This window comes from Lissotriton vulgaris, chromosome 12 (assembly GCF_964263255.1).
Source record: "Lissotriton vulgaris chromosome 12, aLisVul1.2, whole genome shotgun sequence".
In the NCBI taxonomy this organism is placed as follows: Eukaryota; Metazoa; Chordata; class Amphibia; order Caudata; family Salamandridae; genus Lissotriton; species Lissotriton vulgaris.
In genome coordinates, this window is record NC_141700.1 from 119,349,839 (window position 1) to 119,570,469 (window position 220,631).

Here is a 220,631-nt window from a genome sequence, read left to right on the forward strand (position 1 = left end):
ACTATAATGATGAATTGATCAGTAATTAAAAAGTTACAACAGGTTAAAGATAACACTTTCATAATTTACTAAGCATATCAATTCAATAATAACCTAAAGAACAAGTTACTTACCTTCTGTTGTGCTAGGGAAAGAGAGAAACTCAGAATATCATACAAATGGGCGTGCAAAGGATTCATCAATCTCCCTCTATACTATTTAACAAACTTGGCCGACCTACCAGAATAGACAGATTTGGTGGAGTGTCTTCTGGCTGATAATATAACATCTACCACATCCGGCGGGAGAAATAAAGAGCTCAGATTGCCCCATTCAATCTCCAGGCATGAAGGTGCAGGCTCTGGAAATGGGGGTTGTAGAACCTGCAACTGCGAGAGGAGGTCTGCCCTGAGAGAGAGACGGAGTGGAGGGTGCGAAGAGAGGTAAAGGAGGTCTGTGTACCACACCCTTCAAAGCCAATCCAAGGCGATCAATATAACTTGGGCCTGATCTTGGTTAATCTTTCTCAGAACTCGAGGAATCAAGGGTATGGGAGGAAACTCGCAAAGAAACTGTGAGCCCCAATCTAACTGAAACAGGGCCCCCAACGCTCCCCGGATCGGATACAGGAGACTGCCGAATGCTGGGCAGTGCGTGCTCTCGTGAGTGGCAAACCAGTCCAACTGAGGAAATACGCACATCCTAAAAATGAAAAAGGCCACCTCCGGATGGAGATGCCACTCGTGATCTGCTGAATATTGCCAACTAAGATGGTCTGCACGAAATTCAGTTCTCCGGCCAGATGATTCGCAATCATGTAAATCTTATGGTCCTGGGCCCAGGACCAGAGTCGCAGAACCTTTCTGCAATGAAGATACGACCCTACTCCTTCCTGTTTGTTGATGTACCACATCGTGGTAGTTTTGTCCGCTGGGTTCTGAACCGACTGATCACGAAGGGAGCGAAGAAAGGCCTTGACAGACAAACGTATCGCTAGCAATTCAAGATTGATGTGAAACAATCTTTCCTCTGGAGACCAAAGACCTTTGACCTCCAGATGGGCTCCCCAGCTTAGAGTGGAGGCATCAGTTATCACTGGAGAAGGAGGTTGAAACAGATTCCATTGAGACAGGTTGCCTGGAACACTAACCCATAACAGCTCTGCTGCAGTGTCTCTGGAGAACCTGTACACCTCTTCGAGATCTCTGAGGCGTTGAAACCGCCGTCTGCGGAGGCACCACTGGAGGGCCCTCATATGCCAGCATACATGGTTGACCAACAGTATGCAGGAAGCAAACAGACCGAGCAGGCGCAAGACCTTCAGGACTGGAACAACCACTCATTCTGAAAAAGTGGAATCATAGCCTGGATGTCTTAAATCCTCTGTAGAGGTGGGAAGGCACGACTCACAGTAGTGTCCAGTCCTGCCACTATGAACAGGTTGGGCTGAGAGGGCACCAGGTGAGATTTGGGTGTATTTATCAAAAATCCCAAGTCTAACAACAGTCGAGTCATTACTTGCAAATGATATAACACCATCTCTGGCAACTTTGCTTTGAGTAGCCAGTCGCTCAGATAGAAGGTTGGGATTCCTGTTTTCCCCTGAGATGTACCGCCATCACCTTTTTGAAGACCCACGGACTGCAATCTGATAATGTTGAGACCCCACCGTAAAATGGAGATACTTCTGATGCGACTTCAGGATGGGTATGTGAAAATATGCATCCTGTAAATATATTAACACCATCCAGTCTTCCTTCTCCAGTGCGAGAAGAACCTGACCCAGGGTCGACATTTTGAATTTCTATTGCTTGAGGAAAAAATTCAAAACACTGAGGTCGAGGATCATACTCAAACTGCCGTCCTTTTTGGGAATCAGAAGTACCGGTAGTAGCATCCTTGACCATTTTCCTGCTCTGGAACCACCACGATCACACCTTTTTTCAGCAATGACAGAGCCTCCTGGTGGAGAAGAAGAAGGTGCTCTTCCGAGCACAAGCCCTAACAGGGAGGGAAAGGAGGGGAAAACTCCTGGAAGGGTAGGGCATACCCATTCGCTACTAAGTTCAACACGAGATCTGTAGTAACAGACCTCCAATGTTGTAGAAAATGGGACACCCGTCCTGCAACAGGGCAAGTATGCTATAGGATGGTGGGGCTAGAGCTCCTTCCCTTCTACACCAGTTGGAGGGCAGAGGATGAGAACTGTTGTTGTCATACAGCACCCCGCAGGCGAGCTCTGCCATTTCCCCTATAGAATCTGTACAAGAGCTGCTGCGGCTCTTGCCTGGCACGAAACAACAAGTTCCTCCCAAAGCCACGAAACTTGCGGAACAGTCCAAAGCTCCTGGGCTGAGATTGAAGTCCCAATTACCTTGCTGTTGCTTTGCTGACTTTAAAGCGCTACAGCGCTGAATCTGATCTAGGCCCAAACAGGCGAGACCCATCGAATGGTAGATCCAGTAAAGTAGTTGGGACATCAGGAGAGAACCCTGAAACACGCAACCAAGCATGCATCCTAGTAGCCACAGACTAGCCCATCGCCCTGGCTACCGAATCAGCCCTGTCCAGACCAGACTGTATCACCTAGCTGGCAGCAGCTTTGGCATCTGACAACACCTCTGAGAAATGCCCTTGTACCTCCTCGGGCAATTTTGGGACTACCTCCATGAGTACATGCGGGCGTGAATATAGCGCTCCAAAAGGCATGTAGCATTCGTCAACTTGAGGGCTATACTCCTCGACGAGAACACCTTCTTTGCAGCTTGCTCCCTGCGTTTTCACTCCTTATATGCAGGCACAGATGGGAAGGAACCTGCAAGCTGCCTCGAGAAGCACGAAGCCTGGCCTACCAAGCTTTCAGGTGAAGGATGGGTAGACAGAAAAGCAGGATCCCCCACAGGCACCTTGTACCTCCTTGCCACTGCCCTGGAAACTGCTGGAGCAGACATCGGCTTCTGCCAGACACAAGATGGGCTCAGTCCAAGGATCATTAAAGAGCAGAGCTCTGAAATAGAGGAAGGAGAATGGAGCACCTACGTAAGGATATTACACTTTAACTCTGCTGTAGGAAGAGGCAATTCCAACAGATCCGCAGTCTTCCAGATCACAGCAAGATAAGTGGTCACCTCCTGTGTCAGACCCTTCGGAGAAGAGAGCTCCCATTGAGCAGAGGAGTCCAGGACACTTGCCTCCTATAACCCTTCAAAATCCAGGTCAGGAGTCACAATCTCTCCTTCCTCAGCCTCCCATGCTTCTCCTGGTACTCTTCTTCCTCCAAAAGGCTTTGTGTTTCTCTCCGAGATCACATCCTCAGAACAGGCGTCGGGGGCGCCGGTGACTTCAGGATCGGCGTCTAGAAGAGGTCCGCAGGAAAAGGAGTCTACGCCAGTAGAGTCGGTGCAGATTCGGAACTAGAGGGCGTCGAGGACGAACCATCCAGCGGTACTCGCCACTCCAAAGACTGTAACGGAGTTGAGAATCTCTGCGTCAGGAGAGGCCAATTCCCTACAGCCATTGGCAAGAAAGGTACAGAGGAAAGTGAGGTGGCAAACCTCCCAGAGAATATGCCAACAGACCCATGGGGCCAACAGGCGCACCAGTAGGGTTTGCCGCTCTGGTGAACAAGCCAAACATTGCATTAAAAAAAAGCGACAGATCCTAACCCGGAGTGGGAAAAGCAGGATACATTGGATCCGGTACTGCAGGCTCTGGAGCACGGGGGAGGCACCAAATTCAGTTCGTCGCCAGAGACCCCGGAGCCAGAGGTGGAGTGGTTGCCTTCGGCAACGGTGGAGGCGCTGCTTCTCTTGGAGCCGGTGGAGTCCCTGCTCTTGGAGCCATTGATGGGCCTGGAGTCCCCTCAGGTGAAGGAGACGGAGAGATCTCATCCCTTCGATGACGCTTGGGACATGGAGACACATACTTCGGAGTCGCATCCTTCGATGAGAGACGCCGAAAACCATGGCTCCGCTTTTTCTTATGTTTCTTCGACTACCTCGAAGTATGTGAAGCCGGCGACTTTGAACGGGTCCTTGATTTTCTACGACCCCTCTTTTGCTTCTTGGCCTTGAATAGTTTGGCCTCCCTCTCCTTCAGTGCTTTCGGATTTGTGCGTTTGCACGAAGTGCACGTCTCAACGTTGTGGTCAGACGAAAGACACCGTAGACAGTCTTCATGGGGGTCAGTGATGGATATCTGGTCCCCACATTCCCTGCATGGCTTGAAACCTGATTTTCTAGGAGTAGTCATCCTCGATGGCTACAAAGTCACGACAATCCACAACAAAGAAACTCTCAGAAATGGCGAGCCTGTGAAAAAACCACTACGCGACGATGGCGCAGAAAAAAGGGAACTGACGTTAGCACACCGGCGAGGTCTTCTCAGGACTCCGATGACGTCATGCAGAGTTGCGTGTGGAGCCGTTGCATTGCGACGTCCTCATCGACATGGGAGAGCTGAGAAAAAAGTTTCTGTGGAATGCTGGGCATTGGGATTATTCGAAAGGTGAGGAATCCACAGGTAGTTGTATCCATCAGAAGATGCCATTTTCCTCTCCCTGTTCTCCTGTACAGTACCAGTAAAGTGACCCTAGCATGGCAGGGCAACAAACCGCCTGCAGTGGACAGTAAGATGGCAGGGATAGTCATTCTATCCAGGAAGCACCCAGGAGATCAAAGGCTAGCCTCCCGGGGTCACTACCGGCAGCAAAAAGGAACCACCCTCTTAGGAGAGCAATTTCGGAACCCCTAATGTTGCAAATTTCCCCTCTACGTTTAGGAGGAGAACAGCAGCCTATGGCTCGAATCTGTAGCATCTGTGCAGAGGATCTGTTAGTAAGAGAGAGAGGAGAGGGTCAGGAGAAAACATACAGAAAGACTGTTTAAAAGAATGAGGATCCGTGGCACATAGCAAGCGCCCAGCTCTTGAGTCCGCACCCTTTGACCTTGTTTGGAAGAAGCTGGAGACCAACAAAAGACTGTCCTCTGTGTCCTGGCTTGACTGGCCCATGGGCCCAATCTCTCTTTAAAGGTAAGAGCCTGCTGCTAACTGAAAGACATGTTAATTTGTGCAATTGGTCACTCACAAGTGTAAATGCTGTTTGACAGTCAATATGATCTTTAATTGATGAAATGGTGGGTGACTAATATTTATTCTTTTTCAGAGTTGGTGTAAGGCTGTTATACTTAGAGAGTTCAGGAGTGTGTTCTTTCAATAGGCACAAAAATCACTAGGGGCAGACTTAGTGTGGTTGCTAAAATATGTATCTTAACCACCAAGTTATTTTTCTACATTTGGTGATAAATTGTGTGTGATTTAAATTTCAAAATAATGACTACATATTCACAGTGCCTTCAGTTACAGACTGGGACAAGGGACATATTAGCACAGTAAATACACAAGTCACTAGTCGCCAATGCGCCAACCAGGATTCAAATCTGCGACTCTCTGGGTAAACAAATTAATATCTGCCTTATCGCATAATTCAATTAAGGTCTCATAACGTAAAAGTTTATTTCTCACAACTTAGTTTAACTAACATTTATTTTTCATTTAAGGTATGTGTGTTATTTTATAGGCATTTATCGGAAGATAAAAAAAACAACAAAATAGTTACATAATTTTGTCCTTTATGCAAGTCTTTGACCCTGCCCCCCATGGCATTCAGAATCACACTTCCTGTACTTTGTTTTTTTTATATACTTCAACCACTGTTCACATGACAGCTAACACCTGCTCCAGAAACTATGGCAGATTGCATACTCTATGCAGATTGCCCAGAATGCTACTTTATAGACAACCATTTAACTGAAAGACCATCTCTCTTAGTGTTATCTACATGTTAGACACCACCTTTGAAATAGGATTTGAGCTTTCCTCAATCATCTGCATTAGAATGCGCTACATCAAGGTAAGCCTCCATATGTTTTTGGACAATTTATTACAGAAATTTTACTTGCAAATGCACAATTCCCCACTCATTTATAAACAAATTCTCAGGCAGATAACCTCCAATCAAGGTCAAACTCGTTCCTTGCATCTGCTTGTGGGCCAATGTTCATTAACTGGTCTTACGTCCTACCACTTTCAAAGTCCACCAGCCACCACTGTATGAGACCCTATTGTACAATTAACACTGATTAAACAAATGCCCCGTTTGGTATCTATATATGTAAAAAAAGGTCAATAAGAACTTGTGACCAGACACCTCTGTTCATCTTTATAAAAGGTTTATTCAATAAAGATCGGATATGGGCTAAATCCCCATCTCCTACATGGCAAATACAAAGGCTGTTCTGCTCAAGAGGCAAGGACAACCTTTGTTTCGAGACTGACTTTGCACTAGCCAGTTACTGGCTCTTCCAATGATGTCCTGCTTTCCAAGCTTGTGGGTTTAAGGCTTTCCCTCTGCTCAGGTGCAAGACTGTAGTGAGGACCACCATCCAAAACTGTACTGTAAAGCTACAGTATATAAACTCCCTAAAAAAAATAAACATATATATGCGTGTACCCTTTTCTGGTTCTAAAGCAATTTTATACAAACAAGTTCGACTTGAATATTAATAATCAACACCAGTTGTCCATTCTCTTAAACAGAGTTCTGAAAAATTGTGGGCTTTGTGGGGTCCAGGTTAACAATGTGCATCTGTGATGTTTGATACTCCAAGGCAGTTCTTCAGATGCTCCACACTCCATTAGCCGTACAATACTGGATTCAGGATTTCTTCTATATCCCTTGAACACGGTCCTACATTAGAATTAATTGCATCCTGACATAGCCTCAGTCTGTAGATTCCAGAACACTTTCGCTCAAAGCCAAGTCCCAATAGTGCTCAGCTCCATGCTTCTTAAAATGCTCCCTTGCCATGTTCTCTGTTGGGCACTGCTTGAATTTCATGTCCCCAAAGCTACGCTCCTTTACAGTACCCTGAAGAAGAAAGGAAACAATCAGGGTGTGTTGAGGTTACTCTGCATCAAATATGCTCCTTAAGGAAAAATACAAATCTTAAGACAATTACTTGCACAGATCAAATAATCAATGATATGTTTGAACTCTCCTTCAGTTACAAGTCAATCTCCGTATACAAATATTTCCAATTCAAATTGTATTTTGAAATGGCAGAATAAGTGAGTTAAAAAACAATACGGGCAAACATGCCATAATTACACACAGCTTAAAGCAGACTGTTAGGGCTATTCCTCAATCCATTTCTTGTAAGAACAATTTATACAGAAGATCCCCAAACTAAAGCTCACTTTCACCTTGTTCCATCAGCTGAGACTCCTCAGATTATGGCAGAGGAGCGTCGATCCAACGCCCCCCCCCCCCACCCAGCCAACAGCCGCAAAACTCGAAAAATAAAACGATAGAAACAGATTTATTATTGTTTTATTTTTCAAACACGTCTTGGGGGCGGGGCTGCCGATGGCAGGCTGAATGTGGGGAGGGTATGGGTGGGAGAGGAGGGAGTGTTTCTGCATTGCTTTCTGGGCGCATGTCGGTTTGGCAGGCCGTCTCAGGATGGCCAAACCGACACGCACACTGTAGGTCTCCAACCAGAGCTGCATTGCCGGGTTGGAGAGATGCAGGCACAGGCTCCCAGTCTCTCTGGGAGGGCAAATCGAGGGCGCTCAGGCACATCCGGACGCTGCTCTGGTGCACGAGAGCAGTGTCCGGACTGACCACAGGGGAGTCTGGGAGCCTGTACTGTGCAGAAGAAGAGCACGGAGTTGAGGATGCATCGAGCGCAAGGTAAGTAGTTTTCTTTTTTATCATCGTTTGTCACCGACCACCCCTTCCCCCCGCCGGGCACCGACACTCTGCTCGGATATCAGCCACCACTGTGTTCCATGCAATTCAATTACATAATGAACCGAACTCTTGATGGCAATTCAGGGTTCACTAGGAAGTACAGGGGCAACAGGTAAAAAGAATTGCCTCTTAGTTCATACTGCACAAGACTCATTGTAACTGGATATTATTTTGAAAAGAATTTCAATATGTCTAAAATGTCTGAGCAATCTGAAGCAATAATAGGATCTTAAGTTAGAGAGGAAGGCAGAAGAGGTAGAAGTGACCGAAGAGACCTGTTTCTGTGAGGGCGAAAGGCATCAGTTCCCGCTAACAACTCAACCCCAAAAGGATTGGCCTGCTGCTGCACAGGTTGTGGAGTTAAGAAAAAGGGGTAACCCTGTGTCCCTCAGAACCTGGGTATTTGTGGTTTAAATGAAAAGCGGTTCTGTTGGGTCGGATCAATTACTTTTGGGAACATTCAGTAATGAGAACAAAGACTCCCTGATACCAGTCCAACAATTAGAGAAATAAATGCTCAAAAACTTTACGTTTGTCTTGAAGAAAATCTCTACAAGAGTTGACTGGCATTATTGCCACACTGGTCTCAGGCTGAAGTTACCCGGTCGGAACCCTAAACTGTCCTTCTTCTGTCTTGATAAAGACCCGCCGTGACCACCAATCGGGGCGCACTAGGGTCGAAACGTCAACGAACATCATAGGCCCAGAAAGACCAGGATCCGGATAGGAACACTAGGAATCCTTGGTTTAAAAGCACCATCTGGCCAATTAAGTCATCTGTATATACTTGTACATAAATTGCACTGTATATTTTACCATTCACTGAGCACCTTTCACTAAAAGTCACTTTATTTTTGACAGTCACCACAAGCATTGAATGTTATCGAAGAATGATTACAATTCAGATAGCAAATGTTTGAAAATCTTTCAATACAATTGATCCATTACATGACTTAAAGTTTTTGAGCATTTATTTCTCTAATTGTTGGACTGTTATCAGAGAGTCTTTGTTCTCATTACTGAATGTTCCCAAAAGTAATTGATCTGAGCCAACAGAACCGCTTTTCATTTAAAGCACAGGTTGTGGAGGCTGGTGTTGTCTGTAGACTAAAGGCTGCAATAATCCTGAAACGTCCTGCAACATTAGCGGGAACGGCTCGGCTGGAAACACTATGCCCAAGGGTTATGGCTCTAGTTCATTGACCTTAAATTGTTTCATAGTCAAATCAGCTCCTCTCTAAATTAATCTAGAGACACTTAACCCAAAGACATGTCCATAAGGATTAGTTACTTACCTGTAATCCTAGTTCTCTTCCAGGGGTATACTCATCAAAGTCATAAGCACTGAATAGTCCCGCCCTCGTGCGGGACCCCGGAGCAATAGCCAATAATATGCATATATCTATATCTATATATATATATCTATATATATATATATATATATATATCTATATATATATATATATATATATATATATATATATATATATACATACATATAAATACACATATAATAACTATATATATATAGATAATATGCATTATACATATGCAGCCTAAAATAATCATACTAGGCTCAAAAGACTGCCCCCAAATGCCTGAAACAAATCTTTACATTTGTAAAATAAAGACATATAAATGACATTATATGAAAATACAAAGAAGAAAGCACTGCCTTTGTTGTCTTTGAAACACACCACCTTTATTTTCAAAGGTAAAACAGGCAGGACCATAGAGGCAGCTTTAGCCTAGATAGGCTGCATTGTAACAATAGGAAAAAAACTGGCGCCGTGCCTTTAAGACCTCCAGGAACCCCCAGGCTCCCATCATGCACCACAGGTGACAGTTAGGTCAGTTCTTTTGGACGGCGTATAACAGTGTAATCACAGCATGGGTAATGCTAAACACAATCCGGTCTGGTATTCGTCCGGGGAGGAGGGTGGGTGTGCTTATGACTTTGATGAGTATACCCCTGGAAGAGAACTAGGATTACAGGTAAGTAACTAATCCTTCTCTTCCAGGGGATACTCATCAATAGTCATAAGCACTGAATAGAGTAGCAAGCCCATCCCATACCCTGCGGACGAACACCAGATCCTCTAGACAGCACACTATTATGTGAATTACCCAAACAAATTTCTCAGTGATGCCTGACCAACTTGGGCATCAGCTTGAGCGTCAGAATCAAGGCAGTAATGGCGGGCAAATGTGTGAACCGACCGCCACGTAGCTGCCTTACAAATTTCATGCACAGGAAAATTTTTAAGCATTGCTATAGTAGCAGCCTTCCCTCTAGTGGAATGAGCTCTAGGTCTACCCGTGAGCTGCTTTCGTGCCAACTGATAACATAACAGAATGCATGACACAATCCATCTAGAAATGGACCTCTTAGTAGCAGGAAAACCCGTATTTAGAGGACCGTAGTTCACAAACAGGTGATCAGTCTTTCTGACACTCTTAGTTTTATCAAGGTAAAACTTCAGAACTCTTTTCAAATCCAAAGAGTGCAGAGCTCTTTCTGCTGCAGAGCTCGGAGTAGCAAAAAACGTAGGTAGTGTCACTGATTGATTTATGTGAAAATCCGAGATTACTTTAGGAAGAAATCTCGGATGAGCCGAAGTACCACTCTATTCGCATGGAAAACGAGATAGGGTTCTGTTGCACAAAATGCCTGAATCTCGCTCACCCTGCACGCAGAAGTGATAGCTACAAGGAAAGACACCTTCCACGAAAGATGTTGAAGAGAAGCTTTATGTATAGGTTCGAATGGGAGACCCATCAATTTAGACAAAACCACATTAAGCTCCCACGAAGGTGAGGGGGCCCTCACGGGAGGATATACCTTCCTGAGACCCTCCAGGAAATCCTTTACAACTGGCATTTGAAAAAAAGAACCCTGAGAAGGGGACTTTCGATATGCTGTTATTGCTGCCAGATGTACCTTAATAGAAGAATACTGCAAACCTGCTTTGGCCAAAGAAAGTAAGTATGGTAACAGTACCTGTTCCCGACCTCGAATCGGGTCATGACCTTCAGCTGCACACCAAGTGAAAAATCGCTTCCACTTGAAAGCATATGTTTTTCTTGTAGAAGCTCTTCTTGCCTCCTTTAAGATGTACATACAATCCTGAGAAAGACCTAGGTGACCATACTGGACGAACTCAGGTACCATACTGCTAGCTTCAGGGACGGCAGGTTGGGATGGAACACCCTGCCGTTCTCTCTCGTCAGCAGATCCGACAGCAAGGAAGCCTCTTGTGCGGCACTTTGGATAGACACAGGAGATCCGGGTACCACCATTGGCGAGGCCAATCCGGAGCCACCAGAATCATGTCTGTCTTGTACTTGTACAGCTTCTTGATAACCAAGGGAATGAGTGGAATCGGTGGAAAGGCGTAGAGTAATGTCTCTGTCCAGTCTATCCACAGAGCATTCCCCTTGGATCCTTGTTGTGGGTACCTGGATGCGAAGACGCGGCATTTTGCATTTTCTGCGTCTGCAAAGAGATCGATTTCCGGTAACCCCCAGGTTTGAAAGACGTCTTTTATTACTTCGTCTTTTAAGACCCAGTCGTGCTCTTCTGCGAAGTGTCTGCTTAGTTCGTCTGCTTGGACGTTGAGGACACCTGGCAGATGGACAGCTGAAATTTTCATACCCCGAGCCAGAAGCCACTTCCATATTGATTGCGCTTCCAGCGACAGAGGTCTGGATCTCGTTCCGCCCTGCTTGTTCAGATAGTACATCGTTGTTGTATTGTCCGTCTGAACAAGCAGAGAGGATGTCTTGAGCACAGGAAAGAAAGCCTTGAGAGCTAGATGGACAGCTCTGAGCTCCAACATGTTGATGTGATACAGCTTTTCTTTCTCCGACCACACTCCTTGAACTTGAAGTGACTCTAGATGAGCGCCCCAACCCTGCAGGGACGCATCTGTCACCAAAGATCGTTTGGGTATGTCCTCCTGAAAAGGTACTCCCACAACCAGATGATTCCGCTGCATCCACCATTGAATGGAGATTCGCACCGACAGAGACAGTGACAGTTTGTCTTCCCATCGGTTTGAAAACTGGGACCACTGATCCTCTAGTGACTGTTGCAGAGGTCTCATGTGTAACCTGGCGTTTGGAACAAGGAAAATGCCAGACGCCATGGATCCCAGCAGAGACGAGATCTGTCTGGCCGTTGGTCGAAGAGTCCTTAACATTGTTTGGCACTTGAGGAGAATGGATGATAGTCTCTCCTCCGAAGGATACGCTTTTGCGTCCTTTGAATCCAGAAGTGCGCCCAGGTAGTGGATCCTCTGTGTGGGATTGAGGATAGACTTTTTGAAGTTCACGTGCAGACCTAGTCTTCGCAGCTGATGAATACAGAACGTGAGATTTTGTTGAAGTAGAACTGGAGATGCACTCTTTAGCAGCCAATCGTCTAGATAGGGATAGACGAAAATATGCCTCTTTCTTAGGAAAGCCGCTACGACTGCCATGCACTTTGAAAAGGTGCGAGGAGCTGACTTTAGCCCGAAGGGCAAGACTGCGAACTGGTAATGATTGGTTTGTATGCAGAACCTCAGAAACTTCCGATGTTTTTGGGCAATGGGGATGTGAAAATACGCATCTTGAAGGTCTATGGAGCACATCCAGTCTTTTTGATGCAGAAGTGGGGTTATTTGATGTAACGCCAGCATTCTGAATTTTTCTCGTCGGATAAACTGATTGAGGCCCCTGAGATCTAGTATGGGCCTGTACTCCCTGCTTGGACCTTTCTTTTGAACTAGAAAGTAACAGGAGTAAATTCCTTTTCGACGTTGTGTCCTTGGGACCTCCTCGATGGCTTTCTTTTGGAGTAACACCAACACTTCCTTTTTCAAAAGGTGAAGACGATGGAATACAGTCTTTTGAGGAAGAATTGAGGGTGGTGGAAACTTGAACCTGATTGCCTATCCATTTTGCACAATATTCAGCACCCATGCGTCGTTTGCGATGTTTTTCCACTCCTCCAGGTAAAAACGCACACTTCCCCCCCACCGGAGTGGTCAACGGGCTCAGGGGAAGCAAACACTCACTGCTTTTGCTGTTGCTGCTTGTTTCCAGGAGCAGACTGTCTGGAAATTCCGCCTCTTCCTCTACCAGGACGACGCTGGGAGACCTGAGATCTTCCTTGATTCTGTTGTGAAGACCATTGAGGGGTTTGAACCCTCTGCTGGCCCTGTCTCCGATCATAAGGACAGTATTTTTTCTTAAAATTGTCCTTTCTCTTTTCGAGACCTACAGGTCTCACAGTATCCAGCTCTGTCTTCATTTTTGACATTTCGTCGTCAGCATGAGACCCAAAGAGCATTTTCCCATTAAAAGGCAGGTTCAGAATGCGTTGCTGGGCTTCAGGTTTAAGTCCCGTAAGTCTTAGCCAAGCTGAACGCCTCGCGCAAAGACCATGAGCATAGCCATGCGTGGATAGATCGGAAGCATCCGCAGCTGCGCTAATCACCTGATTAGACACTAGCCCACCTTCATGAAGTATTTCCAAGAAGTCATTCTTGTCTTCTTTGGGAAGTTTTTCAGAGAACCTGGATAAGGAATCCCAAAGAGAACGGTCATAGCGACCCAACAAAGCGGAGGAGCTGGCAACCTTCATGTAGGAAGCAGAAGTGGCACACATTTTCTTTCCTACCGAATCCAAAGTCTTGCTATCCTTGTCTGGGGGAACAGACGAGGACGTTGATCCATTCTGATTCTTACGTGCCGCTGAGACGATGACCGAATCAGGTTGCGGCTCTGCTCTTAAAAATAACGGGTCAATGTCCGGAGCCCTGTACTTCTTTGCGATCCGTGAGGGGACCGCTCCCAAAGAAGCCGGTGTCAAGAACTTATGTTCGGCAGGCTCCAAGAGACCTGGAACCAGAGGAAGTAAAGGTCTCGATGATAACCTCTGATGCAAAGTTTCGAAGATAACTGTAGTCTTCGCAGTAGAGACAGGCATCTCTATATTAAGTTTCGCTGCTCCCCGGCAAAGAACCTCATTGAAAGTGATTACATCATCAATCAGCGATATCCTGCTCGGAGGAGTCGAAGATAACGTAGGCGAGTAATATCTCTTCGTAGATCTTGTCGAGGATCTCGTATCACGTCTCTTGGATGATCGGTGATGTGAAGACCTCGGAGAAGGTGTCCGCCTTCTCACGGAAGGAGACTTCCTCTGCGGAGTACGCTGCCGCCTTCCAGGAGACTGGGTCACTCGACACCGGCGACCTGGACCTAGACTTTAGAAGATTGATTCTCCTTATCTTCCAGTCTCTAAGTTCTCCCAACCATCGTGGAGAGATGTTAGCTCCTGTAGGCGATGGCGCTCTTGAAGGCTCTGGAGAGATCTGAACTATATTCAGCTCAGAGGATGAAGAAGAACTCCCAGAAACAGCCACAGAAACCTGAGATCGGTCTTTAGAAACCGTTCTAGGTCGTTTAGCTGCAGGCGAAGTGGAATGTGGCCTCTTCGACGTCGATCTTTCCAGAGGTGATCTTCTCGACGCCGACCTCCTCGGCGGGGTCCTCCTCGGCGGCGGCGTCGTCCTAAGCGGCGTCGTCCTCCTCGGCGTCGACCTCCTCGGCGGCGTCCTCCTCGGCGGCGTCCTCCTCGACGTCGAGGGTCTCTTAGGTGATGGAGTCAAGCGCTTCGACGGCGAAGCTTTTCTAGGCGTCGTGTGCCTCGACGCCAACTGGTCAGGGCTCTTCGACGTCGAAGCCTCCATTTCCCAGTTCGACGTTGATGTCATAGCGCCTCTTGACGGCGGCCTTGACTGACTTTTTGAGCCTCTCGACGGCGAACGTCGACGTCGATGAGACGACGTCGAGTCCCGTCCTCTCGTAGTCGTAGGGGAGCCAGACTTGGATCGCCTACGCTCATGGCGTCTCTCACCTCTCATCGACGGCGAATCCTTCTTCAACAGCGACTTCGACGTCGACGGAAGACGTGACGCTGATTTCGACGATTTCGAACATACCGGAACTCTAGAAGAAGATCTGTCCCTCGAAGTCGACGGGGAACGATGTTTTCTCTTCTCCCCTCTTTCCTGATGTTCTTTCCGCTGAGGAGAAGGTTTCCTGGAGTGAAGTTCTTCTCTTCCACTCACGGTTTCACCTCTGTCATGCAGGAACTGAAGCCTGCTCTTCTCCCTCTCTCTTAAAGTTCTGTTTGATAACTTGCTGCAATGGTAGCAAAGCTCTGGCTTGTGTGTAGATGGAAGACAAGCCACACAGACCGAATGAGGGTCTGTTTTAGACATTTTTTTTCCACAGGCCGGGCACTTACAAACTAAGGCAGGCATTGTGACTGGAAAAACAAGCATTGGAAATGCAATAGGTCTCGCATTAGAAAAGTTGGAGCTATTGGTCTTGTAAATGACAAATATTTTATTTATTTGTTGGTTTTTAAAATAGCTAAATTGATAGCTTTGTCATTTACAATGCCAATAGTTATAACTTTTGCGAATGTGACACCTATAGCATTTGGAATGCAACATTGCTAGCCATAAGTGAAGGACTCTAAAGGAGTGCAGGAGTAAGGGACCGTGAGAGGCTTACCGGTGGAATGAAGGTGAGAGGAGTTCAGCGCTGTATGCAAAGTATAACAAGTGTCTAAGGGGAAAGGAATTAGACAGTTAATTACGGTCATATTGCCCAAAAAAGGGGCTGCCATTATTGCGGAAAAAACTTACCACGAGGTGGGGCCAAGGGGAGTATTGAAGACGTCTGTGGGGAGAGAGGGGAGAGTGAACTGGGGTATCAATTACCGAGTGTGCAGTGAAAAAAGGGTGCTCTAATAAACGAGCTTACCAGCGGGAACAGTGCCCTTGATGGATAATCTGCGGGAAGGGAAAGTGCACTTAAAACAATTGACACATAAAAATTGAAGGCGGGTTCAAATAAATAAAGCATGTCTGGAGCCTCGAATATGTCGCGCATCTATAAGGGTTTACCCCACAGGAAGAATTGCAGGTCCGCAATGGGGGTACTTGCTAGGCGTGAGAGATCTTCACGATACGCCCTCAGCAATGTGTTGTCATAATAAGAAAGCCGCTCGCGGTCACATGGAAGCAAATGACCAATGGGCGCGCGGCAGAAAGTGTCGGCCATTTTGTGTTGGGAGTGTAATGAAACAATATATGGACAGACCAAAGGTGCATGCAGAGCGTCTGCGGCGGCCCTCTTGAGGGAACTGGAGCCAAGGGGTCCACAATATGGATTGAGGGCATACAGAAGAAAGAGCTTGGAAGCTCTAAGAGTAAGAGTGGTGCAATTCGAGATACCGCAGTGCACAATCACGCAGTGAACAATTTCAAATGGGCCAAGCAACATTTAGGCAATGTCATAATTGAGTGACATTAGTAATTTGAAAAAAAACAATTTACAGTGAACCTGATAAGGTGAAAATCGTAGTAGAAAGTGAAAGTAGAAATGGGAGTCCTATTAATTACTAGCACCACTAGGCAGTATATGTAGGGTGACCACTTTCCTCCAGATCATTAAGGACACAGTTGCTTAAGTCTTGTGTTGCTTCCACTGAACTAATTATACTAACACAACTAAAATCAATGATTTGTGGCTGGAAAGTTCAGGACTAGATACGGTGTCCGTATTAACCTGCAGTAGGGTGATCAACTTAAGCACACATCACTCAAAGAGGGCATTTGCGGCAGACGATCCGATTACATTCTATGAACTAGTGAAGTAGTGTGGCTCACAGGTTAGAGGCGGCAGACCCGAGAGCAGAGGACTGCCCGGGACCAGGGTTCGATTCCCGGCGCGGCAGGATTCTGGACCAGGGTCAGCGGACTCGATAATTCTCTTGCCTCGGTGCCCACTCTGATCAGCGATCACACTCGGCAACTCTGGGCATTAGCTTGCCTCATCTTCACTAACGGCAACACCAGACCGCCGGGGATGCCTGGTCTCACCCTGGAGATACCCATTAAGGGACCATCTCTCAGGGAAGCCAGGAAGGGTTTCGCAGCGGTCGAAGCGCCTTGGGACCCTACGGGTAAGTAGTGCGCTATATAAATGCCTATACATTTACATACACCGTTTTTTTGAGGTTGCGGAAGACTTGGAACGCGAACGTCCCCACTCCAGTCTGTAGAAAGCGTTTGGAATTTAGAGAGGGTAGAGTGATTCCAAGAACGAGCGCAAGCTCAGAGACACACCTAAGGCTCTAACATGAACACAGTTAAATGTTTCCAAGCGAGTGACTTGGAAACCGCATTCTGTTGCGCTGTCCTCAATTATCGAGCACACTAATGCCACAAGCCCAAGCTCAAAATTAATATTTGTACCAGCTGTTTAGTTCGCACAATGTTTGCAGACAGCCTCAACTTGGGTCGGAGCGGTACCCTAGTGTCTAGCCTAGGGAAGGGGCGGGTTTGTGGTAGTGAGGTCTACACATCTAGTTAAGGTTTGGGGGGCGTGGGGGTTCTCATGACGCACCTTAGGAGTAGATTAATAGAGTGTTAAGCTCACCTGTGGAGAAGTGTGTAGTGGGTAGGTCAGCTGGCAGGTACCGTGGCAGGAGAAAGAGTCACCCAACACTGAGTTGAAGTCATCCGAGGTAGAGGGCGAGTCTGCCCTAATCGTCAAACAACTGCCTAGATAAAGGAGGAGCGCTAGAGGAACACGTACAGCAGCCATCTTATCCGTCTCTGTGTTTGTTGTTACTGTGTTGATGGTATAGACTTCCGCGTAGACATAGAAGAAGGTACTAGCGCTCAAAGAGAACTCAAGTATGCGTGAATGAGGCGACCATGTTTGAGTGCGCATTTTGTAGCTTATGAAAACAAGGTACATAACAGAAAAGTTGTGAATATGAAAAAATTGCAAATCTGAATTAAAAATGTAGTGCTTCAATACATTTTCATGTTTAAAACATTTTATGAGCTATTTTTTTGCGCACGGTTAGCCTTAATAATGTATGCAATATTTAATCGCTATTTTCAGGAAATTTCCTGTGCATTTTCATTGATTAGGGTAGTTTGAATTTTCGACCAACTACATACGCCAGTCATATTCAAGGGCTGAAAAAGGTAACACACGTTTGCTGAACGGGTTGCCTTAGGAGTTTACGGTGGTGCAACTGTATTATTTGATTGGCTTCTTTAGTCGGCGAAATCTGGCCGTGCTATTTTATAGAGCCAAGCGTGGATGTTCAGCATCGGTTCTGACGCTTTACAAATATAGCAAGGGAAGCCTTGATTTTAACGATGGATAAATTCGTAATTCGAAAACCGAAGAGTGACCCTGACCAAGAAAAACGTGAACCAAGGGGAAAGGTGTACCGACAAGCAACCATAGAATCCCTAAAGTGGTACAATTCAGGCAAGTGTGCAGGGGGCGGAGCAGGGAGAGGGGAGAGGTGCGACACGGCAGGCAGAGTAGGAGGAGGAGGGGGGAGGAGAGTAGGGGAGGCACGGCCTAGCGGCCGTGCAATCAAGAAGTGAGGGGGCGGAGCTGGGGAGGGGAGCTGGGGATGAGAAATGCGACGTGCGGATGCGGCAGGCAGAGTAGGAGGAGGAGGGGGGAGGAGAGTAGGGGAGGCACGGCCTAGCGGCCGTGCAATCAAGAAGTGAGGGGGCGGAGCTGGGGAGGGGAGCTGGGGATGAGAAATGTGACGTGGGGATGAGAAATGCGACGTGCGGATGAGGGAACTGATGTGCACGCGCTTTTAAGCTCAATGCGCATGCGCATTGAGCTTAAAAGTCACGGGCACTGCAAGGAATCGCCACGATTCCTTGCAAGTTGGTTCAAGAGTGGATAAGCCTCGCAAGCTCGATGCGCATGCGCATCGACAGGCGAGACCTAAAAAAAGGTCAAAAAAACCACAAAAATTGTTGAATTAGTCAGGAAAAGACTAAAGATGTCGAGTAATGACAAAATTGAAAGAACTACCAGAAAAAAGTGAAATAAAATCACCAACTGGCGAGCTCAATGCTCCAGGATCCTCACAGAAGGAGCCGGAAAAAAGAACTGACCTAACTGTCACCTGTGGTGCATGATGGGAGCCTGGGGGTTCCTGGAGGTCTTAAAGGCACGGCGCCAGTTATTTTCCTATTGTTACAATGCAGCCTATCTAGGCTAAAGCTGCCTCTATGGTCCTGCCTGTTTTACCTTTGAAAATAAAGGTGGTGTGTTTCAAAGACAACAAAGGCAGTGCTTTCTTCTTTGCATTTTCATATAATGTCATTTATATGTCTTTATTTTACAAATGTAAAGATTTGTTTCAGGCATTTGGGGGCAGTCTTTTGAGCCTAGTATGGTTATTTTAGGCTGCATATGTATAATGCATATTATCTATATATATATATATATATATATATATATATATATATATATATTACCTACTGGCTATCGCCAGTAGGTATATATAGTTAGGATTTTTTCCCTATGGGATTTCTGAAAATTCTATGTCTAATAACTTTGGCGTTTGTGGACGGAATCGGCAGAAATTTTCAGGAAAATGGCACATTTTGTTTCTGAGCAGCCCCTGAAAATTTGGTGGGGTTTCGTGAAGGGGGGGCTGAGAAAAAAGGGGGGTCCCAAAACGCGTTTTTTACATTGAGTTTTCCATAGGGCGGTTGGACTCACTTTTAGCTCGAACGGCTGAATGGATTTGCACGAAACTTGGCAAAATTGTAGGGACTGTTAGCCCGATGTGCCTTTGCTAGGTCTCAATATATGTGCTTCAGTGGATTTTGAGAAATTAACGTTTAAATCAAGATATATATCTGTAACAGCGCTCCGGGCAGCGATCCGGTCCGCTTACTTTTCGCGTTTCGGAACTTTGCGCGCAGAAAGCTGATTGGCTCTCCGGTGTCTGTCAACATTCTAAACAGTCCGGAGCGGCCGCCATCTTGTCTCTCGGTAGGATCGAGAGAGAAGAAGAGGTGAAAAACGAAAGGGGAATTTAATGAAAGGGGGCAAGGTATCCCCCTCTTGACCCCCTAGGAATGTTGTTGGGGTTATTAAAGGGTCCCGTGGGGAAAAGGAAAAAAAAATGATTTTTCACGGTAGAAGCGCTTCACGGGCCGCGAACTGGGCCGCAAACTGGTAGCGAAACGGGAATTCGCCATTTTGTGCTTCGTTAATTAAATTACTAGGTATAAGGGGGTGCGGGAGACGTATCCTAATCCCCTATGTTTCCTGAGGGTGGCTGAGGAGGCTCATATATGTTGATACATCTCTTCCAGCGGCTGTGCGTGAGCTTTTTTTTATTTTGCTGCGTGACAGTCCGGAGCGGCCGCCATCTTGTCTCTCGGTAGGATCGAGAGAGAAGAAGAGGTGAAAAACTAAGGGGGAATTTAATGAAAGGGGGCAAGGTATCCCCCTCTTGACCCCCTAGGAATGTTGTTGGGGTTATTAAAGGGTCCCGTGGGGAAAAGAAAAAAAAAATGATTTTTCACGGTAGAAGCGCTTCACGGGCCGCAAACTGGTAGCGAAACGGGAATTCGCCATTTTGTGCTTCGTTAATTAAATTACTAGGTATAAGGGGGTGCGGGAGACGTATCCTAATCCCCTATGTTTCCTGAGGGTGGCTGAGGAGGCTGATATATGTTGATACATCTCTTCCAGCGGCTGCGCCATCTTGCCTTTTTTCCAATGCCACAATTTTGTCGTGCACGGCAGCCATTTTAGATGCCAGGCTGGTCCCAGGCTATCACCTACCCCTGCGGATGTAGTTTATGGCCCCAGCTGTAGAGAATTCAGACATGCCAACCCTCCCGATTCAGGCGTGTGCTACTGATTTCAGTGCTAGTCTCCCGCCTCCCGATTTCTGCAAGCAAAAACCCGGGGGCATATTACGAACAACTAGCGATAATTTTTGTCTCTAACTTGTTTAGAGACAAAAATTATCGCCGCACATCGGCGATTTTTATCGCAGATAAACCTTGCTATTATCGCAGAAAAGTCAGCGATATTCATGTATTATCGAGCAAATGCTCTTAGCCATGTTATCCACCTCCCATTGGATAACATGGCTAAGAACTGCTCAGGGCAGGTGTTAGATTTTGGAGATATTCGCGCTTAGCGCGAATATCTCCAAAAGTTGGTAATAGAAGATAGCGATGTTAGGGACTGTTTCCAGTCGCTAACATCTTGGTACGCCACTTTGCATGTCATTAGTGATAAGTATCACTGACATGCAAAGCGGGGCCCAAGATGGTCGCTATCTCCTTTTAGCTGTCACTAACTGGTGTTAGCGACAGCTTGGTAATAGGGAGATAATTTTATCTCCGCTTTCATGGCTTTTAAAGCCAAAAAAGCGGAGATAAACCCCCTTGATAATATGCCCCACGATTCCTTGGGGGTTTCAGCTGACAGGGCTTGGTATTGTGTTACATGGTAATTTTTCCAGGAAACGTCAGAGGGTCGATGCAGGGGTTCTAGAAGAGGTGATAAACCATTTAAGCCTCATGAACAAGCGCATGGTCTTTTAAAGATTTGTGAAGTACTCGGGGCGGCGGTGTGTGTGTGCCCTCTTTCAGGAGCGGGCGGGGGGGGGGGCACTGCCAGCAACTTGCCAGGTCAGGTAGTGTTCAACACGTGCATCACCCTTTCTCTGCCAGCTATTGCGCTCCATGCTTCGGAAAGGTAAGAAAAAGAACGTGCATTTGAGTTTGAAATGTCCGATCCTGCAGCAGCACACTTCCAAAGCCCACACATGACAATAACCCGATTCAAGGCCCCATTCACCCGTTTTTAAAAAATAGATAACACTCCAACAAAGTAAGATTATAAAACTTTATTAACTATTAACTATAACGAACGGAACAAAAACTAAAAACATTTAAACATTTTTCAACACAAAAAGCAACAATGGTTAGAAGCTGTCTTTTGTGCGAATAGTCCCAAGGCAGCACAACGTCTAGAGTTCTGGACGGCACCCAGGTGATGTCGCCTGGGTGCCGCACTGGTTTTGGGATCCTACAATGCAGCACAGAAAAACAGCGTGGGGCGTCCCGGGTGGTGCGGGGGGAGGCCTCGTCAGTAGCGGTCTGTTGTGCGAATAGTCCCAAGGCAGCAGAACGCGTTGAGATGTTGATGGGACTGTGTCCAGTGTCACATGGCTGACACAACATGTACGACAGGCACCCAGGTGATGTCCAGTAAACTGCCGCACTGGTTTTGGTATCCTACAATGCTGCTCCGAAAATTGGTGTGCGGCGGCCCGGGGGTGGGGGAGGCGGCGTGAACGGGCCTCCCCAGGTGGCGGCCATCTAGCTGAGTTGCGCCCGCTCTTGCGGCTACAGCGTCTCGCTCACCATGTTGTTGAGTTGCTCCCACTCTTGCAGTGCAGCGATAGGCGGCTGCCACATGGCTCTTAAAATGGCGGACGGCTCCTCGGTTTTGGGCCTGGTCCACTGAAATGGCCCTGGGACACCTTGGAACTCGGACGCTTGCCTGCTAGGGCTTGGGCTCCATTCTCGAAAAGCGTCCCCTCAGCCGTGAAGATTCTACAAAAGTCTTGGGGGCCCCCGACTCCCGCAGGCTTCCGGTGGGGAGCGGCTGCCATGATTGCTCGCGGAATGACCACGACGGAGCCACGAGATGGTGGTGCTCTCATGCTGACGCCAGCTTCAGTCTGAATGATCCAGAAACAAGGTGGGGCTTTCATCGTTTGGGAAAAAAAAAATGTTCTAAACCAATGAAAAGTGTTATTTTTAGGTCATATGACCAAGCCTTCCATCTTTAGGAAACCAAAAGTAAAATGAACCAATGAAAAGTTTTATAAACAAGTCACATGACCTGTTATGCGGCATAGGGCTACAAAAAGCGTAGAAAATCCGTTGGCACGTGAGGCGGCGTCAGTAGCGGACCGATGTGCGAATAGGCCGAAGGCAGCACAACGCGCCGAGATCCGGATGGCACCGAGGTGGTGTCCAGCAAATTGCCGCACTGGTGTGGCCATCCTACAATGCTGCGCCGAAAGACGGCGTGTCCAGCTGAGTTGCGGTCACTGTTGCACTACAGTGACTCGAACGCGCCGAGATCCGGATGGCACCGAGGTGGTGTCCAGCAAATTGCCGCACTGGTGTGGCCATCCTACAATGCTGCGCCGAAAGACGGCGTGTCCAGCTGAGTTGCGGTCACTGTTGCGGTACAGTGACTCGAACGCGCCGAGATCCGGATGGCACCGAGGTGGTGTCCAGCAAATTGCCGCACTGGTGTGGCCATCCTACAATGCTGCGCCGAAAGATGGCGTGTCCAGCTGAGTTGCGGTCACTCTTGCGGTACAGTGAGTCGAACGCGCCGAGATCTGGATGGCCCCGATGTTGTGTCCAGCAAGTTGCCGCACTGGTCTGGCCATCCTACAATGCTGCGCCGAAAGTCGGCGTGGGGTGCCCCGTTGGCTTATGAGGTGATGTCAGTAGTGGACCGATGTGTGAATAGGTCGGAACCAGCACAAGGCGCCAAGATCCGAATGGCAAGTCCTGGATGTTGAGTGCCTCAGTTGAGAGTTCTGAACAGTGCTTGTAAGACTGTCTGAAGCTTATTTGCACCTGCTGCAGCTTCACTATTGCCCTGGTGTGGCCAAAGGTCGCACATGACATAGGCGGCCGGCTCCCGAGGTCCGGCGGAACTTTTTTCCTTTTCCTTTCTGCTTCTTTTCCTACAATCCGTTTCATCTGAAGACACGACCAGGTCCCTGAATGTGTGCAGGGGGACGCTATTGATTGAATGAAAATGGCGGCTTGACACAAAGCTGACTCAAGCGTTACTGTTGATGCTATACAGACAAAAATTGGTTTTCAGTTTGTACATTCTTCAGGTTTTTTTTTTCCATCCAAGTCTGATTGAGAGTTTGTAGAAAAATGGCTTCAGATTTTCCACATACTACTCTTCAACATTCTTCCTAAATGTAACAATGTGAAACTCACTAGGAGAACGGCTGTTTCTGTTTCCTTTCAAAATGCTGCCAACAATATTTTCTGAATGGAAGACACCATCTTGTAGCATAAAGGGCCGAAAGGGGTTCTGGTCTGGCCGATGGTTGGTGGAGACATTTTGACTATATCTTGGACCTGCCCGGCCTCGCCCAAAATGGCGCCGGTATAAATGGGACTCGTAACTCCTTGCCCGCAAATGTATATCTAGAAAATGTTATTGTAAGTGGCCCTGTCGTATTTTAATTACAAAATGTACGTCCACCGATTCCGCAACTGTTAGACACCTTTGTTCTTGCAACCTAATGGCCCGCTCGTTACGTTCTTCTACAGTGTAAATGTCTCCTCATCATATACGATTTCAGTTTGCTCCGTGGCCGGCCCACGTGGTTATAGGCCCGTATTTGTATACTGACATTTTCACAATAAAGGTTTTTAAAACAAAACACGGTAGTAGTATTTACATTGGTAAAGTTTTTACTTTTAGTCACTGTTTTCGAATCAGTAAAGGCAAGTGAAATAAAGCAGTCCAATTACATGACGGATAAAAGGTATAATATGTAGGAACGCAGTAAAGATAAATGCTTAAAGGCAGTTGTGTTTTTCATGTCTGCAATATAAAGTGATCGATAAGAATCTGATAATCAGGCGTATCGGCGACTAAGACAGCAGGCCGAATCTCTTTTACTCAACGGCTCCGTCACGGAAGGAAGAAACGCCCTTTTTGTCGAAAAAGGAATATATTTTACTTACAAGACAGTTGTAAATTTTCCGGGAAAGTACATTAGCCTGGAATATTATAACATATGTTTGAAAAAAAAATATTGTTCGAAAACAATAAAAAGCGTAATTTTTAGGTCATATGACCAAGCTTTTCATCATTAAATTAACAAAAGTAAAATGAACCAATGAAAAGTTTTATTAACAAGTCACATGACTTGTTATGCTTACGTTGCGCGCTGCGCGCCGCGCCTCGGATCACTTCCGGGTGCGGTAACGCGGCGTGTCATATAACGCATTACGCGACAACGTAGGTCAAGAATATAGTCAAAATGTCTCCACCAACCAGCGTTCGGAACACAACCCCTTTCAGCAGTCCAAAAAGTTCTGTTAAATGACAACAGAGGGGACAGGCAACAAGAACCATCAGTCAAAGAGGGGAGGGCAAGTTCTTCTCTTCCGGGTCATGTTGGGGCGCTACCGGAACTGATCGAATTGGTAGTCTACAGTGTTTCTGGATGTTTCAGACTAAAGCTGGCGTCAGCATGAGACCACTACCATCTCGTAGCTCCGTCGTGGCCATTCCACGAGCAATCATGGCAGCCGCTCCCTACCAGAAGCCTGCGGGAGTCGGAGGCCCCCAAGACGTTTGTAGAATCTTCACGGCTGAGGGGACGCTTTTCGAGAATGGGACCCAAGCCCTATCAGGGAAGCGTCCGAGTTCAAAGGTGTCCCAGGGCCATTTTAGTGGACCAGGCCCAAAACCGAAGAGCCGGCCGCCATTTTGAGAGTCCTGTGGCAGCCGCCTATCGCTGCACCGCAAGAGTGGGCGCAATTCAGCTGGATGGTGGGCAAGACGCTGTAGCCGCAAGAGTGGGCGCAACTCAGCTGGATGGGACAAGGTTCAGAATTGAAGAGTCATCAAAAGGCAAAAAGTTCCGCCGGATCCCGGGAGCCGGCCGCCTAGGTCGGGGGCGATCTCAGGCTACACCAGTGCTATAAGACTTGGGGAGGGTGTCGGAGCCAAGCGTCTTCTCCGAGTCCATGGCCATCACACCGCCCCTCAGGGGCCTCCGTCAAGCTGTTTAGGAAGGTAACATATCACATTGTTTTCTAATGCAGTCAGGTCCACAAACGACACTCACTTACTTTGAGAATAGTGAAGCTGCAGTAGGTGGAAATAAGCTTCAGACAGTGTTACAAGCGCTGCTCAGAACTCTTAACTATGGCACCCAACATCCAGAACTTATGCTATTTGAGAATGGCAGTGACATCGAAGCATCTCAGGGACCAAAACCATTAACGTACTTTCACGTATGAAAATCTTACTTGGGGAGGGGGCAGGAGCGAAGCGCCCCCTCCCAGTCAGCGCCACCACACCGTATGTTGAAAATTTGAAGCCATCGTTCTACAAAGTCAACCAAACTTGGATTAAAAATCTAGAAAAATGTACAAACTGAAAACCAGTTTTGGTCTGCATAGCATCAGTAGCAACGCTTTAGTCAGCTTTGTGTCAAGCCGCAAATTTGATTCAACAAAGCACAGACATTGAAAAAGGCTCAAATTCAGAACTCTAAACTATGGCACCCAACATCCAGGAGCTTGCCATCCGGATCTTGGAGCCTTGTGCTGCTTTCGATCTATTCACACATCGGTCCACTACTGACATCATCTTATAAACCAACGTTATGTAAATAGTTTTTTAATAAAATGTTTTACCCTGTTTCTTTGCTGGTGTGTTGTCTATATTTTTAATATTTGCATAGGGTTTGTCGTTATTTTGTGCGGGATGGGTGACGGAGCCGAGCTGTCTTGCAGCCCTCATGGTGTGGAGCTCAGTTCATCTCACTATTTTCGTATTTCTCATGAAGGGTTGTTCCTAATATTTCTATTTTAGCGAGGTCAAAAAGAGATCCAATTAGTGGCCTACTGATTTTGCTCGATTACTTTTATTTTTTTTACACGATTTTTCACTATCTGCAAAGACTAAACAGAGTATTGCGACTTTGTGCTTGTTTGTAAATAGAGAATGATCCAAAGAGAACCAATTCTAAAACAGTAAATGCTTGGACAACAATCAATCAAATGGAGAGACAAGCAGCCACGACGGATTACAACGGGGGTAAAGGCCTGCGTTAACTACCCTTCAGTATCTGCAAAGAGAGAGTACTACTAAGACAAAAGAGGGGAGGGGGGGGGTGCAGCGTTCAAAGCACATCAGCGTGCATAAATACGAAAATGTTTTTATTTATCACGTACTTGACATTTTTAAGCTTTTCATATTTGCTATTAAAAAACCATTGAAATTCACAGAAAAAACCATAGGTTATAGTCGATATATAGTTAGAAATTTGCATTTACAAAACCTTGAAAATTCAATGAAAAAACCATTGGTTTTAGGCCATATATAGTTAGGGATTTGCATTTACAAAACCTTATTTTACTCGCATAAAACCATTGAAATTCCATATATAGTTAGATGCGCTAACTATATATCGCGCACCCGCAATCCACTGCTGATGATGTCACATATTACATCATTCATGACATGGTTAGTGACATCACTGATGACATCACTGATGACATCTCAAATGACCTCACTGATAAAATCACTGATAACATCTCATTTGACATGACTGATCACATCACTGATGATATCATTCATGTGATAATACGATCAACCTCTTCAGACTCTAATATAACCTTAAATACATTCAGTGTAAACAGACTCTCACAGACTGTCACTCATCCATGGAGTTACTCACACACCTAGTCAGTCATGTAAAGAATCAATCACACCTCCATTTTCTCAACTATACAGTTATACACACCTTACTTATTCAAACATATACTAACACATATTTACTTTACTCTCTTATACAATCTCTGATACATGTTCACAATGATCCATACAGCCACTCACACATTCACTGGCTCTTATGCACAGTTATTTATAGATGTCAACTCTCACATGTACTGTGTTTTACATATGTACTTACTTTGACATGTAGCACTGAGATATCCATTCACTCACTAATACACTCATGCACAGTCAACCGCCCATACAGCTGTTTCCACATGCACTTTTGAATCCATACATATAGTGAATCAACTACTCACACATCTATGTACAGAGTCACACACCTCCCAGCCACCCATACACACACACTCAGTTTCCCATACAAATACTTGGACAACCAATCAATAACCCATACAGTTACTCATATAGCTACTGATCAACATATGCAGCAGTTTGTAGAACAACAGATATAATGATGCACACATTAAAACAGTTTAGTCACTAACCCATGCACTCAGTGAGACACATTTAATCACTCACTCATACAGTCAGTCATGGACCTAGTAAATCCTTCATCCAGACACTTATATATCCACTCATTCTTCAATATGTAAAACATATTTTAACTTTACAGAAACATACACTGATGTTGTCATCAGTGATGTCATCAGTGATGTCACTAACCATGTCATGAATGATGTAATATGTGACATCATCAGCAGTGGATTGCGGGTGCGCGATATATAGTTAGCGCATCTAACTATATATGGAATTTCAATGGTTTTATGCGAGTAAAATAAGGTTTTGTAAATGCAAATCCCTAACTATATATGGCCTAAAACCAATGGTTTTTTCATTGAATATATATATATATATATATATATATATATATATATATATATATATATATATATATATATATATATTATTGGCTATTGCTCCGGGGTCCCGCACGAGGGCGGGACTATTCAGTGCTTATGACTATTGATGAGTATCCCCTGGAAGAGAAGGCATCTTCCACATATTCTGAAAACCCAGTTGACCGCATCCAGGATTAATATTCTGAGTACTACACTGATGCGGATAGCTTTCGTGATACAGTCAGAGGTGTCCAAGCTAGATGTACTTTGCCACGTCTTGGCCATGTGTCGTTCGAGACAGTGAGGCCCTGAGATCTTCCTGCATGGGCCAAAGATTTTGCTGGCCATACTCCATAAGTATGTTTGGATGTACTCAGAAAGTACACCACATGCCAGGATCTTAGGGCCAAACAGGAAAGGATGCAGCAATCACTCTCTAATAAAGAATATGTAAAAGCGCCATGGGGTATGCACAGCAGTGCATACCCCTCAGCGTCCTTACATACTTTGCAGTAATCACTGCAGAGTATGTAAGGGCGCCTAGGAGTACGCACAGCAGCGCTATTTTTAAGTGCAAAACGCATCCATTTTTTAACGAGAGGGCGCACTGTGTGCTAAGAAAATAGTGCCAAATGCTCACTTTTCCCAGTTGCAGAATTCTGCGGAATTTTAATGTACTTCTGCAGAATCAAATTCCATCCACCATTAATATAAATATAACTGAGAGATATTCTGCGACTATCGTTTTGCTTAACTCAGGCAGGCCGGTATCAGATCACTTACCTCCCAAACTAGTGTGCATTTGTTGATTTTTTTTGCTGCTTCTTCATCGGACTCATCATCATCTGAAAACAAACGTAATATAAATCAGCGATTGCACAGTGGTTTAAAGTGCACATCAGTGCCTGTCTTAATAAAAACGAATCAAAGAGAGATCATGTAATGAGATATTTCACCTTCAAAACTCATACTTGTATCAGTTTTGACTGCGCACACAGACAGCTGCACACTGTCAGGACCATGGAATAATGCACACCATACATTGCTAGTGTTTTATTTCTCCAGAAGTGGACACTGAGCTCACCATATAAAGATGTGAACTAGCAACTCAATTAGATCAGTGAGCTTACCTGACCAGTAGCCCATAAAACTGACATACAGAAAAAAGTTTGAACACTTGAGCCATTTAACTGTCCCTCTATTCAAAAGATACCTGCTGCAGAATGTCTGGTACACTCTTCTTGGAATGGAGTGATGCAACTATGGGGAACTGAGCTTTATGACGCTTCTCAGACAGAGTTGTAGGAGTTCACAGTCATCAACCTGGGTTATTTCCAGCAGTTTACAGATTTTTTTTTTTTTTAAACTTTCACAAATCCAAACGCTTAACATATGGCAAGTTTATAATTTCGTTAACTACCCAGAAGGAAAATGTTTAAAAAAGAAATATATATACAGATCACTCTTTAAATTAGAATAGGACCACGAAAAACACTGAAAAGGGATCTCCTTTCAAGCTTCTCGCCACTGGTTCTCTCTGACCGACGTTTGTGGAGTTTCACCCACTTCACCAGTCAAGGTTGCCAGGCTCATCATGGTGAGCAGGGCACCACAGTCTCGAAAAACAGCTCTTGGGAACTATACATATAAGGCGTTACCGGTGATTAAAACAATCTGGAAAACGGATAGTGTGACATAAGCCACAAAAATGTAGTTCGTAAATGGATATGAGCATTTCACAGTGGTCTTCTGATAGCATATTTACATGGCTAGGTTTCAGTCACAGTTGTTCAAATATACCACCAACAAGATCTAGAGTGTAGTTTGCATATTTGAATTAAACAATGGTAATCTCCAGGCACAATACTTTTATTTCATCTGTACAGTGTCAGGTGCAGTAGATGACGAGGCATTGTGGTTTCCATCATAACACATTCTAAGTAAAATTGTGTAACCTCTCACAAAATAAAGATTTATAAATAATTTAACAAAGTAAAAATAAAATGCTGTAGTTTCACTAAAAATGACACTACATTTTAATAGGTAGTCATTACGACTTGCACATGACCAATTTTAGAAATAAATTATTTCTTGATACACTTGTCAATAGTTTTTATGCATGTCTCACTGTTTGCGATGTTACAGAGAAAGAAGCAGCGAGCGGGAGAGAACATTTCTAGCTGGTTCTCTTTACAAAGAACACCTTTTTGTGCCGCGTTCACATGACCCAATTACAAGTAATTACATAAACCTGTAATATTTGATGACCTTGAAAAGTGTGTTTCTCATTCAGACTAGAATATATCTTCTGATAAGTTACATTTGGCATGGTAAGTGATATGCATGGCTGCTGTGGAGACTTAATTTCAATGTTTGGCAGTCTTTGAGAGAATGTTTCTTTGCCAGGAGTTTTTTTTTTTAGATTTTTAAGTTGTTACATCTATTAAATGTTTAAATGCATCTGGTTTGCAAACTTAGGACGTGATATTGGATGGTGTTACGTCAACAGATAATACTAACAACCTATCTGCATGTGTCAATTCACTCAAATTAAATTTGTATAAAACCTCCACTATTGTCGATTAAGAGGATCATGATTGAATGTTTCCAAATTTCCTCTTGCTGCCATCCTTCATGGTGATGTTCTTGGGACAATGATGTTTCTATCATCCCTGATGAGGCGGCTGGTGCCAGTATCCTATTAAAGCTGTAGCCATGCTACTGCTAAGCAACATGGATGCGGCCCCAGATCATCCAAGCTCCTGGAAATGGATCACGAGTACAGAGAACTGTTTCAGAGGACAACTTGATGACATTACAGTCCATTCAATTTGTAGGAAGCAGTCTCTGTATATGGTGTTGCCATTGGGTGGTTATACCATGCACAGAGTTCAGGGGTTTCCCAAAAGTGTACAGGGCTCAATGTAAAACCCAAAGTGCTCTATTAGTGGTAGGGTGGGCGTGCAGCCTTAATCCTAACACAGAAGAGTGCAAGACAATTATTGCACAAAATTGACCAATAACGGACACACGACTCATGAAGATCCACATCAATTTTAGAAAAATAAGCTTTGTTTGTGCTTTACGACCAAGATCTTCGCAATAAGGTAAGTATGTTTTTCGATACAAGTACTTTTCACTTTAAAAAGTTGACAAAACATTTCTGAACAGTTCAATGTTATCCTATGGAGGAAAACAATAATGTGATTAACCCCTTCCATGCTGATGACGGAACGGTTCCGTCATCAGCATCGGTTGAGCTGTGCTGATGACGGAACCGTTCCGTCATGACTCCGCCCGCGCAAGGCGGAGTCAGCACAGGCGGGGAATACGCCCCGCACGCAAGGGGTTAAACGGGTAAGTATCAGACTTACAGTTCCAGTCTTCGGGACCAAAGATCAGCAAAGGGCAAGGGTCAGGTGAGTACCAAAACTGCACCATCAGCGGCACAGGGGTGGCCAGGTGCAGAGGTGAAAAACTGAGTTTTGGCCCAATGCGGTTTAATGGAGACTGGGAGTGCTCAAAACCACACTGCTTGCAGGTAAGTAAAACGGTTGCAGGGATCCAGCTTTGGGGTTTAGGAGCAGCACAGGGGCACAAAGCAGCACCAAACACACCACCAGCAGCACAGAGGGGGCTGGGTGAAATGTCAGAATTTGGAACCCAATACTTTTCAATAAGGATTCTGCTTCCGCCTAACAGGCTGCAGGAGTTGCACCGGAGGTTGCAGGAGGGAGACTGTGAGAAAGTGCCTCTTTTGCATGGTTAGCCCCCCACTTTTTGCCTGGTTTTGATGTAGTTTCAAATGTTGTGCACAGGGTCCCTGCCAAACAGGTCCCCTGTTCCTGCGCTACTTACCTAAAAACAAATCTCTAATTGGCACTTCTGCCCTCTGAGTAGCTATGGCCTAGGAGCAGAAGAAGGTCCCCTGGGACACCCCCCCCCTTCACTGGGACCATGCCACTACCTTTTAGCTTGCATGCCCCTGTGAGGGAGAAAACGAAAGTTGACATGGCACCCTGCCTGGATGTCATGCCATCTACCACCGCATGAAAGCATAGATAAGCCACCCCTCTAGCAGGCCTCGCATCCTTAAGGCAGGCTGCACTATACCAAGGGTCAGGGCATATTTACCTGAGCAGATATGCCCCTACATTATTGGGGTCCATTTCCTAATATTGTAAGTGCCCGAGAAGCCACAGCGCGCATGGGCTGGAAACTAGACATTTCGAGTTCCCCATCACCATGATGGCTTCAATGAACACAGGGGTGTTTGGTAACAAACTACTCCTCTCAATAAACCCACACTGATGCCAGTGTGTGATGTATTGCACAATGCACCATGTACCCAGAGGGAAACTCAGAGGTGTCCCCTGAAAACCTGCCAACCCTGGTGTGGTATTTAACAAAAAAAGAGAGGGGGGGGGTGGGGGGGGGGAAGGACCAAGGAGGTTGACCAGGTCCAGTGTCCATGCTCCTAATTTAATAATGCTTACAACAAAGGGGACACTGTTCCTAATACAAGGTGCAAAAAGTCACCTATGTATGCGGGTGCAAAAAGTCACCCATATTTAAAAACCAAGAAGGAAAGAGAAACAGGATTCCTAGGTAAAGTGACCCACAGTGCACATGGAAAACATTCAGTGTCCTCTGTTGCCCTCACACACCTCGAGAGGTGTCATGCTTCATCATCGGTCAGTTGCTCCTCGTAGGGCCGGCGCTGAAATTCCCTACGGGCCCCCCGAAGAGTCTCTTTATCGGAGATCTTTTTAGGACTGCCGGATGGTGCATGTGGGTGTGCGGGGTAGGGGGTCATTTGAGGGTGATAGAAAGTGCGTGCAATTATTGTGTAAAGTACATAGTGGGTAACCATGCAGCCAATGTTTGTAACTTGTACCCAAAGCAGTCTTAATTGCTGGATAAATAAAATCTAGCCCCAAGGGCATACTATGCCAGGGTATAGACATAGGTCAACATGTTTCGCGCCTGTGTCGCCTTAAGAGTCGTTGGCGCTTCGTCAGGACCAGAATATTTGAAAATATGTAGTGCACGTGAAAATAGATTAAAATACCCTCATAGTCGACCAGGGCGGGCAGTAACCTGTATACCCGACATCTGGCTACAGCTGCATGTTGTAACCGCTCCTGGTCAGTACCCTCATAGTCGACCAGGGCGGGCAGTAACCTGTATACCCGACATCTGGCTACAGCTGCATGTTGTAACCGCTCCTGGTCAGTACATGTAAACCTTGAAGCTGCTGGGGTAGTTGAACCTCTCCGGCAGGTCTTCTCTGACGCGGTAGCAGTCGCTTGTTTTCAGCAGGTCTGGCTCGGCCCTGGGGCTTGTGCACTTGTCCCGCTCCTCGGCGTCACACATTGTGCCCGGTATGGAAAGAGAGGCACGTGCAAAATGTTAAACCTCCTTTATGAGGCTTAGGGGGTGCCCATGTGCATCTAGCAGGAGACCTGTGTGTTGAGCCCACGGAAGCCAGGCAACGGTTACTAAACAACCACATCCTGGTGTGGTCTCAGACCGGCTGAAGGCAGCCAGACACTACCAGACATGTTTCTGGACCCCTGGATAGAGAGTCCCTGCTACCTGGGCCCAGAAACAATGTATATCCTGGACAGATGTGTCATGCATCCTACCCGAGGATGGGCCAGTGCTCGAAGATGGGAGCTTTAAAGGGCTGCCGCCTTTGTAATGCGACCCCAAGCCTCTGCTGCTAGCAGCAGATGGCATCCCCTGGTTTACACCCCCACTTTGGGTGGGAGAAATTCAAAAGAATAGGAGGTGTGCCCACCTCTGCCAATCTCACCCCTAAGACGGGGTGGCAAGGTGAAATAAACTTTCCGTCCCCACCACCTTGAAAATGGGGAGACCGTCCAATCAGGGTTAGGTCTCCACAAGAGGGTGGCATCATAGAGGGTGTAGTCACCTCAGGCAAGGTGCCCATTGGCCCTACCAGCTACCCCCTAAAACTCCTCCTAAATTTAGTATTTGGGTGCAGAACCGATGGAGCCTCTAGGACCTCCTACATCCCAACTTACCTCTGCTGTTGTTGGTCTTCCGCTTACAACCTCCAGTGCCACGCCTGCAGCCTCTTTTCCGTTACAAGAATCCTCATTGAGAAGTATTGGGCGCCCAATGTTGAACTTGCACCCTGCAACTGGCGGCCCAAGTGCTGCTGGTGGTGTATGTTTGGTGCTTCTTTGTGGCCCCCCTGTGCTTAACCTAACCTCCAAAGCTTGGCCCCAGCAACCGATCTACTTACCTGCAAGCAGTGTGGCTCCAGGCACCCCCTGTCTCCATTAGAAAGCATTGGGTCGACCTCCACATGCCCTTGCTGACTTTTGGCTCCGAAGACTGAGACTGTAAGTGCAATACTTACTTATTTAGGCGCAATACTGTTTTCCATAGGATAACATTGGACAGTATGAAAAAGTTTCTAAATGTCAATTTTTCAAAGTAAAAAGTATTTTTAATTAAAAACTTACATGATTACGAAGACCTGGCTCTATAAATAAAGGACAAACAAAGTATAATTATATAAAATTGGTCTGGATCTTCTTGAGATGTGTGTTCATTATTGATCACTGTTGTGTAATGTCTTACACTTCTCTGTATTAGGCATAATGCTACTCGCCCACACTACCACTAATAGAGCACTTTGGGTTTTAGATTGCGCCCTGTACACTTTTGAGGAACCAAATGAATCTGTGCAGGGTATTACCACCTATTGGCAATATCGTATACAGAGCCCAATAAAATAATTTCAACACAAACTCATGAGTGAAATAATGAATAATTGAAAAGTTTATTTTTTTATTGAGGGGGAGTTCAAAGAATTGAGTAAAGACATTGCTTCGGCATTTGTATTGAAACAATCAGAACCAAAGACAAGAGTGTAGTAAGTATGGATGCCAAAAACTACAGGGGTGTCAGCAGGTAGGTCACAGCTCAGGGTTGGTAGAGAAATCACAATGATTAATCAGAAAGGCCACTAAGAGATGTAGGAATAGTTATGCCACGACTAAATACGAGTGCTACGCAAGCAAATGATGAACGGAATGCTGAATAAATCATACATTCATCCTCAGTCAAAAGATCTGGGTTAAATCCATCGTTCTTTTGCTCACCATGCCACCCCAGTTTAGACCCAGCTATATGCAAATCATTCTTGACCCTGTGCCTCATGGGAACAGCCCAGACCGAATTGCCAAGTAAGGTCCTCCCTGGATCGGAAACAAGCATCCTGGTACCGGTTTCCGGATATTACCCTTCATCAGCCAGGCTAGCTTGAATCCAGTGTCACAGTGAGCAAGGGCCCCACGTCTGGGCATACCCATCCCACTTGGGGTGAAAAGTGCTAAGCAAACAAATGATGAACGGAATGCTGAATAAATCATACATTTATTTATTTATTTCTTTATTCGCTTGTATAGCGCAGGAATTCGACCGCCGGAGGGATATCTCCGCGCTTGTGTTCTTACCAAAGCTATATCCAAATAAAGCCAATCAGGGCATGGAGAGAAAATGTCTACATGGTCAGGAACAGATGAGTCTTTAAACATTTCCTAAAAGTGGCTAAATTGGGATTTTGCCTAAGGGTGAGGGGCAGGGAGTTCCAGAGGGTGGGGCCTCTATAAGAGAGAGCTCGGCCTCCCTGTCTTTCCTTTTTGATCTGTGGTACCTGAAGCAGAGATTGATTCTGAGAGCGCAGAGAGCGACCTGGCTAATAAGGTCTAAATTTTTCTGATAGATACTTTGGACCAATGCCAAACAGGCATTTATGAATTGTACAGCATATCTTGAATTTCACCCTCTGGCGAATAGGCAGCCAATGTAGTTTGTTCAACAGGGGACGAGAATGGGATCTAGATGCAAAGTTCAGGATCAGTCTAGCTGCTGTATTCTGGGTTACCTGTAGCCTGCCAAGTTGCTCCTCATTTGGCAGAAATAAGCAACCCATTACAGTAGTCTAGTCTACTGATTACCAATGCCTGAACTAAGGTCTTCCTATGGCTGTCCGCTAGATAGGGAAACACCCTTCTCAGGAGTCCAATGACCCTAAGACAAGATCCCGTTACCTGATTGACATGATCTTTGAGTATCAAAGATTGATCAAGTCGGACCCCCAAGTTTTTTACTGTCTCTTTGGGACAGGGGGCAGAGCCTAGGTCGGGAGGCCACCACTCCGGTGACCACGGAGCGGGGCCTCTCCGAAGAGCATGACCTCCGTCTTGCCCCCATTACATTGCAGGCAATTGGAGGTCATCCAGTTGGATACAGCTCTCATTCCTGCAGCGAAGGAGTTTTTAACTACTGGTGTCATCGTCTGAAAAGGGAACAGAAGCTGGGTATCATCTGCGTATGATATCGGTGTGAACCCATATTCTCTCACAATTTCAGCCAAGGGGGCCACATACACATTGAACAATGTGGGGCTTAGGCATGAGCCCTGTGGAACCCCCTTGGTGAGCTCCCTAGAGATGGAAAAATGGGAGCCCAGTCGAACACTTTGTGAGCGGCCAGTAATAAAACTTTCTAGCCATGCCAGAGCAGTTCCGCCTATCCCAACCCTCTTCAGACGACTGATAAGAATGTCATGTGACACTGTGTCAAAGGCAGTGGACAAATCCAACAGCACCAGAATCATGGAGCCTCCTCTATCCTGTGCCATCCGGATGGTATCGGTCACGGAGAGGAGAGCTGATTCGGTGCTGTGATTTGGTCTGAAACCAGATTGAGAAGGGTCCAGACCGTCCTCTGCCTCGATGTATTTGGACACATGTGTATTGACATGTTTCTCAGTCATCTTACTCAGATGGGGCAAGAGGGAGATCAGGCGGAGGTTGTTCAAGTCTGACCATGGCAACGCCGCGTTTTTACGGATAGGGTTCACAATCGCCTTTATCCAGACACTGGGCACTTGCCCTTCCTTAAGAGAGAGGTTGATTAATGTTCGAAAACCTGGGGAGAGCAGGCTTCCCAGAGGAGCTATCATTTTAGCGGGCAGGAGATCGGTTGGGGATCCTGGTTTAATTTGACTATACAGAGCTGTGACCTCAGACAAACTAACCTCCGGGATCGTAGTAAATCGGCTGCTTTCATTCTTTGGTTTCCGAGAAGAAAAAGAGTCAGCATTGCTCTTAAAACCCCCCAATCAAAAGATCTGGGTTAAATCCATAGTTCTTTTGTTCACCATGCCACCCCAGTTTAGACCCAGCCATATGCAAATCAGTCTTGAGCCTGTGCCTCATGGGAACAGTTGAGACCTAACTGTCAAACCAAGTCCTCCCTGGACCGGAAACAAGCATCCTGGGACTGGTTTCTGGGTACTACCCATCGTCAGCCAGTCTAGCTTGAATCCAGTGGCACAGTGAGCAAGGGACCCACGTCTGGGCATAACCATCCCACTTAGGGTGAAAAGTGCTACGCCAGACAGGTCGTCTGAGGCGGATACTGGTATTGTGCCCCCCCCCCCCCGAGATGTAGTGTTTGCAGTGTCAAGAGTGCAGCAGATGGTAGCATTAGAAAGTTTCCCCCTCTGCAATTATCTAATCCCCCCTTTTTGAAAGAGCCTAGGTGCTGTTGGACTAACTCTAGCAACTCATCCTCAGTCAGTGGGAGAGAAGACTGCCAGAGTTAGATTTCCTCTAGTGGGTAGCAGCTCCTACTGCTACCAGTCTTAGCAGCATCCAGCATTTTGCTTTCCATATCGGGCACTGGAGCATCAGCTGTGCACTAAGGTTCCTTATACAAATGTGTTATGAACTCTCATCAGGACATAAAGGCCAAATTTAGCTAGCTGAGGATAAATAGGAATAGAATCTTTCCTCTACAAACTGGTTAGTAATATGTGGACACCTTATAGCTGCCATTTCAGAGATACTTCAACAAGATAGATTCTCACCGCCATCAGTCCCAGTTTTAGAAATTCCTACAACTTGGCATGCCCCGCGGTGCTAAACATTATCACTGGGGAGAAGAGGGGGCGGCAAATTTAGCCCAATGTAGAACAAACTACTCATGGGGCCACTAGGATAGGGGAGTATCTACCAAAATCTACAAGTCGCTGGTTATTTACTCCCCAAACGCACAAGTTACTACTTGTGTAACGATATATCTGTAAGAGACATTAGTTAGTGATAGATTCCTTACCTTAGAATATCCCCAGGCGTCAGACTGGATCCGGAAATTTTTGCGTAGCAATACCCCTGCGCGCTGGTAGGCGTCGTCTGCGGCTCCGCGTCCGTCGTCGGCGTCGTGAGCGCCGGGATGACGTCATCGGAGTATATAGACGGCGCCCATGCGCGCTGACGTCAGTTCTGATAACACAGCTTTTCCGCGCCAGATACGCAGAGCCATGATAGAACTAACACTGGTGCCATTGAAACTAGGGCCCTGAAAGGGGATGACCTTAACCCTAAATATCAGTTCGCAGAACGGGGAGGATGGGAGGGCGGTAAGGAATCTATCACTAACTAATGTCTCTTACAGATATATCGTTACACAAGTAGTAACTTGTGCATCTGAAAGAGACACGTTAGTGATAGATTCCTTACCTTAGAATAGATACCCCAGCAATACCAACCCCGGTGGTGGGTCTGCGAACCAATATCACACCAGAAAGTCCTGGAGGACGGAACGGCCAAAGAAGCCATCCCTCCGGACTTGACTGTCCAGGCAGTAGTGTCTTGCGAACGTGTGCAGCGAGGCCCACGTGGCTGCCTGACAGATGTCCTGCAGGGGGACACCGCGGCCCAGGGCAGTTGTCGTTGCCGTGGCCCGAGTGGAGTGAGCCCGCAATCCAGCCGGGGGCTCCTTCCTCGCCATGGAGTAGCATGCTTGGATGCACAAGATGATCCACCTGGAGATGGTCCTCTTGTGTACAGCCTTTCCCTCTTCGCGCCCACGTAACCAACGAAGAGTTGGTCATCCACCCGGAATTGGCGAGTGCGGTCCAGGTAGTAGGAGAGCGCACGTTTTGGATCCAGACGGTGGGGCCTCTCTTCCTCTTTCGAGGGATGCGGAGGCGGAAAGAAGGTGGGCAAGGTGATGGACTGCCCGATGTGGAAGGCCGTGACAACCTTGGGCAGAAAGGAAGGTCGTGTACGCAACACCACCTTATCAGGATGAACAGACAGGAAAGGCGGAGAAGAAGAAAGAGCCTGGAGCTCACTCACCCTCCTGGCAGAGGTGATGGCAACCAGGAAGGCCGTCTTCAGCGTAAGGAGACGAAGAGGACAGTCATGAAGTGGCTCAAAGGGAGCACACATCAGATAGGTGAGAACAAGGTTCAAGTCCCACTGGGGCATCACGAAGGGAACAGGAGGGAACATGTGTGTGATGCCCTTCAGAAATCTACTCACTATAGGGGACTTGAACAAAGAAGGCTGATCTGGTAGCCTCAAGAAGGCAGAAAGAGCAGAAAGGTACCCTTTAAGAGTGCCCAGAGCAGAGCCCTGCTGGGCAAGGGAAAGAAGAAAGAGCAGCACTTCCGAAAGGGGTGCAGAGAGGGGATCCACAGCCTTTGCTGCGCACCATGCCACAAATCTATTCCACCGGCAGGCGTATACCGACTTAGTGGAGGGACGCCTGGCTGCCAGAATGATGTCACAGACTTCGGGAGGCAAGTCAAATGGCCTCAACTGCCGCCGCTCAATCTCCAAGCTTGTAGGTGGAGACTGGACAGGTTCGGGTGCAGGACCGTCCCCTGCTGCTGCGACAGAAGGTCCTCCCGAAGAGGCAGACGAATCGGGGGATCGACCGACATGCTGAGTAGCTCGGGATACCAGTATCTTCGAGCCCAGTCCGGAGCCACAAGGATAACTTGGGCCCGGTCGCGCTTGACCTTCTTCAGCACTCTGGGCAGAAGTGGTATAGGCGGAAAGGCGTACAACAGGCCGCAGCTCCACTCGCGACGAAAAGCGTCTCCGAGCGAGTGCCGCCTTGGAAACTCCAACGCGCAGAACTGCTGACATTGCGCGTTCTCTTCTGTGGCGAATAGATCTAACCAAGGCTCTCCCCACTGTCGAAAGAGACCTTGCGCCACGTCCGAGTTCAGACGCCATTCGTGATCCATCATGCACCGGCGGCTGAGTTCGTCCGCCCTGGCATTCAGAGAACCTGCCAGGTGTTGAACCACCAGAGTCACGCCCTGATGTTCCAGCCACTGCCAGAGGCGCAGAGCCTCCTGGCAAAGGGTCCACGACCCCACCCCGCCCTGTTTGTTGCAGTACCACATGGCGGTGGTGTTGTCGGTGAACACTTGCACCACGCTCCCCCTGACAGAGGGGAGGAATGCCTTCAGTGCAAGACGAATCGCCCGCAGCTCCAGAAGGTTGATGTGGAGCCGGGACTCCGCCGGAGACCAGAGGCCTCTGACCTCCGCCTCTCCCATGTGGCCTCCCCAGCCCTGGAGGGACGCGTCCGTCACAACTACGTGCTCCGGCTGGGGTAGAGAGAGAGATCTGCCACTGACCCAGTCGCGGTCCGTGAGCCACCACTGCAGTTGATTCGCAGTGCCCTCCGAGATCAGGACATGATCGGACAGGTTGCCCTGATGCTGGGCCCACTGAAACTTCAGGTCCCACTGCAGAGCCCGCATCCGCCACCTGGCGTGACGCACCAGAAGGATGCAGGAGGCCATCAGTCCCAGAAGCCGCAGCGTCAACCTGACCGAGACCCGGGATAACGGCCCGAAGATAGGAATCAGAGCCTGAATATCCTGAACCCGCTGCTCGGGTGGGTAAACCCGAAACTGCGCCGAGTCGAGAACCGCTCCGATGAAAAGGAGCGTCTGAGAGGGACACAGGTGTGACTTCGGCACATTGATGGAGAACCCCAGCAAGTGCAGGAGGTCGGCCGTAGTCTGGAGGTGGCTGACGACTGTCTGGGGCGAGCCCGCCTTCAACAACCAGTCGTCGAGGTAGGGGAAGACTGACACCCCTTGCCTGCGCAGATGGGCTGCGACCACCGCCATCACCTTCGTGAACACCCGTGGGGCGCTGGTAAGGCCGAAGGGGAGCACGGTAAACTGAAAGTGCTCGTGGCCTACCGTGAACCGCAGGTAACGCCGGTGGGCCGGCAGGACGGGGATGTGGAAATAGGCGTCCTGCAAGTCCAACGCTACCATCCAGTCTCCTGGGTCCAGGGCAGCCAGGACCTGAGCCAAAGTGAGCATCTTGAACTTCTCCGTACGGAGGAAGCCGTTGACGTTCCGCAGATCCAAGATAGGGCGTAGGCCCCCTTTGCCCTTCTTGGGTACCAGAAAGTAGTGGGAGTAACAGCCACGTCCTACTTCTGGCCCAGGAACGCGCTCGATGGCCCTCTTGGCCAAGAGGGCCGAAACTTCCTCTTGCAGAAGTCGCAAGTGATCCCCCGACACACGGTGGCATTGAGGTGGCATGGATGGAGGGGAAGACTCGAAGGGGAGGGAGAAACCCCTTCGGACAATTTGCAGCACCCACCTGTCCGAAGTGACTGTATGCCAGTGGGAGAGGTGATGGCGAACCCTGCCTCCCACAGGCGTCACATGGGCCTGAAAACTCGGACTAGGAAGGTTTTGAGGCGGGGGCTGCTGAGGGAGGTGTGGACTGGCCTCGCCGCTGGCCCCGACCACCGCCACGGCGGTTCCCACGGCCGCCACCGCGTTGCTGAACATTCTGCGGCGCGTGGCTGACGGTCCGTGGTGGGGCGCCCCTTCCGTGGCCACGAAAGGAGCGAAAGGCACCCGATTGCTGGCGTGGGGCCGCAAGGCCCAAGGACTTGGCCGTGGCCCTGGAGTCCTTAAAACGTTCCAGCGCATGGTCTGCCTTGTCGCCAAAGAGGCGACGGCCATCAAACGGCATGTCCAGGAGAGTGGCCTGGACATCGGCCGAGAAATTGGCGGACCTCAACCAGGCGTGGCGTCGAACCGCCACCGTCGTAGCCATCGCCCTGCCCAGTGAGTCCGTGGTATCCAGCCCACACCGGATAGAAAAGCGTGCCGCATCTCGGCCGTCCGCAAGGGTTTGGCTGAGTTTAGCCCTGACCTCCTCAGGGCATTGTGGCAGCACCTCCGCAACCGTGTCCCACAGAGTGTGGGTGTAGCGGCCCAAGAGACAGTTGGTGTTCACTGACCGGAGCCCTAGGCTCACAGACGAGAAGACCTTCTTCCCGAACTGCTCATATCTCTTGGATTCCCGATCGGGCGGGGCCGTCGGGAATGCGGTCTGGGAAGTGGAGGCCTGGATGACCAGGCTCTCGGGGGTGGGGTGGGTGGACAAAAAGCAAGGGTCGCCCGGTGCCGGGCGGTAGCGTCTGGCCACGTTCCTATCCACAGGGGGACCTGTGGCGGGCTTGGACCAAGTGCCCAGCAGAACGTCACACAAGGCCTCATTGAACGGCAGAAGGGGCTCCGCGGAGCCGGACTGCTGTTTGAGCACCTCAGTGAGGAGATTAGTCCTCACGGCCGCGACGGGGAGCTCAAGGTGTAGGGCCTTAGCTGCCTTCGTCAACACTACACTGTAAGCAGAACCCGCCTCCGAAGCCACAGTCGGGGGCGATGTAAATCCAGTGTCTGGCGATGTGTCAATACCACTGGCCTCCCCAAGCTCATATGTCCAGTCCTGATGAGACTGGCAATCACGTGCCAGAGGGTCCTCGGACCCCTCCCACTGCTCCTCGTCACCCGGCTCCTGGAGACCAGGATCAACAGCCAGGGCCTCCTCGTGGAGATAGAATTCTCCGAAGGTCGTCGGAATCGGCGCCCAGCGGCGCCCCTCCGACGCCTGAGGCGGACCGTAGGAAGCATTGGGGTCGGCAACCACTACAGCTGCCGGGGACGACACCTGAAGGGACGTCGCCGGTGAGGTCGTAGGGTCGACCGGCGAGGTCCCGGATCCGGAGCCGGATCCAGCGAGGTCGCGCGGCGCCGGGACCGAAGTCGCCAGCGGCGCCGGGGCCGAAGCACCCGACGTCGTCGGGGCCGAAGCGCCCGACCCGGAAGGACCTCCAGACGGAGCCGATCGGCCCGAAGGCGCCACGGGAACCGACTGAGGAGGGAGGGCCCTCATGGCCATGAGGTACCTCTCGACCTCCTCCTGCGACGCGCCGTGCCCAGGGACCCGAAGGTGTGGGGCAGGCGGCGACGCTTGCGACTCCCGCGGAGCCGCGTGGGCGGTGTCGCCCGAATCCCCGGTCGCATCGTGCGAGCGACGGGGCGGGTCGGAGGACCGATGGTGTCGCTCCGACCTCTCATGCCTCTTACCTGAGGACTTGGAACCAGACGATCGGTGACCACTCCCGGAACGTCGATGACTCCGACCTCGCGACCTGTCCCTCGACCTCCCGTGGGACCGGGACCGGGACCTGGAGCGGCGCGGGGCCGACTGCCTCAGCTCGAGACGCTTGCGGGACCGCTCCCGCCTAGCCTTCGACGTCAGGGCCCGGCAGTCGTCACAGGTTCGATCGTCGTGGTCGAGGCCTAAGCACTTCAGGCACCGGCGATGGGGGTCCGTGACCGACATGAGTCGGCCGCACTTCGAGCAAGGCTTGAACCCGGGCATCCCTGGCACCGATAGTCGAGAATCGACTAAGTAGAGGATCAAAAAGATCAAAAAAGATTTCAGTCAAAAAGTGACTGGGGGTAGAGCTTCTTCCGGATCTGCGCTAGCTGGCGCGGAAAAAAGAAGAACTGACGTCAGCGCGCATGGGCGCCGTCTATATACTCCGATGACGTCATCCCGGCGCTCACGACGCCGACGACGGACGCGGAGCCGCAGACGACGCCTACCAGCGCGCAGGGGTATTGCTACGCAAAAATTTCCGGATCCAGTCTGACGCCTGGGGATATTCTAAGGTAAGGAATCTATCACTAACGTGTCTCTTTCAGATATGTTCTTCTTGGGGCGTTTTAAATGGGAGTTATGGGTAGGCCCCTTGGAGGACTGTAAGGAGACAGAAACCATTATGGAACTGGCCATGCCAGTCAGGCTTCAATTGATCCACTTCAGATACTTACACACCACCTACCTGACAGCATTGCAGCAGTGAAAGGCTTGTAAGCGATCCTCACATGCCTGCCCCAGATATAACAAGCATTGAACAGACTTGCACTTACTGGAGGGCCGTTTTGTTCCCTGTACAGAGTGCTCTAATGTCTTATTGACACCATGCTGCAAATGGCGCTCCCCGGCTTAATGGAAGTCCGGAGAGGGAGCAGCAGTGATAGACTTTGGTGGGCCTTGGCACCCTAGCTGCCAAAAGAAAAATAGCCAGGGTGTGGATCTCTGCAAATGCACACCAAAATGATGCCTGGCACAAGGCAATGGACTGGTGTGCAAAGATGGAGGACCCCATATACAAAGCCAGAGGGTGCCCACACAAACATAAGAAAATATTTTGGGATGTTGGAATTATTACGGACTGGTTTGATCTGCATTGTTGAAATGCTTATATATTCTGTACTGCAATTTTATTGGTCGTGCATTGCTGAAATGCTTCAATGTGTATGTTATAAATACAACAAAATGTGTTAAAAAAACAGGAGCTTAAAGCAGATAGAATGAGAGATGAAGAGCCACTGACAATCTTAATAAAGATGAACACTCACTGCGTCCTTTCGAACTTGACTTTTCATCCCATTTTATTCGATGTAACATCAGACGTTTGAATTTTTTTTGTGCTTTTGGACCTTTAAGGAAAAACAAAATGGTAATGCTGACATTTGCTGAGCAGTAAACACATAGGCTTATCCACAGTAAATAGTCCACATAAGACAAGGAAAGCTTAAAAAAATCTGAGTTATCCTGTACACCTATTATGTTGCAAACAAGCATAAAAGCATTTTAAAAATGCAAATCCTACACCTACCATGCACCACACTTCCATTTCCAAATTTGTTCGAGCCATACAAGATTGCAGCATGTCATACACTCCAAAAAGGATGGTGTGTTGTGAAGGACCAGTACATTTTCCTTTCTTGGTCATTCTGAATTTACTCCTTCCCTAGTTGCGGGTTGTCAGAATAGACAGTTTAAAAAGAAGGGAGGAGAAAACCTGCGTGCGCCCTTCTTGGTTGCAAGAAGATAAATTGTGCACAATTGTCAGGTGAGAAGTTGTATCTCTGATGCTTCCAGTATTGCCTGAATACAAGCAAGTGGAGTGGTTAACTCACTGAACTTTAACCTTCTGCTATCGGAATAATACCTGTATCTGTGGTATTCGCTTTAAAACAGCTGAGACTGTCAAGTAGAATACCCTCCCTTAAGAGGGGGACACAATGGGCTCAGATGAGGAACATCAACTATTGAACACACAGGACGTTTAAAACAGAGGTTCCTCGTCTTGGCTGAAAAACTTTATCACTGTGCCCCTATTAAGATCAACATTTCCAAGACAGTGAGTTTTAATGCAGCCCACCACCACTCATCCCTCCACTGCTGCAGCATGCTTAGCAAAACAGCACTACGCTTTGGATGACCTGTCTCCCCAAAAAAATACAGTTAAAATCCATTTACTGTAAGAGGAGAATTACTTGAAACACGGTAATCCAAAATGGGAATCTTAAACCCACCTCCCAGACTTCTCAGGAAATCATGAAAATTAAATTAGGATGCCAGTTTCTCAAGATCGTAATTCTTTGCTCACAATTCAAAATAAACGGTCCGTCAGTGACCTAACCAGTGACCACAGTGATTTGAAGGTCGGCTTGGCTGGATAAAAAACATGGCTTAAAAGCATGATGCAGATTTCCTAGTGTGACTTTGTGTTTCCTAGCAGCTCAATTTCTGGCACTGTTTTCATTTGAAACAATAAGCTCTGAGCTTTGAGTTTTTATAAATGATGAACTCTTACTGTACGTTATTTACGGAAGTAACTTCTAGTTTATCGCTGAATAATGCCCTTTTATGATCTTATGCGATAGCGATCGAATTGGGTTTCTAAAGTAAAAAGTAAAGTAAAGAAACAATAAGCATTTTTACTTAAGATGCTGTATCCGTTGACTTTTTAAAGACGTGTGCTTCTAGGTAACCTTATGTAAAAATAAAAAAATAAAACATAACAGGGCTTCTCCTCCTGAGTGTTTCAAGGACCTGCATAAGAGTTCAGGATTTCACTGTTCATGAATGCCCTGTATCTAAAATGCAGCCACCATTTAGGATGAGTGGCCAGGCACTTATGCTTCCAAACTGGATAGGAGGCCAGAATTAAAAAAAAAACGAAAAATGGAGAGGTAGGTGGAGGATTACAGATTTAGAAATTGTATTCAACCCCAAATAGTCTCCCCAGATGATGAATATGGAATGGATACCCTAGTATGTTCAATGTGCCTTTTATTTGAAGTAAAAATGAGAGCGGGATAATTATTCCCTAAAGTAGAAACCTGCAGTTTACACACTGTTTGAGGTTATCAGTGAAATGAGAGGGGTGGGCTTTTGGGCAGAAGACTCTTTTTCATATAACTGCGTACAGAGTTAAAGTAAACTGGTCTTCAACAAGATTATACAAAATGTTATTGTGCTAACCACAAGGGCTGCATGAAGCCCGCCACAGCATCTTGGAACAGCACCTAGGATTAAAACATGCATTTTTCTAGTGAGATTTCTTAGTGTGCACTAGGCAGAGAAATAAGAGGAGTAAAATGAGCCCAGGATGCACAAACTACACATACCTCCTTCCACCACTACCACATTCACATCTTTGTGTAACACCACCACTCCTGTCAGATAGAGCTGTCCTGCGTTTGCTTCAATCTTGAATTTCTTTGCTGGATTTGTCAAATTTCTGATTCTAAAGAAAGAAAACATTTTTAGACAACTGGTAAATGACAATAAACGAATTAATCTTTCAGTGTGCACACGAGAAGCTGTAGAGATCAAATATTCATATTAAATGTTTTCTGACTTATGAATTGCAGAGAACAACAGTTGGTAATTGGGGTTCTAATGATAGCCATATGCATTTCATAAAATGAAATGGTCCAATTGCTAATGATAATAATTAAGAGGCCTTTTTTGCCTGTATTAGGATGCATCATATGTATGCACTGAATACTTATGTTAATGAATGTTATGGTTGAATTGTAATATAACTAAACAGCACTAAAATGTATCTTTTATTGTTTACCTAAAAACAAAAATGGAACAACAAATGTAACACTGTTTTCCAACACAATGGATTCCCTCTATTTGGCAAATACTAGAATGGCATGCAAAATGGTCAATTCCCATAATCTCCAAGCATTTCACTTTCAAGCAGGAAACTCCCTCTCCCAGACCTCCTCCTCGCACTACGGTACTTCTGCTTTTAGAGTGGATACTGTGATGAAGAACCTGCACACCAGCTCCCCTGAACAATACAGTTTAAGTAGCATTGGAAGTACCCTTCTTTGTCGTTCAGAGGAGGGAGGATTCATCATGTCCAGTGAACTTTCTGAAACAGTGAAGGTTGTTCCATCTGACTGATGGAAATTTCTCCACCCTTTCCTAAAAGAGTCTGAAGACTACACAAACATAATCATGCAGTCCGATAAGAATACTGACGTACATTACGATCGCCCTACTAAAAATGCTATGCAGAAAAATCGACGCTTCAGAACCCGGAGTTGGAAACGCCGGATACTCCTGCTCCTGTCTAGGAGGCATAGGCTGTGCCGACGCCGGTGGAAGAACAGGACCTGGTACCGACTCCAGAGTCAGACATTCAGGAGGAGTCCCAGCTCTTACACTTGAAGGGGACGCTGAAGCGACACACTGAGACGGAGCCAGAGACATCTCATCCCTGCTTCCATGAGTCCTTGGATTCGGGGACAAAGACCTCAGGGAGGCATGCCTTGAAGAACGACGCCGGGAAACATGACTCCGCTTCTTCTTGTGTTTCCTTTTAGACAACTTCAAAGAGTGGGGAGATGGTGACTCCGACCGAGGAAGAGACCTACGACGTTCTCTCCTCTTTTTTTGCCCTGGCCATAAAGAGTTTCGCTTCCCTCTCCTTCAAAACCTTCTGGTTCATCTTCTGGCAAAAAGAAGAGATGTCGACGTCGAGATCTGGGCTTAAACACCAAAGACAGTCGCCGCGAGAATCTGACTTCTGACCCTCACATTCCCTACAAGGCTTGAATCCAGACTTCCTCTGTACCGACATTCTTTAACTCCAATACGTTGCTTTTCCCTGGAAAAAATTTAGCGAGACACTAATACTTTGGACAGCCTAGAAAAACAAAAACCATGTTGCGCGTCGAGGGCACGGAAAAAAGGAAAGGGACATCAGCACGCTGGCTTCTTTTAGCTCCGATGACATCATGCGGAGTCGCATGTGGCGCTGTGCCATTATGACGTCCTAGTCGATGTGGGAGAGCTGTAAAGAAATGTTTCAGTGGAATGCTAAGCACTGGGGATATTTAAAAAGTGAGGAATCTACATGTAGATGTATCCATGAGAAACATATTCCATATCTCCTCTCTTAATTGCTTAACTGCAATGGATGATCTATTCAGGTCCACTGCACTAAAGCACCTCAGCAGTGCAGTGGACGTGATATCTGTTCATCCACCACAGGGTATGAGAACACATTTCTAGTGCTAGCACTGGTAGGATTTTCTTTTAAACAAAATAAAAACAATTAAAAAATCAGAAAGTGAGGAGAAAGATTTCCTTGAGTCCTAAGTTCCTTTTGAGGTTTTTGTTACTGTGACAATCAGAGCACACAGGGCACTGACATCACAGTGCCAACAGCGAAACAGTGTGCACCATTAGGTATGGATGCTTCATTCTGATTGGCGTCAGGAGGGCATAACTCTGCCTCACAAGCACTGATCAGCGAGCAAGAGAGAAGTGCCGCTCCCCAGTGCATCCCTTCCAGAGGGCTGACCTCAGAAATTCTACCAGACAATAGTGTTGTATTTTTTTTTTTTAAGTGGGATGAAATGGCCCACTCAGGTACCGGAACTTACCCTCATTCCGAATGCCACAACAGTCTTTCCGTTAATTATACACTGCCTTCATATGGATAGTTTTTATTTGTTTGGTCACAGGTGACAGGCCCAACCAGACAAGTGGGGTACAGTGGCCTTCTCAGCCCTTAGGGGGACTTGGAATTTTTTTATGGAGTCAATTTATTTTCTCCATCAACACTTCCATCTCAGCCTTGAGGCAGCACTTCAAGACACCGAAAGCATTTTGTTTGGATTCCAGGCCATTTCTTTTTGTTGTTGAAGACGCCTAATTTTAATGCTTCTTCTCCTCTCACACACACTATTGCCCTTTCGGAGTAAAGGCTGGTTTTGAGGGATTAAAGCCAAAAGCTTCTTTCGACTTTCACCCGTGGGTTTATATACGAAAGAGTCCTTTTTTTTTTAAATGGTCACCCCCACTTTTTGCCTGGTAAACGATGTGATTTGGACTGAAAGTGCACTGGGTTCCTGCTAACCAGGTCCGCAGTGCCAGAGCTCTTTCCCAAAACTGTACAATTTTTCCCCCAAGTTGCAAAAATGTTAGCACCCTCTGTAAGTCCCTACTGAATGGTACCCTAGTAGCTAGGGCCTGAGGTACTAAATGTACTAAAGAGGGCCCTAAAGGCTGCAGCACAAATTGTGCCCACCCTAAGGGACCCCATATCAAGCACATGCAAGACTGCCATTGCAGGCTGAGTGTTTTGGTGTGGACAAAAGTGAAAACAAGACATATTATACATCCCTGTATGCCTTGTCCCCAACAATGCATGTAATATTTGTAATTCACTCCTACAAAAGGCCTGCCAGCCTTAAGGTAGGGTGCTGAATTTTACATGTGAGGGCATACCTGTAGGAGCAGATGTGCCCCTGTGCGGGCCAGTCCTATTACTGCCAGTACAAGTGACCAGGGAAGCAGTCTTAAGAAATATAGTCTGAAGAAATATAGGAAGCTGGGTATATGGTATACCACTAGGTGGTTATACTTTGCAAAGAGTCTATAGATTCCTCAGAAGTGTACAGGGCTCAATGCAAACCCAAAGTGCTCTATTAGTGGTAGTGTGGGCGAGCAGCTTACACCTAACACAGAGTAGTGCAAGACATTATTGCACAACATTGACCACTAACTGACTCAAAAAGGAGATCCGTATCAATTTTAGAAAAATAAGCTTTGAGTTTTATTTTAGGATCAAGATTCTCACAAAAAGGAAGTAAATTTTTCAGGAAAAATACTTTTGTCTTTTAAAAGTTGACACTTAGTGAAATTTTCAAACAGTTCAACGTTATCCTATAGAGGAAGACAACAATGCTGTTTTGCGGGTAAGTACCCAAATTACAATACCAGTCTTCAGAGGTTAAGGTCGGCAGAGGGCAAGGTTCAGGTTAGCACAAAGTGTGCACAACTAGAGGCACAGGGACCGCCAGGTGCAGGGGTCAAATTCGGTGATAGGCCCAATGCATTTAAATGGAGACTGGGGTGCTCTGAGCCACACTGCTTGTAGGTAAGTAAATCGTTGTAGGGGCCAAGCTTTGGGGGTTAGAGCAGACACAGGGGTCCATAATGCAGCACCAAACATACACCACCAGCGGCATACGGGCGGCCGGGTGCTAACCGCGTCGGGCGTCCAATGCCCTTGGGGACAGTTTCGTGAGTCTCAGGTCTTTGTTGAAGGGCAGGCAGTTTTTTCCTCGGGTTCTGCAAGTCGTTGGATGCAGGACAGCCAGCTGAAGACAGGACGATAGGGCTGGGGCCAAGTCAGTAATCGTCTTCAGTCTTCGCCGCATGGAGACTACTTCGTCATTCTTAGGTTGGCATAAACTAGTTTGCAAGTCTAGGGAGCTGCCTAAGAACTACATTTAGGGGCGTTTTAGGGTAGGAGCAGGTGTGGCCAATGGGCACCTTACGTGGGGTGACTTCACTCAATTAAGCAACCCTCCTGTGGGAGTGGGCATAGATACAGCCCTGCTGGATAGGTCTCCCCATCTTCAGGATGGTGGGGTCTGATAAATGTGCTGCACCTCGCGTCCCCCACCTCAGGGGTGGTGTTAGCAGAGGTGGGCACACCTCAACAGGGGGGGGGGGGCAGATTACAAAGGCGGCAGGACTTTGAAGCTTCCCTTCGAGCACTGTGCCCATCCTGAGGGAGGAGGTGTCAGACCTCGGCCAAGGATGTGGATTGTTTCTGGTCCCAGAGAGCATAGGCTCTCAACCCAGAGGTCCAGAAACATGTCTGGGGGTGATAGTCTGCCTAAAGCCTGTCTGTGACCACACCAGGGTTGGTAGGTTTTCAGGGGGCACCTTTGAGGTGCCCTCTGGGTACATGGCCTAGGTAAGGGGTCTCTAAGGGACCTCCTTCGGTCCCAATGCCCTAGGTACCCATCTACTAGGGACTTACAGGGCCAATTGTGGAATTGTGTTAGGGAAGAAGCACGGGCACAGGGGACCTGGTTGTCAGGGACTCTGTGCACTACAATCGAAACCACATCAATACAAGGCAAGAAGAGGGGGACTAAGCAGGACTAAAGAGGCACTTTCTCACAAGACATGTTCTGGACACTGGTGAAAACGAGTGCCTCAGCTACATGATGGCATCACTGAAAATAGGGATTTTTAGAATCAAACCTCTCGTAATGGTAAACCCACATGGATGCCAGTGCTGAATTTACCAATACATGCACCAAGACAGCACCTTATAGGTGCTCCGTGGAAACCTACAGGTCTCTGGTGTCCTGGCTGACTGGTCTCTACCAGCCTGCCACCAGAGATGCTGTTCTGAACTCCTAGCGGGGGAGGGGGGTCAGCCTTTTGCTCTCAGAAGAACCAAAGCAAAAGCCTGTCCGGGAAGAGGGTGTAACACTCTATTCACCAGGATGACCTGCTGATTAGCCTTCTTGGGCCAGCAAGCTTCAAAGAGCTGACACCTTTGGAATAAAAATCTGGCTACCCCCACAGGAGAAAAAGCCGCCCCCTTTCTCCAAGACCCCCGTGGCACCTGGACAGGTGGGAAAATTAGTCAGGTAGGCGTTCCACCTCCAAACTAGTACCACCCGTAAGGTGTGCTACTGTAAGGTGGACACAGTTTTTCAGAAATAGCTGTCTTTTTGATGGCATACTTAGGAATTCTGGGACAGGGTTATGCCAACTTCCCCCAGGAAGTGGGCCTATAGGGGGCATAGTGACCCCAAGGGTGAGTAGCCCATTGGCTAATACCCAGCACTCCCCTAACGCAACTAAATTCAGTATTTAGGGGAGTCCCTTGCATGCCTCAGGGGTGACAGTTAGGGCAGTTGTTCTTTGCGGAGACTGAAAAAACCATGAAACATTTAGGTTAACCAGATCTCCAACTTAAAATAATCCTTTGCCCGGGGAGGCGGGAGGGTTGCTTATGACTTTGATGAGGATACCCCTGGAAGAGAACTAGGATTACAGTTAAGTAACTAATCCTTCTCTTCAAGGGGATCCTCATCAATAGTCATAAGCATTAGAATAGAATAGCGAGCCTCACCTCATCTCCCTGCGGGCAAACGAGTAATGAAAACAGTAATATCAATACTAAGCCTAGAAAAACTAAGCCCGCACAGGCAGCAGGCTACCCAAATAGATTCCTCAAAGAGGCTTGTCCTACTTGAGTATCTGCCCTGGAATCAGATTCAAGATAGTAATGCCTTGTAAAGGTATGAACTGATCTCCAGGTTGCAGCATTGCAAATCTCAGACATAGGGACATCATGTAAGAAAGCTACTTGTGCCGCTTTCCCCCTAGTAGAGTGTGCTTTAGGCGACAACAGTAATGGCTTGCCCGCCAGCTGATAAGCCAACTTAATACAGGAAACATTCCATCTGGAGATGGATCGTTTGGCAGCTGGAAAGCCTGTTCTTATTGAAACATAGTTGATAAAGATTCTCAAAGATTATGTGATGAAATCTCTCAGTTCTTTACCAACAAGATAGATAATATATACGAAAATATCACTAACTCTAATCTGTCTTTTAGTGGTTGTGTACCTTTGCCCCAGATTGCGGAAAAATTAAATTCTGCGACCCTTAGCATGTTTCCCCCCCATCTCTACAATAGAGGTAGAAAGTTTGGCGAGTCAAATCAAGAGCGGTAGTCCATCGGACACCATTCCAGCCAGAATAATGCCAATAGTTGGTAATACGTTGGGTCCAGGGATTCAGGGCCTTGTGAATCTTTCACTGGCCGAAGGCCGGGTCCCCAGTGAGTGGAAAAAGGCGTTGATAAGACCAATCCGGAAAAACTCCGCAATTCCCTGGACTGACTTATCCAACCTTAGACCAATATCTCTGCTGCCATTCGTGGGAAAGCTCACAGAAAAACATGTGATTAAGCACTTATCGAACTTTGTCGAACAGACTGGCAGTCTAGATTATTCACAGTCCGGCTTTAAACCAAAAAACAGCACGGAGTCAGCATTATTGTCAGTCAAAGATGATCTTCATATGTACCTGGACAAGGGTTATTCCGTCGTCCTGATACTGTTCGACTTATCGGCGGCGTTCGATACGGTATCCCACAACATCTTGATCGGACGGCTTGCAAAGATTGGTCTTGAAGGTACAGCACTGGCTTGGCTAAGGAGATTTCTATCTGATCGTACCCAATCTGTCAACCTGGGTACGTTTCGCTCGGCGGAGATTGAGATCACCAAGGGGGTGCCACAGGGCTCTTGTTTGAGCCCCACTCTTTTTAACATTTATGTGGCCCCCCTGGCTAGAATCATTACAGCTTTTGGTTTCATCCCGGTGTTTTACGCGGATGATACACCGCTCCTGTTTCCATTTAAATCTCTCACCGCCGAAGTGAAGTCCTCCTTCTCCGAGGGCATGAAGGCAGTAGCCCAGTGGATGTCATCTAATTGCCTACAATGCAACGCAGGCAAGACTGAAGTCATGCTCTTTGGGGAGGCTAAAATCCTATGGACCTCTGACTGGTGGCCGCAAGATCTTGGCCCAGTCCCTGGCCCCAAACAGGTCGTGAAGAACCTGGGGGTACGCTTGGATCAAGAGCTCTCCCTTAAGCAGCATGGCAATTATATTGTGGGCTCCTGCTTTCATGTCATTGGCCTTTTACGTAAGGTTTTCCCTTTGTTTCCCGAATAGACCAGAAAAACATTGGTGCAGGCTTTGGTACTGTCGTCTTGACTATTGTAACGGGCTACTGCGGTCGGCGAATGATGGAGTATTAGCCAAACTCCAAGTTGTCCAAAATACTGCAGCCAGGCTGGTCTTGAATGCCCCCCCTAGATCTCCATCTAAACCCCTTTTGGATAAACTACATTGGCTTCCAGTCCGCCAAAGGGTAAAATTCAAGACCTGTTGCCTAATTCATAAAAGCTTAAACGGATTAGGACCTTCATACTGGACAGACAAATTTATACCATACAATCCTGTTCGCTCTCTTAGGTCTAGCAACCAGCTTTTCCTGAGAATGCCATTTGTAAAGAAGGTTAGACAGGGGGGTAAAGCTCTGTCCGTAGTTGGCCCCACATTATGGAACAAGCTCCCTTTGATGCTCAGGCAATGTCCAGAGCATCTCAGCTTCAGGAAAAAACTGAAGACTTTCCTGTTTCAGAATTAACTCTCCTATCATCTGACTTCTTTTGGAGTATGTTTCTGGTGTTTTTGGGCGCGGAGATACTCCAGTTGGAGTAGATTCTAGCGCAATATAAACCCGCAAATAAATAAAATAAATGAATAAAGAGCTGATCCGTCTTCCTAATACTTTTGGTATTTTCCAAATCAAACTTAAGCACTCTCTAAAGATGTAAAGAGTGCAGAGACCGCTCAGCCGGGGTCGTAGGGTTTGGAAAAAAGGATGGAAGAGAAATGGACTGATTAATATGAAAATCAGAGCCCACTTTAGGTAAAAAGGATGGATGTGCTCTTAAGACTACTCTGTTGTGGTGGAAAACAGTGTAGGGTTCTTTTGTACACAGCGCTTCTATCTCACTTACTCTTCGCGCTGATGTAATTGCCACCAAGAACGCAACCTCCAAAGAGAGGTGTTGTACCGAGGCCTTGTTGATGGGCTCAAAAGGAGGCCCCATCAACTTGGATAGAACCAGGTTCAACTCCCAAGGAGGAGAAGGATTCCGCATAGGGGGATAAACTTTCGTCAACCCCTGAAGGAAATCCTTGACCACTGGAACTTGAAAGAAAGAAGTTTGGCTTGGTGATTTCCTATACGCTACAATGGCTGACAGATGTACTCTAATGGAAGCATACTTCAACCCAGATGTTGCTAAGGACAGGAGGTATGGTAGAACAACCTCCTCCTGCCCCGTAGTAGGGTCAAGATGACGCTCCCTGCACCACATATAAAACCTCTTCCACTTGAAAGCATAAGACGCTCTTGTGGAAGGCCTCTTAGCTTCTTTTAAAATGTGCATACATTCAGGAGGCAGGTTCAGATGTCCGTACTGCAGGACTTAAGGAGCCATGCTGTCAGGTTCAGTGACAGAAGGTTGGGATGCAGAATCCTCCCGTTCATCTTGCTCAACAAGTCTGGTCTGCAAGGCTGCCGTTTGTGTGGACACACAGACAGATGAAGAAGGTCCGGGTACCACCACTGTTGTGGCCAGTCCGGAGCTATTAGAATCATCTCCATGTTCGACCGGAGGAGCTTGGAAACCACCTTTGGGATCAGCGATAGGGGAGGAAATGTGTAAGCAAATGTCTCTGACCAATCCATCAAGAGAGCATTCCCCTGCCGGTGGAATCTCGACGCGAAGGCATGGCATTTTTTGTTTTCATCGTCTGCAAACAAGTCTATAGTCGGACGACCCTTACAACGAAAAAGTTAGTCTACTACCTTGTCGTTTAGCACCCAGTCTGGCTGATCTTCAAAGTGCCTGCTGAGTGCGTCTGCCTTGACGTTTAACTCGCCTGGAAGGTGCACTGCTACCACTGAGATTGAGCGAGAAGCCAGTGCCAGATTGCCTGTGACTCCAGGGAGAGAGGGCGTGACCGTGTGCCTCCTTGTTTGTTCAGATAGAACATGGTGGTTGTATTGTCTGTCTGAACCAGGACTGAGTTGGTCTTGATCGCTGGAAGAAAAGCTTTGAGCGCAAGATGCACCGCTCGGAGCTCCAGCATGTTGATATGGTAGGTCTGCTCCTGCGCCGACCACCGACCTTTAATCTGAAGGCACCCGATGGGTGCCCCCCAGCCTTGTAGAGAAGCGTCTGTCACTATTGACTGTGTTGGGAGAGGTTGGTGAAAAAGTACTCCCACCAGAACATTCTGCGGTCGAGTCCACCATTTGATGGAAGTCTTCGCTGCTTGGGGTAGACTGATCCGGTCCTCCCAACTTTCTGTCGCTTGGTCCCATTGGTCCTCCAGGGCCTGCTGTAAAGGCCGCATTCTCAACCTGGAGTTCGGTATGAGAAAGATGCAGGACGCCATGGAACCTAGCACGGAGGCAAACTGTCAGACTGTTGGGTTTCGAGACTCTAGCAGAATTCTGCACTTCTGCCGCATAGAAAAAAGTCTCTCCTCCGAAGGAAACGCTTTTCCCAACTTTGTGTCCAGAACAGAACCTAGGTAGTGGATGGACTGTGTTGGCCGCTAGACTGACTTCTCCATGTTGACGTGGAGCCCGAGTTTGTGCAACTGGCGCAGGCAAAGCTGGAAATCGTTTGCTACCTGTACAGGAGATGGACCTTTTATGAGCCAGTCGTCCAGATACGGATAGATGAAAAGTCCCTTTTTGTGAAGGAAAGCCGCCACCACTGCCATGCATTTGGTGAAGACTCGTGGTGCGGACTTGAGCCCGAAGGGCAGCACTTTGTACTGGTAATGTTTGTTGCTGATCACAAACCTCAAGTACTTTTGGGGACGCAGTGCAATCGGGATGTGAAAGTATGCATCTTGCAGATCCACCGAACACATCCAATCCCAGACTTGCAGATGTGGACATATTTGGTGAAGAGCTAGCATGCGGAACTTTTCCTTGACTATGACCTTGTTTAGAAGACGAAGGTCTAGGATGGGTCTGAACTTGTCCTCCTGATCTCTTTTGGGAACAAGAAAATATCTGGAGTAGACTCCTTTTCCCCTTTGAGAGGGAGGTACTTCTATGGCTCTTTTTTGCTGAAGAATTTTCACCTCTCTCCGGAGCAGTTCCAACTGGTGGGGGAAGAGATTTCTTCGAAGGAATGTTCTTTGGTTGCGCACAGAAAAGTAGCGTGTATCCATTGCGCAGTATATTCAGCACCCAACGATCTTTTGTGATGCTGACCCACTCTGCCAGATGTTGTGAAGCACTTCCTCCCACTGGAGTGGGCAACGGCGCCAGAGGAAGCCACTGCTCAGGCTTTTCCTCCCCTCGCAGTGTTAGAGGAGCGCTGGTGACTTCTACTTCTGCCCGATTTGCCTCCTCGAAATTGGGACTTGCCTTGACTCTTGTTTTGGGACCACTGAGGGGTTTGAACTCTCTGTTGAGCCCCTTTGCCCTTGTTGGTCTTAAAGCGGCGCTTGAACTCCTTTTTCTTCTCTAGACCGACCGCTTTCACAGTGTCCAGCTCGGTCTTCATTCGACTCATCTCCTCGTCAGCGTGTTCCCCGAAGAGAGAGGAACCAGATAAAGGAAGGTTTAAGATGCGTTGTTGTGCATCAGGCTTGAGGCCTGTGAGGCGCAGCCAAGAAGACCTCCTGGCACAAACTCCATGAGAATAAGAATGAGCCGATAGCACTGCGCCGTCCGCTGCTGTGCTAATTATTTGGTTAGACACTAGGCAGCCTTCTGTCAGCGTTTCCTCAAAGTCCTTCTGGTCCTTTTTTGGCAGTTTGGACTTGAAACGATTCATGGAATCCCACAGATTAGCTTTTCAGTCTTTTTAGACTGTAGTTTTGCAATGCAGCCTGGGAGCTTCCTATGCTTTCAGTGTTTCATGAGAATTTCCACTGCTTTCTGAGCATTAAAACAGTTCTAAAATAAAACTGTTGTCGTCTCTAATGTTTATAATGCATGTTTGTTCATGGTTTATGGAAATTCTTTACAGCATAATTCAGCTCTGGTGTTTATTAGGCTGCAAATATTATATATCACATATAATATAATGTTTCCGGGGTCCCGCACATGGGCGGGAATATTCTAATGCTTATGACTTTGATGAGGATGCCCTGGAAGAGAAAGAGCCAGCTTCCTACAAGTTTGTTTCATTTAGGATTTTTTTGACTCTTCTTCCTTCAATCTCATTGAGTAACTCCTTAGTGGCAGAGCGTTCCCCTATGCCACTTCTGTTTCCCTGGCTTTGTCCTTTTCAAAAGACAGTTCTAGTACTCTCTGGAAGGGTTGCTTGTCCTGCGACTGTCCTGGCATAAAGTGCCCACCTCTGCTTCTCTAGGATCTTTAAGGTCTGGGGCACAAATTCAAAACATGTGGACACCCCCCCCCCCATCCCCCCCCCGCTCAGAGCAGTGATACTTCCGCAAACAAAGCCTGCACACCTAGTGATCGTATTTATAGGCAAACGTGGTGGCATTTCAAGTAGAACTAAAAGGGAGGATTCTTCTTTAATGTTACGATTCCCCAGCGGTTCATTTTCCTATTCACAGTGTAGAGTTCCCTGCTGAAAGAAAAACATGGTTCCAATCTGTTTTCCAGTTACCTCGATGCCGGTCGCCGATTCTATTTTAGCTTTTTCGATTCATTTACGATGTTACCTCAAGAAACTCTACTTGGCTATATTTGCTGTTTATGAGCTTTCGATTTTGTTTTTACTTCAACAATTGTTTTTCCCATAGAAGCTAATCAGCCATCTATACAAACGGCCACTTGGTGAATCCTGTATTTTGTAAGAAATTTACAACTTTCTGTTTCACTCATGGATTTCCACCACGAACTGCAAATAGACACGAAGTAAACAAGCATTTGCAATGCAATAGGTCTCGCATTATGAAAGTTTAAGCTATTGGTCTTGTAAATGGCAATTTTTTTATTTAATGTGATGGTTTTGAAAATAGCTAAATTAATAGCTTTGTCATTTACAATGCCAATAGTTATAACTTTCGCAAATGTGTCACGTATAGCATTTGTAATGCAACATGTTTTGTATTTACGTGACTTAGATGTACTGATATTACAAATAACAATGGCTTTTAATTTTTTAAAATAATTAATACTTAAATAAAAGTGATTGTAATTTATAATGGCAATAGCTTAAACTTTTGTAAATAACTTTTGTGAAGATTATGTTCAGTGTATTTTATTGTGATGAAAATCCAAGAACAGAAGTAAAATATTAACATCTTTTTGTGACATTTGTAATAAAGCTTGAAACATTGAGAGAACATATCTGAACCAGTTGTTGTTGAATGGTTGCACAGATTGATGCTGTGATGGCGCTGAGTGTTGTTGTGGTGGCGCTGAGTGATGCTGTGGTGGCGCTGAGTGATGCTGGGGTGGCGCTGAGTGATGCTGGGGTGGCGCTGAGTGATGCTGGGGTGGCGCTGAGGTGACGTTGAGTGGTGCTGTGGTGGTGCCGAGTGGTGCTGTGGTGGTGCCGAGTGGTGGAGTGGTGGTGCCGAGTGGTGCCGAGTGGTGGTGTGGTGGTGCCGAGTGGTGCCGAGTGGTGCTGTGGTGGTGCAGAGTGGTGCTGTGGTGGTGCAGAGTGGTGCAGAGTGGTGCTGTGGTGGTGGTGCTGAATGGTGCTGTAGTGGTGCTGAGTGGTGCTGTAGTGGTGCTGAGTGGTGCTGTGGTGGTGCCGAGTGGTGCTGCGGTGGTGCCGAGTGGTGCTGCGGTGGTGCCGAGTGGTGCTGCGGTGGTGCCGAGTGGTGCTGCGGTGGTGCCGAGTGGTGCTGCGGTGGTGCAGAGTGGTGCTGCGGTGGTGCCGAGTGGTGCTGCGGTGGTGCCGAGTGGTGCTGCGGTGGTGCCGAGTGGTGCTGCGGTGGTGCAGAGTGGTGCTGCGGTGGTGCCGAGTGGTGCTGCGGTGGTGCCGAGTGGTGCTGCGGTGGTGCCGAGTGGTGCTGCGGTGGTGCTGTGGTGGTGCCGAGTGGTGCTGTGGTGGTGGTGCCGAGTGGTGCTGTGGTGGTGGTGCCGAGTGGTGCTGTGGTGGTGGTGCCGAGTGGTGCTGTGGTGGTGCCGAGTGGTGCTGTGGTGGTGCCGAGTGGTGCTGTGGTGGTGCCGAGTGGTGCTGTGGTGGTGCCGAGTGGTGCTGTGGTGGTGCCGAGTGGTGCTGTGGTGGTGCCGAGTGGTGCTGTGGTGGTGCCGAGTGGTGCTGTGGTGGTGCCGAGTGGTGCTGTGGTGGCGCCGAGTGATAATGTGGTGGCGCCGAGTGATAATGTGGTGGCGCTGAGTGATAATGTGGTGGCGCTGAGTGATAATGTGGTGGCGCTGAGTGATAATGTGGTGGTGCTGAGTGATAATGTGGTGGTGCTGAGTGATAATGTGGTGGTGCTGAGTGATGCTGAGTGGTGCTGCTGAGTGGTGCTGTGGTGGTGCTGAGTGGTGCTGTGGTGGCGCTGAGTGGTGCTGTGGTGGCGCTGAGTGGTGCTGTGGTGGCGCTGAGTGGTGCTGTGGTGGCGCTGAGTGATGCTGTGGTGGTGCTGAGTGATGCTGTGGTGGCACTGAGTGATAATGTGGTGGTGCTGAGTGATGCCGAGTGGTGCTGTGGTGGTGCTGTGGTGGTGCTGTGGTGGTGCTGTGGTGGTGCTGAGTGATGCTGTGGTGGTGCTATGGTGGTGCTGTGGTGGTGCTGTGGTGGTGCTGCTGAGTGGTGCTGTGGTGGTGCTGCTGAGTGGTGCTGTGGTGGTGCTGCTGAGTGGTGCTGTGGTGGTGCTGCTGAGTGGTGCTGTGGTGGTGCTGCTGAGTGGTGCTGTGGTGGTGGTGCTGAGTGATGCTGTGGTGGTGCTGAGTGATGCTGTGTTGGTGCTGAGTGATGCTGTGGTGGTGCTGAGTGATGCTGTGGTGGTGCTGAGTGATGCTGTGGTGGTGCTGAGTGATGGTGCAGTAAGTGCCAGACTTTTGAAGCACTTCTATTAGAGATGTGTGATGTTTTTAAAAGAAACATAAAACAGTGGCTCTTTACTTACTTTATTTATTTATTTTATGCATTTTATATAGCGCGGACTTTACCCAAAGGTGTCAGTGCGCTTCACAATAGGAACATAACTGATACATGAGGAGAAAATTACAAGTGAAGAAATTACAAAAGCAAACGTTAAGTTATGCCTGCAATGTCTTAATCCCGGAACACAGTATGCTGCTCTGTGCCACGGCTATACCTACTGTGGCTACAAAAAGTGTTCTTTTCAATTACTGAAAAACATGGCTGTGCCCGCAGAGCCCAAGAGACCGCATGGGTGCGGGAAGCGAATAGAGAACAAAAGGGAGGGGTGGGGGGAGTGCACGCGCATTGTGAAAGGGGGAGCAGGAGGTGAGCCCGAGAGTGGTGCGCGGCGCAACTAGCAACCATTGACAAAGCCAATAGTCCTTGTTCGTTGTAGGTGTAATGTTAGCTGTTATATTGTATATATGGATGTAAAGACATAAGCAGCAAAATACCAGTCCGCAGCACACTATACTAAGCACAGATTTTAGCGTAAATGTTTAAAACAACAATCTAACTTCTGGGCATTGGTGTTTCACCTTGCAGGGTTTAACAGATGCTCCATTGGTGTCATGAGCATTGGATGGTGTGGTAAGTGCCCAGCTGTTTAAGCACTTCTATTGGAGATGTGTGATGTTTTAAAAAAAACATAAAACAGTGGCTCTCATGCCTGCAATGTCTTCATCCCGGGACCCGGTATGCTGCTCTGTGCCACGGCTATCCCTACTGTGGCTACGAAAATTGTTCTTTTCAATTACTGAAAAAAACATGGTGGTGCCCGCAGAGCCCAAGAGACAGCATGGGTGCGAATAGAGAACAAATGGGAGGGGTGGGGGAATGCACGCGCATTGTGAAAGGGGGAGCAGGAAGTGAGCCCGAGAGTGGTGAGCGGCGCAACTAACAACCATTAACAAAGCCAATAGTCTTTGTTCGTTCTCGGGTAATGTTCGCGCTATATAAAATCGCATTCAATACAATAAAATAAATAGGTGTAATGTTATTTGTTGTATTGTATATCTATACTACTATTATAAAGAGAGAACACAAACCTTTTGGCAAGGTAAACTCTGGTACCACAGCGCCAATCCACACACCCAATACATTGTTGTAATCCTCAGGGTGTGCAGATGGACATAGGCTATAGAAAATAAAAAATAAACGTAAATTTAAAAATATAACTAAAAAAAAAGTAGTGCCCTGGAAGTAGCGCCGGCCGAGACGCTGAAGGCCACGACGTATCGCTGGCCGCAACGTACGTGATAACGAGGAGGAGCGGCGGTGAAGTGAGGAGCTCGGGGAGGAGTGGCGGCTCAAGTAAGGCTCTGGGACATGGGACGGGAGGGAGCCGGTGCGGGAGGTTGGCCCGGAACAACTGCGTTAAGGCTCAGGGTCTGGGGGCAGCATTTCAGGCTTGCGTGCACTCCCGCCCCAGACCCCGCCCGCCACAACATTGTCCGGGACACAGAATATGTTGTGGCGGGCCGGGGCGGGAGTGCAGGCAAGCCTGAAATGCTGCCCCCTTCTGCCCCAGGCAATGCTGGGGCGTGCTGCTAGTCTGGATGTAAAGACATAAGGAACAAAATACCAGTATGCAGCACACTATGCTAAGCACAGATTTTAGCGTAAATGTTTAAATAGTAAATCCTTTTCTTCCTCTTTTTCAAAACTTGTACCGCCCTGCCCCACAAATAGCCTCTAAATAAAATGAAACACTTTTGTGCAAAGCATCGCACACGGTCGAAAAATGAGCACGGTGCACATTTAAGTCGCAGACAGCAGGAAGTTCCAAAAGCAAAAGAGAGGCTTTTTTTCCTAAAAGCTGCACAAAGCAGTAGAAGAATAAAACCGAAGTATAGTGAAGCGAACCTACCGGGGGATGGTGAAGCGGTGACATGGCAGAGCAGTACGGTGAAACGGCAGAGCAGAGAGTTGGAGCGGAACACAGTGACGGAGCAGGCTCGGGACGTGGAAGGTGAAGCAGAATCATCCGGGGCGGCGCAGGATGAGGTAGAGGCAGACGTGGGAGCTGGCGGACCGGCACTAAGGAGGCCAGGAAAACCAGTAAACCAATGTGCGATCCAGAGAAAAGCGGCAATTGAAAAGAGGCAAAACTTGTAAAACCTGAAACATTGGAAATAGTAGAGAACTGGGCAAAGCTGCAATTGTGTTTTTTTTTAATTAAGAGGTGGGGGGTTGAATGCTGGTTGCGGGGAAGCGGAGTGCTGAAAGCATTGGCGGCCCCTTTGAAGTGAAGCTCAAGGCCTCGCCGCCGTGAAAGTGAAAGCGGGATGTAATTAGGGGGGAAGAGAAGTGAGGCCGAGCGCGCACTGCACACGCTGGCAAAGCAACAGATGCCTGTGGGAGGGAGGCTGATGGCTTTGATGTGGACAGGCTTTCCGCACAGGTGCACCACACGGACTGTCCGAAATCCGCAAAGCTTTAAGACCTTGGTTTGCCCACTATACTCTTGTCTATTTATCCCTTGCGGGATATAATAGCCTCGACCTAAAAAGAGGTACAAATCGATTAGCACTTAGAAAAATACAAAGCTGTTTTAAAAAAAAATTCTGGTTTAAAAGCTCTGTTTTTTCCTAAAAGCTGAGGTGTTCTAATGTAACAAACCTTGTTGTTGCCAATTTTGAATTTTTTGTTGTTGCAATTTTTCAAAATAAATAACAATTTTGATATATTTTGACTATTTTCTAGTGTGACTCCTTGAATCTATGAATCCTTACAATTAGAATATCTAACATCTGGAAAAATGACAACTCTAGTCTGTATACCTTTCGTGGCAATAAAACGATGAAGGCTTAAAAGCGAAGTACCTGCTACATCAAACAAGCATTTGCAATGCAATAGGTCTTGCATTTGTGAGAGTTAGAGCTATTGGCATTGTAAATGACAAGGTCTTTGACCAATATGTTTTGGTTTGGAGTGGAGTGGATGTACGAGTGGAGTGGAGCGGAATTATGTGTGTTGGATTGGAATGGTTAGTTCTGGAATTGAGTGCTGTGAAGGGATTTGTGTGGTAGAATTTTGTGGCATTGTGTGCAGTGGAAATGTGGATAGCAGTTATGTGGTATTGAGTTCACTGGAATGTTGTAGATTGTGATTGAGTGTGACTGCGTGATGGGAGTGTAATTATGTGGATTGGAATAGCAGTGAAATGTACGAACACGTAGTCCGCATACATTGACATGCTACAGCATGCATGCCCTGCTTATAAAAGGGAAAGGTAATTAGGGTAAAATTTCATATTGAACAGATAGCCTTCCCAGATGTTGTTCACTCACTGTTGTCCTTAGATGCAACAATTTAGATCTCTGTACGTAGAACTCACAATCTCAAAGCCAATGTAGCAGCCACTACCAGAATTAATAACACAGGGATTTTATGTAAGGGCTCTTTGCTAATTGATACTTTTCCTTAAATAGGCCATTTAAATGGCAGACAGATGCTTCAGTAACAGCACAGTGAACACACGGGGGGCGGTGACGACAAACATTTATGCTCGTCACAAGTAAGTAATTCTAGACGGTAGGGGTGGGGTGCTGAATGAAGGGAGGTTTGCGGGTTAAATGAAGAAAGACACAGGACATCAAACCTGATATTGCACAAAAACAGAGGTCTACACAAGCTGCCAAAGGAATAACAAGAGCCACATTTTATTGCTACCATATATGTTGACGGTTTTAAAAGTTGCAGTTAGTTTCCCTCCTATGAAGATAACCCGCAGAAGCTGTTCCCTGCTGCAGCCGGGAGCATGTTATGGTGCATACTCTGAGCACACAAGGCGATTGAAGACAAACATTCCTGTACATGACATAAGAAGAAAATGTACACACCCTAGAAAACAAATAGAAGAAGATGGCATATAGCTAAACAGGACCTCTGGCGATGAAGCACAGGCAGAATAGGAGAGAATGTGGGATGAACACTAGCTTTCCAACGCACACAGGTCACAGAGCAACACTGCAGGTTCTAGAGTGCTTTTGATCTAGGGCTCTCAACACAAATGGCAGCACTGCAGGTTCCAGAGAACTCACATTCGTGCAAACTCTCTGAGAAACACAGAAATACAGTAGGTTCTAGAGTCTTTCAGACCAGGCTAAGCATGGACCTACTGTAATTGCATTACAAGGACTCACGTGACGGTAACATAGTGTTTGCAGAAGCAAGTTTTAAAATCGTATACGCCTATGCAATCTACCATTTTAACTCACTGGCAGTGAACGAAGTAAACAACTCCCAAAATAGGAATACACACGAAATGAGGTGTCCCGGCATAGTAGGGCAATGGAATTATGCGGCAGTGTTGACTAAATTATGGAGCAAGAAAGTTAAAATTATGCGATGAGGAAGGTTTTGTGATAGTATTAATTTTCAATTATTGTGTCATCTGTATGCGTTAACACTGTTTTGTCAAAGATTTCAACTGTTAAGCACCATTTAATCTCCCAAATACAGCAATAAGCGACTGAAACATTGCAACTTAACCTTTGCACCAGGCCCTCCATGGAGCAGCAGTGACAATAGGGGGGGCAGGCTGAGAAGGGGGGGGGGGGGGGGGGGGGACTGGAGCAGAAGCAGGCTGAGACTAATCACACACTGACCTTACGGCCAAATATTTCTGCAACGGTGAATGCGGCTTCCAATGAGCAGAGGAGATTAGAGAGAGGAAGCAAATGATGTAGGTACAGAATCAGAGGAGTGTGGACCGTAAATGCGAAAAACAGAAAGCAAGGAGGGCCTACTTGGTCAGGGAATGTGATTGAAAGGGCCCTCCACGGAGCGGCAGTGAAAAAAGGAGGACAGGCAGAGAAAGGGGGGCTGAAGCCGGCTGAGAATGAGGGTGGCAAGCTGACGGCCGCCAGGGGGAAGGGATTAGAGTCTGATTCTGGCCACATCTGATTAAATAGGAAGCCCTGAACAACATTTTCACTGTGCCTGCCAGGCTGGTGTTATCTTGTTGGCATGCTTAAGAGGACCAGCTATGTATGTAATGTGGAGACATACAGGTTCCTTCAAACAACCAAACAACGATCAATTCAAAATAACCATTGAGTGATTCAATACCTTCAGGGCAAGCTCATGGTATAACAGTGCGTCTGCGAAATAAAGTTGGTTTGGGAGAGAACACAGCCAATCAGTGAGCCCTTTGGCACTGGAACCTCCCTGCAAACTGCCGACTAGGGAGCTGGCTACCTATGTTCAAGCCTCGGCGTCAACTCAATATTTTGTAAATATTTTAAAAATTTTGTATATTACTTATTATTTATCCCCCTTCCCGTACAAATGATATTAAATGAAAAAAACTGATTATATCAATCTGGTAGAGGTGGTGGGGGCACGCACGTACTTTTGTGGGAGGGACGAGGGGGTGGGGAAAGAGGGCAAATGGAGATAAAGTATACAACATATATTTTAAATTAAACCAAAAAAAAGCAGCGATCTTGGAGGCGTGGTGGGGGTGGGCAAGTAGTGTTGTGGGAGGGAGAGAGGGGTGAGGAGAGAGGGCACAGCCAATCATGACCCCTTTGGCACAGTAACCTCCATGCAAGCTGCCGACTAGGGAGCTAGGGACTTATGTTCATGCCTCGGCTCAATATTTTGTAAATATTTTTGTAAATTACTTATTGTCCCCCCTGCCTGCGCAAATGCCATTGAAAGAAAAACGAGCGAGTGGAAAGGGAACGAGGGGCGAGCGCTGGGAGGGGGGCTGGGCAGGCATGCCAGCCTTAAATGCAGCCCATAAGGATTAGAAATAAGCTTTTAGGGGCAGGGGAGCGGATCCCTTTGAAGCACGGCCTCGCGGCCGTGAAAGAAGTGTGAACAGCAGGGATGTCATTAGGAGGGGGGAGGAGAAGTGGAGAAGTAAGCAACAGATGGCTTTGATGTGGACGGCTGGTGGCAATGATGCGAGGCAGGCGGATGGAAGCGCTTGCACGGACACATGCACTCGTCGAAATCCGCCGCCTGGTTTAGCTTTCCTGATCCAACCCTATAATTCTCCCCTATCCATTCCTTGCGGAATGGGATAGGCGAAACCTATTAAGGGCTCAACAAGGGTGATGGAAAAGCCTTAGCAGCTAATGGGTTAACAAAACTTTTATTCTTTAATTCAAATACACCCAAGAGAAAACAAACAAATATATAACAAATTATTTACATTCTGCCCAATCCCACCAACATCAGTCCATTTTTATAGGAGGATCTGGCAAAAAGTTCCACCAAACACTTCCATTGCCAATTGACTCATAATCCACATTTGATCATTATGAAGCCATACTGCATTCCTTCCCATTTTGGCAATCTCAAAAGGGCCAACACAAATCACTTTCTGTACTTTTTGGCTGAAAGTTTGAACCACACATGATCCCCTTTTCCCCTAAACTTTGACACAACACCTCAGATCATATCACTTCTACTTTCAGTGGTATCTCTGTACTTTTACAAGTCCACTTCACAATCTGAAACCTTATGTCCACCTAACTAATGTGACCTTTACCATACATCCTCTTCCAGAGAACATTCACGTGGGAGAGCAAGTACTACATTTCAGACTTCGTAACCGTAAACAAATCTATAACCATTACAATGAGGCTTTAAAGGGAACAAAGAAAATAAAATCCAGGAAACTGCAAATCCAGTTGCATCAAGTGGTATTTGTAGGTCAACAAAACCTGTGGCGCCGGAGACAGTGGTCACAAAATTCAGTTGCCCAAATTACTTTAAAAAAAGGGGGGGGGGGATATTTAATCTGTACTTGAACGTGGCAGGGAGTCTTTCAGATTGGATGCATTTCAGGTTTGTTGTAGTTGATTTAACCATTCTTGATCTTGGGACCTCACGAGGTACAAGATATGAGTTGAACATAGTTATTCAGGCAAGCCATCCACTCCATCCTAGTTTGTGGTCTAATGGATGATGAGAAATGGGGGTAACCGTTAGAAAGCCAGTGGAGGCTCCAAACAGCATTTCTTTCATGTTCACAACACATATGATCAGCCACCACTTGGGCTTCAAAGTTCTTAATATTCTGAAGCGACGTTTCAACATGGTTTGAAGCCCCAAGAAAATTAGGATTATATAGTAACAATATTGTCAGTTGGTTTACATATTCCTCAATTCCAAGAAGCCCTTTAAACACTACCTGTACAGTATTTGTTTCCAGTCGTAGGCCAGTTTCTGAAACCTCCAGCATCCACAATTTGTGAGACCTAATTAATTGACTGACAATGGAGGAAGAATCCACCAATTTCAGCAATCTATGAAGGGTAAAATAACTTATTCCTGAATAGTAAAATCGCACACTGACTGGTTCACATACATTTCATTTTAAGTGTGTACAAAAAACACAGAATAGAAAAATACTATTGAGGAAAGACATACTTGCCTATATACAGAAGTGTGAACTCCAAGTGAAATATCTTCTTTTAATTTTTTTGCTTTCTTTTCTTTCCTTTGTTCAGATGTTAGTTTTCGTGCAGCATTCGCCTCTTCGTGTGCTCTATCGCAAAAAAAAGGCAAAAGCCAGTTATCAGTCATTTGGAGGGAAGTAGTTGTCCTTACAGTACTTTATCATCATAGATACTTACATTTATTTACTGCAAATCTGAATACTTAATTACGTCTCATTTGTACCTCTACAGAGACCCTTTAGAAGCATCACGGTCCATACTCCCAAGTACCAGGATACAGCCAACGCCAGATGCACAACCTATGACTGTAGGGTGGGTAGCATTTATGAGAGCACCTTAGAAGCAATACATTGCTCGATTTTAAATGACCTTGGGTCAAAGCTATCCCAAGAAAGGTCATTTAAACGAATACATTATGGGGTTTGCTTTTGCAAATAATATACAATTGCTAATTAGTATGTATCATCTAATTTTGGCACACTAAAACCTCCCAATTACTAATCAAGCCTAATCAAAAGTATGTTTTTTAGCTGAACAAAGTAGGAGTTTGAGTTTAAAATGTTAGCTTCTCAGCAAGGACATTACATTTGAGAGTTAGATTTTTGATATCATGGCAGATCAAAGTATTACTGCTCGAAACGGATGCTCACCACAAATTGTGAAGTCATCACAACTTAGTTGTCAAAATATTAGATACTGATACTCCGAGGCAGACAATTAACAGAGAAAGAATACAGTGACACTGATTGGGATACATCGTCACTGAATACAGAATCAAATTGTGGGGAAAAGAAATCTGATGACGACAACTACGCATTGGAGTTTCCAGGGCGCACATATGACGTCACAACAGAAAGGACAGAACACCCCGTTGAACGAAAAATAAAATTAAATTAAATTTTTTTTATTTTTAAAAGAGATCATTCCAGTCCCAACCACTAGATAATAGGATAATACATAGAAAGACTAACGCTGCAAACAAAATGACACCCATTTTGAAACAATCTATTTTTGCATCTCTTTTAATCTGCATACCCATCACTCACACTCCATGGGATTACACTGTTACTTGCAGGATTCACTATTTCCATTTCCCAATTCAAAGGATGTCTAAAATAAATGGGCTCTATGTGGGAGCTCCTTTTTGAGATCAAAGGACCCACACTTCTTCAATCCGCAAAGCTTTTTAAATAGTGCTTGATTACAATTATCTGCAGTTAGGTTAAAGTGACTTAACTTTAGTATATTCTCACCACTGTAAAGGTAAAAAAACGCAAAAGGGCACCTGTGGTAAATAGGGTCAATTAGTTGTTCTGTGACTCTGGAGAAAACCCCAAGTCTGCTCCCATCTAAATGTGACACTGACCAATACCCTCTCCACCAATGATATGCTGTGGCCTCATCATTCCTTAGTATAAGGTGTTCAAAACCCCCAGTCGTGTCTAGTATCTTCATCATGTAACATGGACAGGGTGAGGGTGTAGAATAAAGTGTGTGTTGATGACATCTGTGTTCCAAAGGTGGACTGGTGAATGTCGGTCCCACTGGAACCTGCGTCTGTGCAGCACAAAATGGTAGCTTACTTTGTGATGAGCTGGTAAAGTCCATCTCAGACATTTCTGCTCAAGAGGCAAAACAAACACGGTCACTTATTAAGAGAAATGCTGATATGAGCAATAGGCCAGAGACACTCGGACAGGCTTACTCAGACGGGGTGACAAAGGCAAATGCACAGCACATAGATGCCAGCTGATACACAATCTTTGTACCTTATGAGGGAAACAAGGCCCACTGACACTAGTTGTCTGCAGGTGACAAGACCCTGACCTCAGTTTGGATTTCCCGTTGGAAAATCCCAAAAGCAAAAGACACCAATCTGCATACAGAGACACACTTCCCAGCCAAGAAGCAAGGTCAATGTCCAAAAGTGTACCAAACCAAAATAAAAAAAGCAACATGCCTAACATTTGCGATCAAAAACAATGAAGAAAAGTGTGGGTCGCCTCAGTCCAACAGCAGGTTTGCAGGCTGTCCTGCCAAAGGATAGACAAGAAAAATGAAAAAAGTTGCTTAAGGAGGCAGTTTGTTCAGCTCTCACCAGGGGCACAGATGTGATGCGCTCTAATACATGTATGCCAGTGCTACTCTGTGAATTGCATTCTTTGATTTTACCTCCAAGAATGACCATCTACGCTACAAACCTTACATGCAGAAGAGAGGCTTTATGGCGCCATCAATTTCCAACTTACTTTTGCCTCTTGGCCATCTGTGCACGGACATGAGCTTCAACTTTCGTGGGGTCCTGAACTGCTTCTGTCCCCAGAACTCGCATCAGGTTAGATATTCGGACTGTAAGGAAGACCACAAGTGGTTAAACACTCAATTCAAAGATAGAATTTATATAAAGGAACATGGAAGCCTATGGCCTTTGCACATGCCTATGATGTCACCTAACAATTCAGCTGAAAACATATGTCATCTGCCATAATTGCTATTGCCCTCTTCATCTTAACACATGCCCAATCGTGGGCTACAGTCTGAACTATTGCTTTAAATGTCAGAGAAATGGAAATCAAGAATTAGTCTTTCATGAAGACGCCACAAAGTGTTACACGACCTCTGCATGTAAAACCGTCTTCGATTATGGAGAAGTATTCCTATCCCATTTTAGTCCTTTTCTCAGTTTGATCTGTCTGACACCCCTCCCCTTCCCTGAGGCCCATGAGACAAGGACCTAATTACGAGTATGGTGGTCCGTGTCCACAGCACCCGTGGATGGGAGTCGGACGGCAGCCATCGCGTCAAGCCTCCCACCCGATTATGATGGTGGCGATGGGACCGTCACAAAACCACTGCCACCTCCAGGATCCTGCAGCAGCAGTGGTGGGGAAAGCAGGTTGGAATCGCGGCGGTGCAGATTACGACCTGCCTTTCCACCAAGCATTTCATGGCGGGGTCTCTGCCATGAAATGCTAGTCAGAGAGGCATGTAAAGGTGCCACCAACAGGGCCCCGGGGGCAACTTTGCCCATGAGGGGGGAGGGGGGGGGGCACTTGATGTTCTCCCTCCCAAAAGTGCAGTGTCATGCGTGCACTGCATGCACGACATGGTGCATGCCACAACGCGCACAGACTTGCTAGAGTCACTGTCATGGTGGTAGTATGCTTTGTAAGCTCTCCTATGAGCCAAACATTCCCGCTGCTGTGACACCGCTAACGCTGCACCGCCCGCCCTGGATTCCTATTGTAATCCGGCAGCCGGGTTTACCAGGGTCTTGGCGGTCTTCCTGGGACTGTAGCGGCAGTCCTACACAGGAGGACTGCCAAACTCTTAATAAGGCCCAAATTCAGTTAACACTGCAGTGTCTGAAGGGTATTCAATCCGTATAATTCTGTGGCTCTCTAACCCCCCCCCCCCCCCCCCCCCACCCACCCCGCCCCTTCACACCCAAAGGTTTATTTAAAGCAGTAAGGAACATACTAAAAAACAGGCTAAGCAAGCACATTCCATTGTTAGCACAGACACACTATGTTGCCTATTAGTTCTGGAAGAGTGTAAATCAACAATCACACCTTTTGGTTCTGGAGGTGGCATCAGGCCCAGCCTGACCTTCTCCTGCATTTCCTTCTGGGCTTCCCGCCGTGTCTGGCGACGTAATTTTTTTTGTTCCTTTTTGGTCAAATAAACTCCCAGAGTCACAGGTGTATCAGAGTCCACTGTTTAAGAAAGAGGAAGGTTCAATGAGTATAGCCCAAGAGGCAATGTAAGATCAAACACGGTTTAACAAACATGGCAATTGACCAAGAGTTGACAATACTCAAGCGGCTACTGCCAAACGATAGCGCGCCGAAAACAGGGCAGACATGAATACAACAAAAGAAAATAATAAGAAATGGTCAGAAATATACACATTAAGGTAGCCTATCTCTAGTACCACAAAACAGGGTTTATTTTATCTAAGTCACTAAAAAAGCACTTGTCAGCTCTGGACTATCTTGGGCTTAGTTACAGTACAAAAGTGGCTTATTCCATTCTGGTCACATTCTCTGTGAGAATGTGAAGAACAGTTTAATCTACCACCTTTGAAGAGACCCTTTTAAATTACACCCAGAACAAGCTTACAAGGTAGGATATCACCAGTTTTCACACATTCCTCGTACAAATTACACCTCACAAACACCAGACTGCATTCCACAGTGGAATGGTCATAACCAGATAGTTAGACAATGCTGCTGCTTCATATAGAAATATCGCACTTGCTTATTTTGCTAAACGAACTTGTGTAGACTTCGAGTAGGCATAGGAGTTGCTCTTCTCATCTTACACACAAGACTTGGCACAGCCAACAGATTTTAAGCTTCAGTGGAGCAAGTCAACGTTTTAGCTTTGCTGGTGCTCAATGAGAGGAAACAAATGCTAGCTGCCTATATCAGTGGTTCCCAAACGTTTTTGACCCGTGGCTCCCTTGACCTAATTGACAGTTGGCCGTGGCTCCCCCCATTTTTTTACCGGTGAACTGGTGGGTGGGGATGTAAGCACGACCTCAGGAGTACTTCCTGTTGCACTCTGACAGCCCCCTCTGTCCATGCCGGCCCCACTCCCTCAGACTGCCCCTTCTGCGCATGCCTCCTTTCTTCGGGACCTCGGACTACCCCTTCTGTCCATGTCATCTCCATACGTGTCTTCTGACTCCCCTTCCATCCATGCCTGCTCCGTTCGTGCCCTGAGACTGCCCCTTCCCTCCATTCCTTCTCCCTTTGTGCCCTGAGACTGCCCCTTTCCTCCATGCCTGCTCTCTTCGTGCCGTGCCCAGAGACTACCCCTTTCCTCCATGCCTGCCCCTTCGTGCCCTGAGACTGCCCCTTTCCTCCATGCCTGCCCCATCGTGCCCTGAGACTGCCCCTTTCCTCCATGCCTGCTCCCTTTGTGCTCTACGTCTGCACCTTTCCTCCATGTCTGCTTCCTTCGTGCCCTCAATCCATTATCTCCATGCCTGTTCTCTTTGTGCTCTCAGACTCAGACGCGCAACTGCCCCTTTCCTCCATGCCTGCTCCCTTTGTGCTCTAAGTCTGCACCTTTCCTCCATGTCTGCTTCCTTCGTGCCCTCAATCCATTATCTCCATGCCTGTTCTCTTTGTGCTCTCAGACTCAGACGCGCAACACCCATTGGCCTCAAAGGGCTTCAGCCCCCCCAGCCCCCTCCCCAGTCATGTGTGGCACTTCACAGGTCTTTAAAAGACCATTTGCATGTTAATGGGTCCTTGCTGTTGTTTCACCCCTTCCAAGAGACCCTGCAGCTCCACTCTGCATGTTGCTTAAAGATCAGACTACCCTTTCTTTCCATTCCTGTTTTCTTATAGCGGCGGATTTTACACAATTATGCAGGTGGCATTTCTAAATTTCTAACGCTGCCACCGCAATTTCCCACATCGTACCGCGGCACCCCTGGCAACTCATAACGGCGCACCGGGGTGCCGCGGCACACAGTTTGGGAACCACGGGCCTATATGAACATGTTATGTGGAGAAAAAAAACAACAACAAAAAACACACAATTAAGGATGGAGATTCATGTCATGACAGAGTGGGCATTTTTTCTTTAATGTAATATTCCAAAATATTGGATACCCAGTTTGAAGCAGTAAATGATATTTTAAAATACAAAACCAAAAAAAACCACAAAAACGGTGTGGGAAAAGCGTTTTTAGGGAAAGGAGTGTACTGGCGGCAAACTACAGCTGCTTGGCTCTCCTAAATCTATTTTAAAAAATGTAAATGACAAAGGAAAAAACAAAGTCCCAAGGAGAAGTTATGAGGTAACTGCTGCTGACTAGTAGTGGTGAATGGGAATGGGTGAGCAACCGTTATCCATTGGCAGTAATCCGATATGACGAGTACTGCCAGAGTAGTCGCGATTTGAGCTGATCACATGACTGCAAACTAGATGGCCTTGTTTAAGGTGGTCTTAACTTTGAGCATATCCTTCATAAATTTTGACTGTCCACCAGGAACCGGTCATTGTTGTCTAAGAGAGCTGTATTACTGGCTGACTTCAGGGTAGGTGCAGCAACATACATTTTAACAACGGGAGAGTCACAATATGTCAAGCGAGCTCAAACAATCATGGAACCAGTGCATCAAGAATATCCGGAGGAACATGGATTGTTGAATTTTAAAACTGTACAACGACAAGAGATTCCGCAACCTCAGGAATTTCAAGTGGAATGTTGAATTTCAAAGCACCACTCACAAATACAATGTGAAATTCCATAACATTTAATCTGGATATCCTAGACATTCCCTTTCTTCTCTATTTAGTAGGGCCAAAGTCATGATTATTGCTGTGACTCTCCTCCTGCTGTGTAATCATTTGCCACGGATCCTCTGGCTATTGTGGTGAAAAAGGTGGAGCCACCATCAGAACTTATGCAGGACAAGCAGGATCTGAAGACTGTGGAGGATGTGCTGGCACAGCACATGATGGTGCTGAAGAAGGTGCGCTGCAGCATAAAAGCCTGACTTGGAACTATTATGAACCTTGAAGGAGAATTTGGAGGCAGTTTCAATGATTGCAAAGGAGCAGGGCCGGCTCTAGGCTCATGGTGGCCCTGTGCAGGGAGCGTAGGTGAGGCCCCGGAAGAGGGGGTCCGGACGGGGCAGAGCTCAGGAAGGTGTTTTAATAATACGTCCAGAAAAGTCGTTAGATGACCAGTACCTGCGGCTGCTCCTACCCTTCCGAATTCGTCTCAGAACGATACAATTTAGGAGGAGGGCATTGTGACACACGGCATGAGGGACTGGGCGCACAGACAGCTGCAGTGCCAGGGCCATGACAGGGGGACCGGACCCCCACAACCCCCCACAGAGAAATAATCAGTGGCTCTTTGCCCGGAAACAGTAATATCGATGCCATGGGATGCAATGCCTCCTTGGGCCCCAGAGCCGACTTCACCGTCATGTAGGCTGTGTCAGGGGCCGGACGGATCTTTGTTGCACATATTATGCATATGGCCTATTTTGCAACAGGCATGCAGAGAGCTTTTACGCAACCCCTTTAATGTTAATGGAGTTAGAACATGCTGCCAAGCCTCGCTGTTCTGCTTGCAAGGCCGGAGCCCACAAGTAATAGCTTGCCTGGTAAAGTTTACTATCACTGTGGAGCAACAATTTAAAGAGGTCGTACCATCAAATGGGGAACTGTCCTAAAGGCTACTGATCTGCGCTTCCATGCAGCGCTTTACTGTCCGTTTGTCGGTCTCAACTAAGGAGACTTGAGGAAGAGTTTGTTAGTGATTAGCACGCAACTGCACTTTTTAATTGTTTTACTCTGGTTGAATGCGTCCCATTCTTCAGTTTTATCTGCTGTACCTCCGCTTTTTAGGTAGCATTAGCGACATTTACTGAAGAGCAGGGCTTTAAGTGGGATGAAAATACTGAGGCGTCTCTCAAAAGGGTGTGGCCGGTGTAATTAAGGGCGTGGCTTAAAAACACCTACGCTAAAAATCTGTGCTTAGCATAGTGTGCCGTCCGACTGGTATTTTGCGGTTTCTAAATCATTACTCAAATAAGAAGGGGAGAGCGCTACTGCTCTTTTTCTATCCTCCCTGTAATGCTCATACTGTAACCATAAAATGAGGAGAAGGAGGGAGAGGACGGTGGCCAAGATAACACCCTTCTCTTTAGAAAACCTGGGGTTTATTACAAAATTGCTCTCACCCACTAAATAGAGACATGCTTCATCAGAGGCCTGCTACAACATCCATGCAATGTCTGGGATGGAGCAAAGAGAGGGGAGGACATAACAAGCATAAAATGTGTCGGGATCCATGCAGTCATTTGAAAAAACGAAAAAACAGTGATTGTGCGAGTGTAAAACGAACTCAGAGATACCTTTCCAATTGTTTTTATTCCTGGAGTCCATGGATAGGATTCAAAGGTAAAACATCGGAGATGGTCTAGGGCAGAGGTCTTCAAACTTTTGGATGCCGAGACCCCCCTGTCGACATTTTCAGGTGTAAGGACCCCCTCATGAGAAAAATTTCCAAACCTGTAGGCAGAATCTGCTCATGCATCAAACTCCAGCTCTGGTCCAGGCAGCATAACAAGTCTTGGTCCCAGAGCAGGAGCGGGCAAAAAGCCTAGGATTCATGGCTCTGCCAGTGCCGCAGGTTAACAAACCGTTTCCTAAGCCTACATACTCAGGGGCAGATTTACAAGCCCCTTGCGCCACCACTACCTCACTTTTTGTGACGTAGTGGTGGCGCAGGAGGCCCCTCCATATTTACAAGATGATGGAAAGCCACCCTGCGAGCCTTTTCCTCTCCTTGTAAATATGGCCACTTCACATGCAGCACTGTGCATGGAAGGGGAGTTCCATGGGTGTTGCTGTGGGTGTTCCCACGCAACACCCATTGAACAAGACATCTCCATATTTTCGAGAAATCGTAAATCCGGAGATGTGTGTGAATGCTACGCCACCTTAGAGGTGGCGTAGCGAGGAGAATTTTTTAAATTTCTGCTCATTTTTTCCTCTTTCAATGCGTGCTGCATTCTCCAGCATGCATTGAAAGATGAAAATGCCTGCAGTGATTGTTTTTGTACAGGAAGGTACCCGTTCCTGCACAAAACAATCTCCCCACGACGCAGGCATCCTTGCACCATGGTGCAAGGGTTCCTGCGCCAGCGCATGGCTGAAGCTTGTGCGCCAGCCCAGGGGAAGTACAGAGATGCAACATATTCTTGTAAATATGTTGCATATCTGTGCTTTCCAAACTAACAGAGCACGGCACAGCCAAATGACTTTATGCACTGCGCTGCATTACTGGTTGTAAATCTGCCCTAAAGTGCTTTAAAATGAAACCGGTCCCCGGAAGCTTGTTTCCTTCCCAGTATAAGAATTGGCTTTGTAATTTGGTCTGCCCTGTTCCCATGATGCACTGGGCCAGGGACAGACTAATTTGCATGTAGCCAGGTTCTGAGCTGGGATGGTGCAGTGAGCTAAAAAACGGTGATGGATCAAGCCCTGATCTTTGGACTGGGTAGAAGTGTTCTGCTTAATTCAGATACTCTGTCCATCACCACCCCCTTTTCTGAATCGTTTTGTCCACCATAAGCGTGGAAGGGTATACTCAGATGTGAGTCCCTTGCTCACTGCACCATCAGGATTCAAGCAAGCCGGGCCGAAGACGGCTGAAATGCCAGAAAACGGTCCCCGGAAGCTTGTTTCCTTCCCAGTATAAGAATTGGCTTGGTAGTTTGGTCTGCCCTGTTCCCATGATGCACTGGGCCAGGGATAGACTAATTTGCATGTAGCCATGTTCTCAGCTGGGATGGTGCAGTGAGCTAAAAAACGGTGATGGGTCAAGCCCTGATCTTTGGACTGGGTAGGAGTGTTCTGCTTAATTCAGATACTCTGTCCATCACCACCCCCTTTTCTGAATCGTTTTTTCCACCATAAGCGTGGAAGGGTATACTCCGATGGGAGGCCCTTGCTCACTGCACCATCAGGATTCAAGCAAGCCGAGCCGAAGACGGCTGAAATGCCAGAAACCGGTCCACGGAAGCTTGTTTCCTTCCCAGTATAAGAATTGGCTTGGTAGTTTGGTCTGCCCTGTTCCTATGATGCACTGGGCCAGGGACAGACTAATTTGCATGTAGCCAGGTTCTGAGCTGGGATGGTGCAGTGAGCTAAAAAACGGTGATGGATCAAGCCCTGATCTTTGGACTGGGTAGGAGTGTTCTGCTTAATTCAGATACTCTGTCCATCACCACCCCCTTTTCTGAAGCATTCTCCAGCATGCATTGAAATAGGAAAATGCCTGCAGTGATTGTTTTGTGCAGGAAGGGGTACCTTCCTGCACAAAAACAATCTCCCCACGACGCAGGCATCCTTGCACCATGGTGCAAGGGTTCCTGCGCCCGCGCATGGCTAAAGCTTGTGCACCAGCGCAGGGGAAGGACAGAGATGCAACATATTCTTGTAAATATGTTGCATCTCTGTGCTTTCCAAACTAACAGAGCACGGCACAGCCAAATGACTTGATGCACTGCGCTGCATTACTGGTTGTAAATCTGCCCTAAAGTGCTTATATAATATTGAAAATGCTTCGGTTCTGAAATGATGAGACAGAAAGAACTAAAATGAGTCTCTTTGAAGTGACATCAAAGGCTTTAAGCAGTGGTACTGCTGCAAAGTTAATATTTTTTTTCATCCTGAGGGCGAGGGTAAACATGGAGAGCCCGATAGGAACCCGTTTCAGCACCTGCTTGTAAGAACGAAGGTGCTGAGCACTGGCAGGACCCGGCCCACTGAAAGCCCTGCTGAAGAGTGTATGCACTCGCACTTTACCTTGCATAGACTTGTATTAATTAGGACATTTACTGAAGTGCTGTGCCCTCATGTTTTTGCATGTCCTTGTTATTTTTAATGGATTGTTAAGAGCAGGGCTTTAAGTGTGAAGAAAATACTGAGGCGTCTCTCAAAAAATTGTCTGTTTGTCTGTCTCAACTAAGGAGACTTGATGAAGAGTTTGTTAGTGATTAGCACGCAACTGCACTTTTTAATTGTTTTACTCTGGTTGAATGCGTCCCATTCTTCAGTTTTATCTGCTGTACCTCCGCTTTTTAGGTAGCATTAGCGACATTTACTGAAGAGCAGGGCTTTAAGTGGGATGAAAATACCCCAGGGGCCGCCACGACGATCTTCGTCGTGGCGGCCCCTGGGGTTTGGCGGCCCTGTGCAGGTGCACACTTTGCACATGCCTAGGGCCGGCCCTGAAAGGAGTTTGATGGAACCTTTTGTTAAATTACTATCAGCAGAAGCACAGGATGAACTAGTGGCCCCACACATCAGAGAACGTGATGACAGCCCTATAGGCGCAGAAGTTCCATGTATTGACGTCAAAGAGGTATGGGAGGAAGTGAAGTGGAAGGACGTCAAAAGTGTGGAGATGAATAACAAAACGTCAAATGAATTTATATCAGCATAAGTCTTGTCGCCAATGTGCCTTTGCTTTTGAATGGCAATGACGATTCGAACAGTGATTGTGAAAGCACGAATTTCAGGCCTGTGACTTTCTCCAACATGAAATAGCTAGAATGATGGTCTGTCTATCTCATTGCTTTCCCTTTAAGGTACTGAGGGCTATTAGGCAAGGAAAGATCATTTTTCTAAGATGCCCTTTCTACATCTCCTTATTTCTTCCAGTTGCATCTGAGGGGCATTGACTTCCCTGTTTTTCAGAGTACTCCTTGACATTTTGAGTCAAAATTCACATTTATTGAGGATGGATGACAAACCACACCCATACAGCCCGTTGGTCATTTGATGTTATTTTTCCTGCTAAAGGATGGACACTTCACGAACAGTAAAGTTATGATAGACTAAAGGGTGGGAAAAGCGTTAAAAAAAAGTCTGCAAACTCGATCAGATTTGAGACTATCAAGTAAAACCCAAAAGAATCAGGTTTAGAGAAAACTTTGCAAAATAAAAACAAAAAACGTCTTCAAAACCTTATCAGTCTTCTGTGATCCTTTTTGCATTCGAATTTTTCTTCATTTTCTATGTGTTTTTGTCCTACTTCCCTTCGGAAGGTTAGTGTTCATTAAGATTACCTGGGGGGTTCAGCTGCGCCGGGTGCTCCACTAAGTTTGTTATTCCAAAGAAATCGTTTCTTTTAGATATTGTTTCTTCAGTTCTACAAATAAACGAAAACGTATTAAAAGGTTAAGCTTCAGAAACAGAAGCAATTCTCCTCTTGTTTAAAGCCATGACACATTCATACAAAACATACTCCCTGAAGCTCCCCGATTAGCCAATATATCTGAGCTGGTCCCTACCACAGACCAGCACATTTCCCAAACTGAAATTTCCAGTTCAAGCTATACATAGCCATCCATTCATGGCAATGAATATGAAGTTATGCATGAGAGAGAGACAGTCTCTACAGCATGGTTTTTAGAGAAGCACGTTTTGTTCCATGCATCCAAAGGGTGCAGCCTTGATTTACATAGAATTGGGCTGCAGGAAAGAAGATTGAATAGTCTGCAGAAGAAAGGGCCAATACGGTGTTGCTATCTGGCAAATAATAACAGTCCCAGTTAACATATGATCAAACTAGCTCTATGATGTAACTGATAAATTACTTTTTGGATCTGTATGAAAAGCAATGAATCTAGTGGAATGCAAGATGCGGATCATATTATAGATCATGCAGTCTCGAAAAATCTACTCGTCCACTCGCTATGGAGAGTCAGATTTTATCAGCTCGAGCTATTTTTAGGACCTACTGGTTTGTTCTGGCGAGTGAACTTGAGGTGGAAAGGAACAGGTGGTCTTGTTCATTCAGAAAGTGAATGACCAATAAAGAGGACTTAAAATCTTGATTTTATCTTGACACGTTTGCTGTCTGTTCAATGGCAGAGGTCAAATGTCAGTTTGTCTTTTTGCTAACTGCTGCTTATCTTATAAATGGGGTTTACTTTTCTTTCTCTTTCTACAGTTAGAGGCATTGGTTAAGCGAGCAGTCAATCACAGTGAAACAAAAGGCTGTAGGATGTCCGTTTTTTTCCAACACAACATTTAAATACCTAGTAAATGAGTAGTACAAATATTACAAAATATATCCGGAATTACGAATGCACTTTTTTTTGTAATTCAGAAGCTTGATGCGAACAAAGATTCAAATAGGAGCAAAACATATCAGAACACTTTACCTGATGATGTGCAAATTAAAAATATATGCAGAAACCCGATTTCTAAACATTATTGTTTGTACAGCTTTATCTGTAAAACCGCATGTCAGTGGAAAATGTAGTGGCCACTTCAATGGAGAATGTGCTGATTGCACATGACAGTGTGCTATCACTTCATGTTTTAATGATATATTTATTAACAATGATGGTTTTTAAACATGATTTGAGAAACATTCCTGCCCCGTCCCAATGACAATGCTGTTAATGAACTAAAAGGAAAGTCAGGGTTCATGTGCACTCTATGTGTTGGCTAGATTCTTATTATATATGGAGTAAAAATGTATTTTATTTAATCAAACAAGATTTTTTTGTATAGCAGACATGCTAAACTCGCGTGTTTGAAGGTGATCTCATATGCGATAGTTAAGAAAATGGCAGCTCAGTGAATTACAAAATTTGCCCAGGATCACTTAATTTGTTTATGGGTCACAAGCATTACAGTTAGGTCGAGCAGACTATTTAAGTCACTAGACCTGCAGGTCTGGTAACATTTTAGGATTTTTCGAGGCCAGTCATAGGTAATTTGCACCCCAATCTCTGTATTCTAAACAGCTGTGAAATGTATAAATGTAGGAGGGAGGGGCAAAGCTTTACCTTTGGGTGTAATATAGAATGGAAATGTAGCTCCTAGCTCGGCCAAATTCGGGAAATAAGAGTAAAAAAGAAGGGGAGGCAGACTTGGATGTTTGCCCCCTCTTCATTACCTTGTTGGGTTGGAAAATACTTGGTTGTATTTCACGTTGCATTGCACCTCCAGTATTTACAGCAGCTGATCATGGCTACCTCCCATAACAGTGCTTACTTGACTGGTGCAACTATCATTTCGCAAGGCTCACCTACAATCTCACGTCTCTCATTTATCTTACTATGGAAATGTGAATACACACTTCTATGCAGTGCAGAATTCCTTCAATGAAATTCTGAAATGAATGCCAAACTTCTGTTATTCAGGAATATTGATTACCCGTAAAGCTATTACGCGAGTAGTCTTCATTTATTTTATATGCCTAAGACTTTCTAAACATGGTGCAGTTGTGGTGGAAAGCTCTGCTTTTAATATAATTGTATCTATCTGAACTTATTTCTTCTAAAATGAATGTGTCAGAATGAAATTTGAACTCTAAAATGCAACAATACTTGGTTGTTAGTAGTATAATGAATGATTTTGCGAAAGCTATTTCAAGGCCATATCTTCACAATATAATCAACCAATCAATCAATCATAACACCTGTATAGCGCGCTACTCACCCGGGAGGGTCTCAAGGCGCTTGGGGGAATATATTTGATGCTGGTTCAATTTACCTAGCTACTGCAAATAAACTTGCTGATTTGTACCTCTAATGCAGTCAAAATGGTTGACCAGGGTAATTGTAGCCATCTATTAAAAAGTTCTTCATACTGTGAGGCGCACCACGCTGGAGGCCTGTGGCTGTATTCTCAGTGGAGAGCAAATGCCTCAGTATTTACTTTTAATGAAGATGGCCTAGAAGCACAACCTTGTTTGTGGTCATGTTTCCAGGTATTTTCATTTACAGAGGTTGAAGTGCATAAAAAAAGCCGGTTATTGTGATCTTTTTAGACATGTCTTTTACTCTGCCACCACACTAACTATGCAATAACTATTTTGTTGTTCTTTCAGGGTACTGCATGTGAAATAATGCACACACCTTAAATGAAATAGAACTGACCAGTAGGAAATCCATTCTTTTATCTTATGAAACCTCAATTAGTGTGATCTCTGTAGGTGTCTGTATGTGAGATCAGAAAGTCATAGAATTGAATCCTGGTTGGTGCAGTGAGAAATAGTGACCTGTGTATTTATAGTGCTACGAGGTCCCGGTCTGTGACAGAAAACACTAAACGTGCAAGTCATTACTTTAAGATTGTATTGCACACAGTCTAATATGGACTGTTGCAGTGTTTAAGATAAAACAATTGTTTATATATGTATATATATTTTAGCAATAGGAAATCAGACTGTATCTAAAGCAACATTTTTATAAGTATCCATTAGAATGATGCATTGAAGAACACTGCTGATAACCCACATACATTACTTTTCATAAAATAAATCTTTGTCACCAAGAAGCAGCAAATGACTCCATCTTGTCTTAACAGGCTCCCAATCAGCCTCTGCATTTGGTGAATAACCAATTTCACACAATTTCCATTTCTTTCATGTAGCAGGCACACTGAAAAGGCTCGATTCTTTAGCGCTCTGCCCCCCTCGGCTTCACAGCACAGGAGAGAGAAAACCTCTTCATTTGTAGTCAGGTACCTTAAGGTCTGCATTAACTGCCCAGGTACAGTTGTTATTTAATAATGAATGCTGTAAATTCTGTACTTTCTAGGTCATGTTGGGCGAAATAAAGTTACTTTGACTTGACTTATTTATTAAAAAGTCTGAGAAGCCGTTTTTTGTCATGCTTGTTTTCTTTCTGGTGGGTCATGGAGGGGTCGAGGAGGCCAGCAGGGTCCCTTTCAGACGCGGAGCCCCCAACAGCCCGACCCCTGGGAGCTTAAGGTAATGGCCCAGGAGAAAGCGGTAAGGGGTGAGATCCATGGATACCATCAAAGAGATGCCCAGAGGAGAGGGCATTATGTGGGAATTCATTTAATTTACAAAATGAATACTGCTTCCTCGAAGAGGTGCCCTGAAGAAGGCGACAAAATCTGGGGGTGGGGGGTGGGGTTGCATTTTATTAAGGGTCATTATTACCATGAATGCGGTTGGTGCAGTGGCATTGATGCCAAGAGTGTGAGACCACAGCACTCTATTTATGTCTGCTGTACTACCAAAAAGGGAAATGGGGGCAATTTCCTTGCTATGTTACAGGTCACCGTAGCAGTGCAGGGGGGAACAGGGCCCAGTCAACCGTGCAAGACTCAGGGCTTTCATCCCTTTTTTTGTTTTTGCACAAAAAGGGCAACTAAATCATAAGGATTGTTGTTTTGGTATCCTTTCTTTTATTACGGCCCGGTGCACCCTTAATGTGCCAGTGTTGCTTTGGGCGCCATTGGGCTGATTTGCCTATAGCTGGGTCTGAACAGAGGTGGCAAAGTGAGCTAAAGAATGATGATGTATTCAACCCAGATCTGTGACTGGGGGCGAGTGTCTGAAAACTTTCAGTGCTCCGTCCATCATCTCCTTGTGTTTGCTTTGTTTGCCCTAAATTGGCAGGGTATTCCCAGACGTGGGTCCCTTGCTCACTATGCCACTGGATTCAAGCTAGCATGGCTGATGAAGGGTGCTACCCAGAAACTGTTGCCAGGATGCTCGTTTCCGGTTCAGGGAAGACCTGGCTTGGCAGTTCGGGCTGGACTGTTCCCATGAGGCACAGGGTCAAGACTGATTTGCCTATAGCTGGGTCTGAACCGAGGTGGCGAAGTGAGATAAAGAATGATGGAGGATTCAACCCAGATCTGTGACTGGAGGGGAGTGTCTGAAATGTTTCAACACTCCGTCCATCATCTCCTTGTGTTTGCTTTGGGCTCCAGAGCAATGGATCTAAGGGAATGGAAAATTGAAGCAGAGGTGAATCATTGGCTTGAAGTTGGAGAGATGTTGGGGTGCTAAAGAGGCATGTAAGAGGCCCATGTTTTAAAGAAAGGGAAGAGACAAACCACTTTGCGAGGTAGTAGCTATCATCAGTTAAGCAGGTGCAGTGGCACTAGGGCTTAAGGGCCTGGAAGGCGGACTACATCACAGTCTTACTTTATGGCTGAAAGCACTGTTGGTGCACAGAGGCGGGGGCAACATCTGTGGTGTAATTTTTTCTCTCGTAATTTACGGATCGCCTACTTCAAGATTGGAGTGATAACCAGGCATGGTGGGGAAAGGGGAAATGTAGCACAGGAGTCCGCCTCCTACTCAGAGCCATTGCTATCATTAGTGCATCTGCACTGGGACCCAGGAGCGTGAGGCGCTCACATCACCTCAATTATGGGGAGCAGGGTTTTTTGGCCAGTTTGTTTTGTTTGGTGCATTTCCTCTTTTAGACGTCTGACATTTAATATGGATCATGAACTATGTAAAAAGTACCCCTGAAATGAACTCATAAGCTTTTTTCCCTGTGCTCTGCACTGCACCTCCTGCCCCTCCCCCCACGCCTACCACCCCTTGCCATAGAGTTTTGGAGGGGGGCCAGATGTCACACTATTTTGGGGGCCTCAGAGCAAAAAGATTTAAAGAACTCTGCTCTACCTATTGTTCCTCAAGGCTTTAATCTTAGACAGCACTTCTGCAAAGCAGTACAAGCTTTCTATGGATCACCCGCCGCCAATATTTAGGGGAATTATCATCAGACACACAGCTCTGAGAAGTGTCCTTTTCCTCTTTACAACTTTCAAGGCTGGACATAGGAGCTATCGCCGTCAAATGCAGGGAACATCGCTGCAAGCTAGCACTGCATGGAGATCGCAAGATCAGACAAATTGGTTCAGAAATTCGGTTCTCTATTCTAGTATGCAGATAATAAAGAAATAAATCTGAAATAGTGGTTTGGAATGGAATGGAGTAAGAGGTAGCTGAAGTTTGATCTGAAATGAGGTCTTTGGTCACCGTAGTGCATAGGATCTATTCTAGAAATATGCAAACTTGTTTAGGGTGTTGTGGGCTTGGCAGAACCGGCCTTTGATCACATAAGAGTGAGCACAGGTAACATTTAATAAAATATGAATTTTTATTTTCTTCCATTCCTTTGGAACTGGAAGTAAAGAAGTGTCCCAGCCTGCGGGCGAGACAAGCTGTTTTGCCTAGGGTTCGCTGTGAGCAAGTCTCTCATGGAAAACATAGAAGGCTTCAGCGAGAAGAGCAAGTCCATACCTTCCAGAAGTTAAGTTCTATTGTTGGCCCTTCTACTTGAAAGACTGGACATGTTTTTTAAACTATCATTAAGGAGACAATTTTGGTCTACAGTAAATGGTTTTTGGGAGGAAAAGTTCTTGTACAAGTACTCCTTCCCTCGAGTAGTGCAAAAGGGTTAAACTAAAGGGTTTTACAATCTGCTGTCACACTTTGGTCCCTTGTTAGGAGAGTTCTATGAAGTTCCAATTCTAGACTAACATGCATCTTGGTCTCACCCGGAATGCCTGAGCTCTTAAGAGACATAACTTAGCTTCTCACTTCAGCAGCCGGAATCAACCTCAGGGGAGATTCCACAGATCCGGAAAAGGTTAGGTCATAAGACTGGGTGCTATAAAATGGGGAAATGTTGTCCAGGTTGTTCTCGCAATTGACAATGCAGTGTAAGCTGAGAGACACAAATGAGGGAAAAGAACTTCAAGATATGCGTACAAAGGTGAAGAAGGTGCTAGATGGCATAGAGGATTATGAGATGTAGCAGAAGAGAGTATGCCACCAATTTAAGAAAGGTGATTCAAATACTTGTCAACTTTGGAGAGTAAAGTCTTAAAACAAGTATCAATGAACAGGTTATAATCCATTGTTAAACCCGCTGCAATTAGAAGTATTAGTTTCTTCAACCGCCACAAGATTATTTATCAATTAGGTAATACATCTTCCAAGATTTGATCAAAGTGTGATCAACCAAATGCTGATGATTTCATGGGATCCTTTATCGTCAAGCTTTATAGTCTTATTGCCAATGTGAATATATTTGCCTCCTCTACATTTCGAATAAGAGTCTGAAGCAAGTGCTATTTTGACATTTTTTGGTTTCATTAGCAAACGCAACATGATGCCATAAAAAAGCAACAATTACCTTTTTCTAGGTTGTTGGCAAGGAAGACCAATTAGAGAAATCAGGACTTGAACCAAGCTCCATTAGCATTAGAATGCCTGAAATCCTTTAAATTAAGCTATGATGATGTATTTTATAGAATTGGTAGGGGAGTGAAGAGCTGGAGAGATTTAAGATGCTCCTAGGATTATTCTTTCCCTCTAAAAAGTAGCTCAAAGGGGAAAGTAATATCAACTTCAGACGGGCAGTATTTTCGAAGGTTTCATTAAAGGTTCCCGTTATGTCTTGAAAGATCTATCTGCAGTAATCAGGATAAAAATATAAAATGCAACAAGACTACATATATTGTTAAGAAAAAGGTAACAAAGAAAGTGAAACATTAGCAGATGTAAATTTCACGCCACCTAAGCTGGGCAGCTGCCAGACACAGAGATATAAAGTACACTGGCAGTCTGGCTTCAATTCTTTTTGAAAGCTAAAGCTTTGGAAGGAGCCTATCTAAAGCTTTACACTTTTCCCATTGACTTTTCTTGGTAAACGTCACATTTACTTTTGCCAATTCTAAAAAAACATAACCATGATGAAGAAACACTGTCATATATTACACTAAAAGGGTAGAGAAAGGAAATCCGGTAAACACTGCACACCTTTACTATCAAAACACTGTCACAACAGGTGTGATGACCACGCCTAAAGGGGACTGTCAAAGTCCCAGAGGATTCTATGGTCACCGCACCCATTGCGACACAAACACTGTTATTAGCAAGTAACTCACTTTCTTTCCAATTGTGATCCACTGTCTCTATTCTGCAGAGCTGAAGCAAGGACACTAGAGACAAAAACCTCCGCGCCTTAGGCAACTGAGTGCAACTCATTTTCTAGGAGGCCTAGAGAAAAATATTTGAATCTGGAGAGGACTGCTTCTGAAGGAAAGGGAATGTGCGTACTTTTCTAAACTGGCCTAGTTTGTCTTCCCTGATACAGGTGTAAAAAAGTCTCAATGGTAGGGGATATGAATATTCAATGGAGTTTGAGGCTGAAGAGTCAAAGATTATAGCCCTTTGTAGATGAGAAACACTGAACCAAATCGCATTTGGAGGAGTTGTTGAAAAGTTGTTTAATCAGAGTTTGAGAATGGACAAGATGACACTCTGGAAGAAGGTCCCTAAGAGGCCCTAGAAATCAATTTCTGATTTAATTATTTGAAGGGGATTTCCTCTTGGACTGTTGGTCTTTAGAGAGGGCCCAAATATGCACAATGAACCTGGTGATACTTTCCTTGAGGAGAACTTGGAGCTTCAATTTTGAGAAAAACCCAACCCCTAAGGCCCTAGATCATAACCAGAGAGTGCTTGCAACTTTGAAGCCATTATCATCAGGGTCCCTGATGACCAACTATACTATAAATAATTAGGCTCTAAGCTACTTACTCAATGTTGAATGTTAACTTGCATGTTGCCGGAGAGACCCGCTGCTCAAAAGTGCTCCATGACGTGCAACAGAGGTGCCAAAAAGTGAATATGTGCTCACTATAAAACAGGACTGTAAACTCTATTGAAATGTCCCAGATATGCAGAAACTGGTCTGGGGTAGCTGGTGGTTCTTTTCAGAGAACAGCTAGACTGCAATACAGTCTGGTATATTCCTGCTGTACAGATCCAGCCTCATTTGCATATGGTAGATTCCTGTCTGATTGGACAATCTGAGCAATAAAACGATGGACAGGGACACGGCCCAGAGTAAATATCTGTGGCTGATGAACTCATGCATTACACCCATAATTATTTGTGTACATTTGATTTTTCTTTTTATTATAACAAATTGGACCAGCCACGTGGCCTATCATCCCGGAGTGACTATGGCTACTACAGTGGAGTCCTAGAAGGGCAGAAGGAGGAGAAGATCTGAATCTTCCTTGAATAGCTACTGGGCTTGGGCGCTGGGCCAATATTTAGTAAACAATTAAAAAAATGTTTAAGGGTGACCTGGAATGATTTACTGAGCATGTTCACTTTGTCCCAAAAAATCTTTTCCCTTCCAGTTATTCATCACCATCTATCCATCATACAAGTCTTTGTATTACACCAGGCACAATTATCACTGTGCCACAATTATCATTGTGCACCCCCCCGCCCCCCCCCCAAACAAAACGTGGATGACCTTAATTCCCCAAAGAGGTCTTTTAAGCCAATACACTACCATAAGGCAGCAAATACACATTCGTTTTTATTTCTAGTGAAAGTACAATGAAATATCAACAGAAACAGAGTTCAAGAATCGTTCTACAAGATATGGGCTCATGCTTGGCCAGCTATTTGCGCTCTATAGCGCTAGATTTAACTCTAGACTAGCTTAGAAAAAAGGCTAATTCAGAAAGGTAGTTTCTTTCACAAAGCTATCGTTCACTGGATAAAAAGCTGCTCCATCGTGAAGAGTTGAGTGCTTATGAATTTAACAAAGAGCCTGCTGTATCTCATCCTATTTGCCATACTTCTCAGATTTAAATTAAGCTAAACTGCAAGAACAAACCCTTACAGCTCGATGCCAGTTGGGATGATATAAGAGTCCCACCACTCTATCTCCGGAATGTCTCCTTCTTTTAATTCCTTTTTTGGTGCAATAAGGGCTAATTTGGTTGAGGTGTGTATCCCCGTTCGTTTAGCAGCTTGGGAGATCTCAGCCTGGAGCTTTTCCAGCTGAGTCTAGAAAGAAAAGAAAATTGTCAGTTAAAAGAGGTCGTTGCAGAAGAATGAGTCAATAACAATACTTTTGTTCAACGGAATTAAACAACCTTATATTAAACAAAGCAGATTACAGTAACAATAACGCCCCGTTTAATGTTTTGGCAGCAGGACCACTGATGGGTGTTGTGTTGCAATGGTGACTCAAGAGTGCAAGATGTATGGACGTGACAAACAGCATCACTATCCTTCCGTCTCTTCTACCTGCCCTGGAAATCATTGATGGCATTTTGTGCATCTCTATCACTAGGCAATGAAGGTCTTCAACCAAGTCAACACACTACTAGCCACATGACCAGCAATGCGAGGCAGCTGTCGAACTCTTGCAAATGCCCCTAAATCTCCCAACGAGTTCTGGTCGCAGGGACAGATATTTTGCTGCTGCAGCAACACACAATCTAAACAGTTCTCTTATGGTGTCTCAGAAGCATTAAAGAAGACCAATCTCCAAGCACTGAAACAGTCTCTCACTGATACACTGAGGAGATTACAGGTTAATTAAAAGGAGCTGCAGGTGGAGGGGTCCCAGCCTTGGAAGTAGGGGCTTTATACCACTGCAACCAGAGCACTGGGTGGGAAAGCAGTGCACAAGATACCACTCGCTAATAAGAGTCTGCTCTTTATGAACTTGTATGGAACACGTTTAAAAAGTCAAAGAAAGTAAGAAAACATTTTCATTTTTAAAAGCAAAGTTCATTTTCAGGGTTTTTTCAAAAGTTAGAAGATTCAGTCTTCAGCGTTACTAGTAAAAATAAAATGTGCTTCTAAAGCTCACCAGACTTCACTCTATGCCATACTATTCGCCAGATTAGCAGATTTAAAATTAGGACTTGGCTCATCACTAAAACAAGAGCAAAAGTAAAACAGAATAACAAACTCTAACATGGCCAATGTACTAGCATCTGCTTTAACATGACTGGCACAACATACTTGCATTGGATTGTGCTAGGTCAACTGCCCCAAGCATAGTAGGTGGTGTAGTATTTGGGTTCATATCATAAATAAGGGCTCGTCATAAACCGGTTTCAGCATGCCTAGATTGGATTTGATTTAAAATTTGTAAAGCGTGGTGTATGCCCAAGGGCGTCTTGGCACTGCCTTCTGTATGAAGGAGGAAACTGCCTAAAAGGAATCTCTAAATGGGAGGAGTAAACAACCAGGTTTTAAGTGATTCTCTGAAAGCAAGGAATTAAGATTGATTCCTCAGATGCTCTGGCATTTGATTCCAGAAACGAGAGGTAGCATAGGAGAAGCTTCTACCACCCCAAGTGCCATTGGCAGAAAACTAGGATGGACAAACTAACCTTCAAGACAAGGGGTGGGAGAGTGGAAAGATCACATAACATCTGTGTTTGTGGAACAGTCATAAACGTCTCTTATCAGAGCTGACGAAGTGTTGCCGTGATGGGCGGGGAAGGACCATGAAACTATAGCATGTGTGGCTTCGGTGTGTTTTAATGGAAATTATGTGTTGTGCCCAGGATATTACAAAACCTACTTCAAACTCTACACCATATTCAAGTGTAATAAAACATTACAAAATTCCCCAAACCAAAGGTTTTGCAAAGGACTGAACTGGTATACAATATAGTAGGTTTTGCTGCCAATTTAATGGTACAAATGAATTATCCCTTGTCGGATGAAAAGGTTGAGTTAGTGCTGCAGGATTCAAACGATTGGATTGCATTTCGCAGCATGTATTGACAGTAAATCCTTCACTCACAGAGGTGTCTTGCCAGCTACTTCCTAAAGCAACGGCTCTCACTATTGAATATAAAATAAATTAAAGCAATGCAAGGTCATTCAAGCAACTATCCATAAGGTATTTTTAAAGTTCTGGGGCGCACATTAAAAAATGCTTTAGTGTCACAGGTTGCATCAAGATTTTAGGAACATAAATTACCTGTGCTGCATACTGGCATAGAAGCACAGATTTAACATGGGTTGTAGAGTGAACCATTCAAGGGAATCATTCTCCTACAATACTCTGTATCTGTGGTCCTCTCTCTTCGATTGTGGCAAACTATTTATCTAGGGAATCTTTAATTACTGCAATAACCAAAGCGTGATTAGCAAGGGCCCCTTACCTGCTGCTGCACATTTTGGTCCACTAGCATGATATATAGATGGGTGTTGAACCCTAGGCAAGCCAAGCTCACAAGTCACATCATGCCTTTTTCAAACGGTTACAATTTTACTTTCCAATTTGTGTACCACTTTAACAAAAACACAAATAGCAAACCCAGCTTTTGAAAGACATTTGGGAAATAGCTAAAATCCACTTTCTTGAGTAAATGTAGATTAAAAAAGCAAACTAAAACCAAAAATGGATAAACGATGGGATGCAGTCAACTAGATATCACAGTTCTAATTTGAAAGCTTCTGAGGTAATTAGGTATATGGTAATGAAACAATTAATCTAACCCTTCATTCACAACCCTCCTTAATACGGTGTTAAGTAAGGAGTAGTTTCTGTCCTGTAACTCCAGTTCTGTAGTAGGGGTATCTCTGTTATAGTCATAATCTAGTGAATAGTCCCGCCCATGTGCGTGGACCCCGGCAATCAAAAATAATCTCTTAAGTTGTCAAATCATGCAGAAACTGCAAAGACACTTAAGAGAGAATTTAAAGACAAATAATGCAGCCTATATCCACAGGCTACACTGTCCAGTACTTCAACTAGAAATTCCACCAAATAACACCACACACAACACAGCCTGCCCAGTTTCTATCATAGAGAAACTTGCCTCCACCAGTAAAAGACTCTGGAATGATAGAGAGGAAGGCATGGACAGACAAGCCCCATAGGCTGCCATTATGTGGCTCAAATAGGATACTGTGCCTTTAAGAGAACTTTCCAGAACTTTCTCCCAGTATCCCAGAATGCATAGCAGGTCCCTCTTACTTTCAGTTCTTTTTGAAGGTGGAGCACGCCAGACCTGTAGCATTCCTTACATGAAGAAATATCTCCACCGGGGAGGAGGGCGGGCGCTTATGACTATAACAGAGATACCCCTACTACAGAACTGGAGTTACAGGACAGAAACTACTCCTTCTGTAGTAGGGGATCTCTGTGTATAGTCATAATCTAGTGAATAGAATGGCAAGCCCATCCCCACACCAAAGCGGCGGTGGAGAAAGAAAGTAACACCACTATTGTGCGAACAAGTTCTGCAGCGAAGCCTGTCCAACCTGAGCAGCTGCCCTGGCATCAGTGTCCAGACAGTAATGCTTAGCAAAGGTATGAACCGACTTCCAAGTGGCTGCTTTGCAGATTTCAGCAATTGGCACGTTACGGAGCAAGGCTGTCGTGGCAGCTTTGCCCCTGGTGGAATGAGCCTTAGGCTTACCTCCTAAGGTCTTATTAGCTTTTTGGTAACACAATTGTATGCAGGACACAATCCACCTAGAAATGGACTGCAAAATGGGAGCAAGACCCGTCCTGAATGATCCATAATTGATAAACAACTGGTCAGACCTACGAATATCTTTGGTTTTATCCAGATAAAATTTCAACACCCTCCTAACATCCAGGGAATGGAGAGACCTTTCCGCTGGAGACGAAGGATTCTGGAAAAACGTAGGCAAAGTTATGGTCTGGTTGACATGAAAATCAGAAATAACCTTGGGAAGAAATTTAGGGTGAGTACGCATAACAACCTTAGCAGCATGAAATACAGTATAAGGTTCTTGGCAACACAACGCCTGAATTTCACTCACCCTGCGGGCCGATGTAATGGCCACGAGGAACGCCGCCTTCCAGGACAGGTGCTGCAACGAAGCCCTATGAATAGGTTCAAAAGGCTCCTTCATCAATCTGGACAGCACCACATTCAATTCCCATGAAGGGGAAGAAAGCCTGACAGGAGGGAATACTTTCTTCAAGCCTTCCAAAAAATCTTTGATCACAGGGATTTGGAAGAAGGAAGTCTGTGAAGGGCATTTCCTGTAGGCAGTCAATGCAGCGAGATGAACCTTAATGGAATGAACATTAAGTCCAGACTGCGCCAAATGTAGAATAAGGAAGGATGACATCTTCCTTGCACGTCGTAGGGTCATAGTTCTTAGACTGGCACCAGACACAGAACCTCTTCCACTTGTAAGCATAGGAAGTCCGAGTGGAAGGTCTCTTAGACTCCTTCAGTATGTCCATGCAATCATCGGGCAGATTCAGATGGCCATATTGCACTATCTCAGGACCAATGCCGCCAAACTCAAAGACGAGAGGTTGGGGTGTAACATCTGTCCCCCAAACTTCGTGAGAAGGTCCGGCCTGCACGGCAGCCGAATGTGAGGAAGGAGAGACCGGTGAAGCAGGTCCGTGAACCACCACTGCCTGGGCCATTCCGGAGCAATGAGTATCATCCGAGCCCTGGACCGGGCCAGCTTGATGAGCACCGCCGGAATCAGGGGAATGGGCGGAAAAGCGTACAGAAAGCTGTTCGACCAGTTGATCCATAACGCATTCCCCAGCGTTCCCTGCTGGTAGTACCTGGAGGCGAAGTCTCGGCATTTGCTGTTTTCGGCGGTGGCGAACAGATCTACGTCTGGAGTTCCCCACCTTGCGAAGACCTCTCCTAGTACTTCGTCGTTTATGACCCATTCGTGGTTTTCCTGATCCAGTCTGCTCAGTGCGCCTGCCTGAACATTCTGCACACCTGGCAGATGGATAGCCGTTATCATCAGTCCTCTGGCCAGAAGCCAGTGCCAGATTGTCTGCGCCGCCTGCGACAGAGTGCGTGATCTCGAGCCCCCCTGCTTGTTGAGGTAATACATCGTGGTGGTATTGTCCGTCTGTACAAGCAGAGAGTTGGTCTGAAAGGACGGAAGAAAGGCCTTCAGTGCCAAGTGAACAGCTCTGAGTTCCAGGAAATTGATGTGATACGTGGCCTCCATCGGGGACCACGTTCCTTGAATCTGTAGGTTTCCGGAGTGAGCTCCCCACCCCAGGAGAGAAGCATCCGTCACAACAGTCTGCGTGGGAATGTCCTTGTGGAAGGGAACCCCTCTGAGGAGATTCTCCGCTGAACACCACCACTTCAGCGATTGAAGAGCATGTAGAGACAGTCGTATCTTGTCGTCCCAAGATCTTTCCTCTGATCCCATTGGTCTTCCAAGCACTCCTGCAGCGGTCTCATGTGCAGCCGTGTGTGTGGCGTCAGGAAGATACAAGAGGCCATCGATCCCAGTAGAGAAGACACCATCCTCACTGTCGTAGATGGAGTTGTCATAAGAGCCTGAGCCTTCCGAAGGAGTGATAATCGTCGCTCTTCCGAAGGAGACACGCTTGCTGACAGCGTATTGATGGAGGCTCCCAAGTACTATATGCATTGGACCGGAGTTGGGACAGACTTGGACATGTTGATGTGCAACCTCAGCTTGTTCAAGAGAACGCACGTCTTCCGGAAGTGTGCTTGCGCTTCCGAAAAGGAGGATGCCTTGATCAACCAATCGTCCAGGTACGGGTAGACAAACACCTTGTTCTTCGATAGGTGTGCTGCTACCACCGCCATGCACTTCGAGAATGTTCTCGGCGAAGACTTTAGTCCGAATGGGAGTACTGTGTATTGATAATGATTGGTGCCGACTTTGAACCGCAGGAACTTCCTGTGTTTGTGTGCAATGGGCACATGGAAGTACGCATCCTTTAGGTCTATAGCACATAGCCAGTCTCCCTGTTGCAACTGAGGATAAATCTGATGCAACGACAGCATGCAAAACTTTTCCCTGCGAATCCATCGGTTTGCCTGTCGCAAGTCCAGAATGAGCCTGAACTCGTTCTTGTCCTTCTTGCGAACCAGGAAGAACCGGGAGTACAGACCTCTTCCTCTCTGAGACAGAGGTACGTCTTCTATCGCCCTTTTCCTTAACAGGATATCTGCCTCCGCCTGGAGCTCGCGCAGCTGAAACTGCGAGCTGACCGGTGGAATTGCTGGAGGCGGGCTGGTGAACCGAAGACTGTATCCATTGCAAACAATATTCAGCACCCACTTGTCCGGAGTAATTTTTCTCCACTCTGCCAGAAAAAATTTAATGCTTCCCCCTACCGGAGTGGGTAACAGATCCGGGGGAAGTAAGTGCTCAGGGCCTAGACCCGGCCGGGCCTTTGGTCGCTGGAGCCGACTGTTGGCCTCCTCTGCCCTTCTGGAGTTTCTGGAACGGCTTACGGAACTGTTGATGTTGCTGTGACTGTCCAGAAGGTTGGCCACGTCCTCTGCCCTGCCCACCGAACCGCCGTTGGAATGGGCGGTACGATTTCTTCGCTTCTTTGGCCTTCTCCAGGCCCACAGCCGTGAGCGTTTCGGCCTCCGCCTTCATGCGGGCCATTTCGTCATCCGCATGCTTCCCAAAAAGGGTCTCGCCAGAGAAAGGAAGGTGTGCTACCCTTTGCTGTGCGTCCGGTTTTAGTGACGTAAGGCGGAGCCAGGCGTGACGTCGCTGGTTAACCCCATGGCAAAAACCATGTGCCGCTAATAGGGATGAGTCTGCTGCAGCACTGATAATCTGATTCGCTACCAGCATCCCTTCATTCAGCACTTCCTGGAAGTCTTCCCGCTTCTCGCGGGGCAAGTGTTCCGCAAACTGCTGGAGGGAGTTCCAGAGGGCGCGGTCGTAGCGTCCCAACAAAGCTGTGGCACTCGCAGCCTTCATAGAGGTTGCCGATGTTCCACATACTTTCCTTCCAGCTGAATCCATCCATCTAGACTCTTTATCCGGGGGAACCGTGGATGACGGGGTGGTGGCATGTTGTTTGCGGGCCGCCGTCACAATTACAGACTCCGGAGGAGGTTCTGCCCTTAGAAAGGCCGGGTCCGAATCGGGAGCCCGGTATTTTTTCAACAATCTCGATGGGGCCGCCTTCGTCACCGCAGGGGTGAGGAAAAGGTCCATGGCCGGTTCCTCCAGGCCCGGAACCAGAGGCAGCAGTGAACGAGACAGGTGTTTCTGGTGCAGTGTCTCGAAAATGACTGATGTCTTAGGCGTGGGCACCGTCAAAGATATGCCCAATTTTGCAGCGCCTCTCAAAAGAACATCATGGAACGCCACCAGGTCATCAATCGGAGACACCCTCGTGTCCGGTGATCCCGACAAGGTCGGAGAGTAGTCCCTGGTCCCTGAGGACCTCGTGCGAGAGCGAGATCTGTGCCTCCTATGGCGGTGTCTCGACCGCTCCTTCCTCCTAGAGCGAGAGCGTGATCTCCCAGCCAGTGGGCGCTCCACAGGTTTCCGTGGGGCGTCTTCCTCGGTTCCTCCTGGGGTCTAGGTTTCGGGGTCCCCCTTAGGAGGTGTCGGCAGAGGAGGTAATGACGTCGACCTCGGCGGAGGGACCGGAGGCATCACCGACTGAGAGGCAGGCCCATGCGGTGGAAGTGATCGGCCTGGCGGAAGTGGAGGGTTGGTGGGAGGGTCCTCCTTAGGTACAGGAGGAGGGGGCGACCTAGGCCGAGTTGGTGTGTACACCACCGAGTACACCGAGCCCGGTGACTCCTTCGGCGAAGGGGACTGTGACCCAGCCCCTTCAGCAGGCGATCGCTTCCTCTTGCGTCCTCCACTACATCCAGCTTGACTTCTGGCGCCAGAACTCCTCTTGCGCCGCTTAGGAGAGGTGGAGCGAATCCTAGACGCTGATCTCTTCCTTCTCAACACTGAGCGTCGCTTTTCCGGCGTCGGACATCGCCTCCGCGACTCCGGCGTCGAACGCCGCCTCCGCGACGTCGATCTCTTCCTCCATGACGCCGAACGCCGCCTCCGCGACGTTGACTGTTCCATCCTCGACGACGATCGTCTATTCCTCCTTCTCGAGGTGCTCAACGTCGAGGAGCCCCCCGATGCCGACTGTTGTCTCGACGGCGATCGGCGGAGTCGCCTCGACGGCGAGCGCCGATGCTTGTTGCTCTGTCTTAGACGTCGATAGGTCGACTCCGGCGTCGACGATGACGATGAAGATGCAGTCGACGGTGGTTTAGACGGCGGCCTATCCAGGGCCTTCGACGTCGAATCTTCACGCCGTCTCGACCCGGAGCCCCGGGGAGATGGGGAACACACCGTCGTCATCCCTCCCGACGTCGTCATCGATGCAATCGACGCCGATGGAGACCGGGACCGTTTGCTGGCCTTCCTGCCTCTGGGGAGCCCCCCAGAGGCCTCAGCAGAGGCAGAGGGAACCTTCCCAGCCTGCCCAGACCCACCTGCAGCCTGCAGTCGTCTTTCTTCAAGGCCTTGAAGCCTAATCTTCAACCTGTCCCTCAGGGTCCTTGCTGAAAATTGCTGGCAGATGTCACAGTCTTCAGGGACATGTGTGTCAGGGAGACAGACGATGTAGACGTCGTGTGGATCACTCTTGGCCTTCTTCCTTCCACATGCTGGGCATTTGTCGAAAAGACCAGGCATTTTAGAGCCCTAAAAAGCCTGAACCAACACACAGGAGAGAGAGAAGCACTCAAACACTTTTATCCAAAAAAGAGACAAAAATCCAATAAACCCTTGAAACAAGGGAGAGCTCAATGCCTCGGTCCTGTTAGCAGGAGCCGGAAAAAAGAACTGAAAGTAAGAGGGACCTGCTATGCATTCTGGGATACTGGGAGAAAGTTCTGGAAAGTTCTCTTAAAGGCACAGTATCCTATTTGAGCCACATAATGGCAGTCTATGGGGCTTGTCTGTCCATGCCTTCCTCTCTATCATTCCAGAGTCTTTTACTGGTGGAGGCAAGTTTCTCTATGACAGAAACTGGGCAGGCTGTGTTGTGTGTGGTGTTATTTGGTGGAATTTCTAGTTGAAGTACTGGACAGTGTAGCCTGTGGATATAGGCTGCATTATTTGTCTTTAAATTCTCTCTTAAGTGTCTTTGCAGTTTCTGCATGATTTGACAATTTAAGAGATTATTTTTGATTGCCGGGGTCCACGCAGATGGGCGGGACTATTCACTAGATTATGACTATACACAGAGATCCTCTACTACAGATGCAAACATACATTTCTGCATTTAAATGATCAAAAACTGTTAAAATGTTCCCTTTCATTCATGACTTCATTTATGGGAAGTATTTTTTGTTTTTTAGGTTTTTGAAATTAAAATACATTTCTAAGATTATTCTTCCAAAACAAGTCACTTGATGGTATCCATTTCTGTAACTCTGTTTATGGAAGACTAGAATGGACATAATACTTCATACTAGTCCTCACTGAAATTAAATGGAAAATTTAAGGCTTTGAAATAGGAGAACAATAACAAAAATGTTACCTTTGTTCGCAACCTTTGGGCAATTTTTTCAAACTTGCCCTTGTCGTGAAATTTGAAAGTTCGCTTTTGCCTCTGTGCAGGAGTAATCGTGACACGAGGGTCAAAGAAGGTGTTAGACTCTAAGTCATCGGAAGGCTTTTCTTTCAGTTGCTGCTTAAACTGCTCCCGTTTCACAGCTCTGATGTTTGCTTTGAGAGTTGGCATACGGTGGGTTAATTCAATTTCTTTTCCAGTGGCATCCACTGTGCGTCCTTGGTCATCCAGGATAAGTGGCGAGGGCTTAGTCTGGTCCTTTAGATCCAATTTTCTGAAATGTAATAGTTACATTTGAATTGAATTAGAATGCTGCTAAATTGAAGATTAAGAAATAAAAGGTTATAACATACAACATAAGCATTGCTTCTTCTAGAGTAGGACTGATTTCACAGTGAGAACTTTATAATGAACCAGTGCAGAACCATGGCAAATTCAATAAATAATGAAATGCAACAAAGTTTATTCTTTTTTCCTTAAATCTTTTTGCCAGATAGACCACATTTTCAGAGGAAACAAATGTGATCCAAGCAATTAATCCTTGCTGAACTCGATTATTTAATTACATACTTTTATGGTATGAAGATTCAAGACAAAGAACACATTTTTCTCATTTTATTTCTACTCTATTTATGCGTTCTGCACAGGTATTCATCCTCTGCAAAGATCTCCTGCCATAGATAGATTAACATCATACTCTGGTACAGCTTTAGAGATTAGAGTCATTGTGGCTTTGCAATGACAGTCACACAAAAGATTATTAAGGGCCATACTAAAATGAAACCGGATCATTAATTATTCAGCTGGGTCCAAATTTGATGGGTAAAAAATGTGTTTTGTTCTTCGGATTGCATCTGGCTACAGTAAAAGCAAAATCATTAAAATACTGTAGGACGCTGGCTCTTTATATAATGTACCAAAAATAGGTATATTGTGTAGAGTCCAGGTATTCCTAATGAGTTGACAGGGGCATGCTTTAACAATCCAAAGTTGCTCTTTTATTGGTAGTGTGTTCAGGCAGCCTTAGCTTCATTAGGGAGGATTGTTAGACATTGGTTCCCTACACACAGCCAATAAATGATGAAATGCAGACACTCAAAGAGATCCACACCAATGTAGAAAAGTATCACAAATTGTATATAATTTTTAGCACCAAGAACTTAGTTATTGGGTAAGTACCTTTTAAAATAGGTTTGTAAAGAAAACAGGTAAATATATTTGTATGGACTCTAATGCGATAATGTTATCATATGGGGAAAAACTCACATACTGCATACGGGTTACTTAGAACCAAACTTCTGGAGTTAAAGTAAGTATGGGGCAAGGTCCAAGGCAACATCAACAGGTCACCTCGGGAGGCTTTGGGTTGTCTAGGTGCTGATGTGCTTTTGGCATCAAGAGCCTCGTTGGTTTCAATAGGGAATGGTCCTGGGAGTATGATGCTGCACGCAGGGACTGAGGGGCAAGTCCAGCTGAACCAACAGGGAGCTCAGGTCTCACGATGCCCAAGCACATAGGGACACCTTCGGTCCACTTAGCCTCTGGCAGTGGGGATCGGGTGCAGTGGTCTTGAGGTATCGGGTATTCACTGCAGGAGACACTCGTGGTACAGGGGGCCTGCATAAAGAGATTGCAGGCGGTTACTGGAAGTCCAGTCTGGGCAAACCCAAGGTGGGGTTCGACTTTGGAGGGTCTCAGGACCTCCCTGGCTTCATTGTCCCACTTCAACTCGGGCTGAGGGGCATAGGTGCACTGGTGCTTTTGGAGATTCAGAGTCCTCACGGTTCTTCTTGGGTGCCTGCAGGGGAGCAGCCCCTCTAATCTACGGGGGATCCTGGCTGCTTCTTGAAGTGCCTCCAGTCCTCCCAGGCTTTTGGAGGCCTAGCAGCTGCAGGACGAGTTGTCTTTGGCACAATTATTGGGGACCGCAGGCAGGTCGGCAGGGTTGGCGCTAAGGCAGTTGCTGCTCCTCAGTTCTTACTTTTCACGGCTCTTCTGTGTCCCCTTCAGGTCAGTGAAATCTGCTTTCCTGGTGCCAGGGTCTCCCCAAAATGCTAAATGTAGGGGTGTTAAGGGAGAGTGAAGAGTGGTAGAAAATTGGCTACTTACCCGTGGGTGTCACTACACCCGCCATATGACCCCACTAGTAGGAAGTGGGCATAACCCTGTCCCAGAGTTTCCAATTCTAAAATCCTAAAGTGGGGATGCATCCGTCAGCTCACCTTAGAGGTGTAACTGGCCTGGTAGTGCACCACGCCTTCCTTCATATCTAATTTCCCGCCTGTCCTGGTGCCAAATGGGCCCAGGGCAGGGGGTGACATTTCTCCTGTCTGGGGAAGCCAGAACCACACATCAAAGGCAGCAGAGGCCTTTACAGCCTCCTGCCTTCATATGCGGATTACAGAGCCATTCTGCTTGTGAGGAGGTGACAGCAGCGGTTCAGAAACCTGTCTGAGGTAGTAGACTGGTCTACACCAGTCAGCAAGCACAAAAAAAGGCTCCTAGGATTACAGGGGGCACCTCTAAGGCACCCTCTGGGTGCAGATATTAATAAATCCACCACTGGAATCAGTGTGGTTTTAATAATAATACAAGGTGTTCGATACCAAACACCATAGATTTCAGTGAAGCTATCATGTAGCTGAGGAACTCCTTTTTACCAGTGTCCAGCACATGTACTAAAAATGGCCTCCCTGTTCACTTGTGACATGTAAGAATTGGCTTAGATATCACAGGGGTAGATCTGCTCACGCAGATATGTCCACACATGTAGTATAGTGCACCCTGCCATAGGGCTCTAGGGCCAGTTGTAGTGGTGGCTTACAAATACTGCATGCAGGGTCTGTAGGTGTGGCACAGAGGGATGTGTGCCATGTCGCATTTTCACTTATCTGCAGCAAGACACTCAACATCTGCATGAGTTAGGCGAGGGATCCCTTAATGTGGCACAATACATGCTGTAGCCCTTGGGGACCCTCTTTAGCCTCCTGGTCATAGGTACCAGGGGTACAAATTACTAGGGACTTAGAGGGGGTGCTAAAGGTTTTGCCAATTGGGGAAACAATTGTACAGTTTAGAGAACTAGTTGGGGACCTGGATAGCAGGAACTCAGTGCACTTCTGTCAACATCAGATACCAGCCAAAAAGTGGGGGTGATCGTGTAAAAAAAAGGGGCACTTTCCTACACATAAGGCATGGAAAAAACATCTAGTAACTCCAATGAATCAAGAAAAAAATCCTTTCTACCCAGGGATAGATTGAGTTTTTACTTTTGTAAGGAATTGGAGCTGACCTGGAGTCTGAAATAGAAGTAAATGGGAAGATAACACATTTTATGGCTATATTGGCTGCTTTATGATTTTCAACAAACCTTTGTAGCCAAGATGTTGGTAGAACTTAAATTAGTGTAAAATTTTAAGTGTAAGGAGTGCACTTCTGCTGCCCTTCAGATACATATTCTCTTAAGAGTGCCATGGCATAAAGTTGTACTGGCAGAGTTGGCAAATGGTATTACGCATAAACATATACAATAGTACACTTGATTAACTTAATCTGGGGAACAAATCTGAATAGGGAAAAAGGCCTGATGAATGTACTAAAATGCTTCAAAATATATACAACTCTCAATAATTTTATGACTATAAGCAAATATTACCCACTAAAGTAGGTGTGTCAAACAATTCAGATGTCAAATGTTCAATTTATGGAGTTAAAAAGAAAAGGAATATGCTACTGACCGGTATGCATCTGTTCTTGGCATGTAGGGCTGCTGACATTAATATCTGTGCATAGATCGCCGCCTAGTGTTGGGTCCGGAATATTGCACCTTGTTGTCCTGGAAGAGTCTTCGAAGTATCATGAGATAGGTGACTCCTCCCCTGGACTACAGTGCGCATGGGCATCTTCTCCATCCTCAGATTGTTTTTCGCCATTGTGGCAGAGATGGAGATAGTAAAGTAAGAGATGGCCATGCAAAAGATAATGCTGCAGCTGCGACAGGCACAGAGGAGGAGGGCGGGCAATATGAATGTCAGCAGCCCTACATGCCAAGAACAGATGCATACTGGTAAGTAGCATATTCCGTTCGAGGCATGTGGGCTGCTGAATTCATATCCGTGCATAGACTGTATAGCAGTATCTCCTCTAACGGTGGTTCACTGTGCCAGCTGCAGCAGTTTGAAAAAGAGTTTTGAGGACAGCCTGGCCTACAGCAGCTTGCTGCTTTGATTGCACGCCTACACAGTAGTGTTTTGTGAAAGTGTGTATTGTAGTCCATGTGGCTGCTCTACATATGTCTTCAAGAGGAATATTTCCTAGGAAAGCCATGATGCCCCCATTTTACGTGTAGAGTGTGCTCTTGGGGGGACAGTTAAAGTGCGTTTGGCTTTTTGATAACATATTTGAAAGCATTTAACTATCCATCTGGCTATTCCTGACTTTGATATTGGATTTCCTTTATGTTGTGGTCAAAAAGCAACAAATAATTGCTTTGTTTTCCTAAAGGATTTCGTTCTGTCCACATAATAAAGCAGAGCTCTCTTGACATCTAGTGTGTGTAGGGCTCTTTCAGCTACTGACTGTGGATTTTGGAAGAACACTGGCAGTTCTATCGATTGATTAATATGGAAATTGGACATCACCTTTGGCATAAACTTAGGGTTTGTTCTAAAAACCACCCTGTTAGCATGTACTTGCATGAAGGGTTCTTGAATTGTTAGTGCTTGTAACTCTCTAACTCGTCTGAGTGAGGTAATGGCAATCAAGAATGCCACCTTCCACGTTAAGAACTGCAGTTCGCATGAGTGTAGAGGCTCGAAAGGAGGTTCCATAAGTCTGGTAAGTACTATATTTAGATTCCAGACTGGGGAAGGTGGGTGTCTTAGAGGGATCACCCTTTTAAGACCCTCCATAAAAGCCTTTATTGTTGGTACTCTAAACAGTGAAAGGTGTTGCCTGTTTTGAAGGTATGCTGCTATAGCAGCGGGGTGTAGTCTTATGGAAGAGTATTCTAGGTTGCATCTTTGAAGATGCAGCAGGTAACATAATGTTCTGTATGGAAGCATCTAAAGGGTTGATTTGGTTATTGTTGCAGTAAATGACAAATCTCTTCCATTTAGCTGCATATGCATAGCACACTCCTGTAGTTGGTGGTCTTGCCTCTCGAATGATGTTCATGCAGTCTGGAGGCAAGTTAAGGTATCCAAATTCTAAGACTTCAGGAGCCAGAACGCTAGGTTCATCTGATTGGGATCTGGGTGCCTGATTTCTCCATGGTTCTGAGTTAGAAGATGGGGTGCGAGGTTCAGCCTTTGATGAGGAACTACTGAAAGTTCCAGGAACGTTGTGTACCATGGCAGTCTCGCCCATGTGGGAGCAACTAGGATTAGTGTGAGTGATTGTTGGCGCAGTTTGCGTGCCACCAGCGGAATCAGTGGTGCTGGGGGAAAAGCGTACGCTAATCTGCCTGACCAGTTGATCCATATCGCATTGCCTTGTGCCAACGGATGTGGGAACCTGGCGGCAGAGTACTGGCATTATGAATTTTCGTTTGTGGCAAACAGGTCTATCTCTAGGTGCCCCCACTTTCTGAAGAATGGTTGGAGAACTTGGGGGTGAATCTCCCATTCGTGTAGTTGTTGGCTGTGCCTGCTGAGCAGATCTGCTATTTGATTGTCTTTCCCTGGGAGGTTTTCTGCCAGGAGAAAGATATCTTTTGGAATTGCCCACGTCCATATGCTCTGTGCCAAGTGGGACAGTTATGGAGAGTGTGTTCCTCCCTGTTTCTGGATATAGTACATTGCTGTCATGTTGTCCGTCCGGATCAACATAGTCTTGCTGTACAAGTATTTTTGGAATGCTTTCAGGGCTAGGAATATTGCTAGCAACTCTAGTTGGTTGATATGCAGTTTCCTATGTTTGATTGTCCAGAGCCCTTGTACTGTGTAGTGAAGGAGATGGGCTCCTCAGCCTGCCAGTGATGCGTCCGCTGTTAGTACTAGTTGTGGAACCGGCTCTTGGAACAGTCACCCCTTGGAAAGGTTTTGTGGTTTCCACCACTGCAGAGAGTTGTGAGCGCGACTGTCTACCAACACTAGGTCTTTTAGTTGTCCTTGAGCTTGGTTCCACTGCCGTGCTAGGCATTCTTGCAATGGACGCATTTGGAGTCTTGCATGGGAGACAATGAATATGCAGGAGGCCATCATGCCTATGAGATGCATGAAGACTCTAGCTGGAAGAGTGTGTTGTGGCAGAAATTTGCGAATGAGCATCTGCATGCTGGCTATCCTCGCTGAGTTTGGGTATGCCTTTGCCACGGAGGTAATTATAGTAGCTCCCAGATATTGTTGCGTGTGGGAGGGACGGTTATAGATGCGATTTTGGGTAGTTTATTGAAAACCCTAGACTGTGTAGCAGCTGAAGTGTTTGAGACGTGTCTCTTGCACACTGTTGGTACGATTTTGCTTGTATGAGCCAATCGTCTAGGTACGGGAACACATGGATGTGTTGCCTCCCGAGATGTGTAGCTACTGTCGCTAAGCATTTTGTGAACACTCGTGGAGCACTGGTCACCCCGAAGGGGAGCACCTTGAATTGGTAGTGTTGACCTTCTATTGTGAACCTGAGATATTTTCTGTGAGCTGGATGGATGGGTATGTGAAAATACGCGTCCTTGAGGTCAAATGTTGCTAGGAAGTCTCCTTGCTGTAGCAACGGGAGCACTTGCTGCAGTGTGATCATACGGAAGTGCTCCGACAGTATGTATTAATTTAGGGGTCTCCGGTCCAGTATTGGTCTGAGAGAGCCGTCCTTCTTGGGAATAAGGAAGTATAGAGAGTATACTCCTGTCCCTTGGTGCTGGAAAGGGACTGGCTCTATGGCCCCCTTTTCCAGCATGCATTTCACCTCTTGTTCTAGCAGGGTGATGTGTTCTTTGGACATAGGACGGTATCTGGGTGGTATGTTGGGTGGGGTTGAAGTGAGTTCTAGGCAATAACCATACTGGATAATTTGTCTCACCCACCTGTCCGTGGTAATTGCGTTCCAGACAGGTAGGAATTGTTGGAGTCTGCCTCCGACTGATGTTAGGTGGTCTGGAGGTAGCATGACAAAGTCACTGTTTTGTGGCAGTGGAGGCTCTGGTGTTATTGCCTCCACCTCCTCTTCCTTTGTTATTGTTGCCCCTATAACCTCCTCTGTTGGAATTTTTGTTAAAGGAACCTTGGGTGTTGCCTTTGTATGAAGATGAGGTCTGTGAGGTATTGCCTCGTGTAGCTGCTCTGTATGAGGAGCGTCGAAAGGAACCTCTGTGTTGCTGAAACGTCAATGCACCCATTGATTTTGCAGTTTCTGCGTCTTTCTTCATTTTGTCTAGAATGGGGTCGACTGCAGGGCCAAAAAGGAAGTCTTGATTGACTGGCTGGTTAAGAATGGTGGACTGCACCTCATTCTTAAAGCCCGAAATATGCAGCCATGCATGTCGTCGTAGTAACATGCTAGTGCTAATAGATCTGGCTGAGGTGTCGGCTGCGTCAAGCGCACATTTGATGGAGGAGTTTGTAATCAATTTTCTCTCCTGAATGAGGTCATTAGCTTGGGCTTTAAAAGGCTCAGGCAGGTGTTGCATTAAGCTTTCAAGCTGATCATAGTGTGCCCTGTCGTAACGAGCTAGCAGAGCTTGTGTATTAGCAATTTTCCATGAATTGGAGGCCTGTGATGCTACCCTTTTACCTGAGGCCTCTAGTATTTTTGACTCTTCATCAGGGGGAGGAGCCTCTTCTGTTGTCTGCGAGTTGGCCCTTGGCGTGCATTAGCCACTACCAGCGAGTCTAATGGTAACGGACCTCTGATGTAGGTAGGGTCTGTAGGGGCTGCTTTATATTCCTTTTCAATCCTAGGATTGATTACACGTGCACTGACTGCATCTTTAAATATATCAGGCGCATGTTTTAACACTCCCTTTAGCATAGGAAGTGTTCTGACATTTTTATCTGAAGTTGGGAAAGTGTCAAATAAGAAGTCTTCTTCTATAGGGTCATTGTGCATGTCTATGTTGTGGTACTGCGCTGCCCTGTCTATTAGTTGGTTGAAGACAATGGTGCCGTCAGTAGGTGAAGGCTTTGTTGGGTATGAGGAGACGTCAGGGATGGGATGGGTGTCATATGGGTCAGTTGGCTCCCCCCATGGTTCATCTTGGGGGTTAGGATCTTCTGGAAAATCATAATCAGATTGAGGATCCTCCCCTGTGTTTCCCTCATTGTCCCCATAGAGAGAAGGATAGTAGGGAGCAAAAGGCGTAGTAGGCATAGTGGGATAGAAAGGAATGAAGGGTCTAGAGGGATAAGTCCCAAAGTCCTTCTTCTTTAGAGGAATGGGGGAATGAGTCAGTGTCCAGTGGTCTCTTCTTCCTGTGTAGGATTGTGACTTTACCAGTCTCAGGATTAATATATATTTTTGCCTGGTCGTCTGATGGATCTGGATGGAAGGGTTCTTCTTCCACTGTCCTTGGTTGTTTCTTTGACTTTTTTGGTGCCTTTGGGTCGACAACCCCTTCTGTTTCGACGACTTTCAGTGCCTTATTGCTTTTCTTCGGCTCGGACCCTTTCTTCGGGTCGACGAGTGATTTCGGGTCGACCAGGTCTTTCGGTTCGACACGTTTCTTGTGCTCGACAGGTTTTTTTCGGTTGACTGCCCTTTGCAGAGTCGATGACTTTTTTTGGATCGACTGGTGTTTTTGGAGCGCTTGTCTTTGGTTCGATAGCCTTCTCCGGCCGGATTACAGGCTTCAATACGGCACCCTTTACGTCGGCTACCTTCTTCGATTCGGCGACCTTCGGCGCAGCCGGCTTTTTTGGGTCGACGGCCTTGTTCAGGTCGGCACCCTTCGGCTCGGGGCCTTCTTTGGCTCGACGGCCTTTTTAGGTTCGGCGCTTTTTGGCTCGACTGCCTTCTTGGGTTTGGTGCCCCTTTGGGTCGACGCTTTTCTTTGGGTCGACGCCTTTAGGCTATACGGCCTTCTTCGGTTCGACGCCCTTCGGGTCTACGACCTTCTTGGGTTCCGGAACCTTCTTTGGGATCACGTTACTTGGCCCTGGGGTCTCTGAAGGCTTAGATTTTGGTTTCGGAGCCGAGCTGGAAGGCGGGGCTGGCAAATGTTTGTTTGGATCTTGGCTAAGGCCTTTTGGCGATGCCTTGACCGGAGCCTTCTGTAACGGGGTAATCGGTGTCGGTGGCAGTGTACTCACCATTTGCCCCGGTGGGATCTCGTCGTCTGAGTCCGAGTAGTCCTCAACGGTGACGATCTCTAGGTCCGAATTTGGAGCTTCTGGAAGTTCTTGGTCATCATCGAAGATGTTGTCCGGTTCCGGTGCCTGTCGCTGCATCTCTTGCCTAGCGGCCCGTCGAATCTGTATAGTTTTTTTCAAACGGAATTGGGCACAGGCTGGACAGGTTTCTTCCTTATGGTCTGGTGATAGGCACTTGTTGCATACTGAGTATTTATCAGTATGACTTGGAGTGGCATTGTGGGCACCTTTTGAACGGGCTCCTTTCCAACGACAGCAGGCCCATGTGGTGTCGAAAAGGCCCAACGGCCCGGGTCGACGACCGGTTCGAGATGGAAAGCTTGATCGAGTCGAGAAGTACCGAGCGAGAACAATACCGTCGAAATTGAAGGCCTTATGGCCTTTAGATAAGTTTTGTTTCGATTCTGAAGTTGGAGTATAGGAATAACATCCTAACCCAATGGCGGAAAAAAACAATCTGAGGATGGAGAAGATGCCTATGCGCACTGTAGTCCAGGGGAGGAGCCACCTATCTTGTGATACTTCGAAGACTCTTACAGGACAACAAGGTGCAATCATCCGGACCCAACACTAGGCGTCGATCTATGCCCAGATATGAATTTAGCAGCCCACATGCCTCGAACATTACATTTTAGGATTGTATCACAGATTGTAACCAGTATACAAATCATTTCCCAATCAAACAGAGGACACAAAGCCTACAAATTATTCTAGTAGGTCTCATCATGATATTTGGTGGGTAATAACACAATCTAGGACCTGTCCCACGTCAGATAGGATGTTCTTCCAGTATTCCTGCAGTTTATTGCAGCCCAATTTTGTGCTAGAATCAGCACAGTCCAGTAACAGGCTCTTATATCTGGTAAGGCAATCTCTTCATTGTGCATACCTGCTGAACGTTTTCATAGTTATCCTTGGAGCGACCCCATCACACAACCATAATTTGTAGAGCCGGAGAAAGATCGCCTTCAGTACAGGAAACCATGTATTTTGCATCACATAAAGTAATTTCGGTAAAGGGAACATTTCGTAAATTGCCACTGGTAATGTTTGGATTTTTAAACTATTTTTGTTAATAAAATTAATGGGAGGTGTAGAAGAGGTCTTTAAAAATCATTTCTTAAGCAATTTACCACATTAAAACACAGTGGCTCTCCATAACCCCTGTCACCCTGTTGGGCTTAACAGAGGTTTAGCAAGCCCACTGTGACTGTACTATGAAAGACCTCTTGTACAGAAGTACAAAGATGACAAAACACATAGGCAGGAAAAGACAACCTACCTGTGTTTCCCTGCCTCCCCCAAAGGAAAGTGCTCCTTCCAGTTTAGGTTTGTAGCAAACTGAGTTGGGTGTGCTGGTTGGGTAACTACTGCTGCTGGTGCTGCCACAGCCCTGAGGAGAAATCAAGAATTAAAAATCCTGCGAAATGCAAATTCAGAAACATTAACACACGGCTAGGCAACAAAACACTCCAGTAGTAAGGAGAGATGTGTGGGATACATGCAAGATACAGGATTCTTCAGACTTCACTTAGCTAGGATCTCTTATCAGAATATTTTGCATTTCTCAAGTATCTTCACTCTGCTTGGAAAATAAAGTAGTGCTTGTATTTAAGTGTATGCAAGGACACTTCTTTGTTGTCCATCTGGTGCTTAGTTGCGTACAAAAAAATAAATAAAATCGAAACAGTGATGCAGCAAAAAACTAAAAAGGAAAAAAATCAAGTCAGGAGCAAGGGTTAGTAGTGCACTAGTGCAATACACTCCTCTTGAACCCTCAGTTTTTCAGCTACTAAAATTGGCTCCGAGGACCAGAAATTCTGAAACTAATTACTGTAGATCTTGGTCTTCTGCAAATGCCAAATGCATACAGTGCTTTTCTAACCACAATGACAATTTGACACATGAATTCAAGGTGTATGTAATGCCTGGCAATCTAACAATGGAAACGAGATAAGATGGTTTGCCTAGATAAACATAAAGGAATGACGGAAAAGAACAAGTGCCAGTCATCTGGAAGTTTCATTTTTGTTTAAACCCGTTTTTAGGGATATAGATTTCAATCAATGAGCAATATGATGCTACATCAAAGAGCACAATCTTGCAATAACTTTGTTCAAAGTCACTCACTGCATCCGCCTGCAAAGGGGGGGGAGGTGGATCTCTGTTCCCCTCTTGTAAAGCAGGCTGCGTGACACATGCACTGCTAAAGAACGAACAGCTTCCCACGACGGCAGTGATTTGCAAATACCGCCGGGCTCCACCTCATTAGAAATGTAGCACACTTTCCCTTCGTGCACTGGTTGCATTTACTTGAAGGTGCATTACAGTGCACCCTTTATATACTGCAGCCCCAGGTTTTTATCTCTCAACATGTTCTGCAAGTGAAATGAAACTGGCATCCACTCTACCCCAAAGACGGAATATCAGTGGTAAATAGTAAAGTTATGTCAAAGTCATTTTTAATCTAGGAAAAGAAAGGGAGTCTTTTGAAACTTTATTCCCCTCTTATGTTACAGAAAGTAAACTTTCTTATAACTATGTTACTGTGTAAAAGTGCTGGACAACTTTTCACCCTGTGGATCTCAGTGCTGTATTATCACGAAGGAGCGCATTGAAGCAGATAGCAGACTTTCACTGCAGAGCATAGACTTCACAAAAACAACCTCCCTGATAATAATCTAAACATTTAGTAAAGATGACAGCCAAGGTGACAAAATGTTTGCAATAATAATGTTGGCACATTCAGCACACACTACATGTGCAGGGCTCTATAAATGGGAACAACTACATGTGCACTGTATTGATAAAGAATGTATCTGCATGGATGGCAATATCAAACAATACTACAAGAGATGAACTCACATGTATCCTCCTTTACATGAGTAAAAAGTCTATTGAAAGTGTTGTACTGCTACAACATGAATGCAAGAACCAAACAAGAGGCTACCATAGAGCGCTCATGCTGGAAATGCATTTTTTTTTCATACTTGATGCAAGTGAAGTATCAAACTGTTGGTAGGGCTTACAATGTCCCACTCAAAGCTTCCTGATGCACAGGACACACGTATTCAAATCAACACACACAGAAAGCAAAGGGGATGGGTACTCACGGAGGGGCAACAGCAAGTGCATTCAAGTGGGGCAACCCAGGCAGGGGTGCATTCCCTAGAAGTCCGGGTTTAAGGACCAGCTGAGCCTGGATACGGGCCTGCAGCTCTGCAGCTTTCTTTGCTTTCTCAATGGCGTCGTTCATGAAGGTAGCAGCTTGAGACGGCTGAATCGTGCTTCCGGGTGGTGCTCGTTCTGAATTGGAAGAAGAGATTCTCTGTTTCAAAGAGAAAAATATTCATGTAAAGCTTCACCCAACAGTGCTCTACAGTGATTTGAATTTTTTTTTTCAGATCATGCTGTTTGTATCTCGATTCACGGTGTGCACTGGGGGTGCACTCAATTCATGCTTTAACAAAATACTCTGGAAAGGACAGTGGACTGAAGACATTGTCCATTTAGGCACAGCCGAAAACATGCACTGTCTGTCATACAAGACCCAGGGCACCCGGTAGGCCACTTTACAGGCAACGGGACAGAGTTAAAGCGCAGAGACTTAAATTGCACTATGCAAGAAACAGACTGAAAAACAAGGAAAATTTAGAGCACTAAAATAAAACATCAAAATTATCCATCACACTTCTTCGGAGTAGAGGGATACAGTGCTCCTTCAGACTTCATGAGGTACGGGGAACTCAACAGCCAAGTGGGTCTGCCCAAGAGCTTACCCGTAAATGGATGCGGAAGGGACTAGGAACAAATGGTACACCTGCACCGATTACTGGCTGCGATGTGTTATTGACAGGCTTCCAACAACTACAGTGGTACAGGATATGCATTCGGTCATCCTATTATCTGTTATTACTCACTGCTGCAGTATTTGGATTTATAAAAGTAGCCTAGAGCTGCAAAATGACAACTCAAGTGCATGAGGCTTTTAGTTGCTTCAATGAAAGAGGAAGACCTGTATTTGCTGTGCAGAAGAATTACCTGTGAATGCATCGGAGGACTGATGAAACTCAACTGTTTTTTCCTCTCCTCAATCTGCCGGGTTGCTGCTTCCATCATTTGCTTTATCTGTGGAAGGAAATGAATATCAATGTCAGATTCAGGCTCAAAGATTTGAAGCAAATTCAGGTAGACCAGAAGGGTAAAAACATCAAGAGGCTTCTACCCAACACAGATGTACTGCACCAAACACCGTAGTTTCTCCAAATCCACCCTCTAGTCTCATACTAACAGCTTCACATCACCCCATTTCCTCCTGCCCTTGATAGAGAGAGATTTATTTTACCCAATCCATTTTCCTCCACCACTATGAAATGTTTAAATTTCATCCATTAATTTTTCCATCTATCCTCCACACACTGCAGTTTTACTTCATTCCACCCATTCTCCTCACACCGAACAAGCAAATGCAATTCACCTTATCCATTCTTCATGACCCAAAGCAATTTACTTGAATTAATCTGTTCGATAGAGTCCACACCCTGAAAATACAGGAGTTTCACGCAATCCATATTTCCCAAACTGCTTCCACACTATGGAAGCGGTTTGAATTCACACCCATAACCACCACACTTTCTGCGAATATTTTTTCACAACCCTGTAAATGGTTTCAACCCAGCATATCCATTATCCTTCACTGGCTCAGACAGATTCATATCGCCATTATTCATTACCCAGTGCAAAGCTTCAAGTCAGATCCTTATAAAACCACTATGACTCCTGCAACAAGGATACATTCATCTAATTCTTTCTCCATTCAAGCTATTTCAATACACACCAGGGTCAATGTGATATAAACCACATTAATATATTGGAAATAACATCCCCTCCAAAGAATCACTATAAAAATGTTGAATCTGGAAATATCATGTGTATATTACAATAGCAGGTAAGAACTTATATTCTGTATTCTTGCACTATAACAGAAGGATGATTGGTATGCAGAACAAAAAAGCCCCTAAATTCCTTACCACATATGCATACCTCATCTCTCTCGGTTTCCCTAACGCACCCGTCCATTAAATCAATACCTGCTCCCATTAAACAAAATAACCTCCTTTCTTTTTAACAGTGTGTCAAACTTCACGGTAGCTCTATGTACATTGTGGGATTGTTAAAGCTAGGATCTGTGTGGGAGGAGCAGTCTAGAACTAAACCAATATAGCATCCGGCGCCTGTCCTCTTCCTCTGATGCACTCCCCGATCAAATAGCAACTGCAGAGCTAAGTGTGGGGGCTTATCAGCTTATAAGCTATGAAAGGGAGGAAGTGGTTGGTGGCGTGTATACCAAACCGGACCGCTTTTCCTCAGTGCATTTTCAGCTTGGCGTACCCCCATCCAGCTCGTGGACAGATAATTATGAAGGTTATTAACTACACAATTTATTACAATGGTTAAAAGACAAACAGTAATTTCCTTTCACATACCATCCTCCCAGCAAACATATCACAGAGTCTAGCCACCTGCTACAACAATCTTCCCTATCCTGACCAATTATGGAAATAGTCAAACTGCACCTCTACCACTTCCTAAGCATGAACAGCTTCTATAGCGTCAATGGTTACTGACCCTGCAAACACCATGTTTGCACTCTTCGTTCATGGTCCAGCATCCAAAATAGGGTCACCTGCTCCCTTTTCATCTCGCACCACCCATCACTGAATTCAACTTACTTCTAAAATTCCTATGAACAACTCAGTGAACTCTTTCCGGAAATCTATCTGCAAATTGACATCGTCTACCATATCCATCTTCCAAACTTGCAAGTAGCTTTAATTCACATTCTGCACTCGTTCTCCCCCATCCACTTCAAACAGTTTCAATTCACACCACCACCGTCCCAAGTACTTAATCTATTTGCAAATAGGCTCAATTTCACCATCTCACTACATGCTATAAATAACTTAAAGTCTTTCGCTAGTTCCCCACCTTCTGCAAACAGCTGTCACACCAATTTAAGCACTCTAGTCGGTATAATTTTTTCTTCACCTTGTTGCTCCAGCCTTCTACAAACAACTTCAATTCACCAATAAGGACCCTTCAACGCCCTCCTTCAAAAAAGTTGCATTGGACCTGCCAAGTCAATTCACCTAGTCCTGCAACAACCTTCAATTCCTGTCACTTAAAGCCATTCCACTGCCGGCGTCGCAAGGATGTGGAGAAGTTTGGCTCACTGGTTAGAGCAGGCAGACCCTGAAGCAGAGGTCAGACCCGGGACCAGGGTTCAATTCCAGACGCAGCAGGGTCTTGAGCTCAAATGTCCATGGACTCGATAATTCTCGCTTCGGTGCCTGACCTAAACATGGGTTCACACTCTGCAACTCTGGGCATTAAGCTTGCTTAATCTCCACAACGGCCCCCCCGCGGCGGGATGCCTGGCTTTCACCTTGGGGATGCCCTGTAGGGGCTATCTCACAGGGAAAAACCAGGACGGGTTCCCAAGGCAAGCGCGGAGATACCCTTTCGGGGGTCGATTCTGGCGCTATATAAGAATATAATAATAACAAGCATTTACAATGCAATGGTTTTGCCTTTGTTAAAGTTAAAGCTATTGGCATTGCTCTTGACATTATTTTTATTTATGTTTTTTTCTAACATAAATAAATGGCATTGTCATTTACAATGTCAATAGCTTAATCTCTCGCAAATGCCACACAAACACCCACAGAGAGCCCCCCCATACACACAGAGCCCCCCACACACACACCCACACAGAGCCCCCCACACACACACACACAGAGCCTCACACACACAGCCACACAGAGCCCCCCTCACAGAGCCCCCCCACACACCCACACAGAGCCCCCCACACACTGCAAGCCCTCCCCACACACTGCGAGCCCCACCCACTGCGAGCCCCCCCCACACACACTAGGGATCAACATGAAAATAGGGCAATGACTGAGTTAGACCATGAAGCAGGGGGTCAGTGTATTCTGCACTCCTCAATACTTTGAATAATAGTGGGGCTCACCAATCTATTGTCTTTGAATAAGTCAATAGGGACCCCATTTAGGCCCAGTACTTTGATACCTCCCTTCAGGGTAATTTTGGGGAATCACTACTATTTATGCTTCCTGGCATACACCCACACAGAGCTCCCACACACACACACAGAGAGACCCCCACACACACAGCCACACAGAGCCCCCCTCACAGAGCCCCCCACACACCCACACAGAGCCCCCCACACACACCCACACAGAGCCCCCCCACACACTGCGAGCCCCACACACACTGCGAGCCCCACACACACACTGCGAGACCCCCCCACACACTGCGAGACCCCCCCACACACTGGGGATCAACATGAAAATAGGGCAATGACTGAGTTAGACCAAGAAAAAGGGGGTCAGTGTATTCTGCACTCCTCAATCCGTCAACCATCGACGGTTGTTCTGCCCACCACACTTTTGTTTAAGGAAGGGCAGTCAAAATAGGAAAAATGTACAATTACCCCAAATTCCTGTCAAAAGTTTCCATTGTGTCTCGACCATTGCTATCCTATTTTTCCACACAAACCACAACGACGCCCGCACGGCAAAATGACGCTTCAGAGTCAGGGGAAGCGAAGCTGCATTTCTCATAACCAAGAAGTACGTTTTAAACAGTCACCGAAAGAAAAATATCTGCCAATTGTATCCAGAGTCGCAACTGATCTAACGGTCCTGTGGCCCTTCAAAGAAGAGTAAACTATCTGAAATCCGGCAAGCAAAACCTGACACTTTCATCCAAAACACGAATCAAGCAAGTCCCAGCAGTAAAAAAATGTAATTGTGCATCAAACTCAAGAGCATCTTTAACCAGAGGCTCATTCCAAGCCCAGCACACTCACGTGAGGCTCACAAGTGTCCCCCGCACTCAGAAAACGGACATGAGTTTTGTTGGCTTCCCGGTGAAGTTGGGTGGGTTACGAGGGCACCGGCGCCTGCCGCCCCCATGCGCTGGTGCTCTGGATCCAGGGTGGACGGGAGCAGGCAACGGGCGAGCTCCGCGTTCACCAAACAAGCGTTAGCCGCCCCCTACATGCTGCAGGTCGGCGCCTGGAGCGAGGGCTCTTCGTGCAGTTTGAGGGACGGCAGAACAGGAGTCGGCCACGGTGTGCTGTCACATCCAGGGGAGTGCGGCCACTCACGGTGCTGATGGCCGGGGGCGGGAGAGAGCTGGCGGCATCACATCTCAGCTCCGGGGCTCCCGCGGAGGCAGGCAGGCTGTCCTGCGGCCGTCAAAGGCTGCCTGCTGCTAGGATGCTCTAGTGGTAGTCACCCCTCTCCGCCCCAGCCCCCCCCCCCCAACCAGCAGGGCACTGGGGCTGCTCCCCCCGGGTGATGCCAGGGGCGCTGCCCCCTCCTTTCCTCCTGCTGCCGGGCGGTGCTGAGACTGGCAGGGCAGCGCGGGGCTAGCAGCTCACAGCAGCTCAGCTCCACACAGCAGACCCCAGAGCCTGGTGCTGGTCCCTGCTGGTCCCTGCTGCTGAGAGTGAGAGAGACTGGCAGCCAGCGGACAGCTAGAGATGCACTGTGGAATCTGCGCGGCTTTAATGATGTCTCTCCAGCCAGCCTCCCTCCCACCCTTCTCTCTGTAGCGTGTCTCACTCTCTTTGTTCGCCCCGCCTCTCCCTCGACCCTCTCTCCCTTCTTGTACCGTTGGCTCTCTTCGTTCTCTCTTACGCCGCTCCACTCCGTCTAAGTGTACTTTACTCTCCCTCGAGTCTCTCTCATTATTTCTTCCACACTCCAGCCTGCACTCCGCCACCCCTAGCCCGTCCCGTCCCGTCCCTCCCCTCCTTCTAACACAGGGGTCCCCTGCCCCACTCTGAGCATTATCTCCCGCGCTCCTGTCTCCCGACTTGTCACCCCCACCCCCTTCCGCAAGGCATTGTTACTATACAGACTCGAAGAAACCGACGGATTCATGTTGTGTGGACTTCTCAAATTAGATTCCACTCAATTGTTATTATGGATGTATTTTCATATATATTATAGTCACGGTATTTACTTTCCCTCCGCATCTTCGTTTCTGGAGTATCATTTTGGACCGGTGTTTCCAATGCCGGCCCAGATTCGGGGGCGTTCCCGAGAACAGGCTTTCGGCTGACGTCTCTAATAAAAGAGAGAGGGACCCCAAAACCAAAGGGATAGGGTTCCACAATTGACGTTAGTCTGAAAGAAATTCCCTTTGGGTAAAATGGCAACAGTACATAAGTACTCACAAGCATACAAACAACAATTTAGGACACCCACATATCACAGGGAAGCAATGTAGATAAATAAAATTTACCAATATATGTGAAAACACTCTCAGAACATTTCAAATTATAAAAACAATTTATTAAAGATACATTACATTAGATAAAAACAGAAACAGAAATTTGGGAAACATATAAGGACGGTGCAATAATCAATAAAAACAACATTCAATTAAAAAGGAGTGTACAGGAAAAAAGGATAGAACCCAATTATTGACGTCGCCAAAAGCAAAAAATTCTCGGGAACGCCCCCGAATCTGGTCCGGCATTGACGGACAGGCCCGCCTTCCAATGGCTAGCCTCCATTTATGGAGCTAGCCAATAGAAGACGGGGCGGATTCCAAGCCCCATATACTATTCTCATTAGGTTTTTTTCTAGCGAATGCTTACTTCGTAAGCATTGGCTAGGCAAAACCTAAAAAGGATCCCCCAACTGCATGGCAAAGAGGCTCAAACAGTATAATAGATGGTCCACTCTGCCTCTCAACCCAAAACACACTGGAGTTGCTCTTGGTAGGTCTGGCTCTATATGCACATAACTCGTTTTAAGTAGTTAGCTTTGTCCTTCAAGATAAATATGCCTTGTTTTTAATCACTGGAGGAAACTGCAAACAAACTCCTTGGTAACACGCATCCCCATTAGCCAGACCCTCTCAAATATTCTCTGGTGACTCTAGTTTGCCCTAGAGGGTTTTGGTTGAATGACAACAGATACAACCTAGACATAAAACATTAAGATATTGTGATAAATGTACACCAAATTCCGAAGCAGGCTACAGTACTTTAGCATCACCTGAGGCACAATCATACATTATGATTTACAGGAGGAGAAGAAGAAGTACATTTCTACAGCAAGTTTGAGGAGGAGGTCTACAGAGACCAGGTGAGCTCCTGCAGAAAGATTTCACATTCGCTTCAGATATAAGACAGGAGGGAGCATCCCTGTTTCTACAACCATTTTCACTTCAAACCTAAATTTTAAATTGAAAGTTTGAAGGTTGCCCCATAGAATAACCAGTCCAGAGTGTACATCTTTGCGATTAATACACCTTCATTCCAATTAACCCTGCACATAAGTGCATGTCACAAGCAACAGAGGTGGAATTCACCTAGACAGCCCAACCAACAAGGTAAAGTTATTCAAAATAAACTCACATGTGCATATTAGAACGTACGGAAGCCTCCCCACGTCACAACTAATACGCCAGAGGAAAGCTGCACTCCATGCATCACTGTCTACAAGAATAGATTTTAGAAGAAGGGTTTAAGTTGTGATCCAGCGCTAGCTCTAAAAGACTTTACAAGCTCTGACATTATCTCTAACAGACCACCCCAGAAGGCTAAAAGATCAGCTTGGAAACTCCCTCCCCCACTCACAACCCCTTCAACTAACAAAAATGTCTTCAGATACTTGAAATCAAGACGAACCTGTAGCTTGGTCAGCATGCCTGGGCTCTCTGGCGGAGGTCCTGGGATAACTTCTGGTTCTTCTTCCACCTCCTCAAACCGAGGAATGCGTCTTTTCTTATTGGAAGAGTCTTTGGAAGGGTCAGTCTCATCTCCAAACACATCCTGGGTAAGCAGACAGAAAACAAGTCCATCAGATTATGTAGAAACACCTTCCGTGCCTGCTCAACCTAATTTATTCGGATCCAAACAACTCTGTTGGATTGAAATTTACACCGGTTCAGACAGTTTAGAAAGCACTCAGGCAACAATTGGATGTGATTTTATCAGAATATAAGTGGCAATGTATAGGAGTCGATAAAATTAAATTCCGGTTCATTTTTTGTTAAAGCAGTATGTGCATCTTTTAGAAGCAGTATGCACTACAGTCATAGTAAAGTACAAATAAAATATATAAAAAAACATACTTCCAGGTTTAGCCTTCATCCACTAAAACCAACAGTTACATTAAAAAAACTGTTTTATGACAGACCTCTGGCTGCTGTGCACAGCATATCAGACAGCACAACAGGTCTTTCCAACTTGTAGAAGATCAGTATATATCCTACATCTCAAGACACACTCAGCCAAAATGTACACTTTTGACCATTTACCTTCATCTCCCGTTTTTTACTCCGGTCACTACTGGATCTGGAGTGCCGGGAACTACGACCTTCATCGACTGCATCATACAGTTTCTCCACAAAACGAGAAGTGGTGTCATCAAGAAATGGCCTAAGCTGGTCTGGAATAAAAAAAATATAGCTGCTTGGTGGAAAAAAAAAAGTCTGCCATGTACTATCAGACATCTCTTGAGGAACACATGACTTTAAGCAACAAGGTGATGAGATTCTATGCAGGATGTCAAGTTAATACAAACATACAAAATATAAGGTGCTGCTGCTACAAACATCTAAAGCAGGTGAAAGCTAATAATTCATACATATACACCAATAAATTGGGTTTATGCACAGATTACACATTGCACAGAACACTTCGTATTAACACAGTAACTTCTAAACACAAACTTAAATTAAGGTCTAAAAATATATCAGAGTACAGAATAAATGAATGGCTATGTCTGAATAAAGTTACAGCAATGTGGTGAGTGCTCACATCAGAGGATACAACTGTGACTATCAACTTTGTAACTACTGATGATTTCGAGGAATGAACACTTTGAGAGGGGTCCCTTTGTGGGACTACTGAACACCAAGTTGCAAATGAGGACTTTCAGGTCTCTTGTGCCCCCTGCTAAACACTGATGTTTTTCAGTCTTTGCTCAACCTCTACATGACAACGAGGTAGATACTGAGAGGTAGCCATGGCCCTTGAAGGGCTTCTTTCAATCAGGGCAAGCCCTTGCTGAATTACGTGCAAAATAAGGACCACAACTAAGCATGTGGACTGTGAGGTTTCCTTGATAGAGGGCAGTTAAGAAACTGAAAAGGAAAGTTATATGTATGGAAGGGCAGGTTCTCAACCTAGTGGAGATGGTATAATCACTGGAAACTGGAGCCAGACTGCAAGGATTGCTATTTAAAAATAAAAAAATTAAATAACTTTGCATTTCAAGCCGCGGCTCGATTGGTGCGGGAGGTAGAACGTCTGACAAAACGGTAAATGCTTTTCAAATATGAGATTTAATGTTTCCACCCATTTCCAAATTACAGAATGTTAACCTTCTAATGTCACAGTTTGAGAGGGACTATTCCTGGGAGAGGAGTCAGAGACTGCTTTTGAGGTAACTAGAGCTTATGGGATACAAGCTGTGGGCCCTGGAATGAAGAAATGATGTGCTGGGACTTGTATATCACAGCTCATCCGCCCCAGACAGAGAGAAGAAGTGGCAAGTACCACTAAGAGCGACCTTAAATTCGGGGTTCGCAAGATACTCTTTTTGATCCAACATAAGCGGCCAACCAAAAAGAGGATGGTGGCGCTCCAAGTTACAAAGCGAGAGATGCAAACAAGTAAAAAAATCTGGCAATGGTAAGGTTTGCAATAAAACTTTGATTGATCTCGAAGGTGAAGACTAAATATTTAATTTTTTCAAACAGACGGCACTTCAGCATGAAGGTGATGTGTTACTTGTCAGTTACACCATGACATTGGAGGTCCAGTTGCCATGGATTGCCTTAATTTTGGAGAGCTATGTTATGTTCTGTCTTGTGATAGATGGGCCTGGGCATCCTGGAAGGGGTTGATTGTGTCATTTCTTGCTTCTTTCCCTCTTAACACCCTTATTTCCCCTATATTTTTTTGTGTGCGAGTTAAGTCTTTCTATTCATTTGAGAGGTTCTGCAGCTGTTAAATAGGGCTGATGTCTGTCATGGGTCCATTTTCTGCAATACTGTGGCGGAGCTCAATAAAAAGATCTGGCAGATAAATACATAAACAAATACACTGAATACAAAGTTCCGACGTATTGAAAAAACTCATCACCTGCAAAGGGATGACCCAAAATGTTTGGCAAAATAAAAATGTAAACTAACAATCCCAGCAGCATTGTAAAGGGCCTACTATTTTTTATGGTATAATTAAAGCCATCAAGCCATAAAGGCAAACGTTTCAGGAGCTCTGTGCCATTCCTTAAACTTTAATGTTAAGCAACTCACAAGCAAGGTTCATGCAGCAGAGCTTACCTGCTGCTCTCTTCTTGTCCATTCCTTTCCCCACGCAGTTCAACGCGGCTGTCACCACAGTAGGCTCCGAAAAACCAAGGAACCGTTTCACCGTCTTCTCCACCCATGGCTTCATCTCCTCCAGCTCACGCTTGGACAGAGACATCTTGCTGGATTTTGAATTAATCTGATCGCTGTGCATGTGAAGGAATTAAGGGTTGTTAGAAAAACAATGGTCAGAATTATTCAGATGAACTTACATAGATATATCTGGTTAGTCCTTTTTAGGTCTCGCCCGAGCCAATGTGATTGTGCATTGCTCTGGCGAGATTATAGTAAGCGGAAAAGAAAAGTCTACCAAAACGGCTGCGGATCACATACAGTTCATGTGATCTATGTGTGTGCACACCATCCCCAGCCACATAACACACCACCATTTGTCTGTGCCTCGGCATCAGACTTCAAAGGAAGCCGCTCCCCCCCCCTCCCCATCAGGCTTCAAAGGAATGCGCTCCCGAACTTGCTGGCCTCGCTCTTGTGAGCCTTTATTTACTTGTTTTCATGGTCTGTTCTTCATCCAGCTCTCTCTCCCCTTACCTCCGTTTCTTCCCCTCTCTCTCGCTTTCAACCTTGTTGTTTCATATGGTTTGCCCTGGCTCTTCTCTTCCATACAGGCTCCCTTCTGTTGCTCGCTGCTTTTGCTCCTATGAATTTTGGCCTATCTCCAACCTCCTCCCTCGCTGATCTTGGATCTCGGACCCCATCTCCTCTTTCCTCTCTCCCTCGCCTCTCCCGTGCTTACTGTTCCCGTCTCCTATTCATTCATCTTCTTCATCCAATTTAACACCCTCTCCATCTTACAGACATACTTCCATTCTTGGCTAAGAAAATCATTACAGTATTGATCTGTGCCTACTCGTCTCTCTTCATAACACATCCCATGCTTTCTTAATAATTGGTATATACATAACCAGGTTTTTGTTTACAGGTCTATTAAGAGGATACTTCACTCTGGGACACCGCCGCATCACTCCGGGGACACCACCACATCACTCGGGGACACCACCACATCACTCCGGGGACACCACAACATCACTCCGGGGACACCACCACATCACTCCGGGGACACCACCACATCACTCCGGGGACACCACCACATCACTCCGTGGACACCACCACATCACTCCGTGGACACCACCACATCACTCCGTGGACACCACCACATCACTCCGTGGACACCACCACATCACTCCGTGGACACCACCACATCACTCCGGGGACACCACCACATCACTCCGGGGACACCACCACATCACTCCGGGGACACCACCACATCACTCTGGGACACCACCACATCATTCTAATACACCACCACATCACTCAGCCCAACCACATCATCACTCAGCACCGCAACAGCACTGTCCTTGCTTGCTACCAACAAGCATTGCCATAGCCAATAGGACTTGCATTAGGAAAGTGTAAGCTATTGGCTTTGTGAATAACAATGCTATTAATTTAGATATTTTCAAAGCCAACACATATTTTAAAAAAAACTCATTTACAAATACCAACAGCTCACACTTCCCTAATGCGAGACCTATTGCATTGCAAATGCTTGTTTTTGGGGCGTCCTAGTTATTGAGGAGTACTGAGTTTGAGTTTACTTGCCACCCATGTCCCACTGCTACAAATGGTAGAACATTCCAAATGCTGCAACAAACTACTCCAGTTAAGCTCAACAGACACACATTTAGAGGTCATTAACCCCAAAAAACAAGAGCACTTAAAAAAATGTGATGCACATTGAAACTACGCCCTAGCTTTTCTAGAACACTGGCCTTAGATCCAATGTTAGCCCTTATCCGTAGCAACCTCCCTTTGTCCATGTCGCGTTCTAATCTAGGACCCTGATCGATACTGTGACCTTATGCCCCTATTCGGTTATAAATCCATTTATTTCCTATATTGGCATAACCGTTCAAGTGCAATATTCAGAAACTCGTCTCTGGCCTCACACTAACAGAGCCACATTTCAGAATCGCTTTCTCTGCCACTTTCTTTGCAACGAATTAGTGCAATGACATAGCAGAAGTTACTATCTGAGATTCCTAGATTAACACTCCGAGTTCTTCAACAAGATAAAAACTCAGCGACCTGGAAATCCCCGCTTGCTGTGTTTTGATTAGTAATAGAACTCTAATGAGCACTGATAAACGATCACTTCCCAGTGACATCTTTATTGACGTCTTATGTCCAAAAACTTACGTCAAACAAGGCACCTTTCAGGTATAAATATTACCAACGTTGCCTTAAGCAAACGCTAGCTGCCTCAATGCCATCGCTGCTGAAGAAGCTGCTGTTATGCTGATGATACCATAGCTGCTATCGCTACTGCTATCGCTGCTAACTAGCGAACGATGGTGTGGTGAACTTAGGAGCTGAACAGGCGTCCCCCTGCAAGAGCCCAGCAGATGCAAGCTGCCCGCGGACGCTGCCCCTCCTCCTCGACGCGCTGAGAGAGACGCTGTCTTTTCTCCTGCAGAGAAATCCAGCTCCGGCGTTTCTAGTCTAACCTTGTGGGTGACTGGGATATCGACCCCCTGAAGGAGATACCAGACCTCCATCATTCTATTCCAGAGGTATGGTGTTGACTAAACCCTTAGAGAGAATTCTTGAAGCAAACCTTGGCAAAACCAACTTAACTTAAAGCTACTTACTTACTCCTCTCCCAAGTATTAGGCTTAGGTCAGGTACACTGGGGTAGGCGTAGTTAGAAGCACCAGTTGAGTATTTTAGCCTAATGTATATATGAATGTATATATGTTTTATTCATTTTAAACCATTGTATGGCTAAGAAACCATATCAATGCTTTTACAGTATTATTTCGCAATACTTATCTTACTGTAGGTACTTTTTATAATAACAAGTCTTGCAATTGTGGCAATTCATTTCTCTTGTACGAGAAGAAAGACTGTTCAATAAAGGTTACACTTTATTGACAACGCCCGTCTCTCTATTCTCTACATATTGTGAAAGTAATCTGCACAACAACAGACTGAGTAAAATAACTGTCTATTGTTTCACACGACCCTAGAGATTGACTCTTGATCTGAGGAGCAAAGTTGTCATGTTGCACGGTTGTTGGAAAACTGAATCCCTTCTTGGCTGTGCCAGGGAAGCTGATCACTTCCTATTCAGTCAAGAAAGTTTCCAGTGACCTCTGAGCTAGTTGGTAACAACCCCAATTAAGTTTAGCATAGTCAGTAGAGGCCTGGAAGATCCGCACTTCTACGTCGATACTACTGTTTATGTTATTCCAATGCGCAGGGCCTATTGGGAAAATAGGAACTACACTACATCCAGTAGCACTGAAATCTCTTGTATTACTCCCAGCATTGCACAGATTGCCACTGCTTTATTCTGGATTCATGCTATATTTATTGAAATTGTGTACGGTGTTACAACTATTCTTGTAGTCTTGAAAAGCTTTTGCAATGCTTGCGTCAGTTATGGCACTGGAATGGTCACTGAATTATTGGTATTGTATATTATGGTGTTTCTCACTGATCCGATGTGCGTCACACTGCTTAGTTACTGTCAGGTTGGGAGGAGGGGAGAGACAGATTGAATCAAGACATGCTTGGAGAGACTGGCAATGAGAATGTAAGCAATTAACAGACATTGGGGCTAGTCAAGTGATTTTAACCAATGCTAGTCTCTTAAAACGTTTATAGGCCCACCAAACCAAAGGGAGTAAAAAACAGATACCTCCTCTCCCTGTTACGGTCCAAACTCAAACAGCAACGAGCAGCCTCCATAAGATAGATAAATTTATCTGTGGAGGAGCCATGCGAAAGAGGTGGGAGATCAAGACGAAGCTTCAACGTACACATTCTTGATTTATTTTCCTCGGTTCTCCAAACTCTGGAAAGGGCAGGTATGTCACAGTTTGAAGAGAAGTGCTCCTCAGGATGCTGAAGGCCATGCACTGACACTTGCTGAGTGCAAAGGGGCCCTGCGCTTGGAGGCTCAGTGACTTGAAAACCCAGCTGCAGAATTTCCAGGCGCACAAGTAGCAAAATCCTTCCACCCAAAAACACAAGCGAAGCTATTGTCCTACAAAAATAACTCCACTGTATTTTCAGGTTGCTAACAGTTCACTCCCAAACGGTCTTAAGCTTTTACAATAAGCACGGTTTCGAACTGGTCAGCACCTGCCATATCATTCCCATCATAGTTATCAATCTTTTGATGCCCATGTTCCACAGACTGTTAGTAGAGGCAGAGGTTTTGGTCTGATTGAGTATCCATGGAACATTGTTGCTTCAACAGGTCCCAAAGGGCAATGGATATTAGGGTAAGGTACCAACTAGGACTTAAAACAAGGATTTCATTAGAGCCAAAAAGACAGAGAGAGCTAACTCACACCATGTAGGAATCAGCTTGGAAGCAAAACCCGACTCCAATGTAGGGAGTGAATAAGGTAAAACTATAGGTGTCTTTGAGACCACTATAGCCAGGTACGGGCTCTCTAAGAATACAGGATGGTCTGAAAGGCGTCAGTAATGATGATGGAAAGCATCGAGGCAGCTTAGTTACTAGTGTAGTTTGTTGGCGGCTTTGATTCCAACTTCTTCCACAGAAGCTGGGCTGGAGAACCCCTAGGTTGAGTAATCTAAGATCCTGGGTCTTCCATGTGTATCTTCAAGTATGGAAGTCCAGCCTCTAGTCCCGTTTAGGTCATTGCAGCAAGATGTTGTTAAAATTCAGGTTTCAGAAATGATAATTAATGCCCATAAACAGAGCCCATGTATCCTCAAGGGCCAACCCAGTATACCTTGGGAGTTGTTCAAGGCAGGAGAACAATGTTTTTGACACATCCAAGCTGAAGTTGCATTCCATTCCATTCCATACTGCGATCAACCACACCCATGAACAATAATACCATGTAACAGCCGCTGCCCACCTATACTAGGCAGCTGTGGTCAATTGCTTACTCTCTCAAAATAAAATGGCCACCTTCTTATGCCACAATTCAATGCAGCTCATAGTGCAATACCACTTGTGAAGCCATGAAAAAGGTCAAAAGAAAAGTAAATCGAATCCTCTAAAGGGACACCAAAGACAAGAAGCCAGTCAACTTTTTAACTAGAAGATAGTTCAGACCAGTTGTACACTCGCTCGACGGCCAGGGTTCGGACGGGAGGCGCGATTTTTGCAGCTTGTGACGTAGACAGGGGGACGAGACAGGGCTGTCCGCTGTCTCCCCTCCTGTTTGCCCTTGCAATGGAGCTGCTGGCGGTTCGCACACGGACAGGGAGACACTACAGGGACCTAGAGGGGATTGGACAGATGCACTACATTGCTCTCTATGCTGATGATTTGTTAATGTTCCTTGCCAATGCTACAGATGAGCTGCAGGGCGCTCGGGAATTACTAGAGAGGCTGGGGTGAGTGGCAGGACTCAAAGCCAATTCGGCCAAGACCTGTAGATTCCCAGTGCGTGGGGGGGCCCGACGATCCTCCTGAGGGGCCAGATGTAAGATGGGAAGACAGATGTTTGCCTTATTTGGGGGTCCGAATCTATCATGAGGGTGCTGATTTATTGGAGGGTAATGTAGGGCGGGCCCTGCGAACTACCAAGAGTAATCTTGAATTCTGGGGGTCTCTACCTTTATCGGTTGCGGGGCGAGTGGCGTTACTAAAAATTATAACCCTGCCCAGTTTGCTTTATTATTTTTTTACGCTGCCGCTTTGGGTCCCCGGGAAGTGCTTTGCCCAACTAAACTCAATGGTTTAGAGTTTTCTATGGGGATCAGGGAGGCGTAGAGTGGCATTAAATGCTATGATGCGTCCCAGGCAAGAAGGGGGCTTTGCAGTGCCTGATTTCGAGGTTACTACCACGCGGCCCAGTTCCAATGGTTCACGCAGTGGATGGCGGGGAAACTGGGAGTCTAGGTGGATCAGAGAGGTAGGGATCTGGGGCTTCGTCACCCGACTCCGATTCTGTTCCAGCTCCCGGTGCGTGAAAGTGAGGTGCCCAGAGATTTACGAGTGCTACGACAGTGCTGGAATAGGGCTCTACGACGAAATAAAGGGAGGCCCGCGTATGCGACTGCAGGAGTGGGGGGAGCTGGGGGATCTCCTCCATTGGGGATCTATACGAAGATGGTACCCTCTTACCATTTCAGGACCTTATGGAAAGATATGAACTACCTGCTCAGGACTTCCTTCTGCATACAGCAGTAACGGCTTCTGTGCGCAAACACTGGAAAAACGGGATGGAGGAACCACAGGTCTTCCTCTCTTGCCAATACGTGGTCACCTCCGCAGGTAAGATCAAGGCGGTTACGTGTCTGTATCGGAGACTGACGCAGGGCTTAAGTACTCCTCTAGAGGAACTGCGCACTAAATGGGAAGCAGACTTGGGAACGCCTATAGAGGCAAAACCCTGGGAGATGTTACAGGAACGAGCATGGAAATGCTCTCGTAATGCGAGGTTCCAGCTCATACAATTCTATGTGTTTCATCGGGCGTACCTCACTCCTTACAAAAGCAATTAATTTTTTGCCTCCTGCGATGCAGACTGGAAAACGCACCATTTATGCATGTTCTGGGATTGTCCTTTGCTTCATGATAACTGGGGGAGGTCCTGGCCAAGCTGACAGAGGTGACGGACAGGGAACTGCAGCCTATTCCAGGGGTGTGCCCATTACACTGGTTCCCCCACACTGCCCGCAACAAAACCACCAGTAAATTCCTGGATCTGGGGTTAGTCCTAGTCAAACGAGAGATTACTAGCCATTGGAAAGCAGTCACGGCCCCCAGTGTGGTGCGTTGGCTGCGGGAATTTATAAAGTGGGCGGACTGTGAGGGGACCCTATGGCTCCAGCTGGCTCAGAGAATTGCCAATGACAGGTTGTGGGACACGGCGAGAGCCTGGGTGGCGATGGTGGATCATCCCGCCTGATGACGATGACTGACTTCTCCAGGTGTGGCTGTCACCCTTTCCTGTATGTGAACACAACAATAGATCGTAGGGTGAGAAGATGGGTGGGGAGATGTCTAACGTGGGTGAATCCTCCTAGGTGGGTCATGGACCACTACCATAGGGAATCCAACGGAATGTGAGGAATAAATATTGTGCAATAAGTGCGCTGTTAGGTAGAGCGACATGTCTGAGGGGAGGAGGGAGGTGGGGTTACTGGGGGGCCAGGGAAGGGGGAAATGTGTTGGGAGGGGATTTATGTTCTCTGTTACCGGATATGGTGCATAGGTGCCTTCAGTGCTTACATCATCTTGGGGTACCACGATTCAGTCCCTCAGGGCTACGACAAGTCGGTGGGATAGGTTTCCTGCATTTGATGGACTACTCTCCTCACGAAGGAGAGGGCGGGCTGGATGAACCAATGCAATGTGGGGCTATGACTGGATATGGACACAACAGACTACTGAACTGCGCGCTTATGATGTGCTCTGTAAGCTCATATATATGTTGCATGTATGTGAAATAAGAAAAATGAATAAAATCGGTTTTAAAAATAAAAAAAAGATAGTTCAGACCAGTTATAGACAGCATATCTAGCAGGTTTTTGTCAAGACTTTTAGTGGTCAGTACATGCTAAACTGCTGAACATTCGGTATAACAGTGATGCCAAACCGAACAAGGAGCACAAGACCTATGCCAGATTTGGATACTAGCCACTGCCGAAGACAAATAGTTCCATTAAGAGCTACTATAGGTACATTTATTTAAAATGTAGACCAGAAAAATCGAACCTTCCAGCGCAGGTGTGATATTCCAATCACACAACGCACAGGACATTAATCTGGGTTAAGGACAAATCTGAATGCCAGTTTACAGTACGGTTGTGGAAAAGAGGATTGTCTACTGCCAATCTCTCATGGGCAGGGGGTCTGAGCGCCCCAAACCAAACTCTAAAAATCAGCATGCCACACGGTAATTGTCATTTCATACTAAAAGATAATTAAACCATATTTATATGAAAACAATATTTATTTGATTATTCTAAAGAATTATAAACTCCGCACTATAGGGTCAAAAATGAGATAATCCACATATTTCAACACATCCTCACATACCTAGCCAATTAGTCCAAACTTCAACTTAAATATAAAAAAAGGTCTACAATCATGTTTGTATTAGTCCACCATAATAAGACAAGTTTTGTAATGCCTCCTGATGTACGTTATAGTGCCAACAAGACACCATTTCAAAACTGCTCAATCAAAGGGTCTGTGCATGCCGAATATGGCCCCTTTTGCTTTCTTATTAACCGCATCGCTGCTGCGGTGATTTTTGCGCTGTGCGGCATTTTTAAAAATACTGCGTTACATGACGAGCTCAGCTCGTCATCAGCACACGCCACCCGTGGCTGATGACGAGCTGAGCTCGTCATCAGCAGCGAAGGGGTTAATGGTGCCCTATAGATCAAGGATTGGTCAGTTCATGCTGTGCTTCCGTTTTGCTGTATTGGGCGGTGAATTATACTTGACAAAACTAAAAATAGGAAGTGCACAAGAGTCTACTGCTACTTTTCCTTCATTCCAAGCAGAAGAAACTAGCAATGTCACCATTTCTTAGAGCCATATTTCGGCTGTAGAGCATAAAAAGCATTAGAGAATGCATATTTTCCTTCTTTGTGTAGAAAGCAGGCATTTCTTAAAACATGGAAAACAAGCACACATTTTATCAAACAGCACTGTTTAAACAAGCAGGCTTGATTTCTAGGTCTTATACATAAAGTATTTCATACACGAACGGTGACCAGGTTATTGTAAATTCATGCCTGCATTTTGTGCGACATTAAGAAATATATCTAGAAGTCTTGCCATTCGTCATTAGCGTTTTACTGCGATTTTGTGGAGGTTGGAGGTCTACTAATTGTATTACCCTTTCATGAATCAGATGGCCATATGATGGAGAAAGTGTATGACGTATTTAGAAAGGAACGCCTAACAAATCTTCAACCAATGACATGTAGGGGTGCTATGCTCTCGATCTTAGCCACTACTACATTAACAGCGAGTTAGATTTGCACGTTTTGAGTATCTTGCATATAGGAGACAGTAGGATCTTGTATTGAAATGAAAGAGGCTCAGTTCACATCATAAGTTTCACCCATTATAGATATAAACCTGTGGGAGACCCAGTAATACAATAAGGTACCCTCAGCAGCCAGCTCAAATATAGGACAGTGAATCTACTCTTCCCGAAAGAGTTCACTGGAAGTAAATAGTTTGCAACAACGTCACTACGTTTGGATTACAACTGGAAAGGCACATCTTCCATTAGAGTAAACACAAATTCATTTTTTTTTAATTAATTTAAAAAAACATCATTGCAGGTTGCCTGTGAGATGGGATAGAATTGTTTGTTGGAACTAAGTAGCTTGTTGGTCCAAGTACAACAGGATTGTGATGTTGTGTTACTGTGAACTGGTGGTAGCAGAAACTTCGGCAAACTTTCTAATCACTAGCTCAAATGTGTGGTCCACTAAAATAAAGCCTTATTAGGCCAGCTCTTGGGGAGGCCGCCTTCAGAAAAAAAAGTGAATTTCCTGAAAATGCTTCTCTTGATAGTTATCTAAAGTCCAATACTGGACTAAATTAAGAAGATGAAGCCATGTCCAAAGCAGCTATACAGTACTATAGTGTTGATATGGACTCAAACCCAGTAAATCGAAGTATTTTATTGAAAACTAGCAGCCCGTCCCGACGTTGTCCGGGGGCAATGAGGCTTCCAGGTAGCAGGAACTCCCTTACCTCGCATCAATTGCCCTGTGACAACGTTGGGACGGGCTGTCCAACAGAAATATCTCAGGGTCTATGGAGGTTCTTCGTTTACATGCATACCCTATAAAACCCCACAGTTAGAGACTTCCCTACCACACATTTTGTCCGTCCTTTAAAACCCCACAGTTACAGACCTCCCGGGGGCAATGACCCGCTTTTGTGGTCACGTGGCTCACATGCACTGTGAAAAAACCGCATTGGTTTGACGAGTCGATGGAGCACTTGAATTCTCGCCTATTACATTCGCAAGCGAATAAGAATAGGCAAAACCTAAAAACTGAACTCAGACCAAATTGTTTGAATACAAAAATTATGTTGTTATATTTATTTCCTAGAACAAAGCCAGCTTGGCACAGGTAAGTGATAACAGTACTTTTCAAGGCAGGTCGAACAATACAAGCAAGCTGATGAAAATGTCTGTTACAGGTTTGTAAATACTTTGAATACAGTTGAAATTACTGTTAGATACCTTTACGGATTACTTTTCTACTCAGCCTGATATGCCTAGATATCTCACTGGGACATTTCCTAGAGAAAAGTAGAGTAAAGCAGTTTTTACACATTAGCATTTTTTTTAGAGTTCCATACAAACCAACTCTACGCTTGAAATAATTTCCAAGAAAAACAGTCAATGCAATCCTATGAGAGGAAATAAAATTATCAGTTTGCAGGTAAGTACTTGGTTGCGGAAGTTGGGTTCTTGGGGTTAGAACCAGGGTTCCCCCAGGGTCCAGGATGCGCGCTCAATGCATTCTCAGGGTGCAGAGTGCTGAGGCCCAATGTTATCCAATGGGAGATAGGGAGCCTCCGATTGGTGGCTGCTCACGAGCAGGCCACAAGGTTGTGGGAGCAAAGCTCCTGTTTTAGGCTCATGGCAAATGGGGATTCGAGTTAGCACCAAAGGTGCACCAGCAGAGGCACAGTGGTGGCTGGGTGCAGGGTGCTGTTTTGGCATTGGGTGCCCTTTTGATTTCAATGGGGATTCTCCAGTTGTAACAAACACTGCAGGCTTTGGGACGAAGATGGGCAGTGGGCATGCGGTGCAGATTTGGTCAGAGCCAGAATCTTTTGGTGAGCAAACCCGGTGCTCATGGGAAACAAAGTCTTGGTTTGGGAAGGCAGGTCAGGTCCTATGTGCTCTTGGAGGTAGCTGGCTGCAGGTCACACCAGGATTTTACTGGAGCAGGTTCATGGTAGGGACAGGCCAGTAGGGCTGGGGCCAAGTCAGTGGACGTCCTCCTCTTCTTAGTTCAGCATGGGTTCTTCTTCTTCCAGTCGGTTCTTGTCTGCAGAGGCAAAGTTTGCGGTTACCCGAAATACTAGGTTTAGGGGTGTTACAGGTCAGGGTACACCCCCTATTTTTGCCACGCTCTAGTGGGAAGGGGCATATGCCTTCCTTGTTGGCTTCATCTTGCCTACGTCACCTGAGGGGTGGGGTTGGCAAAGGTGGGAACACCTCCCTTCCTAAATTGGTTTTACCCGCTTCTCCTGCCCAAAGTGGGGGTTAGAATCAGTGGAGGCCAGTTGCTGGAAACAGCAAATGGCTGGGGCAGTACACAAAGGCGGCAGGCCTTTGAAGTTTCCTCTCCGTGAACCATGCTCATCCTGGGGGAGGAGGCTTGGCACCTCGTCCCAGTATGTGCATTGTTTCAGGACCCCAAAAGCGCCAGGTTCTCGACCTAGGGGTACAGAAACAGGTCTAATGGTTGCAGCTGGCGAGCAGCAACTCAGCCAAGACACTAGACTTAGGTCGTTTTTCAGGGGGCATCTCCAAGAGGCCCCCCAACCCGGAGTGCATTTTTCATTAAATCCCACACTGGCATCAGTGTGGGTTTAATGTGCTGAGAGTTTGATAAACTTCCAGTTTTCAGTAAAGCCATTATGGTGCCGTGGGGTTCGTAATGACAAACTCCCAGCGCCATATATGCTTAAAAGCAATACTAGACTTACAATGTCTACGAATTTGGTTTAGACACTGTAGGGGTACAGGGCTCATGCAGCTGTACTCTCACCACTGGTATAGTGCACCCAGCTAGAGAGGTGGCTTACCTATGCCAGGCTAGTGGGTTGTAGGCATGGCACACAGGAATGTGTGCCATGTCGACTCTTCACTTTGTTCTACACCAAAACATGAGAGTGAGTGAGAGAGTGAGTGAGTGTGTTTTTCCCTCGTCTATGAAAACACTTACTGCTCTTTCAAGGCAATTGGAATACCAGGGAACCCTGCATCTGCCCATGGTACACAATAAACCAAAAGACTAAAATAGGAAAATATTTCTAGATTCTGAATTGGAGTAAATTATATACTTGTCAGCTTCTACAAGTCCGAAACACAGAATTTGGAGTATGCAGATGCTTCTCTGACAATTGGAACCAGGTCATGTGATCCAGATACACATACGAAATAAAGATCAAGTACAAGACTTGTCACAACAGAATAGGAAATGAAGTCTCTCAAATAAGGTGGTTTATAATCTAACATTTCTTTGCGGATAAGCATCACTTTAAACAGTTAAATTTTCCAGGAGCAGATCTTTATAGGCTTCTATTACCACTATCAATTAAAAACTAATTTTGTTGATGAAGGAAGACTTTGTTGCAATTGATGAGTCAAGGGTATTTACTTTGGATAACAGTCGATAATGAGACGGGATGTTGAAAAACCATGTACACTTGAATATCCTCTACTCACCAAACCCAAGTATAAGAAAAAAGTGGACTTTGTTTTAGTACTTACAAAATAGCTTTACTTTTGACCAAGTAGATTTAGGAAATTGGGAAACATTTGGTTTAATTATTAATTTCCAGAGACCAGCAATTCAAATAAAGGTAACAGAATCACCTGTCCATCTAACAGTAATTTTAATTATCATGGAGGATGAAAGACATCAAGACCCAGATCTAGCTGTCTAGATGAATAGAGAAAGTTATCTATTTTGGATAAACTGAAAAAGAGATCATGATTACAGGACTATGCGAATCCTGAAAAAAGATGAGTGGTAATGCCACTCAAGATCAATAGTAATGACATCAGATATTCAGAGAAGATGGAAATCTAAGATTCTTTCTGAATGCACTGCAGTCATGATTTGATCACACTGATATTTTAATAAAGAAACAGTACCATAACAAGCTAGCATGTTCTCTCATATTTTGGAGTTCATTGTTGGATACGATGCCCTTTCCCTGAAAATGCGAGAAAACTTACATTCACTCTAGTACTATTGAAGTAACAAAAACAAAAAAACACATTATCTTAGGGAGCTTGTCAGTTTTCTAAAAGACTTTGATACTTTGATAACAGGGAAAGAATGTGGCCTAACTGCTAGGGCGGGCAACCTCAAAGCTGGGGAACCGGGTTCGAGTCTCGGCAGGGACCCTCAACATTCTGTGATTCTGGGCAAATCACTGAATCTCCCCGTGGCTAACAAAAATAAATGCGTCCGTCTGTAATATAACTGGTGCTCATCTAATGCGCTCCAATACCTTCAGGTCTAGTTCACACTATATAAAAACTCCATAGGATAGAAATAGGCTATCAAGACCTGCTGCAGCCGTTACTCAATTCACAAGCATGGTGATTAACATTCTTACTCATCTACAATTTATATAATTACTACCAATTTTATAATACAAAATACAGAATATTAAAGTGTATCGTTCTTGCAGTGGCCAAGCATACCACACAGAGAAAGGGACTAGGCAGAATCAATACCAATTAATGCATTATACAAACTAGCTTCACTAATCAAACCTACACAAGATATTCCTGACCGCAAACTACATATCCCTGAACATATGCGAACAGAGTCCAGACTCTGAAAGCACTGACACAAAAGCCTACTCAGCTATATTTGTGATCAGGACCAGGCAAACTATAAGCGGTCAGGCTCCAACATCCTTAGTGCCACTTACCTGCAGAATCAACACCTTCACAATTGGACGGTGTTGTGTGACAAGAGCCGAATCACTTCATAGTATAAGCGGGGGTTCATACCATATATCCGGTATGAGCCTCGAATCCCAAAGCAACTAGACCTGGAGGCCGAATGGTATGCGGATTTGCTGAACCTCTACGAAGCTGTCACTTAGGAACGCAGAGCACCGTAAACAATTTCATACCTGAAGTTGATATACAGATAGAGAGTGGCATTAAGGCTTACCTTAAGACAAAATGTGAATTTCTTGCTGGGATGTGTTGTGGTTCTGTCAAGCAGACTTCAACGTGGGTTCTTTGCAGCCTAGGTAAATCACATTCTGTGATTAGATTAAGATGCCTTTATATAGTTTTACATTAAATGTACACACTGCCTTTCACAATGGCTTTAAGTGAAGGAATGGGAGACGTTGACAAATTTAAGAAAACTAAGATTACACATGGTTGACTTCGGAAGCATTGGCATCCAATGCAAAGGAACTAACCCTTAACCGGAGACCTCTTATACTCCCTTCAACTGTAAATGTGACCCTTGCGACTTTACTAGTTTAATTATTCAGTCTTGATTCAGCAGTTTATGTATTTATCCAGAATAACAGCTGGATTGAACGGACAATATCAGCTTGAAAAATAGAATGGTAACTAAAGGTATATGTTGGTAGTACCTTAAACACAATAATCTAGGCCAGTGGTTCTTAAACTTTTGACTTCTGTGGACTTCTGTGGAACCCCTGTTTAATCATTGCTGAAACCCAGGGCATCAATTAAATTATTGTTGGAATCCAACGACCCTAACTTAGTCATTACTGGAAACGAAGTACCCTTGCCTAAGCATTTGAATCGCAAAACAATACACAAAATATACAGAAACAAGAATTGATCAAACAAATACACAAAGAATGAAATATTGTATTTAATTCACAGATTTTTTATTTTATCAAAATTTTAATGGGAAGGTTGGAGCTTTTCTAAATTTAGTTGAAGCCACTCACTCGTTCCAAACTATATTTCGTTTGGTGCACATGCACTGCTCCCAACAATCGGTGGTTCCTGGTCTTCCACATTGTTTACATTCTCAACCCTTTGGCCTCCCGTCGTCAGTGTCTCCAGTTTGCTCCAGCTCGTTATCTTCCGCCCTCTTTCTCTTGATCCCTCATCTCTACTTCGGCATTTAATAGTCTTCCGTTCCACATACTTCCTAGCGTACACTGCCACCTATCCCTTCAAATTGATTCACTTTACTCATAGGTCCTTGTGAACCTACCTGTTGGTATGGAATTGTCTCCTGACTGGAATGATAAATATTCCTTAGAGGAATGAATTTGCCAAGATTACAGAAATTTCTATCCACACTAGCTCCATACACCTTTCATTATGCAGAGGTACTGGCTGCAAGGAACAACGCAAGTAAACACAGGACCTTTACTCTCCAGCAGAAGGCTTATCAAAAGATTGTTTGGTCAGAGATTTCTTACATCTGGGTACCAGAGTCTACAATGTGCCTCCTCAGTGAAAATTCCTGATGAGTCTTTTCGAGCCTTGAGTGCTCCATTTAATTTGAAACTCTGCCAAACAAGCATCTCCGATGACTGCAACTCTACATACATGGACTATAATAGGCGGGAGTGGTAGCCCTGAATTGGAATTCTCCAAGTCTTTGCACACTCACAGACTTGGATGTTTAAGGTTAATCACCAACTCCTCTCAAATCTCTTTCAACACTGGTAAAGGTTGGAAACATACACATACACACACACAAACATTTTACTACCCAATGTCTTAGATCAAAATTATCCAAATTTCGTATTTTTTATTCCAAGTTTCAATTTTTGTGTACATTATATTTTTAAAGCAATCACCAGTCATGCTTACAGGCTCCTGCTTATATTTGCATATAGCTATTTAGCATTGCAAGTAGCCTCAAAATGTTAAACGTCCAAACTTGTATTTATGGTTCATTAATACAAAGACTTTATTATTAGGGTTTGCGGTCTAAGAAAATGTACGTTCAGACTGCATACCTGCTTTGTTCCAGTATAAAAATGTGTACACACGTTTGCTAATGCTTTGAAGGAGCGTGTGTGTGAGAGAGAGAGAATGAATTTTAATAAGAAACAAAAAGATATTGGTTAACGGCAGATCTAAATATAAACCTAATTCCTATAGAAAGTCACAAAAGCGCACTCATGGTAAATGTCCTGCATTAGTGCTAATTTATGGCTTACATGAATTCACAAGAATAAAGAAGTAGGTCAAGAAATAGTGCTCCTAGAAAATATTTGTGATCTGCATTTTAGCACGAGAAAATATGCATGAGTAGATATGCTCATGCGAAAATCTGTTGAGCGGTAACAATTTCACTATCCCACCAACCAATTTTTTCCAAAACCCTGGAAGAAGTTTACTTCTGCCCTTGTTAGGAGTAAATTTCCAACATTTCTCTGTATGGGAAAATATTAAAGACAAGCTGATAAAAGCCCATTAAGCATGCAAGTTAGAAGATTTACACAGACTCAGAGGGGCATTCCAACCATGAGGAACAATTGCTTACCATTATTTCCAGACCCAATAGGTATTAGATCTGCGGAAAGGTGTCAAAATATGGGAATTGCTAATATTAAAACCTTATTATAGTATGATTTCTGGCATAACCAAAATACGGTCATAATTGGACCCCGCACTACATGGGACTAAAGGAACATGTGGATTTTGTTACAGGACAAGTAGATTAAGGTCTCTCAATTAGGGTCTACTCCACTCACTTCTCTTAAGCCTTCAAACTTGTTTGACACTCCGGTTACCTGCACGCCTACTCCCACCTCCCCTATAATCCCGCAGTCTTTAAGCTCTACCGAACACTCCACTCTGTGTGATCTCCCCCTGAACAAACCCCCTCCATCCTCCTCTTCTTCTTACAACTCTCCCTCGTCTCCTCCAGCCTCTCACACGGACCTCCCTGTACCCCATCTTCTCAATAATACACCTTCGTCCATTCACCTCTCTACTTCGGACTACCGTAACACCCCCCATGGATGCACTTTATCCTCAACCCCCTCGTCTAATCGCCCCCCATACTCCCTCAGCAACCCTCACATCTCCTCCGCTGACTATTCCCTCTCACACTCCCTTGATCTCTCCTGCAACCCTCAATACACCTACAACTACACCCTGTACTATCCCTCCTCCTCCTCCTCCTCATTTAACAAGCAATACACCGATATTGTTTTAGCGCACTCAACGACAATACTGCGGGAATTAACTCTATAAAAAGAATACTGCAATATCTTACAATCAGCACATATAAACGCCATAATAGATTACCTACTAGCAAACGAGGTGCCTCATTGATGAGACACTACATGCCCCTTAAGGGAGTAACAATGTCGGATTCCGATAAACATGTCGAAACCAAATGGGAATTGATAAAACCCGTCACCAAGATATGTTTCTTTCAGGGCGGTCAATTGGAGAAAAAAAAACCCGAACAGCACTTTTATAAAAGTAAGGAAGTTGAGACAATCCAGTCACGTGCTGCACTTCATGCTGGTCCTTTAAACCCATTGGTAAGTACTCTAGACCGATGGAGGAGAAGGTTGCTGGCAACTCAGAAATTTGACATGATTGTTTTCAATTATTACATGAGAACTGATTGATACACCCCAATTTCTCCAACTCTTTAAAGGAAATCCAAAATAAAGTCCCTCATAACGGTGGCTCCTTTTTCCTCAAAGAAAACTTCATAACAAAATTGAGGTAACGTCACAAACTTTTACTATACCTACACGTACATTAATTCCACAGTAAATGACTAACTCGAATTTGATGTAAGGTATTTGTGGTTTCAGACACGAAGAGATGTCTTCATTATTCTCATTTACTCGCTTATAATGATGTCCTGTGATGAATTAAGGACCCCCTTCCCCCCATTGAATACAGAGGAATACAACTCGAATGATTTACGAGTTTGTTTTTAAAGTAAGTTTACCATAAGAAACCACTAGCTGTTCAAAAATAACGCTAGCGAGAATAGTATTAAACTACCTTCATAGGTGCACTGCCACTTTAAGCATAATTCGTTTTGAAGTTCAAACTTCTTGAACTTCTAACATAGCTCAGGAAATCCAGCAACCACTGTATTTTTGTGCCATACCACAACATGTTAAAGATTTTTTAAAAATGTGCTCCATTAATCAGTATCCCTCAGTATAATGTATTGCTCTTGTGAGAAATGTGTCCCTTTGCCCAATTAGTAGAATGACTTTTATAAGTATTAGATAAACTGTAGAAAAAAGCAATGGGAAGCTTGTAAAAGAGCGACAACACAGTTGTATTGTAAAGAAAATGTTGTGTTAATACGTTGATTCTTTATTGCATAGAACCCTGTCCTGATGAAGGTGTCAACTTAGAAACCGAACCGCTGCGTCGACAACTTGTTTTTAACCATTAATTGTTGCTTTTAATTCTTTTTGTGTGTGTTTATTATATGTGCACCATTGAACCAATAAGAGGGTGCTTACACAGTTTTTTTAATATTGTATATTGTGGCACAGTAACTGATGCGTAACATTGTATATTTTTATAATAAATTGCTTTTGGAAAGGGGCGACCATTCGGTCCCCCCGAACGTATGGCGGAGTACCACGATCCCCCCGGGAAGCCATCTTGGGCGGGAGGCGAGTCTCGGCTGGTATGCCCGAAGCGGCGTAGCCGGGGCGCGCCTTTTTCCCGCCCTGGAGTGGGCTGGCCTAGACACTGACGAGGCCGGGCCACGCCCTCGGGGCAGGCCGGGGCGGGTTTACGCCCGCCCTGAAGACAGATAAAAGGAGCAACAAGCCAAGGAAGCATCCTCTTGTTCCTGTGCTCTGAAGCTGCACCACCTCGCCGCACGTGAGCTCGAGACGGAACGAAGAGCCAATTTTGAGCGTTGTAATCTTCTTGTTTGTTTTTCAGATACTCTGTCGTGAGAATGCCTAAGAAGGCGGGAAAGCGAATGACTACCGACCAGATGCTGCGTGTTCTCATGAAGGAGGTGACCGACTTAAAGAAGCGAATGGCGGAGAAAGACGAGGAAGGGGGGCCGAAACGTCCTCTGGCAGGAGCAGCTCCAGGAGGAAAAGGCAAGAGGCCCAGAAGGGGAGCAGCTGGGGGAGACAACCCAGTTCCCTGTACCCCACTCGAAGCACCCAGTCCTTTGCCAGAGGAAGGGAATCCGATTCCCGTAGTGGTCACCCCCGTGTCCGGGGAGGATATGCCGCCCGAGCTGGCAGCTCAATTAGCAGCGTGGTTGGGTAAAGGTAGCAAGGGCGCCACGGCTGACGACGCGCAGGTGTTGATGAGGCAGCTGCGGGAAACAAGGGAAGCGACGACGGCACCATCGCCATCAGTTCCAGTCGCAGATACAGCTTCCGGTTCAGGTAAGCGGCCATTGCCGATTGCGAGGGATGAGTCGGCACCCTCTCGGCGGGAAAAATTGGGTCAACATGTCCCTCTGGCTATTAAAGAGAAGATATGGGCAGGGGAATATATAAACATCTTCTCGTTGCTTACCGACCATTATGAAATGGAGCATGTTAAGAGCCAGAAAGAGCTCATGCATCCAAGTGTTTGGCGCGCAAAGATGGCCGCCTTTAAGGTAAATGAAAACATTGGTAATTGGGGCAAGGCATGGGGGGTTTTTACATCCATCTTGGGTGAACGTAGGCCCGAATTGCTGCCCGAATTGCCGATTTATCAGTCACGGATCATGGGGTACTCCGTATCTCACGAGGGCAATCATTGGTTTTGTTACGACAATGTTTTCAGAAAAGCGAAAGAGCACGATAAAAACTTAACTTGGGATTGTTATGATTCTGTGTCTTGGTCCAAAATGGAGGACTGTGGTATGTTGAAGGTGCCATTGGTAGGAAGTAACGTTGGTGAATCCTCCCGCCAATATGCGGGGACGCCCTTTCGATCAGGTGCGGGTAACGACAATCACTCGAGGCCAGCCGGCAACGCAAATAAAAGGGGGGTTTGTTGGAACTTTAACAGGGGGAAATGTAATAGGCCCCAGGGGTCATGCAAATTTAGGCACGAATGTGGGGGGTGTGAGCAATCATCCCATCCTGAGTCCATGTGCAGAGCCAAAACGGGTGATAACGGGGGTAGAGGAGGCGCCAAACAGGTCTGACATAGTCCGAGGGGCGCCTTTACCTACCCCGATTGATACCATGGCAATGATTCCCTGGCTCAGCGAATATCCGGATCACGCTTCCGCTGGGGTGTTGCGCAACGGATTTTCATATGGTTTCCGCATCCCAGTGGGAGAGTTTCAGGGTATGCCACAATGTAAAAATCAGATATCGGTCTTACAGCATACGACCGTGGTACAAGAAAAGATCGGGAAGGAGGTGGCTCGAGGTCGAGTCGCCGGTCCATTTAATGTGCCACCAGTGGCTAACTTTGTTTGTTCCCCGTTAGGGGTGGTCCCCAAGAAGGACCCGGGGGAGTTTCGGCTGATACATAACTTATCAGCCCCACGTGGTCTTTCAGTAAACGATGCGATAGACCCGGAAGTGTGTTCGGTGCGGTACGCATCCTTCGATGAGGCCGTAGCCATTTTGAATCGCCTGGGGCCCGGTGCGCTGATGGCAAAATCTGATATCGAGTCAGCGTTCCGGTTGCTCCCGGTACATCCAGACGATCAGCGTCTCCTTGGTTTCATGTTTCAGGGTCATTATTACATGGATAGGTGTATGCCGATGGGGTGCTCTATATCTTGTGCCTATTTTGAAAAGTTCAGTTGCTTCCTGCAATGGGTCTTCACGAGAAAAACGGGGTTTCAAAATGTGATGCATTATCTCGATGACTTTTTGTTTCTGGGGGCAGCCGGGGATCCCGAATGTGGACAGGCTTTGACTGCCTTTTGTGTTTTGATGAATCAGTTTGGTGTGCCATTGGCACCAGGTAAGACGGTGGGTCCCTCGACTCGCCTCGAGTTTCTGGGGATCGAGCTTGATTCCGAGGAAGGTTGTTTTCGTCTACCAGGGGACAAAGTGTTAAGATTCAGGGCATCCCTGCAAATGTGTATAAGTGAGTCTAAGGTTAGGCTACATCAATTACAGCAATTGGTGGGACAGTTGAATTTCGCCCTAAGAGTTATACCGATGGCCCGCCCCTTTTCTCGCTCGATCGCTCAAGCCATGGTCGGCCTGAAGGAGGGTCATCATCGCACAAGGCTCTCGGCAGAGGTTCGCCAGGACATGCGCATTTGGTTGGCATTTTTGGCGGATTTCAATGGCCGAATTGTCTGGAACAAACCGGCCGTGTCCTCCGAGGAGCTGGGGCTGTGGACGGATTCAGCAGGGAGCATTGGTTTTGGCGCCATATTCGGCACTCAGTGGTCGGCACAAAAATGGCCGTCATGGTGGCATGAGAGTGGTCTGACAAGTAACATTGCTTTCCTTGAACTTTTTCCCATTCTGGTGGCCCTGAGAACTTGGCCCGAGGGGTTCAGAGATCACTCTGTGGTATTCTGGTCTGATAACATGACCGTTGTTGAGTGTATCAATAGCCAGGCAGCACGATGCAAGTGGATCCTGAGATTGCTCAAGGAAGTTGTGTTATTATGTATGCAATTGAATGTAGTATTTAAGGCAAGACATGTCCCGGGGGTGATGAACCAGGCGGCTGATGCGCTTTCTCGTTTTCGTATGCAGGCCTTCTGGGGTTTTCTGCCCACAGCGGACCCGGTGGCAGCACCCTTTCCCGAAGCTCTCTGGTCTCTCGGTGCCCCGAACTACAGAACCTCGTGGGAGAGAGTTTAGCACCCAGGACGAGGAAGGCATATGAAGGGGCGTTCCGTTCCTATTGGGCCTTTTTGGGGGCAGCTAGAGGGGAGCTTTGGGGCCAGGAGGAGTTGGTAGTGAAATTCCTGCTATCTTTACGTCATGCAGGCAAATCAGTGGCTACGGCCCAGAGGCATCAGGCCGCCATTTCCTTTGTGGCTAGGGCTCATGGGATCCAGGACCCGACAGCGTGTTTCGTTGTGCAAAAAGCGCTACGTGGGTGGCAACGCCTTGAGGGTCGCAGAGTAGATGATAGGCGCCCGATAGGTCTGGATAGGTTGGCTTTGTTGTTATCTGTACTTCCTGCAACATGTTCATCCCAGTATGAAGCAGTGTTATTCCGAGCCGCTTTTGTGCTAGCATTCCATGGGGCTATGCGGGTAAGCAAATTAGTGGCAAGGAACAAGCAGGATACCAGGGGGGGACTGTGCCGAGAGCATGTCCAAATCAGGGGGGAGACAATGACTGTCTCATTTGTCAAGTCCAAGACCGATCAGGGTTCAATGGGGGACTGCATAATGATACGAAGGATCCCTGGGTCCTCCATGTGCCCGGTGAGTTGTGTAGAGGAGTATTTAGCACAGAGGGTGGCATCATGGGGGGGGACCTTGTTGAGACACGCTGACGCCACCCCACTGACGAGGTTTCAGTTTCAGCGGGTGCTTGCGATGTCGATTACGGCTGCGGGCTTGAACCCGAGCGAGTTTGGGACCCATTCCTTTCGGATAGGGGCTGCTACAGAGGCTACGGCCAGGGGTCTGAATGTTGAGCAAATTAAACGTGTGGGGCGTTGGTCCTCTAATTGTTATAAGAGGTATGTGCGGTTGCACATGTTGTGAAGCTGTAACGATGTACTCACGCTTCTTGTTTTTGTTTGGTTTCAGTTGCGCAAGCTTACGAGGCGGGGCGGACTATGCAGTCGACCCAACACCGGGCCAGCGGTCATACTTCACCGGCTGTGAAAAAGGAGGTGTGGGTCGTGGGCCACTCATACGTGAGGCGAGCCGCGGACGTATTCAAAGCAGGTGACATGAATCACGTGGCTGGGGAATACGGGTACAGGGTGTCCTTCTACGGAAAGGGCGGACTCTGTATTGACCAGTTTCAATCATTTTTTGAGGGTTTGCTAGGGCGGACGAGGTCACCGCCGTCTATAGTCATAGTACATCTTGGGGGCAATGATTTGGTCACCACTGGTAGACGACTTCTTCTCGAGGCGATGCTTTCCACTGTAAGTTGGTTGGCGAGGAGAGTTCCAGGGTGCACGATTGCATGGTCACATATGATCCCACGTAAAGTATGGCGGGGGGCTGTTTCTGTTTCTGCTCTAAACCATTCAGTAAGGAAAATTAATAACAAAGTGAGTAGATTATTCCGTTCCAATACACTGCATTCTATTTCGCATGGTTGTATTACTGGTGACAGTATGTATTTGGGGGATGGTGTTCATTTGTCCCGGGTGGGGAACGAGTTACTCATAGGAGACTGTATAGCTTGGCTAAAGACTTTAAGTCATGACCTTTAGGTAGGAGTGTTGTGGGGGGTCCGGATAGCCGGTCAACTATCCGGCCTGTGGCGGTAAGGTCATGATCGGTGAGCACTAATTGGAAGATCCCTATGAGTGGGCGTCACCCATTACGGATGGGAGCGCTCGAAGGAGGTGGCCATTGGCCCCTCAACGGGGAAGGCGGTCCCTTCTAAGGATGGGACGCCGAAAGGAAAGGAAAGGCGGTCAAGGCCCCTTCCTGGGTAGGGGGGGCTACAGCCCCCTCCCGGAGAATTTCCCGGGGCCAAGACATCTGCGACGGCAGATGTGGTAAGTTGTGTGGGGTTTGGGGGGGGGGTCTACGCTACCTTCTAGATTCCTCACACGAGTCCTCGAACGACCTTTAAGTGGCGTCGAGTTTATTGGGGCCCCCCGTCAAGTCAAGGGAAATTGGTAGTTGCACTCGAGGTACACCTCTGTGCGGTCGCCCCTCACAAGTGAGGGGGATATTTCTGGTTAGGGATCTTGACACCGGTTACGACCTTGCCGTTGGCCCTTAAACGTTAGGATGTACAATTTCAAAATTTCAAGTTAGATGTTTTGTAGGATGTTAGTTCGGCTAGGAGAACCTTTGTATTAGAGAATATGTTAAGGTTAGCCAAACATCGCAATGTGGTAATGAAATTGTACATAATATGAAACTGTTATTTTAATGTTTTAATTTTGTTTCATATTTTAATAAATACGGCCGGGAGGGTCACTCCCTCCCGTCTTCCAAAAGTTCAGAACTGTTTCCGGTTTCCCATCCTTGGGGATTGTGTTGAGAGGGGGTGGCGGGTATCTCGGCCATAGTATTTTTACTAAAATTGTTTTCATATTTTTGTATACAATTTATCAAAGTGGGCCTATTTGGTAGGATTTCTTGAGCTATGGTGACATATAGTGGATGGTATCATCCCCTTTATTGAATTTCAACAGGGACTGTTCTGATTTCTGTCTTTACTCTTACTCCTCGTCCCGACATTGGATTTATGAGGAGACCTCCCTTTTTGTTTTCTATTGTATTGACGGTTTGTTAACCGGGGAGGTTGTGTGCGTAACCTCTGGGCAATCATACCCACTAGCCACTATGGAAGGCATCAAAACACTTAACTACAATGAAGAACAATTTAATAAGATTATAAATGGGACGGTCAAAAATATCTCCACCGTCAGAATTGATAATACTAATGAAGATGAATGGCGAAATTTATGGAATGCCAAAAAGAAAACCATAAGGACTGAGTTACACTCAGACTTCCTTATTGACTACTGTAAACGGGGGATAATTCCAAAGGGGCTTCAAGTAAACAATGAACCTGGTATATTCATTAATAACCAGAAATTCATAGAGAATTGGACCCTTGTAGCTAACAGGTGCAGCCGTGACTGGATGCTTTTAATCATCGAGACAGCGACTGACATCCTAGTCATGGAAAGGCAAGAAATCAAAGACCTAGAGCAAAAACTCTCAGATAGCACTGCATTGGATGACGCCCGGAAAAAACTGGAAGATATTCAGAATGACGTCAATAGCTATAGGGATTACCTATTTAATAAGAAAAGTAACAAATTTTGTAAAGATATAGCAAAATAAAACCCAGAACACGTGTATCCTTACCTTCAGAAAGATTTCTATGAACGCCCAAAAGAGTCTTTCCCCAACCGTAGACCCTGGCAGCAAAACCATAACCAAAACTTTCAAAAGAAAAAAGTAAGGTTTTTTGATACCTCCTATTCGAGCACAGACTCTGAAGCTGAAATCCAAGAGGATAGCAGAACTTCAAATAAAGATAGGGAAACAACATCAGGGAACACCAAAGATTCGCTTCCTTTTTTAGCACAACGCCAACCTTACGGACAACAGAGAGGAAGAGGCAGAGGGAGGGGGAACTATGCCCCTCAACCTCAGCCATACCAAAGACCCTACACCAGGAGCCAGAAAACATGGAACAAGTAAAAAAAGCCCCTGTTATTAATCTATCAGACACCATCCTTAGTGAAATAGAAATCAAACTTTTAGAAAAGGGCCTTGGATTCGCTATAGCATGTCCAATAGATAGGTTCAATCTTGAAAGAGATTTGCAAAACTTTTTCAGGAAAATCAGACTACAAACGTTCTTTGAAGGCAAAGAGAGAGTCCCTTCTTCCAATAAATCTGGTCTGAAACCGAAGTCAACCTGGACCCCACAAATTGGCCAAACCAACAAGGACATAGAAGCCTTTGAAAGGATTGTAGAAAAAAGCGTAATGGAATTGTTAGATCAGAAAAATTCGACCCAATTTAATTTGAATAAAGAAGAGAAAAATGCCTTAAAATGTTTAGAGAATAACCAAACATTAACCATCAAGCCTGCAGATAAAGGCGGCAGTATTGTAATCATGACCACTGCACAATATAATGCTAAAATGACCCTTATGCTAGATAACAAAGATCACTACCAAAAAGTAACTAGGAATGATTGGAACCTACTAAAGGGAGTAGTAAAAAGAACATTAGACCTAGCTAAAGAAGACTCTGCCATCTGTGAGGAAGAATATAGATTTCTGTGGAACAATAACCCTACTATACCTGCTTTGTATGGACTTCCTAAAGTTCATAAGGATCTCCAAGATCCACCTATGAGGCCCATCGTAGCTAGTATTGGCTCGCTGACTGAGCCACTTAGTAAGTACGCAGACATTTTTTTACAACCCTATGTCACAAAACAACAAGCGTATATCAAAGATACGGGAGCTATAATTCAAAAAGTTGAAGCCTTACCATTTGACCCAGAAACCCAATATTTAGAGACCCTCGACATCGAGGCATTGTATACAAATATACCACACGACAGCACTATAAATATGATTAAAGAATTACTCTGCCCAGTGGACAGAGACTTTAATCCACAAGAAACATTTATCATTGATTGCGTCAGTCTTGTCCTTAAAAACAATATTTTTATTTTCAATAAAGAATATTACAAACAGATAAAGGGGACCAGCATGGGAGCCACCTGTGCTCCCAGTCTGGCCTGTCTTTATGTAGCCCAATTCGAGAATATCCACATTTTTAACCCATTAGCTCCTTTTTTTGAGAATATATCTGAGTGGTCCAGATATATTGATGATGTCTTTTTTATTTGGTCAGGACCCCTGGACACCCTGAAGGAATTCATTTTATGGCTAAACCTGGGAGATCCCAACTTGAGATTCACAGCAAATTACAACACCCATCAATGTGAATTTTTAGATATTGTTATTAAACATGAAGATAAAAAACTCCAAGTGGAACTCTTTACTAAAAAGACTGATAGGAACACAATGCTCCACTACTCGAGCTACCGTCCGCCATGTCAAAAGGACAATATACCTTTTGGGCAATTTTTAAGATTAAAACGTAACTGTACCAAAATGAGAGACTTTGAGAAACATGCAGCGGTTTTAACGGATAAATTTTCAGAAAGAGGCTACCCAAAGCGCATGATTAAGCATGCATACAAAAGAGCCAAATATTTTAATAGGGATAATCTTTTCTCAAAGAAAGTGGATGAACAAAAGGAAAAACGTCTAATATTTGTGACCAACTATAGTTGCATCAGCAATAAAATTAAAAACATAATAAACCGCAATTGGAACCTTGTCAATAAACCAAATAAAGAAAAAATGCCAAAACCGATGTTTGCGTTTAGACGCAACCCCACTTTAAAAAAAAGCTTGGTACATACATACAGAGAGATGCCTACCAGTACACAACCAAGCATCAACAATGCTCCCCTACCCACGGGAACATTTCCATGCGGAAATTGCTGTAACTGTGAGAACATTATAAAAGGTGATCATATAGAACAAAACAACGTAAAACATAGAATAAATTCATTCATGAATTGTAGATCCAAAAACCTGATATACCTGATAAAATGCCCATGCAATTTATTGTATATAGGAGAGACAAGTCGAGAAATTCGACTAAGGATTACCGAACATAAATCAGCGATTCGGACTAAAAAAAGGAGCCCCTTTAACTGATCACTGGCAAGAGGCCAACCACACAATTAAAGATCTATTGTGGTGTGGACTAGAAAACATCCAAATGAATCTAAGAGGTGGGGACATTGACCTGAAAAGAAAAAAGCGTAAACAATTTTTCATGTCCCGTTTTAATACTGTGAGAAACGGGTTGAACAATAAGGAAGACTGGGAACGTATTTTATGAACCACTACTACGACCCACTCATGTTACCCCGTTTTCCCAAAAATGGCCTATATTATAAATAATACTCTTCTGACTATAGAATTACATAGGGAATATCAGCAATTGTAACAGTTCTCTAAATGAGTACGTGTATTTGAATCTGGGTAAAAAAATACAAATCCGGTTAACTTGACCCTCAAAGTAGAGTGGTTATTTAATGACAATAATAGTAGCCCTAGTGTTTTTAAACAACAGTAATTAAGGAGTGAGTATATAAACATAATTTTGAGGTTTAATCAAATAAATTAGAGTAGATACCCCAAATCGGCAAAATAATTTTTTCCAATATCGCTTTAATAGAACAACGAAACCGTAGCACCAAAACCACTAAACTAACAACAAACTACCACTGTAGTTTTCTAGTTAAGTCGCATAAGACTAAAGAACTACCACAGTAGTTCTTTTCCGTTGTCGCACGTAATAATACGTTGAAGCAACCAGAAAGTCGCGCGAGATGTCCATGAACAATCGCGTAGCGGAAATGCTTAAGTACATTCGTACAGGACGTATGCCTCTGCACTGACATCCTGATGATTACGGAGTGAAAAAGGAGCAGGGAGGCCGAATATTGGACATAAGGTAAGCGTGAGACAACCCATTTATGGAGGGTCGTTTTTAAAAAAATACGCACGAGTAGATTTACGAAGCTGTGACCAGTTGCTCCTGCCGCTTTAGTATGTAAGCATATGTAATAACGGAGATGATGGTTTCATCTTTATCACGCTAGCGCATGGTGTCACTCAGTATAAATTACTTTAACCATGAGTCTAGGAAACCCGAGCAAATTATAAACCGTGCACAATTAGATTGCATGCAATAAACCGATATTGTTTTAGCGCACTCAACGACAATACTGCGGGAATTAACTCTATAAAAAGAATACTGCAATATCTTACAATCAGCACATATAAACGCCATGATAGATTACCTAATAGCAAACGAGGTGCCTCATTGATGAGACACTACATGCCCCTTAAGGGAGTAACAATGTCGGATTCCGATAAACATGTCGAAACCAAATGGGAATTGATAAAACCCGTCACCAAGATATGTTTCTTTCAGGGCGGTCAATTGGAGAAAAAAAAACCCGAACAGCACTTTTATAAAAGTAAGGAAGTTGAGACAATCCAGTCACGTGCTGCACTTCATGCTGGTCCTTTAAACCCATTGGTAAGTACTCTAGACCGATGGAGGAGAAGGTTGCTGGCAACTCAGAAATTTGACATGATTGTTTTCAATTATTACATGAGAACTGATTGATACACCCCAATTTCTCCAACTCTTTAAAGGAAATCCAAAATAAAGTCCCTCATAACGGTGGCTCCTTTTTCCTCAAAAAGAAAACTTCATAACAAAATTGAGGTAACGTCTCAAACTTTTACTATACCTACACGTACATTAATTCCACAGTAAATGACTAACTCGAATTTGATGTAAGGTATTTGTGGTTTCAGACACGAAGAGATGTCTTCATTATTCTCATTTACTCGCTTATAATGATGTCCTGTGATGAATTAAGGACCCCTTCCTCCCATTGAATACAGAGGAATACAACTCGAATGATTTACGAGTTTGTTTTTAAAGTAAGTTTTCCATAAGAAACCACTAGCTGTTCAAAAATAACGCTAGCGAGAATAGTATTAAACTACCTTCATAGGTGCACTGCCACTTTAAGCATAATTCGTTTTGAAGTTCAAACTTCTTGAACTACTAACATAGCTCAGGAAATCCAGCAACCACTGTATTTTTGTGCCATACCACAACATGTTAAAGATTTTTTAAAAATGTGCTCCATTAATCAGTATCCCTCAGTATAATGTATTGCTCTTGTGAGAAATGTGTCCCTTTGCCCAATTAGTAGAATGACTTTTATAAGTATTAGATAAACTGTAGAAAAAAGCAATGGGAAGCTTGTAAAAGAGCGACAACACAGTTGTATTGTAAAGAAAATGTTGTGTTAATACGTTGTTTCTTTATTGCATAGAACTCTGTCCTGATGAAGGTGTCAACTTAGAAACCGAAACGCTGCGTCGACAACTTGTTTTTAACCATTAATTGTTGCTTGTAATTCTTTTTGTGTGTGTTTATTATATGTGCACCATTGAACCAATAAGAGGGTGCGTACACTGTTTTTTTAATATTGTATATTGTGGCACAGTAACTGATGCGTAACATTGTATATTTTTATAATAAATTGCTTTGTATTTTTACTAAAATTGTTTTCATATTTTTGTATACAATTTATCAAAGTGGGCCTATTTGGTAGGATTTCTTGAGCTATGGTGACATATAGTGGATGGTATCATCCCCTTTATTGAATTCCAACAGGGACTGTTCTGATTTCTGTCTTTACTCTTACTCCTCGTCCCGACATTGGATTTATGAGGAGACCTCCCTTTTTGTTTTCTTTTGTTGTGAGCAGATCACACGACAAAGATCCATTGCCTGATAAGCAGAGTCCACTTCACACAATTATATATATGAACAATTAGAAGCCAATACAATGATTAAACTCATCTTTACAGACCGCACACTAAACCAGTTATCCTGGGCTACAAGTTATAATTTCGTAAACAGTACGGGAAAGTGTTACAGGACTCTGGTTGGGTTGCAGTTCTTGAGAGATCGTATAATCGCATTATACAAATGTTAACATCACACAGCTAGGTTCCGTGACAAAGCATGATGGAGTTAAGAAGTACATTTCAACTGGGAGCCACAATTACAAATTGCAATAAGCGAAGGGAAAGCAAGCCTCAAATGCCCCGTCTACACCTCCCAGGAGTACCAAAACATCAACCACTACAAAGTGCGGGAGGAAGTAAGCCTGCATGCGGGAGGCATGAAGGCCAGGAGACCTCTCACGTTATTTTGTTCAACTCTAGAACAGGATAAACAATCCATCAGAGATAGAGGAGGGATAGATATAACTGTAAAATCGTATTGGTCCTTGATGTCAGAAAATATAGAGGAGTGCGGCTCTGTCAACTGCTGCTCAGTTTAGTTTCTTTCCTTTATAAGTTATATGTATAGCAGTAAATTAAACTGTGGTTGCTTAATTACCAAAAAAGACAAAAAAGACGAACGTGCAGCCTGTTTTTCACCATCTTGACCATAATATATGCCTGGACATGCAACTTTCACATGTCTTTTACAAATTCAATTGTGAACTATGTGTATGAGATGTATGCTTGAATTGTACACTGCTGCTAAACACATCCCGAAATAAAAACAAGTTAAAAAAAAAAAACAAGATAGGACCATCTCACACTCCGACGGCCGAGTGTTCACTGTCAAGCCAGCTGCCTCAGCTACCCGGAACAGCTGCTACAATGTGGATGGTGTCCAACAGTACCAGGAGACGCAGCACTTCGGTGCCACTAGCAGCTGTGCTTCCACTGCGAGTTGGTAGTTGTGTCATGTGGTATCTGCAACAGGATTGCCAGGCAGAAACACAGGAGGTCAAGAAGCTAGTCACCTAGTACCTGAAGGTCTAAGACTTGCAATGTACACAAAAACATTGAACGTAGTTCGAGCTAAATGTTATATGCGTTGGGGCGTTCTCATATTTAGGTCCTGTTAATACATACTTCAGGTAGCTCCAGGAGTATAAGTGTTACATTCTTTGAGATACAGCTGCAAACGCTAGATAGTCTCGTGGCATTCACATGCTCTTCCACCCTCACCCTTCCAGACGTTAAGTGACCGTGGGTTAAATCGTTTCATACAAACTGATAAGGTTTCCTTTTTCTGCAACGTTTGATGAAGTGGAGTCAGAATGATGCATCCTTCTGCATCAAGTCAAAAGGCAGGGGGTTAGAGTGTGAATGTCTACCACTCTCCGCGACAGATGTCAGCCAGTTCCATATGACAGAACAACTGGAAGTACCGAGACAGGCAGCAATCAACTTCATGTTCCTCCAGCATCCCAAACACTGCCCCCTTTCACCACACGCCCGAAACAGTTCCATATAAGAAGACGCCCATGTCTAACGCATTGTGGTTAGTAACACTGGGGTGCAGTTTTCCCACACGGCCCAGGGTATAACTGCATACCATGCACCATTTCAGAGATCCTTTTGGAAAAGCACCAACATTAGTAAAACACTTGACCAAGTTCTTAACACAAGTCAGAGGTTCACATCATGAAGGATGCAGTGCGACCTCGGAAACACACCTGCAACATTTTAATCCTACAAAGCACACATCTAACAGAGACTCGTCTGGTATTAAGCGAAATACAAACCGCAGAAACAAGAGTAGAGAAACCTATCCATCTCACTCCATGTCACCACAGGCCTTCTGTTTCTAGACTTTACAAACCATTGCTGTCAATTTGACAAACTAGTTCAATCCAAGTAACCAACGCATAACAACGCCACCTGGGGGCAATGATCCAAGAACATTCATAACAGAGTATTACGGAACCATGACAGTTTGCCCTCAGAGCAGTTGTGATAAGGGATATTCAGCCCCCCTTGTAGTAATGTTTTCAAAACCAACTGGTGTTTAATTCCATAGGGTGAACACCCGCACGTCAGACTCACCGGCTTCGTAGCGGCCACAGTGCGAGCCGAAGGTGGGTTGTCGGAGACGCCCAACCGGAGAGGTCTGCCGGCCTAAGCCCCCCTCACACGAGTACCACTCAGCTTAACACGGGGGCACACTAGGGGCCTGGACCCGTGCGCGGTACTAGAGAGAATGGGACAGAGAGGTATACAGGAAGTGACTTGCTGGTGACGTAAGTACAGTCCGGATGGCTCTCTTGAGCGGATGGTGCCACAGACACTGCTTTGGGGTGGAGTCGGTGTCTAGTTTAAGCAACATCAGTTTGGACAATAACCTACTCGCCAATTACCATTCTTGTATTCACACTACTGATAGGGGGCGTCGAAATGCGTCCCAACTCCCCAGGAAACGCTGTTTTAAGCGGAATAATAATTCTTAAGTCAGGGAACCCGCCCACTCATGAAGGTGGGACTGCCACAGACACGCGGGTCTTAGACACTATCTCAGTCAAGGAACAGCTGGCAATCATCGTTTCAGCTAATCACTGCGCGCGGTACAGCCATACGGGTCCCACTGCCAATGAGAAACTTACAATAACTTCCCTGCCCAATCCGTTACAAGACATCCGTCCTCACCCAATGCAAGGTCATATACCAGTAATAGATTACTCTTTCTTTTACTTGATTGGTTTAAAGCTCAGCGGTACCATAATCTCGTGCCGTAGTTATTGGAGACGAGGCGCAGGTCTAACGTACTTATAACGTATAATGTTTTCAGTCTCGAAACCAACTGCCTGCCTGTCAAGGGAAACAAGCATTTGCAATGCAATAGGTCTCGCATTAGGAAAGTTTGAGCTATTGGTATTGTAAATGACAAATTTTGTATTTATGTGTTGGTTTTGAAAATAGCTAACTTAATAGCTTTGTGATTTACAATGCCAATAGTTTTAACTTTCACAAATGTGACACCTATAGCATTTGTAATGCAATATGTGTTGTATTTACTAGACTTAGATGTATTGATATTACAAATAACAATGGCTTTTATTTTTTTTAAATAATACGTAAATAAAAGTTATTGTAATTTATAATGGCAATAGCTTAAACTTTTGTAAATAACTTTTGTGAAGATTATGTTCAGTGTATTTTATTGTGACAAAAATCCAAGAACAGAAGTGAAATATTAACATCTTTTTTGTGACATTTGTAATAAAGCTTGGAACTTTGAGAGAACATATTTGAACCAGTTGTTGAATGGTTGTACAGATTGATGCTGTGGTGGCGCTGAGTGATGATGTAGTGGCGACGAGTGATGCTGTGGCGTTCATTGATGCTGTGGTAGTGCATAGTGATGTTGTTGTGGTGCTGAGTGATGCTGTGGTGATGCGATAGATAGAGGGAGGGCGATAGATAGATAGAGGGAGGGCGATAGATAGACAGATAGATAGAGTGAGGGCGATAGATAGATAGAGTGAGGGCGATAGACAGAGTGAGGGTGATACATAGATAGAGTGAGGGCGATAGATAGATAGAGTGAGAGCGATACATAGATAGAATGAGGGCGATTGATAGAGTGAGGGCGATAGTTAGATAGATAGATAGATAGATAGATAGATAGATAGATAGATAGATAGATAGATAGATACAGTGAGGGCGATAGATAGACAGAGTGAAGGCGATAGATAGAGTGAGGGCGATAGATAGAGTGAGGGCGATAGATAGATAGAGGGAGGGCGATAGATAGATAGAGTGCGTGCGATAGATAGATAGAGTGAGGGCGATAGATAGATAGAGTGAGGGCGAGAGATAGATAGATAGATAGAGTGAGGGTGATAGTGTGAGAATGCTAGATAGATAGAGTGAGAATGCTACATAGATAGAGTGAGAATGATAGATAGATAGATAGATAGATAGATAGATAGATAGATAGATAGAGTGAGGGTGATAGAGAGGGGTGTAGAGAGAGGGAGGGGTGTAGACAGAGAGAGGGGTGTAGAGAGAGAGAGGGGTGTAGAGAGAGAGAGAGGGGTATATATATATATATAGAGAGAGGGGTGTAGAGAGAGAGAGAAGGGTGTAGAGAGAAAGGGTGGTAGAGAGGGGTGTAGAGAGAGGGGTGTAGAGAGGGGGGTGTAGAGAGGGGATGAGGAGAGGGGGGTGTAGAGAGAGGGGTGTAGAGAGAGAGGGGTGTAGAGAGAAGGGTGTAGGGAGAGGGGTGGAGAGGGAGGGGTGTAAAGAGAGGAGTGTAGAGAGAGAGGGGTGTAGAGAGAAGGGTGTAGAGAGGGGGGTGTATAGAGGGGGTGTAGAGAGAGGAGTGGAGAGGGGGTGTAGAAAGAGGGGTGTAGAAAGAGAGGGGTGTAGAGAGGGGTGTAGAGAGAGGGGTGTAGAGAGGGGGTGTAGAGCGGAGGGTGTAGAGAGAGGGGGGTGTAGAGAGAGAAGGGTGTAGAGAGAGGGGTGAACTGGAAAAGTTATGAACTCTATGAAAAGTAGGGAAGGTTGGCTAGACTGCCGACTTTGGTGCTGGAAACCAGGGTTTGCGCCCACATCCTGTGATTCTCGGCAAATCACTTAATCTCCCCGGGCCAAAATGTGTAAGTAACCGGTGCACATGTAAAGCGCTCCAATACCTCGAGTTCGCGCTATATAAATATGCCCCAAAAAATAAAAAGCATGATTGACCATATTTTAGAAGGACTATCGGGCTTGCCCTTCCAGTTGAGAAACTGTTACTAATTTGAGAGCTAATGTTCCGTTAAGAACGATATCAAACAACTACAATAGTCTGTGCGATCACTGGACAGATTCTTGTTATTAAACGATACGTTTGAAATCCTCTGCATAGACGTTGAAGCTCGTACTAAATCCGATTTAATACCAAAAATAACCGACCGTGTGAACCCTCCAAAAATTTCTTGGGATCACCTATCTACCTAGCAGTAACACCACCTACTGTACGTCAATCTACCTCTGTCTCTACTGTTTACAAGCAGAAACAGAAGTACAGAACTTGGCGTCATCCCGATGCCACCGAAACCGGAAAAAGGGCATGAAATAATCCTGAGGGAAGCCAGCCTCTGAGGTGCTCCTAACGGGGTACACGAAACATTGAATAAATTAAATGCCCTTCACAGGGGGAGTCCATCTAAAATAATTACAAGCGTTTTCAACATTCAAAGAACCTCGTAAACTTATTTTTTTCTCAGCAAGCACTCGTATTATTTAATTTGTCGCATGTAATTCTGAATGGGACCACCTCCAATACTAGTCATATTGCTTTGAAATTGATTAATTACATGGGCACTACAACATCAGTGTCATTAAAAGATTATAAAGGTTGTACTTCTCTGACATGGCTGCTGCGTTGTACTGAGAACGCAAACAGGGGTGCTCTATTTACAGTTGTGAAGGACCCCTGACTGAAGCGATAGCTGCCTCACTTAATGCCTGCATGTACAGTCAACAATTTGTTCTCTTAGGCTTTCTTTAGATCCTACAAACTACTGTAAAGTCCATGGCTTGTAGCTCGTTGCTTTCGTTTGACTTGATTCCCGTGTACAAAACAGAAATTAACATTGGAAGTGTGGGTGTGTGTGTCCAGGCGTGGAAAAGGCAGTGTGGCTGAGAAAACGGCTGGCCTGCCCCGGCGCCAATTTTCAAGGTTCTAAACGGGCGAAGGAAAAACTGCGAGGAAATAGACGGGGAAACGGTGAGTGGGTGATTAGCGGGAAAGTCTGCAGATGTGTTCTTAGGATCGCGTGTGTCGAATCTAACAGGAGTATGCAGTTTCGCTTTATGACTAAATGTTAAGTTGTTATCCTGCGTCTTTCCCTTGATGTGCTTTGATGGATAAAACCTTTTTCTTTATTTCAGTGCAGTCAGTGCTTCACTAAGAATGTTGAGCAGTAGATAGGAACAAGCTCTCGCTCTCGGCATTGCGTGGTGGGGGGGCGGGGGAGCAGTATGGGTGCTTGTTGCCGTTCGCGTTAGTAACAAGCTCTCGGCATTGCTGTGGCGGGGGAGCACATTCCTATGAAGTCTGATGGGGGGGGGCGGGGGAGCGGCTTCCTTTGAAGTCTGATGCCGAGGCTCAGACAAATGGCAGACAAATGGTGAGTGATGTGCGATGTGCCTGGGATGTGCACGCGCCTGGCTCACATGAACTGTACCCGATCCGCAGTTTGAGTAGACTTTTGAAAGCCTTACTATAATCTCGACAAACAAGCATTGCTAAAGCAATGCTGTAGTAGAGACCTAATAAAGGCTTGGACTTTAAAAAAAGTTCATGTTTACTATATTCGAGAATACTTTAAAATAAAGTAAGGACCCGTTACATACACATCTCCTTTCCAAATGTCTCGTTGTACGCGTACTAGTACACAAAGAAAGTCAAACAACAATAATTATTTATTTATTTATTTATTTAATGCGATTTTCTGTAGCGCGAACATTACCTGAAGGTGTCAGAGCGCTTTACAAAAGAACCAGTTGCGATATATAAGGACCTAGAATTACATGAGTTACATAAAAGATACAAACCCAAAAAATTGCAAGTGTACAAGTTGTAAAGTCACACAAGGAAGAGATACAAATGGATAAACTCTAAGAATCACATAGGAATGGTAGTGAGTACAAGGGCTTACTACATATACTAGTGGTTAGAGTTATCTCTATATACTTATATATATAAATAGATTTGCTCAGGATTACATTTTACTAGCGATTAGGCTGGACAAGTACATATTACATACTTACAGAGTTAACGGGGAAATAAAACAAGCATTTGCAATGCAATAGGTCTCACATTAGGAACGTTTGAGCTATTGGTACTGTAAATTAATTTTTTTAAAATTTATGTTTTGTTTTTGAAAATAGCGAAATCAATAGCTTTGTCATTTACAATGCCAATAGCTATAACTTTCGCAAATGTGACACCTATAGCATTTGTAATGCAATATGCGTTGTATTTACGTGACTTACATGTATTGATATTACAAATAACAATGGCTTTTAATGTTTTGTTAAACATTACTACTTAAATAAAGGTTATTGTAATTTATAATGGCAATAGCTTAAACTTTTGTAAATAACTTTTGTGAAGATTATGTTCAGTGTATTTAATTGTGACGAAAATCCAAGAACAGAAGTGAAATATTAACATCTTTTTGTTACATTTGTAATAAAGCTTGAAACATTGAGAAAACATATTTGAACCAGGTGTTGTTGAATGGTTGCACAGATTGATGCTGTGATGGCGCTGAGAATTGTTGTGATGGCGAACGAGTGATGCTGTGGCTTTCAGTGATGCTGTGGTAGCGCATAGTGATGTTGTGTTGCCCCTGAGTGATGCTGTGGTGCTGAATGAAGCTGTATGCTATGCTATGGTTTGCTACCCTATGTTTTGTTTTGTTATGCTATGCTATGTTTTGCTATCCTATGCTTTGATTTGTTATGCTATGTGTTGTTATGCTATGCTATGTTTTGTTGTGTTTTATTATGCTATGCTTTGTTTCACTATGCTATGTTTTGTTATGCTATGCTATGCTATGTTTTGTTGTGTTTGGTATGATATGTTTTGCTATGCTATTATATGTTTTGTTTTGCTATGCTATGTTTTGTTATGTTATGCTATGTTTTGTTATACTATGCTATGTTTTGTTTTGCTAAGCTATGTTTTGTTTTGCTATCCTATGCTTTGTTTTGTTATGCTATGTTTAGTTTTGCTATCCTGTGCTTTGTTTTGTTTTGCTATGCTATGTTCTGTTATGCTATGCTTTGTTTTGCTATGCTTTGTTATGCTATGTTGTTTTTTTATGCTTTGCTATGTTGTGTTTTGTTATGCTTTGCTATGTTTTGTCGTGTTTTGTTATTTACGTGACTTACATGTATTGATATTACAAATAACAATGGCTTTTAATGTTTTGTTAAACATTACTACTTAAATAAAGGTTATTGTAATTTATAATGGCAATAGCTTAAACTTTTGTAAATAACTTTTGTGAAGATTATGTTCAGTGTATTTAATTGTGACGAAAATCCAAGAACAGAAGTGAAATATTAACATCTTTTTGTTACATTTGTAATAAAGCTTGAAACATTGAGAAAACATATTTGAACCAGGTGTTGTTGAATGGTTGCACAGATTGATGCTGTGATGGCGCTGAGTAATGTTGTGATGGCGAACGAGTGATGCTGTGGCTTTCAGTGATGCTGTGGTAGCGCATAGTGATGTTGTGTTGCCCCTGAGTGATGCTGTGGTGCTGAATGAAGCTGTATGCTATGCTATGGTTTGCTATCCTATGTTTTGTTTTGTTATGCTATGCTATGTTTTGCTATCCTATGCTTTGATTTGTTATGCTATGTGTTGTTATGCTATGCTATGTTTTGTTGTGTTTTATTATGCTATGCTTTGTTTCACTATGCTATGTTTTGTTATGCTATGCTATGCTATGTTCTGTTGTGTTTGGTATGCTATGTTTTGCTATGCTATTATATGTTTTGTTTTGCTATGCTATGTTTTGTTATGTTATGCTATGTTTTGTTATGCTATGCTATGTTTTGTTTTGCTATGCTATGTTTTGTTTTGCTATCCTATGCTTTGTTTTGTTATGCTATGTTTAGTTTTGCTATCCTGTGCTTTGTTTTGTTATGCTATGCTATGTTTTGCTGTGCTATGCTATGTTTTGTTGTGTTTTGCTATGCTTTGTTATGCTATACTATGTTTTGTTTTGCTAAGCTATTTTTTGTTGTGTTTTATTATGCTCCGCTTTGTTTTGCTATGCTATGTTCTGTTATGCTATGCTTTGTTTTGCTATGCTTTGTTATGCTATGTTGTTTTTTTATGCTTTGCTATGTTGTGTTTTGTTATGCTTTGCTATGTTTTGTCGTGTTTTGTTATGCTATGCTATGTTTTGCTATGCAATGTTTTGTTGTGTTTTGTTATGCTATGTTATGTTATGTTTTGTTATACTATGTTGTGTTTTGTTTTGCTATGCTTTGGTATGTTATGCTTTGTTTTGTTATGCTATGTTTTGTTATGCTATGCTTTGTTTTGTTATGCTAAGTTTTGTTATACTATGCTATGTTTTTGTAGCGGTTCAGAAGGAGGGACACGGAGACCAGAGTGAGGTAAATGTGGCTTTATTCGAATAAAGGTTTTTTTCTTCCTCTGGGTTAGTCTCTCTCGCGCTAGGGCTGCAGGGTCTAAGGTGTCTGTTAGGCCTCGGGATCTTCTAGCTCTTGACCTCCTCGAATCGGCCTCTGAGGTTACCCTTTCTTCCTCTCTCGTCGGGTTCCAGAGCCACATGCGGAAAAGGAAAGAGAGGACTTCTAGCGGTTTTGTTCTTGCTTATAACGATTCCCAGGGGAGGACCAGGGAAGTGGGGACACCGGTGCGGGGTGCTTTACAACCTATCACTGTGTGAAAACGGGTGAAGGATTTTACGGTGAGGAAAGGAGGTAAGAGGGAGGGTAAGGGAAAGGAGGTGCGGAGTGGTGACGCTATTTACACTATTTACACATTTCCGCGCCTCCCCAGCCAGCCCGAGACGCGTTGACGCACCTTTGTGAGCCACACTCCTCCGTGAGTGTGGCTGGGCGATGCTTGATAACGTTGGCCTCCAGGCACTGCTTCTACCGTCTTCCGCTGCTCCAGACACTCCTTGCTCGATCCTTCTTTGTACTCCACGCTCTCCACTCGCTCTCCCCTCTTCTCCCAGGTGTCGGGACCCACGGATTCTTCGTCTTCCGGCCTTTTGTCCAATCCTCGATACCTCACGTTACAGGGGGGCGGGCCTTGATCCTCTAAGCTGTTCCTTTGGTACAATAGCACGTCATAGGTGGGTGTGTCTTCTCCGGTGTGATCGACCCCGTTAAAGGAACAAACCTCGCTTTGTGTGGGATGTTGATTCCAGCACGCTTCGGACTCCGTTTCCCAGGTGTCCTGAAGCAGTGAAAGAGAGGAGGAGGAAGGATTGTCAATAGCCCACCAGTCCATATCGGTAGTGTCCCCCGCCTCCCTGCTACAGTTTTGTTATGCTATGTTTTGTTTTGCTATCCTATGTTTTGTTTTGCTATCCTATTCTTTATTTTGTTATGCTATGCTGTTTTGCTATCCTATGCTTTTTTTGTTATGCTATGCTATGTTATGTTATGTTATGCTATGCTGGTGAGGGTGTGTGAGGGTGAGTGAGGGTGAGTGAGGGTGAGTGAGGTTGAGTTAGGGTGAGGGTGTGTGAGGGTGAGGGTTATTGAGGGAGGGTGAGGGGTGTGAGGTTGTGAGGGGGTGTGAGGTTGTGAGGAGGTGTGAGGGGTTTGAGGGTGAGGGGGTGTGAGGGTGAGGGGGGAGGGTGTAAGGGTGAGGAGGTATGAGGGTGAGGGGGTGTGAGGGTAAGGGGGTGTGTGAGGGTGAGTGTGTGTGTGAGGGTGTGGGGTTGTGAGGGTGTGGAGTTGTGAGGGTGTGGGGTTGCGAGGGTGTGGGGTTGTGAGGGTGAGGGGTTGTCAGGGTGTGGGGTTGTGAGGGTGAGGGTGTGGGGTTGTGAGGGTAAGGGTGTGAGGGGGTGTGAGGGTGAGGGTGTGAGAGGGTGAGGGGATGTGAGGGTGGGGTGTGTGTGAGGGTGAGGGGATGTGGGGGTGTGAGTGGGTGAGGGGGGGTGAGGGTGAGGAGGTGTGTGAGTGTGAGGGAGTGTGAGGGTGAGGGGGTGTGAGGGTGAGTCAGCGAGACCTAAAAACAAGTATTCAGAAAAACAACAAATTATCTACATGTGGACAGACACACCTTTGCAGGAAGCAGTGAAGGCAGGTCTAGTTACAAAGAATGCGTGTGCATACAGTGCGCTGCCAAATGGGATTGAAGCCATATGATGCAGGAAAAAATGCACACTACTTCCACACTGCATCTCCTCTCAAAACTGAGCTGCGCACCTTTACACACACACTTATTTTAGATGATCCCTAGCTCAGCAAGACAAAGAGTTTTTGTGCGACACCAGCCCAAACAGCTTCCCACCCCCAGTTTCATCTCTGGGTTTGATGTGGGGTGATGTATCATGGCCACAGAGTAAGACAAAAAAAATCTGGTGCAGGAAGCAATAAACTGTGGGGTGAAGTGTGCACTGATACAACACGTTTGTGTGAATCTGGCGTATCACTTAGGTGAACCTATATCCAAATGAAAAATGGGAACTCCAATGCGCTCTCACAAATAAAATGCACTGAGACGCGTACGCATAAGGAGCACATACAAAGATTCTGGCCCCTCAAAAATACATAAGTGCACTTGATGCACACCCAAAACACGCTAATAGAATCAACAAAAACTGACATATACACAAAGCACACGGACGGGGTCTGACGGGCAGATGTGTCACAGTGCGTCCGCAGTGGCAGCTACTGATACACATGTGGAGCAAACGCACGCACTCAGAGTGCTTTGAAGAATGTGCTTTATGTATATAGATTTATTTTAACTCCCTCATAGCGCTGTACAAAATCTTTAAGTTACCCTAATCACCAAAACACCACAACACGTCACATAACATCTAGAAGGCAGGGCATCTCTACCAGGCTGTGTGTTGCATGGGGATAGCAGCCAGCCTGCAGACATCGAATGCGGAAATATCAAGGGACAGCTGGTGGCTGGGATGAGGAGGTATGATGATGCAAGGTGAAGCCTCGAGCAGCCGAGTATAGTGGAGATGAGCTAACCCATATGGGACTGGCTGAGGAGCGCAGTATCTTCCCCATGTCCCACTCCTAAAGCTCTGCGGTGAGGGAGCAGTTGCTCGCTTCCTTCAGCAGCAAAAAAAAAACAAGCCTCTTTAAACAAAACCATATCAAGGCACTTCCTGGTTAGGAGAGGTAGGTTCACAGAAACTAGAAAGGTTTGAACTTTAAAGTGCTGTAAAGAATCCATGTTGTTATTGTCCAACTCTATAACATGCGTTTTGTCTACCTTGAAAGGATGAGAGACCAAGCCTGTTCCGCCTTAGCTCCAGGCGTTGCTTGCCTGTGGGTGGCACTCAGATTCTTGCAGGAAATGTATTGACGGATTGAGGTGTCTCGAAGGCACGAGCCAGTGCTGCTGACACACACGACGCATTGTAATCACTCCAATTACTTCTCCATTAGAGAACTGGGTGCCTTTGTCTTTTTGATGATTTATTAAAATTCAAATCACATAAGTATATGTTGCATAACCAACCCACTCGCGTGGGACTGTGCAAGAGGGAGGTCACATGTGAAAGAGGTTGGCAGGGTTGGTGGAGGGTTCCGCCAGGCTCCGATCTGGTGCTGCTCATCAGATGCTACAGATGTCTCTTGCAGTCACATAAAGTGTTAGCTGGCTTCACGTTCAATAGAGCATATCACACCCCATGCACTTTCACGGCTTGTAAACGCTCCAGAACGTCCGAGCGCTGCGAAGCCACAATAGTGGAAGTTTAGCACTACACACATGCTAGAAGCGATATAATTAAATTACAGACCAACAAAATAACACCATCACCCGCTAAACATGTCCCTCCGCTTGTAATCCCTCCAGGACGTCTGAGTGCTGCGATGCCACACTAGTGAAATGTAAGCGCTACACACATGCTGGGAACTATACCATTAATTTACCGACCTATATGCCGGAGTTCAGGTATGAGCAATGCCCCCATCTCCTTCATGCAAACACAACAGGTGATGGACCGAATGTGGATCAATGTCACACACTCACCCCAGTCCAAAGATCTGGGCCCAAATCCATCGTTTTTTTGCACTCCACACCACCCCGGGTTAGACAATGGCGATATGCAAATCAGCTCTGACCCTGTGCCCCATGGGAACAGTCCAGTCCGAACTACAAAAGCCATGTCCTTCCCAGAACGGAATCAAGCATCCGAGGACAGGACCGGTTTCGAGGTAACACCTCTCATCAGCCCGGCTAGCTTGACTCCAGTGGTGTGGAGTGCCTGGCACCCACGTCTGGGCATCCCCAGCGCACTTAGGGCGGAATATGCAAACACAACAGGTGATGGACCGAATGTGGATCAATGTCACACACTCACCCCAGTCCAAAGATCTGGGCCCAAATCCATCGTTTTTTTGCACTCCACACCACCCCGGGTTAGACAATGGCGATATGCAAATCAGCTCTGACCCTGTGCCCCATGGGAACAGTCCAGTCCAAACTACAAAAGCCATGTCCTTCCCAGAACGGAATCAAGCATCCGAGGACCGGACCTGTTTCGAGGTAACACCTCTCATCAGCCCGGCTAGCTTGACTCCAGTGGTGTGGAGTGCCTGGGACCCACGTCTGGGCATCCCCAGCGCACTTAGGGCGGAATATGCAAACACAACAGGTGATGGACCGAATGTGGATCAATGTCACACACTCATCCCAGTCCAATGATCTGGGCCCAAATCCATCATTTTTTTGCACTCCACACCACCCCGGGTTAGACAATGGCGATATGCAAATCAGCTCTGACCCTGTGCCCCATGGGAACAGTCCAGTCCGAACTACAAAAGCCATGTCCTTCCCAGAACGGAATCAAGCATCCGAGGACCGGACCGGTTTCGAGGTAACACCTCTCATCAGCCCGGCTAGCTTGACTCCAGTGGTGTGGAGTGCCTGGGACCCACGTCTGGGCATCCCCAGCGCACTTAGGGCGGAATATGCAAACACAACAGGTGATGGACCGAATGTGGATCAATGTCACACACTCACCCCAGTCCAAAGATCTGGGCCCAAATCCATCGTTTTTTTGCACTCCACACCACCCCGGGTTAGACAATGGCGATATGCAAATCAGCTCTGACCCTGTGCCCCATGGGAACAGTCCAGTCCGAACTACAAAAGCCATGTCCTTCCCAGAACGGAATCAAGCATCCGAGGACCGGACCGGTTTCGAGGTAACACCTCTCATCAGCCCGGCTAGCTTGACTCCAGTGGTGTGGAGTGCCTGGGACCCACGTCTGGGCATCCCCAGCGCACTTAGGGCGGAATATGCAAACACAACAGGTGATGGACCGAATGTGGATCAATGTCACACACTCACCCCAGTCCAAAGATCTGGGCCCAAATCCATCGTTTTTTTGCACTCCACACCACCCCGGGTTAGACAATGGCGATATGCAAATCAGCTCTGACCCTGTGACCCATGGGAACAGTCCAGTCCAAACTACAAAAGCCATGTCCTTCCCAGAACGGAATCAAGCATCCGAGGACCGGACCTGTTTTGAGGTAACACCTCTCATCAGCCCGGCTAGCTTGACTCCAGTGGTGTGGAGTGCCTGGGACCCACGTCTGGGCATCCCCAGCGCACTTAGGGCGGAATATGCAAACACAACAGGTGATGGACCGAATGTGGATCAATGTCACACACTCATCCCAGTCCAATGATCTGGGCCCAAATCCATCATTTTTTTGCACTCCACACCACCCCGGGTTAGACAATGGCGATATGCAAATCAGCTCTGACCCTGTGCCCCATGGGAACAGTCCAGTCCGAACTACAAAAGCCATGTCCTTCCCAGAACGGAATCAAGCATCCGAGGACCGGACCGGTTTCGAGGTAACACCTCTCATCAGCCCGGCTAGCTTGACTCCAGTGGTGTGGAGTGCCTGGCACCCACGTCTGGGCATCCCCAGCGCACTTAGGGCGGAATATGCAAACACAACAGGTGATGGACCGAATGTGGATCAATGTCACACACTCACCCCAGTCCAAAGATCTGGGCCCAAATCCATCGTTTTTTTGCACTCCACACCACCCCGGGTTAGACAATGGCGATATGCAAATCAGCTCTGACCCTGTGCCCCATGGGAACAGTCCAGTCCAAACTACAAAAGCCATGTCCTTCCCAGAACGGAATCAAGCATCCGAGGACCGGACCTGTTTCGAGGTAACACCTCTCATCAGCCCGGCTAGCTTGACTCCAGTGGTGTGGAGTGCCTGGGACCCACGTCTGGGCATCCCCAGCGCACTTAGGGCGGAATATGCAAACACAACAGGTGATGGACCGAATGTGGATCAATGTCACACACTCATCCCAGTCCAATGATCTGGGCCCAAATCCATCATTTTTTTGCACTCCACACCACCCCGGGTTAGACAATGGCGATATGCAAATCAGCTCTGACCCTGTGCCCCATGGGAACAGTCCAGTCCGAACTACAAAAGCCATGTCCTTCCCAGAACGGAATCAAGCATCCGAGGACCGGACCGGTTTCGAGGTAACACCTCTCATCAGCCCGGCTAGCTTGACTCCAGTGGTGTGGAGTGCCTGGGACCCACGTCTGGGCATCCCCAGCGCACTTAGGGCGGAATATGCAAACACAACAGGTGATGGACCGAATGTGGATCAATGTCACACACTCACCCCAGTCCAAAGATCTGGGCCCAAATCCATCGTTTTTTTGCACTCCACACCACCCCGGGTTAGACAATGGCGATATGCAAATCAGCTCTGACCCTGTGCCCCATGGGAACAGTCCAGTCCGAACTACAAAAGCCATGTCCTTCCCAGAACGGAATCAAGCATCCGAGGACCGGACCGGTTTCGAGGTAACACCTCTCATCAGCCCGGCTAGCTTGACTCCAGTGGTGTGGAGTGCCTGGGACCCACGTCTGGGCATCCCCAGCGCACTTAGGGCGGAATATGCAAACACAACAGGTGATGGACCGAATGTGGATCAATGTCACACACTCACCCCAGTCCAAAGATCTGGGCCCAAATCCATCGTTTTTTTGCACTCCACACCACCCCGGGTTAGACAATGGCGATATGCAAATCAGCTCTGACCCTGTGCCCCATGGGAACAGTCCAGTCCAAACTACAAAAGCCATGTCCTTCCCAGAACGGAATCAAGCATCCGAGGACCGGACCTGTTTCGAGGTAACACCTCTCATCAGCCCGGCTAGCTTGACTCCAGTGGTGTGGAGTGCCTGGGACCCACGTCTGGGCATCCCGAGCGCACTTAGGGCGGAATATGCAAACACAACAGGTGATGGACCGAATGTGGATCAATGTCACACACTCATCCCAGTCCAATAATCTGGGCCCAAATCCATCATTTTTTTGCACTCCACACCACCCCGGGTTAGACAATGGCGATATGCAAATCAGCTCTGACCCTGTGCCCCATGGGAACAGTCCAGTCCGAACTACAAAAGCCATGTCCTTCCCAGAACGGAATCAAGCATCCGAGGACCGGACCGGTTTCGAGGTAACACCTCTCATCAGCCCGGCTAGCTTGACTCCAGTGGTGTGGAGTGCCTGGGACCCACGTCTGGGCATCCCCAGCGCACTTAGGGCGGAATATGCAAACACAACAGGTGATGGACCGAATGTGGATCAATGTCACACACTCACCCCAGTCCAAAGATCTGGGCCCAAATCCATCGTTTTTTTGCACTCCACACCACCCCGGGTTAGACAATGGCGATATGCAAATCAGCTCTGACCCTGTGCCCCATGGGAACAGTCCAGTCCGAACTACAAAAGCCATGTCCTTCCCAGAACGGAATCAAGCATCCGAGGACCGGACCGGTTTCGAGATAACACCTCTCATCAGCCCGGCTAGCTTGACTCCAGTGGTGTGGAGTGCCTGGGACCCACGTCTGGGCATCCCCAGCGCACTTAGGGCGGAATATGCAAACACAACAGGTGATGGACCGAATGTGGATCAATGTCACACACTCACCCCAGTCCAAAGATCTGGGCCCAAATCCATCGTTTTTTTGCACTCCACACCACCCCGGGTTAGACAATGGCGATATGCAAATCAGCTCTGACCCTGTGCCCCATGGGAACAGTCCAGTCCGAACTACAAAAGCCATGTCCTTCCCAGAACGGAATCAAGCATCCGAGGACCGGACCGGTTTCGAGGTAACACCTCTCATCAGCCCGGCTAGCTTGACTCCAGTGGTGTGGAGTGCCTGGGACCCACGTCTGGGCATCCCCAGCGCACTTAGGGCGGAATATGCAAACACAACAGGTGATGGACCGAATGTGGATCAATGTCACACACTCACCCCAGTCCAAAGATCTGGGCCCAAATCCATCGTTTTTTTGCACTCCACATCACCCCGGGTTAGACAATGGCGATATGCAAATCAGCTCTGACCCTGTGCCCCATGGGAACAGTCCAGTTCGAACTACAAAAGCCATGTCCTTCCCAGAACGGAATCAAGCATCCGAGGCCCGGACCGGTTTCGAGGTAACACCTCTCATCAGCCTGGCTAGCTTGACTCCAGTGGTGTGGAGTGCCTGGGACCCACGTCTGGGCATCCCCAGCACACTTAGGGCGGAATATGCAAACACAACAGGTGATGGACGGAATGTGGATCAATGTCACACACTCACCCCAGTCCCAAGATCTGGGTCCAAATCCATCGTTTTTTTGCACTCCACACCACCCCGGGTTAGACAATGGCGATATGCAAATCAGCTCTGACCCTGTGCCCCATGGGAACAGTCCAGTCCGAACTACAAAAGCCATGTCCTTCCCAGAACGGAATCAAGCATCCGAGGACCGGACCAGTTTCGAGGTAACACCTCTCATCAGCCCGGCTAGCTTGACTCCAGTGGTGTGGAGTGCCTGGGACCCACGTCTGGGCATCCCCAGCGCACTTAGGGCGGAATATGCAAACACAACAGGCGATCTCCTTCATGACACAATGACACTAAACTACGTATGATAGCTTTCTGTCACCAGACCTGCTGAAGTAAATGTCCTCTGGTTCAAACTGTTGCGCGCTCTTCCAGTGGTAATTAACAATAAATCAATGAACAGGCATTCCTATATTCATAGCATGGGCACAGTGACAACAGATCTGTGGAAGAAGCATGCGGTTGGAGGTGGCACGATGCCCACAGATCAGACAAGTCGTGCCAGCTGGGCGGGTAAGGCAGACCACACGCACACGGACACGCTGCCACCCTGATCAATGAACGAGGGGCGTAATTGACATTCAGTGGGGATTTAGTAACGTATCGGAGCGAGGCTTACCTGCAAGCAGCTATTATTAGACTAGAGAGGGAGCGGTGGTGCCAGCAGCCTGCCGACCGCAGCGGGCTGTAGTGGCAGGCTGTAAGGGTGTCTTCACAGCAATAAACCGCGGCTGGCACCGGAGGGCGGGAGCAAAGCGCCGCCTGCAGTGCGGAACCGCCGTGTTTACACCGCCAAGCACCCCAAGCCAGTACAGAGAAAAAGAGCCACGACAGAGTCGTGACCGAAAGCATGTTTAGCTGCAGAGCCGGCTGCGAGGGCAATGCGCCCACAACTTTCTTTTATGTATGTTACCTTCCAGAATGTGGTGGTACTGTCTAGTGATAATGAGGCAGAATCCCGTTTTAGTGGATGTTACAACCCCGAACCCAGAAAATCAGTGTGATCTTGGGCTTAATTGAGTTCTCAGGTCTACCTCTGTTCGTTTGTTTATTGTTCCTAATTATTGACCCATACTTTTATAGAGCAGCGAGTGGCATGGTCATTATAGGGGCAGAAAGGCACAAAAAACGAGCCTAACAGGGGCAGAAAAAACACGGCCGCGAAATGAAAGTAAATAAACGCGGCCGCGAAATGACAGCCTTTGATGCAGCAGGGAGGCGGAGCGGATCCCTTTGAAGTGAATCTGCTGGCGGTACCACGCTGGGGAAGCAACAGATGGCTGGCTTTGATGTGGTGATGCGAGGCAGGCAGGCAGGCGGATAGAAGCGCGTTCACGAGACCACATGCACTTCTGGAAATCCGCTTTTTTGAGAGCTTAGTTTAGCTCTTAGTTTAGCCACTATAGTCTCGTCCTATTCATTCCTTGCGGAATGGAATAGGACGAGACCTAAAAAAAATCAAAAGGGGTAGAGAGCGGTAGGTGGTGGAGAAGAGTCAGAGGCTGAGATTGGTGAGAGGAGAGAGGGCGACCAGAGGGGGAGAAAGAGATAAGGCAGTCCAGCAAAAGAGAAATGACTGAAGGTCGGCAGGATGGAATCCAATGGATCAAAGGAAAGGACAAGAATCCACAAAATGGCGGACCCGGGTCGTGGGCATCGATGGAAACCTTCTTAAGATGGCAAGATGCACCCAGGTCAGGACCCAAAAACCATGAGAGCAGAGTTCCATCAAGTGGGGTCGAAGGAGGGACGCAGTCACAGCACCAAGGGAGGGCAGTAGAATGTCTGCTGTTTGCGTGCACAGGCACAGCCCCACAAGGGCATCAGGCAAACGAGCCGAGAACTGGAGCCGAGCCGAGAACTGGAGCTGGAGCCACTATTGAAGTAAAGTTTGTATTAGGATCTCCCACAAAAGCAATGCAATTTATGGTAGCACTTTCACCCTTTTAAACATAAACTTAAAATAGCAAATATATGAAAAGAATTCTTAAAAAATATTATACATTTGTTAAAACTACACCATGGGTACTCGTAAACATTTTCCCAGGGGCCAAAAAGTTTGGTTTGTGATGTAACCAAGGGTCACATTGATGCAAGCAGGGTGGCAGTCGGGCGAGGAGGGTTCAAACTGGATTGGCGATATGGTGGGTGTAGGGAAAGCGGAGCATATACATCTAGTGCAGGGCTTAATGTGTAAAACGAAAAGTGCCAGGGCCCTTGTTAGGAGGGCACTTTTGCTTGCACCACTCATTACCCTTGCCAGCGCTGCGATGGAGAATACAAAACTAGTACTATAACACTCCAACAAGTGACATTTCGGACTATTCCAGGCCTCCAAAAGCAATTAGAATGGTTTGGACGGCTGGTATTAGCTATTTTTAATGTATATTGAATTTACAAACAACTGTTATTTTGCCCGTTTATAAATAAAATAAAGAGCGCCACCATATGGCAGACTGTCATAGGTGCTGTGTTGACAACTAAGTGCTGGTGCCAAACACCGGAAACCACCAGCTCAAATTAAGGACTGATCTAGTGGCTTAATTGAACAGTGTGAAACCAGAAAACATGGGATTAATCCGGGCTTGCTCGCTTTACCAAATTGTGCGATCCTAGTCAATTGTTTTATTTAATTTTCCCTTCTTTTTCTAAATTATCACATATAAGAGACTCTCGAAATACACATATCTGCCAACATTTTAGAAGAGAAAAGTGGGAGATTTATGAAAAAGAATCGGGAGAATGCATTTCCCCCATTGACTTCTAGTGAGGTCAGAATTGGGTTATTGTCATGTATGGGACTTGCAAGTGTGCTGCTGCAGGATTGGATATTATAAATGCAAGTAGACAGGGGTTTTCTTACCTGTCAGGGGCACAGAGAAAGCGGTATGGCAGGCAGAGAAAGCATGGTAAAAATGTTGTGCGCTGATCTGTAGGGCAAGGTTACTGGCCGTGCATACTCTGAGTCAACTAGACCAGACCCTGATGTCTGAAGCCCGCAGAGGAATCAGGATATTGCATGCAGGAATTAGGAAGAGGGAGACTAGCCTTGAAATCGGTAGTCTCCCACCTGTATTGGGAGGGTTGGCATGCATGCATACATGACTTCAGTATGTGCACTGTCCAAAACTTTCTCCTGTGTTTGATTTAATACGGCGTTTTCTGTACTGTTGGTGGGACCACTCACCTGTTTACTTTGCCACGAGTCTGCCGCCGGTGCCACACGTCTTCCCCTGTTGCCGCCGCTGCAGCAGCCACCATCAACGCGGCGCGGCCTCGGAGGGAGGACTTCAACACCCAGGTGCCCCAGCGGCGGAAGCGGAAGCCGCCAACGACCACATCGTGCCAGGAGGCGCTTAAAGATCCACAGTGCCCCGGTGAAGCGGGGGAAACAAGGCGTTTTCTGTACTGTTGGTGGGACCACTCACCTGTTTACTTTGCCACGAGTCTGCCGCCGGTGCCACACGTCTTCCCCCATTGCCGCCGCTGCTGCAGCCACCATCAATGCGGCGCGGCCTCGGAGGGAGGACTTCAACACCCAGGTTCCCCAGCGGCGGAAGCGGAAGCCACCAACGATCACAACGCGCCAGGAGGCGCTTAAAGATCCACAGAGTCCCCGCGTCGCGGGATCACGAACGGGCTAAGCCCGGGCAAAGGGCGGGCCGTCTGTGGCCGTCCGGGGCAGTCCAATGCAGGGCAGGGCCACCTCCCTAATAGCTGGTATATAGAGGAGGGAGAGGTTTGTACTTTCTGGACCCTAAGGTACTATTGTATGCACTTTTAGTGACCTGTAAGTAGTAGAGCCTATATCTTGGTCCAAGACTTTGGACTTGGTGGCATTATTGTGAAATGAGTATGGCTAGGCGCCGAGCAAAGCCCCTCCAGGAGAAAACACGCTTGACCATAGACACTTATTGTTGTTATTGTTATTGTTATTTGTATTTGTATAGCACAACATTCATCCTGAAGGATATCACGGCGCTGCAAAAAATAACAGTAAAACCAAGGCAGAAACCTGGGAGCAATTTAATTATTCTGAAGTGGGGAATAGTGCAGTTTTTAGTTTCTTCTTGAAGGTGGGGTAGGAGTCCGTGAGTCTGAGGTTAATCGGAAGTTCATTCCAGCTTTTCTCAGCAATATGTGAAAAGGCATTTCCGCCCATTCTGGAAAGCTTAATCCGAGTAGTGGCAGCTCTGGCAGAGGCTTGTGAGCGTAAGTTCCGCGCTGGGGCATAGAACTTAATTTTATTTCGAAGAATGTAAGGGCCTGTATTGTGAAGCGTTTTATAGGCAATACATAGCATCTTGAACGTAGCTCTTTGTCTCATGGGCAGCCAGTGTAAAGCTCTCAGACAACTTGTGGCAGAATCGTACTTTTTTTTGTTGCAAACAGCTTTTGCTGCGGCATTTTGGACCAGTTGTAATTTCCTAAATAAGTAGTCCGACATACCTACAAATAGTGAGTTGCCATAGTCCAGCCTGCTAACTAGTAACGACTGAACTAGGATCTGTCGACATTCAAGTGGGATCCAGGGGAAGACCCTTTTCAATCTTTTTAATATGGCAAATCCTTTTCCACATATTGAGGAGACATGGCTTTTCATTGATAGAGTGGTGTCCATCTGAATTCCTAGATTTCTAGCAGACGATGTGGGGATTGGTGGAGAACCTAAAGAAGTTGGCCACCAGGTGTTGTCCCAGAGCTGTTTGGCCCCGCCAAAGAGTAGGATTTCTGATTTGTCAGCGTTCAGTTTTAAATAATGGCCGTGCATCCAGTTGGATAGTTCTGACAAACAGTTAAGTAATCTACTTTTGGCGTTGTTATCTCCATTTAGGGTAACCATCAGCTGAGTATCGTCAGCGTAGGAGCAGATATTAATGCCCCATTTCTTGCCAATCAATGCCAAAGAGGAGACATATACATTGAACAATGTTGGACTCAATGTAGCTCCTTGGGGAACTCCATATTTAATCTTACGAGGGGAGGAAGTAAAGTTGCCTAAACAAATAGACTGGGATCTATTGGATAAAAAGGACTCCAGCCAGTTTAGGGCTTTACCTTGTATTCCTTTTGCGGCAAGTATGTGGATAAGCAGTTTATGGGACACGGTATCAAATGCCGCTGATAAATCGAGAAGTATCAGGGCAACCGTTTTGCCTTTATCGACCTGCATGCGAATGTCGTCCATTACAGCTAGTAGCGTTGTTTCTGTGCTATTGTTAGATCTAAAACCTGTTTGGGAAACATCGAGAAGTTTGTTGATCTCTAGATAACTCGACAGTTGTTTAGTTACCAGTCTTTCTAAAACCTTCGATAAAAGGGGAGCTGTGAGATGGGGCGGTAGTTTGCTGGGTCGTTTATATCCGCACCCGCCTTTTTTAGTAAAGGAATTACTGCCGATTGTTTCCAAATTTCTGGGAAGACAGCTTGCTCCAGAGACTGGTTAAGCACTTTTGTGACTGCGGGGCCAATTATGGGAGTCAGTTGGGAAAAAATAAAGTGTGGGCAAACATCCCATGGCGAGCCAGATTTAATTTCAGACATGGCTTTAGTGACCTCGTCTTCAGAAAATGGGCCAAAGGTAGAGCAGTTGGTTTGCAGAGTAGGGTCAATCCGGTATTCCACAGGAGCCTGTCCGTTGTTTATGAAAGAGGTATATATTTTATCAATTTTATCACAAAAAAAAAATCACTGATTTTTGTGCAATTCTCTTGTGATGGTGTCAGGTTGGAGGTAAGACAGGGAGGATTACACAGTTCTTTTACAATTTTAAAGAGCTCCTTAGACGAATTTTTGTTCTGTAGAATTTTTTGAGAGAGATAGTCTTTCTTTGCTTTGCGTATGGCCGTGTGATAAATTTTCAGCTGAGTTTTATATATGGCACTATCATCGGTGTTTTTACTTATTCGCCATTTGTGCTCCAGTGAGGTGCATTTTCTTTTTTCGATTTTTAGGTCTGGGCCATACCATTTCTCGGAAGTTTTTGATTTTAATCGATTTGTTACGCGAGTTCGTGAACAGTGGTCAAGTGCTCTCTCTATGTTTTCTCGTAAGAGACAAATTTCTTCTTCGCAAGTCTTTTCAGAGCTAGAAAAAAAGGAGAAATCTTCCTTAAATTTTTCCAAAGAGAATTTACTCCAACATTTAGTGGGGTTGGCCGAGTGGGCTAGCGATCTATTTGTTTTTAAAGGTAGGTTTATGGTAAAATCTATCCTGTAGTGGTCTGTCCATGTCAAAGGGGTTATATCCATAATGTTGGTCCTTGATATGTTTGTAAATAGGAGATCTAACGTGTGCCCCGCTCTATGAGTGGGGCGAGCTATTTTCTGAGATAGTTGTAGGATTTCCATGTCTGTGGTGAGTTGTTTAGTTAGTAGATTATCAGCTAAATCGAAATGAACATTGAAGTCCCCAATGACTACAATGTTTTTATGGTTGAGGCAGAATGGAAGGATTTGTTCGAGAAGTTGAGTGCTAAAGTCAGTTGTGCTGTTTGGGGGATTGTAAATGATTGCACATCCAAAAATAACCTGGGTATTGATGGAGATGGAGATGGTTAACACATCGTGTTTACCTAGTTGAGTGACTCTTTCTTGATGACATGAAAAGCTATCTTTAAATATCATGGCCACTCCGCCTCCTCTCTTAATTTGTCTATTTAAATTAATAATTTTGTACCCAGTAGGAAGGGCAGCGGTAATATCCGGAGTATTATGCTCACCGAGCCAAGTCTCCGAAATGAAGGCAAAATCCGGTTGACTATCATGTAACAAGTCCCATATCTCCGTAGAGTGTTTAGGAAGGGACCTAGCATTGACATAGATGCATGTGTAGTCCTGTGTAGGTGTGCCTTCCAATGAAGGTGGCTCCGAGAGGTTACAATTCCATCTACAAAAGCGGCAGCTAAAGGGGCCCATAGTGTAAGCGGGTCCAGCTTTGGCACAAAGGGGGGATGTTAAAGACGTATTAAACCTAAGCAGCTCATCACGCGAGTATACCAGTGAAGGTTTGGCAGGACTACCTGTAGTTGGTGAAACAGGGGTTGTGGCCCCTGGTCCCGGCCAGTCGCGGACGGGCGCAGACGGGCGCAGACGGGCGCAGACAGGCGCAGACGGGCTCGCCTTTGGCGAGCCTTCGGCGCGCATTCGTCGCGCCCGCTGCGCACGTCCGCTGCGCTTCCAGTAAGGACACATCTATTATGCAAAAAGTAGATGGAGGGGTGTGTCTCTAGCCAGGGGGCGTGGCCTCCAATCGGCCAATGGCGTTCTCGTTTTCGCTTCAGAGCGAAGGCAATGCTCGTTTCCTTAAAATGCTCCAATAACACAATTAAAGTACAATTTTTTAAAAAAGGGACAGAGGATCCTACTCCCGGCTGTGCCTCAGGAGGGACTGCAATTTAGAGCGCAGCGCTCGGGTTCAGCGCGCGTTTTCTAGTGCTGAGGGGCGTGTCTCTAGCCAGGGGGCGTGGCCTCCAATCGGCCAATGGCGTTCTCGTTTTCGCTTCAGAGCGAAGACAATGCTCGTTTCCTTAAAATGCTCCAATAACACAATTAAAGTACAATTTTTTAAAAAAGGGACGGAGGATCCTACTCCCGGCTGTGCCTCAGGAGGGACTGCAATTTAGAGCGCAGCGCTCGGGTTCAGCGCGCGTTTTCTAGTGCTGAGGGGCGTGTCTCTAGCCAGGGGGCGTGGCCTCCAATCGGCCAATGGCGTTCTCGTTTTCGCTTCAGAGCAAAGGCAATGCTCGTTTCCTTAAAATGCTCCAATAACACAATTAAAGTACAATTTTTTAAAAAAGGGACAGAGGATCCTACTCCCGGCTGTGCCTCAGGAGGGACTGCAATTTAGAGCGCAGCGCTCGGGTTCAGCGCGCGTTTTCTAGTGCTGAGGGGCGTGTCTCTAGCCAGGGGGCGTGGCCTCCAATCGGCCAATGGCGTTCTCGTTTTCGCTTCAGAGCGAAGACAATGCTCGTTTCCTTAAAATGCTCCAATAACACAATTAAAGTACAATTTTTTAAAAAAGGGACGGAGGATCCTACTCCCGGCTGTGCCTCAGGAGGGACTGCAATTTAGAGCGCAGCGCTCGGGTTCAGCGCGCGTTTTCTAGTGCTGAGGGGCGTGTCTCTAGCCAGGGGGCGTGGCCTCCAATCGGCCAATGGCGTTCTCGTTTTCGCTTCAGAGCGAAGGCAATGCTCGTTTCCTTAAAATGCTCCAATAACACAATTAAAGTACAATTTTTTAAAAAAGGGACAGAGGATCCTACTCCCGGCTGTGCCTCAGGAGGGACTGCAATTTAGAGCGCAGCGCTCGGGTTCAGCGCGCGTTTTCTAGTGCTGAGGGGCGTGTCTCTAGCCAGGGGGCGTGGCCTCCAATCGGCCAATGGCGTTCTCGTTTTCGCTTCAGAGCGAAGACAATGCTCGTTTCCTTAAAATGCTCCAATAACACAATTAAAGTACAATTTTTTAAAAAAGGGACGGAGGATCCTACTCCCGGCTGTGCCTCAGGAGGGACTGCAATTTAGAGCGCAGCGCTCGGGTTCAGCGCGCGTTTTCTAGTGCTGAGGGGCGTGTCTCTAGCCAGGGGGCGTGGCCTCCAATCGGCCAATGGCGTTCTCGTTTTCGCTTCAGAGCGAAGGCAATGCTCGTTTCCTTAAAATGCTCCAATAACACAATTAAACTTATTTGACCAAAGCTGTTAATGTTATATCGGAGGAAATAAGTCGTGCTGAGAAACGTATGTCAATGGGGTCTAGTATAATGCTTGGTGAGCAAGATGGTCTATGTGATGAGAATGTAACCAGAAGGGAGAGTTTGACCAATATAGATTTAGATATTATCCCCCCTACTACATTTAATGATATAGATGATGTATTATTATTAGGTCATATAGGGCAGTCACGAACTTCAGCTACGTCAGAGTTAGTACACAAGACCCCCTCTCCTGCCCCATCTCCTGCCTTCTCTCTTGTCCCCACAAAACACACTAGAGGATGTAAAAGGAAAGCACCAGGCCCAGGTAACACAAGGGCTAAAAGGGATAGGAAAAACACAACACGGAGTGTTACAACAGACTCCGGTTGTAATTTACGTGTAGGGGAAGAAAAGGATATCCATAATTTAGAAACCCTCATGGATAAAATTTCGGAGTTAATTAAACCTTTATATGAGAAGGTTGACAACTTAGCTAGGGTAGTGCATAAGTTAAGTGAGTATCTTGATACCCAAAAACATAATCAGAGCGCTCATGTAACGAAAACAGTGACAATAAATAAGGATAGTGTCACAACAAATGAAGTTATCAAAGAAAGTGGGTCTGTTCCGAACAAAGGGCTGGTAAAGGCAAGCAGACCTGGGGTGGCATGTGCCGAGTATACTGAGGTTAGATTAGCACCTAAGGGAATCTATGTACAACCTAGGATAACACCAGCTAGGCTATCCAGTGAGACATTAAATACAAAAGGATTACCTAGGGTCTCTTCAAATGTAAGTTCTGGAGACCGCTCAACAAACAGTAAAAACAAAATACCAACAGTTATTAATCTACTTCCAGAATGTGGGGTCTATGTGACAATCCTTACAAATGCCCCCAAATTAAAGAGAGACCAGACAGAAACCCATGAGGTATTGAAAAATAAAACCTTACATTGGCTGTCCTAAAACTGTAGTTTCCCTGTTACAGGGGCTGACCAGATAATTTTAACCCAAAGAGTGGGGTGGATTGGTCCCTTGGCTAAAAACTTTGAAGGCGACTGCATAATTATCAATTTTAGGTCCCCCAGATGGGCCCAGTACACTTTATGCAATGCACCGCCACCTTCTTATTGGGACTATAACACCACACTTCTTCCGTTGGGCTATTTTTACAGGCACTTGATTAATGAAAGTAAAGCCGATACTTCGATTTTCTAGCAGGCTAAGGTCAATATGGCTCCTTTACTAGCACCTAGACCCCCTTGTTTTTCAATTCCACTGCATAACAAATTTAATGTATTAAGTCCAATGGAAGATAACGACTGACTGATGAGTTGTGAGGGGAATTCACCAGCTGCTAATAACAATGGGAGAGAGGCAGATCCGGGACTATCCTTGAATGGAATAATAGACGAACAGGCTACCCAGCTAGTTTACAGTCAGGAAAATGGTTAAAGTGTCTCAAGTTGTGGATCCCCCGGTAGGGAGCTGACTATTGATTCCGTATTACCATTAGAGTTGCAAGCCCCAGCAATCCATGGGAACAATAACATCAGTTATGGTTATCATACTGAAATTCAACCTGCACCCCAAGAGGGATACAGCCTGGTAACCTGGAACATAGCAGGACTGGGTAAAAAGTTAGACACTCCCTTCTGGAAGGATTTTATTTCTTCGGGCATTGATATAGTCTGCCTACAGGAAACTTGGTGTAAAGAACCTGTGTTTGTGGAGGGCTACACATCACACTGTGTGAATTCAATTGCATTCACTGCAGGAAGGGCTATGAGTGGCCTCCTGCTATTGGTTTCAAATAAATTAGTGGGGTATAGAATTAGAAGTTGCTCACCAGTAGATAGCTATAGCCAAATAATGAAGATTGAGTTTAACAGGGGTAAGGATTTAGTCCTAATTCATTTTATAATAATATTTTTAATAGTAATAGAGGACTACCATTACAGGCTTTAGGTAATGAGATTGATAGGGTCCTGGCACAAACAGGGAAATCAGCTATCATCTTATGGGCTGGCGACTTTAACATCCAGGCCTGCCCTTTAGCTAAAACGAACTCGTGTGGATTTCTGAGAACCCACCCTATGATGGATGATAATAACGATAACCATCTACACTTTCCACATTGTAACTATGGCCAGCCCTTGAATTTAATGATGGCAAAATACGATTTAGAACTACTGAACTGTACGATTAGAAAGGGAAAGCTTAACTGCCCGACTTTTACTCGCCGTAATGCAGCCAGTAATATAGACCATATTTTAATCTCAAGTCACAGTTACTATGCAAACTTGTGGATATCTGAACAAGGGGTTAGTGACCACAATAGTATTTCCATCACTCTGTTAAACAGGGGGGAAAAATATTCTAATACTGTTGAATGCATTAGTGATATAACCCCAGTAAGGCCAAATGGCATGAGGATTAAATGGGAAGGAGTAGTCCCCGCAAAGATCCAGTGGGAGATGGTAATTAAGGGTAGGGAGGGTATAGAACATTGCCTTGATGATAAGGTATATCCACACACACTGCCTGTTGTGTTAGCAGAAATTAATCTTACTATTAAAGGTATTCTAACAAGGAACATTAAAGGCCCAAAAAAGCTAAATCTGGATGGTTTGATCTTAAATGCACACGGGCACGAGAAGATCTGAAATTAGCCTTAAGCAATAAACCCCGTATCCAATCGTATATTCATGACCTTCGACTTAAATATAGGCAGGCTATTGTGGCCCAGAAAAAAGAACTCCAAACAGAAGTGTGGGATAAGTTAAGTCTAGCAGCCGATACAAAAAATAGTAAATTGTTCTGGGAAAGTGTAAACTGTCCCTTTTTACAAAATGATAGGAAAGCAGAGTTTATTTATTCATTTATTTATTTACTACATTTGTATGGCGCAACAGCTACCCTGAGGGTTTCTCGGCGCCTTGGAGTTATGTTAGCTGAACTGAAGACAAACCGTGAATACTATTGGTTAAACAACCATGTTTTGACTCCCTTACGAAATTGGGGATAGCTCGTTTCAAGACGAAGATTGAGTGGAAGTGAATTCCAAAGGACCGGCGCCATATGAGTGAAAGAGCGGCCACCCAGGCATGCCCGTTTGTATCATGGGACGACAAATTTAGCCTGAGACAGGGATCAAAGGTTTCGTGAAGGGATGTATCTCTGTGCCAACTTACAAAGATAAGTGGGAGCTTCCTTCTTGTCAATCCGAAACATATAACAGAGTGCTTTAAATTTCACTCTGTTCACTATTTTTAACCACTGCAATTTTTTCAGGTGTTCTGTCATGTTTGTGCGCCCAGGCAGACGGAGGAGCAACCTGGCTGCAGCGTTTTGTATGACCTGAAGTCGATTTAAAATGTCTTTGTTTGCTCCTAAATAAAGAATGTTTCCGTAGTCCAATCTAGAACCTATCAGGGCCTGTATCAGAGTTGACATCTTATGTAAATTGTTCAGCTTGGATTGAACCTTTTTCTAATATTTTTAACCCGGATAGGATAATTTTATCTTCAATATTAAATGATGAATTTATATGGCCCACACTACCCCTCGTAATTAGTATAGATGAAATATACGAGGGTCTTGCTAAAAGTAAAGGGGAAAAGGCACCAGGCCCAGATGGGGTACCCATAGACCTATACAAAGTTGAAAAGGATCTGTGGGCCCCAATTTTAACAAGAATTTTTAATGCAGCTGTTACAGGGGACTTCCCTCCATCATGTGGCCAGTCATTAATTATCCCCCTTTTTAAAAAGGGCTCCCGCTCTGAGGCCAGTAATTATCTCCCTATTTCACTGCTTGACTCATCAATAAAAGTTATGAGCAGAATTTTACTAATGAGATTGGAAACTTGGGCCACCGATAATAAGATCCTAACCCCTGTCCAATATGGATTCAGAAAGGGCCTAGGTACACTAGAACAAAGTGTGAATTTAGATCTACTCGTTAGTAAATACACAACTGTGAAGCCGAGTAATCTGTTTTTATGTTTTGCCGACTTGAGCAGTGCTTTTGATTTGGTGGATCACACACTCTTGAGGTCCACTCTGCTCAATTCTGGGGCCCCAAAGGAGATAGTGTATTTCTTGGCTCGAGTATATGAAAAACTGTCGTGTAGTGTGAGATATGGGCCAACGGGTGAACGTACTCCCTTTTTTTTTATGTGAGAAGAGGCATCTGGCAGGGCTGTGTTCTGGCCCCTCTTTTATTTTCACTTTTTATTAACCAAATAGATGAAGTTTTAGGCCAGTTACCAGTAGACGCCTCAAAGATAGATGGAAAGGCTGTACCTATTCTACTGTATACCGATGATGCCGTTTAAATTTCGTGTACACCGATCGGACTTCAAAGGCTTATTAACAATTTTACAGATTTTATCAATGGCAGAAAACTTTTAATTAACAAAGCTAAAACTTTTATTATGTCATGTGGCAAGAAAACTAATGACGAGGAGGTGTGGGAACTTCCCACACTGAATCCTGTGGGTGCTCCTGTGGAGGTGATTACTTCGATTTCTTCAAAAAAGATGTATACTCAAGTTCAACAATCCAATTCATTCATCAAGATGTTAATCCAAGAAGTCATATTTATATTCATATAGACTGTATGATAAGGTTCAATTCATTGTACATCACAGACGATTTTGAATGCCAATGTCCCTAAGCATTTCGGGACGAAAGTCCCTTCATCAGGGGATAGGGTTGATTTGTGGAGGAAATATACACTGTTTTAGGAAGGGGACTCTTCCCTCAACTCCGAAAGAAAAGCGTCTAAAAAATGAAGTGACTCGAAAATGAAATTCGCGGGTGATCGATAGCAGGGGAAAATTAACAAAGAGCAAGTGAAAAAAGTGCTGAGCATTCGTCTATAACGTGAGAAGACACCGAGAAAACTAATACCACAAAGTCTTTTTACTTGGACGGTACAAAAATAGAAATGGTCAAGTCCTTTTTAGGTCTCGGCTAGAAGCGAGCGAAGCTCGCTCTCGCCAGAGACCTATAGTTATCGGCTCAGCTTCTGAGGAGGACAGCACCTGGCCGTGCGCATTTCTGCCGAAGGAGGCGATTTGCGCCGGCCACGCGCGCGCGAACGCGCGTGCAGTGGCCAGGTGCTGTCCTCCTGAAAAGCAGCCTCCCACAACTCAGAACGCTGCTCGTGCTCACGCCTGCTCCCAGGGCACGCACTTTCTCATCTGTGCGACTTGGTAGAGCAGCTTGTAGTGTTCCTCCCTCTTCTCAAAAGTACACAGGTCGCAGTCTTCTCTTTATGCAGGATGGGCGGATCGCCCGACAAACGCTGGTTCTTTTATTTCACCCACGTTTGCCTGCCTCCCGTTGATATTAAAGCATTTCTGGTGCATCGAAGCATCGAGGGAGGGAAAGTGCTTAAGTTTATTTTCTCTTCCTACAAGTACACCACATTTGATAAGCATGGGTCATTGTAGCATCACCCAAACACATATAGTACATGCTGCTTCTGCAACGAAAGGCATGACTCAGTTAACCTGCTCCTGCATTCAGTGGTAAGAATAGAGGAGTTGGCCTAACGGCTAGGGCGCTTGACCTCGGACCTGGGGAACATGGTTCGAGTCTCGGGAATATCGCGAAAACCTCCTGTGATTCTGGGCAAATCCCCGTGCGTCACAAAATGAATGTGTGTCCTTGTGTAACGTAATTGGTGCTATGTAAAGCGCTCTGAACATATTAAAAATCTATTTACATGTGAAAATAATGTGCTTTCTTTTGGTACTCCATTGTAGTAACCCCACTGGTCTTTTTCTCACTTTTGGGGCTACACTAGATAGTGCGTCCACTTCTCCATGAGGATTCCTCCTTTTTGCATTTCAGCAGAACATAAGTTCATTTTGTCTCAGAGACAGACTTGGGTGGTGCCTGTCTTCCGCATTTGCGTGTTCTCGCCGATCAGGTCTGTGTGGTTAATGTTGTGCAAGCCACTCATATTATGTGTACCTGCGTAGGTGCTCTGTGAGGCTGGTTTTATTTTACCACTTCAAAGCACGGGCCGTTTCCACCATTAGGCCAGACTAGGCGGTCGCCTAGGGCGGCAGAAGGGAGAGGGGGGCAAAAACAAGAGTTTGGGAATTCTGCTCATTTGCACTCGCTCACTGTGACAGTATCAAAGCGGTGCCAGGACTCTGCGTCCCAAACCTGGGCTCCCAGACGGGGACAGGAAATCTGCAGCTGCGGCGCACAACATGCCCTTGAGAGGCACTGGGTGCTGAGGGCAGACCTGGACACATGACGTTGGGTGGGCCGGGCATACTGGAGAGCCACCCTGTGCAGGAGGAGACAGGCGGTGGCGCTCTGTGCTCAGCTTGAGACCCCAGGCCCACAGCCCCGCCCCAACCTCCGGGCCGCCATGGCGGAGGCACCGCTGTGCCTCACCTGGGTGCTTCTGGTGCTGGCCGTGTCCTGCATGTCCATCAGCCTGGCATCCAACAACGAATGCCACAACACCTTTGATTAAAACGGCTGGAATGCCAGGGTGAGGTATAGTGCCTGAAACTCAACTTTTGGCCTTGGAGCCTTTCACGGGATTGGAAATGAAAGCCTGTGTCAGACTCGTCAAGGGCCTTGAGTGCTCAATTCCAGGAAGCAGCGTTGGCTGGGCTGATGAGAGTTTTACACGCCATGCCGACATCACTCCCACCCCATACCTGCGCATGGCATATTACAGGCACACAGTCGACCTTTCTTCTCTTGCTGTGTGTACTCGACCTTCCGATCCAGACTGGAAGGAACAGCTAGAAGTCCCGGGGTTAGTGGCATTTAAGCGCTGCACCTAGCACCTAGAGGCAGTGTAGCGGCTAGGCCTAGCACGCCTGGGTGTTCTTCGCATTTCTTCCATTAGCAGGACGCTCTTCAGCGCCGAGTGAACCGGCTGCTGTGGACACATGGTTCGCCTCTAGATAGCAGGCCAGTGCGGCAAAGGGATCAACTGCTCAGGTACAGCCACCCGTGGAAAAAAGCTGCATGGGTTGGCGAGTCACGCCTTGTTCACTTCAACCACCAGGGCACATCGGCACAACCTTTCCCTGTGTACCATGTTGGAGAACTGCCCATAGCCCATCCGTCATTCTCCGCATGTTCGTTTATTTTCCCTTCTTCTTACTGTGCAGCTGCAGACACCCCTCCCCAGTCTGCGATCCAGTGAGTCACATGCCTTTTTCCCCAATCCATCTGGTTCAATGTGCACTTTTCCTGCAGCTGCGGCACTTCTAGTTGTGCATGTTTTTCTGAAATGAGGAAATTTGCAATGTATTGCTGCAGCTTCTCTACCACCGTTGATTTAAAACATGTACGTGCTTGTTATGTTTAGGCATGAATATTAATGTCTTGGGCACAGTCTTTTCCTGCTGATTTAGAGTTGTACAAATGGCCTGGCCTAGTAAGTACTGTAGGTGTGTGATGATGGGGAAAAACGCTCAGTGAGTGTAAAAACCTCTGCTGGTGTGTTGTCTGAAGGAGTGCCCACGCCTTCAGTGAACAACTGATGATGCAAAGGGTGAGCTATTATACTAAAGCATTCAGGCAGTGGTTCTGCAGCTCCTGACTTGGTTCAAGGATTGTTCTTTCTGAATGTGATGTCAGTTTACAGTTATTATACCTTGGGACTTACGTGAACATTAATATATACAGTTCACACTGCAGAAGTAAAGGCACACATGGAGACCATGCAGCACCTGTAAGTAATGATTGCTGGTATTTGTACTTCAGTTTTGGAGACACACGTTTTTGTAACCCACAACCTATCCCCACCCCCCTATAATAAAAAGTTCACACATTTATAGGGCTTTGTGAAGTTGGTGACAAGCAGGAAAAGCTGACCGCGCTAAAGTAATTCATTGAGCAAAGCACAGAAGCACGCTACTCTGGCAGCTGCAGTGCGTGTGACAGGGCTGCTCTACACCATGCAGTGCATTGCTGGTCTGCCCTGGTGTAGAATTAATAAATGTGAATAGGCTGGGCTAAGCGACTATAGCTAGCATGCATCACCATCGCAGGCGTCATGTGAATTCATGGCGTCTCAGGACTGCAACATTATCCATATTTTGCCAGGGAGACAGGACTTAGAGGGCATGGCGCCCCACCAGCAGAGCGAGGAAGGCATCATTTAGGATTCTGAAGTTTAGTTTTGCAACCTGTGCCACAACTACCTCTCATCATTATGCCCCCCTCCCCTGTACCTCCCATTACAATGCGCCATTGACCGGACCAGTTTGCTGGAAACAGGTTATCGCTGCGGGCCTCACACATACAGGTCTGTGATATCTGACCTTCCTGCATGTAAATATATTTAATTTTAAAGGGTTAGTTTGAGCATGTGTCGTTACTGCACTGTTCGGGCATCCCTGGTGACCCGGCGGGCTAGGCAGCACTCCACTCAGCTAAATGTGAGTGACTGGGACCGACAACCGTAGTTAGGTCTCGCGCCTGCGATGCATATGGCGCGATACTATAGTTGCCTGGTCTGCTTCCCAGGAGACAGGAGACTGGCACGCGCACGCTCAGGAAAGCGATTGGAGCCGGCCGCGCGCGCGCGTTCCCAATCTCCTGTCTCTCTGAGAAGCACACAAGCAAGCCCAGCAAGCCCCGCCAAGGCACCATGAGCACGTCCCATGAGGGCGCCTACCACGAGGACAACCGCAGCAGCAGCACAGCCCCGCCGGAGAGCGCGCGGCCCCGCGCAGCCTGCAAACTGCAAGCAGAAGCCGGGACAATTATTTGAGGCGTTTCTGCCGAGAATGTGGAAGAAGGGCCTGCATCATCTATGTTACAAGGTACAAAATAGCGTCCTTGCAAAACCGCGCAGCCCGCAAACCGCAAGCGAAAGCCGGGACCCCCCAAGGCCACCCCTGCAACACCTCCCACCCCAGACACGCCGAAACAACCGGAGGCCCCCGTACAATGCCTGCAGCCTGCCGGAGCAAGGAGCGCCCCCTAAGCGCGCTACTCCACCGCTGCTTCCTTCCCCCTCCCCCTCCCAAAGACAACCTGACCCTACGGACACGCGAACCCTATCCCCATGCACTCACTGCGGCACGCACCCTGCCGCCCTCAGCACCCCCACCAGCCGTTTTGCCCCCAGGCCAGCAAACCGTGAAATCCGAACAGGGCAGCGGCCGCGCGCCCCAACACAACCCCCCCCCCCCCCGCAAATGTGTATTAATAGGAACGTATTACCTGACATGTGTATTTTGTTAATCTGTCGTGGATAATCAGTATTTGAGATTTAATTTCTTTGGGCTGTGTAAGAAAATGTAATGGTGAACGTATTTATGTGAAACTTGTCATTTCATGTAACATGAGTTATACTTGTGTCGCAATCCGATCATTGGGGTTACGCTCACCACACTACAGTTTTCACACCCATTACGTGTCTGCTGAATGGGAAAAGGACATAGACAATAGACACTTTTGTTCCACTTTGTGCATAGTACTACTTAGCTCACGTATTTTTACCCTATCATTCAACCCCGATGCGCAAAGTACCCCAATATATAATAGGCTCAGGAAATGTTTGCGCTCGGCTTTTCTTTTGACCTTTTAAAAAAATTGTTAGCGTGAAAACTATTGACTCTGTAAGGAGTTAAAAGTTGTTGCGCACTGCTGGTCTGGACTTGTATATTTTAAATGCAAAGCTGTTTATGACAAAACCGTCATAATTGCTGCAGACTCTACACTATAAGGCAGACACCTCTCACTTTCTGCAGTTTCAAACATGATGCAGAGTAAAAGACACTGACATTTACAAAATGTTGACTTTTTATGCTTTTAGCCCGGGTTCATTCTTATTTTTATTACGTTCCTAGCTATCCAACAACAATAACCTATTACGCTTTTTTAATGTATCAATATTCTTGTATCGGTGATTACTGTAACTAGTGGTATTTTCAATATCTGCATCATCTTTTGATATTTAGATCATGGCCGTGCCTTCTATATAGGATGTTGTTTAACACATACATATAACAGATTTATTTAAATCATTACAATAACTGCAAGAAACAACATCTACTCAAGACAATAATAACTCACAAAATATAATGTATCCTTTTTTTCTTTCCCATTTTATTTTAACTTCTTCTCTCTTTGCCTTTGTACCTTTAATTTTCTTCTTGCCTTACACCACATCCTTTTCTTGTTGTCTTTTTTCTCTTGCCTTCTTTCCTCTTTCTCAATTCTGATTTCCTTATTTGTCTCTTTATGCCGTTCTCTGTCATTCTTTTTTCTTCTCTTTTCATTCATTCATTTCACTGTTTCGTTTTTTCTTCCTTTAATTTTCTTCTAATGTATCTTTTTCCTTCACTGCCTTTCTTTTGCTCCTTTCTATATCTATTTATCCTCATTTATTTCTTCTATTTTCATATCCTATCTTTCTCTGCCTTATTTTTCTTTCTTTCTCTCTTACATGTTTGTCTGCACCCTGTCATCCTTCCCTCTCTGTCTCTTTCTCTCCTCTTCTAATTTTTCTATCACATTCTCTATCTCTATTTATTTCTCATTCTTTCTCACTTTTGCTGTCTTAGAGCAAAGGGGCAAAAACTGATCCTCAGGGACCACAAATGTACACTTTTTGCAGGACAGCTCATGTGTCATCAATGCTGTGTGCTGCTTGTAGCAGGAATAGGGTACTCTAGGGGCAGTACCCTACGCCCTCACTCTAACTATCGCCCTCCCTCTATCTATCCATCGCCCTCCCTCTATCTATCCATCGCCCTCCATCTATCTATCTATCGCCCTCCCTCTATCCATCGCCCTCCCTCCCTCTATCCATCGCCCTCCCTCTATCTATCCATCGCCCTCCCTCTATCTATCCATCGCCCTCCCTCAATCTATCCATCGCCCTCCCTCTATCTATCCATCGCCCTCCCTCTATCTATCTATAGCCCTCCCTCTATCTATCGCCCTCACTCTATCTATCGCATCACCACAGCATCACTCAGCACCACCGCAGAACCACTCAGCACCACCACAGAATCACTCAGCACCACCACAGAATCACTCAGCACCACCACAGAATCACTCAGCACCACCACAGAATCACTCAGCACCACCACAGAATCACTCCGGGGCACCACAACATCACTATGCGCTACCACAGCATCACTGAATGCCACAGCATCACTCGTCGCCACCACAACATCAATCTGTGCAACCATTCAACAACAACTAGTTCAAATATGTTCTCTCAATGTTTCAAGCTTTATTACAAATGTCACAAAAAGATGTTAATATTTCACTTCTGTTCTTGGATTTTCATCACAATAAAATACACTGAACATAATCTTCACAAAGTTATTTACAAAAGTTTAAGCTATTGCCATTATAAATCACAATAACTTTTATTTAAGTATTAATTATTAAAAAAATGAAGACATTGTTATTTGTAATATCAATACATTTAAGTCATGTAAATACAACACATATTGCATTACAAATGCTATAGGTGTCACATTTGCGAAAGTTAAAACTATTGGCATTGTGAATGACAAAGCTATTAATTTCGCTATTTTCAAAACCAACACATAAATAAAATATTAGTCATTTACAATACCAATAGCTCAAACCTTCCTAATGCAAGACCTATTGCATTGCAAATGCTTGTGCTACTTAGGCATAACCTTCTCAGGTAACGGGAAATGGCACAATGAATTTACTGAGTTACATTTTAAGATGACCAGGAACAGAAACAGTATATTTAGATTCGCCACTAAACTTGGGGACCATAGACTAAAGGATATGGTAATCATTTATAATACCAGGAGTGTTTCTTCTAGCCTTTATGGGGCTGGCGTATGGGGTCATAGTTTCGACAAATCAATTCAGCAGGAGGAAAATAAGTTCCTCAAGCGGTCCTACATCAGCATCTACTGAATTGATCCACAAGGAGGTTGGCATTGAATACATTGCAGACCTTGCAGCTCTACGTCCCCTTCTTTTATGGCGGTCTATCTGGTCTAAAAATGAGACAGAGTTCACTAAATCGATAACTATGGACTGTATAATGTTAGAGCACTGTTCCCGTATTTTATGGTTAAATTATATTCATCACTGGTTCAAGCTTTTATTTAATGTCAATATTTACACAGAGCCAGATTATATAGCCCAGATATCTAAAAAGGAACTTAAGAGTACCTTTGTCGCGTATAAAAGAGATGCACGAAGAACCCTGCTTGAAGACTAACCCACAGCAGTGTTCTATCAGCAATTGGGTCTTTATGAAGGTTTTCAGGCCTATTTGACAGAAGTAACAATAAGCTCACACCGCTTTGTTTTAACAAGACTCAGGTTAGGGATTGCTCATCATCTTTTAGCTTTCCCATCCATGAGGAAAGGATCAAGTATGGAATGTCCATGCGACAACTTGTCAAAACAGAGTAGCTGCCATTTTTTACTATTTTGTAAATTTTATACCTTTTAAGAAAATTTTATCTGAAGCCTATCTTTTTATAGTATAATATTCGATCCACTGTAAACGCCATGAAATTGATAAGTTCTCTGGAAAGTTCAGACATTTGTTTTTATGTATCAATTTACATTCTTAAATGCATAGCTGCTAGAAAATCTATTATATTATGAAATCCTTTATAGCTCGTATAATAGCACCTTAGGAGATCCGATTTGCTTCGTTTCAAAAACAATTGTTAGTTCTTTGATTTAGGCACAAGTCACTTTACTATCTTTATGTACTTAGTTTTAAAAAGGAAGGAAAGAAAATAATAATAATAATATATATATATTTTTGATACTGAAAGTGTGTCTAACAGTTGCATACATTTTTTAAGATAGACTAAAGCTTTTTTATTTTGGACTGGCAACTTTATTGTACATTTGCACAGCCGTAATCAGACCAAAAATTGGCTATGGCGCTTAAAAACTGCAATTTGTTGCTTAGTTAAATATCTAAGACTGATCAAGGGTGTGAAGTACTGCCGAATATGTATATGGCACTGATTTGCAGAATTTACACTTTTTTTGTATATAATTTTGCACTAGCCACTTTCTCCAAATATGTAATGAAATATTTTTAGCGATGATTACACTTTGTACAGTTGGTTTTAATCTTCGTGTATTATTACAAGTGTATATTCAATAACAAATGAAAGTGTAAAATAGGTCATTGATATGTTGAATAGGATTAGAACATGATGTTTATGTAATTATTCTGTGCTGCTTATATGGTTGTGCCTTGCAAACCGAATTAAAGCTTTTGAACTTGATTTAATACACTATAATGTTGTTCATGTATAATAGGATCCCAAGCCACCTAAGAGTTTAAGTAACAACTGGCTTGACTTTTTGTTCACAATTGGAATTGTTGTCAGGTTGGGGAGGTAGAGGGGTGGGAGGGGAATTAATGTTTGTAAAATTCAAGTTTGAAAACGATTACTTGTAAATTAATAATTCTCAATGCAATGATATAATCTGATGTACTAAGGTGAAAATCTGGTTCTGAATGTTAATAAAAGATATTTTTGAATTTTGAAAAACGTTTGTCATATTTTTATACTTTTGATTCAAGATGTCTTAAAAAATGAAGGTGTTCCTAAACTTAAGCTGTGCATGACTCACTATTTCCATTGTTTCTTTAACATCAAATAATCTTTAAATAAATGCTTGTCTGTCTATTTAACATATTTTTATTTTTAGACCTAAGTAGAGTAAACAGCAGTCCAGTGGTGTTGTTGACCAGGGGGCCACATGTAAAGATCAGGAGGGTCGCATGTGGCTCCCGGGCTGTACTTTGAGTATTAATCCCCTACACTATTAGTAAATTAAACTGAGGCAGAATTGCCTTGTTAAACAAGCTGTTCAGCATGGCTAAAAGTTAGCAGCATAGAAGAGAGTGGCATGGAGTGTCCTAGAGTGGAATGGCAAAAAGTGGAGTAGAGTGTTGTGGCACAGAGTATCATATATTGGAATGACATAGAGTGGAGTCGCTTACTGTGGCATATAAAGGAGTGGCATAGAGAAGAGTGAACTGGTGTAGAGTGCATTTGTGTAGAATGTTGCAGAGTATAGTGGCATAGAGTGCAGTGGCGTAGAGTGCTGTAACATAGAACTCAGCGGCATAAAATGCAGCATCAGCAGTTCGGGCTGGACTGTTCCCATGAGGCACACGGTCAGACTGATTTGCATATAGCCATGTCTGAACTGGGGTGGCAGAGTGGGCTAAAGAACGGTGATGAATTAAACCCAGAACTTTTGACTGGGTGTGAGTGTTTGATTGATTCAGATGCTCCGTCCTTCACCACCCCCTTTTGTACCGCTTTTGGCCGCCATAAGTGTGGCAGGGTATGCTTAGACGTGAGTCCCTTGCTCACTTTGCCACTGGATTCAAGCAAGCCAGGCTGAAGACCGCTGCAATGCCAGAAACTGGTCTCGGAAGCTTGTTTCCGGTCCAGGGAAGACATGGCTTGGCAGTTCGGGCTGGACTGTTCCCATGAGGCACAGGGTCAGACTGATTTGCATATAACCATGTCTGAACTGGGGTGGCAGAGTGGACTAAAGAACGGTGATGGATTAAACCCAGATCTTTTGACTGGGTGTGAGTGTTTGATTGATTCAGATGCTCCGTCCATCACCACCCCCTTTTGTACCGGATCGTAGAATGTGGCAGCTTTGATTAGAGTGTTGGATAGTAGAGTGCAGGGTGGCACGGAGCAGAGTAGAGTACAGTGGCACAGAGTGCAGTGGCATAGAGTGGTGCAGCGTAGAGAGGTGTAGATTGGTGCAGAGTAGAACATACTGCCATAGACTGCAATAGCATAGAGTGCAGTGGTGTAGAGTGGGATGCTGCAGAGTCCAGTAGTATAGAGAGGAGTGATGCATAGTAGACTGGTGTAGAGTGGTGTGGAGTAGATTGCATTGGCATAGAATCCAGTAGTGCAGAGTAGAGTGGCATAGAGTTCAGTGCTGTAGAGTGCATTAGTGTAGAGCGCAGCAGCGTAGAGTAGAGTGGTGTTAAGCAGAGTGGCATAAAGTGAAGTGGCATACAATGGAGCAGAGTAACGTAGAGTGGAGTGCAGTGGCGTAGAGTAGAGTTGACTGGTGTAGAGTGCATTGGCATAGAGTGTTGCAGAGTATAGTGACAAAGAGTTCACTGGTGTGGAGTGCAGCAACACAGAAATTCAGCAGCGTACAATGTAGTGGAATAGATTCGAGTTAGGGAGAGGATTAGGCCTAATGGCTAGAGCGGTCAACCTCAAAGCTGGGGAACTGGGTTCGAGTCTTGGCAGGGACGCTCAACAACCTGTGATTCTGGGAAAATCAGTTAATCTCCCAGTAGCTAACAAAAATAAAAAAATGAAGGTGTCGGTCTGTAACGCAACTGGTGCTCATGTAAAGCACTCTGAGACCTTCAGGTCTAGTTCGCACTACATAAAACTTTCCCCACCCCCCAAAAAAGAGTGGCGCACATTCTAAAATGTATGCGCACAAAGTGGAGTGGTGCAGGGTAGAGTGCAGTAGTGCAGAGCAGAGTGGCGGCGAGGGCAGTGGCATAAAGTAGTGAGAAGCAGAGTAAACTGGGGTAGAGTGCAATGATGCAGAGAATAGTGGCGTACAGTGCATTGACATACAGTGCAGTATTCCAGAGTAGAGTGGCACAGAGTTCAGTGGCAGAGAGTGCAGTGTTGTAGAGTAGAGTGTTGTAGAGTGTTGTAGAGTGCATTGGCGTAGAGTGTATTGGCGGAGAGTACAGTGGTACAGAGTAGAGTGCATTGGTGTAATTTCATTGGCATAGAGTGAAGTGTTTCAGAGTAGAGTGAGGTGGTGTAGAGTGGCGTGGTGCAGGGTACAGTGCAGTGGCGTAGAGTGCAGCAGCATAGAATTAACCAGCATACAATGCATCATCATAGAATGAAGTGGCGTAGATTAGAGTGTAGATGTGCAGAGTGGAGTGGTGCAGAGTGCTGTGGCAGAAGGTGTGGTGTTGTGTGATCATGAGCAATAGGACCCTTGTGGTTCTCGATGAACTTCTTACAAAGTTACGTAATCAGTTGGGAGGTATCTGGGTGTGGTCATTAAAGTTTATGACACAGTACGTTGAGTTTATGGTTGAATGCCGAAGAATAAAAGTGTGTTTAAGAGCTGTGTGTGTAGCGTGGTCACTTGTATACTTCCAGGCTGGGGAGGATGCTAAAACTGGCGGTGAGTAGGCGATGCGTGCCATCGTGGAACAAGACTGCTCACCCTGAGAGTTTTTCAAGGACCAGCAAACTGCTTGTGCGTACCACATGTGCCCCAAGAAGCAGTCTATGGTTGGCATATGTGTAGTCAAAGCTCAGCTCCAGCTCTTACAAGGCCCTTGAAGAAGGTGAAGGCCCTATAGATGAGCATAGTCAGAAAGCCCTCCAGAAGCCTACTTGTAAGGCTGAAAGATTAGATATTGTGCCACAGTGTAACACTGAGCCATCGTCCAAACAAAGCAGAAATGCTAAAGGCACCGACAACCAAGTACAAAGAAGCGCTAAAGACAGTGACAGTCAGATGCAAGCAAGCGCTAAAGGCAGAGAGAGCCAGGTGCGAAGAAACGCTAAAGGCAGCAACAACCAAGTACAGAGAGTACAAGTGCACTTACCAGCTTGAACGAAGAAGTGCCACCCTACCTCGGATTGGACCCTGGTCGGAGGCTGGTTCGTCCAAAGTAGTTGGTGGCATCCAAATTGACGAAAAGCCAGTTGGAATAGTGACATTTTTCAATGGCTGTGGAAAGGAGCACCAAATACCATGCAGCCATTTTCCTGAAACCACCACTTCCCTTCGATACTGGCCAAAATCTAAATATTGGCTCAGATGGACTGCTTAGATCGAAACGTTCAATGACTTCATAGATGCTATAGAAGAAGCAGATGACAAAAAGATCATCAAATACTTTAAGAATCCTGCAGGTGCAATAAAAATTGATAAAAGAAAAAAAGAATCTTGCAGGTGATGGAGTGAAAGAAGTGATAAAGAAAATATCACAAGCTGATGAATTATCGCACCGTCTCATCAAAGAAATGATGGATGCCAAGTTCAATCCAATGCAGAATGTCGATTATGAAAGGTACATTTTCAACCATGCAAGACAGCAAGCTGGTGAAACAATGGATAATGTTTGTTGAAAGACTTGACACCCTCACCAGGCACTGCAAGTTCAGTCAATTCAATGACAAAGAAGCCATGCTTCGCAGTCATCAATGGTTGCCTCTCTGATTCATTCAGACGACACATGCTGAGAGAGACACTCAGTCTAGAAAAGGTACTCATGACTGCGAGAGCTGAGGAACGTGCTGATCAACAGTCTGCTGATATAGAAGCTGTAACAGCCCAGAATGAATCAGCGTTAATCATGAAAAGAGCAGAACCACAAAGCGGAAGCCAGTGGCGGATCCTCCATGGGGACGTTTGGGCGCGGCCTCACTGCTTTCTCGCCTTGCGAGAAGGCAGAAACAAATAGTAGAATAACTACCATTTGTTTCTGCCTTCTTGCACGGCGAGAAAGAAGAAGTTCCTGTTTGGGAGAGTGGGCGGAGTTACTCGAGGGCAGGGGGAGTGGCTTTCCCACTGTTGTTAATACTGTCTGTTTGGGCAGCCTGAGAGGCTGCCAAACAGACAGTATTAACAACAGTAGGCAAGCCGCTCCCCCTGCCCTTGAGTAACACCTCCCACTCTCCCTGTTCTCTGTATGCTGCAGCATACAGAGAAAATTACGTGGTTGGGGCAGTTGGCCGCACCAATCACAGCGCTGGTCTGTGGTGGAGGGGAGGGGAGGGAGGCTGCCTGCAGCCTTCCTGCATGATGACGAGTTGAGGACCATGGGAATTCAAACAGGAGGACGGCGCCGCGGGAGTCTGGACTTGAAGGCGGGAAGGTAAGTTACGTTTGATTTTTACAGTTTTATTATTGTGATTCTTCCATGGCTGAATGTTTTTCTCGCGATATTCTTTCACTTACTCTATTGTTGGGCTTTGAGGGGGCTGTTATCTGTAACGATCCTATGGGAGTCTGCGGAAAGCTGAGTAGTCAGAGCCTGGCTTCAAGGTCCCATCCCAAAGGTAGGCGGCTGGGTGCGGTTACTGTTTTTTGTAAGGATTGTAGGCTTATGCTGCCTTGCAGGCCGCGACTGTGTCTGAACAACAAAATGTTCTTGTACATAACTAAATGGCGCGTTCACAAATTGCCCGCCTGACTGCAGCCATTTATTTTAGAAGCCTTAAGCATGCCTCAGTCAAAGAGGCACTTCTTAAATGCAAATCCGCTGAAGAAAAGCTTCTCCACAACGGCTTGAAATTAAGCAGTCACTGCATTGTTTACTAACTTTCGCTTGATTCCTCCAGACAACTGTTTAAACAGTGACTGTTGGGAAATGTTCCTCAAAGAATCGACAATAATGGTAGTGAATCAGGACTTTTATATTCCGCTTATACTGGTTAAAAGAAGAAGACAAATTTCTTCCTGAAGGGATTAATGGTCGATTTATAAGACAGCTGCAGGTGAAACAATTGGAAGTGACCATAGCTCCCGAAATGCTTGGGGCTGGGTTTTAAATAAGCACTGGGAGCCTGGTGACATCTGTAAAGGAAAAGGCAACGACTCTTGCATGTGTTTAGAGCATATCAGTGCGCAGTCAAGGCGGCTACAGTGCAATAAATGTTTGTCTGAAAGCAACTCGCGTTCACAGGCCTTGTGCTAAGCGCTGAGTAAAGCCCTGGAGTGGACTCGGAACAAGGCGTCCTGGTGCCCAGACGTGATTTGCAAATCGGTCGTATGCGAACATCACGTTTGCGCTTCCCACTTGCATCTCTTGAGTTTCAGGTGTGTTCGCTCTGCAGTACTTACATTGTCCAGAAACGAAATGCTTTATAACATTTCCAAAGAGTGTTTTTAGATTGAAGGCAGGCCTTGATTGGGTTAATTGAATTATTTGTGTAACATCACATGCATGTAAATAATAGGTGATTGGATTGGGCAATCTTTTATCGAGGCAGTTTCATTGGTGCATGTGTAATGATACAGTGAAAGATCAAAGCACTGTTATGTGCAGTAGGTTTAAAAGTTCATGTGATGGTATCACTAACTTGCGTCTGACAGAGATTCAGGCAGATTGTCGGATGCAGGTTGAAAGTGCTTAAATGGCGCCCATGGTTGCAGGTGTTGGGAATTACCAGTGTACTTCCACTGCTCACTATAAGGCACTACTTTTTTTCTTTCGTTTTTAGCTAAGCACACCATGAGAGTGCATGCTTTTTCGCCTGCCGCAGTGAAGTACGACAATTGTTTTACGCCCTTCCACTTTCAAATGTCACCAGCCGCCACTGGTGGGAGCCCATAAGACAATGTCTCTGGAGAAAAATAAATTGTGTTTCTGATGTGGATTTTCATTTCCGCACAAAGGTAAATGTCCTGCCATTGGACTGATATGCAAAGGCTGTGGGAAAGAAAACCATTTCATAACAGTCTGCAAAGTGAAAAAGTCATGACGAGAAGAAAAAATGAACACCAGAAAGGTTCAAAAGCAATCTAGCCACGCTCACAAGCACAAAAGATTCATCCATTGAGGCAAGTAGAGACTAAACATAGTCGATCGTCATCAAATTCGTCTTCCAAAGGCTCATCAACATCACTGTCGAGCGATAGTGAAGACGATAGATGTGCAATGGTGATGTCGACCACAGAACAACGTGCACATGTAGGATTGACTGTTTGCAAATAAGAACACAAGTCAAATAAAGACTAATTTGGATATTTCCCCAATATCACGCTAAAAGTGAATGGCTGCCCTATAACTTTTATAGTAGACAGTGGAGCACCGATCAATATCATGCCATAAGAGAAATACAACAAACAGTCTCCGGTACCATGTCGAATGCAGTCGAAAACAAAGGTGTGCACATGGGCTGCTCCTACGCCATTGCAAAGTCAAGGGTCATTTGTAGCGACCATGTGCCATAAGAAAACAACAATCCAAGCACCCATTCATGTCCTCCAAGGTTCTTCACCAAGTGCATGTTTACTCAGTTTCAGCACTACTGCTGACATGGGACTAATATCCATCAACTACAACCTTAATGCACATTCTGAAATAGTAAGTCAATTCCTGTTGTTGTTTTATGGACTAGGGAAACTTAAGACAACCAGAAAATGAAGGCGCAACTTCACATTAATGAGGCCATTCGTACTGTTGCTCAGCGACACAGTCGGATTGATTTTCATTTACAGGAGGCTGCTGAGAAAGAACTAGAAACATTATTAAAGCATGACATCATCGAGCGCCCAAACGGTCCGACGCCATGGGTTTCACCTTTAGTGGTGGTGCCAAAAAAGGGCAGTGGAAGTGCAATGCGCATTTGTGTTGATATGCCCCAGGCCAGCAAAGCAATCGAGAGAGAAAGACATCCAGGTCCATACATAGCGGACATGATTGCACAGCTAAACGGTTCCAAAGTCTTCTCCCATCTTGATTTGAACAAAGGATACCACCAACTTGTTCTGGAAAAGAACATTAGATACATTACTACTTTTTCAACTCATTTTGGTCTGTTCAGATACAAAAGACTTAGCTTTGGTGTGTCATTGGCCGCAGAAATCTTTCAGGATGCCATTCACTGTATACTGTCTGCTCGTTGATGTTGGTCTAACTTTAATTGCCAAAAAAGGTGTGTTTCACAAAACCAAACTCAAATGCTTTGGACACATTTTCTCTGCAGGAGGAATGACTCCTGACCCTGAAAAAGTACAAGCATAGTCATCCACTTGTCTCCCACAAGATGTAAACATACAACGATCCTTCTTAGGCATGGCCAGCTTTTGCTCCAGATACATTTGTGACTTTGCCTCGGTGAGTGCCCCATTAAGAGACTTGACAAAGTAGAATACTCCCTTCCAGTGGTCCTCTGAATGTGACCTAAGTTACAAAGAAAATCAAGTACACAATTGAAAATGCAACTGAAATGCCTTATTTTGATCCAAAGTTATATATTGAGATCATAGTAGATGCAAACCAGGTGGGGTTGGGCGCGATCCTTGCTCAACACAATGGACATCCATATGCTCAGAGACACATTGGTGAATCGGTGAATCCTACCGCCGCAGGGAGAAGGAGTTTTGCCGCTGCCTTCATCGTGGTCTTCAGTTAGTTCAGACCTTCGGGTCGTTGCAGGCTTTCTGTCTTGACTTCGCCTAAAAGTCCGTGCTCTACGATGCCGCTTTCCCCTTTATAGAGGACATGAGCCGACCATATTATTGAGGTCCATTGATTTCTGATTCCTGGTCCCTCTATTAGTACTTTCATCTATCTGGAGAGTTTTTTATCTGGCCCTTCTGAGACCCTTTTAAAAGACATTGGGCTGGTCTATTTTGCCCCCCTTGACCCGCAGTGGTACTTCAGCTCCCTCCCTGAACCTCGCCTGGATCATCTACAGGCCCCTGAAATTGAGTTGCTCCGAATTTCGACTGTCTAGCAAGCGCATGTATCTACTGGATCCCTTTTTTATATTTGTTTGTTTGCCAATTACCTGCTATTCCTCTGAAACATCTCAGTGGTCCCGTTTCTGAGGGCCCCTAGAATACCCACCCTCAGCCTTTGCTGCTACTAGGACCGCTTCCCAGGACCTTGTGCCAAACGTCATTTACTGTGTATGCCTGTTTTCTATTCCAAGTGCGCCCTGATGAAGGAAGCCTGTATTGGCACTTGTCCGAAACGCGCGTCGGCGCTTTTGTGTGTGGTGATATGTATGTGAATGTTTGTGTATGTATTTGATTGTATAAAAGGTGTGTTTGAGTGTAGGAGTGAATGTACTTTGTGCCTTTTTTGAATGATCTTTGCGTGTCCTAGTTTTTATATTTTTTATATTGTATTTCTGTATATGATTATGAAAAGCTTTTCAGATACTATTCCATTGTCTTAATGAAATTATTTTTCTATGAAAACAATGTATTTATAAAAAATTAAAATTAAAAATTTCTTTGAATAAATACATCTTTTTTGTGGTTGTGTGGGCTAGCTGTATGTGTGATTAGAACTTTGTTCTTCTGGTATTTAGGGAACACCCATTTCCATGTTTCTCTCCAGAGACACATTGTGACCTATGCTAGCAGAAGTCTGTCTCAGACCGAACTTGCCTATTCTCAGCCGGAAAAAGAGAGTCTGACTGTAGTGTGGACTTGTGAACGTGTTCATGTGTTTCTGTATGGAAAGCATTTCACGCTTGTCACTGACAACCAGGCATTGCTCAACTTCTTTGGAAATCCAAAAGCCAAGATGCCCCCTCCCATCGAGAGGTGGGGGGTGTGTTTGCAAGATTACACTATTGTGCATAAGCCGGGGAAAGACCAAAACTCTACATATTACTTTGCACTAGTGCCGTTTCAGCATCACAGAGCAATTTCCAAAGCGGCTGAAGAGTATATCAATCACATAGTAAAGTCTAGCAACCCTGCATCTCTATCCATTGAGCAGATAATTACTGCTACCAACACAGACAGAGACATGCTCACATTCAACAATATCATTAAAACACAACGATGGGGAAAACATACTGGACCTCTCACAGATGACGTTGAATATCCCAAAATTCTAAAATGTGCAGAAAGAACTTTCGGTCACTTAAGAAGGTATTGTACTAAGAGGTTCGAGAATTGTCATTCCTGAGAGCTTGAGGCAAGAGTTCATTGAACTGGCACATGATGGACATGATGGAATTGTAGCCACCAAGAGAGCCCTCAGACACCGAGTGTGGTTTCCTTGCCTTGATGAACGAGTCTAGAAAGAACTAAAAGCATGTCACTTCCCAAGACAACACAGCATCAGCTAAATATGTCTGACCTTCCCAAACAAGCATGTGAGCAAATTGCAGTTTGTTTCTTTGGACCTCTAAACAATGGATATCATCTCATGGTAGTCATTGATGAGTACTCACATTTTCCTTTAATGGAAGAGTTATCATCATCCATCCATGCCAAAGTCATTGAGAGGCTGCATGATATTTTCACAGCTTGGGGAGCTCCCTCCATTCTTAAATCTGACAATGGGCCACCCTTCAATAGCAGAGAGTTTAAGGACTTTCTTAGTCGCTTAAACGTCAAGCATCAGAAAAGCAGACCTCTCTGGCACATGCAAATGGCATTGTTGAATGATATATGAAGAAAGTGGTTCAGCGCGCCGCACTAGAAGGAATTGATCTCAAGTCAGCCTTATGTCTAGCCCTTTGTGCCTATCGGTCAACCCCCCATTCTACAGCCGATGAAAGCCCTGCAACCTTGCTGTTTGGCATAAACATTGGGACAAAGCTGCCACAAGGGACCACGAGCCTAGTGATAGACACTGATGAGATTCTTGTCAAGGACACTTCTTGCAAAAGCAAAATGCAAACTTATGCAGATAGGTGCAGATGCGCTTAGTACGCGGTTTTCTAAAAAGGAGATCAGGTCCTAGTCAAACAAAAATGAAAGCAGAAGACTGACGCTCCATTTGATGCTGACCCATTGAGAGTCGTGACAAGTAAATGACATATGGTGACTGGTCAACGCCCCTGAAAGTCCATTACAAGAGGCTATTCACATTTCAAGCATCTGCATCGACGTTCGTGGCTCCAGACATCACGAGTGAGACAACAAGTCCACCTGCCAGATGACAGTGCAACTCCTTCACCTCGTACAATTTGATCTAGAAGATTGGTGTGAGCACCTCGACAACTCATTGACAAACTCTAATTTATATATGTTGTCACTACTTTTTATTTTATAAAGGGGAAGATGTAGTGTTGTGTGATCACGTGAAGTTGGACCATCGTGGTCCTTGGCGGACTCCTTAGAAAGTTGTGTGATCATTTAAGAGGTATCTGGCTGGGTCTGGGTGTGGTCAATAAAGTTTATGACGCAGTACTTCGAGTTAACGGTTGAATGCTGGAGAATAACGTGTGTTACAGAGCCACATGTGTGGCGTGGTCACTGGCATTCTCCCGGACTGGGGAGGACGCAATAGAGGGCAGTGGCAGAGAGTGCAATGGTGTAGAGTAGAGTAGAGTGACGTAGATGAGCAGAGAGGGCAGTGGCATAGAGGTGCGTAGAGTGCAGTGGCATAGAGTGGAGTGATGCAGAGTGCAGTGGCTTAGAGTGCAGTAATGTAGAGTGGCTTAGAGAGCATTGGCATAGAGTGCAGTGAGTGGCGTAGAGTTCATCGGGGGCAAGTGCAGTGTTGCAGAGTAGAGTGACTTAGAGTGCAGTGGTGTAGAGAGCCGTAGATTGCAAGTGCAGTGGCATAGAGTAGAGTGGCGTAGAGTACAGTGGTGTGCAGAGTAGAGTGCAGTTGTGTAGAGGCCAGATCCCTGAACACAAGCTGAAAGTCAAAAACTTAGGCGTATGGTTTGACTCCAATCTTTACTTCGAATCCCAAATCAGTAGTGTAGCAGTGAAGTGCTTTGGCACTCTTAAAAGAAAGACTTTGGACCTACTCCCTATTGACTCATGCATAATGGTGGTTCATGGGTTGGTAACATCCCAATTAGACTCCTGTAATGTTGTCTACCTGGGAGCCACCAAAGGGAGCTTAAAAAGCTCCAAAAGTGGCAAAATATGGGGTTCCGTCTGGTCCTTAACCTCCCCAGAAGGGCATCCGCAACAGTGGCTTTAGCTGCTTTCCACTGGAAAAGAGAATTCACTTTAAGGCCCTCTGTTTCAGCCACAGGATTCTATCCCCTGAAAGGTCCGAATACCTACGCCCCCTGATACAGCCCTACTCCCGGTGCCATCATTTGAGATATTCTAAGTCTAATTTTGTGCAAAACCCAAGGTCCTAGGGGTCAGACTGGGGGCACGCTATATTTAGGAACCGGACCCTCTGAAACTCGGTTCAAGAATCTTTTAAAAACCTAGCTCTTTAGTTTCACTTAATTGCCTACTTGGGCCTTCTCTTACTCTTCCCCTGGGTCTCACTGCAGCTTGGTCATTGATCTCAGCGGGACGGGGGGGTTTTGGGGGGGGACACCGTTGTGGTGTGACCAGGCGCTTTACATACAAATCCACAAATAATTAATATTTTAGTTGCATTGACGTAGAGTGCAGTGGTTTGGAGTAGAGTGGCCTAGAGTGGAGTGGCATAGAGTGGAGTGGGGAAGAGTGGAGTAGAGTGTAGTAAAGTAGATTGTTTCAGAGTAGAGTGAAGTGGCGCAGTGTGGAGTGGTGCAGGGAAAAGTGCAGCAGCATATAATTCAGCAACGTAAAATGCAGTGGCATAGATTAGAGTGGTGCATAATAGAGTGCAGTGGTGCAGAGTAGAGTGGCATAGAGTGCAGTGGTGTATAGTGCAGTGTAGCAGAGTGGAGTAGAGTGGCAGAGAGCGCAGTGGCGGAGAGTGGTGTAAAGTGGAGTGCCACAGAATGGAGCAATGCAGAGTTCAGTGGCATGGATTGCAGTGATACAGAGTAGGGTGGCAGAGCGTCCATTGGTATAGATTGCAGTAGTGCAGAGCAAAGTGGCGTAGAGTTCAGTGGTGGAGAGTGCAGTGTTGCAGAGTAGTGTAGTAGGGTGCAATGGTGTAGAGTGGCATAGAGTGCAGTGGTGCAGAGTGGCATAGAGTGGAGTGGTGCAGAGTGGATTAGAGTGGCATAGAGTTCGGTGGAGTAGAGTAGATTGTTTCACAGTAGAGTTAAGTGGCATAGAGTGGAGTGGTGCAGGGTATTGTGCAGCGGTGTAGAGTGCATTGGGTCAGAGTATATTATAGTGGTTTACAGTGGATTGGCGTAGAGTGTAGGGATGAAGAGTTGAGTATTACAGAGTAAAGTGCATTGGCATAGAGTGTTTTTGCATAGAGTGCAGTGGTGCAGAGCACAGTGTAGCAGAATGGCAGAGAATGGAGTGGCATGGAGTTGAGTTGTGCAAAGTAGATTGGAGTGGCCTAGACTAGAGTAGTGTAGAGTGCAGTTGCAAAGAGTGCAGTGGTGTAGAGTGCAGTGTTGTAGGATGCAGTTTTTGTAGAGTGAAGTGGCGCAGAGTAAAGTAGATTGCAGTGGCTCAGTGTACAGTGGCATGCAATGTTGTAAAGTGGAGTGTTGCGGGGTAGAGTACAGTGGCGTAAAGTGGAGTATGCATGTGTGACAGCACACTGCCAATACAGACAACACATTTTCAATTGAAATTACCATTACATTTGCACAGACATACAGTTGTACTACTAAAACTATACAACGCACAAAAAATAATGCATGGGAATGGCATCACCTAGTGTATTGATTTGTTTTGATCCAATTTAAGTATTTGTTTCCAACACACTTCAGAATTAACAAAATATGTGCTTTATTTGAGCGTTCCGTATTCCGAAATATTCTAAAATATTTGCACAGTTCATTTAAATGTTGTTGTGTGCTAGAAGAAAAACCTCTCCTGCTCCCAATATCGAGCAAGATTGTCAGATTGTCACATACATTCTCTCACTTTGAAGTCAGAGAAAGAAAAGCTCCCTCAGAAGACAGAGCTTGACATTTGACCTTTGTCTTTGAATGAGGAGCATATGTAACAAGGTAAGAACAAGATTTACAGGCCTGTTTACACAAAGGAGAACCTGCGGAAGAATACAATGGGAGTTGGTGTGAAAATACTTTGCTCCTTGAGAGGGACAAGCTCACCCTGGACAGCCTAAAACAAATAAAGACAGCAAATTGCAAGCCAGAAAATGTGAGTTACAAACCACAAATCCAATGGTAAGTAACTGGCAGATTGCATTCCTAGGTCAGCTTACTGAATGTCCACAAGATGACTTTAGCAAACCAGACAGCTGCACTGTCTGGTAGAATTCGACCTAAAAATGTGAATTTACCTCAAATCAACCAGCTGTTAACACTTCCAGAATTTCTTCTCCTAAGCAAATGGCTGAAATGTTCCTCGAGAAGTGTAGCAACATTAGGTAATACATACGAGATTTAGATACACATCCTTAAAACCATTAAAAGAAACATTCACATGCTTCTAGATAAGAAGACATTAAGGAAGCCTATAGGGGTGGCTTTTTACTGTGTGAAATTGCTTCACTGGTAAACTTACATAGATGGGAGCCTCGGCTGACATGTATTCAATGAAAGTATGCAAACTGTGATCCTGAGTGATGTGGGGCTGGGTAAGGAACCAGTCCTAAAAAGTGTGGTGACTAACCATGTTAGGCAGTATGCAAGAGACAAAATGGCACATGACATCACACAGTGTGGCATTGCCCATGGCATAACAGGAAGTGACATCACAAGAAGTAACATCAGATCTTAAGACCTCAGACATATGTTAGGCAAGTCTATCATGAGTAAATTGGAAGCCATTACTACCATTACTATAGTTAACAATTGAGATTTTGCGTCTGAGTTGTGCTAAAAATATGATGCAACCCTGACACAAAGTCTGGTCCCCAACTAACACTTTTTTTTTTTAACTCTGCCACAAAAAAATTGACAGAAATATCTTTTTGGTTTAAGGCACCTGCCGTATATATATCTTTGTGTGCCCAGTAAATCCAAGGGAATAATAATAATGGTAGGATAAATCTGGAAGTCAATGCACTTGCTGGAGAGATCTATGTTTTGTCTAGTCCCAGTTTTGAATCAAAGTAGCATAGAAAGTTAACATGTCTCCTGCAAAGCACATCGTGTGGCACGCAGATGACAGATTTTTATTTTATGTAGAAGGGTAAGTGGGTTATTGCTTTTAACACACATATTATTTTGCAACTTTAAGTTCATAAATTGTAATACTTCTAATATAGAACAGTGAGCTTTGAAGGACATGTGACTCCTACGAGGAACAACTGGAACAACGAGGCAAGAGCCACGAGTTCCGGAAGCCCACAAACCTAACAATGGCTTGCCTGAACAATGACTTTGCCTTAACCATGCATGTGCATGGTTAAAGCAAAGTCAGTCTAGTGTTCAGGACGGGCGTGAAAAAGAAAGGAAAGAAAGAGAAGAGGACAGGTAAGAGGGGTTCAGGTAGTTTTTAAGGGGGTGTGGGGGATCAGAGTCGTTTTTAAGGGGTGGGGAGGTTTGGGTAGTTTTTAGGGGGTGGGGTTTGGGGTAGTCTTTAAGGGGTTGGAGGATCGGGGTAGTTTTCAGGGGGTGGGGGAGGTTTGGGGTAGTTTTTAGGGGTGGGCAATTTCTGGATAGTTTTTAGAGGGTGGGAGACGGGTTCGGGGTAGTTTTTAGTGAGTGGGGGGATTTGGGGTAGTGTTTAGGGCGTGGGTGTTCGGGGTAGTCTTTAAGGGGGTGGGGGATCAGGGTAGTTTTTAGGGGGTGTGGGAGGTTCCGGGTAGTCTTTAGGGTTGGGGGGATTCGGGGTAGGTTTTAGGGGGCGGTGTATTTCGGGGTAGTTTGTAGGGGTCGGAGGGGGTTCGCGGTAGTTTTTAGGGGGTGGGGGGGTCTGGGGTAGTCTTTAAGGGGGTGGGGGATTGGGGTCGTTTTTAGGGGGTGGGGAAATCAGGGTAGTTTTTAGGGGTGGGGGAAGTTTGGGGTAGTTTTTAGGGGGTGGGAGGGGGTTTGGGGTAGTTTTTAGGGGGTGGGGGATTTGGGGTAGGTTTTTTGGGGTGGGGGTTCGGGGTAGTGTTTAGGGGTGGGTGGGGGGTTGGGGTACTTTTAGGGGGTGGAGGCATTCAGGGTAGTTTTTAGGGGATAGGGGATTCGGGGTTGTTTTTAGGGGTGGGAGGGGTTCAGATTCGTTTTTAGGGGGTGGGGGTTCAGGAAAGTTTTAAAAAGGATCAGGGGTATATTTAGGGCTCAGGGTGAGAGGGAGTGGGGTGGTATACCTAGCCACGGATAGCTGTTTACCATGCATGCCTTTACCATGAAAATTTGTGGTAGAGGAATGAGTGGTAAAGCAATTTGTGGTTAAGACTCAGTCGTAGTAGAGACCGCGTTGTTAAGGTAGGTGTTCTAAAGGAACTTGCTGTTCCCACATACAACTGACTCCTACACATTGTAACCCTCACTGTCTTATGTAACACATACTGTACATTGATTTACGCACATATGACTTATTGTCAATGTATAATGTGTATGTTTATTTTAAAGCCCTGTGATACCCTGGAATGGGATGAGTAGCACTATAAAAGAAATAAAACCAAATAGTGGTATTTAAATTGTTATTTGTGTAAATATTGGGACAGACCAACACATTTGGCATTCTTAGAGTATATGGATATGTCTTATATACAGGGACTGAGCACAGTCATAAAGCACACCTCTCTTTAGTACCTGTGAAGCTATACGATTTTGTTTCCCCTCGCATGGCTTTGAAGCTAGGTGTGAAGTACCAGAATGCTCAATCAAAAGGAGGCATGAGGACCCATTAACATCGGACTTTGTTTTGGGCTCAGCTGGAATTTAACATAACAAAGTCCCCTCGCAGCCTGCACCTTGCTGCTCGGAATGAATGCGGCCAACGTGCAGGCGCTGCTGAATGTTTCTCAGTGTCTGAAAATTACACCGGGACGCATTCAGCATATTACTGTGGGGTCCAACTTCTTGGAACGGTAGAAGGTGCACACCCAGAAAAAAGAGGGGGTAGACACCTTTTACCCATGTATACGCTCAAGTTTTGCGCTGGGGCTGGGTGCATGTAGGGACGGGCTTTTAAAATAACACTCTTTTGGGAGGGAAAAGTCCACTCCGTGGTGAGGGACGTGCACCTCTGCCCTCAGTCCTCTATCTGTATGGATATATGGACTATGGGAAATTATTTCTGGCTACAGGTGGATAGGGAGCACGCATGCATGACCTAAGCCTGTCTCATGGTATGCGGTCTTGGACCTGAAGGGGTGCACAACTGCTACTCTAAGAGTTGTAGAGTGCTACTGCCCTTACACCAGCATGGTAGCGGCAGCATACCGTCTTGTGCTCAATAGCGATCAGTAGTGTGAACAGGCCGTTTTACCTGTATCCCTGGAGAGCTGCCTACTGACTCATAGATGTGTACTTAACAATCCCTTGGCCTGCATGGATTGTATGTAGTGCTGGATAGTTTACATGTGTGTGCTGGAATATATGTGTGTCTGGTGCATAACCTGGAGGCCTATGGGTTCAATTTTGGAAATACAGGGCCTGGCGAGGAGGAGAATTGAGGAATGAAACCCCCTGACAGGAAATGTGTATTGTTCTGGGGCTGGGGTGGGAGCACACACTAAAGGAAGAGAGACAGAGCATCCTCTGGGCACATCAAAGGTCTCTTTGATTCCAGGAAGAGTAAGTGGTTTGTGGGGCCTGAACTCATTGTCAGGAAGATGGTGGGACTGATAAAGTTGTTGCTGTGGACCAAGGAATCCAGATAGAGAGAAATGCATAGGCCTTTGAACCTGAGAGGCATATTTTAGTTGATGCTGCCAGCTACGTTTAATCCCTGGTGACTCATTTGGCCTCTGTTGTGGATCAATCACGACTGGGCCCACTTATGCTGCAGGAGCCTGTCCCTTTGACAAAGGGCAGTGCAGAGAAGTGACCTATCACTCACAACCCAAATTTCAAAGGATCAGACACTAAATCAAATTTAAGTCTAGATTTTGATAATAAGGATGGAAGCAAGATTCCCACACATGATTGAACAGCCCTAATCAACAGAAGAGAAGATCATTACCACCTCTAGCTGCTGGAAAGAGAACTAGAGACCACGGTCTGCTAGTTTCCCTGCTGGGTGAAGGGGCATCACCCAGGAAGTACAAACTACTCGCCCTGAGCCTGGAGCACTAGCCTTGTCCCTGCCTGCTAAGACGAGTGGACCCTGTGAGGAGCAGGAGAATGTCTCGAGGGAGCAAGGGCTAGTGGAAATTTTGCAGAGTGGATCCCGGTGAGTGAAGTGTGAGATGCCCGGTCCAGTCAGGACCACTGCACGGACTAGTTGGCAAACCACGTATACCAGTTTGGGTACACCATGAATAAAGACAATTGCTCTTATGCACAACCAGTCGGCAACCGCTGTGAGCCAGGAAGGGGCTGCATTGAAGGGAGGGCCTTCACCCTTGTGCGGAGCCATTCAGCAAACCCCTCATGCCAGGAGTGGGCACTGTGAAGTAATGGCGTTGCCCTTCAATGGAGGAAATAGGCAACAAGCATGTGCCAGGAGGGCAACACAGTGGAGGCAGGGCTGTTGTCTGGATCGTTGCGCCCAGGCTGTTGTGGGGAATATTCACTGATTGTGAGAAGCAGCGGAGAAGGACGTCTGACACCAACGCAGGCTGTCCGGAGAGTGAAGGAGGCCCGATGCGTCATTGTGAAAAGAGGTCACGGAACCTCAGCACCAGGACACCAAAGCCCGCAGAGACGCACCCGGCTCACCAGACTTTAATGGCTGCCATCAGGTTTGGTAAGACTGTTTGAGGCAGGCAGCCCTGTTGGAGACTTACACAAACGTGGGCCAGTTTAACCCCTTCCATGCGGCCGCGATTCCCCTGGTGTGCTGTAAACAACACGAACAGGGGCGGGCCGTGACGAACCCCAGCTGTCATCAGCACACGAGCACCGTAGTGCATGACGGCTGGGGTTCGTCATCAGCATGGAAGGGGTTAAGTTAACTCTTAAGACCAGAGTAAGACTTTGTTGCATGGGGAGTGGCATGGGTTGCATCTGGGAGTCGCCTTCAGTATTAAATAGGAAATAATCAGCCTTATTGCGGATACTGCGTGTACTTTGAGTCTTGCGCCTGTGTACGTCTCACACCTATCTCCCCCTGGAAGAGCTATGACTGCTCGACTAACACTACCACTGAGAGTTAATTGCTAAAAGGGGTAGTGCTTGACCCAGTTGCTCAGGAACCATAGTAAGTCAGGCCCATGGACATCAGGAGTAAAAGGTCTCAACAACCACCACAGCTGGGCTCCCTAGAGCCTTCCTGCCCTGTGGCCCTCACAAAGTTGTTCTGACACACACACACACAAATCTCAAATGAAAAAAGAATCAAGCTAAAGCAATCTTTTACTTAATGTATCCTCAAATGGAAAATGTGGTCACTACGGATGAAAATATTTTTCGCCATGAAGCTTCAGGTGACTACTTAATGAAGCATATACTGGGTCCCAAGCAGCCCTTACAGTTGATGATCACAAATTACACACATTTATATTTCCTTCAGGTGGAAGGCACCATGGGCTTGTTCTTCTTTAGTTACCTGTCCATCCTTCAACTTCACAATACAGGAGACATCTGACCTTCCCTTTCAGTCTGAGGTACCTGAAAGTTGCCATTAACCGCTCAGGGACTGAAAGTTTGGTTACTATTTTTGTAAAGTTAAAAAAGCGCGGGCACGTCCGACATATTGCCATCCATTTCAATCTCTGGATTGGAGACTGGATGAATAAAAGATGAGTTAATGGTAGGAAGGGTGCGTTGAATGGATGGCTCCAGACAAGTTACACCAGTCTTAGAGGGGGTGACCTCAGCTGATGTATGGTTCCACATAGCAATGCATTACTCCGACTCTCAGAGCTCACGTTTTCAAGAGTGTATGTTCAGATGAATGTCTAGGACAGTAAGCCAGTGGACAGGGGACACAAGTCCAGGGCCCAGCTCATAGAGCAAGATGGCTGCTGGGTGCTGAATCCTGATATTACAGCTGTGGAGTTAGCATTGCCTAAGTCCTTGCTTATATTCCCGCCTACGACGAAGGTTGCCAGCTGGCCAGTGTTTTACAGGCTTGTCCATTAATTTTATGTGAAAATTGAAAATATCAGCAAAATACAGTATTTTTAGGTCTCGCGACCTATCGATGCGCGCAAGCGCTTCGAGCGGAGCGAGAATTCAAGTGGCGAAAATCATCGTCAAACCAAGGGCTTTCAGCCCCGCGGTTTTCATGCAGTTCACGTGAATCAAGTGATTAAACATGCACGCGCATCGGCAGCATTTCTCCTGCAGGCTCGCAAAAGGTTCTCCTCCCTCCCCACATCAAAGTCATCAATCACCCTCCCACATGCTTCCCCAGCGCTGCCCCGCCCCCTGCTTCACGGCAACTTGTTTATTTAACTTGTTCCCTGCTTGCCTCTCCCCCGCCCCCCTCTCCCCCACCACAGCAATGCCAAGGGCTGGTTTCACTTTCAGCCGCAGGCAGGACCGGGTGGCCGTACTTTCAGTTTTGTTGTCTGCAGTCTCAGCCTCTCTCGCTTCTTTCTCTATCCGTCTCTTACACGTCGCCCTTGCACAGTCCCTCTGCTTCTTTCACCCCCTCCTTCTCTCCCTCTTTTTCTCTTCTTTCTGTCTTCCTCACTCTGTCTTCCTAGCGAGAATTACGTGGTATGTTTTGCAAACACTTCTTCGTTTCTAGTAGCATGGCAACAGGGACACTGAACTCAGTTCAAACCCTTTCAGTGACGATGCTTGTACTGCCCTCCGCTCAGAGGTAACCATGGAGCTACGAGCAGCTCTTAACATTTCTACACATCACTGCAATATCAGAAATGAACAAATGAAACTTGTGCAGTTGAAAGAAGATACGCTTCGATTGCAATGTTTCTGCAAAAAGGGGAAAGACTGTGATAATGTGCTTAATCAGCGAGGCAAGGCGACTTCGTTTCTCCACTTCCTGTTGCCAGAGGGGGGGGGGGGAAACATACAGCTAATTCCGAGTTCTTAAAAAAGGGTGCATCCGATAAAGCGTGAGACAAACCCCCGGTCAGTCAAATTACCCTCTGCACTCCTCCCCTCGCTCGCATTCCCAGGCTCTCCCGCCCCCATCCGGCTTCCCTCCCACACTTCTCCCAAGACAGCCTCTGCACCCTCTGCACTCCTCCCCCATCCGGCTTCATGGCAGCTGAAGCTTTGCACCCATTGTCTACCAGAACTCAGTGGTGAAAAACACCCTTGTCGTTCGTTTTCTGCCCGTTTGCAATTTCCATGCTATGTAGGGCCCACACATCATCTGTACCTGCTTTCAACTGCCAGGCAGATGAATGGAGGGGCCCCTATAGAACATGCTTCTCCTCGCTAAAATACCTGGCCTCCTACCAACCTCCGTGACATCCCTCCTTACCCCGCCCGAAACGGTGCCCTCTCCCCTCAAGGCAGAGAGACTGTGCTGCGTTGTCACACTCTCAGAGACCTGCTACGAGTAACAACTTTTGTTACCCACAAGTATTCGGTCATAGCAGTGAATAACCCGGTTTAGAAACTGGCTGTTATAAACCATCTCACCGGAGCTCATTTTATCGATCTTTGAAGAGCAAAACTTCATCATCAATATCGGTAACAGAACCTGCAGATCACCACAGCGAGCACTCAACCTAATAAACTAACCTTCCTGCACTGAACAAGATGCACTACATGCTCTCGGTTAGGACCGGCACCGGCTGTCACTATCTTCCAACACTGACTGAGAGACGTGAATGATCCACTGGTTTGGTGGGTTCCACTGTGTACTTCCTTTCACACAGCAAACTTCAAGACAGTGAAAGTGACTTTTGACATGGTCGGTTGTGTTTCACAGAAAACACCCCTTTCAACCGAGTAGTACAGTCTCAAGAGCAGTGTACGTATATTAGAGGATGTACATTGTTAATGCCCACTTACACATCGCACACCAAAACACGAATAACCTCCAGGTGGTTACATAACTGCTGTTATTTTCACAACTCAAAAGAAGTTGTTGGATCGACCTTGGAATAAATACATGCTGAGTCAACACTATCCAGATTGCAACATATGTTGACAAAGTGTATGTGTGCGTCCACTGCATACACTTAATTAATTGACATATCCTGCCTCTATCAAAGATCAGCAGGGAGAAGCTTCACATCCACGACAATTCTTCCAGCTCTACAGAACTGCAAAGAGAAAAGGAATACTAACACGTGCAAATGCATTTCAGTACATTACACTGTACAGTACACTCATTTTAACAGGAGTTCCTGGGAACAAGTAAAATTCAGTTTGAAAAAACACGGAATTCATGTCCTGCCACTAATAATAAACGCGGTCCATTAACATCCTGTTTAGAGCATATGTGCTTACAAATACACACTCATCACACATTTATTACCACAGTACAGCACATTGAACATGATAAAAACACTGTGTATTGCCACACAGATTACATACTGCAAAGACTTTAAGCAGGGAAATCACTAATAGCCACAAGTCTTTTTTCAATGTCATTTTACCACCCATTATGAATTTAACCCATTGAACCCTGGTTTTGTTAAATACCTTTTTTTAATTAAAACACATTAAAATGCCATGGCATATACCAAATATGCAAAGGCACAGTGTAATATGCTATTCACTGGCATCACTGAAGGAGTAGCAGGGTGTCATGGCCCACTTGAAGCAGCACTACAACTTCAGCCCAACGTAGATTATTGTAGGGTTTTCCACTTAGTTTCTTTCCATTTCAGTTCAATTTTGTGACATTCACGAATTTGCAAGTTGGCCAACTTCGTACAGCCCTCATTTTGATCCTTTTTCACTTAAAACAAGGTCATCGCCAGCTTCCATATTTGGCCCCAGGAGTGCTAATCTACTTATTGGCAAACTTCATCAACTTCAAAGCTAAAATTTATTTGTTAAAATAATACAAACAGCAATTTCCAAATGGACAACTGATAAACGGCCGGTATCTAGCTAGGCACACTTTCAAAGCCCACACAGACAACTCTTTTCGACAAAAGAAACAAGCACTGGCGTTGCCAATAGGTCTCGCAGTAGGAAAGTTGGAGCTATTGGTTTTGTAAATAACATTTTATATTTATATATTGTTATTGACAATGCCAATAACGATATATAAATATAAAATGTCATTTAGAAAACCAATAGCTCCAACTTTCCTACTGCGAGACCTATTGGCAACGCCAGTGCTTGTTTTGTTTTGAAAATATAAGCTTAAAAGGTACTTCAAGAATAAATCACTTAATAGGTATGTCCTTGCATGGTAAAATATTTTATGATTGTGCCAGTGGTGGCCATACTATGCTGAGAGTTATCGTCACGGACGCAATGGTTACAGCAGGGGTGGCCACCATTATGTGAATACCCACAGTATAGCAAAAACGATCACCATTATTCCATGCAGCATTACAACAGTGGCTACAGTTGTTCTAAGGACACCATAATATACCACTTATTACCACCACTAGGATAGTGAGAGAATTACATGCGGGCGGGGATGATCATACCAAGAATGGCCACAGAATGTCAGCAAGACCACCGTATTGCTAGTGCATACATTAACCAGTGGCGGCACCTTCATTCTACTAATGGCTACAATGCCAACTTTAGATGCTTCAAACCCCATGCACACTGGTGCCATTTATGACTTTGTGGTTGGTAAAGAGGAAGGCCTCTTTCTCCCATTACCTACTTCTGGGGCAGAGTAGAACCCATCACTCCTGCCTACAGTCATGATGTGAAGTGGGAAAGGATGGCCTCCCTGTCTTTTTGGGAATGTGCAGACACAAACACACACATCTTCCACCACGCTTTTGTTACTTGCTGCTGCCCTCCCCCATGCTGATGCAAGACTCATATGCCTACAGTGGAGGTAATCTCACACCACTTGTGAGTTTGTGTTGCCACTATACTTGTAATAACCTAAAAATAGGGCAACCTGATATTCCAGTGAAACACATGGGTCAAGGCAATCTATTCACATAATGTTTCCAACAGGATAGTTCCTATAAGGCAAATATGACTATATTAGACCACACAAATTTGTATTGAAAAATATACAACCAGTTTGGTTTGTACATAGTGGATGCCTGGGATATTTAGTGAAGGCCTAGCATAGCTCTGTTAGACCTCCGACCGCCTTATTTGGACAAAGAAGCTCAGGAACCAGAAAAGTGCACTAGACGGATTGTTCCACTAATTAAGACTCTGGTCTGGGCCCAGTCCAGATCCGGATAGGCCGCCTTTTTTCTGCAATGGGAGTGGCCAACATAAAGTATCTTCCAGGGTCTGCACATCAGGTGACAATATGATGAAATCACACTGACACTGTTCTCAAGGAGAGGACGCGCTCTGCAGCGAGCTTGGTAGACATTTGACAAGAACTGCAGTTCATTTTCATTGTTTTTCTCCTTATTCTGACAGGCATCCTTCAGACGAGGGGTGATAAGAGAGCTGTGTGCCAGGGGTTTGTGTGGATCCTAAAGGGAGGAGATGCTGAGTCTGAGCTCACCGCTTGTCGGCCTGCTGTGGCTTAAAAGATTGCGAGAAGGTCAGGCACTCATTGCTTCCACAGTTAGCTTACCCTTGTAGTGCCTTCCCTGTTACACCATCATGCCTCTAGAACACTGTTCATGCAGCAAATCAAAGTTGTTCTTCTTTCTATCCATGTTAAGGAGCAAAAATGAAGTCTATTTGCCCATCACAGAGCAGGAAAGAAAATCAAAACTGGGAGGTGTCCATCTCCCCTGCCGGCATCACATCCCATACAGAGAGGGAAGGTAGCTTCTTCCTTCAGACATCCACCAACTGCTGTGTGAATTATTCTCCTAAATGGTGACCTTTGGATGAGAAACTGTATTCATGGTCAACTATCACTATATTTACTGCTTTGCCTCCTGCCTCCATATCATCGCCTAGCAAAGAGTAAGAAGTATCACAACCAAAAAGTTGTGAGTCTCCTCTACAGTACCTCCTAGGATTTACCAGGGTCTACATTGACCTTTTACACCAGAAAATGTATCAAGTCCCTCCAACAAACGAATTTGTGCTCACCATGTGCCTATGTGCCACCACCCTCATCATTCTTTCCGACCTCTTGCCATGCACACTTAAGCTCTTACAATCTTCCACGTGCATCATCAGTGCTCGCTAAATGTCTATACTTTGTAGTAGTGCACTCCTGAGGCCTAGGGATAAGTGGCTTTCCTATGCATGTTATGTTATGTTAAATTAATTTATTGCATGCACGGCTGCTCATGAGTGTCCCGGCGCGAGTCTAGTGGGGTGCAGTGGTGTGCTTCAGATAAAAAGATGTGTGTTTCAGTTGTTTTTTTAAAGCCACTGGATCCTGAACAGTGCACAGAGCCAGCGGGAGAGCATTCCAGGCAGTAGTTGCCTTCACTGAAAAGGAGCCACCACCCATCCTCTGCTGCTTGAAACGTGGAACTCGGGCAAGGAATAAAGATGCAGAACCCAACGAGCGCGCAGGGGCATAAAAAGACACCTAGATAAAGAGGCCCACATACATGAAGCGCGTGATGGGCCATGATCAATAATTTAAAGTTCACTCTGGCTGCTAACGGCAGCCAGTGGTATAGACGCAGCTGGTTCTGGATGCTGTCCTTGTCTGACAGCCCAGACAACAATCTGGCCGCGATGTTCTGGACCACCTGTAGCCTCCTCAACAGGTAGCCTGGAATGCCAGCAAAGAGGGCATTGGCATAATCCAGCCGAGACATAATCAGCGCACACAAAATTTTTGTCTTGCAGCAGCTGGTAGAAGGGGGAAAAAAGCTTCTAAAGGATTTAAGCAGGCCGAAGCAGCCTCCGGTCAGCTTCTTGATGTGTGCCGCATAAGAAAGCTGTTCGTCAAGCCAGACCCCAAGATTTTTTGCTGGTTTCCCCGTGGAGGTTGGACATGGGATTCGGGGGGCCAGAGCTGCTCTCAGAAATTCGGAGGAAAAGTGCCAAATAGCAGAATCTCCAATTTCCCTTCGTTGCATTTGAGCTGTGCATCCGCCATCCAGTTAAAAACTGAGGCTAGGCAGTGTTCGGCCTGAGAAACAGAGCTCGCCCCTTTAACCCAGGTGAAGAGCAATTGGCTGTTGTTCGCATATGCCATCACCTTAGCCCCCAACTCCTCTGCTAAATATATCAAAGGAGTCATAAAGATGTTAAATAGAAGGGAGCTAAGTGAAGACCCCTGCGGGACACCCGTTGAAACCCCCTGAGGGGAGGAGGAAGAGGGTGGAATCCAGATCTGCTTGGTCCGACCTTCCAAAAAGAAGCAGAGCCATTTCCACACAGCACCTGACAGTCCAATCCTGGCTAAACGAGACAGAAGCAATGAATGTGGGACCGTATCCAACGCGGCCGAGAGGTCGAGCAAGATAAGCGCCGCCCGCGTCCAGACAGTCCCGTATAAGCTCTGCTCCTTCAACCAGCACTGTTTCAGTGCTGTGTGATTCCTGGAACCCAGACTGCGCTGAATGTAAAAGTGCCTCCTTCTCCACAAAGTTGGTCAGCTGTTTAATTGCAACCTTTTCACATACCTTTGCTAATGCAGAGAGGAGAGAAATAGGTTGATAGTTCCCTGGGGTCTAGTGATTGCTTTTTAAGAAGAGGTCGAATCTTAGCCTCCTTCCAGGCCAGGGGGACCACCGCTTCCTGAAGGGAAAGATTGATAATGGCGGTGACTTCTACATTGACAAACTCAGCGGCCGCTACCAACGTATTTGCCGGACACGGGCCTGATTTTAAAGCTTTAAGAATTCTGAGACATTCTGGCGGGGTGACTGACCTAAATTCTGACAATAGGCATCCCGCGCCTACTAAAGGGAAGACCCGGGCATCCTCTGTGTGGACAATCCGAGGAATATAGGTTGCTTGAATCCCTAGGATCTTATCCCTAAAAGATCGAGAAAGTGTTGTTGAATTGATGAATGACACATCAATGTAGGTTAAAATGTAGTTTAATCCTTAAGCAAGCAGGTACACAACTGACAGGTAGTCAGTCAGCGTCAGTAATGAAAACCAGTAGAACACATAGAGGAAAGTGGAACACAGTACAGTACATTCCAAAGAATGTGGAATGAGCACAGTTAAAGGTAAATTTGGAACACAGTACAGTACATTCCAAAGAATGTGGAATGAGCACAGTTAAAGGTAAATTACATATTACACAACATAACAAGTGTGTTGCACCATGAGGGTGAAGATGGCATTACACTAGCTTGGGCCACAGGAGACATAAAACTCTGAACAATTGCATAGATTTCTCTAGCGTTATTATTAGCAGCTTCGATACGAGTGAAAAAGAATTCCCCTTTGGCCAACTTGATCGAAGCATAGTAGAACTTCTGCTTACCTCTAAGTTTACTCTTGTCCGCTAAGCAGTATCCACCCCTCCCCCATATCCGTTCAAGGGTTTTACAATCATGTTTTAGGCCTTTATGTACAGAGTTGAACCAGGGTTTAGACGGTGATTCTCTAGCCAGTCTATTCGAACGAGGAGGGGCCACCGTCGCCACTGCCAAGACCCAGCTAGAGAACTCTGCAACCTGAACATCGAGCTCTCCAACCAGTCTTGGTTTAGAGCAGGGGTACTCATAGTACGGCCTGCGGGCCGGTGGCGGCCCAGCAAGCCTTCCCTGGCGGCCCGCGGACCATCCAAACATCGTATCCGTGTTTTAATATATATATATTTTTTAATAGTGTCAGCAAACACCCCTACAGCAGCGCGAGTCAAGAGACTGCTGCTCTGTGGGGGCCGGAGCCGGGCCGGGCGATTCCGTGGAGCTGCAGGGGCCTAAGAGGTGAACAAAGCCTCATTAACATGGGAATGGTCTTTGTAAAGACCTGTTAATTGCTCGGGTGCGACTGTGTGTGTGTGCCCGGAAGCTGTCTCAGCCCAGGCACACACAGGCAGGACAAAGGTGTGTATAAATCGGTAGGCTTTGTGCTTTAAACAAGGGGAAATCTTGTTTAGATTGATGCTAGCTATACCAACTATAGTTTGGCTTCTGAATCTAAAAACATCTATATTTGGTATTTTTGAGCAAACCGGCACCAGGGGGAGTATGGATGGCTACCTGGTCTTAATGGCACATGTTTTTAAGGGAAAACAAAAGCAAATATATGTTATATTAAAATGTCTATATATGGAGAGGAATTTGAGTTTGATCCTTAGTTTAGATGGGGCTAATGAGTTTTAATTAAAGGTCTCAGTTAAGGTTTGACGGGTTGGGCACCAAACTATTGGGCTGGGGCTTAGGACAGATACACATCTCCTTTCCCCTGACATACACTGGGGTGAGTGTTGGAGGGCTTAGGACAGACACACATCTCCCTCCCTGAGGGAGAACGAGGGAGAGCCAGACAGAGGGAGAGCGAGGGAGAAGCAGATAGAGGGAGAGCAAGGGAGAGCGAGGGAGGGAGACAGAGGCAGAGGGAGGGAGACAGAGGCAGACAGAGTTAGAGCGAGGGAGAGGCAGACAGAGGGAGAGCGAGGGAGAGGCAGACAGAGGGAGAGCAAGGGAGAGCAAGGGAGAGTGATGGAGAGCGAGTGAGGGAGACAGAGGCAGGCAGAGGGAGAGCGAGGGAGGGAGACCGAGGGAGAACCAGACAGAGGGAGAGCGAGGGAGAAGCAGACAGAGGGAGAGCTAGGGAGAAAGAGGGAGGGAGACAGAGGCCAAGGGAGGGAGACAGAGGCAGACAGAGTTAGAGCGAGGGAGAGGCAGACAGGGGGAGAGCGAGGGAGAGGCAGACAGAGGGAGAGCGAGCGATGGAGAGCGAGGGAGGGAGACAAAGGGAGAGCGAGGGAGAGCCAGACAGAGGGAGAGCGAAGGAGAGCGAGGGAGAGGCAGACAGAGGGAGAGTTAGCGAGGGAGACATAGGCCGAGGGAGGGAGACAGAGGCAGACAGAGGGAGAGCGAGAGAGACCAAGGGAGAGTAAGAGAGGGAGAAAAAGGCAGACAGAGGGAGAGCGAGGGAGGGAGGCAGGGCGAGGGAGGGAGACAGAGCGAGGGAGGGAGACCTCAGAGTGAGGGAGGGGGAAGGAGAGAAAGGGGGACAGAGGGTAGAAGGGAGAGGGAAGGAGACAGAGGGAGACCGAGGGAAGGAGTGAGAGGGAAGGAGAGTGAGGGAGAGGGAAATAGAGTGAGGAGAGGGAAACAGAGAAGGAGAGGGTAACAGAGAGAGAGAGGATAACAGGGAGAGGGAAACAGAGACGGAGACAGAGAGAGAGTGAGACAGTCAGAGTGAGTGAGACAGAGGGAGTGAGACAGTCAGAGTAAGTGAGACAGAGGAAGAGCGGGAGAGAGAGGGAGTGAGACAGTCAGAGTGAGTGAGACAGACGGAGACAGAGAGACAGAGAGGAAGAGGGAAAGAGAGAGGGAGGGAGACAGAGCGAGAGAGAGAGAGACAGAGAAAGAGAGAGAGAGAGACTGAGAAAGAACGAGAGAGAGAGATGTGTGTATGTCGGGTCTGGTGGCTCAGTGGACGAAGGAGTCCGCTGCAGGGACCAGTGATCAACCTCATGGTACCAGTTTTTTTTGTTGCTCAAGCCCCGCCCCCTCCCCCACTGACCCCGCCCCCACCGGTGCGGCCCTCGGCCACAAACCACACTGTAAATTTGGCCCCCGAGAGAAAGTTTGTGAGTACCCATGGTTTAGAGGCTTCCAACACTGTATTAAGTTCAGAAGGATCTATTTTCCCAAAAAGTGATTTATGACTTGAATATGCTGAGGGCTCAGCCCTAGACACTTCCCAGGAAAAATAGGTTATATAATGATCCGACCAGGTAACCGGACTGGGCTCCATCACCTGAATTGGAAAACTAGCGCAAATCGGATCAAAAACATGTCCAGCCTGCTGTGTAGGAAGGATGACATGTTGCTTAAGCTGAGCAAAATGCAGCCCATCAAGCAGATCCTGTGTATCCTTGCTATCTATCTGGTCCAGATGTATATTCAAATCCCCAAGGGTCAGAAAATGAGAAAATCTGACCGCCCTAGTAGCAATTGCGTCAACCCAATCATGGATTGATGTTATGCGTATACTTGTATGCCTAATTCAACAGATATGTTTATTTCATAATTCTTTTGACAATGTTGCTGTATCTGTATAGTGTTACGTTTATAATGACAAACCCCAGTTTCTCTTTTCTCCATTTACAGGTGCCTAGTCTGGTTCCAGAAAAAAAGATTCTCCCTTGTCTCTCAGGATTTCTTAACCAACCAATGAATCAGAATATCCTGTGTCCAGGCACATGCCATTGTGGGAAGGCCTACACTATTTTTTCTGGAAGCAAGTTTCATCACACACTTAACCCATTGAAATCCATTTCTGTTTAATCGTTACTGTGCCTGTCACCCCTTTGCTGGAAGGCATACTGTAAAACTGTGTTAATGTC

General features: G+C 45.8%; 1 protein-coding gene across 2 annotated transcripts; it reads right to left on the reverse strand.

The window, feature by feature from the left end:
- Window positions 1–5,471: 5,471 nt before the first annotated feature.
- On the reverse strand, window positions 5,472–154,117 carry PRPF3 (pre-mRNA processing factor 3). Of its 2 annotated transcripts, XM_086947468.1 has the most exons (18): window positions 153,561–154,117; window positions 135,652–135,729; window positions 121,693–121,865; window positions 119,662–119,792; window positions 119,030–119,173; window positions 112,336–112,422; window positions 111,408–111,622; window positions 109,577–109,687; window positions 98,960–99,266; window positions 89,513–89,679; window positions 80,135–80,217; window positions 72,095–72,238; window positions 70,772–70,871; window positions 68,498–68,611; window positions 46,754–46,872; window positions 44,693–44,773; window positions 28,876–28,937; window positions 5,472–6,907 (listed from the first exon to the last, which is right to left on the reverse strand). In XM_086947468.1, exons 3-18 carry the CDS (start codon window positions 121,835–121,837, stop codon window positions 6,761–6,763), a joined length of 2,157 nt encoding a protein of 718 aa, XP_086803594.1. In that variant the 5' UTR covers window positions 121,838–121,865; window positions 135,652–135,729; window positions 153,561–154,117; the 3' UTR covers window positions 5,472–6,760. The 2 variants fall into 2 exon arrangements, with proteins under 2 accessions (XP_086803594.1, XP_086803595.1); XM_086947469.1 differs by lacking the exon at window positions 135,652–135,729 and having other exon boundaries at window positions 153,561–153,721.
- Window positions 154,118–220,631: the final 66,514 nt, after the last annotated feature.

Excerpts from the sequence above, each read along its gene's own strand:
- PRPF3 (XM_086947468.1), bottom strand. The coding sequence starts at position 121,837 with ATGTCTCTGTCCAAGCGTGAGCTGGAGGAGATGAAGCCATGGGTGGAG. Across the intron at positions 119,793-121,692 it reads GGACAAGAAGAGAGCAGCAG|ACCAGCTTAGGCCATTTCTT; the intron begins GTAAGCTCTGCT and ends TTTTTATTCCAG. Across the intron at positions 46,873-68,497 it reads GTTCACACTTCTGTATATAG|AATCAGAAATTTGACAAATC; the intron begins GCAAGTATGTCT and ends TTCTTTCTTTAG.